This window comes from Lynx rufus, unplaced genomic scaffold (genome assembly GCF_022079265.1).
Source record: "Lynx rufus isolate CCGP_SWC_20201006 ecotype Redwood Valley unplaced genomic scaffold, mLynRuf1.p SCAF_4, whole genome shotgun sequence".
Classification (NCBI taxonomy): domain Eukaryota; kingdom Metazoa; phylum Chordata; class Mammalia; order Carnivora; family Felidae; genus Lynx; species Lynx rufus.
In genome coordinates this window covers 14,662,705-14,876,517 of record NW_025814856.1, presented here as the reverse complement: position 1 = coordinate 14,876,517, position 213,813 = coordinate 14,662,705, and the positions used below count along the sequence as shown (strand labels likewise).

The following is a 213,813-nucleotide window of genomic DNA, read 5'->3' as shown; positions in this document are numbered from 1 at the left end:
TCCGCGCCGAGACCGCTGGTGGGCGGCCTGGGCAGCCCGCGGGGGCCCGCGACGTGCGCCTCGGAGTCTGCGGGAGTCCCGAGGGCCCGCGCTCCTCGCCCCACCGTGCCTCAGTCTCCCGGGTGGGCAGTCGACCCCATGTGCCGCCCGAGACCGCCTCCGTCCGGGCCGGCCTCCAGGCTTGCCCGGGGTGCGCGACCGGAGGCCCGGGATGTCCCCCCGGGGCTGGTCCGAAGTTCTCTTTAACAGGTGGGCAGACTCGGGCACTCAGGGGGAAGTGTCCCAGACGCCAACGTGGGAGCCCAGGTCCTCTGAAAGGAGGAAAAGAAAAAAGTCACGTTGTTCCCCGGAGGGAGCGCGTTTAAGGGACTCAGTGCAGCAATAAAAACACGTGCCCCGGTGCCTCCTTATTCTTAAGGGGATTCCTGACCCTCCCCCACCTCCACCCCCCCCACCCCCCACCCCCACCCCCGGGTCCGCACGACTGCAGGGGCGGCGGCCCTGACTCCTGGGCGCCCCCGCCTGGCCCAGCGCTCCGGGCACCAACTCCGAGGCGACCCTGCCTGGGTGTCATTCATTTCCACAGCCAGAGTGATCCTAAGGCGAATACCAGACCAGTCACTTCCCTGCTTAAACTCTCAATGCTTAACCCGGGAGCCTGGATTGAAATCCACTCCCTATCAGGGCCCTCGGCCCTGGTGGACCCTGCCGCCCCCCCCCCCCACTTGACTGGGGGGCCCCTCTGCCACTGTGCTCCCGAGGCAGGAGCTTCCTGGTGTCCGCCCAGAGCCTGACCTTGAACTTCCGTGGCTCGTCCTTCCCATCTTTGCTGAAATCACCCCCTCCTAGAGGCCTTCTTTTTCAGCACCCTCTTTCTTTTCTCATCAGATCTGATCACTATTTATGTATGTTTACATGCTTTTTTTTTTCTTTTTTTTTGGTCATGGTCGGTGGGTTTTCCACCTCACTGAGACCCTATCTGTATACCCCGCGCATAGTACATAGTAGTACATAGTAGTATCTAATGGTTGAACATGTGAATTAGCGAATCCGTCTGCCAAAACTGACAGGGAACAAACAAGATAATCTAGGTAAAAAGTGCGCTGTATTCTGTAAACCCAAAGTGTGGTTTACCCGAGTCAGTATACTGTATGTGAGTCAGTATGCTGTAATCACCAGGAAGCTCGTTGAAAATGTAGAAATTCACGACCCCGCCCCCCATCCAACCATCCAACCTAGAATCTTCATTTTAACAAGACTCCTGAGTGCTCTGTTTGCACAATAGTTTGAGAAGCCCTGCTGTGAAGAACTACACAGAATGAGGTATTTTTACTTTTACAAAGTCTTCAAACTTTTTTTTTTTTTTTTGTCTACAAAAGTAATACATGTTTATGGTAACAACTTCAAACAATACAAAGACGCGTCAAGTTTTAAAAAGTTGCCCATGATCCCCTGGACCAGAGAGAATTGTTAAACAATCCTTTTGTATTCAGTAAGACTTGTTAATTGATCACTGGGCTTACTCATAAGGTGAGTGATATGCTTGTGAACTTTTTAGAACAGTGATTCTCCAACTATGGCCCTGGGCCCAGCAGCAGCAGCTGCACCTGGAACCCGTCTAGACCTGTGGTTCCCAAACTTGAACACCCATCAGAATTCCTTAGGGAGCTTATTAAACCCTGGTTGCTGGGACCTACCACCAGTTTCTGATTCGACGGTTCTAGAGTGCGGCCTAACGATCTGCATCTCTAGTTCCCGGGTGATGCTGATGGAGGTTCAGGGACCACACTTGAGAACCACTAGAGTCCCAAGTCCCAGGCTTCTGCTCTGGGCACTGTGGCAGTGGCCATTGGTATACAGAGAGGTGAGGGCATCTATCAGAGTAGAAAGCCGCGGCCCAGCATGCCTGACCCCTGAGTACCGGGAACATAGCTGACAAAGTACCGGGAAGCCTCATACTAGAGCCACAGACACCAGCCAGGGCCCCTTGTAATCAGTTTTCTCTTTTCATGCTAAGTTGGCAGCACCTGAGCCCATAATCCTTGGTCCCTACCCGCTCCCCCCACCCCGCTTCGCCTTGCCCGGAGTGCTCAGAAGTCACGGGTCTTACTCCCCATCCCCCCTGCGGTTCTAGAAACTGCTACGCCATCTCCAGCATCTAAAGACACACACCTGAACCCACCATCTACGTATGTCCTCACCAGACTGGCTTGTCCCCTCCCGGTCAGTGGAGTACCTTAAACCTTTACAAAACAGCTCTTAAAGATGGCATCCCAGGGGCCATATACCACTGGGAAGGGGTACTCGGAAATGACGGGCACGGCCAGGAGGCCACTGGGTATTTTACTGCTGCCGTTTAACACTCCAGAGGCAGACATGCTTTCCAAGTCTCTGCCCAACATTGAGAATCCGAGCCGTGATTATTTAACGTAGGCCGGTTTTGTCTGTTCTGTGTGCTCGGAAACATCCGTTGATTAGAATCTCAAAAATTGTGTTCAGACTTGCACATCAGTTGTTTAAAAAGCAAAATACTAAAGACCTCAATGTTTTTACCACTAAGCAGGCAGAGCATGGATGGTTTCGTTTAACTGTTTGCTGATGATGTTTTGTTTTGTTGAATGAGAAATGTCCCACGTTCTATTTTACCAATAAAGCCACTCCACGGCAGCGACCGTCCCCCACGGCCCTGCCTGTATAACAGAAGCCATAATCAACACACAGCTTTCCCTGAGTCTTGAAGCTTATTTTCATGAACACGTGGGTAGACAAAGCGTGTGCCCGTGAACACGTTGGTGAAATGCGGAATTTTCAACCTCACCTGCCCAGAATCTCAGTAACGTCTATCAGATCATATACCTTCAGCCCAGCTCCAAACCCTCAAGCAGCATCCTGAACCACGAGGAGAGTGAGACCCTCCCCTTGACCCCATGTGACCGGGCCTCTGGCCACCTCTACCTCCTAATTTCCCTCCAACCCCCCTAGGAGGCCTTGGGCCCTTTTCCAGGTGCTGAGGATATGACAGTGAACAAAGCAGACGTGGCTGTTTGGATCTCCATCCCAGTGCGACAGGCTGGTCAGTAGAGAAAATAGATACATGCCTTGTGGAGGACATTAGAAAGTGAGGGGAGCTAATGAGAAAGATGAAATAAGGAAGAGGATGGGGCACCATTTTGAATACAACCACCAGTGATGGCCTCACTGAACACAGACTTGAGGAAGAGCGAATGGAAGGAACGATGTTGGAGACAGACATCTAAACAGCCCTTCTCAGGAGCTTTGTAGGGTACAAAGTGGAATAGAGGGGGAAATGCCATCAAGAGAGGCTTTTTTTTGAGATTTTCTTTTTCTTTCTTTCTTTGTTTCTTTCTCTTTCTTTCCTTCCTTCCTCTCTCCTTCTCTTTCTTTCCTTTCTTTTTCTTTTTCTTTCTTTCCTCTCCTCTCTTCTTTCTCTTTCTCTTCCTTCCTTCCTCTCTCCTCTTTCTTTCTTTCTTTCTTTCTTTCTTTCTTTCTTTCTCTTTCCTTCCTTCCTCTCTCCTTCTCTCTTCTTTTTCTTTCTTTCTTTCTTTCTTTCTTTCTTTCTTTCCTCTCTCCTTCTCTCTTCTTTCTTTCTCTTTCTCTTTCCCTTTCCTTCCTTCCTTCCTCTCTCTTTCTCTTTCTTTCTTTCTTTCTTTCTTTCTTTCTTTCTTTCTTTCTTTCACAGAGCTAGAAAGTGTGAGCTAGGGAGAGGGGCTGAGGGAGAGAGAGAGAGAATCTCAAAAAGCCTCCGTGCTCAGCATGGAGCCAGGCAAGGGCTCAATCCCATGACCCTGGAATCATGACCTGAGCTGAAATCAAGAGTCAGATGCTCACCCGCCTGAGCCACCCATGCATCCCTAGACTTTTTTTTTTTTAATATGGGAAATGGTACACGTGTCTGTGCTGATGGGAATGGCCCCCTGAGGTGGGGGTTGGGGCAGGAGAATCGCTCTTGTAGGAGAGAGAGAAGGGGATTTTTGGAGTGGCACACCTGAGTAGCAGAGAGGGCCAAGCTCCACTGAAGATTTCATCCATGGTAACAGGAAGGATGTGGGCAAGAGTCAGGTAGGGAGGTACGTAAGGGGCTGGAATCTTGGGGTGGTAGGAGGCTCATCTGATTAGTTTTCTCAGTGAAACAGGAAGTAAGGAGAGTTAGCTGAGAGTGAGGCCAGGGGAGCTGCTGTTGGGAACTGGCCATCTGGGGGACTGGGAGAGCGAAGGGCCCGGAGAAGCACCGAGTGATGGAAGCACAGAGGCTTCCCCTTCGCTCCCAACCCCCACCCTGAGATCTGGGGCATGGATTTCAATGAGGCCAGCCAGCACGGTGGCATGCTTTTCTCTGGCCAAGTTCAGTTGCACACATGTGGGTATGAAGTAGGTGGAGAGTTGGATCCAACCAGCGCTGGGTCTGCCCAGTGAGTGCAATGGAACCAGAGTGGGCAAGACAGTTGCCCTAGCCCCTGCCCCCCTCCCCCGAGGTCCCATATCCATGTGATTCTCTGGCTTACAACCCTCAGGTCTGCACCCAGCGGTCCCTTCTCCAGGAAGTCCTTCTCAACTCTTCTCCATCCCTGTCCCCACCTGACGTGGCAGGGACTGTCTGTCTCCTCACTGGGATGCAAACCTCCCCAGGCTATGGGTCATTGGCCCTTCTGTTCATTGTTATGTCCCGGGAGCCTAGAACAGCACCTGGCACATGGTAGCACCCCTTCAAAATGCTTGGTAAATAAATGAAGGGGTCACATTAGAAAAGGGAGTACAGGCATTATCATCTACAGGTGGAAAAAAATGATTGGACTTAACCGTGACCTAGATTTGGAGAGACAAAGAAAGGAGGCCACGTTATTACTCTTGGGACTCTGTGTGTCACTACAAACCTTCTGTAGAGCTTGGTGATCACCTTGTACAAATATTTGATCAACATCATATATCCTCTATCTTGCTAGTCAAGAGTATGGCTAGATATAGATGTATGTGTGCATGTGTATTTGAATGCGTAAAGGATATTTGATTTAATAATATCTATTTGCGAGGACGCCGACTCGGGTGTCCGACTTTGGCTCAGGTCACGGTCTCACGGTTTGTGGGTTCGAGCCCCACATCCAGCTCTGTGCTGACAGCTCAGAGCCTGGAGCCTGCTTCAGATTCTGTGTCTCTGCCCCTCCCCTGCTCATGCTCTTTCTTTCTCTGTCCTCAATAATAAATAAACGTTAAAAAAAAATTAAAAAGAGTATCTGTTTGCAGAGTGCCTGGGTGGCTCAGTCGGTTGAGTGTCCAACTTCTGTTCAAGTCGTGATCTCACGGTCCGTGGGTTCGAGCCCCGCGTCGGGCTCTATGCTGACAGCTGGGAGCCTGGAGCCTGCTTTGGATTCTGTGTCTCCCTCTCTCTCTGCCCCTCCCCTGCTCATGCTCTGTCTCTTTCTCTCTTTCTCTCAAAAATAAATTTAAAAAAATTTAAAAAAGAATATGTGTTTGCATGCATGCATGTATATTTCTTATATAGGTGTGCATACAGAATTGTTGACAAAAAGGCATTCAAAAAACCCGAATCCAGGAGACTGCAGCAGGCTGTAAACGGTGCCCGGCCAGCCTGTGAATTACCAAGGGGCCCATGAGGCAAAGGGCCCCTGTTCTTTAGACAGAGCCCTGCTTATTTTGCAGTTAACTGAAAGGGCCTTTCTGTCGCTTTTGCTTGGCTACAGGGAATGTCCCTGCACACAATGCCGTGTGTGTCCCAAAGCTGGAGGGCCACTTCAGGGAGAACGCTGAAAAGAATCTTTATATTTCAGCTGAACAGATGGATGAAGACTTAAGAGCCCAGGTTCCTCTGGGCTCTCTCCATCCCACCGGGGCCCAGAGCAGGCCAGGAAACCTTGGCCCCTCCCAGTCCGCTTCCCGGAACCCCGGCGGCTCCAGCCTGGAGTTGCACTGTGGAACTGGCCCGTGGATGGAGACAAACAGATGTGACGGAGGCCTTCTCCTGGTGCTTTGTGTCGTGACCGTCTGCCCTGGAAAGCGGCCCAGGCCAGACCCAGATATCTGGACCGTGACCTTGCCGTGCGTGCGCGGCCTCCGCCAGGCTCCTGGAACCCACTCTCCACTGGCCTCAGCCCCGCACCCAGGGCCTTGCGCCACACAGGAAGGCCCAGCTGCAGGCATGTGCCTGGCCACAGGGCCCCACGTGGCTCCCACACACCCACAGGGGAGGGGGGCTGCCCGCAGGCCCCGGCCCAACCCGCCCCGCGCCATCCGCTCTGAGAGCCCCAAAAAGATGTTCAGCGGGACACAGTGGACCGAAGCGCTTCTCTACGAATCCGCTCCGATTTCTGCTTGCTCTTTCGAAGTTTTTAATAAGCGACACACGCACGTCGCTTCAGATTCAAAAGGCGTCCATGAGCGCGGAGTGAAAAGTGTGTGCCCTCCCCCCACAGAGCACTAGCCGGCCGGGGCCCCCTCCGGAGACAGCCACCGTCACATCGCCAAAGTACACGGGCATGTCCCTTTCTTTTTTGCTTGCCTTTTTGGGAACACACGAAGCAAAACCGCACTGCCCCCCCTCTTTTTTGCACTTAACGATCCTCTGGGAGATCTTTTCCTGTCACTTCACTCGCAGCTGCCTTGTTCTTTTTGAGGGCTGATATTTCGCTCTCTGGGGAGGTCACGGATTTTTTTAACCCATCCCTTATTCACAGGCCTCCAGGCTGCTTTCACACTTTTGCTGTTACACACACCGTAGCAACGGCTGACTCACAAGCCATCTCCCACCCGTGCAAGCATCTCCGCGGGGTAAACCCACGAGGCAGGCACGTTCTCGAACACTCCACCGGGCTGCTGGAAACGACTGGTTGCCCGGATCTCTTTCTTCGCTGACATCCCGGGAGGTCCGCCTCACTCTCCCCCGGGTGCCACCACGCCGGGGCCAGTGTGGGAGCCGAGCACGAGCCACGACAAGAACCGCGATCGCTCACGTGTCACGGCGCCTCCTCTGTGCCCGCTCAGCGCCACCCTCTCCATCTATGGCTGTGACAGCTCATCAGAGAGGCTCCGTTATCCACCCCTTTGTGCTGGAGGGGAAACTGAGGCCGCCGCCCGCCACGTCCGAATGGGAACCACGTCTTCTGTTTCCAACACCACCGTATGCCCACAAAGAGGCCGGACTGGACTGCAAACTCTGTGAGGGTGGAGATCGGGTCTGCCTCGGGTCCACCTTGGACCTTGCGCACCACTCAAGTACTGGATGAAGGGCTATTGTACCAGGCGATGGCAATGCCAGTAAGAGCTGCATCCATGGAGCTCCAAGAGGTGCCCAAGTGGCCTCATTTGATCTTTGCAACGGCTCTGAGATAAATCCCATTATCCTTTCCACTTTACACATGGAGACACAGAGGCTCACAGAGGTGCCCACGGCGGGCAAGCAGAGGGCCCGAGACCGAGTCCAAAACCATCCCGAGAGACGAAGAGCCAGAAAATGAGGGTGAGGTGAGCGGCCAGGGAGGCAGGAAGAGGAGAGAGGAGAGAACGTCTGGGAAATTGAAGCAGGAAGATGGAAAGGTGTCTGTGGGCCTTGCCACGTGGAGGTCATTGGCAGGGCCAGCTTCAGGCTCCTGGCTCGGGCCTGCACCTCTTTTATGTGGGTAATAAAGGAGTGGGAAACTCCAGACGGGCAGAGGACGTGGGGACATTTGCGCTACATCCAAAAGGAAAAAGCGCTGGGGTGCCTGGGTGGTTCCGTCACATCAGCGTCCAACTTCGGCTCAGGTCATGATCTCCTGGTTCGTGGGTTCAAGCCCTGCATCAGGCTTTCTGCTGACAGTGTGGAGCCTGCGTGGGATTCTCTCTCTTTCTCTTTCTCTCTGCCCCTCCCCCATTCGTGCTTTTGCTCTCTCTCTCAAAAATAAACTTAAAAAAAAAAAAAAGGTAAAAGGGCCTGGGACATCTTCATTCATCGGCGTGGTCGGGTGCGAGGCACCTCCCAGCTGGAGGGCGGCCCGGGGAGGCCCCTCGATGCTGCCAGGGGGACTGGACCGAGGACCTGGGAGAGGTGACGGCCGCTCGGAGAATGTGAGCCCTGGACGCAGGAGGGAAGAATGCCCTGCTTATTTTCACCTGTGTCACTTCACACCGTCTTCATGCCCACTCGGCCCCCTCCTTTAAGCTTCAGCCAAAAATGTAGCCTGAAGGCCAAAGCCCTGTGTCATGCTCGGTCAATCTGGCACAAGCAATCTATGCGGAACTCAACATGGGAAATACTGGGAAGTTCAAAATGCTCACAATTCTCAAAGCCTGTTTAAAAAAAAAAAAATTCAGGGGCGCCTGGGTGACTCCGTCGGTTAAGCATCCGACTTCGGCTCAGGTCATGATCCCACAGTTCACGGGTTCAGGCCCCGCGTCGGGCTCTGTGCCGACAGCCCAGAGCCTGGAGCCTGCTTCGGATTCTGTGTCTCCCTCTCTCTCTGCCCTTCTCCCCCCACCCCTCTCAAAAATAAATAGACTTAAAACAACCACCCAAAAACATGGAAAAAGCTTTGCTCCGTGCCGTCCGAGAGCTGTGGACGGACCACAAGGCATAGCGGGCGTCCACGGGGCGCTCGCCACATCTGAGGGCTGCTTGGAGCCACTATTTTTCTTTTCCTTGTCAAAATAAATGGGCCTTTTGTGTTGAAAAAGATTTCATGGTTTGGTTTCCTCTGAGAACAGCTGACCCTCGTTGACGTTAAAGCACCTCATCGAAACTCCCACTGCCATGGGCTGGCTGTCCTCGGGTGACCTCCACCCTAGGCAGCCCTGCAGGCCCGGGTGGGGACGGCTGCCTCCCCCCTGCACCCACCAGCCACTTGGGAACTGGTCTAGGTGGGAACCCCGGGGTGCCCGGCAGGCCCCAGGATAGGCAGCAAGCTGACAGCAGGGTGAAGACAGGACTGGGCGTCTGGAGCCTCTGGCGAGCCCTCCCCACTCCTACTGTGGGGGGCGCAATAGCCTGGTGCCCAGATGCCACCCTCTGGACGCAGGTGCACCGAGGCCACCCGTCCCCGCTGCTCCCAGGCCCTTTCCTGCGAGATCCACCGTCCCCCTGCAACAGGTGCTTTGACGTGAGGACCCCTCTGGACGGCAGTCTCCAGCAGGGCTCAGTCTGGGGGTTCTCCCGCCTTCCTTCATCTCCCTCCTATTTCCCCCCATAAGCCCCTCGCACATCCCATCTCAGTATTCGCGTCTCCGAGAATCCAAAAGAACACACCCGAAGCGTCTAGAAATCGATGGGAGCGCAGCAAACAGCCTGGGCGTTCACTGCCAGGAGGGTGAGGTCAGTCTTCTAGTCTCATGCCAGTGCCCGGCTGTAACTGGGGTCGTCACTCTGTCCCCTTCTGAAGAGACACGGACGCCCTCCCGAGAGGTGCACGGCGAGCCCCAGCCTGTCTCAATCCCGTCCCCCCGGGCGACTGTGTGTCCCCGTTATGGGTACCTCGGCGGGCTGGCCGTTCCCATGTTCAAGCGTGAGGCGACCGCGATACCTCACAAGGAGAAACCGAGAGCATTGGGGCGCAGCGGGCGGTTCCTGCTCTTGACCCTGCCGACCCTAACCAGGGACTCTGGGTGCCATGAGGTCAGAGGGGAGGGAAGGGGGAGAGGAAGGAGGGTGCAGGGGTGGGGGGCAGCGGGGTCATTTTTACTATTTACCGAGAAATTGGTGCTGCCTTTTTTCAACGGGTCGTGAAGTCCCTGTCAGTCGGGGGGGGGGGGGGGTCTGCCAGACCCCTCCTCAAAGAGAGGCGTGGGGGCCGCAGAAGTGGAAAACGGGCAGGAGGTTAGAGAGAGCAGCCGGGAAAGAAGGGCGGGAGGCCCGTGCCGGGTGGCAGTGTTCCCCCCAAAAGTCACGCCCTTCCTGGAGCCGCACAGGGTGGCCTCGTTTGGAAACGGGGGTGTCTGCGGCCGTAACTAGTGAAGGTGAGGTCGCGTGGGAGTAGGGCGGCTCCAGGGTCCCGCGTCTTGATACAAAGAGACACAGAGACGCGGGAGGAGAAGGCCGCGTGACACTGGGCGGAGGTCTGTGTAAGGCAGGTGCAAAAGCCAAGAAGAAACAAAGAACGCGGAGTCCCCAGGAGCTGCAGAGGCAAGGAAGGGCCCCCCCCCCCCCGCCCCGGGAGCCTCCAGGGGGGAGCAGGGCCCCGCCCACACCTCGAGGTGGGACCTCTGGTCTCCAGAATGGTGACAGAAGAACCTCCCGTGGCTGCCACTGCTGGGTTGAGGTACTTTCCCGGCCCCGGGCGGCCCGCGTGGCTCCCCTCCAACCAGTGCCCCCAGGAGTGGTCAGAATCCCCCCGGTGACGCAGATCTGGAGAAGGCGCGATGGCATTCCGCTCATTCGCTCAACCGACAGTTACGGAGCGCCGACTCGGTGCCAGGCCCCGCGCCAAGCGCTGGGTCTGCCCCGGGAAACAAGGCGGCCGGGCCCGCCGCCCCCGTGCGGCACTCGGCCTAACAGGCGGCGGGGGCACACTGACGGTCACGCGAGGGGATTGAGGGTTCCCGGTGGTAGGAAGTGCCAACTGGAGAGCGAGCGCAGTAGGGCAGGAGGGACAAGGCTCTGTCTCCCTCTCTCTCTCTGTCCCTCCCCCGCTGTGCCCTCTCTCTCTCAAAATAAATAAATACGCTTAAAAAATAAAAAGTAACCCAGGAGGGTGCTGTGGTGCAAGGGCAGGGAGGAACCCCCGCCAGTTAAACCTTCATCCCGGCTGGTTATTCTCACAAATGGATTTTATTTTATTTTATTTTTAAGTAATTACTGCACCCAACACAGGACCCCAACTTACATCCCTGAGATCAAGAGTGGCATGTTTTGGGGGCGCCCGGGTGACTCAGTCCCACTGAGCGTCTGACTCTTGGTTTCAGCTCAGGTCATGATCTCGCGGTCCCTGAGTTCAGGCCCCGTGTCGGGCTCCGTGCTGACGTTTCAGAGCCTGGAGCCTGCTTGGGAATCTGTGTCTCCCTCTCTGTCTGCCCCTCCCCCACTTGCACTCTGTCTCTCTCTCTCTGTCTCAGAAATAAATAAATATTAATATTAAAAAAAAAAAAAGAGCCACATGTTTTACTGACAGAGCCAGCCAGGCGCCCCTCTCACAGATGGATTGCAAAATGGGGAGACACAGGGCGCCAGGGTGGTTCATTGGTTAAGCATCCATCTGAATCCTGATTTCGACTCAGGTCCTGATCTCACCGTTCGTGGGATCAAGTCCCTCGTCGGGGTCAGCGCTGCCAGCGTGGAGTCAGCTTGGGATTCTCTCTCTTCCTCTCTTTGTGCCCCTCGCCCTCACCTCTTTCTCTCTCAAAATAAATACATAAACATAAATAAATGAATAAATAAATAAATGGGGAGGCGGAAGGGCCTGGATAAGGCCCTGGTGAGGCACTGTCGTCCCCCGGGGAGCAGTGGGTCACTTGGGCTGAAAATGTGCCCTCCCACCCACCCCCCCACCCGCCCCCGTGTACGTACAGACCTCACACTAAGCCTGTACTGAAAAGCAGGCTCGCATCTGGATTCCAAATTGAGAGGAAAAGGAAGGAAAGCAGGGGGGGCAGGCATCCGAACCCAAGACGTCGGCGCTGAGAGGGGCATGGCGGCTCTGCGTGGATGCCCACACACCCCGGAGGGCCTGACTCCGGGGAGGTGTTTAGGGAAAAACCCTCTGTGGGACTCGTCTCTCTCTCAGGGCTGCCCTGGGTCTCAGAGACCCGTTGCTCGTGTCTGTGGGTGTCTCTTCCTCGTCCGGACAGCGGGAGCCCGGGAGGAAGGCGGAAGGGGCAGGAAGGGGTGGTGAGGGGAGGGCAGGGGAGGGGCAGGACGACGCAAAACCCAGGTCATCCCAGCGACGACCCGTGACTCTTCATGAACCCCAAGCGGGGCAGATACAAAGAAAACCACATCTAAGCAGGTCCAGCTCAAACCACTGAAATACAGGGTTAAAGAGAAAATCTTGTTTTTAAGTTTATTTATTTACTCTGAGAGAGAGAGAGAGAGAGAGAGCAAGTGTGTGGGGGGGCAGGGGCAGAGAGAGGGAGAGAGAGAGAGAGACTCCCTAGCAGGTTCTGCACTGAATGTGTGGAGCTCGACGCAGGGGTCGAACTCAAGAACCGTGGGATCATGTCCCAAGCTGAAACCAAGAGTCAGACGCTTAACGGACTGAGCCACCCAGGCACCCCAGGGTTAAAGAGAAAATCTAAAAAGTAGCCAAAGGCCAAAGGGCATCTTCAGTGGGACCACAAAAAGAACGGTGACTGATTTTCCCCAGAAACAAAGAACCAGAAGTCAACGGAATATGGCGCCTAAAATGCTGAAGGGAAAACGTGTCAACCCAGAAGTCTCTAGTGAAAAGTACAGGGAAAACATTTTCTTCACACAAAAGCTGAGAAAACCTGAGAATTTACTGCCAGTAAAACCACGATAAGAAACACTAAAGAAAATGCTTTAAGGCTAAAGGGAAATTATCTCAGATGAAAGGTCAGATCTGCAGGAAGAATCGAGAACACCAGAATTGGTATGTGTTTGGGTAAAAATAAAAGACAATTTTTTCTTAGAAAAAAATATTCTTTGGGACGCTTGGGTGGCTCAGTCGGTGAAGTGTCCGACTTCGGCTCAGGTCATGATCTCATGGTCTGTGGGTTTGAGCCCCGCGTCAGGCTCTGTGTTGACAGTTTAGAGCCTGGAGCCTGCTTCGGATTCTGTCTTTCTCTCTCTGTTCCTCCCCCGCTCGTACTCTCCCTCTCTCTCTCTCTCTCAAAAGTAAATAAACATTAAAATAACCATTAAAAAATACAAAGAAATATAGGGGCGCCTGGGTGGCGCAGTCAGTTAAGCGTCCGACTTCAGCCAGGTCACCATCTCGCGGTCCGTGGGTTCGAGCCCTGCGTCGGGCTCTGGGCTGATGGCTCAGAGCCTGGAGCCTGTTTCCGATTCTGTGTCTCCCTCGCTCTCTGCCCCTCCCCCGTTCATGCTCTGTCTCTCTCTGTCCCAAAAATAAATAAAAAACGTTGAAAAAAAATTAAAAAAAAATACAAAGAAATATAATAGATATATAACCTATTGGATGCTCATGATAACTGGGTAAACCATTCTGGGCAGACCATTACCATCCACCTTAAGGAAGATAAAGATACTCAGGCTTGGAGAGTCTAACGCTTTGCCCAAGGTCGCCAGGTAGGAGAAAGGTGCCCCAAAACTCAACCCAAGTTTTTAGACCCTCCGAGCCTCTTCCATCGTTCCAAGAGTCAAGAAACTTTCTCTGTACAGTGCCAGATAATAAATATTTTAGGTTCTGTGAGCCATAGAGTTTCTCCCACAGCTTCTCAACTCTGTGCAAAAGCAGCCACCGATAAACATATAGACGATTAAGCATGGCAGTGTTCCAATAAAACTTTATCTATAAAAACAGGTGGTGGGCCAGATTTGGCCAATGGGCCACAGTTGGGCAATCTCTGCATTATTCCACCATCCAGTGGTCTTTAGTTCTGGCCCACAGAGGATCGTTCTGATCCACAGCTAGGGTCTGGAACCGCCGACATAGCCAACGGGTCGTATTTGAGCCAAGACGGTTGTCCCCAACCCTCTCCCCTTCCTGACTCTCTTGGGTTCTGGCCCCAGCATTAGGGTAAGTAGAACACTTAGTTCCTTTTCATTCCTGCCTCAGGGGAGATATCCAAGCAAAGGCCAGGGATTTCTGGGCCCTGATTTCTGCACCGTATGACGCTCTCTCAGCCTTCCTTCTTTCTAGACTTAAAATAAACCCATAGTGCTTTCCTCTGGCGGCTTTCTCCATGTGGCCTTTTGCCTTGAAGCTGCCTCCCCCGCAGGCTTCCAGCCCTTGGGATCAGCCCGGTGCTTGCCTATCAAGACTTAAAACACACACCAACTATATTTGCAACATATAGGCCGCTGCGCTCCACCAATGCCGTGGGTGGGACTAACCCCCCAAACCCATCCTGTGGCGACCCAGGCACAAGGGGCCAGAACCAAAGCCTCAGCGGAGACGCTGCAGGAAATCCACTTGTTAAGCTGTCAAGAAATCCCCAGGCTGTCATCGAGGGCCGCACGTGAGTTTTCAGTTCACAAAACATCCCCAGGCTATTTTCAAGTTTTCCCTCCCAGGGGGCCCATCTCACCTACCAGCTGGCGCCGCTGGGTCAGTTTGGTAATTAAGGACACGAAAGTCTTGGCCGTGTTGTAGCCAGCGTGCTCAAGGTCAAAGAGCCCGCGGAGGGCCCGCGGAGGGCCTGAGTCAGAACGCAGAGTTGTACTGCACCCCCAAGCCTCACCCAGAAGTCTGTAAACCACTTCTCCGCCCTTGGAATCACATCAGCGCTTTGGACCAATGTTGAAGGTCAGTGTTTGAGCTCATTCTGACCTGATGCTGAGGACACCGAAGCCGAGAGGCACTGTAGGAAAGAATTTGCTTAGGGGCTGAGGGGCAAATCCACTGATCACCTCTGTGACATATTTATATGAATGAGAAAAACTGCCTGCTCTGGGCAGTTATAGTCCTGCGGCACAAGGCTTGTTCCCCCCGACTAGGTATCTTTGTGCAGTGTGCAACCTATACAACCATACCTGTAACCTTACAGAAGAGGCAGCCTAGGCATTTTAAACTCTTTCCACTCTCCGGGGCGGGGGGGGGGGGGGCGGTAAGCAGGCACCTTTGTGGCTTGTCTATAGGAGCATGCCGCCCCCCAAATGCACGGATTGTTAGGACATTACCAAACTGCCCACAGAAGCCTCTCCATGGGCCGTGCAGGCTGAGACACTCTTGCGAACCACTTTAGCAATCATACCCGGGTGGAACGGACATGTTGCCAGGAACGTGGGGAGCGGGGAGGAAGGGAGCTAGTGTGTGCTAAGCACTTACTGTATAGCAGAGCCCATTCATTCCCTGCCTCAGCCTGGTGGTACCCTGTGGAAAGGGAAAAATTGTGAGGAGGTAGATGGTACCCGATGCCACGCTGGGTGGGTCACGACTGGCTTGTTTTGGTTTTGTATCTGGTGTTATACGTTTTCAGAAAAGGAAACATCTGAGGAAACAGATTCAGAAAAGGCACACGTACTGAGCGCACAACACAATTAACTCACATAAAGTCTGCAGTCAGCACCCAGATCATGAAACAGAACTCAACAGCACCCACCTACGGCCACTTACTAGCTGGTGATCTCGGGTTACCTGACACCTCCCAGCCTCAGTCTGCTCGTCTGTGAAGTGGGGTCCTGCGTATCACCGTAAGGGTACTTGGCTAAGCTCGGAGCCTTTTTATACACACCAGAATCTTCACGACGATGCCAAGGTTGGAACTGTCACCACATTGGCACAGGTGAGGAAACGGAGCCTCAGGAAGGTTAAGTAACCTGCCAAGTTCTCAGGGTCAGGAAGTGGCAGAGCTGGGACTCTGATCCATTGTCAAGACTAAACTGCCCTCCCCACAGCCCCCTCGTCACGTGGCTGTGAAGTCTGCCCTCTGTCAGGCAAAGATAAATGGCCTTATGTGTTTCGTGTGTGTGCTATATCTATGGGGTGTGTGTGTGTGTGTGCGTGTGTGTGTGTAGGTGGGGCGAGGTGGGGGGGTGAAGTGCAAATCTCCAGGACCACAACACAGTGACACATTCAGGGATGTGTCACATTTCCACTCTGAATGAACAAATGTGACCCTTCAGAAGCAGGAATCTGAAGAATTTCCCGGGTTTCCTGCAGGGCATCTGGAAAGCCTGCCTTTCTCTACCTTTCAAAATGTCCCACATCCTTCGGGGCACCTGCGTGGCTCAGTGGGTTAAGCGGCTGACTTCGTCAGGTCACTATCTCACAGTTCGTGAGTTCGAGCCCTGCGTGGCTCTCTGCACTGACAGCTCGGAGCCTGGAGCCTGCTTCGGATTCTGTGTCTCCCTCTCTCTCTGCCCCTCCCCCACTTATTCTCTCTCTCTCTCTCTCTCTCAAATATAAATAAACATTAAAAAAACAAAAATTAAAAATGTCCCACATCCTCCAAACACTCACAGGGGAGACTTGGGGACCAATCAACCAACCTTTACAGTCATTTACGAGGTGGCACGGGCAGGTTGCAATTTCATGCATTTCCGTGGAGTGAGGCCCCGACAGAGGGCAGAGCGGGCATCGGCTGGGCAGGGGAGGAGCGGGTCTGTGACTACAAGCAGTTTTGGAGCCACGGCTAGCAGCTCTCATGGATTTAGAAGGTAAATAGTGGTCACTCAGGAGATGCCTGTGACTGCACGGGGTAGCAGACGGGGAAGATCTCGAAGATGCACACTGATGACCGAGAGTTTGGATGTGAAGACAGTGGCGGAGGCAGCTGGCTGCCTCCACACACAGGTTCCCCTTCCCTCGTGCAGAGTTATGGCCAGGAAGGGGCTGAGGCTGGGACCATGCTTCCAAGATCCCCTGAGGCCAGGTGACCGCATTCTGGCCAGGAGAGGCCAGAAGAGATGTATGCCCCTTCCAGACCTGGCACGTAAAAATCTCCTTGGGAGGGGCGCGCCTGGGTGGCTCAGTCGGTTAAGCACCTGACTTTGGCTCACCTGACTCTTGATTTGGGTCCTGATCTCCCGGTTCGTGACTTCGAGCCCCGAGTCGGGTTCTGTGCTGACAGTGCAGAGCCTGCTTGGGATTCTCCCTATGCCTCTCCCTCTGCTCCTCCCCACCCCCCACACTCTGTCTCTCTCTCTCTATCTCAAAATAAATAAATAAATGTAAACCACAACAAAAACCCTTCCTGTGAAACGCCAAACCTCTCTCTCCTCATCTGCAGGCTGGATGTCAACGTCCAGAGCAACCTTGAAAGCCAGGAGTTGAACAGGACGGAGCCCGCATCGACCTGGGTCCCTCTGTCAAGCCGGAACGGAACGGAACAGAATGGAACAGAACTTCCTCCCCTGCTCCTTCTCCGGAGGATTAGATTTATGGGAATGAGGACTAAGGAGGTTTGCTGGGAGACCACGGGGTTTAGGGGCTTAGGTGTCACAGTTACATTATCAGTTAGCTGACAACTAAAATGTTTCATTGCTAAAGATGAATGGCAAGACAATGGAGATACTAACGGCCGGTCAAGGTACTTGTGCACCATGAAGGTGTTGCAGATAATAATGAAGTAACTGGTAAGTAAGTGGTCTAGTACATTCTCCAAGAGGGAACTGAGAGATTTACCATATTCACGAAGATGTCCGCACAGTGTCCATTATACCCTCTCCAGACCTCCCCTCGGCTTCCGGTCCGAGGAAGGGGAATCCCTCCCCAGGACGCCGTTCTCTCTGGGTTTTGCAGGCAGCTCGTGAGGGTGCAGCTGCAGGGGTGAGGTGGGTGAGTTCTCCTCTGCATGGGGCCAGGCCGGCCAAGCTCAGTACTCCCAGATGAGGTTCTTCTGTCGTGCGTGGAAAGGATGACCAGGGGAAGGCACTGTCCTCGGCTGCCATGAGGGCTGCCCAGGCCAAGTCTCCTCATCTCCGTCCGTGAGATTTTCCCAGCAGTATGTGGCGTTGAGCCAAGCTGGCTCCCTGACTTCTAGGTCCCAGTGATGGCGCCCCAAGGAGGCTCTGTCTGTCTCCCAGAGGTGATGGCCCCCTGGGACTGGTCAGTCCCAGGCTCAGAGAGAGCCCAGACCTCTCCCCGGGCACACGCTCACCCAGGTGTGCACCCGCAGCGAACTGACCTTCCCAGCCACAGATCAGGACGTGCGGGTTTGGTAGGTTCTAGGGTGCTTGGGGGACAACTGGAGAGAAAACAGAAACCCGGACCGTCTTGGAAAATCCAGGAAGTGCGTGGGCCGTTGGGAAGCGATTTGGTGGAAGAGGGTCAGAACCACAGCTCTGCCGTGTGCTCTGCGTAGAACGAGCAAGGCCCCTTCTGTGGTGAAGCACTTAGAACAGCGCCTGGCACGTGATTAGTTCCCAGTACAAGGTAAACATTGTTGGTGCTGAAATCGAGGGATCACAGGCCGTGGGTCCCACGCACTGGGCGTCTGGCACAGGCGATGCTCTTCCGGAGGCCGAACAAGAACTGAAATTCAAGCTCAGGGCTTGAGGCTGGGGGAGGTGAGTCATCAGTGTTGGGTCGCAGGCCAGCTGGGTGACTTCAGCAGGCCCGGCCACCACCTCCCGCCCAGGGCCTCACCATCCCTGCGCCCCTCCCTCCTGCGGGCCGGTCCAGAGACGGGGGAGACCGGGTCGATCCTTCCGGACGACTTTGGCCCCACCCTTGGATCTGGGGCCTCTGCCCCCCAGGACTGGCCTTTCCCCTTCCCGCCGGCACCAGCACTGCCCACCCACCCACCCTCGGGGGGCTCCCCGCTTGTCACTGCCGGTCATCCCAGATTCCAATCTCCAGACTCACTGGCTTGGATGAGAGCCTTCGGCCGCCCACCCTCGGAGCGTCGGACAGGGACCCAGCCCACGAAACAGATGTTTTCTGCTCCTTCTTTCCGCTCCTTTGTCTCGCAGGGAGAAAGGGGAGAGCAAACCCTTCCCATTTTGTCTACCCTGCGCCGTCCCTTGACCTTCTAGGGTGCGGTGGGGCTCGTCCATGGGGACGATTTACGTCCTGCGCTGAACTGGCTGCCAAACCGTCAGGCTAGTCCTACGAGGGAGGGGCGGGCGCTCTGAGCGGAATGGGCACAGATCGGAGTCTTCACTGCTCACGGTCACGGCCTCAAACAAGTCCCGGCCTGTTGGAGCCACAGTTTTGTCATCAGCGGAAGGGGGATGATAACGCCTTCCGGTTGGTCTTCTCCTCGGCCTTGAGGCCGGCAGCACTGCCCCGAGCCGCTTGGCACACTGGCACGAGGCGGGTCAGAGGCCGCTGGGCTTGTTCAGACTCCAGCCCGCATTCCACTCCTCTGTCCTCACCCACAGACTCGCTGCTTCTCAGGCCTGGATGGTTGCCCCCTCTCCTCGTGGTGGTCCCCTTGGGTGCTCCACCCTGATGAGTCCTCTTCCAGGCTGGGGGGCTGCTCAGCTGTGCCCTTCTCCAGAGATTTCCCTGAGCTGACGGGAGCCCCCCCCCACCACGTGCCCAGGAAGTTATTTAGCATCCCCCCCCCCCCAACACACAGCCCCCAGAAGTGACCCGCAGCCAGTGACGGACAGATTCAGGCACAAAAGCCCAGCCCCTTGTGCAAGGAAGGACAAGTCTGTAGCAGCGAGAGCTCCGGTTCAGAATTCTCCGGATAGACAGAGCAAGAACGAGCTGTACCTCCTCCCAAGACATCCCCCTTCTTGCCTCCCAGGCAGGCAGGTTGGTCTGTAGAGAGAGCGTGAGCTGGGAACATGCTCTCTCTGTAGAGAGAGCATGAGCTGGGAGTGGGGCTGACTCCGGCTCTAACAGTCCCTAGTGGGTACGACTTAGGTAGTTCACTGTGCCTTTCTAGGCTTCTTATTTATAGGATGTGGGTTATTATGTCCACACCGTGGCTCCCAGGTGGGAATTCCGAATTCCAGAGCACCCGCAAAGCCCCCGGAATGGTGTGTGGGGCACAGCCCTGTAGCCGTGGCTGCCCCTTCCCTTCCCTCCCAGGAGGAGATAGGCTGAGGGGGACCGCCGGTGCGGGAGCCATGCCCTAACTCGGCCTTGGTCCGTGGTGGCCGACGCTGGCCCAGCAGGAGTGTTGGAGGCCAGCTGCGCGCTGTGGCCTGTCTGCGGGCCCTGGGGGCCTCATAACCCCTCTGCGACTCAGTTCAGGGGCCAAACCGCCTGTAAATGAAAACTTCTGACGCCCAGCTTTTGGTCTGGAGGCCATCTCGTCTGAGCGCTGGCCTGCCAAGAGGCCCCCTAGGCCACGGAAGGCCTGCCAGGGTCTCTGGTGGACTTCTCCACGTGGCCCCAGACCTCCTCCATCTGACACCACTGGGCCATTGCTCCCGGCAGCCTCAGGCCACCGATCGGTAAACCCCAAACCAAGGAAGCGGACTCAGTAAGAAAGACGGCTGCTCCAGTGAGTCAAGAGGTCGCCCCTAGCAAGTCACAGGCTCCCCTTTCAATAACTACCATCGAGGAAAAGTTGCAGAGACCGCTCGTAACCTGCTGCTCTGGGCACCACAGGCAGGCCGCCCAAACCAGACTTGATCTAAGGGCTGAAGCGAGGCTCACGTGTACGGTCTCCAGCTCTTGGCTTTTTGTCCCTTGCTCCATTCCTTGCCATGTCACAGTCCTGTGTGCCTTGGGACAGGAGCGGATGGCCGCAGTGGGGCCCGAAGAAGGTTGGGAGCTTCCCGGACCCTCGTCAGACTGTGGCCTGAGCTACCACTTAAGGAAAAGAGGGTGTCCAGCCCCAAAGAGGTATCACTGTCACCCAGATGGAGCTCCAAGAAACTAACCAGCATGCATGGGATCAGGGAAGCAGGTAATACTAAGGTTTCCGGACACGAGGTGAAAATACCATATAAAAGGCTGATTCTGCCAACAGGATTAAAATTCCTCCATGTTTACTGCTTCAACCTTTTTCCTCAACAGGCCTGGCTTGCCTATTTTTTCTAAATGCTCCCTTTTTTTTCTGACCAGAGATAATCCCATTCTAGACCATGAGCCTATTCTTAGTCGGGCAAGATTACTCATAACAAGCCGCTCTCATTTATTGAGAGCTTATTATGTGCCGCGTGCTTTACACAATCTCCCTTTGTCCTCATACCCCAAGGCATTATTTTTACCCCTGTTTTATAGTCGAAGGAACAAAGGCGTAGAGACATTCCCATGGCTTGCCTAGATCACTGAGGCGGCAGGTGACCTGGTCGCTGGGACACACAGTCCCAGAACCTTGGTCTGGCTGGCTCCGGAGCCCACGCCCTCGGCTGCCACAGCAGTTCATCCGCCGAGAACAGGAGAGTTCCGTGAAGGGAATGTTACCTTCTGTCCTCAGTCTGCGAGACGAGAAGGAGCTTCCCACACCTGCCCACGCGGAGTGACTGACTACAAACAGCAACCTTACGGGGGCTGCGTTTCGCTTTGGATTCCACGTCACACGACAAAGGGCCAATGTCTTCCTAACTGGGGTGCTCCCCAGTGGCAACTAGATACTGTGAGAGGAGGGAAAAAAGAAAGAAAAATCAAGGGGTGGGGGGTAGGCCTTTAGCTCATCCGGATCTTCAAAAATTGTCCATTTTGATATCCCCCCCCATTAATGAAAAACCCCACAGCCAGTACAAGTTAGAAAATGCAAAAAAAAAAAAAAAAAGGAAACAGAAGGAAAAAAATTACGTGTAGGACTCTTCAGCCAGTGATTTGCGGGCAAATTTCCTTCGGTCTTTGTAAGGGTGGGAATTTAAAAACATCACGGTCAGGATCACACCGCGGAAGTATACTGATTTATTCGTGAGAAAAATTTCATCGTACATGTTTTTTAGAAACATCCTTGGCCTTACGTCCTTTTATAAACCATGCTTTGTCTCCGGCTGCACCCAATTTTCCTTAACCAGCTCCGGGTGGGGGGGTGTAGTTAGGTTGGGACAAAGCGTGTCTAAGTCGTTTCTCGGCTCATCTGTTGCTTTAGGGTCTCCGAGATCAATTTCGTCTTCCTTGGCAAACCTAGGCGCCTACCGTAGTGGCACCTGCCGTGGGGCTTCCCGGCACCGCTTTCCTTGTGGACAAACTCTCTTCACTCCGCCCCCTGACAGATGAAACCCTGCCATCGCCCCGTGAGCCTGGATCTCCCACTGGCTTGGCAACAACTTCTGCCTCCAGCCCCGTGGACCCCACACCGCGCTCTCGGACAGTCAGCCACTACCTGTCCCTGCATCGAGGCAGTTAAGAGAGCCCTGAGAGGCTTCCCCACCCCTCCTCCCTACCCCCAGGGATTAGCCTTTGTTCCTTTCTTCCTCTATACCAACCATCTCAAGGAGTACCAACGGAGCTCTTGTTTTCAAAAGATTTATCCTCTTGGAGAAAAAGTTCTCCAAAGCCACAGTGGTTAGTGCAGCAGCCCTGAGGCTTTAATGGCCCATTGCTCTGGCCAGATTACGTGCAGATAAAGGACCTTCCCCTGCTACCCGTATCTTGTTGTTCAAGGCTACTCAGCTCACTTTGGGGCCAAAGAGGACAACCAACCAAAACCACTCACTCCTCCCTCCCTCCCTGGATCAAATAAATATCTTCATCGACTCGCTTATATTTAACCCACAAGTGCTAGTCTGTGGAATGGGGCTGTGTCTACCCAAGTCAGCTCCGGGAACATCTCAAGTACCTGCTGGAGAGTTCTGGCCCCTGCTTCCCCTTCTTTCCCAGCTGTCCTCCTCCAGATGTTTTGGTCCTACACCAAACTCATCCCAGCGAAGCTGAAGATAGGGAGAGGAGGAACTAGTTAAATATTACGGTTCAAATCCACCGACTTAATCCAGTGGTTCCCAGGCTTTGCTGTCCATTAGAATCACCCGTGCAGAAGCACCTGGGTGGCTCAGTCGGTTAAGCCTCCGACTTCGGTTCAGGTCATGATCTCGTGATTCATGAGTTCGAGCCCCGCGTCGGGCTCTCTGCTGATATCTCAGAGCCTGGAGCCTGATTCTGTGTCTCCCTCTCTTTCTGTCCCTCCCCTGCTCTCTCTCTCTGTCTCAAAAATAAATAAACACTGAAAAGATAAATAAAAAAGAATCACCCGTGCAGCTTCTAAAATTCCCTGATGCCCAAGTGCACCTTAGACCACTTAAACCAGAATTTCTGATTTAACGGGGACCAGAAACGGTATTCAGTTGAGCCACATTCAAGAACCAGTAACTTAACGGCCGTTACTCGTATCTCTGAATCAGTGTTGTCTCCCATGTCTGTAAGTCCTACACGTACCTCACTTTAGAACTTTCCATGTGGAGTCAGGCATACGGCCAAGGCTTCCGACAATGATAGAATACCTCAGTCTGTTCCTGATTAACTCCTAGAACTGGAATGTGGTGGCTATTCCAAGATCACACATATGTCCCAAAGTCGCACATGACAAACATTTTATTACATTAAAAAAAAAAGTCATCTGTTAGCTGTTCAACTGCAGGCTACCTCATCTGAGGTTACCTCAGAAAAATGGCATCAGAAAACAAATACAGATTTTCAGCATCACAAAATGGCGAGATTCTCCTCCACTTCCCCATTAAATGTTAATCAGTGGCTTTGGCCGCTTCTGCTCAGAGCACCCAATTGCTGACATCACATAGGACCCGGTTATCCTAATGACACCAATGATAGGGGTCCGTCCCCAGCCGCCTCCCCGGCTGCCAGACGGTGGCGGCCTGAACAAGAAGGCAACACCCGGTGGCTCTGGGCCACTCCTCCGCGGCGAGCTCGCGCTTCTCACGATGGGCTCCGGGGGCCACATCGACGGCGGTGGCGGCATCTGGGGCCCACATGAGCAGACACCGCGCGGGGCTGCGGTCGGCCCTGCGATTGCTTCCATCTGAGGTCCCACCCGGCGTGGTCCTGCCTCACTGCGCAGCAAATGTCACACCCCGAGAGAGGGTAGGAAGTGGTGCTTCACCCCAGGAGGCGGGGACACCTGTAGAGGGACCCGCCCCGCTTGCCTTCTGGTTCCTAGCGGCTTCTGAAGACCGCAGCGTCCACGCCACAATCTGGGCATTTGGACACGACCCAAATGCCGTGCGTGGGTCCTCAGTTCGCCCTCCCGTTCCCGGGGTGTGTCGAAGGCCGTGCAGTTTCTGGGGGTCAGAAGCTCCCAGGCTGCTCGAGAGCCACACGTGCATTCTCACTTCTCTTCTCGCCTTCCTGCAAACACCCGGCCGTACCTCTGGTGGCTTCGCGCGGGGTCAGATGGCTTCCTCCACCTGCAGGGGCTGCCCCACCCCTCCGCCTTCGAGAGTCCTTCTGCTCTGCCCACACCCGTCCCCACCCCTGCACCAGGCCCCGCCACAGAGACTCGCCACCCATACCCGTCCGTCAGAGGACGAGGGTGAGCGTTCAAGACATCCGTCGTTTCCCCACTCTGGGCCAGCGCCCCCCCTACCCCTACCCCTTCCTCCTCCCTGCCGTCAGTCCTGCACCAGGAAGTTGATGAGGGCCGTTCTGGGGGAGAGGAACGCTTTCTTGACGCTTCGCCCCTGCAAGAGCCTGACACCCAGCTCGCTTTGGAGAACGAGTTCGTGGACTTTGTCCTGGTCCCGAGAGACTCGCTGGGGCACGGGGATTGTGCCGCAGGCTTTGTTGTTGATCTGAGGAGAGAAGCCGAGACAAGCGATGAGGAAAAGTCCTGAGAGTGGCAGGCGCCTTCCCCGCGGAGGGGTGGCGTCCGTGCCCAGCCTCCCGACACACCCAGACGGGCAGGGAGAGGCTGGGGGCCCCCGGCACCTACGGCCAGTGCACCTGTGCTTCCCGAGCGTGGCCCCGTCCCAGCTGCGCAGGAAGTTAGGTCACACACCCTCAGCTGCTCCCCGGGGGAGGGGAAGGGCTGTGTCACCCAGGATTCTACCCAGGCCGCGGGTGGGCCGGCTCGTGTGGAAGGCAGGCAACCTCCCTGTCACGGGCCTGGCTCCTGTGAAAAGGGGGCGCCCGGGCACGGCGACCGGGAACCTGGGCCCACATCACTTTAACTCTCCTTGCCGAGAAGGGGCCGGTACAGTTGCAGACGTCGGTGGGTACTCACTGAGGCTTTTTCAATACGGACAAACTTCACAGCAAGTATGAACTGATGTGGGCACGGGGGAAAGTGCTCTCACGGCCCTGGTGGCTTCTCAACAGCCACGCTTCAAATCCCCAAGCCCACTGCTCCCGTAAGAACACTCAACACTTCTTTCACTGATGCTCCTGTTTTTTTTTTTTTACCAGGAAAATGCAGCCACTGTTATTATGAAAAGTTACCAGGAATAGTCTCTGAAGTTTCGACCAAAGCCTATTAGGTATCCCTAATCATCCGCCTCATTTTTTCCAGATTTATGTAGAACTTGGTGGCATTTTTCTTGGTTGCATCACCCTGTATCACTGCGCGGGAGCCAAATATGGTAAAATAGTACGTCCTGAAATGTTCTAAAATATGGTTCTTTTTTGGGGGGATGCCTGGGATTGGTTCCATCCAGTGGCTCAGTTGGTTGAGCGTCCAACTCTTGGTTTCGGCTCAGGTTATAATCTCGAGGTTTGTGAGTTTGAGGCCAGCATTGGGCCCTGCACGCAGCACGGAGCCTGCTTGGGATTCTCTCGCCACCCTTCCCCCGCCACTCGCAGTGTCTCAAAATAAATAAACTTAAAAATAAATAAATAAACAAATAATTAATTTAAAAAACGTGGCTCTTTTAAAAAAGTGTGAGTCTAGGGGCGCCTGGGTGGCTCAGTCGGTTGAGCATCCGGCTTCGGCTCAGGTCATGATCTCGCGGTCCGTGGGATTGAGCCTCGCGTCGGGCTCTGTGCTGACAGCTCGGAGCCTGGAACCTGCTTCGGATTCCGTGTCTCCCTCTCTCTCTCTGCCCCTCCCCCACTCATGCTCTGTCTCTCACCATCTCAAAAATAAATAAACATTAAAAAAGAACAACTAAAAAGTGTGAGTCTCGGGGTTGGGGGTGGCTCAGCCGGGTTAAGCGTCTGCCTCTGGATTTCAGCTTCGGTCATGATCTCGTGTTTCGAAGAGCTGGAGCTCTATGTCGGGCTCCGTGCCGACAGTGTGGCACCTGCTTGGAATTCTCTCTCTCTCTCTCTCTCTCTCTCTCTCTCTCTCTCTCTCTCTCTCCCCCTCCCCCACTCGCTCTCTTTCTCTCAAAACAAATAAACTTAAAAAATAAAAGTAAAATGAAAAAGCGTTGAGTCTCCTGGACGCAGGGTTTTGGTGTCCTAAAACGGCAGAGCTAGGGCTGCTGCTCAAAGGACTGTGCCCCCCCCCACCCGCCTTCTCGTTTCTAAGCCATCGGGAGCTACCTTCTTCCACCGCCCTGTGCTTGCTTTGACCGAGACCTCCCACCCTGTCACACCAAAGCCGTGCCCCCCGTGACCTCCTGGGGGCCCCGGACACGGCCTTCTCAGAACTTGGTAATGAGTCACACCTCCAGCTTCTACTTCTGGATCTTACCCAGGGAAGAGGGGCCCGGGGCGAGCGAGAGAGCGTGTGCTTTTGCGCAGACAGACTCAGGCTTGACTCTCAGGCCTGGACTCACAAGCCGCGGGACCTTCAGTTTTCTCTTCTTTAAGGATGGAATCTTCCGGACTGTTGAGGAAGATCACCTGTCCGAAGGGACCAGCTCACTAAGCCTTACGCCTCCTTACTCCCGGCCACGATGGAAGGGGCCGGTGTGGGATGTGCTCGGCACAATGACCCTACTTCCAGACCCAGGGCTTCCCTGGGGACCTGGGGGCTGGCCCCTCTGGTGAGGCCTGTCCGGGGAGCTGAATCGTTCCCCTGAACCCAGCAGGCCTTCCCACACGGCCCCAGGCACCCTCTCATGGCTTCTGGAGCCCTGGGACTCCCCTGAGTCGCCTTACCCAGGGCAGTCCCTTCGCGGCGGGTGGGTCTCTATCATGCTCCACCTCCTGGCATGAGGCACCAGTTAAATGGACAACAGATGCCCCCGGACTTGGCCTTCAGGGGCCCAAAGGGGAAGAAGCTCTCTTTGACTTTAGAAGAATCTTTTCGTCTCTGTTTGGTGGCTTCACAAGCTTCTGCCCTTCCATCTTTGCCACTGCTCCCCTCCCACCCCCCCATCACCCACAGCCTCGGTCCGGGGCCTCGGCATTGTTCTCTTAGACTTTTCCAACTGAAAAGCTGGAAACCATGAGCACTGCCCTCGCCCCACCCACTGCCACTCACCGACACGGAGGCAGCCCCGCAACAGCGAAGAACAAGGAAAGCCCCCACCGACCGAGCTCTCGCTCTGTGCCAGGCGCTGGGCTACACAATCCACCCGAGCAAACCTGCTTATCCTCCTGCAGCCTCGTAAGGTACATGCAGGACCACTGCGTGCCCATTGTACGGATGGGAAAGCCGAGGCACAAGAGGTGAAGCCACCTGCCCGAGGCCCCACCCCACAAGTGGAGACGGGATGACCTTATGGATCCTCTCTCCCCCTGGTCAGCCCCCTGCCAGCCCCCAGCCCTGATGCCCTGCTTGTGCCTGTGCTCTAGCCCCCCTCCGTGGCTCACCGTCCCAATGTCCCTGAGGGCGCTTCCCCCTTTGCTTCTGCCGACCAGGCATCCTCTTCTGCGCTAGGGAAATGCTGCTCCTCTTTACGGCCAAGGTCCCACGTCCCCTTCCGTCAATGCCCTGACTGTGCGAAGCGGTGATCCCGACACGAGCACCTAGCAAGCAGGACCGGCAGGAGCCTGTCATTTAGTCATTTATGTGACATGGGTAAAACAGGGCCTGCTCCAGGGCAGCTGTGTGGGGGTAAATGAGTCAGGATCTCGAAAGTTCTTCGGGCAGTGCCTGGCCCGTAGTCGGTGCTCACTGCTTGTTAGTGGGTTTTGTCACTAGTGTGTCCAGAAGCAAGCTAAGCGTCTCCTGGCGTCATCCGATCTAATTCTTTCAACAACCAGACAGAGCAGCCACTGTGTGGCCCCCATTTCACTGTTGAGGAAACCGAGGCTTATGGAAGTATCTTGTAAGACGGAGACTTACGGGCAGGAGAGTCTCGCTCCCAAGCTCCACGTGTTAACCTTGAGTCTCCAGAAACTTCCTGTGTGTGTGTGTGTGGCATTTGTGTGCCCCCTAGACCGTCCCTCGTGGGCGCCACGCTGCATGGAGAGAAGGCGGTGCCCCTGGGCTCAGTATCCCTAGTGTTGGGCACGGCCCTGCATGCTGTGGGCACCGAGAACTCGAGCCGGACCGAATCACGCTGAATTACACTGCATGGTGCTCAGCTCCCATTTCCGGCCGGGGCGCCAGTCAAGATCACACGGACACAGAACGCAGGCCTCCACAGGAGGTCTGTCACACGGCCCGGTGCCCCGAGCCCGAGGTGCTCAAGTTGGGTAGACCCGCAGGGAGTCCCATCTGTAAACATTTTAAACTCTGAGTTTTCATTTCAACGACAATCTGAAACCATTTCGCCAATTACCAAAACGAAATTTCTTTTCTGCAGTGATCAAAGTGGAATGATACTGCATAGGCTAAACCTCCAGTTCCTCAAGCTGGCATTTCTCAATGTGTGGAGGACGTGTTCTCAGGGGCCCACGAGATCTTTCTTATTTAAAAAAAAATTTTTTTTAATGTTTATTTATTTTCGAGAGAGAAAGAGAGCATACGTGGGGGAGGGACAGAGAGAGGGGGAGACAAAGAATCCAAAGCAGGCTCCAGGCTCTGAGCTGTCAGCACAGAGCCCGACGTGGGGCTCGAGCTCACGGACCGCGAGATCATGACCTGAGCCGAAGTTGGATGCTTAACTGACTGAGCCACCCAGGCGCCCTGAGATCTTTCTTACAGACATTACTTAAGGTGAAGAAGAAACGGCTTCTCTGTGCCACAGAGCTGTTTTTGACTTTGAGAGTTTTGGAAGAAGCCCTCCAGGCCACGCCCATGTCCTCCTCTCCGTGGGGGAGGCAAAGCGGGGTCGGCGTGGAACCAAGCATCAGGGGAGGTGGCGTGGAGACAGAGTGGCTTCTGAGGGGCTGAGCCTCCCGCATGAAGCCGTTTCTCCACATGTCCACCCCCCTGCTGGGCCCAGGGTTTGCACAGACACAGAAGGGCAGGGTTTGCACCTGCCTGGCAGACCGGGGCCCTGGGAGGCTGTGCTCTCCCTCAGCCCCTGGGTGATGTCTTCGTGGCCTTTTTCACAATTTGCAGTAATATTTTTCTTTCCTTTTTCTCTTCCCTGTCTCTCCCACTCGGCTTACAGCTCTGTAGGTATTAGGGACCCTGTGTGTCCTGTTTGATTAGTATCCCCAGAGCCTAGCACTGTGCCTGATGGTAACTTGAGAACTACTGATGAATCAATAAACCCGGGCAAGGCGACCAACTTCTCTCATTTCTCCACTGCAAACACTGAGAATGGAAACGCCTACTTCACTGAGTGAGAAGAGTTTACTTCGATTTTGGATGTGAATGACCTGGCCCCATACGTGGTTCAGAGACGTGTGTGCTAAGAGGTCCCCCAGTTCAGCCACATCAGCTTACATATGTAACAATCATATAAAAGATAAACTATTAGAGTTACCTGCTCTATAAAAGGTTGAAATAAAAAATGTCTTTTATGTACCTACAATGATGCAATTTACCAAAAAAAAAAAATTCTTTTTTTTTTTTTTTTTTTTTTTTTTTTAAGTAGGCTCTATGCCCAGCACAGAGCCCAATGCGGGGCTCAAACCCGCAACCCTGAGATCACGAGTTGGAAGCTCCACTGACTGAGTCACCGAGGCGTCCCCCCCGCAAAAGAAACTTGATGTAGCCTTTCTGAAAGAGATTTTTCAGTGAGGTGCTCCTGTTCTGCCCACCTCCTCACTCTCACCCTCCTCCCTAAATGAACCAAGAGCAGCTGAACGAAACAGACGGAAGAGGAGACTGGAACACGGCTGGAGAACAAGACGATCAGAACCTGTAACGCAGGACAGGGTTCTATTTTCCACTTTCTAATCCCTGGAGGGCCCTGAGTATTTTATGCTCACAAGCTTTTGGTATGCGGTGACCTCAAAACTGAAGTGTGCAAAGCAAAGACGGGTGGGACGGTCAGGCTGAGGGCGGGGTAGGCTGGAAAGGCCCAGGCAGTGGCTGTGGGTCTTGCGTGGGGCCGGGAGACTCCCAGACTCTGGGGCTGCGGGAGAGACTCACCAGGATGGCCATCTCCACGACGTCAGGCTGCTGAAGGAACTGCGGGTCCACGGCCGGCCACGCCTGAAGCAGCACGCCGGCGTCCCAGGCATAGTGGGCACACAGCTTCCCGGGGACCTGTTGCAGGCCTGCAATGCCAAGGCACAGAGGGTCACTGAACACGCAGGGCTCACGGGGGGGCAGGGGGAGTCGCTTTCGCCCCGGCACAGCCCGGCGTGGAGCTGCCTGAGGCCGCACTACGGCTTTTTCACAGCCTGCCAGGTGCCCCCCCACCTACTCTGGCCTGGGTTTATGGGTAGCCCCCCAACTATTTTCAACAGCGCCCAGAGCTGTAAAGATGGGTGGACACGTGGTTCTAAAGTGTGCATTTTGGGAACAACAAGGCCGCTGATCTGCCTTAGTCTCTGCGGTTCTGTTGATGAAGGAATGTCTTTGTGCTCCTGAGAGCGGATCCCAAAATAACGAGCTGTGCTCGCTTCCTTTCCTGCCTGTGATTACTTGTGGTCCGCGAGGCCCTCCCGCCGGGTCCTTTTACTCATCATCACTGGAGCCCACATGCTGAGAACAGCACGGCGTTCCTTCTCGACCTTCTCAGAGGGATCTCAGCCTTCACACTCGACCTCTTCTCGAGAGGGGCTCCTGCCAAGGGCTGAACTGGAAAGAGCTGGCCTTGGCTCGGGGGGGGGTGGAACCCGAGGAGGCGGTGAGGAATCAAAGCCCACAAGTCTGCGTCCCAGAGCGCGTCGTGCTGCGGCCCCAAAGCAGGTACAGGTGGGCTCCACACCTGCAGGGCTGCCCGGGGACTTCAGCCGGGGGCTTCTGAGCAGGAAAGGCTTGGCCTGCAAAGTCGCTGCCGATCTCATGAGCACAAGAGAGGCCCCCAAACGTGCAGGAAAGACACGCGTCAGAAAGCAGATCCCTGGGCACTACCAGTGCGGCCGCACCCTGACCGCCTCCTCGTCCTCCTGGAGGTGGGCCCTGGACGGGGGATGGCAGTGAACGTGGCAGCATTCCTCACGCTGTGATTGGCTTTTCCGGGGGTGGCCCTTGCACACCTCCTCCTCATCATTAGCCTTGAGCCCAGAAGATGCGTTTGAGGGAGCAGCCCATGCCTCAGCGAATGGTCTGAAGCCAGCTCCCACGCAGAGGGAATGAATCCCACCAACACCAGTGTGCCAGGAACGCTGTGTTGGGACCGACGACGTTTTATTTTCCCTGATGGCAAAAGTAATGCCCGCTCCTGGCAGAAAAGGTCAGACTATAAAGAAGAAAATCATGTTCATCTGGACAGCATTTTTTAAGCTTCTTGTTTGGGAAGATAGTAATGTATTTAATGGCTAGGATATATATAAACCAACCCCACCAAAACAACCCACTACCGTCAGGATCATGCTGTATATGGAGTTCTGTATTCCTTTTGTTTCACTACTTTAAAATCATAATTAATTAGAGGGGTGCCTGCGTGGCTCAGTCGGTTAAGCGGCCGACTTTGGCTCAGGTCATGAGCTCGCGGTCCGTGAGTTCAAGCCCCGCGTCGGGCTCTGTGCTGACAGCTCGGAGCCTGGGGCCTGTTTCGGATTCTGTGTCTCCCTCTCTCTGACCCTCCCCCGTTCAGGCTCTGTCTCTCTCTGTCTCAAAAATAAATAAACATTAAAAAAATTTTTTTTTTAAATAAAAAAAATAAAATCATAATTAATTAGAGAGCCTGGGTGGCTCAGTCCGTTAAGGGTCCGACTTCAGCTCAGGTCATGGTCTCACGGCTTGTGAATTTGAGGCCCGCGTCGGGCTCTGTGCTGACAGCTCAGAGCCCCCTTAAGATCTTCTGCCCTCCCTCTGTCTCTGCCCCTCCCCTGCACATGTGTGTGCTCCTTCTCTCTCGCTCTCAAAAGTAAATAGACATTTAAAGAATAAATAAAATAGTGATTAATTTCATGGGAAAGGATGGTATACAATAGCACACATAACACGACTCCAGTTTTAGTAAATGTTTATACGAACGGACAAAAGGTCACAGGGAATGGAATACAATACCAGCAGTGACTGTATCTGGGAGGTGGGAGCACAGGTGATCTTTCTTTCTTGAAAAATTTTTCCTTAACATTTGTTTATTTTTTGGGAGACAGAGACAGAGCGTGAGTGGGGGAGGGGCAGAGAGAGAGGGGGAGACACAGAAACCGAAGCAGGCTCCAGGCTCCGAAATGTCAGCACAGAGCCCGACGCGGGGCTCGAACTCAGGAACCACGGGATCATGACCTGAGCCGAAGTCGGACGCTTAACCGACTGAGCCACCCAGGGGCCCTTTTTCTTTTAATGTGTTAACAGATTCTCTGCCAAAAACATTGAATACTTCAGTAATTTGAAAGGGTATTTTGAAATCAAGGTTTCCCACACTGTGAGATCAGTTCAAGATTTTTCTTCTGTTTTTTTCTAATTTTTTTGTCTTTTTATTTTTTTACCTTTTAAAATTTATTACTTATTTGAGAGAGACACAGACAGCACAAGTGGGGGAGGGGCAGAGAGAGAGAGAGGATCCCAAGCAGTCACAGCACTGCCAGCACAGGGCCGGACGCGGGGCTCAAACTCGCGAGTCAGACGCGGGGCTCGAACCAAGAGTCAGACGCTTAACTGGCTGAACCACCCAGGTGCCCCTCTTCTGGTTTCTTTGTAGGGTTTCTCTGTGTTCCCCGTTGAATCAGCTGTGCCTTCTTCTGTGGGTGACGTGAAAGAACATTACACGGTCAAGTTTCCAAACCTGGTTGGCAGAGTCAACCTCCCCTTCCCTATCGGTTTGTGATTTTTCTTTTACGATACCCTGTAGTCGGGATGGTTTCTGGATTCTCCAAAGCTCTTACAAGTAGCTCTCAAAGTGGCCGTCCGCGATTCGGTAGAGCTCGGCCAGAGCGTGGACCGACGTGCGGCTTCCTCGAGAGGGTCGTGCCCCTGAAAGAAACTGGTCGGCCTACCCCCCGACGTGTGCATCGAGGCAGAGGTGATCCACCTGGTAAGCTCAAGCTGCTTATCTCCTCGTGGGTTGTCACAGCCGGTTCCCAGACCGGCCCCGGGTCCACGGCTCACTCTGGAGCGGCGCTGGCCCATTCTACTCCGGGCACCTCTGTCGTGATTCTTGTGCTGGTATCGCGCACTTATGTGTTGCTTATTGTATGTTTTACTCTCTGGCACTCTTGCTGTAACCCCGTGCTGCCAGTCGGTCTGAGGGAAGTGAACGCCTGCCAGAGTCTGAGAATCGAGCAGCATCAAAGATGTATTCCTGGGGCCCAGCTGGCCCCTGTGCCCCGGGGTTCCAGCACTTGCCAATGGACCTACTCCATTCCTGACAGATGTGCGTTTTGGCCGAAGCCGAAAGGAGCTTCCTGCTTGTTCCTCAGAAGGGGTGCTATTATGACTCCTATCTAAATACAAGACAGAGGTCACAGGAGGGAGATAATCACGTCTTTATTTTAGCAGGCTGGCCCAGTCTGCCTTGTCCTGTGACCCAGCTGCAGCGGGACGGATTCCAGACCCTCCGCGTGGTAATTGTACAGGATGCCTGGGAGATGAAAGGGTCTCGGACACAAATGTTCTGGGCAGAAGCTGTTACAAATTCCACAATAAAAAAAAAATGAGGAAGCCCGGCCTTCCTGGAGCGATCAGGATGCTTATTTATAGCAGCCTGGGTCCCTGCCAAGGTTTCCCTATAGACAGGGGTGGGGCCATCCTGCTCAGCGGGGAGGAACAGAAACTCCCGGTGGGTTCTAGGCCCTGTTTTTGCCTCTCTACTCTTTAGGGAGGTAAAAATACCCAACATTTGCATAGCAAAAACAATGGTTTCTTTACATGACACAGCCCGGGTCGAGAGCTGGCCTCTGGGTTAGCACCTGGACAAAGTCTGAACACTTTGGGAAGTGTCAAGGCCGTGGAGCACAAGGCTACCACGCGGGGGCGGCTGTTGCCTACGGCCCACCCCCTTCCGACCCCTCCTCTGGGAGAGCTGTCGTCACTGACCTTCCAGGCAAGTGACCGAAACAGCTGAACCGAGCCTCCTCTCGTACGCGGAGCACTGGCAAGGTCGCCACGCCGCCGTGGCAGCCGGGAGCGAGTGCTGGGGCGCTCAGGGTGTCTGTGGCCGGCGGCCTCTCTTGCTGGCCGTCACCAGGCTGGCTGCCACCCCGGTCCCGCGCTCTCACACACACGTAAGGGTGGGCTTGGGGACTCCATGGCCTCTGATCCCCCCCGAGCCTCATCCAGCCCTCGCGATTCCAAGGAAACGGACAGGATGCGATGCCGCTAGATTTTGGCTTTTGCCCACAGAAGGGGTCCTGCTGACTTTCTTTTGAAATAACGACGCTGACACGCACATGCGTATTCGTATGTAAAATGCCCTCAGACCATCAGTGAGAACTTACTCTCCTTTACAATGGACACACACACACACACACACACACACACACACACACACGATTTGTATGTTTGTAATTTTGTTGAAATTGAGGAACAAAACACATACGTTGTGGCAAAATGCTACACTACACTTTGTTACAGCCACTTTTACGAGGAAAAATGGATCCGTGGCGGCAGCCTGGGGCTTTGAGGGTTGCGAGTTACTTCGGAACGCCTAAGCGGGGGGGCACAGGGTCACCTTGCTGTGACCTCACAATTAAGGTGCTGATGAAAGACCTGAAGCCCCCACAAGGTAAAGCCTGAGGCAGGAGTCCAGACAGAAACCTCCCTGTGCAACCACAAAAATGGCCAGAAGAACAGAAAGAGAGAGCTTACGGCCACATTTTAAAAAACTCGTAGTTTGGGCAAGAGGCTAACCCCAAAGCAGCACAAAAAAATAGCAAAAGAAAAACCCCCAAATGACTTACAGAGCCTTCGTAGGGTGGGACACAATGTGGCTGGTAAAAAAAAGAACGGGTACGCCCGCCCGTAAGTGTCGATACAGAATGCCAACATCTGCACAGAAACAGATACACATTTCACAGACTACATGCATGGAGTTCTAGTGTGATTAAATTCTTTTTTTTTTTTGAAGCTTATTGATTTATTTTGAGAGAGAGCATGAGTGGAGGAGGGGCCGAGAGAGAAAGAGAGAGAGAGAGAGAGAGAGAGAGAGAGAATCCCAAGCAGGCTCTGCACTGTCAGCAAAGAGCCCATGTGGGGCTTGAACTCATGAACCGTGAGATCACGACCTGACCTCAACCGACTGAGCCACCCAGGTGCCCCCTTGTGTTCTCCTTTTCATGGCCACCACCCCCTCTGCCCAGTCCCTAACCCCCTGGCAACCACTACTGTGTTTTCTCTCTCTATAAATTAGTTATTTTGAGAACGTTACGTATAAATGGACTCAGAGTATATAACCTTTTGAGACTGACTTTTTTCACCCAGCATAATCCCCTTGGGATCCATCCACGCTGTTGGCGGTTAGAAAAGTCATTTTTCAGGATGATGAAATTAGATCTCCAACCACAGTACCACCAAGAAGCTCCCCGGTGGGTGACTTTCTGCCTTTTTACTGTCCACCACCAAAGGAAACCTTGTGTCCTTCGTCTGGCAACGGTATCAGTGACTCCAAATACACAAAATTGCCCTAAGCGAGCAGCCACCACCCCTTGTCTGGATTAGGACAATACCCTATTATGGTGCACAAAAGAGAACTGTGTAAATTCAGACGTGGTGTCTTGAGCTTCTTAGATCCAAAACTTCAGGAAGGAAAAAAGATTTCCTCATCCTGTTACAGCTTTCGCCCACTGCCAAGACATTGGTTCTGTTTCCTACTGAAGGTCTTCACTGGCTCTTGAAGGGACTGGTAGGGGACTATTCAAGCTCCTCTGAAATGTTTCCTTTTTATCCACAGCGATGGCGGCCATTTAGCCCACAGGGCTCCGCACCTCCCCTAGGGCACCGGTTCTCAATTCTGCTGCTCTCTGGGAGAGAACCTGTCCTGTGAAAATCTGCTTCTCTAGGGAACTCTGGGAAATGGCCATTTCTGACCATCCCGCCCCTCGCCGCGTTCCCTTTTATAGCCATTCTGAGTTACCTTCCAAAGATGCGGGAATGAAACCTGAAGCCAACGTGGAAGCTGAGTTTTCTAGAACAGGCACGTGCGTGTGAAAACCGTGCAAAGCCTTGGCTCAAGAATGACCGGCGGTGTGAGATGACAAGAATGAAGCTCCTCGAGACACAGGGCTTCTGTCTGCAAAGGACTTCCCACACCTGGAGACGCTGGCCTTCTTTAGTTCTGGGAGCGCCGGGGAGGGGTCACATCTCCATTCTCTCCTGAAGGCACCTGACCCACGCCTGTGAGTCAATGACCAGACTGCCACGCCAGGTGCGGGGACTCCTCACTTGACTACGTTATGGCCCCAGCTGCTCATTCAGAGGGGGCCACACACACACAGGGGGAGAGCCCGGAGACAAAGGCTTCCCATTACTTCTTTGAATTAAAAAAAAAACAAAATTAGGGGGCACCTGGGTGGCTTAGTCGGTTGAGTCTGACTCTTGATTTCGGCTCCGGTCATGATCTCACGGTTCGTGGGTTTGAGCCCCGCGCGGAGCTCTGTGCTGACAGCACGGGACCCAGTTGGGAGTCTCTCTCTCTCTCTTTCTCCTGCTCTTGTGTGCACACACACACTCTCTCTCTCGAAATAAATTAACAAACATTAAAAACAAAAACAAAAACACAATTAGTTGCCATGAATTTGTAAAGCTTGAGGGAAGACCTTAACTAGAAGGCCCTCGCCAGCTCTCCCACAGATGCCCCAGAACGGAGCGTGGCACATAATACATGCTCTATAAACCGACTGAATGAAACACTGTAGCAAAACTAAGATTCAAGCTATACGTACTTGTAACACAGCTCACAAAAGCCACGTGTGCTGTGTAGGGAGAATCATGGAGCAAGGTCTAGAACAGGCCTTTCTATCCTAATACTTTAGCATATGTCTGTTGAGGATCCTGACGCAAAGCTGAAGGACAGACTGGCAGGGCCACGCCCACGGTGCAAACTCGTATCCTAAGACCTGCTGGGTAGGGAGGGGGCCCTGGGGAGAGTAGATCCGGTCTGCCCCCTCCCCCCGGCAATGCAACTGAAGGGGCACCCAAGGAGGGGGTTTCAGCAAATCCCACTGACTTTACTCTTTTGTGGGAGAAATGAAATGAGGGAGGAAAACCGAGAATGCGGGACAAAGAAGATAAAAGAAAGAGACATGTATATTCCAGGATAAGAGGGAGTTTATTGCAAGTTAGACTGGTTTGCTTTAGAGCAAAGGAAGACTAGGAAAGAGTGAACAGCACGCCATTTAAAAAACGTAATGTGGCCGCCAATGCTAAATGAAAGAGCCGGGTTTCCTTCCCCAGGAGATAAGAAAAGGCTGCATAATACGGCAACAGCATAGCAGGGCCTGTACCAAACTCCCTTTGGGGCACTCTGTCTATTCCGCAAAGAATGGGCAAACGACTCATCCTTTATAGTCTAAGACAAGGCAAAACACAGAAGGAAACCAACACAATTCATCGGGTGAAGTCGGTGAAACCCTCATTTCTAAACCTGACCACGCCTACTGAGAAAGGCTGGTCTTCCTCAGGAGAAAAACGGCCAATTTCTAAATAAAACTCCAGCAGATAGAATTTAACGGTACATTAAAAGTCCACAACACCACGGTCAAGAGAAATCCATCCCAGGAGAGCTTAATATTAGGCAATCGATTAACTGGACCTAAGTCATATCAACGGGGCAGAGGGGGAAGTTAAAAGCAAATGATACAAACACCTTAACACTGGAAGAATGGATGTTAAGTAAAATACAGCTCCCACTCCTAATATCAGTTCTGGAAAACAAGGACGGAAAGCTGTTTCCTTAACATTATAGGGAATATCTATCCTCAACCCACAGCCAACATCAAGCCCAACAGGGAAGCATGAGTTTCCTTGCTTAAAAAAAAATTTTTTTTTTTAATGTTTATTTATTTTTGAGAGACAGAGACAGAATGCGAGTGGGTTAGGGGCAGAGGGAGAGGGAGACACAGCATCACAAGCAGGCTCCAGGCTCTGAGCTGTCGGCACAGAACCCGATGCGGGGCTCGAACTCACAGACCGTGAGATCATGACCTGAGTCGAAGTCGGATGTTTAGCTGATTGAGCCACCCAGGCGCCCCGCATTAGTTCCCTTTCCTTCTGGAAGTGAGACAGGGCTGTCTGGCACCAGCATTCTTGAACGACCTGTAGGGTTTTCTAAGCAGTACGTACACACACACGGAGACCTTTCTAACCGTTAGAAAGGAAGACAATACTTATCCTTATTTGCTGATCACAGCATCCTAAAAAATCTAAGAGGATTTTAGCCCTTACACAACGTATGAGAAATTGGAAGGGAATCTGGGTCAGAGAATAAGTATGCAAATAAATTTTAAAAAATTACATGCCAGCCACTACCAGTCAAAAATTGTAAAAGAAAAAATATTCCAGTCACAAGAGCGTAGACAAAATACAAGAACAAAGACAACAAAAAACCCACTTGAGAATAATCTTAAGAAATGCATGGGACTGGGCACCTGGGTGGCTCAGTTGGTTAAGCGTCCAACTTCAGCTCAGGTCATGATCTCATGGTTTGTGGGTTTGAGCCCTGCGTCGGGCTCCGTGCTGACAGGTCAGAGCCTGGAGCCCGCCTCGGATTCTGTGTCTCCCTCTCTCTGCCCCTACCCCACTAGTGCTCTGTCTCTCTCTTTCTCAAATAAAGACTTTAATGAATAAACATTAAGAGTTTAATGAATAAACTCAAATAGTTTAATGAATTAAAAATGTTTAATGAGTAAACATTAAAAAAATTATACCAGAGTTCTACTGAGAAGAAAAAACAGGTGAGAGGAGCTAAAAAAATTATGAAAAAGGAATGAAGGGAGGCTAGCCCACCAGATGTTAAAACCGTATGGAAAAATCCAATAATTAAATCAGTGAGACAGAACATACGCTTGAAAAACAGGCGTGGAGTGGAAACGGGGATAACTTTTCAGGAAAATAATCTGGCGACATACATCAAGAGTCTTAAAAACATTCCTGACCTTCCCGCTTCAAGGACATCCTCTGAAGCGGGAACACAGATTTACGCACAGAATTGTCCACAGTGGATGATGGGAACGAGCGTTAGACACGTGACTGGAACAGTTACCAAAGTCATGCCTGTGGACAATTAATGCAGTCATAAAAAACGTTTACGGGTTAAAAAAAAAAAAAATCAAAATGTTGACAGATGTGACTCGTTTTCAAACTGGAAATACTCGGAAGTGAATTTTTTGCTAACCGGGGGAAACCTCATCGGAGGAAGCCCGTGTAGGGGGGGCCGACCTGTGCCGCACACTCCCTCTTGAGTCCGTCCCCGCAGGCCACACTAGGCCTCTGACACTGAGGCCGAGGCCCGGGGGCCCGAGCCCCTCTAAGACTTAACCACCCACACTGGCCACGGAAGGGGTACGGCCCCGACGCTCACCCTCGAGGCAGCCAAGGCTCAGCGAGGGTGTCACTCAGGATTTCCGGGGGACGGAGGGGGCCCAGGCGGGGCTGTTCCAGCATGCGGGATGAGTTCACCACAGAGGCACTGCAAAGTCCTTGCAAAACACCGGGAATCGTGACGGATGCTCTCGTCTGAGCAGCTTCGCCAGCGCTCCAGAGAATTTTTGGAAGCTGATCTGAAAATGCGTCTCAAAAGCCTTAGTAGTTTGGGGCGCCCGGGTGGCTCAGTCGGTGGAGCATCTGGCTCCGGCTCAGGTCACCATCTCACGGTTTATGGGTTCGAGGCCCACGTCGGGCTTGCGGCTGTCAGCACAGGGCCCGCTTCCGATCCCCTGCCCCCCTCCTGCTTGCGCTCTCTCAAGGGGTATTTTATGTCCCTTCGGAGCAAGCATTATGTCTAGATATGTGTTGTAAGGAAATGATTTTGCATGTGGACACACACATAGCTGTTCAACTTTTAAAGCGATATTGTATAATTATAAGTGGTCTGAGTGTCCAAAAATCGAAAATGGGAACCCACGATGAACCTCATATACCACCTGAAGAGGTAATCCCGTATCAAAATTAACAAAAAATAGAGATGAGTACAAGGAAAAGAAAGAAATAACTACTGAGGGCAGCTTAGTGTGAAGAATGTTTAAATTATTTCCTTTTTAACGTTTTTTTTTTTTTGTTTTGTTTTGTTTTTTTGAGACAGGGAGACAGAGCATGAACGGGGGAAGGTCAGAGAGAGGGAGACCCAGAATCTGAAACAGGCTCCAGGCTCTGAGCTGTCAGCACAGAGCCTGACGCGGGGCTCGAACTCACGGACCGTGAGATCATGACCTGAGCCGAAGTCGGCCGCTTAACCGACTGAGCCACCCAGGGGCCCCTAAATTATTTCTTAAAAGGAGAGGACATAAGTGTTTCTAGCGATAGCCTTTGAGAATGACCAATGGGCCCTGAAAAACGTTCTCATGGGGCTGCCTTACGAGAGGAAAAGTGTATGAGGTCCTGCCTTAGGTTTTCATGTGAGGGCCAGGTCTTAACAGCAGAGGGCCACAGTCCCCCCGTTTGCCCGCACATCAGAATCACCGAGCAGGTGGTTAAAAACAGGCCCTCCAGTCACTCCCCAAGGCTCCAGAACTAGGACCTCCAAGGGGGGCGGGAGGGGCGGAGGCTTCCGCAGCTGGTTCACCTGAGCCTCGGGCAGGGGGACACGCCTCGGTGCCCAGTTCAGCAATAATGGGCTGCTGGAGAGACTGAATCCCCGTCTAAGCGACTTAGGTTTAGATCCGCAACCATAATTCCAGGTGCCCTGCTCTCCATCCATAAAGTGGGACTAAACCCGAGTTTCCACCTTAAAAAGATAACATGGGGTCATGGTATAGGGAGAGCAGGATACTGAGTTGTGAGAGAGGGTTCCGTGGTGACGCCAATATTCCCATTCGTCTGGGCACAGAGTGCCAAAGCGGAGAAGCGTCCTCCCCTTTGGCGGGGGGTGACCACGCAGAAGTCCCACCACTCCCACTACAAGACAGAGGGGTCCCAGGTACGGATGCCAAATGTCGGACCCCACGCCTGAGGACATCTGAGCCCCGGGTCGTGTTCAAGAAGAGGCTGGAGCACGTCCTGGTTAGCAGTAACGGGTCAGGCGAGGACACGCCCACCTACCTGCCCAGAGCTCCGAGGTGATGTGAGGGGCCATCGGGGCAGCCATCACGGTCAGGGCACACACAGCGTCCTCGAACTCGGGGCTGTGGAGAACGACTCTCTGCGAGGCTTGCTGGGGAAGAGAAAAGAACAATGTGAGAACACCGAGGCACACAGAATAAGCCTGGGGAAGGAAGGCCATCCATGTATCTGAAGTCCAGAGACACAGGCAGGCAAGCAGCAACCCTCCTGGCCATCCGTTTGCTCCGGACGAAGAATGTCCCCCATCTAACCCTAGTATGACAAGGAGGGCAGCAGCAGCAACAGCAAAAGACACCACTCTTAACTGAGCACGTACTACACCCTCAGTCTGAGGCTGACTCATCTGATTCCTACAGCTATCGCTGGGGGGCAGTGTTCCTTCCCCCACCTGGCGGATGAAGCAGCTAAGGGTCACGGAGGGAGAGTAACCTGCCCCCAGGTAGGTGGTTAACCAAGCAACGCAGCTCCCACAAGCATCCAGCTTTGTCTGAAATCAGAGTGCAACTCCTAGCTGCTCTGCTGGGTTTCCCGGGTGCTTCGGAGCCCGTGAGACACGCACACGGGCTTGCTCACGGGTCTCGCAACGTGCAGATGTCTAGCTCAGGGGTCCCTCTGCCCCCTCGGGGGTCTCAGGGGTCCTCCTTCTATTAAACAGCTTTGCCAGTTACTGTAAACACCCAGTTTCTTCCTGCAGTGCAGCTAGCCAGGTGACCCAGCCACGCGCCCATCTAATTTACGGGGTACCTACCCTATGCTGGACTTTGGGGATAAAACGTCCAGAAAGGTACAGTCTCTGCCCTCAAGGGGTTTACTATCAATTGGGGAGACAAGTGACAGAGGACTTAAGGGTGTCACAAGGTGCAGGGGAGGGACCGTGGTGAGCAAAGCAGGGTGTGAACTGGCGAGTGTGGCCCAAGGACGGCGGGGAAGGAGAGGGGCCATCCCGACGTGGCTGTGGGAAGGACAGCACTGAGTTTCCCAGAGGCTGGCGGTTGTCGAGGCACGCTGGGCGAGTCCCGATAAAAACCAGCCTGGCGAGATGGTGGCACTCCAGTCTATGTTCACAAAACAATTGTGACAAAAACAATTTTGGTTTAATTTTATGAGGTTTGCTAAAATTAAAAGTAGGAAGCCCCCATGATATATATTTTGCTAGGTAGAGAGAGGCCAAAAATACTATACATTTAAAAAAATTTTATAAGTTTATTTTTGAGAGAGAGAGAGAGAGAGAGCACGAATGGGGGAGGGACAGAGAGAGAGGGAGACACAGAATCCGAAACAGGCTCCAGGCTCTGAGCTGTCAGCACAGAGCCCGATGTGGGGCCTGAACCCACGAGACGAGAGAGCATGACCTGAGCCTACGTTGGATGCTTAACTGACTGAGCTACCCAGAAGCCCCCCACAAAATACTGTACATTTAAAAAAATGTTTATATATTTATATGGGGGGGGGGTTGTGCCGGGGAGGGGCAGAGAGGGAGAGAGAGAATCCTAGGCAGGCTCCATGCTGTCAGCACAGAGCCCGATGCGGTGCTCGATCCCACAAACCGCGAGATCATGACCTGAGCTGAAATCGAGAGTTGGATGCTCAACTGAATGAGCCACCCAGGCACCCCTATACATTAAAAAAAAGAAAAAAAGAAAAAGCCTCTATGATCTTTGCAAAACAGCCTAAGAGACTGGAATCTAATTCCACGGGTGAGGGTACAGAGAGAGTCAACCAGAAGGGCTGTAGATGGAACTGTCAGCGAGTAGACATTTCATTTTTAATTTCTTTTTTCTATAATATTTGCCATTTTTTCCCAATTAAAAAAATCACACACACTCGGCAAACAAAATTTCGGAAACGCGAAATCACTCATGCGTTGTCCAACCCAGGAGAAAACTGGTGTATTTTATCCCGGTCTCCAAAAATGCAAAAGTACGGGACTTTCCACATCTGCCCATATACCCTTTGGCTTGACTGGAGTTTTTATCACATAGACATTGTTGTATGTGTGTTCTTCCTTGCTGTTGTATCACGAACAGTTTCTGAAACTAAGTATTCCTGGAAAGCACAGTGTGAATGGCGGTGGTGTATTTCCTTCTCATTGATACGACCGGAGTCATTTCCGGATATTCCCTTCTGAGGACAGCTGGGGTCCTATGTCTCCGTGATTGCGAGTCACTGGCCAGTGGGCACCCCTGAATCAAAGGACATAAACAACTGCACGACTACTGACCTCAAAGTCAAAGGGCTTCCTGGAGAAGTTACATCAACCATGGCCACTGCTGATATGTAACACGGTCTCAGTGCCTTTGTAATAGCACAGACTTTATGTTAAAAAGTCTCCGCAAATTTGATAGGCAAAAAAAAAAAAAAAAATAGCACCGCGTTTTTAATTTGCATTTCACGATAATTAGTGAGGCAAATACTTTTTTCTGCCAAGTTTATGGGTTATTTCTATCTTACCTTCTGTGAATTACCTCCTTTCACATCCTTTGACCGCTTTTAGGTTAGGTATTTCATATTCGTATGTGAAGAGCTCTTTATATATTGAGAATCTTAAGCCTTATGTCCGATATTCTTGTTATAAAATGTTTTCCCCAGTTTTTATCTACCTTTGAACGTGGCATGTTTTAACACACTAAAAATGGTAAGTTTTATGCAGTCATGGATTTGTCACTAAACGACCAGACACGTCATCTAACCTCCCTGGGCGTCAGGTCCTCGTAGGCAAACCATGGTGGGAGGGGGCAGGAGGGAGGGGAGTCGCTGGGCGAGAGAATTTTTTTTTTTTAAGTTTATTTATTTTGAGAGAGAGAGAGAGAGAGAGAGAAAGAGCACGCAAGTGGGGGAAGGGGCAGAGAGGGAAAGGAAGAGAGAGGATCCCAAGCTGGCTCTGCACCATCAGCCCTGAGCCTGATGCAGGAGGGTTTGAACCCACAAACCGTGAGATCATGATGTGAGCCGAAGTCAGCCGCTTAACCGACTGGGCCACCCAGGTGTCCCCCTCCCTTTTTTTAAAGTTATTTTGGGCCCATCTTTAAGAACCTTCCAGCTCTAGGGGCGCCTGGGTGGCTTGGTCGGTTGAGCGTCCGACTTCGGCTCAGGTCATGATCTCACAGTCCGTGAGTTCGAGCCCCGTGTTGGGCTCTGTGCTGACAGCCCAGACCCTGGAGCCTGTTTCAGATTCTGTGTCTCCCTCTCTCTCTGCCCCTCCCCTGTTCATGCTCTGTCTCTCTCCGTCTCAAAAATAAACATTAAAAAAAAAAAAAAAAAAAAAGAACCTTCCAGCTCTAAAACTAGGCTGTGACTATGGGAAAAAAAAATGCTTCTTTAAGATAAGAGAGCCGCACCGAGGGGGTGATACCACGGTGCTGCTCTCTGTCTGCAACCCGGCACCCTGCAGGCCACCTCAGCATGTGGCGGGAAGCCACCTGCCCTCCTGTGCTATCAGATGAGGACAAGAGGGCCACTTACCAGGAGGGCATTGCTGAATCCCATCAGCTGAGAGATTGCCGAGTTCAGTGAGAAGTCCTCTGTGAAATGGGCGGTCACCTATCGGTAAAAGTTGAATTATACACTTTCTTCAACATCTCTTTAAGCTTTCCACCAAAAACCAGCACAACACGACAACGACAAAACAAACGGACGACCCCAAAAATGTGACCTGCATGAAGCTTGCAAAGGTATTTACAAATGGATTCACTGTCTCGAATAATCACGATAATGTTTCATCGGCACAAAGATTTTTTAAAACAGGGTCAATGTCGTTTCCACTACTTAGCACGTCCCGCTCCCCCACATCTGGGCCGTGCTGGTCCTCGCAGTAGGGACTTTAAACGCTGCTAACGAGCCGAGCAGGAGGCAGGACCCGCTGATGAGGAGGCCTCAAAAAAACAGCAGACCGGAGATGGGGTGAAGGATGTCGCTCCTCTGTGGCTCCGTGACTTTCATTCACAAGAAAGGTTATTAGGAGACAGGAGAAGGTGAGTTGTGCATTTTCAAATGTGGACTCAACATAAAAACACTAATAGGACTTGTCAGCTTCTTCCTGTTGGTGCGTTTTTCAATTTTGACCATGGCCAAGAATATAGAAAAACAACACATCTAAGGATGTTAAGAGTTTCCAACTTGTTTAGGTGACCCAGTTCTATGATCTGACAGAACCGAAGAATGTGCCAGATCCAGAGAGGAAATATGTGGTATGAAAACAATCATTCAGGCACCACTCACATCATGGAATTCAATTCCGTGAGCTCTGTTTCTCTGCACTAGAGAAGAGGGGACGGGAAAAAAGTTGAAGAAGTGTCACCGAATGAGCCCATGCTGGACCCAGAGCCTCATGAAAACCCTGTGCCTTCAATGTCATCAGTTACCAGAGTCCAGAAAAGTGACCTTGGCTAACTTTATAAGTTCAAATCAGCAATTCTAGAAAGGGAGAAAGAAAGAGATAATAAAGAGAGAAAAGAAAGGGAGAGAGAGAAAGAAAGAAAGAAAAAAAGAAGAGGGAGGGAGGAAGAGGAAGGAAGGAAGGAAGGAAGGAAGGAAGGAAGGAAGGAAGGGGAGGAAGGGAGAGAGGGAGGAAAGGAAAGGAAGGAAAGGAAAGGAAAGGAAAGGAAAGGAAAGGAAAGGAAAGAAGGAAGGAAGGGAGGAAGGAAGGAAAGGGAGGAAGGAAGGAAAGGGAGGAAGGGAGAGAGGGAAGGAAGGAAAGGAAAGGAAAGGAAAGGAAAGGAAAGGAAAGGAAAGGAAAGAAGGGAGGAAGGGAAGGGAAGGGAAGGGAAGGAGGGAGAAAGGAAGGAAAGGGGGGAAGGAGGGAAGAAGGAAGGGAGGGAGGGAGGGAGGAAGGGAAGGAAGGAAGGAGGGAAGGAGGGAAGGAAGGAAAAAAGGAAGGAAGGAAGGGGAGAAGAGAAGAGAAGAGAAGAGAAGAGAAGAGAAGAGAAAAGAAAGAAAAGAAAAGGAAAGGAAGAGAAAAAAGGAAAGGAAAGGAAAAGAAAAAAGGAAAGAAAAGGAAAGAAAAGAAAGGAAAGGAAAGGAAAAGAAAAAAGGAAAGAAAAGGAAAGAAAAGGAAAGAAAAGGAAAGAAAAGGAAAGAAAAGGAAAGAAAAGGAAAGAAAAGAAAAGAAAAGAAAAGAAAAGAAAAACTTCAGCCTAAGGAGTATTTGGGGTGTCTCGTACCCACTAAAAAATGCCTTTGGATCTCCTAAATGCCTTCTTTCAAAGACATGTGACATTTCTTTCCACAAAGTTCTTAAAAAGGCAAATGCCACGGTGTTGTAGCAAACTCCTAGATAAAACATTTAAAGGGATTTGTTATCAGTGAAGCATCTTTTAAAATGAATTCAGGGGCGCCTGGCTGGCTCGGTCAGTAAAGCACGCAGCTCTTGATCCCGGGGTGGGGAGTTCAAGCCCCACGCTGGGTGTGGAGATTTCTTACAAATAAAATCTTTAGAAAAGGAAAAATAAAATAACGGTGGCTTGGACAATAAAATATTATTCTCTAAGAAGGTAACATGAACAAATCACGTGTGTGCAAAAGTGAAGCCACAAGAGCTCCCACAGATGCCGTGTGACAAAGTGCCTGGGCGCCCAAGTCCCCCCTCTGCCGGGCGTCTAGCCTGGAGGAGCCCGGTCTCTGGGCCTCAGCTCTGCCTCCATCTGTGGAGTGAGGAGGCCGAAGAACGGTCTCTTCGGGCCCCTTTCAACCTTGAACCTCTGTTTCCGTTCGCCTCGCGTGTAGTGCATCATCAGCGCTCCTGCCCAGAATGAACCAGCATCCCCGGAAGTTCCTCACCTCAGAGATGACCGAGTTCTTGTGCTCCCAGAGCTTCCTGCCCTCGGCTCTCTCCTCGTTACTCAGCACTTGGGGCCGGGGAAGTGTCCCAGAAGCCCTGGCCTCGATGAAGCGGGTCACCAAGGCCCACAGACGCTGTTGCCATCTCAGCACCCCGGGGAGGGCGTCAGCTGTTTCGAGCCGGGAAGCAAGAACGGGAAAGACACACACGCACGAGTGACCGATCTAGCTGTGCCCCAGCCCAGAGACGCACTTGTGCGTTGAACACACGCTTCGCGGCGCCCCGACGGAGTGACCCGAGGGCAGGTTGCAGGGGCCACCCTGGCTTGCGGAGTCCGGGAACTCAGACCGGCACTGACTCTACCACATCCCAGAGCGCCAGGCGTTCAGAGCACCGGACGGCAGGGCCCTGACTCAGAGTGGCCACCGACGGCCCCCGGCCCATGACAAGCTCAGAAACCTGGGCCAGGCTGTGCCTCGGGGCCCAGCTGCCCCGCTTCAGAAGGCCTGCGGTCACAAAGGTGTCCCCACAGAACCTAAGCCTCGGCACCTGCACTTCGTAGGTCCCCGGTGATTCCAACACACCCAGTTCCGGGACCGGCACCTGTGACTACTGCTCCAGACCACACGTATCACTGGAAACGGCTCGCCGAGCAAGGCGGTGACGGGGGCGCCTGGGTGGCTCAGTCGGTTAAGCGTCTGACTTCGGCTCAGGTCATGATCTCGAGGTTCATGGGTTTGAGCCCCGCATCGGGCTCTGTGCTGACGGCCCTGAGGCTGGAGCCTGCTTTGGATTCTGTGTCTCCCTCTCTCTCTGCCCCTCCCCCACTCGTTCTCTCGTTCTCTCTCTCTCTCTCTCCCCCCCCCCAAAATATATATCTACGTATTTTAAAAAGACAGTGATCCAGCGCCTCTGATTTCTCCTTTCCAGAGCGCGTGGGGCAGACCACAGGAAGAAAACTGAGTGACCACTGGACCGTTGATTCTGGGATAGCCAGATACCCTAGAAGATTCTACCTCATGCCCTTTCAGATCTAAACAGCTCTGGAGAGACAAATCTCCCCTAAGGGGGACGGGGCGGCGGCTGTGGGCGGTGGAGGAAATCCCAGGTAACCCCAGGAGCAGGCCCCGGGCAGGGTTTTCTGGACTCATCCGCCAGAACAAACCTTTCGGGGCGGATCGAGAGGAGACTGACCTCCGTGGGCCACATAGGGCCTCGGGGTTGCCTGGAAGCCAGCGTGGCTCCCAGGAAGCGTTCTCAGGAGGGGTCCTGGAGGAACCTGAGTCAGAACGCCACAGACTTGGCGGAGGCGGGTTCCTGCGCGCCCCCTCCTCCCCCCCACCCCACCGACGCCGTCAGCGGGTCTGGGGCGAGGACTGGGAAGCCGCACTTGCTGCGAGCTCCTCCAGTGACTGTGAGCCCCGTCACCTCCGGGGACTGTGGGGACGGTATAGGATGTCGGAAAGACCGCTCCTCGCTTCACGGGGCGGATTCCTAGAACCCTCGCTGCTGTCTTCGGCCAAGACGCTTCCTTCCTCGAAACTCCTTGGGCGACCGAGGGCGAGGACACGGGAGGCGGGCCGGGAAGGGGCAGGGGACTTACACTTCACATCCCACAAGATATCCTTCTCGGGAGGGGCGGCGAAGAGGATGTACAGCCGGATGGTGTCGATGCCATAACGCCCTACGACCTCCTGGGGGTCCACCCCGTTGTGTTTGGACTTGCTCATCTTCTCCCACGTCACCTCCACCGTCTCCTTCGTGTTTGCGTGAACAGGAACAGACCCTGGACACCAAAATCACACACGGGGACGGCACGTGCGGCTCGGAACGGGTTCCGCAACAGCACGTCCACTAAGAGCCATTAAAAGCATCCGCCTGAAGAATCCCACTCATTCACTCGACACGCCTCTTTCTCCTCTTTCTCTCCCTCTGCGACACATCGTGGAAAAAGGGAAGGGAAAAGGAGGGAAGGGGAAGGGGAAGGGGAAGGGGAAGGGGAAGGGGAAGGGAAGGGAAGGGAAGGGAAGGGAAGGGAAGGGAAGGGAAGGGAAGGGAAGGGAAGGGAAGGGAAGGGAAGGGAAGGGAAGGGAAAAGGGGAAGGGAAAAGGGGAAGGGGAAGGGGAAGGGGAAGGGGAAGGGGAAGGGGAAGGGGAAGGGGAAGGGGAAGGGAAGGGAAGGGAAACAGAGGCCCGCACGTTCTGCTGTCTCCTTCAGGGATTCGGGGTCTCCCCTGCAAGCCGGCAGCTGACCGGTCAGGGTCTCAAGAGCAGCAAAGCGCCCCGAGAGGTCACGTCAGTCACCGAAAACATGCTCTCGCACCATCGGGACCCGCGGGCTCACCTCACCGGGCTCTTGTTGAATGCGGTGTGCCCTGTGGTGCCCGCCCGCCACGGCCTGCTGTCCGGGAGTGTCTCCTCCCCACCCACACACCACCGGGCCAGACAAGGCCTTACATGGCTAGGTTTGGATGAGGTGAGCGTGTGGCCGAGCCCCGGGGGCTGGGACAAGGAAGGACATCTGGGAAGGCTAAGGGCTCTCCCAGGAACCGCAACTAAGAGACAGAAGCTCCCGTTTCAATGTTGTTGGGCGCTGGAACCATAAAGTCCTAAGGAGATGGGGCAGGACGTGGCATCACACGGGTCCCCGAGGTCACCGTGTAACCTGAAGTCAGGGGGAACAGAAGCCCAGCCTGGAGGAGGAGGGAGAACAGGGCAGAAGAACAGAGAGGAGGAGGAAGAGCAAACAGGGGCGGGGAAGGAGAGAAGAGAAAGTTCTAGGCCTGGCATCTGGGTGGCGCCTGGGGACTGCCTGCACGCGGCGAGGCCCGGCTGGAGCCCCTACAGCTGGCTTCGGGTGATATCCCTATGTCCCGTGTCCACCCGCCTTTGGGCGTGTTTCTGTTCCTTCTAGACAAGCACTCCCAGGGGCGCCTGGGTGGCGCAGTCGGTTAAGCGTCCGACTTCAGCCAGGTCACGATCTCGCGGTCCGTGAGTTCGAGCCCCGCGTCAGGCTCTGGGCTGATGGCTCGGAGCCTGGAGCCTGCTTCCGATTCTGTGTCTCCCTCTCTCTCTGCCCCTCCCCCGTTCGTGCTCTGTCTCTCTCTGTCCCAAAAATAAATAAACGTTGACAAGCACTCCCAGACTCTGACCGCAACCAAAGTCCCAAGGGGCCGATGTGTGTACCCAAAAGCTAACTCCGCAGAAGCACGTCCATTAAGGAGAGGGAAGGCTGGCCTCGCTGACCCAAGTGCTTTTTCGAGGGGGCAAGTCCACGTGGGAAGGGAAAAGGAGCTCACAACACTGCCTGGCCCCATGACATCAGAGCAGAGGGAGACTGAAGTTGCTGTATCCAGGCTGCGGTGAGGCTCAGGGAACCACTGCTCCGTTTACCCTGCACGCCTCCTCCGGGCTTAGCTACTCTTTCCAGCACTACTGTGCAACTTACGAAAGAGGCATCTATCCGGGCAGAACAGTTGAGAAGTTAGAAAAAGGTGCCCTCTCTTGGCAAATGTGGCCCTGAGGTATATGGTTTGGCAAGAGGCTGGATCTCGGGCCCTGCTCCCCCCCTAGGCTGGGTGCCTTTGAGCAGTGCACGAACTGCACAGCCGTACAACGGCAGCCCTGCCCATAACACAGAGAGCACTTCACTAACAACTGAAATTTATATGCCCCCTGGATTTGGCTTCTTTCTCCTCTGGTCCCTGTTGGAGAAATATTGTCAATTTCTTTTCAAGCTTTTTTTTCCGTCCCATGGACCATTCCAAACCCTGATAAATTACTGCATAATTAGGTAATTCCGTTGATGGCTTCCACCTAAACCTTCTCTCTAGTGTGTGGTTTGGAAGGCTGCCTACCATTAGGGGGTTGTTGGGTTTACATGATCTCATCCATTGTGCACTGGGTTTTCTAAACGTAGTGGCCAGAATTCTGGGGTTTTCTCACAGTTGCCTCTCTGTCTCCCCCCCCCCCCCCCGCCCCATTTCCTAACATGTCACTGATTTCAAGGGTATGCTGGGTGCACATGACATCCTCACCGTGCCACCTAAAGATCTGGCAAGGGGAACTACCCCTGAGGAAGAGTGAAAACACGGATGGCAGCAGAAAGCCTCAGGAGCACTGGAAGAAGAGGGAGGTCCAGCGATCGGGGAGAGGTGCTCCACAGGGAAGTGCTGGGTGGGGCTGCTCCAGGGTTCCGACACGTGCCTAGAGACCACCTAGAGGGAAACACTGGGAGTGTCCCAGGCTTAGAAGAGTGTCTCTTGGACCTGGGGACTCTGTCCCTGAGACGGGCTATCAAACACAAGCAAGGGCATGAGGTGATGCCCGGGCTGACTCTGTTGTGTACAAATGAAAACCCTTCCAGAAGCGAACGGACTGTGGATGGGGCTGGGGCTGAGGAGCAGGTGGCCATCCCAGCCCCAGCCTTCAGAGGGCACTGGCCACCAGGCACAGCAGGCCTGGAGACCTGAGACCCACGGGGCCCTCTCCAGGATTTCCCACCCCACCGAGGCCCGGGCGAGCACCTGCTTTGTCAATGGCTCTCAGGCCTGGCCTCGTTCTCCCCGAGTACCTAGAAGGGACCGATGGGCCATTCTCACCTGTGAGATCTACTTCCTCTCTCTGTAGATATTGTCCAGACGGCAGGCGGAATGTCTGCCCCTTGATAAGGCCTTGGGCCAGCAGCTTATGAAAAGGCTCTCTGAGAAAAGATAAAGGGAAAAGAAATCGATTGGTAGGGATTTGAAGCATCCACAAGACAGCAATAGAAGCCTTTCCGGCTGATGGATAGAGACAACTGCTCTTCATAAAAGCGGGTAGTCTGGCCAATGCCACTTGGAAATCCAACTGGAGCAAACAGCTCCTTATAAAGAAGTGACTGAGAACACGAAGTCAGATCGGCAGGTGTTAGCTACTTTCCACTTGTCGAAGTGGAAAGAACACTAGGCTTCAGATTCGGAAGGCCTGGATTTGAATCTCTTTCCTCCTCAATGAATTCTATGAGCCAAGGCAAGTCCCTTACTTGTTCTCAACATCAGTTTGCTTATCTGAAAAGTGGAAACACTAAAAATCTGTCAAAGGCTTGTTGGTAAGATTACAGTAAATGATTGCGTGAAAATACTTGTAAATTTTATTTTATTTTTAAATTTGCTGCAGTTCTTTTTAAAAAATTTTTTTAATGTTTATTTGTATTTGAGAGAGAGAAAGAAAGAGAGAGCACAAGCAGGGGAGGGGCAGAGAGAGAGGAAGACAGAATCCAAAAGGCTCTGAGCTGTCAGCACACAGCCCGACACGAGGCTCGAACTCATGAGCTGTGAAATCATGACCTGAGCTGAAGTCAGATGCTCAGCCGACTGAGCCACCCAGGGGCTCCACCCCCTCCCCTGGCTTTTTTTTTTTTTTTTAAGTTTATTTATTTATTCTGAGAGAGACAGAGAGAGTACGCAAGCAGGGGAGGGGCAGAGAGAGACGAGAACAGAAGATCAAAAGCAGGTTCCGTGCTGAGAGCAGAGGGGCCTGATACGGAGCTCGAACTCACGAACCGTGAGATCATGACCTGAGCCGAAGACCGACACTTAACTGACTGAGCCACCCAGGTACCCCGATACTTGGAAATTTTAAAGAACCACACTAATGTCAGCTACAGGCCGAGTCCAGCGTCAGGAGGGGCTCGAGAGGACACAGGGAGGTTTAAGTCGGGGCTCTGCTCAAGCAGGCTCCTTTCCCATCAACCTTGTACACAGTGACTGCTTGCATTCTTAAAAAAAAAAACAAACACTGACTCCTACAGATTAACCACGCATATAGACTTTCTGTTCAAACTCAAACATGAACCTCCTCTTTTTAGGCCTACCCCCCTCTGAGGAGGTGGTTGTTATTAATAGCATGGTAAATACACCTGGAAACGTCTGGAAACTTTTCTGAATGCCTATGTGTATATACATACATACAGTTTTGTATAGTTTTGGCAGATTTAAATAGATCATAATTTACATATATGACTCTGGTATTTCATTTAACTATATGAATGGATTTTCCACAACAGTCTATATGGACCTATCTCAGTTTTTTTTCCTTTTGTAATTGTTTTCACTTTTTTTTTGTTTTATTATTATTATTATTTATATAATTTATTGTCAAGTTGGCTAACATACAGTGTATATACAGCGTGCTCTAGGTTTTAGGGGGTAGATTCCCATGATTCATCGCTTACATACAACACCCAGCGCTCATCCCAACAAGTGCCCTCCTCGATGCCCATCACCTATCTCACCGCCCCCACCCCCATCAACGCCCTGGAAAACAGTCTGGAGGTTCCTCAACAAATTAAAAATAGAGCCTGCTACGACCCAGCAGTAGCGCTACTAGGAATTTATTCAAAGGATGCAGGAGTGCGGATTCATTAGGGCACACGTACCCCAGTGTTTATAGCAGAGCTTTCATCAATAGTCAAATTATGGAAAGAGGCTCAGTTTTTTTTCAATGTTTATTTATTTTTGGGACAGAGAGAGACAGAGCATGAACGGGGGAGGGGCAGAGAGAGAGGGAGACACAGAATCGGAAACAGGCTCCAGGCTCCGAGCCATCAGCCCAGAGCCTGACGCGGGGCTCGAACTCACGGACCGCGAGATCGTGACCTGGCTGAAGTCGGACGCTTAACTGACTGCGCCACCCAGGCGCCCCAAGGCTCAGTTTTTTTAATGTTTATTTTTGAGAGAGAGAGAGAGAGAAAAAGAGGCATGTGTGAGCGAGCAGGGGAGGGGCAGAGAGAGAGAGAGAGGGACAGAGGATCCGAAGCAGGCTCTGTGATAACAGCAGCAAGCCCAATGCAAGGCTCGAACTCCCAAACCGTGAGATCATGACTTGGGCCGAAGTCAGGCACTCAACCGACTGAGCCACGCAGGCGCCCCCAGACCTATCTCGGTTTTAAACGGCTCTCTAGTAGTCTGCGGTGCGCATGGGTTATAATTTGTTTATAGTGCCCGTTTTCTAAAAAATGGTTTCAGTCACTTTTACTGGATGAATCCTGCAATATAAACTTTTTCTCGGAAGGGGACAAGAAGAGGCTGACCCTTATACTGAAATGACAGGGAAATGACGTGATTTCCGATTTGAAACGGTTTATTCTGAAGAATCCACCTGATTCCGTTGTAAAGCACGAGAGCGAGAGCTATTCCAAACTCCAAGAATGATTTGCGGAGACATGTGCCGGTAACACGTGCGCGTTTCGTATCTGTTGAGAGGTAGGAACGTTTGGCGGGAGCCACGTTCTTCCCAAGCGTCACCAGCAGCACGACGCACCTTTCAACCGACAAACCCGTCGGTGCTTCAAGGTCACTGACGCGAGGCGGCTGCTATTTAGAAGTTCAAAAAAACCACACGACCTCAGAGGCCCGGCAGACTACAAGTGTTGTTCTGGAGTCGTAGGCAGGAGCCGGCTTGGTCAAGTTAACAGGACCCTTGTTTCTCACACAAGGCCGTGGGATTTCGGTGACCCGTGATACTGAGTAAGGCTGCTGGGCGGGCCCCTGGTTTGTATCTGTGTGGCCCTTGTCCAACGGCTGTGCGGACAGGTGCGGTTTAGGGGAAACGTACCAGGGGATTCAGGGGGTAGCATGGGATAGACCGACCGGAAAAGAGATGAGGGCCAGTTCGGAAAAAGCGATTCTCAGCCTTCATATTTTAAAATCTTAGGAGTGTATATTGTGTATACACGCAGGCATACGCGAGGGTGGGGGTGGCGGTGAGGGATCTTCTTATCCTTTTTTGCCCAACGCGGGCCTCGATTGCACAATGGTGAGATCGGACCCGGAATCAACAGCCGGACGCTCAACCAACCGAGCCACCCAGGCTCCCTGAGGTATTTTCCACGGTGGAAAAGACCCAATATGCATAACATTCAAGTCGAATGTTACACAATTGTGCAAATTATTCAGTGTTATTATTGAGCGTCACAGGGGCCATCCGGCATGCTCCCATGTTAATTTGGAACAAACCCCACATGTGCACAGAAGTCATCATATCATTGTCCAGCCTCTAAAACCCATCTTAATAATAGACCCATTCGAGTCAGAAAGCTGCCTTCCTCCCACCACGCTCATGACATTCCACCGGCAAAGTCACATTGGCAGAATGGCATCCTTTGGTGCCACAGTTCACGTCCCATCAAGACTCCTAGGAAATAGGAGTCTTTTGTACAGAAAAACAGGACAAATTATTTAACAATCAAATGCCCTTGGATCTTACACCGCATTTGAATAACTAAGCGCCTTGAAGGGAGAGTAGTTGTCTCTGCGGCTTCCCGGAACATCTGCACAAATGCCACAGGGACCTGTGTCCTCGGGCTACGCAGGCTTTATCCAGAGCAGGCCGGGGTTCTGATGCCCAAGGACCCACGTCTGCATTCTCCTCAGGAAGCTCAGAGAACCGCACCCCACAGACTGAGCGCGGGGTTTCCTCTGCCATCAGCCCTGTTTACCTGCCTGGTGTCTCTGACACTTTAAACCCACTTGCTTGTTCCTCGCAGAGGTCACGCGCACACTTGGCTGTCCCCAGAACGGGTCACGCTCCCCAGGATCAGGTGCCCCCTGGCAGGAATGCTGTCTCAGCCTGTGTTCCCGGGGAAACCGGGACTCGCCCTGCACCTCTGAACTCAGGCATTCCGTTTTCTGGGTGGCCGCTTCTGTCCCCTGCACACGTCCCCAGGCCCTCGTTTGTATCCCGCGGCGTCTGGGACACACCACGTGAGAAGCGTGTCCGGGCTGTGCCGTGATTACAACGTAAAGACCAGTCCACATCCGGCCCTACGCCCATCACGGTAAGGACTTTTGCTCCCTTGGTCTTCCCTCGGTCCCCAGCACTGAGTGCTGTGCCCAACAGGCAAGCTCAAAAAAAAAACAACAACAACAAAAGGAGACGTGGTGAAAACGTGGACGGGTGAATGAACGCATAAATATGCACATTCAGACAAAAGGACGGTGGGACACAGGTGGAAGACGCGGGTGGCTGCTGTTGCTGGCTCTGGAAGCCATCTTTGCCTTCCATCCGATTCCAGGATTTTAACCCCATCCCATTCGCTCTACGGCAACAGTTTTAAAACAAAATCAAGTCGTATGGCCACTTTTTATTGGGCAGGTCAAGAAACAGGCTGGACACAAACACATTCGAAAGCACCAGGCACAAGGAGCCAGTATTCCCCAAAGAAGGGCTGCCCCCGCCAAGCTTCGCGGAGCATCGGTGGGGTCAACAGGGCTGATCTGCGCTCAGGGTGCACCGGGTCACCTCTTAGGCTGGAACCTTCCTCAGATTAACTTTTCACGCTGCAGCCTCACAGGAAACAGAAACAAAACAACAACAAACAGACCATTGCTTTCTCTCCTCTGTGCCTGGTGCCAGTGGGATGAATTTCTGTTACTGTCTGCACGAGTTTTTGAGATTTTCCTTTCCTTTCCCACTCTGAGTGCAACGGCTTTGGTAGCTCCTGGGGAAATTAAAAATCAGGGTGGAAGGAGGGAGGGAATAATCTGGATCCCAAAGACAAAGATGAGCAGTATGGTGAAAATCCACAGAGCTTTTAGCCTCCAGAGGGGGTCGGGGGGGGGGGTTGCTGGTGGGGGTGAGAACCCAGGAATCCTGTTCTGGCCTCTGCAGGTTATCAGGTGGCTCGATGCTGCCACCTTCTGGGAACAGACGGCACTGCACCTGCCAGCACGTGGCCCTACTTCCAGAGGCTCTTCGGGGGCCCCATGGGTTCCCATTCTTCTTCTTCTTGTTTTTTTAAGTAAACTTCGAAATAAAGTGCCGCGCACATATCGAAAAGTACACGGATCCTGGGAGTAAAACCTGATGAATTTTCACAACATAAGCACACCTGTGATGGCCACAGAGCGTGACCAACCTCCCAAAGGCCCCACCTCCCCACCGCAGTCACCACCAGCCTGGCCGCTGACACCATCGATTAGTTCTGCCTGTTTCAAAACCACTTCTAACGCGGGGCGCCTGGGTGGCGCAGTCGGTTAAGCGTCCGACTTCAGCCAGGTCACGATCTCGCGGTCCGGGAGTTCGAGCCCCGCGTCAGGCTCTGCGCTGATGGCTCAGAGCCTGGAGCCTGTTTCCGATTCTGTGTCTCCCTCTCTCTCTGCCCCTCCCCCGTTCATGCTCTGTCTCTCTCTCTGTCCCAAAAATAAATAAAAAGCGTTGGGAAAAAAAAAAATTTAAAAAAAAACCCACTTCTAACGCTTTCCAGGTGAGGGTGAGGGATCCCAGGGGCCTGTACACATTGGAGGCTGTCCCCAGAGCTGGCCGTTGGCGGTGTGTCCGGTGTGGTCCTGGCAGCTGGACCCGGCAGATACTAAATTTTATTATGTATTCAAGGAGGCTGCTCCTCTGCCCTCCTCCCGCGAGCCTCCTTCCGGTGCTGAGTTCATGGTGGGTGCTTGATATCGTTCACTGGTTTGAGCTAAATGAACGCCGTTTCCACGAGAGGAGAAATAAAGCTGCCAGCAGCAGAGGCGGGGACAACGTGGAGAGGGACACGAGGTGGAGGGAGAAAGGCCGATAAAGGGCAGGCACGGGACATTCTGGCTCCCAGGTGGGGCCGTGACTTTTCTGCAGGGAGAGGCACGGTGAGCGGTTTCAGACTCCATCCACTTAAGCTCGCAGGAAGGTGGGTGGGAGCAAGGGGACGAGTCGGGGGGCGGGGGTAGGGTCCCAAGAGCCCAAGAGCGTTTACACGGGATTTCACGGTGGAAGGGGCACTTCCCTGCTCATTCCCCGGTGGTCCCCCCACCCCCCACTCTTCAGGGCTCCAGGGAATGATCCACAGGACTTTGGGAATCCGGTTCTCATTCTCGTGGCTGAAGCCGGTCACATCCACCCACAAGTAGTGTAGCTCGGAATGAGGAACCACACTTGTGTATTCACTCAACGTGTATTTGAGCCACAAACGGGTACACAGCACTCTGCGGTTAGAAGGCTTACAGTAAAACGGTGGGCCAAGACATGCTCAGAAATAACCATTAATGCCATAAGGAGGACGTTCTAGTGTGATATGGAGGCGCGAGGTGCATGGGAATGAGGGACAAGGACGTCAAGGGCCCCGCTGAGCTCGGAACCCGGTCCCGCGGGAGCAGCGTTCACACCATCGCCAAGCTCATTACTCAGATTCACAGCCAGTGAGTGTAACGTATTCCCTACGTGCTCATTCATTCACTCGACAAATGGCACCGGGGACAAACCTGCAGAAGCAACTGAGTTACTCATGCATCACATGAGTGTACACACGCGTGTACAGCCGAGGCCTTTATAAGGAAGTGGAAGATCTGAAACCACCCCCAAACCCCTTTGGCATAGAAGCATCAAAGGTGGGCGTCACGCAGGGTCTCTGCCTGCGGCGGCCCGGCTGGTTTCACTGCCATGGAGGCAACGCTGCGCTCTTTGCTCTGTCCCCGCTCTCCTGCTGCGCCCTTAATACCACCCCTAGAGGGGCGCCTGGGTGGCTCAGTCGGTTGAGCATCCGACTCTTGATTTTGGCTCAGATCATGACCCCAGGTCGTGGATTGAGCCCCATGTCAGGCTCCGTGCTAAGCGTGGAGCCTGCTTAAGATTCTCTGTCTCCCCCTCTGCCCCCTCTCCCCTTGCTTGCATTCTCTCTCTCTCTCTCTAAATAAATAATATAGTAAAAAAAAGAATTAAAAAAAAATACCACCCCGCGTTTGCTGCAGCACGGGTATGTGCGAGCAGAATGATGGGGAGTGATGTTCTCTTCGGTACTTCCTTGACGGCTGGTCATGGAAAGCCACCTTTGTGCCACCAAGGTGGGAAGGGGGGGCAGGTGGAAGGGCAGGGTGGGGAGGATCAGTAATTATTAGGATAAATAAGGAATTCCAGAACATGGATTGATAGGCTATTTTAAGTGCCCTTATATTAAAAAAAAAAAAATGACTGTATACAAAGGAATGTACTAACTGGGATGTGGCTAACAGAATCCCAGGATTCGTCAGAGCCCCAACTAGCCACCGCAGATGACATTTCACCTACTCAGGAGGCCCTGGACAGCCCGCTGCCCACTCCCTGGCCTGGTCAGCTGGCCCCTGTATAGATCTGGAAAGAAGAAAACAGAAAGCCCTGGATTTCTGAAAACAATCTCTAACAACTTTTCAGACTGATTTTGCAAACTTCCTCTTCCTTGCCCTGTGCTGAGGGCCGTCAGAATCACATAATTAGCCAGGGTCTGACCATTAAGCAATAGCTCATTCTTAAAATACTACCATTTCTAGGGGCGCCTGGGTGGCTTGGTCGGTGAAGCGTCTGATTTGGGCTCAGGTCACACATGATCTCCCCCCCGCATCCGGCCCTCTGCTATCAGCATGGAGTCCGCTTAAGATCCTCTGTCCCACTCGCTCTGCCCCTCCCCTGCCTGTACTCTCTGTCTTTCTCTCTCTCTCAAAAATAAACATTAAAAAAATACTACATTTCTATTTCTTAGCAACCAGCTAGCAGCATGGAAGGAGCCCTTACGGATATGGTGAGACCCAAGGTAAGTTTCTCTTCCCTTCCTTTTCCCCCAAGGCTCATTTCTGGTGTGATCAGAGAGACACATAAAAGCTTGGGGGGACTCGGGGCGCCTGGGTGGCTCAGTCGGTTAAGCGTCCGACTTCAGCTCAGGTCGTGATCTCACGGTCCGTGAGTTCGAGCCCCGCGTCGGGCTCTGTGCTGACAGCTCAGAGCCTGGAGCCTGTTTCAGATTCTGTGTCTCCCGCTCTCTCTCTGCCCCTCCCCCGTTCATGCTCTGTCTCTCTCTGTCTCAAAAATAAATAAACGTTAAAAAAAATTAAAAAAAAAAAAAAAAAAAAAAGCTTGGGGGACTGGAACCCGTGGCGTTCTCAGTGATCAGCAGGCCACTGTTCTTGGTTGACAACAAACCACAGGGAGAATGTCACTTTGGGGAATGTCGTGTCTCCCCAGAGTTGCAGTTAAGAGCAACAAAACCTGACAGGATTCCTGGGCCTACCGCCGTCCCTCACCACTGTCCCTTACAGAGGGAGAGACAGGCTTCCTTACTGCAGTTCAGGGATGAGCTGGGTACGTTCCTCTCTGCAGCGCGCCCCTGCGGCTCCCGTCCCGGTGACGTCCAGCCACAGCCAAAGCCCTCCCCTGGGTACTTCCTCCCGGGTACCTCCTCCCGGGTACTTCCCTGCTTCTGAATCTAGGCTGTAAATGACTGCTTTTTTTTTTTTTTTTTTTCATTCTTTTTTCCTATTATAAGGTTATACGATCACTGCAAAAACTCTGGAAAAAAAGCACGGGTGCCTTAAAAAGTAAGAAAATCACCAATAAGTTCATCTTCCAGAGAAAACTAGTGTTAACATGTTGGCATAGTTTTTTCTAGTCTTTTCTCTTGCTCTGCGTATGTGTATATATGCGTGTGTACATTTAAATACAGAGATAGAGCCAAATTGCATCTACGATTCTGTATCATGCTTTTTTTTTTTTTTCAGTTCTAGGTACTTCAGATGCATTTCTCCGTGTTACTAAACATTCCACGTAATATAATTTTAAAGAGTTGTACAGGGGCTAGACTTGTTCACTCTTTCTCAGAATGTGGGGGCGATAGGACATATCTAAACGTGTAGCTACTTGAAATAACACGTGTACAGTTGGGTGCATAAGTTTGCATTTCTGATTATTCCCTTGGGCTAGGTTTCTAGAAGTACAATTAGTGTGTCCAAAAGTGTGAATGTTTCTAAGGCTCTCGCCGTATATCATCAAACTGCTTTTCGTAAAGGTTGTTCCAAATGGCCTTCCCGCAGCACAGGGGACGCTGTTCATCCCAGCCTCTCTACTATACGGAAAATGGTGCCTCACTTCTGTTTCACTGTATTTCTTTGACTACCAGCGAGGGAAGCATTTTAGGGTAGGCCTCTTCATCATTTGCGTATCTTCTTTGGCAAATCTCCCGGGGACGTTAATTCTGGCTTGATCAGTAACCTGGTATTTCTTTCTTCTTTCTTTTTTTCTTTTTTTAATGTTTATTTATTTTTGAGACAGAGAGAGACAGAGCATGAGTAGAGGAGGGACAGGGAGAGAGGGAGACACAGAATCTGAAGCAGGCTCCAGGCTCCAAGCTGTCAGCACAGAGCCCGACGCGGGGCTCGAACTCATGAGCTGTGAGATCATGACCTGAGCCGAAGTCGGCCATTTAACCGACTGAGCCACCCAGGCGCCCCAGTAACCTGGTATTTCTGATGCACAACAGCACACGTGCTGTCCCATGTGGGGGCACACCCAGCCCAGAGGCCAGCTTCTGGTGGAGGGTAAAGAGATCCATGAAAACCTCAGAGTACAGACCTAAATGTGCAAGTGTGAAAGAGGGCCAGGACTCACTTAGAAAGCAGGAAAGAGTATTAGAACTACCTAAGACTTTGTGGTAAGTTGATGAAACTTAGCCAGAATTACAGAGCGAATCCAGTGCTTAGAGTCGACAGAATTCCTCGCACGTGAGGCCCCTGAGAACCAAACAGGTTACTCGTCCACACGCGAGGTAGTGGCCCACATGGACATGGGACAGAGGCCTCGGGCTCCCAGGCTATCATTACTACATTCATTTGCTTGTTTGTTTATTTTTAAAGTAATCTTTACACCCACCATGGGGCTCAAACTTGCGACCCTAAGATCAAGGGTCACACGCTCCACTGATGGAGCCAGCCAGGTGCTCCTAGAGATAACTATCTTAGATGGTGGCCAGGGGGTTGAGAAATGAAAACAACAGGGAGTGGTAGTAGCCTCAAATCCCTCCTGGAAGGACAGAGCTAACCAAACGCTAACCAAGAGTAATACAGAAATAGACGTAGCAATCCCTGTCAAAAAAAACACCAGCATTCTTCCCAGAGCTAGAACAAACAATCCTACAATGTGTATGGAACCAGAAAAGGCCCCGAAGAGCCAAAGCAATCCTCAAAAAGAAAACCAAAGCTGGAGGCATCACAATTCTGGACTTCAAGACGTATTACAAAGCTGTAATCAAGATAGCATTTGGTACCGGCACAGAAACAGACTCAGATCAATGGAACAGAATAGAGAACCTAGAAATGGACCCACAAACGTATGGCCAACTCATCTCTGACAAAGCAGGAAAGAATAGCCAATGGAATAAAGACAGTCTCTTCAGCAAGTGGTGCTGGGAAAACCGGACAGCGACATGCACAAGAATGAACCTGGACCACTTTCTTACACCAGACACAAAAATAAACTCAAAACGGATGAAAGACCTCAATGTAAGACAGGAAGCCATTAAAATCCTCGAGGAGAAAGCAGGCAAAAACCTCTTTGACCTTGGCCGCAGCAACTTCTTACTCAAAACGTCTCCAGAGGCAAGGGAAACAAAAGCAAACATGAACTATTGGGACCTCGTCAAGATAAAAAGCTTCTGCACAGCAAAGGAAACAATCAGCAAAACTAAAAGCCAACTGATGGAATGGGAGAAGATATTTGCGGATGATAGATAAAGGGTTAGTATCCAAAATCTATAAAGAACTTATCAAACCCAACACGCAAAAAAACAAATAATCCAGTGAAGAAATGGGCAAAAGGTATGAATAGACACTTCTCCAAAGAAGACATCCAGATGTCCAACTGACACATGAAAAAATGCTCCACAACACCCATCATCAGGGAAATTCAAATCAAAACCACAGTGAGATACCACCTCACACGTGTCAGAATAGCTAATATTAACAACTCAGGCAACAACAGATGCTGGCGAGGATGCGGAGAAAGGGGATCTCTTTTGCACTGCTGGTGGGAATGCAAACTGGTGCACCTACTCTGGAAAACAGTATGGAGGTTCCTCAAAAAATTAAAAATAGAACTTCCCTACGACCCAGCAATGGCACTACTAGGCATTTATCCACGGGATACAGGTGTGCCGTTTCGAAGGGACATGTGCACCCCCATGTTTATAGCAGCACCATCAACAATAGCCAAAGTATGGAAAGAGCCCACATGTCCATCGATGGATGAATGGATAAAGAAGATGTGGGATACATATACAATGGAGTATTACTCGGCAATCAAAAAGAATGAAATCTTGCCATTTGCAACTACGTGGATGGAACTGGAGGGTATTATGCTAAGCGAAATTAGAGAAAGACAAATATCACATGACTTCACTCATATGAGCAATTTAAGATACTAAACAGATGACTATAAGGGGAGGGAAGCAAAAAGTATATAAAAACAGGGAGGGGTCAAAACAGAAGAGACTCTTAAATATGGAGAACAAACAGAGTGTTCCTGGAGGGGTTGTGGGAGGGGGGATGGGCTGAATGGGGAAGGGGCACTAAGGAATCTCCTGCTGAAATCAGTGTTGCACTATCTGCTAACTCACTTGGATGTAAATAAACAATAAGTAAATTTTTAAAAAAAGAAAGAACGAAAAAATAAAGTTCTGATTTAGATACGTGTCAGCAAAAACAGCTAATAAATAAAGAGACATAAATACACACGTGGTTGACAGGTCTCAGTTTTTCCTCCTAGGCCAGCTTGAAAAAGTTGTTTGAGGGGCGCCTGGGTGGCGCAGTCGGTTAAGCGTCCGACTTCAGCCAGGTCACGATCTCGCGGTCCGTGAGTTCGAGCCCCGCGTCGGGCTCTGGGCTGATGGCTCAGAGCCTGGAGCCTGTTTCTGATTCTGTGTCTCCCTCTCTCTCTGCCCCTCCCCCGTTCATGCTCTGTCTCTCTCTGTCCCAAAAATAAATAAACGTTGAAAAAAAAAAAAAAAAAAAAAGAAAAAAGAAAAAGTTGTTTGAAGGTCTTCAAACATTCTGACTGGAGAATCCTGAATTTTACCACAGAAGGCGGGTGACTCTCATTTCGTCTGTGGCTGTCCGGTTTGTGGAGACACCCTGATGAAAAAGGCCATGTTCAGAGGCCGTCCTGGCCCCGATGTGATTTCACAGGAGTGTGACCCTAACAACTGAGTTGAGACACGGAGATAAGGGGAATTCCTGCAACTTCTTCAAGGTCAGATTTTGAGTACTTAAAATAAATGTCTCTTTTTTGGGGGGTACGAGGGCACGGAATAGAATCTCACTATCTCGTAAAGAACTTTTAAAAACGCACACAAAATACTGCACGGGTATATTTCGAAGTACACCGGACAGCTGTCCCTTAAGGCTGATGGAAAAGCAAGTTCCAGGGGTCTGGAGGCTCTGCGGGTTAGAAATTCATTTCAACAGACACCAAGTCCTACCCCAAACGGGACTTGACAATTACATCTGAACGCCACAAACATTTTTTCTCCTCGAATATAGTTCTAAAACCACTGTACAGGAGTCATAAAAATAGCCAGGCTTTGTCTTATAGTTTAAAATAGTTAGCCATTGACTCATTTATTGGTTTGTTCACTGCTCCTGCAAATAACTTCAGAAGCACAAATGGGCCTTGGGGCCAGAAATAATTTATGGTCTTCGTTTCTAGACCTGCATCAGAAGGAAACGTTTCTCATGGTGTATTTTCTCTCTAGCCCAAGGAGGACACTTCCTTGTGGAAACATAAACTTCTTTCGTTTCATTTTTTTCTTTTAAGTAGGCTCCACGCCCAACATGGGGCTTGAACTCATGACCCAGAGATCAAGAGTCGCACGCTCGACCGAGTGAGCCAGCCAAGAGCCCCGAAAAGCATAAACTTTTATCTGTTTATATCAAGGGCTTAAACTCAATTTAAACAAATATCCACTGAGACTGTACAGTCTCCACGATACTGTCACAGCAACAGGACACAATTCCCATCCTCACGGGGAAGTTTTATCTGATGAGGTAAAGAAGTTTCCACAGAGAAGAAATTCAAGGCAGAATGGGAAAAGTCTCAAGGCACAAACATTCCGACTGAGGCTTAATGCTGTTAATGTATTCACTGTCCTTCTGATGCAATCAGTTTATTTTGACACATGAAGGGCTCTGGGACTAATGAGAAGAAAATTATTTTCAGCATTTAATTTGATGTATAAACGAAATGCGTTTTCTGTACCATAGACTCTTAATCTGTGTGTGTGTGCACAGAGAGAGGGAGCAGGTCTGAGGGGGGGTGAAGGGAGGGGGCTTTCATAATGCTTCATTTTGCAGAAACTAGACTGTAGTCTGTGTTACTAGAGATATTTATTTTTCATGTTTACTTGTTTTTGAGAGAGAGAGACACAGCATGAGCAGGGGAGGGGCACAGAGAGAGACACACACAGAATATGAAGCAGGCCGCAGGCTCCGAGCTGTCAGCCCAGAGCCCAGTGCGGGGCTCGAACCCACGAACCATGAGATCACGACCTGAACCGAAGTTGGACACTCAACCGACTGACCCACCCAGGCACTCTACAAACAGATATGCTTAAGTCAAATATCCTTTATACATTCAAATACACACGCACACATACATCTATATATAGCCATGCTCTTGACTAGCAAGATAGAAGATATATGATGTAGGTCAGATATTTGTACAAGGCGATCGCCACGCTCTACAGAAGGTTTGCGGCGACGCACAAAGTTCTATTAACAGATTTTAAATAAGTTGGTCTTTTTTTCCCCTTAGAGTCTATTCAGACATTTCTTTCCTTTCTCTTTTTTCTTTATTTATTTTTTGATTAAAAAAATTTCTTTTCGTGTTTATTTTTGAGAGAGAGACAGAGCATGAGCGGGGGAGGGGCGGAGAGAGGGGGAGACACAAAATCTGAAGCAGGACAGAGCTGGATGCGGGGCTTGAACTCACGAACCACGAGATCATGACGTGAGTCGAAGTTGGACGCTTAACTGAGCCACCCAGGAGCCCCTGAGATTTTTAAAGTAATATATTTTTTATATATCAAAATTTTAAAAACACATATCCTTTGACCCAGCATTTTCATGTCGGGACTTGGACTTACAGATATAAACCCAAATACCAGCTGAGAACACAGACAGTGAGAGTCACCTGACTCTTTTTTTTTGTAACAGCAATTAGAAAAATAGGTGATTGCTTACATAAATCACGGGAGATCCATTATGATGGGGTACTGTGCATAAATTACAAAGGATGGGGGGTCGGCACATGCTGATGTAGAAGGATCACTAGGATATATTATTAAATCAAAAAAGCAAAAAGGCACGTGTGTAATATATGTCACGTTTTAAAAATAAGTCTATCAACAGAAACATGGAGGTAATGCAAAATGTTTTTCTGGAAGAGACCAAAAGAAGCCATTAACAGGTTGAGGGGGGAGGGGTGGAGGGTGGCCTGCAGGGAGTGAGACTTCAATGTTCAGTTTCTGTGCAGTTAAGAAAAAAACTCTTAACCTTAGACATGCATTACTTTATTATTTTGTATTTTTAAGTTGTTAACATGGGTTATCTGGACAAAGAGATCATCAGATTTTTTTTTTTTCCCTTTTTTTCTCTGCAATTAAAAAACAGTCTAGGGGGTGCCTGGGTGGCTTAGTCAGTTAAGCGTCTGGCTCTTGACTTCAGCTCAGGCTGTGATCTCATGGGTTGTGAGTTCGAGCCCCAGGTCGGCCTCTGCACTGAGTAAGCGTGGAGCCCGTGTAGGATTCCCTCTGTCCCTGCCCCTCCCATGCATGAGTGTGCTCTCTCTCTCTCAAAACAAATAAATAAACATTAAAAACAAATAGTGTAACAGATGCTGAATTAAAGACACAAAAAACAAAATACAACCGTAATTGAAAAAAAAACCCAGGAATTATGCTCCTGATGGTATGACAGACAAAATAACCTAAATTATTGTCCTGCTGATAAATAAGTGAAAAAGCCAGACAAGTTATAAAAAAAGAATTGTTTTAAAGGTGTCACTGAGCTGGTAAACTAAGAAATGAGGTTGAAATATCAAATAAAAGCTAAAAGGGCGCCTGGGTGGCGCAGTCGGTTAAGCGTCCGACTTCAGCCAGGTCACGATCTCGCGGTCCGTGAGTTCGAGCCCCGCGTCAGGCTCTGGGCTGATGGCTCAGAGCCTGGAGCCTGTTTCCGATTCTGTGTCTCCCTCTCTCTCTGCCCCTCCCCCGTTCATGCTCTGTCTCTCTCTGTCCCAAAAATAAAATAAACGTTGAAAAAAAAATAAAAATAAATAAATAAATAAAAAAAAGCTAATAGATGGACCTTCACTAAAGAGCATGAAAGATATTCTAAAATATATATTTCAGATAAAGGGGAAATAATTTCAGATGTTAAGGTCAGAGACATAAAAAGGAAGAGTGAGGGGGCACTTGGGTGGCTCAGTCGGTTGAGCGTCCGACTTCGGCTCAAGTCACGATCTCACGGTTCGTGAGTTCGAGCCCCGCGTCAGGCTCTGGGCTGACAGCTCAGAGCCTGGAGCCTGCCTCAGATTCTGTGTCTCCCTCTCTCTCTGTCCCTCCCCTGCTCATGCTCTGTCTCTCTCTCTCTCTTGCTCAAAAATAAACATTTAAAAAATTTAAAAGAAAAAAAGGAAGAGTGAGAAAAGCTATCAGTAAGTATCCAGACTCCGTGCAATTGCATTAAACTCCCAATAGATATTTTTGTGGAATGTGACAGGGTGAATCTAAAATTCATATGGAAGGGCAAAAGATTTGATCACAGCCAAGCTGTTCCTAAAGAAAAAGAACAAAGTAGAAAGACTACCCTTACCAGACAGTAAGATTTGTAAAATTAAAATAACAAAGCCAATAAATAACGAGCACAGCAAAAAGCAAACGAACCGACAGAATAAAGATCCTATAAACAGGCCCTTGTATATATACGCAGAAACATGACATTGATGGAGAGGCAACTGAAGATCAGCAAGGCAATGCGTGGACGGGTCCACTGAGGGCACTGAGACACTAAAAGCAACAAACAGCCCTAAAGGAAAAAAATCATTAAAATTTCCTGCATTAACTTCAGAGTTTCTACTCGTCAAAAGACACCATAAAAATGAGAGAAATTGAGACCCGGGAAAAAATACTTGCAATACACATAGCTGGAAAAGGGTTAGCATCCAGAATATTTTCAAAGTTCCTACAGTCAATAGAAGACAACCCAGCAACGCATAAAGGACACAGATAGGGATTTACCGGAAGGGAAAACACACCGGTCCCCTAGACACGTTGATAACTGCTCAGCTTCACTGAGCGCGCAATGTCTCTCATTTCAACCGTGACCCACAAACGGTACCATCAGTAACCAACGTGGACGTGAAGGAGCCGCGCGGCGATGGGGACCTCATCTCTGCTCGCATGAGCACAGGTTTATGTGAGCAGTCTGAAAACAAGCGGGGTGTTCCTGAGTGAGGTCGGGCACGTGCATACCCCGCGGTTCAGGAGCTCGGCTCTTAGGGACACACGCCAGACACGTGCTGACACATGTATGTCAGCAAATACGTACCGGAACACTCACCGTCTGGCTTGGCTCATCGTTGCACAAAACACTCCACCAGCCACGAGTGGCGGATGGACACATAAACTGTGTTCTGCGCTGGAAATTCCACGCCACGTGAGCGAATACCACACAGCGGGGAAACAGAAACGCAACGTAACTCTGTGCACCAGTGTGGATGAGCCCCCAAAAATGCTGAGCGAGGAAAGCGAGAGGGAATACACGAAATATGATTCTATACATATAAAGCTCACACACAAGAAAACCAAAAAACACACACTGTTTCAAAACTACATACAGAGGTGATAAATTTATAAAGAGAAGAAAGTGAATAATGCAGGATAGGGGTTGGCCAGGGGAGGGGCGGTGAGTAGGGACAGAGTAAGACTGGGTAGGGGACCCTGGGTGTTCTAAGGGACTGGAGTACTCTTTCTCAAACTGAGAAGGAGGGTGCAGGGATGTTCACTTTATTCTTTGAATTGTACAAGACATTATACAATATATACATACATATATGTACATGCAATATTGTATATATATGTATACGTATACACATATACATATATATATATATATATATATATGACGTATATACGTATACATATATATATATGACGTATTTCATGGGGGGAAAAAGCGCACATATACCTTGCTGACCATAATGGGGAATAGGTTATAGGCCAATAGGAAGAAAATTTATCAATGGATTTACAATGGGATTCCCCAGCTTTAATCCATTATCTGCTTATCTCAGTGTCATCTATCCAGGCACGATTCAGTCAGGCTTAGAAAAAGAGCTTACATCGAGTGTGGCCAGATGATAAACACCACCTGAAACGAGTCACTGTAAAAAGCCATGCAACATTATGAGCGCTTGTCTCTGCCTCACAAGTAAACGGCTCAGTAACTTAACTCCGCTAAACAGACAAGAGCTGAGGGCAAGATTCTGTGCGAACCTGCAATCTCACAGGCTAGAAGTGAAACGAAGCAACAGAAATGGCACTTCACGCGGCGAAGGCTGACAGTGACCTCCGAAGTACACTTGAAAACCGAAGTCTGCCACGACCTCCATTTACCTTGGTCCCCGGAAGAACTGGCACCTGCTTTCGGTTGTCGTTCACGGAACCAAGTTCTTTTGCAAAGGGGGATAAATGCTCACCTGTGCTTGACCATTTTTTGATCATGGCAAAAATGACTGAAGAATCTCGCGTAGAACAAGTGCATGACAGCGTGTTCCTTCCCTCCGATGTACAAATCCACAGGCATCCAGTAATCTGCCAAGGCGGCGTTAAAAGGGCTGGAAGAAAGAGAAACGGTCGTTTTTTAAAAACCCACTTTGCCTCAATTACATAAATCAGACAGACCCACTGTAATCTGCATACGCCCTGAAACAGATTATGTCAGAGAAACACTTGTTTTCTTTTCAAAAATATTGTAAGAGAAAAACTTATCTACTAAAGGAAAGTCAGGTCCGTGTTAAATTCAGAAATTTATAAAAACTGTTTCAGAAGTTGCTGCTGACAATTTAACAAATGCCGATTTCCATATAAAATGGAGACAAGAGGAAAACACAGCAGCAAAAAAAGGTATTTCTGGGAAAGGGGTATTTCTGTAAAATGCATATTTGAATATGTGGATTTATGTTTTAGTTTTTATTCCGATAAGGCAATTGGGATGTGTGAGTTCTTACCAACAGGGGGCAATATGGCATTTACGAGGAGATTAACAGTTAGACACTACACGTACATTTTAAAACAGGAATTCAATCTTACTTTTAAAAGCAGCGTTAAAACACAGATAGTCAGCGAGAGCCTGAATACAGTCTCCTGCGTGCAAGGAGCATAGTTAGGGTAACCATCACAAAATCGGGCCAACATCTCTCTCTCACCTAACGGATGCTATCAGTGACAGAGATCCTACAAGAAAGGCCTCCTCATACTCCCTGGGGAGTAAAGAAAGTACTACTTCCCTCTATTTTCTGGCTGGGACCCTGAAGGGGGGAGTCTGTGAGTATGCAGAGGTGTGTGCGGGTGTGCATGTGCGTGTGTCGTGGGGAGGGGAGCAGAGCTGGCTGAGGACCTTTACCTTTTTTGAATGTTTATTTATCTTTGAGAGAGAGACACACACAGAGTGCAAGGGGCAGAGAGCAAGGGAGACGCAGAATCCGAAGCAGGCTCCAGGCTCTGAGCTGTCAGCACAGAGCCAGACACAGGGCTCGGACCCACGAACCACGAGATCATGACCTGAGCTGAGGTCGGACGCTAAACTGACCGGAGCCACCCAGGCACCCCTGGCTGAGGACCTTTAACCCCAAGATAATGTGCTTCCTTGAGCTCATCCAATGAAGTAAACCTCTGCCTTCGGAGGATCTGTACTCCGTGGTTTCAAATATGGGTGAATTCTCTTCCCTACACCTCAAAGCAATATTTTCCCCCAGCACGGACTAGGCTCAGGCCGCAAGACAGAGCCCGCCGCTCAGCAGGTAAGCCTGGCCAACCGCCCGCATTTGCACCTTCATGCAGCCGGGTTTTCTCCAGTCACCATGCCAGAATTCTGGTAAAGCTCAAACAACTTTTGTTCTTTGTGAATAACGGTTCCTCAGAAAAATCCAGCTGCCGATCCATGTGCCAGAAGAGAAAGGGAGGTCAAGGGTGAGACTCCTCGGGAACACGAGTGTGGGGTGCATTAAGACATGGAAAGTAGCCATTGCCCCAGGATTTACCCCGGAAGCCAGGCGGTAAGCACTCAAGCCGTGCTAAAACTAGCAGCTGCATTCTTATGATGTGCTAAAGGGTGTTCCCAGATCGAAAGGCTGTGAAGGCCCCAGAGGCGTCTCTCACCAGTCAAGGGTCCGTGCTGATGTAGAGCTTTCATCCTCTGTAAGAAGGTTTTCCTTAAACATTCTGACAGGTAGAGCCTGACGGCCCTGGCATTCTGAGCAGCTGCTACCGGACGGATGGTGCCAACAGCTCCTTCTAGAAGGAAGAGCCAGAAAAGGGGCCCTCTTCCCAGCCGCGGCAGTCCCCGGGCATCGTGGCTTAGCCAGCTATGGTTTACTCAGGGTCCGCTTATTCCTGGATGGCCTGAACTCAAATTACAGACTGGCCATCTCGCAGGGCGGGACTCTGGCACGGGGAGGGCCAGAGCACCCACCTCACTGGAAATGTATTCTTTTGCAATGATGAAGGGAAAGGAGGGGGGGGGCGTTCTGATATGCAGACTACGGGGCTGGAGAGCAATGGTTCTCTTGAGGATGACAGCAGGCTGCCAAGGTCTTTGATGCATGGTGGGTGCGATCTTAAGTGCTCTGCGACAGCCTTCTTTCGCTCATTCTCTTTACCCTCTCTCCCTACGGCTCTTTCCCTTATTCATTTATTTCTCTTTGCCTAAGAAACATGCACAGGGCTGAAAACTCAGGCAGTACCGAGAGGTCTGCGATTTCAACACTGGTCTCCGGCCCCCTGCCTTCGTGAGCACCACCCCGCCTCCCGCTTAGCCACTTGGAATTCTTGTAGCCGTTTCTTCCGGCAATTCCACCCTTCATTGATTTATCGATTTTAGAAATTACCGAGTGTATGTGACCAGAGGCAATGCTCCCTAGCTCTCTCACACTCCCTACTTCCTTCCCTCCCATCATTACTTCCGGTTAAGTAAAACATTACATCTTAATAACCCTACAACGCAGTTCACCACAGGGCCAAGAAGGGTATTGTGACAGAATTTTCTTCCTTCGTCTGTTTTTTAATTTTTCTTGTACTTGGGGCTTGCTTGGCTGCGACGAATCTAATTTAATAATCTGACACACTCGCTTATGAGAGCCGGCGTCAAGGTGAGCAGTTGACCAGCGGCTTCCAGGCGTTGTGCCTTTGGGACCATTCAGTATCCCTACAGCCCCTGCTCTCCCAGAGGGAGGGGATGTAAAAAGTAAGGGAGAGGATTCAATACCAAATAAAAGCTGTGCTGTCTAGCTAACAGTAGGTTTACAACCTACTGCAAGTATATATCAGCCCCCCACCCCCACCCCATATGGAGTCCAAACCCTTGGTCACTTCACTTCCGGGTTCTTCTTCCCCCCCCCCCCCCACCCCTCTCTGTTCCTCAGGCTTATTTTTGCAGGCTTTGCAATGAGCATGCTCCAAAGAACAAAGAAGGGACTAAAAGTCTCTGTGTCACTTCAGAGAAAGTACGTTTGTTCCAATCAGAACTACTTTTTGCCTTACATGGGCATACGCCCCACCCCCAGTAAGGGGGGGTAACTTCTGTAGTACTCAGACAATGAGGAACCAGGGGAGGGACTTGCCTCCGTAGTGCTCAGCCAATGAGAAACCAGGGGAGGGACTTGCAGGCTAGGAGATAAATTGTCTGCTGTGACCACCCCCTAGCGTGCCTTTCTATCAGACACCTGCTCTTGCAAGAATGCTGAATGTTGATTAAAGCCTCGCTTCATGGTGCTCCAAGTCTCCGAGTGCCTCCTTTGATTGGGTCAGTGGGCTTATTTCTCACTGACGGACTTGGGACTTTCTACTGGATAACCTTTGCTTGGGGCTTCCTGGCGGCCTGGCTAAGACCTTCTCAGAGCTGCACTGTGGTCTGAGACTCTTCCAACGCAACCCTCCTTCCTTCCTCCCACTCCCCTCTCGGGCATGGGACCCGCACTGTGGTCTATAAGGGCTCTCCCCACCGGCTCCTGCTCCCCTTTCCCCCCAACCTTTCAGGCGCTGCCCTCAGTAAATCTCTTGTACCTATGACTCTATCTTGGTGTCTGCTTCTTGGAGGACCCAAACTGACACATGCTCAAAGGATTCAGCAAGGCTTTACCTGTGAGCATTCTGCGGGTCGGTATATCTAAAGTAGTACCAAGCAGAATCAACAAAGGTATCCATTGTGTCTGTCTCTCTCTTGGCGGCTCCCTTGCACCTAAAAAATAAAGGAAGTTCATCAGTTTCTTTTAAAATTTTTAAATTTTAATGCAGTTTTCCCACCAGCTTTTGGGAAAGCGATGACAACTGAATATCAATTTAGAATGTCCCAAGAACAATGCTTCATCATGGATTGGTAATTCAGAGGATACTCTCCTTTTGTATTGTTCGGTACATGATGTTTTGAAGAAATTTACAAATAAAAATTTAAATCTTCACCAAGTAAAAGCATTATTCTCCACTTGTCTGAATTTTACCTGGTAGAAAATCTAACAACCTAAGAGGATAAGCCCGGACGGTCTCTTTTGCACGTTAACTTCTATTTTAGGCGTGTCAAGATTGCCTTCAGCCAATGCCTAGTTTATGATACTTGTGAAGGAAATCGACTTATAAAGAGAAGTTGAAAACCAAATGTAGATGTGCTAAAGAATAAACTTGGGTTTTCCCTATCTCTACTAGGGCCAGGGGTGCAGAATTCGAAACCTTGGGAAGAGAGGTCACCTTGGAGGTCCAAAGGCAGTGGCGTGCTGGGGCCACCTCTCACACCAGCTTGTGAGAATCAACTGTTCACACGTCTTCCCGGCTCGGTGACAAGTCATGTCGAGACAGTAGCCCGAACCTAGCCCTTGCAGAAGTACGCACACTATAGAAATTGGCAAACGCCACAAATCAGAAGCTCCCCTCCAACACACCGCCTGCTGAAGGATGGGATACAGAAGGGTAAAGACAGCCCTACCATTCAAGAAAGCAAATGAAGTGAGATCCTTGGAGTGTGAAGGGCTGAAAAGAAAAAGCAATCCTCGAGATGGGGATGCCTGGGGAGGACTAAGGTTCCACAAGGGCCCAACGGCTGAACCAGTTCCGAAGCACGTGCCCAGTGTGATGGGCCCACGGAACCACACAAACCGGGTGCAAAAATCGTACAACTTGCAGGAACCCAAGAGAGGGCGCCCTTAGTCCGGCCTAGCCTAGGAAGGGCTCAGCCTCCCTGCCCCCACCCCCGAAGACTCCTCCAGGCTTGGATCAGCAGTGATGGGTCGCACCATTTATCACCAGCTGCGAACAGGGGCCCTTTGTGGCAGGGAGAAGGACTGCTGGAGAACACAGTTCTGACTCCAGGCTCTGCCTTTTGAGACACAGATGTAGGACCAACCACCCTCCTAAAATAGCTGCCCTTTTGGCAGTCGGAGTCCTTGGGGGTTCTTGGAGATTTTGAGGAGGGACGTGAGGAACCTCAAGAGGGTCTGATGAATCTTCTGCTCATTTTGCATGCAAGGGCATGAGTCTGCTTTTAATTTAAAAATAAAAGAAGGCTTGCATTTAGATCTTGCATCTGTGGAGCAGTTCATACTGCCTTTACAGATAGTACTGAAGGAGACAGCCATCACCACCCCCCCACCCCACCCCCCAAGCTCCTGCTGATTAAATAGAAGCTGAGCAGAGAGACAGAAGCCCCGGATCTGGCGGGGCTCTGGGACTCACAGGGGCCTCCCTCTGGGGACAGCGGTGGGCCCTGGGGGCAGACGTTGAGGGGAGGGAGCCCGAGGGAATCCTGTTTCCTACCGCCCGGGGCTACTAGAAGCCGCCGAGCTCAACAGCACATCTCTAAATTAAAGCCAGATCTTTTTAGTTGGAAAGCAATCAACCAGAACGTAGACACTATTTGGGGAAATAATTACAACACAAAAATTCCTTATTCTCCCACACTATTAGTGCAGGTGTACAGGTCAGGAAGAAAATTCAGGGCTCAACTGATCAAAGGAGGAATGTCCGCCTACAGCTTGCCAGGTTGATTTTCTTTTTAGTGGTCACGCTGGACTTGAGGACACCAACATATTTTACGACCGACACGAAAAGCTTGTGATGTGGCCAGGCTACTTGGTAAGTGGGAGAGACAGGTGCTGGTGACAGTGACAATGGTATTGTCATTAGGAGCGCCAACGGTACTAACGAGGGCGGGGGTGGGTGGCAGGCAATGAGCCCAATGCTTCCCAGGCATTCTCTCATTTAATCCCGGGAACCCCGGGGATTATGAGGTAGGTACTACTCATGTCCCCATTCTGCAGTAACCGAGTAACTGAAGTCCAGACAGGTTAAGCAATCTGCCCAAGGTCTTGGAGCTCAAGAGTAAGGACTCCACACCTGTTGGGCTCGGGCACCTGCGGTCCTTACCACTGGACACGCTGGTTCCGTGACTGTCAGCCCTAGATGCTCACTAGAATCGTCCAGGGAGCCTGGACCAATACCAAAGACCTGCGCTCTGACCTCCAGGAATCCACAACCAGGGGAGGAAACCTTCTCCCCACCGCAAGGGCCCTGGGCTGCTGCAGCTGGTGCGCTGAAGGCCACCAGTGTCTCCGGCAGAGAGACCCTTTTGTCACCGCTTATCAATACGGAGGGTGTGCTGGCTTCTCCTGGAACCCACGTTTCTATCCCCAAAAGACCCAGAGCTCCCTATGTTCCTGCCCACAAGCCTTATCTTAAAACCAGCTGGGTGAGGACCCAGGAGGACAGTGGTAACACTTCTATTCACTGACTGGTAAGGGTCACTGTGCAGGATTACATGTCTCAATTCTAGTCTCCCGAGCGGCCCTTCGAGGGGGTTTAGTTTCTGATAAGAAAACCGAAGCTCAGAGAAGTTAAGTGACTTTCCCAAGGCCGCATGGCTAGTTAGGAGGCAGGGCCAGGCCTTGGACCCGTTACTGTCTGACTCCCTAGCTTGGGCCCTGCAACTGCACTATGGTTCCCTGATTACCAACCTCGTAATTCAGCTCTGTACTGGCAGAGGACTACATTTTAACACCCTCATCGCGATCTGTAAGGCCCAGAAAAAAATGGCTTCTCCACAGAAGGAAGCAGGAAGATACACAGCCGGTACTCGTTACTTAGTTGTTTAATCAGCCGGTCTGGTATCACAAGAATCACATCTGAGATACGCCGGGGAACGAACGGTGCAACAATCCTACTTCCAAAACGAGCAGGTGTTTCAGTATATTAAAGAGCGAAACCCCTCAGCATACACACCCTCGTAGCTACCACGCTGCTACTTATGAGAAAATCTCCATTGTTACCAAGCCTCTAGGTGGGAAAACCAAGGCAGAGAGGAGACACCATTTTCTCTGCTTCCAAGAAGCTCTCTGGAATATGAAACGGGAGGAAGTGGCCTTTTACAAAGCTATGCTGAACACGTGCGGCTTTGCATCAATGGGACCAGGTGTTTCTGGCAAGGATGTGAATGGACACCCGCTGCTGCTTCTGGCTCAGAGAGGAGAGGAGAGGGTGCTCATCCTGGTGGCCAGGCCTCAGATTCCAGCCCCTTCTCTCCAACGTCCCGAAAGACCTAGCATATTCTTTCCAGTCTGGTCGAAGTGCCAGGTCAAGGGAGCAGAGAGTCTGAGACTCCAGCAGGGTGCTGGGGACCCCTTACCTCGGGCAGGCGCAGTTCACCCAGTCCGAAGCCGTGGCCAGGGGGGAGCCTCCCTTGCCGGTAAAAGCTGTGATGTGGGGCAAGGTCACGGGCAAATCCTGCAGAGGCACCGGCACGGGGCCACAGGCCGGGCAGTGGACCATGGGGATGGGCGTGCCCCAGTACCGCTGTCGCGAGACCAGCCAGTCCTTCAGTTTGTCACTCGTCACGTCTCCACCGACTCTCTTCCTCCGGGCTTTCTGGGTCAAGGCTAGAAACGCATCCTGCCGGTTCATGCCTGTGAACTGCAAGGGGAAAGAGAGAAATCCTAGTCTTCCCTCCCCAGGGACAAGGTGTCACCACCCGCATGCCACCAGACTGCGATTTTCGTGTGTGGTCTGTGCAGGGCCATGTGGTGTCTTCAGAGCCCCGGGTGCCTCTATCTTTGTGGCCCCTTCCTCCTTAGGATAATACCAAAGACTGTATTTTATGGGGCACCTGGGTGGCACATCGGGTTAGGCGTCTGACTCTTGATCTCGGCTCAGGTCACCATCTCACGGTTCGTGAGTTCAAGCCCCGCGCTGGGCTCTGCACTGATGGTGTGGAGCCTGCTTGGGAGTCTGTCTCTCTTTCTCTCGGCCCCTCCCCTGCTTGTGCTCTGTCTCTCAAAATAAACAAACTTGAAAAACATTTGTTAAAATTGTATTTTAGGAGTGTGTGGAATGAAAACAAATGAAATTTTGAAATCCTAAAAGTTTGCTTTTTTCCCTCTGGTTTTAAAAGAAGTGCAAACCTTGTTGAGGACCCCCTAAAAGCACCGTCAGCCCCACGCCCTGTGTCCACTGTGTCTAACGGGGAAACCGGCTCCAGTTCCGCGGGTCTCCTCATCACCTGAGCCCCGAGATACTGCAGACATCAAATGCTTTGAGCTGCCAACAAAGAACTGCATGATATGCATTTCTAATGACCAGTCCCCTGTTGGGGGAAACATAATCTGGAAGAGAAAAGGTTCAATATCCTGAAGCCGAAGGCATTTCAGGCAAAGCAGGGGAACGAATTGGAGCCACAGCTGGAAGGACCAGAACCACTTCTTCTCTGTTTAAATGCTCTCGATTTAGAGACAGCGGAGTGAAACACAAGTAGAAAAGAGAGGGGCGCCCGGGGGGCGCAGTCGGTTAAGCGTCTGACTTCAGCTCGGCTCAGGATCTCCCAGTTCGTGGGTTCGAGCCCCGCATCGGGCTCTGGGCTGATGGCTCGGAGCCTGGAGCCTGCTTGGGATTCTGTCTGTCTGTCTGTCTGTCTGTCTCTCTCTCTCTCTGCCCCCGCCCCCACTCATGTTCTATCTCTCCCTCTCTCAAAATTAAACATTAAAAAAATTTTTTCTGGGGCGCCTGGGTGGCTCGGTCGGTTAAGCGTCCGACTTCGGCTCAGGTCATGATCTCATGGTCCGTGAGTTCGAGCCCCACATCGGGCTCTGTGCTGACTGCTCAGAGCCTGGAGCCTGTTTCAGATTCTATGTCTCCCTCTCTCTCTGCCCCTCCCCTGTTCACACTCTGTCTCTCTCTGTCTCATAAATAAACGTTAAAAATTAAAAGAAAAAAAAAAAAGAAAAAAAAATTTTTTTCTAAGTTGAAAATAGAATTTCTCTTTTCATCTGATGCCCTTCTCAGAACCAAACTAATGGTAAGAATGGAACCGGCATGGAATGCCAACGGGGGGCTTGGGGTACCCCGGAATTGGTTCACTGAAGACGGCCCGCATACCTACTATGTGCCAGGCTCCTGCCGGGCACTGGGGGCACGAAGATAATTATGCTCTGCCCCCCGCCCGCAAGGAGCTTACGAGCATGAGGCATATGCAGAAATACGTGCAGCTGTTGATCAACAGCAGCCCCGTCCTTGGGGTCTGCAGGGTCTCCCGAAGATCACGCAGTGCTCGCGACCGCGGCAAGGCCCGCACTCCACGCTCCACACCCCCGCCATCACACGATGATGGGGCAAACGATCACAAGCTCTCTTGGAAGTCTACCTCCTCCACGTATCACTGTCTTTACATCCCAGAGGCTCACGGATGACAGGAGCCTCTCACCACCTGTTCTCCCTCCACCTGCCAAAAAGCATTTGTTGTCCTAGATATTCAGTCTAGAGCCTGGAGAGGGTTCAATGGACCACATGAACCTATCAGAACAAGCCAGGGAGCATTCACTCACGTCAGTCCCATACTAAAGAGAGAGTATCTCTCTGGGCACTTCAGAAGCCTAATTTTGGCCACGAGTGCCTCCTTTCTTGCCCTGCTGAGACATCGAGGGCTCCGCTACAGGCACCTTGGTTTTGGCTCTGCACCTCCTCCAGGGAGCCTGCCCCAACACGGTCGAAGAGAAGGTTTAAGGTTCCGTATCTGAGAGCATGACTCACATCTGGGGATACCGTTTACGAAGTGAAGGCACAAACACGAAGTCAGAAAATGTCACTCGCGTAAGGAAAAAAAGTTGGCCACACTCTTATTCTTTGTATATGTCTATCTGTATACATATCTACAAAATAGCCCATAGCCAGCGACTCCCAAACCTGAAAATCCCAGAATTCCAGGTCTAACTGAATCAGGATCAGCCAGCCTGGGGCCAGTAAGCATCTCCTGGGCGATTCAGAGACACGGCCAGGGAGGCACTCACTAGGTGACACCGGCAGTTCCCAGACTCAGCTGCACAAGAGAATCACGTGGGGAGCTCTGAACACGCTTGATGTTCAATCCATGCCTTCCACCCCGTAACCATCAAATCAGAATTTCTGGGGTGGGACTCAAGCATCAGTAGTTTAAAACACTTTCCAGGTATTTCTGAAGGGCGGCCAAGTTTAAGAAACAGCACTCTAAACCGGAAGAGTCAAACCTCAATAAGCACACAGATCTCATGGGGGATCTTATTAGACTCAGGGGGCTCTGAGAGGCTCCACGTCTAGCAAGTGATGCCTGTGCGGCCGGTCCGGGGACCACACTTTGAATAGCAAGGTTCTGGGCCAGGGATCCTCAAAATACGGATCCTGGATCAGTAGTAGCAACAGAAGCACCTGAAACTTACTAGAAGTGCAAATTCTTGGGTTCTACCTGGGACCACTGAGTCAGAATCTGCCAGGCACTCTGGGTCCAAACGAGGCGCCCGTCGACTCTGGGGTGCGCTCAAGTTCGAGAAACACCAGCTCTGCTCTTTCCCACTTAGCCCTCACCCTACCTCCTCCATCATACTCCCTGGCCTGGGGCAACTGCAAGGCTGAGGTCAAATCCTGCCAGACCTACCACCTGCCAAGAGATAACCTGGACCAAATGAATAAACGCGATTCAACTTCAGTGTTCATTTCCATAGGCGAGTTCAACTTCAGGTAGAAACAAGTCAATAATCTGGGGAGAACAGCCAATTTCAGTCACTCTCCCAGGGAATCAGTTTTCCCGGAAGGGGAAATTTTTTTTTTCCAGCAGGAGATTCCCAGAATAGAATGACTACGATAACCACGAACCTAGGATTAGGCTTGATTTAGAGGTGACAAATTTCTAGATCTTGAAGAAAAGAATGTTGTTTTGTTTTCAAAGATTAAGAAACGAGGCTGCAAGACCATTAGGTGTAGGGATGAGTGAAACGGCAGGTTGTAATCTGCACCTGAAGGAAAACAGCTCATCAGATCCAGGCCAAGGTCATGATCTGAGAAGCTGTCAGGCCCGCGCCACGGGGAACCCACCTCAGCAGAGCTGCGGAGTCTCTCTGTGCCATCCGGCAAAGTCTCGATGACTTCAGAGTAGGGGAGGCCCAGGGTTTGGGCTAAGCTGGCGTCCTCTGGGCTGGTGCTGGGAATTCCTATTCAGAAGGGGAGAAGCATAGAACACCTTCTCTGCAAATGCTCAAGTCACAGAGATACTGACAGCACTAACACCCTCGGCTTTAACTTCCCGAGGGAGACCCTCTCTTAGCTACAGAAGTTACAAAACCACGGCGCATTCCTCGGGAAAAAGGAACACCGTCTTGGAGAAACCCACCCCCCTACTTCTTAAAGTCTTCATTCTGTGCTTCAAAAAGAGTTGTAATTCTGAAACACACGACTCGGGGTGCTTTGTGTCACCGAGACAGGGAAGCACAAGCATCTGGAGAAGCCTCTTGTCTGAATTCCCTCAGTGACCAAGGACCGTGGCATTCTCGCGAGACGCAGGGCACCCTGGCATTTCCGGGCACCCTGGAAAAATCCACTTGGTCCGGAAGTGGAAAGCTGACAGCTGTGTTTCTGCACCCTGGGCTCTGTTCCCAAAGGCAAAGGTACCTTCATTCCGAACAGAAATTTATTCTTCAACCCACATATGCCCTGGAGACGGAGTTGAGCATAAGTAAATCACTCATGCAGAGGGCCAAGGCCTACTGTCGGCTTCAGCTATTCATACACACAAGCTTGCCCGTGGGTTCTCAATCCTGGCACTGCTGGCCTCCTGGACTTAGCCGTGAGGCTGTGCCGAGGACTGTAGGATGTTGGGGAGCGTCCCTGGTCTCAGCCAGTAGCATTCCCCGAGTGTGACAGAAAATGATGGCAGAATTGCCAAACGTCCTCTGGTGGCCCCTGGTTGAGAGCTCCTGCTGGAGGGTCAGCCGTGACACCTGCTAACGTCCCTGCAGACACGACGCGTCACGTGGCCACTGGGAGAGAAAACTCAGGGCAACACATACAGTGCTTTCGGTCACATTTCCACGGGCGACCTCCTTGGAACACCGCCCTACGAGGGTGATTTAATGTTTGGGAGACATGTCCTAAAGCTCCCTGGCGAGACGGAACGCTCCGTGGCGTGATGGAAAGTTCTGTGGTGTTCCGGCTGAGATTACTGACAAAAAGCACCTAACGAGGCAGACAAATGTTCAGAGTGGACTTGAAGGAAGGGTGAGGACAAATGGCAAGCAATAAATATTACTGGAAAGTGTCCATTTGTTACCCTCCCAAAGCATATGGTTTGGGGTAATGAAGAGAAATGTTCGAAAGGAGACACTGTGGCCAAAAAATTCATTTGACCACATAAAGAATGCCCTGGACCACAGTGTGGGTTATGTGGGGCTCAGCAGGATGTGAACTATTTTATTTTTAATCTTTATTTTTGAGAGAGAGAGAGACAGAGTGAGAACAGGGGAGAGGCAGAGAGAGAGGGAGACACGGAATCTGAAACAGGCTCCAGGCTCTGAGCTGTCAGCACACAGCCTGATGCGGGGCTCGAACTCATGAGCTGTGAGATCATGACCTGAGCCGAAGCTGGGCGCTTAACCGACTGAGCCACCCAGGTGCCCCGGACATGAACTACTTTGTAAAGTGCAGGTGAAATGGCAAAAACACCACTTTATCTCTTTTTTATTTCTATTGCTCTTCTTGGAAGGCAAGAAGCAGTAACTTAGAAAATGTTAATAATGTAACTGTGGGAATTCAAGACAACAGGAAAAATTATTTCCAGGCACATCCTAAAAAAAAAAAAAAAATGAGACTTTTTTTTTTTCTTTCAGAATTTTCAATACTGTGCCAGTAATTTGACTCCAAATACACCCCTCCCCTCACCCCCTGTGAAAGCAAAAAGCCACATCAACAAGAGGTCCTTTTATTGTTTATCTTGGCTGATTGTATTAATGAATCTTACTAATTATAAAATATGTAAGAGTAAATAGAAGGAATTATTTCCCTCAAGCAACACATTTTCCAGGTTCCAATGGTCAGAAGGGAATGGCCTGAATGCCTTAATATCCATTTTCTGTTTGGCTGGTTCTTCAAATCACTTTGCCAAAAACCGATCTGGGAATTGGGAGGGAAAACGTGATGTTGATAAAAAATGCTATTTCTGGGGCGCCTGGGTGGCGCAGTCGGTTAAGCGTCGACTTCAGCCAGGTCACGATCTCGCGGTCCGGGAGTTCGAGCCCCGCGTCAGGCTCTGGGCTGATGGCTCGGAGCCTGGAGCCTGTTTCCGATTCTGTGTCTCCCTCTCTCTCTGCCCCTCCCCCGTTCATGCTCTGTCTCTCTCTGTCCCAAAAATAAATAAACGTTGAAAACAAAAATGCTATTTCTTCTGGGTGCCACGAAACTGAGAGTGGAAGGAACTTTCTCTGCAGATTCTTGGCACTTTGACAGTGGCTGGGATCTGCAGCCGGAATACTGGAGAAGAGGGGCGCTCGGGCCCATCCAAAGGGCGGATTTTGCACGCGCTGTCATTAGTTTTCAGCCTTTGGTTCACCCCCGAGCCCCGCTAGGTGACGACACCTGAGGATGAGCGAGGGATGAGCGAGGCCGCAGGGGACATCCAACGCACAGTTCTAAATGCACCTCCAACCCTACTGCTGTGTCACGGTCCCTTCCCTGGAGGGCTCAAGTTCACCTCCCCCACAGACCTCTGCCAAAACCCAGCCCAATCCATCATGCGTGCTCAGAACCCCCATCTCCACAGTTGCTGTTGGTTCTAGGAGCTCCGAAATCAGATTTCATCTGAGTTGTATTATTCCCCGTACCATACGTATGCGTCTCACCAACTAGCTCTACTGGCCGGATACTTTTTATTACTCTCAATAGCAACTAGCAAGGTGTGGACTCCTGGGTATATTTTCAAAATGTAGTTATTAAATCAGGGGTGTTTAAATGACGGGCATATCATTTTTTTCCAGAGGCAAAACAGACCATGGAGTCAGCAGGGAGCAATTGCAGTTGACCGCGACAGCCTGGGGTTTTGATCGGAAGCCTGCTAAGTATATTATCCTGATTATATTTTAATAGCTACTCACCTATTTTGGAATCCAGAGAGCCCTCAAAGTCAGCTTTGGCCAAGATAACGACAGGGGCCTCCCGCTGGGTGAGCATGTTCACGGCCGTCACGGGCGTGAGGCAGTCTGAAAACGAGAGCAAGTGACAGCTGGGGTACTCACACCATCTGAGTCTCAGAGGAGATAAGTGAGAAAAATAAGCACTGGGACTTCTGTGTCTTGTGCTAAAGGTTTAAAAAAATCTGTTCTCCGAAGTTATCAATGGATAACTCACACCAGTAGAAAGTCAAAAGGTGAAGCAAATGCACAAAAATGTTCATCTATGCTCACAACCAAAGAAGTGAAATGGCGTGTTTACTTTCCAGATGGTAAAAGACGTTCCCGCCACCCCTTTTTCCTTTTGAAAAGTACCTCAGGGGGCCCCTGGGTGGCTCAGTCGGTTAAGTGGCCAACTCTTGATTTTTGGCTCAGGTCATGATCTTGCGGTTTGTGGGTTTGAGCCCCTCTTTCCCTCTCTCTCTGCTCCTCCACTGCTCATGTGCTCTCTCTCTCTCAAAAATAAATAAACATTAAAAAAAATACCTCAAATATACAGAAGAACAAGCAACACAAAAATCTACAATGACTAGGAGATGTCTGGAATTCCAAATCCTAACACCTGAAAACGGAAGTGGATAAGAGAGTAGAGAATAACTAAGCAGAGAGCAAGAGAGATCCAGACATATAAAGACAGAACAGTTCTTCCCACTTACTCTTTCTCAGGAGACAGCAGAGGATGTGTTCCAGCAAAACGAAGGGGTAAATTAAGAAAGAGACAGAAACGGGATCTAGGAAACAGGATCCAACAAAGGAAAGAGGGTCAGGACACTCTCAGAACAAAGAAAGAGGGAAGCCCTAGGCAGCAGATGGGCAGCAGAGGCCTAGAGAGTGACCAGGTCAGGTCTGAGCAGGATAGAGGGCCCAAGAAGCATCTTCCGGGGGGGAAAAGAGGGATCAATACATTTGATCTGACAGGTTGGAATGTGTAGAAAACTTGTATTGAGAGGAGTTTCAAAGAGCCTCTAGGAGGGTGTGGGAAGACTTAGAAATTCAAAGAACACAAAGCAGATGAAAAAAAAAAAGAAGACATCATTAACTTCAGGCAAAACAGAAAGTACTACCAAAAGGAAAAAGTAACCATAGTGTCCTTGGCTCAGTTGTGAATGGTATTTATGTGGTCGTAACAAAACACTTAATTTGGAATTATCCAAACAGTGTGCCATCTTAAATGAAGCTTGTTACAACTACCACAGCAGGGAGACAAGCCATTAATAGATGAATCTTCACTGACGATGTGCAGGAATGGAAGCATGAAGACGCAAACGCAGTCCCAAAGGAAGAAGGGATGAGGAGTGGTAAACAATTAGCGAGCTCACTTGCGCTTACAGCAACATGAGCAACTGACCGCAGTTATAATTTGTGAACTCTTACTACCTGTATTTGCCGTGTTTTAAGACTTTCTATAATTTATCTGAAATATGTTTTACAAACCTCAAAGTTAGAATATGCCCAGGAAGTAAGATTTATTTATTTATTTTTTGATGTTTATTGTATCTTAGGGAGAGAGACTGCGTGTATGTGTGCGAGCTGGGGAGGGGCGGGGTGGGGGGGTGGACAGCGGATCTGAAGTGGGCTCTGTGCTGACAGCAGACAGCCCGATGCAGGGCTCGAACTCACGAACCGTGAGGTCATGACCTGAGCCGAAATGAAGAGCTGGACGCTTCACTGACTGAGCCGACCGGGCGCCCCTAGGTTTATTCATTTCAAAGAGGGAAAGATAGGCTCTGTAGGCACCTAAACCGGCTCTTCTCACCTTTCACCTTGGCGGCAGGAGGTGGGAGGGAGGGGGGGAGGAAGCAAAGGGTGGGCTAGGGTGGGGACAGAGTGACACGCAACCCAAACGGGTCTCCAGGGCAAAGGTTCAGCACCCACGGTACCACAGCTGGGAGGCACCTGCTGCCCGAGCCGCCTAAGTGCTGCCATTTCCCCAAGGGGAGACCCGGGTTTCCGATTCGGTACTGCCCCTCCTCAAAGAAGACGTGCACACACGTGAAGTCTGCGGTCACGAGAAAACGTGATGAGGAGGACGGGAGACGAGGTGTGACAGTAAAAGTCGCAAGGTAATGTCGAGAACTGGTGGGCTGAGGGGAAGCAGGGGAGGCCCATTACCCGGACACAGGGAGGGCTGTACCAGGGAAACACGTGGGGCACAGGCTGACCCTGGACCTGCCTCTCCCTCCGACTCAGCAACAAAACACTTAGCTGGACGCTCGGCTGCACAGCTCACGACAGCACTGCTCCGCTCCCTTCCGCCGGTGTGGCCACGGGGTACGTGCAGAAGCGACTTCTAGGTCATGCTCTCAGAGGGAAGGAGCACGCCCTTCATTCTCCGCTGTTACTTAACGCAATGCAGACGATGTGCTGAACGTCTCAGAGCACACAGGGAAGGCCAAGACCCTTGAAGGGCACAGTGGGACGGCCGAAAGAGCCTTGGCCGTGACTGACTCATAAAGCAGACTTGTTATACTCGCTCTGAGATGCATGCGGGCAAGAAACAAACTTATGTCTTTTTAAGTCACCGTGTTGTCAGGATTCTGTCATAGCCACCAAACTCCTAGCCTAAGTAACACACCTAAAAGGATTCCACGGGGCCGGGGAAGGAAGCTCCTGCTGTTGCTAACACTCTTTGACTTTGACTTTCATGTGATATATATATATTAATTGGATCTTACAAAACACTAATTAATTTTTAAAAAGACAGATGGAGGGGCACCGGGGTGGCTTAGCCGGTGAAGCATCCGACTCTTGATTTTGGCTCAGGTCATGATCTCACAGTTCGTGAGTTCGAGCCCCGCATCGGGCTCTGTGCTGACAGCTCAGAGCCTGGAGCCCGCTTTGGATTCTGTGTCTCCCTCTCTCTCTGCCCCACCCCTGCTTGCTCTCTGTCTCTCAAAAATGAATAAATGTTACAAATACATATATTAAAAAAACGTGACCACATGCAAAAGAATGAAGGTGGATCCTTACTTTTGCCATATACACAAATTAGCTCAAAAATGGACTAAAGACCTACATGGAAGATAGGAAGTGAAAAGACAACCCCCAGAACTGGAGAGCATCTTTGTAAATCATATATCTGATAAGGGACTTGTACCTAAAACATGTAAAGAACTGTTAAAATTCAACGACAGAAAGACAACTCAATTAAAAAACGGGCAGAGGATCTGAATAGACATTTCTCCAAAGAAGATACACAAATGGGGGCACCCGGGTGGCTCGGCTGGTTGAACATCTGACTCTTGATTTTGGCTCAGGTCTTGATCCCAGGGTCATGGGTTCCAGCCCGGCATCGGGCTCCATGATGAGCGTGGAGCCTGCTTGGGATTCTCTCTCTCTCTCTCTCTCTCTCTCTCTCTCTGCCCTTCCCCAACTTGTGTGCCCGCGTGCGTGTGTGCATGCACATACACTCTCTCTCTCTCTCTCTCAAAAAAAAAAAAAAACAACATTAAAAAAGAGGGTACGCAAATGGCCAATAAACACATGCAAAGACGCTCAGCACCGTCAGCCACTGGGTAGATGCAAATCAAAACCACAGTGAGACACCACTCCTACCCACTAGGATGATCATACTCAAAAAGAAGGACAGTAACAAGGGCTGGCAAAGCCGTGGGGCAATCGGAGCCCTCATACGCTGCTGGTCGGAACGTAAAACAGTGCAGCTGTTGCGGGAAAGTCTGACACTTCCTCGACTAGTGAAACACAGAACTACCATATGAGCCAGTAATTCTACTCCTGGATACATATATGAGGACATGAAAACATACGTCCACGCAGAAATCTGTACTTATGTGCACAGCGGCTTCATTCATAGCAGCTAGAAAGTGGAACCGACATGTCCATCAACCGATGAACGGATGAGTACAATGCATAACATTATCCTGAAATGAAAAAGGAATAGCGAACGGACACAGGCTACAACATGGATAAGCTTGAAAACATTACACTAAGTGAAAAGAAACCAGTCACAAAAGGACAAAGACCGCACGATTCCATTTATACAAAATGTCCGGAATCGGCAAATCTATGAAGCGAGTAGACTAGTGGCTGCCCAGGGCTGGGGGGGAAACCGTAGGATTGGGGGCAGCTGCTAAGAGCTGTGGGATCTCTCTGGGGTGATGAAAATGTTCTAACACTGACGGACGGTTGTGTAATTCTGTGGATAGACCAACAACCACGGGATTGTGCACTTGAAGGGTGAAACAATGAAAAAAGGAGGGAGGGGCGCCTGGGTGGCTCTGTCGGTTAAGCATCCGACTTCGGCTCAGGTCATGATCTCATGGTGTGTGAGTTCGAGCCCCACATCGGGCTCTGTGCTGACAGCTCAGGGCCTGGAGCCTGCTTGGTCCTGTGTCTCCCTCTCTCTCTCTCTCTCTCTCTGCCCCTGCCCCACTCACACTCTGTCTCAAAAATAAACACGAAAAAAATTAAATTCAGGGTGAATTTCATGGTATGTGAATTATATCTCAACGAGGAAAAACAAATCAGTCTGTGAACTTAAGAACTGGCAGACCTGTAATGATTACAGACCAGCAACTTGCATGCTGTCCCTGGTCCAAACCTATTTCTTAGAAACGACAAAATCAAATCAAATCTGAAGCTCTCAACCAGGTCTAGAGCTCTCCGTCCTTCTCCTTGATCAGGCGCTGGCAACGCAAAGCAGGAAGACAAGGAAGCCACGGAGAAACCCCGAGTCACCGAAGCATTTCCTGCAGTGGCTCCCTAACTCCCAAACACATCAGTGCAAAGGAAATGTCCTGGGCAGAAAAGGTGCCCGCTGCTCCCCGGGGCCCGCCGCTAAAGCCAGCAGGTCTTTCGTGCCCTCTGGCAAAAAACAGGCAGGTGGATTCCCTTCGGTGTTCAGCAAAGCGGGCTCCGTGCAGGGATGCTCTGCGGAAAACAGGGCTGTGTGGTCACGTAAGTGTGAAACACGCCATCTGCTCTGCTCTCTTAGGCAGTCACGGTGTAGAGCAAAGGTTCCGTCCCCACACAGATACTAAGCAGAAAGAGGGGACGACGACAGCAATTATTGAATGCTCCGGGGCTCCCGCGGAGGTGGGGCTCTTGCTCTCTGATGCTGTTGACAACAACAGCGTTCTGAGGAACCCTTTGGGGAGACCTCATTTACCCTTTGGGCAAAAACACGCATCACGTAGACCACTGGTGACTCAGCACTGAAATGTTTGGTTCCAAAGCCTCAGGGTTTGAATATTTTAATATTAGAAATGTAAGAAAAGACACCAGGAAAAGACAGAACAGCTTCTAGAACTCTGGTGATGTTTCCCTATTGATGCTTTTTATGGTTTGTGGCTTCCATCAAGTCAGAGCTTACATAACACGACTTAAGTCAGAGGCGGTCAGCTGAGGGGAGGCGGCAACGTCAATGATGAAAATAAACTCAATTTCAAGAACTCTGGAGGGAAGCACCTGACTTTTTGCTCTCTTAAAGGAATCGATGCCAAATTATAGGAGGCTGAGTGGAACACGGTACTTTTCGTCAATGACATCAGCAACCCAGTCGGCCCGGCCAGGAATCAGGGCAGCGTCCCCAAGCCTCTGCCCTCGCTGCCCTCCAGACACTTCTGGGAGCTGCTCAGGCCCCTCCGTTCTGACCACCGCTCTTCTCCTGTCCTCACCGTCTCTTACCTGAACTCATGGCATGCCACTCCTCTGTCACCCAAGCATCACCCCATCCACGTGTGTCGCCCTCCTCCTCCGAGCCCCTCAGGGCTCCTTCTGTACCTGCAGGGCCTCCGCAACTGCCCTGCCCGCTCCCTGGGAAAGCCAAACTCACAACGGTTGAGTGTCCTTCCTTGAGTCACAGGACGGCTCTGGGACCAGAACCTTGGCCATCCTGTGCCAGTGCAGGAGCTGACAGACAGAGACCCCCTTAGCGGCTGCAGGGACTCGTGTAGGAGAACGTCAATTCCTGCAGGGGATCCAGTGTGTCCAACTGAGTGCCGCCCTGACTTTCAGTGGTCACTAGTCACCCTCAAAACCGGACGGACGCTGGATGGAAAAAACAAGCCGCTCGCCTGATTTGAGCCGGCCGGCAATGGCAAATGACAACAGCGATGTGATGTTTGGGTTTAGAATGTAACCTCAGAGGCCAAAGGAGGCACAGAGCCATATTCGTGTGGTGACTTTAAGTTTGAGTTTTGGAAAAACCCTCATACCCAAGGCACCGCGCTGGCCTGACATCACTAGTGAACGCCACGCGTCAAAATCCGGAGACTCGATGCGCAAACTAACCTGGAGACTTTGAATACGTTGATATCTGCAAAGAGGCTATTTCCACGCTGAAAATTAGAACTGGAACATTGAGCGCTGGGCGGAATGTTCCATTTGGAATTATTTCAGAGATTATTAAGAAGAGGTGAGAAGAGGGGCGCCTGGGTGGCGCAGTCGGTTAAGCGTCCGACTTCAGCCAGGTCACGATCTCGCGGTCCGGGAGTTCGAGCCCCGCGTCAAGCTCTGAGCTGATGGCTCAGAGCCTGGAGCCTGTTTCCGATTCTGGGTCTCCCTCTCTCTCTGCCCCTCCCCCGTTCATGCTCTGTCTCTCTCTGTCCCAAAAATAAATAAACGTTGAAAAAAAAAATTTAAGAAGAGGTGAGAAGGAAGCTAGTGAACCATTCGTGGTTAAAATACGACGACGATCATGAAACAACGATCACGAAAACATCACTCTTTGCACCTGCTAAAATCAGTTCTTAATTTCTTACACATTAAAATGTCTGGAATTGATACAGTGCCTCTCGTGTCAGGAACGCCATCTCCTATATATACGTTTTTTCAAAAATTTTTATTTTAGAGAGCATGCACGCATGAGCAGGGATAGGAACAAAGGGAGACAGAGAGAGAGAGAGAGAGGGAGACAGAATCTTAAGGGGGGGTCCATGCTCAGTGCAGAGCCCAACCCAGGACTCGATCTCATGACTCTGAGATCATGACCTGAGCCGATACCAAGAGTCAGACACTTAGTGGACCGAGCTACCCAGGCACCCCTCCATCTTTTAGAATATATGATCTCATTAAGCCCCTGTTAACATGACCTCATTTTCATTTGTGTCACTAGATTCACCATAAGAAAACAAAACCCAAGAGCTAGATTTTTACCTTTTTTTTGTCTTTTGATTTTAGATACCATTCAACCATCACAGCCCACAAAGAATCTCAAAATGCTCCTAAGAGTTAAAAACTCGGAGTTTTCCCTTTAAACGAACAGTTGAAAAGAACCCAGTATTTCTTTTGAGTAGGTAGAAAGTAAACCAGAGAGAGCTACACTGGACCGAAATTTTAACACAAGTCTTGTCTCCCATTTTGATGTAACAAGAGATGACAGCAGATGAGATCCGTCTTGTGCCAGAGTGAATCGCATCTGCATCTGGCCCTCCTGTCGTGACCCTGCGGAAGAAGGCGGACCTGTGGTCCTCTGCGCGTCCCTGAGTGCTTAGCGCGGAGCAGGCTCTTCCTGAGTGCTCACTGATTTGACCCTGGCTTTATACTAGAAGTAACCAGTTAAGTCTCTATTCATTTTTATTTTTTAAGTAGGCCCCGTGCCCAGCATGGAGCTTAAACTCATGGCCCTGAGATTAAGAGTTGTGTGCTCTACTGACTGAGCCAGCCAGGTGCCCCAGCAATTATATCTCAAGCGAAGGGAGGTTGGGATGACATTGTCTATCTTTCCAGCCTGGAAATTTTTCATTCTGGTTATTTTATGAATAGCAATGAAAACAAACAAACAAACGAACAAACAGAAACTTGACATCACCATGACTATCGTTTCTGTAGTCAAATAATTCAGACCCTGATAATTCAGACTGTGTGCTCTGGGTTGAAATTTAGTCTACGAAAAGAGAACAAGGATGAGATCTTTACAGAAATATTTACATTTCTCCGGAGACCTACTTCTAACGGATGGGGGACTTCCTTTCGCCTGCCCAGGGCCCGTACCGCCTTCCTCTGGTAAGAGCCTCCGAGTTTGTTGAGGGGGAGCTACCCCTCCTCACTGGTTATAGTCTTGGTGGTCTAACCAGGAACGTGTCCGCCCTTCCCTTGCCCGAGAAAAAGGCCAAGGGCCTCACTTACACCGCTCAGACACCTTTCCCCGCAACAGGATCTTGGACCAAGTGCCCCAGCACTGAGGGCGAGGTGGGAGCAGATTCACTCAGTCAGTGACGCTCGGCAGACTGTCAGCTCCAGCTGCCAAAACCCCACGGCTGCCCTGGGCCAAGTCTTCTTCCCGACTCGTTCCTGCCGGTCAGCAAGCTTCCCACAGCCTCTAGCATGTTCCCTCTGTCCTCTGGGTTGGCCAGGGATGGATTCTGTTGCGTGCAACCACAGAATCCGGACTAACGCACAGGAACTCCCCGAACCCGCACTGACCGATAGCACCTTCTGGGCCGATTCCAGGTCAGCCTGACCCACGGACTGAAGGCGTGTACTGAGGACCGCTCTGCTCATCTGCCCAGATTACGGTGGGAATTCTTTAAAATATTAAAATGAACTTGTTGAAAATGGTTCCTCTGATTCTCACTGGCTTCCTCCCTGTCGCCGTCATCAGGAGAGTTGTATTTGAGGATGGAATTATACACTAGGCGGGAGATTCGATTCCTATCAGAAAAGGGTTTTAAATCTAGATTATATTTAAAGAGAATTGAGCTTCTGGTCAGAAACTCAAGAAGCAGGGGCGGCCCGGGTGGCTCAGTTGGTTGAGTGTCCGACTCTTAGTTTCAGCTCAGGTCACGATCCCAGGGTGGTGGGATGGAGCCCTGCATTGGGCTACGCGTGGGGTATGGAGCCTGTTTGAGACCCTCCCAATCTCCCTCCCCACGCCTTCCCGCCCCTCCCTTGCTCACATGTACCCTCTCTCTCTCAAAAATAAATAAACATTAAAAAAAATTTTTTAGGGACACCTGGGTGGCTCAATGAAGCGTCCAAACTTGATTTCAGCTCAAGTCATGGTCTTGTGGTTCGTGAGTTCAAGCCTCACATCGGGTTCTCTGCTAATGGTGTGGAGCCTGCCACAGGGGATTCTCTCTCCTTCGTCTCTCGGCCCCTACCCTTCTCTCTCTCAAAATAAATAAACCTAAAAAAATTAAAAATTTTTTACATTAGAATAAAATAAAATAGTACCAAGTCAGGCCCAGGTGAAGGACAAATCACACAGGACGACGTATGTGAAAGGACCGTGAACCTGGGAAGCGCTGTCCCTAAGGTGTAATCCCGGCGGTGGCCTGAACTTGCCAGCTCACCTTGGCCAGGGACGAGTGCCTTCCGAAAGGTTTCCTTCAGAGAGCTGTGCCCGTGCAGGAGTCTGTGGCTGGGAGAGATGGCGACGTGGGAGGTGCCGTAAATGGCCTCGGGGGTCGCCGTGTAGGCCGTCAGCTTTTCTCCCGTGACGTGCCCGTCCACCTGGCAAGTGAAAACAGAGTCATTCCATTCCTCAGTGCTCCTTCCGGGCTGCCGTGCTCCCCGGCCACATCCCCTTCTCCCTCCCCTCCTGTCCCTCCCGAGCACTGGGGCCAATTTTTGGCTGCAGTCCCAGGCACGTGGGGCCCTGTGATGGCCCCTGGCAGGGGCAGAGACGGGCAGGAGAGGGGTGGATCGAGTTCCTCTTGGAGAAGCCCTCCCTGGTGCCCCCTGCCAGGCATGCTTGGCGGCCCCCGAGCGCAGGTGGTCAAAGCATGCTAGGAAAGAGCCCCCCCCCCCGTTCCCTGGCTCCTTTGCTCAAGAATCAAAAATAACTATCAACACTATGTTGTTTCTGTCCTGACAAAGGGGCTATACTTTCCTCCAGGGCTTAAGGTAAAGGAAAAAAATTAAAGGCATCTTTTTTTTTTTTTTTTCCTAATCTATTTAAGTCTTATGCCCATTTTATGCTCTGATTAGTTGGGTTTTTTTTTTTTTAATTTTATTTATTTATTTATTTATTTATTTATTTAATGTTTGCTTATTTTTGGCAGAGACAGGGAAAGCACAAGTAGGGGAGGGGCAGAGAGAGTGACACACACACAGAATCTGAAGCGGCTTCAGGCCCTGAGCTGTCAGCACAGAGCCCGACGCGGGGCTCGAACCCACGAACTGTGAGATCATGACGTGAGGCGAAGTCACCTGCTTAACCGACTCAGCCACCCAGGCGCCCCGAGGCATCTACTTTTCTACTCAAAAAAACACTCACTGAGGCTAATACCATTTTGAAGAAGGAAAGAAAGGACAGCTGAGCTCATGACTGAGTGTTCCCAGGGCTGCTTAAATGCCTTTTAAGGAAGAGGCATACATTAGGCATCAACTGAATGCAAATTATATGACCTAGAGGGGACAGATGCTCCCCCCTTTACACGATCCTTCAAATGCGCTCACTGCACGCCAATGACATGCAAGTCGGCACTATGGCCTGAGTGCCAGTCAGGTGTCACCCATGGAGCCAGGCCTGTCCCCTCCCCTGAGACATCTCATTTTTAGGTGGGTCCAGGAATGGAGACAGAAACATTTTCATAAAAAAATGCTGGGAAAGGGAGAGAATACGGAAGACGGCCCATGTAAGGCGGCCGAACGGCTCAGAGGCCCATGGCCTTCACCCTGGCTGAGGAGCAAAGGCCTTCGACACGGGGACCAGACCCAGTCGAATGCACGGGACCCTAAAATGAGATGGCCCTGAGAGCTGGAACAAAAGTCGCAGCGGGACTGAAATTCAGAAATCTGACCACCTTCTCTGAAGAGTGCTAAGAGGATTTGGTCGTTTTAGGATTTGTTTTTCAAAGTCCCGGCTCTCTTATGGTGGGCTTCTCATGTCTGCCATTGGGGTGAGGGGGACCAGTTCCATGGGGGAGATGGCACAGGGCAGCGTGAGCTCCACCCCGGGGACACCACTATGGCTGCCGGTAGGAAGACTCTAGAAAGGCAGGTCAATTTTGCCTCTTGGCTGCTGTCCCCTCCTCCAGATCTGGCCTAAGGTGAGGGATGAGTTTGGAGCTAAAGGAAAGAGCACAAAAGCCTTGAGCAGGAAAGAGACATCAGAAGAATTAAAAAACAAACACAGAACCCACCAGGTGAGACACGACAACATGACAACTACCTAGTCTGTAGGGACCACGAGGAAGAGGTTTGAGGGGCACCTTCCAGAGTAGGTGGGCCCTGAGTAGTGACCTTTGAGCAGCATTTCCGCACAGGCCAGCTCTCTGGAACCCTGGGTAAGCCCCAGTCCTTACCAGCTTCGAGGGTGCCCAGTTCCGAGATGGCGGTAACCTTGGCTCTGTCGGCATTTAACCTGCTTTGTGACATGAACCCTTTGGAGCCCTGGGCCCGCTGCTCGGGAAAATGCCCACACGACATGGCACACGTCATTTCCGGGAGCTCGTGGACCCGCAGAAAGCTCTGTATATCTGCGCTGTCCAGGAGGGTGGCCACTAGCAGTATGAGGCCACGGGGCACCTGGGAAGTGGCCAGTATTACTGAAAGTGTGAGAGCACAGATCTCAAAGACTTTGCACCAAAACCAGAACGTAAACTTAATCCCTCAAGAAACGTGTTACTGGTCGCATCCTAAAGTGAGAATTTTCGGCACACAGTGGGTTAAGTAGAAGCATGTGATCAGAGTCAGTTTCTGTTTCTTTGCGCTTTAAAAATGCGGCCACCACGAAGCCTGGGATTCCGCGTGCGCCCGGCAGTGTTTCTCCACGCGACAGGGCAGTGGCGCTGTCCCGAGCCGCTGATGGGCTCAGCGGCTTCTGAGACCGCAGAAGGGCATCTGGGAGCTTTAATGGATGGGGACGCTGTTGCCTGATCACCTTCAATGTGAAGTCCAGATGGCAGCCCACACAGTCCCCGATCCAGTGGGCCTGCATGCCTTTTATTCCATACCATTCTGGAAGGTCTGCCAGCGCGTCCTGCATGGCCTGTAGGGGCGACAGGAGGAAGGAAGGATTACTTCAGAGACAGCACACGATGGGGGGGTCTGGCTGAGGCAGGAAAATCGCGACACCAACAGAGGCCCCGGATGCAGGGCCCTTCTTGCCCACCTGCCAATCCGAGGAGCTCGAGGAGCTCGGCAAGGGTCGGAAACAGACGCACTCAGCACGACTCAATTCAGTGAGATGGGTTTGACTGCTTTCTCTATTCGGAGCCGATCAAGGTTTCAAGGAAGGAAGGAAATTAAGGAAGAAAGACCTTAATTAACATCTCTGATGAATGTAGTGAGTGCGTTTTTCTCTCCCACGGTCTGGGAAGTACACAAAACGAGTTCAAGTTTGTGAATTTTGAAACTCTAAGATAATCAGCCCAGGGGGATGGGCATTCTACAACTCATCTGTATCAGAAATAGAACACTATATATTACATCTTTGCATTAAAAGTATCAGCATAAAGGAAACCATCGCACTGATTTGTGTAAATATTTGCTATTAGAAGTGTGTATCTAGGGGCGTCTGGGTGGCTCAGTCGGCTGAGCGTCTGACTTCGGCTCAGGTCATGATCTCACAGTCTGTGAGTTCGAACCCCGCGTCGGGCTCTGTGCTGACAGCTGGGAGCCTGGAGCCTGCTTCGGATTCTGTGTCTCCCTCTCTCTCTGCCTCTCCCCTGCTGGCTCTCTCTCTCTCTCTCTCTCTCTCTCTCTCTCTCAAATCTAAACATTAAAAATAAATAAATAGGGGCGCCTGGGTGGCTCAGTCAATCGTCCAACTTTGGCTCAGGTCATGATCTCATGGTTCGTGGGTTCGAGCCCCACGTCAGGCTCTGTGCTGCCAGCTCGGAGCCTGGCGCCTGCTTCGGATTCTGTATCTCCCTCTCTCTCTGCCGCCCCCCTCCCCCCCAGCTCACACTCTGTGTCTCTCTCAAAAATAAACATTAAAAAAAAATTTTTTAAAGAAGTGCGTATCTATTTTCACTGTTATTTGTTTTGTCTACTTTTACTCCTAAATGCCTATAAAAGGGAGGCTTTTCTATAAGTTACTCTCTATGGCTTCAACTACATGCTGTCCCTCAGCGTTTGATGATGAGACACATTCCTTCAACAGATGGGTTTAAAAGCAAATCACATACTTACATTGTGAAGAGTCTAACTTTATTTTATTTTTATTTTTTTTTAATTTTTTTTTTCTTAACGTTTATTTATTTTTGAGATAGGGAGAGACAGAGCATGAACGGGGAGGGTCAGAGAGAGGGAGACACAGAATCCGAAGCAGGCTCCAGGCTCCTAGCTGCCAGCACAGAGCCCGATGTGGGGCTAGAACTCACAGACCGCGAGATCATGACCTGAGCCGAAGTCGGCCGCTTAACCGACTGAGCCACCCAGGAGCCCCTTTATTTTATTTTTAAATGTGTATTTATTTTTGAGAGGAAGAGAGACAGAGAGAGAGAGAGAGAGAGAGGCAGAGAGAGAGGCAGAGAGAGAATCCCAAGCAGGCTCCACATCATCAGTGCAGAGCCTGGCACAGGGCTCGAACTCACAAACTGTGAAAGCATGACCTGAGCTGAAATCAACAGACGCTTAAGCGACTGAAACACACAAGCGCCGCAAAGAGTCCAAGTTTAAATTCTTAATTGTATTACGATTAACAAAGGCAACACAACAATGCTTTACTTGTCCAGTGTTTTGTAATTCATACGGTGCCTCTACACATCTCTTCCCACATACTCGGGGGTAGGGTAGCTCACTTTCAAATCAACGAACTTACGCTCAGAGAGCTTATACTTTCTGACGCGAGGCTGTAGGAGCAGACGAGCCAGAACTACAACCCACACTTACTAACATTCTTTCCCCTCCAGCACAGAGATTCGCACTCAGTCATGCGATAAACAACACAGGGCATTTCCTATACCCGTCATCTGGCTACCCATCCTGTGTCATCTATGTGATAGAGTCTGGAAGCTTCAAGATCCAGACATTTCTTCTGAGCCAGAAACTGTATGTAATGGACCCCATCGAGCTGGCCAGCCATGCTTTCGTTCGTTTCTCTACTCCACCACAATGTATTAGCCACCCACCCCTCTACACCGGGACCCCATCTAGGCGCTGGGGGCCTGCGCACATGCAAAGCAGAACGTGCCAGAGTTTCTACCGTGAAGTCTAAACAATGCACGCACGCAGCCTGCTGCTGGTAGTCGGGTAACTGATCAAAGTTCAATGCCAGATGCAATTAGCATCACGGAAGGTGAGACATGGGTCCTGCAGATGAGGCAAGGAAGGAGAAAAATTGCGGGAAGGAAGGGAAGAGAAGGAGCGGAGTGAGAAACAGGGAGAGATACGAGAAGAGGTGGGTGGATGAACCCCCTGAGGAGAACGAAAGTCACAGGAGTGAGTGAGGAAAGCAAGGCTCCAAAAAGGACAGACAGGGAGAGTGAAGGGGAATCTGAAAGCAGACAGGTAATGGAAAATGGAGCAGGTGAAGGAACGAAAGCTGGGGACGAGCAAATCCTACCGCGTGTGGGGCGACAGGGTGTGTGCCCACAGCAGGGCGCAAGGAACAGCGAGTGCTGTTCTGGAACAGGGCTTACTGGCTGCTCAGTGACATGGTGAGCCTTCCTGCGGCAGGGCCATCAGTCTCGAGTGACAAGAAGGCGAAAGAGGAATAGAGGGCTACACTGACATGAAAACCGAAGCCAGACATGTGCGTGCCACACGGAAGGGGGAGAGCACCGGAAAGCCTCGGTGAGTTCAAGCTGTCCTTCGAACATGACAAGCGCACAAAGGCTTAATAGAGGCAGGCCCCCTTCCTTTCTGCCACCAATGAACCTAGTGATGATGGGACACTCAGCACGATCCTCAACGCCGAGACCCAACCACCCTGCTGGTGTTTGGAGGTCGTTTCCAACGACCGCTCCTAGGCTTCTCCCGTTTCTGGACTGTTCCTCGTGAAAGATGAAAAAAATACCTTTTAATAATGAAATGTAATCAAGCAGAAACTGGGCGTATTTTAACACCCACCTGGTAATGTGGAAAGGAGATCCGTGAAAACCAAATAGCTGGTAAAGAAGATACAGAAAAAGTGTAATAAGGTAAGTTTTAGAAGTTGAGAGTTCCCGGTGATCTGTGCTTGGGACACTACAGGATGCTGATGACACTCTCTTGTACTAGGAACGCGTGCCCAATATCCCGGGACACGATCAAGGGCACCTAGAGCTGCTCGTTTTAAGTAGAATCAGGAGCAAATCAACCATGTTCAAATGGCATACATACATTCCAACCTCTTGTGATCATAGCCGGGGGGAGGTTTCCAGGGGAAATCTAAAATACTTAATGGTTCTGCATCAAGTTACACATAAAGAGTGAACATTTGAGAAGGTGGCAGAACTCCGGCTCCGACTGTTCATTATGCTTCAACTAAAGGGACGTGCTTTCAGGGGCACCTGGGTGGCTCAGTCGCCTGAGCATCCGACTCTCGGTTTGGGCTCAGGTTCGTGGTCTCACAGTTTCGTGAGTCTGACCCTTGCATCAGGCTCTGCACGGACAGCGTGGAGTCTGCTTGTGATTCTCTCTCTCTCCCTCTCTGTCTCTGCCCCTTCCCCACTCTCTCTATCTCTCTCAAAATAAATAAACTTAAAAAAAAAAAAAAAAAAAAGGGACATGCTTTCAGTTTCTCAAAAACCACCCAGCCTGCCCTACGGCCTGGGCATGGGCAATGCTCCAGCCTGGCCCAGCCGCCCTGTCTAAAGCACCCCTTCATTTCTCCTTATTCCACTTCCCTCATCGCCCATCTCTTCTTTGGTCTGCTTGCTTATTCCTTGACGGTCGGGCCCGTCCTCTGGATTGTAAGCTCCCAGAGAGCAAGGACCGGGCTCGTTTGGGTTCACCACTGGGTACGCAGCACCCACAGCTCCTGGTGGGTAGTGGACCCTTTGAATCCATGAAAAATATGCATAACTGAGATATGGGCCTCCTGTCAAGGTAATATAGAGACCAGCCCCCTTTCCTCTGTTCCCCCTCCCCCCGAGAGTAAAGAGGAAGCCCGTCTCTAACAATCTGGAATAGCCAAGGCTCTCTGCTTTCAGGAGACCCGTCCCAGTGGCCATGCGGCCGATAGTGCACACGTGGCCTTATCCTCCCAGGGGCTTGGCACCATGAGCCTGGCTCCTCAAGGGGCCCTTTGGCGGCCTTTCAACTTCATTGGTGTCCCTTCCTTTTCCTCTCTTAGGGATCTCAAGAGGCCTCAATCCCATGACTGTAACACAGCAAGCATTCTAATCGAAGAGAAAGTTACAAAAGACCGCAAAAAAAAAAAAAAAAAAAATTGATATAAGATTTATCTTTAAAAAAATTTTTTTAATGTTTATTTTTGAGAGACAGAGTGAGAGAGGGACAGAGTGTGAGTGGGGGAGGGGGAGAGAGAGAGAGGGAGACACAGAATCCGAAGCAGGCTCCAGGCCCGGAGCTGTCAGCACAGAGCCCGACGCGGGGCTCGAACTCACGCACCATGAGGTAGGTCAGGACCCGAGCCGAAGTTGGATGCTTAACCGACTGAGCCACCCAGGTGCCCCTGATACCAGATTCAGCTTTAAATGTGACTTCTGAGGTGTCTAAAAATCACTGATGGTGATGGCTTGAGGAAGTATAAGATCTTGACTCATCAAAGCAAAGTTCAATCATAGGCCACGTGTAGTGTGCATGTATCTAGTTGGATAAGGATGCTTCGGGAACTGATTAACCATGCACATCACGGGCACAGATGAACGCTCCGCTGGCTGGAATACTGACCCGATGGAAAGGGCCTGTTTCCTGGCTCTTTCAGATAAACAACGGTTTCCCCACCTCTCCCTTTCCTGACTGACATAAACGGAACACGAATTTGCACAGCTACGTATGTGCACATGGTTTGAGAAACCATGGTTGAGAAACTTGCTCAAAAGCAAGTATTAGAAACCCGTAAGAGTTTCTGTTACTGCCAGCACGGGCTGAGACACGGAACGACTAGTTTTAGAATAACCCAGAGAGTAAGGTGAATTCCAGGATTCGGTCTTGGATCTACAGTCCTAAAGATGCATGAGAGAGAAAAACGAGTAAGTGGGTTAGAACTGCAGTGTATACTCCATCTAAAAGCAAGGTTCTCTGAGGCGCCTGGGTGGCCAAGTCGGTTAAGCGTCCGACTCTTGATTTCAGCTCAGGTCATGATCTCATGGCTCGTGAGTTCGAGCCCTGCCTCGGGCTCCGTGCTGAGCCTGCTTGGGATTCTCTCTCTCTCCCCCACTCTCTCTTGCCCCTCCCCTGCTCATGCTCATTCTTTCTCTCCCTCAAAGATAAATGAATAAACTTAAAAAAATTTTTTTAAAGAAAAAAAAATGAGGCTTTCCTAGAAGTCAGTTGTTTCAAAGTAACCAGCGGCTTTGGAAATTAGGAAATGGAATGTGATATCTCAATTATGAATGAATCATGTACCAAAGATTCCACGTACCCATCAACTTCAATTACAGAATGGTCACCGAGCTCCTTCCTCTATGGAAGACATTGTGTTTGGTGCAATAAAAGGAGCCAGGGGCTCCAGAGGACACAGGAACATGTCACACTGCCCCATGAGTGTCCAATCAGCAAAACCCAGGAAACTCTATGGGCCACACAGCCTGGCTATTCAACTGGTAAATTATAAGAAAGAGAAAGGGATAAAGAGGCAAACCTGTAGACTAGTACACTTAAAAGGCATCATCAGGGGCATCCGAGTGGCTCAGTCAGTTAAGCTTCTGACTTTGGCTCACGTCAGGTCTGACTTTGGCTCATGGTCCGTGAGTTCAAGCCCCGCATGGGGCTCTGTGCTGACAGCTCGGAGCCTGGAGCCTGCTTCGGATTCTGGGTCTCCCTCCCGCTCTGCCCCTCCCCCACTGTCTCTCAAAAATGAATACACGCTTAAAAATTAAAAAAAAAAAAAAAGAAAAGAAAAGGGAGAGGGGCATCTGGGTGGCTCAGTCATTAAGCATCTGACTCTTGGTTTCGGCTCAAGTCATGATCTCATGGTTCATGGGATGGAGCCCCACATCAGGCTCTGTGCTGTCAGCACAGAGCCTGCTTGGGATTCTCTTTCTCCCTCTCTCTTCGCCCATCTCCCCCTCGTGCTATCTCTGTCTCTCTCAAAATAAATAAATAAACTGAAAACCATGTTTTTTATTTAAACACATTTTTTTTAAAGGGAGGGTAAGAATAAACCACAGAGTACAGGGAGGCACACGTGGATGACACAACTAGGGAAAACAGCGAGGAAGTGCCTATCCTAAAAGTCAGGGCAGTGGCTACTTGGGAGGCAGAGAAGGACATTTACTACTGGGAAGGGGCGTATGGGGAGGTCTTTGGGGTGCTGGCAAAATTCAGCATCTTGACCTCCAAAGGAGGTTGCTTTAAAATAAATGGATAAGCTATATACTTGTTTTATATGGTGATCTGTGTTTCGTGTTGCAATGGAAACACAACAGCAAAACAACAAGTTACTAAGTCTGGCACTGCAGAAGTGGCAGCTGTAACCCCCAGGAGGCTTCCGGAGGGCAGGGCACAGGGGAACGGTGGCCTGTAAGCCCCGTGACTCAACTTCAGACTCCCTGGGCTTTCTTTACAACCCCCGCATGGCCGGGCCCAGAGCCCAGGACTGTGCCGTGTGCTGGACAGGTGCTCATTAAATTCCCACGTCACTCCCTCCACTGGAGGGAGAGGCGGGCGAGCAGCACTGCAGGGCCAGGCCCCCGGCCACCAGGCAGGGGGGAGTAACCTCCAAGTAGCCTCCCACGGGCCGGGCATTTCTACGATCGATGCCGAATTCCCTCTTCACAACAGCGCAGGTCCAGTGGTAGTATCTCCACCTCGCAGATGAGGATACAAGTCCCCAGGATCTTCCCTGGGTCACCCCGCAAGTCCGTCCCTTCCCACACCTGCTGTGGAATGACCACCTGGCCATCAACGCACTTAAATGCAGCTCTCCCGTGTCCGGGTTTCACATAGTGTCCACTTACCATCCTCTAACTTTGAAGAGATGCCTATTACGACTCTGCCTGCTTTTATTATCTCATTTGTTTTTTAAATTTTACTGCTGGAAAGAAGTCTCTGGTTATAGGGTCATAGGGCCGAGGATGTCACTAAAATTCCCTCTCTGTACAGATGAGGACACAGAGGCCTCCAGAGGCTTAGCAATCTGCCCATCCTCACTTAGCTAACTGCAGCCAGGACAAAAATTCTGGTCCTTAGTACATCACTCGGCCCTCATTTAACTACGAAGCCTCGTCCTCAACTGTTCTCCCCAGTGGCACGGTGAATTTCTATTGCATTAGCTGCCCAGACTTTCTTGGGGACAATCCGAGATGGTGAGTGCCACCAACTGTGGAAGCTTTTCCAGTCCCACTCTCCCCCTCTGTGCAAGCTAAACATTGATTGTAACCTATCACAGTCTGGGAACACTGTGGGGGGACCCAGAGGCACAGGGGCACTAGAAGGGAGAGGCCGGAGATTCTGAGACTGATAGGGGTCAGACCTTTTCCTGGGCACAATCTCAGCCCTGCCCTTTTTCTCCCTGATTCCTGCCAAAGCCGGGGTCTCCAGCCTTCCCACCCAAAGGTGAGTAACCTGATCCTCTTCTGATCAATTCCTTTGTGGCTGAAATTAACCCGAGTAACTTTAGGTTGTTTGCAACTGTGTTTCCTAACTAATACCAGTGGATTTAAAAAGTTTCAACAGGGGCGCCTGGGTGGCGCAGTCGGTTAAGCGTCCGACTTCAGCCAGGTCACGATCTCGCGGTCCGGGAGTTCGAGCCCCGCGTCAGGCTCTGGGCTGATGGCTCAGAGCCTGGAGCCTGCTTCCAATTCTGTGTCTCCCTCTCTCTCTGCCCCTCCCCCGTTCGTGCTCTGTCTCTCTCTGTCCCAAAAATAAATAAACGTTGAAAAAAAAAATTAAAAAAAAAAAAAAAAGTTTCAACATCTCCATAGTTATCTCTACTATCTGATACTGTACTGTCTTGACACATCACTGTAACAAAAGTATAAAATCTTGAATATAGTAATCACATATCATAAAACAATATATTAATAAACTAGTAATCAATCTTCTGGTGAAACTGCATGTTCTAGAAAGCTTTCTAATTTATGGAACAATTGAGGGGGTTCTTAAATGCCTGCAAGCACGTAACCAGTGCATGATAAACTCTGAAAACGACCCACGGCTTTTCCTCTCCAGTAATCAATAAATTCCATTTAACTTCCAAGCAAACGCGCATGTGGTCTCATGGGAGCTGGTGTCTTTCCATGTGGTAAGACCTACATTACATGATTTGAAGATCATCTCCGTATCCCATTCTATTCCTTCCTGCCACGGAAAGTTCTGAGTTGACAGGTTCCAGTGGTGACTGCACGTGACACTCAGCCTTCCTCTGCATTACTGAGTCACTACGATGTAAGTCCTTTCATCGTGTTTTTCTTCTAGATTGAATTGTCAAGGCTGAGATACTTTTGGAAGAGGTGCTTTGCTTGAAATATTCGAATCTCAGTGAGGACAAAAGGTTTGAATAGAATGAAATACGAAGGTTTTGATATGCTAATTATGGGGGGGGGCGCCTGCTTAACACCTTACCAAATCTATGAATATTTTTAAAAACCAGAAGAAATTTTAAAAATAAACCAAATGAGGGGCGCCTGGGTGGCGCAGTCGGTTAAGCGTCCGACTTCAGCCAGGTCACGATCTCGCGGTCCGTGAGTTCGAGCCCCGCGTCAGGCTCTGGGCTGATGGCTCAGAGCCTGGAGCCTGTTTCTGATTCTGTGTCTCCCTCTCTCTCTGCCCCTCCCCCATTCATGCTCTGTCTCTCTCTGTCCCAAAAATAAATAAACATTGAAAAAAAAATTTAAAAAAATAAAATAAAATAAACCAAATGAAATCAACATCTTGAAAACAACCCAGCAAACGCTGTTTGGTTCCCGTTGGAAAACAAGCGTGTTACACGTCACTGATTTTTGATGAACGGGGATTTAGAGAACGCAGCCCAACGACCCCCAAGGACCTCTCCTTCATCCTGCCCGCCCCCCCCCCATCTCCACCAGATCAGGGACGATGTGGGGAGTGTTTTATACTATGCAGCTGTTCAATCCAAAGGGCTATTTTTGTTTCTCTGGGGTCTTTTGTTGAGATCAAGTACCCTTCCTTCTTTTGGGGGCAATTACAGTGGCAGTAGCTGGACTTCATCTTGCCTCGTGTCCTGTCCTTACATCTGGCCAACAGCTGGCAGTGCCTCCCTTCCCCACCTTGGCCAACCCCAATTTGTAGAAATCTTACAGGTTCACAGAATCCCAAACCTAGGGAACTAGCAGGTTTTGAGACTCTTCTTAAAAGTGCTGTCAGGGGCGCCTGGGTGGCGCAGTCGGTTAAGCGTCCGACTTCAGCCAGGTCACGATCTCGCGGTCCGTGAGTTCGAGCCCCGCGTCGGGCTCTGGGCTGATGGCTCAGAGCCTGGAGCCTGTTTCCCATTCTGTGTCTCCCTCTCTCTCTGGCCCTCCCCCGTTCATGCTCTGTCTCTCTCTCTGTCCCAAAAATAAAATAAAAAAAAAACGTTGAAAAAAAAAAAATTAAAAAAAAAAAAAAAGTGCTGTGAAATCACTTTTTTTTAAGTTTATTTAATTTGAGAGAGAGACGGAGTGAGTGAGGGAGGGGCAGGGAGAGAAGCCCATGCAGCCTCTGCACTGCCAGTGTGGAGCCTGACACAGGGCTCGAACCCACAAACTGTGAGATCATGACCTGAGCTCAAACCAAAAGTCAGACGCTTAACTGACTGAGCCACCCAGGTGCCCCAATATCATCTTTCCAATGAAATCAGAGGAAACCTGATATATATGTAAGAGCCGAATGCTGAACCACTCCAGGAGATGCCCTGCTCTCTCCTCCGAGCCCTCTCCATCAATACCAAGGCTTTGGCACAGTTTGGCAACCATTAATTTATTCAACTCCCATTAATAAATGAAAAAAAAATGGCTCATTCGACTAAGTCAATGGCAGACCCAAAATAATGAATTGTCCAGATATCGTTCTGGGACCCCTATACTGTTTTCAGGTATCTTTACTTTATTTTTATTTTTTTAATGTTTATTTTTATTTTTGAGAGAAAGAGCACACACAGGGCAGGGGCAGAGCCAGAATCCGAAGCAGGCTCCAGGCTCCGAGCTGTCAGCACAGAGACCGACGCACGGCTTGAGCCCACAAACCGTGAGATCATGACCTGAGCTGAAGTCGGCCGCTTAACCTACTGAGCTACCCAGGCACACCTCAGGTATCTTTATTTCATTAAACAAAAGGCAGCTTCTTCCAGCTGCAAAACCTAGGAATTAACCACACGAAGGAGCTTCTCATTCAGTTTTTATCAACAATGACTGTACTAATACTCACCTGAAGTCAAATGGTAACATTTCCCTGTGGTTATTACGTAGCATACATATAAGCACTGTTATTTGCAAAGGGCCCTTATGATCATTTCCACCAGGGTGGTCTGAATGTACAGCCACCGTTGCCCCGTAGGTACACCATCGGAATGAAGATGCTTTGAGAAGCTGAAACACGACTGTGCATTAGTGAATCTGAATAGGATCCAGAGTTTAAGAACGTGAACCAAGAAGAGATGGGCTGACCTGCACATCCAATCAAAAAAGCTTCGAGGATACAAAGCACCATCGGAAGTAAGAAAGACAAAGCTTAAACTGAAAGGGCTGGGGATGATAAGAGAATTAAATATGACATGTCTGATCAGACTCCTTCTGCAAAGCAGCAGAAATAATGCTGGGAATAAACCCACACTTCCCAAGAGAGGACAGTACATGAGCCAAAGCATTAAGCACAAGGTGCGACAGGACCACAAATAAGAATTCCAGAAGAAACTGTTTTAAAAACATGATACACTAGGGGCGCCTGGGTGGCTCAGTCAGTTGAGCGTCTGACTTCGGCTCAGGTCATGATTTCAGTTCCTGAGTTCGAGCCCCGCGTCAAAATCTGCGCTGACAGCTCGGAGCCTGGAGCCTGCTTCGGATTCTGTGTCTCCCTCTCTCTCTGCTCCTCCCCTGCTCATGCTCTGTCTCTCTCTCTCTCAAAATAAATACACGTAATAATAAAAAATTTTTTTTAAATAAAAACATGATACTTTATAAAACCTTTGTAAAAAAAAAGTTTAGGCAGAATGAGAAATAAAGTGCATTTATTAGCTACTAAGAGGGAGTTCAGAAACCAGAGCCCTGAGAGCTGGACACAGATTTGAGGGAGAAAGAAAGAGAAAGATTTAATAATAAGATTTAATTAAAACAGACGCTTTTTGGGGCGCCTGGGTGGCGCAGTCGGTTAAGCGTCCGACTTCAGCCAGGTCACGATCTCGCGGTCCGTGAGTTCGAGCCCCGCGTCGGGCTCTGGGCTGATGGCTCAGAGCCTGGAGCCTGTTTCCGATTCTGTGTCTCCCTCTCTCTCTGCCCCTCCCCCCTTCATGCTCTGTCTCTGTCTGTCCCCAAAAAAATAAATAAAAACCGTTGAAAAAAAAAAAAAAAAAAACAGACGCTTTTTAAAAGTCTTAACACAGCCTACTTCTAAATCAGTGTGACCTGAATAGCAATTATGTTTGAACTATAATTTGTATTTATTTTTTTCTAAAACGTAATCTTGTTGCCAAGATTTCCTTATTCTTTTTCTGAAATCATTTCAAAGTAGTCCCTCCAAAGACACAGCATATATGAGTTGTAATAAAGGAAAATAGATTCTGAAGGCAGTAGGGTGTTCATAAAAAATCTAGATGTCCCCTCTAGAATATTCTAGAGGAATAAACAGTCCCACAGCCTAGCCCCCCTCTCCTGCTTTGACTCTGGCATGAGGTTGCACACGAGGATTTCTACATTGAAAGTTCATTTGGGGGCGCCTTGGGGGCTCCATTGGTTACGTTTGACTCTTGATTTTAGCTTAGGTCATGGTCTCACCTTTTGTGGGATCAAGCCACGTGGGCGTCCCTCTCCCCGTCCCCTGCTCACACTCTTTCTCTCAAATAAATCAACATTTAAAAAATAAATACATAAAAAGCTCATTTGGCATAATATTTACCTTGTTCACCTCCCTCTGATAGCTGTACTTTATAACCTCTCTTCTGAAATGTGATCTGTATTTCTAGCAAGATCCATGTGTCGTGGTAAAACAGTGTTGCTATCCAGGAATCTTAATTCCAGCGAAGGTGTTGCTAACCCAGAAGGGAAACGATCATTTCTGAGCAAGACATCCTGCTGATGGTAAGTGACTTGCCAACAAGGTGCGCATACCTGGGACTGCAGGGGTCGAAGGAAAAGAGGCCCCAAGCAGCCCACGCATACATCGCGTGTGCATCTCAGAGCCAAGTGAAAGAGGGACACCCCAAGTGCTATCAAACAGCCTCCAAGTGGCTGGAAAGAAGGAAGCGCCTTCCGGGTACAATCACCAGAGACGTCCACGTGGGAAAGGACGTGGGGAAGGAAATCAGCTGGTGTGGCGGCCACCAATTTGGCTAGTCTCTTCTTATCCAGGTCACATTAACTCAGGCCACACCTAGCCGTCTCCCCCCCCCCCCCCCTTCAGGCCCAAGCAATGCACTTTTCTGACAGCGAAGCAGTTCTAATCACACGAAATTTCAAGGGTTGGTAACTACGGGTTCTGAAATGTCACCACCACGCCCCTAAGAATGCAGACGACGGAGGACAAACTCCCCCAATGACAGTCACCTGTCTGGACGAGGCTGCTTCTGATTCCCAGAGCCACTCAGGTGACCTCACTGCCCCTGGGTCAAGGGGCCAAAAGAGAGGCTGCCTTGTACCCCACGGGAGGGGGAGCAAGCAGGGAGACATCGCAGCGTCCTCGGCCCAATCTGCGGCCCTGGGATACCCTTGCCTGAAAAGGCGGTTTTGTTCCGGGAAGGCAGAGTCTTGGGAGCAAGACTGAAAGCTTTTAACTGGTCTAATAAGGGGGGAAAAAATGGGGACAGCGGTCCCAGGGAATATTCCATTAAATTACCTTCAAGTTGGAAGCCTGCCTATAAATTAAAAACTTGCAGGAAGATAAGACCATCCCTTCCAAGGCACTCAGGTCTACAGAAGATATGTAAATAAATGCTGACATAACCCTGCTCTCAGGCTGTTCTGTTTTCTGACTACCAAAATGATAACAGTCATTATGGAAAATATGGAGACGGATGAAGAAAAATATCAGTTTCCCACAATCAATATAAACACCCAGGGAGGGTCACTATTAATATTTTATTCCATATCTTTCCAATCCACTTATACCCTATCTTCCACTAATTCAAAGAAGCTCATTTTCCCCCACAAACTCTGCAGTGGGGACATATCTTACAACCAGTGGTGCCTCTGACACCATTTTTCTTTGTTAGCAGAACATAAAACGTAGTGCCAATGCCGTGACGGCTGAAAAAACGTAGTGCGGGTGTGGGTGCTCCTGTATACGTTTCACACAGTTAAGATCATGCCATTAGTAAACTCTTTTTGAACTAGGAGAGTTTGCAATTTATCAGAGTTCGCAACTTCTTACAGCTGTCGACAGGATTAAATCTTCATTTCGAGCCAAGCTGACACTCAAAATTAGCCACCCTGGAATAGTAAACAAGATACAGAGAGAAACGGAAGGATACTGTGGAAAACCGCCTCCTTCTATAAGAGGGACCCTTCTTTTGACTAACACAACAATACCGTATGACCACAGATGTGGCTGCCAACGCCTGCTTCCTTCAGACCGCGGCAGTCACGGATCAGTGTCCCTGTTCTCCCAGCAGCTGGGCTCAGAAGGTCCAGGGGACGGACAGGACGTTGGAGCGGACAGAGATGGTGACAAAAAAGACACAGCTTCAGCTCAGAGGCCAGCAAGCCAATGCCAGCAAGAACAAACCAGAAAACCGCCGACCACGGCGCTTTCCGTCGCCTGGCCATCTGTGCCCTCTCCCTGTCCCCATTACAGTTCCTACTGTGCTCATGGCCGGCTTTCCCGCAACACATGCCCTCCTTCTGTACGGGGTGCTTGGAAACGCCTCGCTTAAGAGCTGGTGGAGAGCAGGGAGACCCAGGTCACGGGAGGCTCAAGTTGGGCCCTGGCTTTCTTGGGCTTGGGGGCCTCAGTTATAAAATGAGGAATGGGCCGGGTCTGTGATTTTCCAGGACACCTCGAGCTGGCCACGAGTCCCCTGGGGGAGCGGGAGGAGGACGGGATGTACAATGCTTAAGAGAAAGCAATGCCTGATCCCTTTCATTTGTCTCTAGGTATCATATTGATTTTGTAATTTCAAAAGCATGAGGGTTTTTTGTTGGCATTTTTGTTTTTCAGATTAGGGCAGGGATTTAAAAAGCAAGGGAGACCGTGGGCTAAATGTGGGGGACCTGTGCACTGTTTGCTCAAGTTTCTTCTAGCTTTAAAATCCAAATGTCTCCCTGAGTTGATCAGTGAACTCCCCAGCCCTCCCCGGCACACCCAGGGACCCCCCCCACAATGAGGCACTAATAAATCTCTTTAGTCCCACGGGGTCCTGGCTAATACTTCAAGAAGGAAGGAGGTCTTTACCCCCCCCCCAAAAGCACCTGGCCAGGAGCACAGAAAGCCCACTCAGGGTTTAAGGGCAATACATCATGTTCAGTTCTGCCTTCATTTTTTCCAAATCAAATTTACAATTTCTTTCATTGTCAATATAATCTAAGAAGTATATTACAGCTGACCCCTGAACACGGGTTTGAACTGCACTGGTCCATACAGCCCAGCACCATAAAACATATTTTCTCTTCCCTGTGATTTTCTTTTCTTCCTTAACATTCTCCCTTCTCTGGCTTACTTTATTGTAAGACTACTGTATATAACACAGACAACATACAAAATATGTGTTCATCAACTGACTATGTTATCTGTTAGGCCTCCGGTCAACAGTAGACTATTAGTAAAGTTTTTAGGGACTCCAAAGTCACCTGTGAATTTTCAACTGCATGGGAGAGGGGTCAGGGGCGCTGACCCTCGAGCCACCTTGTCCAAGGGTCAACGGTATTATTTCTCTCATTCTCCCTTTGCAGTCATTCCTTCTAGCTTAGAAACAAAACCCAAAAAACAACACAAACACAGAAGCTTCTGGCTTGCCGACCGTGCGTGCCAACTGGAAGCCTGTGTGCCCGCTTCACAAGTGCTTCGGAGACGTTGTGCAGGCAGGGGTGTCCTCAAGTCCCGGACAGGAGGGACACAGGGTGGGCGCGAGGCCCCAGGGCCAGGGGAAATGGGAGCTCACAGGGTACTGGGCTAATGGAGAGCACATACAGATGTGACCGGCCGCTGGCGGGGGGCCTTCTCGGGGTGAACACGAAGGCCCTGCGTTTAGGAGGAAGTCTAATTGCCAGTGTCACCCCGGCACGATCCAGAAACACTGTGGCTTCGCGAATCTGAGCCGGGGCCCTGCGCTGCACCGACTCTGGTGAACCCTTCCAAGCACAAGTTCCCTCCAAGGCCTGCACAGAACCAACCAGCCACCCCACCCCCTGGAAGTCTCACTGTCACCCCTGGCTGTGGCTGTGGTGGGGACACAAGTCTCCTGATCCACTCCAGACAGCATGAGGCTTGCCCGGGGACCGCTGGGGAACTGTCAGCCTCTAGTCGTCTGCCTTCCTTTTGCCTCTGTCCCCCCACCTCCCCCAAGCCCTGCCCACCACCATCCCCAGAAGTACTTCTGAGGGACGCAGGGGGCGGCTTTCCCTGTAAGAAGGCCGACGATCGGAGTGCGGACGGGACAGCATGGAAGGTGGGGACTTGAGTTCACCTTACAGCTTAGGAGAGGAAAGATCCTGGAGAGAACAGAGAGAAGTAAGAGATGTTACGTAAGAAGGAGCAGATTTAACAACGAATTGGTTTTGTGAGACAGGGTGTCAAAGCCAGATCCTGGGGACGAGAGCCGAGCCTGCGGTTTCCAGAAGAGACAGCCGGGGTCTGGGGGAGGACTCCAGCAGGAAGCTGGCGCTCAGGGTGTCCTGGGTGCTGCTGTCCAGGCTCCGGGGCCCAGAGCCTGCACGGCTCAGACACTCCTACCCACCACTTAGCAGCTGATAAGACATTTTTTTGAGGTGGACGCATAAGGCCACGCTCAGGCCTGGCTGACCACAGAGGAGCACGGTGGGATGACCCAATAATAGCTTGAAAGCCACGGGGCTCTTCAGAGAAAACCCTGGCGGTATATAAACCCCAGCATCATCGTTCAGTGTGGCCCCGGCTGGTGTCCTCTCAGCTTTTTATCCCAACGGCCTTGCAGAGAAGCTGACGGCTCATTAGATCTTTCTCACTTGTTCCTCCTGGTTCCCGGAAACTTCGCCTCTGTAGCCAGCCTCTAATCTGCGTCTACACCCGTGCCGTGAAGGCCCAGGCCGCACATACAGGAGGCAGCCCTGGTGCCGAGGGTCCCTCTCGGGGGCAGGGAGCGGGGTGCGGCCCAGGTGCCAAACCCCACCGACCAGCCCCTTTGCAGAGCTCCCGGGGCAGAGCAGCACGGGGGTGACTTGGCTGGTGTCACGGAGAGGCATCTTCTGGCGTCACCTGTGAGCCAGCCTCTGTTCTGGGGCTGACGGCGGATCTGAGGGCAGAAAGCCAGGCACCAGGCCCGGTTTCCGGAAGACAGCCAAGTGCTTTCACAAGCATCTCAAGGCCTCAGGACTGGAACAAGGGTGCCCAGGGGTCCCCATTCCAGAGGGCAGGGGACCCTTAAGCACCCAGGGGCACGTGCTGGAGACTGGAGCTTTGCACCTCGGCTCCTCTCTGGAGCGGTCTTTCTGCTCGGGCCTGCTCCCCGCTCCCCGCAAAGTTCCTGTTGTAAACCCCACCCCCCCCTTCCTTCACCTCCTTGCCTCTCCGACCCCATATTTTTACTCTCTGCAGGCTCAAACGCAAACAGTGCATTCTGGCAAAGGCACCTCCACCTTTACCCGCAAGCTCACAGGTGAAATCGGGGGAGGAGGGGCACAAGGGGGCAGGGAGGTGGGGCCAGTCCCTCCCACTTCCCCTGATTTCGTGAAGGCTCATCGTTGCTCAGTCGCTTCTCGCCAGCAGAAATTCTACTTGGAAATACTTGTGAGACGTGAAGTTTCCTGCCCGTCGGGAAGGCGATCAAATGTTCCCCAACAGACATTTTGCACTTCCCACCCCCCGTCACCTCTCAGAGCACAGGGCCAACGTGGGGCTCCTCCTCCTGGCCCCGATGTGCTCTCCTGCATCGGCACGGTGATCCCAGGGAGCCGTGCCGGCTCAGTCTCAGACTGTCTCCCACACTGGCCTCCACGCCCCCTGCTAGCACCTAGCCCAGGTCTGGCCAGGCGCTCAGTAACATCGGGGGAAAGAACAAATGAATTCACGCTCCCTGAGAAGTGGAACAGACTGCCGGTTAAGAGCTCAAGCACCCGAATTTGAATCCCAGGGCCATTACTTATTACCAGTGAGAGCCTCAGTTTCTACGTCAGTAAAATGGGGATAACAGGCACACCGATGCTTAAAGGAACAATGTGAGGGATAAGTAAGATGGGGAAGGTAAAAGCCTGAGCACCGATCAGATCGGGGGCAAAAGCAGGTAGGAAACGGGAGGGGGCACACAGACTTGCTTCATATTCTAGCAGCTGCCAGGTATCGCCTGGAAATGTGGAAAATATACCCACCAATGTGATGTGGTGGTTGACTAAGCACCATCAGGGCATGATAATGTCCAAAGAGGAACCTATGAACAGTGCCCCAGCGGCCGAGGGCCTGCGGGAGGCAGCGTCTGGGGGCTACAGGAGGCAGCCGCAGAAATCAAAACCACAAATCTATTAGACAAGTTCCAGTGGGAAGCCGGCTCTCGATTTGTCTCGCCTCCCAATTGTCACCCTGCTGGCAGGAACTGAGGCGATCGCTCCATCAGACCCCGAATCCCTTTTGCTTTCTGCGCGGAGGCCTGCAATCCTCCCTCCTCCCCCTGCTCTCCCCTCGCGGTGCTGCCCACGAGATGCCGCCCACACAGCTCTGCCCAGACTAATTCATGTGCCTTGGATACTCCTTCTGCCAGTTTTCTCAACATTTCACGAAGCAAACAGTCCTAGCAAGACCGGGTAGGGGCAAGGGGAGGAGGGGAGAAAAATCCAATAACATCACAGAACAGCCTTAATAAAGGACTTCGGCATTTCGGGGTTCCCAGTGATCTGCGCATCAGGCATCATTTTCCAATCCGGAAGTTACATGAATGAAAGGAGGGCCCCTTCACAGCCACGCTCCCATGCAGACCGCCAGCCGTTCGGCACAGAGGCAGCCCCCAGCACAACAAAACCAGTCACACATACAAAATTCTAAAGAAGACAATGTCAGGCACAGCTCACTGACCATCCCAGCACCCGCTGGCCATCCCCTTCCGTCAGGCAGCTTGACCAAAGAAGCTAAAAAGACTGAACCTGCTTTCCTTAGCTTCCGTTGAAGCTGGGGAGTAGCCACATGACATAACTGGGGCTAAAAGAACCTCAGTGGGATTTTGTTGGGGGAGTTGTGGGAAAGTTCTTGCTTTCCAGGTAACAGAAACAGTCACACTGCCCCCCTTCTGCTTCTCTCTGTCTTGCATGGAAATGTGATATCTGGAGCTGCAGCAGCCATCTTGCCACCAAGAGGTGATAAGGCAGGAAGGAAAAGGCTGAGAGAAACCCCAAGATGCCAACTCAGAGCCCTATCCTGGTTCAGTCCCAGCACCTTGGGCCTTTTTATATGGGAAAAATCAACTCCCGTCTGTTTAAGACACCCATAGCTCAGGTTTTCAGTTACTTGCAGCTAAAAGCATTACCAGTTGATCTGAGACCTCATCCTTAATCTATATAGCATGATCTCCTTACTGATTCAACGCTATTTCTATCATACCAGGTTTTAAGGTAGATGTCTTATCATTTGATCCTTAAAGTTTCTTTCTTTTTTTTTTTTTTTTTTAAGTTTATTTTTGAGAGAGAGAGCATACTGTTAGTGCAGAGACTGATGCAGGACTCGAACCCACGAACCATGAGATCATGACCTGAGCCAAAATCAAGAGTCGGATGCTTAACTGACTGAGCCACCCAGGTGCCCCTCATCTTTGAAGTTTCAAACCCACTTATCCGAGCACCTATTATTACTTGTACATCTCCACTCAACAGTCTCAGGGCCACTCCGATTCAAAGGGTCAGGACTACGTCTCTTCCAGACTCCCTACCGCAGTCAGTAGCTCAGTCATCTGCTGTGTCCAGGTCAGGGTCCTTCCTAATGACACCATCTCCTACACACTGTCATCCAATAGGTGAGGAAGTGCTGCAAATTTCACCATCTGAGTATTTTTCTAACCTACCCATCTCCCCCCACTACTCCCACCCATAGCCTAAGTCATACACACCTGGACTATTGTCATAGCCTCTTAGCAGGCCTGCCTGCATCCACACTGCCCTGTCCACAGTGAATTTATAAAAACCACACATTTGACCGTGTCATTCCCTTTCTTAGAGTCCTTCCATGGTTTCCCATGGCCTCCATGATAAAGTCCAAACTCCTTAAGACCTAAAAGGACACGCCTGATCTGGCCCCTAACCCTCTCCAGCTTCTCCAGCCCTAGTTAGTCTTTCCTCCTGGCTCTCTGTTCCGGTAATACTGTCGTTCTTCCAGCTTCTCAACATCATCAGATACATTTCTACTTTGGGGCCACCACGCATGATGTTCCCTTTGAAAGAGCCCCCCTCCAGCTTTATGGCTTTGCTTTAACCCTTCCTCATCCCTCTGGAGCCCAAACAGTGACTTTCTGTTTCAGATATTATGCTTTTCTGTTCTAGATTTCCAGTTCTCTCTTTTTTTTTTTTTAAATAGTTTCCATTTCTCTTCTGAGATTCACCATCTGTTCCCTCATCATGACCACCTTTTCCTTTAAGTCCCAGACCATTTATGTAACAGATGTCTCTGGCTTTCTCTCATAATTCCAACATCTGGGTCATCTCTGAATCTATTTCTACTGGGCTGCCCCCTCTCCCCTCCCCTTTTTCTTTCTTGATTATGAGCCACAGTTTCCTGATTCTTTGCAGGGCTAGTACTTTTTTTTTTTTTTAATTATTATTATATGTTGGACACGCAAGTAAAAACCCAACCATGTAGGGAGTCGAGATCATATGGTCTCCTCTAAAGGTGTTGAGTTTTGTTCTGAGAGTTCCTTTTGAAACTGTCAGGCTTACTTTTATTTTTTATTAAGTTGAGTCTATTCTGATTTTGTCTTTGGTTCTAGGGGGTCATCCCTACTTCTCACATATGGCCTTTTGGGGCTCTCAACTCCATACTGCTGGCTGGGCCATAACCCCAAGATCTCTGAGCACCGTGCAGTCTGCTCGTGTCTCTGGTCTCCTCTCAATCTTGTTATAACCATTTTCTATTAGGCCTTATAGAGTCCTGCTTTGTGCACATGCAGCCCTCAGCAGAGGCCCTGCGGTGAACACAGGTTTCTGCTCCCCCGCACCACTCTCACACCACACCCTGGTCTCCCGAATTTCAGGGAAAACGAAGTGCTGACCTCCAAAGACAGCTTTTTCAATAAACCTGTGCAGGAGTTCAGCGAGAACCAGGTGAATCACCATGGTAACTAACAATTTCCGCTGAACAGTTGAAAACTCACAGCTGATGAGTTCAAGAATAATGTCCCTCAGTGAGATTATAACATTTTCAACTGGAGGCAACGGTCAAAAAAAAAAAAAAAAAAAAGAAAAGAGCTAATTAGATGGCCTTCCCACAATGCCTAGTACAGAGTCAGCTTGGGGTGACCTGGCTTCCCTCCCAGTAACACAGTGGAGTAGACAGGGGCTCCCACGGCCTGGGATGTTATACAAAGCAAGGTCCTCAGCTTTGTTTTTCTGTCTCTCAATATTCCTGTGTGCTTAAAAGGAGCAAGGCACTGTGTTAACAAGTTCTAACGGGTAGTTTTCCAAATCCATATGCTATTCTCTGCTACCTTCCGGATTAATTATAATGGGAAAACTGCCTCATTTGAGACATGTCTTTTGAGTGAGAAAACTGGAGGTCACATATCCATATGGCACTGGTATTGTGAGTTGGTGTGCTGAAGTTCTAATTCAGCCAAGTTTTGCAGCGATCAGGGGTTATTTTTAACTTTGTGCTTTCTTTGCATATAAGAAGTACAGTATTGGGGGGGGGGGGGGGGTGGAGCGCCTGGATGGTTCAGTCGGTTAAGCATCCGACGCTTGATTTCAGCTCAGGTCACGATCTCGGTTCGTGGGACCGAGCTCCGCGTCGGGCTCTGTGCTGACAGCACGGAGCCCGCTTGGGATTCTCTCTCTCCCTCTCTCTGTCTGCCCCTCCCCTCCTCAAAATAAATAAACTTAAAAAAAAAAAAAAAAAAAAAAGGAAGTACAGTATTGGATCTGACCCAAAGTCCATTTCAGCCCACTACCCTGTCTCCGACGGAGCACTTCACGGGCTGCTACGGATGGGTAGAACTATCCGTCTCGTGATGTCTTTAACTTTTTAAATCCTGTTTACGTCCAGTCTTAAGCTGAAAAATATGGAGATGATCTAACTGCCACGGGAAACATCCCTGATATGCTCTAGTCACTTGTCTCTGGAGTTTCCGGGAGCGATCCCTCAATCCCATATCCTGAAACTTGGTAACCTTGGAGGGGATCTTGCACGGAGTGGTTCTGGCATACCCAGAACGGGTTCTTCTGCTCAGGCTAGTGGTGATTTAATAAGCAGTCTCCCCCTTTCAATGGCTGGCTTTGCCTTGAATCCCCGACCGCATGAAAAGCCAAAAGGCACTTTAGAGACCACTTGGTCCCACCGTCTCCTTCTAATGATGAGAAAACGGAGCCTCCCGACTCACACCAGTTTATACTGTTAATCAGGGACACAAGAGTTAAAATCGGAGCTTTGGCTCCTGGCTTAGTTAATTTTCACTCTGGCTTTGCTTCCTGGAGACCATCTCTTCATGCCTTTTAGACTGTCTTCTCTGGACCCTCTGAAATGTCATTCTATCTGGAGGTTTTACTAGTACTATACCAATGAAGATGCCTTTTTTTTTTTTCCTTTCTCACTTTACAATTGCAAATAAAGTCATATGTTTTTTGGCCTGTATGGCAACACAATGATTGAGTGTTGAAAGGTCAGCAAGTAACAGCCAACGATGACCTCCAGGGGCCATTCTGGAAGTACCCCTAAAACACCCAAATCCATCACCCTCTAAATGAGCGGTCCTGAGTCTCATGTGCCACACCTGTGGCTCTAAGAGCCCTTGCCAGAGTTCATCCTCAACAGGGAGTCTCTGTAATACCCAGAGGACCTTGGCATTGCCTCCCAACACATGCGGCACTAACTGGGGCACCTCCAGGCTGACGCTCACCTTGGCATAAGCAGTTGTCTTAATAAACCACTGTCTGAGGTACTTCCGTTCCACCTTTGCTCCAGAACGCCACGAACAGCCATGCTCATCCACCTGCTCGTTGGCAAGCACCGTTTGATCCACTGGGTCCCAGTTGACCAAGGCCTGTTATAACCCATAAAACAAAATGGTAAAATCTGGTGAGCGTCCTGAAGAGGGTCATTTTCGGCTTCTTACGCGTGAGAAGATCCGTAAGTGCGGTATCTCTGTATCTCTGCTCTGAGGCTTGAGGGCGTCTCCTGGGAGTACTGCTCGGCAAGGAAACCCCTAGCAACCTGTAACAAGGAAGAGCACCTCTATGCTTTCATCTTGGAACAGGCTCCGGAGCCTGGGAGCTGAGACGGCAGAAGAGCAGGGAGAGCCTAAGCGTGTCTCGTCCCTCGGATGCAGCTAGATGGTCAGCGAATCGTTCTGACCGCCCAAGAGCCAATCAGAGGTCTGAGAGCACAAAAACTGCCAGTCTGCAGGTAAAAAAGCGACCACCTTGTGGAAGGTACGGCGTATGGAGAGTTGATCTGGGGGAGACAAAGCTACAAGTGTGGCAGCAGGGAGGAAGCCTGGTTACGGAGGCTACCGCAAAGTATTTTAAGCAGCAGAACACAAAATTCTAACTTTCAGAAGTCCGTTACAGTGGGGGAAGTGCCTGGCTTAAAGGCGCTCGGGTGGCAAAGCGGGAGGAATGCTAGGAGTGACAGCAAGGTCTGAGGGTCCCCTGGTCACAAGAGGGATGGGTGGCACCAACATGCCATGCTGCTTCTAGGCACAGGAGTGGGGAACTGAGGCTGTTTAGGGTAGTAAGCAGGGGTTCTGGCTTTCTGCTGTTTTGACGTAAACTGAACTGCTGCGCGGTCCTGCGGCCGCTTTCCTCACACAAGCTGGCAAAAGCGTGGTGAGAGCCTCTCTCAGAGGCACAGAGCCCCACATCGGGCTCTGCGCTGACAGCACAGAGCCTGCTTACATCCTCTGTTTCCCTCTCTCTCTCTCTGCCCCTCCCCTGCTCTCTCTCTCTCTCTCAAAAATAAACATTAAAAAAAAAATAACAAACATAAAGAATTGATAATAATAGCAGAGGGATTTAACATCCCACTTACAGCATGGACAGATCATCTAAGCGGAAAATCAAGAAGGAAACAATGGCTTTGAATGACACACTGAACCAAATGGACTTAGATATATTCAGAGCATTTCATCCTGAAGCAGCAGAATAAACATTCTTTTTTTCTAAATGCTTATTTATTTATTTTGAGGGGGGAGGGGCAGAAAGAGAGAGAGGAAGAGAATCCCAAGCAGGCTCCGCACTGTTAGCCACAGAGCTCAATGCAGGGCTCGATCCCATAGATGGTAAGATCATGACCTGAGCCAAAATCAAGAGTTGGGCACTCAACTGACTGAGCCACCCAGGCACCCCGTGAAAACACATTCTTTCTGAGCACACATGGAACATTCTCCAGAATAGACCACATACTGGGTCACAAATTAACCCTCAACAGGTACAAAAAAGATCAAGATTATACCATGCATGTTTTCAGATCATATTGCTCTGAAACTTGAAGTCAACCACAAGAAAAAATTTGAAAAGTTCTCAAATACATGGAAGTTAAAGAACATCCTACTAAAGAATAAATGGGTTAACCAAGAAATTAAAGAAGAAATAAAAAAATACATGGAAGCAAATGAAAATGAAAACACGACAGTCTAAACCCTTTGGGATGCAGCAAAGGCAGTCCTAAGAGGGAAGTATATTGCAATTCAGGTACATCTCAAGAAGTAAGAAAGGTCCCAAATAACCTAACCTTATACCTAAAGGAGCTAGAAAAGGAACAAATAAAGCAAATAAAGCCTAAAGCCAGCAGAAGAAGGGAAATAATAAAGATTAGAGCAGAAACAAATGATACTGAAACAACAACAACAACAACAACAAAAAACAGTAGAACAGATCAATGAAACTAAGAGCTGGTTCTTTCAATTAACAAATTGATGAACCTCTAGTCAGACTTCTCAAAAAGAGAAAGGACCCAAATAGATAAAATCATGAATGAAAGAGGAGACATCACAACCAACACCACAGAAATACAAACAACTATAAGAGAATATTATGAAAAATTATATGCCAACAAACTGGGCAATCTGGAAGAAACAGACAAATTACTAGAAAGTCACAAACTACCATAACTGAAACAGGAAGAAATAAAAAATTTGAACAGACCCATAACCATCAAAGAAACTGAATCAGTAATCACAAATCTCCCAACAAACAAGAGACCTGGGCCAGATGGCTTCCCAGGGGAATTCTACCAGACATTTAAAGAAGAGTTAATACCTATTTTTCTCAAATAGAAGGAAAACTACCAAACTCATTCTACAAAGCCTTGATTCCAAAACCAAAGACCCCACAAAAAAGGAGAATTACAGGTCAATATCCCTGAGGAATATGGTTGTAAAAATTCTCAATAAAATACTACCAAATCGAATTCAACGTACATTAAAAGAATTATTCACCATGATCAAGTGGGATTTATTCCTGGGCTGTAGGGCTTATTCAATATTCACAAATCAATCAACATGATACACCACATTAATAAAACAAAAGACAAGAACCATACGATCCCATCAATAGATGCAGAAAGAGCATTTGACAAAATACAGCATCCATTCTTTCTTTTTTTTTTAAATTTTTTAATGTTTACTTATTTTTGAGAGACAGAGATAGAGCATGAGCGGGAGGGTGGGGCAGAGAGAGAGGGAGACACAGAATCCAAAGCGGGCTCTAGGCTCTGAGTTGTCAGCACAGAGTCCGACGTGGGGCTTGAACCCACGAACTATGAGATCATAACCTGAGCCAAAGTCAGATGCTTAACCAACTGAGCCACCCAGGTGCCCCATACAACATCCATTCTCGATTAAAACCTCAACAAAGTAGGGATAGATGGAACACACCTCAACATGATAAAGGCCATATAAGAAAGACCCATAGCTAATATCATCCTCAATGGGGAAAAACTGAGAGCCTTTCCCCTACAGTTAGGACCGGGACCAAAGATGTCCCCTCTCACCATTACTATTTAACATAGTACTGAAAATCTTAACCTCAGCAATCAGACAACAAAAAGAAATAAAAGGCATCCAAATCGGAAAAGAAGAAGTCAAACTCTCACTATTTGCAGACAACATGATACTCTGTGTAGAAAACCCAGAGGACTCCACCAAAACACTGCTAGAACCAATACACGAATTCAGCAAAGTTGCAGGATATAAAATCAATGTGCAGAAATCGGCTGCATTTCTATATACCAATAACGAAGCAGCAGAAAAAGAAATCAAGGAATCAATCCCATTTGCAATTGCACCAAAAACGGTAAGATACCTAGGAATAAACCTAACCAAAGAAGTAAAAGATATGTACTCTGAAAACTATAGAACCCTTATGTAAGAAATTAAAGAGGATACAAAGAAATGGAAAAGCATTCCATGCTCATGGATTAGAAGAACAAGCATTGTCAAAATTATTACTACCCAAAGCAATGTACGTATTTAATGCAATCCCTATCAAAATACCACCAGACTTTTTCACAGAGCTAGAACAAACAATCCTAAAATTTGTATGGAACCACAAAAGACCCTGAATAGCCAAAGCAATCCTGAAAAAGAAAAACAAAACTGGAGGCATCATGATTCCGGATTCCAAGCTATATTACAAAGTTGTAGTCATAAAGACAGTATGGTACTGGCATAAAAACAGACATATAGATCAACGGGACAGAAGAGAAAACCCAGAAACGGACCCACAACTATATGGCCAACTAATCTCTGACAAAGCAGGAAAGACTATCCAATGGAAAAAAAGACAGTCTCTTCAACAAATGGTGTTGGAAAAACTGGACAGCGACATACAGAAGAATGAAACTGGGCCACTTTCTTATACCATACACAAAAATAAACTCAAAATGGATGACAGACTTAAATGTGAGACAGGAAACCATCAAAATCCTAGAGGAAAAAGCAGGCAAAAACCTCTTTGACCTCAGCCACAGCAACTTCTTACTAGACACGTTGCTGAAGGCAATGGAAACAAAAGCAAACATGAACTATTGGGACTTCATTAAGATAAAAAACTTCTGCACAGCAAAGGAAACAATCAACAAAACTAAAAGGCAGCCTACGGGATGGGAGAAGATATTTGCGAACAACATGACACAGGGTGAGTATCCAAAATCTATGAAGAACTTATCAGACTCAACACACAAAAAACAAATAACCCAGTTTAAGAAGTGGGCAGAAGACATGAATAGACACTTTGCCAAAGAAGACATCCAGATGGCCAGCAGACACATGAAAAGATGCTCAACATCACTCACCATCAGGGAAATACAAATCGAAACCACAGTGAGATGCCACCTCACATTTATCAGAATAGCCAAAATTAACAACACAGGAAACAACAGGTGTTGGTGAGGATGAGGAGAAAAGGGAACGCTCCTGCACTATTGGTGGGAATGCAAACTGGTGCAGCCACTCTGGGGAACAGTATGGAGGTTCCTCAAGAAACTGAAAATAGAACTAGCCTATGACCCAGCAGTTGCACTATTAGGTGTTTACCCAAAGGATACAAAAATACAGATACAAAAGGGTACATGCACCCCAATATTTATAGCAGCATTGTCAACAATAGCCAAACTATGGAGAGAGCCCAAATGTCCATCAACCGATGAATGGATCAAGATGGGGTATATAATAATGTGGTATATAATGGAATATTACTCAGCTATCAAAATAGAATGAAATTTTGCCACCTGCAGTGATGTAGATGAAGCTAGAATGTATTATGCTAAGTGAAATAAGTCAGTCACAGAAATACAAATACGGTATGATTTCACTCGTGCAGAATTTAAGAAACAAAACAGATGAATATATGGGAAGGGAAAAGGAAGAGGAAAGAGGGAAACAAACCACAAGAGACTCTTAACAACAGAGAACAGGGTTGATGATGAGGGTTGATGGAAGAAGGTGGGTGGGAGACGGGCTAGATGGGTGATGGGTATTAAGGAGGATACTTGTGATGAGCATTGGGTGTTGTATGTAAGTGATGAATCACGGAATTCCACTCCTGAAACCAATACTGCACTGTATGTTAACTAAAATCGAAATTTAAAAACAGTATCCTTTTTATTATTTTATTATTTTTTAATGTTTATTTTTGAGAGAGAAAGAGACTGTGAGTGGGGGAGGGGCAGAGAGAGAGAGGGAGACACAGAATCCGAAGCAGGCTCCAGGCTCTGAGCTGTCAGCACAGGACCTAACGTGGGGCTCGAACCCACGAACCGTGAGATCATGACCTGAGCCGAAGTCAGACGCTTAACCGACTGAGCCACCCGGGTGCCCCCCAAAATATATCTTTTAAAAAAAAAAAAACAAACAGGTTTGGGAGGAAGCCTATGAGCATCTGTCTAATCAAGTTTGGTATCTTCTTGTGCCAAAAGATGAACCTATGTGATTGGAAATTTTAATAAACACAGGAAAAGAAAAAAACATGGTACCTGGAACTTCGTAGAATCAGGTTGTTTTAGGGGAAACAGATATATTTATTTGAATAGAAATAGCTAACATTTACTGACTGATTGCCATATGCTAGATGCTGTGCTTAAGGGCCAAACTAAGGTTGGCTCTTCCAATCCTGCACAACCACATTTGGAGGTAAGAATATTATCTTTATTATTTTTACTTGCAGCAAGAATTACTATCAAATGCCACTCACTGGGCGAGAGACCTTTGTGGTGTTAGTAGAAAACCTGCCCCTCATGCAGCACACTATCTACACTTGTGAGTTCATAGACCAGCCAGTGGAGGTAAGAATATTATTCCCCCCCAGATTACAGAGGAGGAAATTGAGGAACAGAGAGATTAAATAACTTGCCTGAGGTCACACAGTCAGTGACAGAGAAAGGGCAGGAACTCAGGTCTCTCAAAACTGTAAAACTTTTTTGCAACTTTTAAAAACTCCTGTTTGGGGCGCCTGGGTGGCTCAGTCGGTTGGGCGGCCGACTTCGGCTCAGGTCATGATCTCACAGTCTGTGAGTTCGAGCCCCGCGTCGGGCTCTGTGCTGACAGCTCAGAGCCTGGAGCCTGTTTCGGATTCTGTGTCTCCCTCTTTCTGACCCTCCCCTGTTCATGGTCTGTCTCTCTCTGTCTCAAAAATAAATAAACGTTAAAAACTCCTGTTTACGTTCAAGTAGAACATACAGAGAGCAGTGTGGACAAATCTGAAGTGTACAACTCAACAAGTTGTTACCACCACTCATTATCAAGATAAAGAACATTCCCAGCATCCTAGAAAATTCCATGGTGCCTTCTCCCAAATCAGTATCTGCCCCCGAAAGGTAACAATATTCCAAGATCTATGCCCATACACGTGTCTGGCTCACTCTGAACCTGCAGTCTTAGCCACTATGAGGCTTCTGCAGACTTCTAATTAGTTCCTATCGTCATTTACAATAAATCCCTCTGCCGTCAAAGTTCACTCCTTTATGACATTAAGGTAAACCATAATACAAAGAAGGCAATGAATACGGGGAGATGTGTCTGGGCACTGAAATACCCTGACTTGATACACATTGTTTTCAAAAAACTTTTTACTTTTAATTTTTTTAATGTTTATTTATCTTTGAGAGAGAGACAGAGAGAGAGAGAGAGAGAGAGAGAGAGAGAGAGAGAATGAGTGGGGGAGGGGCAGAGAGAGAAGGAGACACAGAATCCAAAGCAGACTCCAGGCTCTGAGCTGTCAGCACAGAGCTGGACGCAGGGCTCGAACTCAGGAACCGTGAGATCATGACCTGAGCCGAAGTCGGCCGCTTAACCGACTGGGCCACCCGGGGGGGCCCCTCAAAAATTTCTGAAGAAATAAAATTTTACTAAGCAATTCTAAGACGAGATGATGCTGAGCATTGTCCGTTTCCCCCTCCAAATCCTCTTTCCACCGTGGTCTGCACCCCAGAAAGTTGACCTCTGCGGCGGCATTAACTTGGACCCTTGCCCTCCAGCTGTGCTCAACCAGTGGGAGGTGCCCCCGGGGCGACTTCGCAGTCAGGCCTCCTCTCATGGTACCAAAGGCCACACCCTCTATCACAGAGGCCTTTGCTACTGTTCTTCCAGTCCTAGTATCGGCCCCCTCAGCCTGGGGTGGCAAAGGCTTCCCTCTGGTGCCAATGTCAGGTGTTTGATCACCCCTTGCTGGTTTCCCTAAACTCTACACAAAAAGTCTTTTTATTACATCTTCTTCAATAACTGCTTTCCGGTGTATTCCCTGTTTCCCACCACGACCTTGACTGATCCAGAGATACGTCTAAAAATTAGGAGTGGAGGACAGACTGACCCATCTGTGGGCTGTGCTTTTACAACTGAAACGTAGGGCGTCCAGTTGAAAAGCTTAATAAGCCTACAAAGCGTGGAGGTGGAATGGGAAAGATCTGTACGGAATGATTTGTCCCTCTCATTTCAGGGTCCGGAAAAATCTTGAATCCATAAATATAGAAAGACAAAATAGAGGACAAAAGTGCCTTAGACCTAAAAACTTCAGGCTGATAAAGTAAGGATGGGTACCATAGCTATTATTTCCTGTATTAGGGGCTAGAGAGAAGGGTACCACTAAAAATAAAAGACAAAAAAACAAAAACAAAAAAAAGACCAAGTATTGTTTAGGAACATAGACAAGTCTTTCATGAACTGCCCCCAACCCGCAAAAGAGGCACAGCTAAAACTGTATAGAGAACAAAGGAAAAAAGCCCGGGGCACCTGGGTGGCTCAGTCAGTTAAGCATCTGACTCTAGGTTTCTGTTCAGGTCATGATCTCACGGTTCATGAGTTCAAGCCCCGCATCGGGCTCTGTGCTGACAGTGCAGGGCCTGCTGGGGATTCTCTCTCTCCCTCTCTCTCTGCCCCTCCCCGGCTCCCTCTCACTCTCTCTCTCTCTCAAAATAAATAAACTTAATTTTTTTTTTTTTACTTAAAAAACAGAAAGAAGAAAAAAAGCCCTTCATGCAGCACTTCCGCCTCCGGCCCCCAGCAAACCTCCAAGGAGACAGGAGAAGCAAACAGTACCACAGACTGCAAAAACAAACAGGACTTTATTTTCTTATCAACATTTCCCACATGGCCTGGCATCTCTCAGGCTCTAGGTTACAAAATGCAACGAGGGAGATGTGCTCCTAAGAGGCTTACACATTATCGTAAAACCCCGGTGCTGAATGAAAGACAAATACAGGCAAAACGCAAAACCAATTTTCCCCCCAGTGAAAGTCTTGGGGGGAGAACCCGTTCGCATTTCTTCCCAGGACCACAGCCAGCCCACCCACAGACCTGCAGGGCTCACGCTCGGCCTTTCCACAGGTGGTCGACCCAGGGGTGGGCCACATGCAGGGCCGCTGGGGTCCTGGATGCACAGAACGTAGCCCCCAGGAACTACTTCCCAAATCCCTTTTATCGGGTCTCCGTTCTTTTTTTGTTTATTTTTTTTTTTAATTTTTAAAAATCTTTATTTATTTTTGAGAGAGAGACAGAGTGCAAGCAGGGGAGGAACAGAGAAAAAGGGAAACACAAAATCCAAAGCAGGCTCCAGACTCTGAGCTGTCAGCACAGAGCCTGATGCGGGGATCGAACCCACAAACCGCGAGATCACGGCCTGAGCTGAGGTTGGAGGCGTCAACCACTGAGCCACCCAGGGGCCCTAGTGTTTATTTATTTTTGAGAGAGAGAACGAGAGACAGAGAGTGTGAGCAGGGGCGGGGGAGGGGCAGAGAGAGAAAGAGGAAGAGACACAGAACTCCAAGTGGGCTCCAGGCTCCGTGCTGTCAGCACAGAGCCCGACTCGGGGCTCGGAATCATGAACCGTGAGATTGTGACCTGGGCCGAAGTTAAGACGTTTAGCTGACTGAGCCACCCGGATGCCCCTTGGGTCTCCACTCTCATAAACTGTCTCTATCATACAGCTTCCCTTGAAACCAGGGTCTTCTCTTATCCGGCATTCCTGATTTTCACATCTTGAACATTTACTTGATGGACATCCGGGTTTGTAAGCAAGCACAGTCTGGCTACAATTACTATTGTTTCTGGACAACCTCCTTGACTATAGCCATTTCCTTCCCTTTTCCGGTTGGCCCTTCTGCTTGCTATCACCCCCTAAAAGTCAACTCTGTGTTCCTTTATAGTTAACTGGCCTTATTTGTAAAATACAGCCTGTACTTGTACTTTGAAATCAACCTTAAATCAATAAGTAATTAAATCAATACATGAAATCCTTAACACATCTGCAAACATGCTGAACTCTAATAGATCTTGCTCGCTGCTTCCCTCACTTAAATTATCTCGCAATGTCACAGAAGGAACCGTTCCAGATCAGAGAATTTCCCCAGTTGATCAAGGGTTAAATACCAGAATTCCTATTTTTTTGTTCGTTTGTTTGTTTGAGTGATCTGTGGGAAGCTTTCAGAATGTCTTGTAGAAATGCACAACGTGGGGCACCTGGGTGGCTCAGGTCATGATCTGGCGGTTTCATGAGTTTGAGCCCTGCATCGGGCTCTGCGTTGGCAGTGTGGAGCCTGCTTGGGATTCTCTCTCTCTCCCCCTCTCTCTGCTCCTCCCCAACCTGTGCTGTCTCTGTCTCTCTCAAAATAAACAAACTTAAAGACAATTTCTTTAAAATGCATACCGTGACCCAATCATAAACATCAATCGGCCATGTTCACAAGGATTGATTCTGTGCAATAACGGTGGGTGTCCCATCATTTTTGCCTCCTCCCACCTCCCCTTCTTGGCCTGTGGGTTCTCAGAGGTGTGGGCAACTACGGGCTCCGTTGGAGATTCTTGGGGCAATTTCTCCTCGAATTCTCATGTATCACTTCTCCTCTCTGTGGCACGGCAGCTGCGTGATACCTGCCGCCCCGATGTGCCTCCTGTTCCAAACCTCCTGCTTTCTAATCTCCTCCTTCCCTTTACTAGGATGCTTCTTCCCTTTGCCCCTCCTGGGTCTTACCCTTCACACAGGGTGCCAGTCCCTTCTAGATCACATCCTCCATTAGCACCCTTCCGTCTCCTGACCCACACATCACTCCTCGGGCGCTTGGCTACTCTCCACCATTTCCCTTGCTTCTTTCTCCTCGGGCTCTGCTTTTACACTACCCAAAAACCTTTCCTGAGTGTGCTCTCAGGCAGCTTCAGGCTCCAGAAGGATGTTTTAGGGTATTGATTTTCTAAGGTCCGTTAGCTTTTTTCCCGACAAAACGATGTGTAATTAAGGGACGCTACCTAGATCGCATGAAAAGGTTGAACTCTCAAAATCCATCTCGCTCCATTCCATCCAGGAGGGGCCTGGGCTTGGACAGAGTCCGGAGAGGACGGTTTCTAAGGCTACCGGTTATTTACCGTCACCACCTTCCAAAGCCACGAGGGGGCAGAGCGGGACAGGCTGCCTGTTGGTACAGTGTTTCCTTCAGTAGCTCCCCCAACGCGAGGCCACACGGCAAACCCAGCGCAGGTGGGTGCATCAGCACTGTCACCAGCCGCCTCCGAAATCACGGAGGAGGCCAAAGACAAACCCACACATTAGGTGGCCTCCATAATTCCCCAGAATGCCCAAGCATAATACAGCACCCTCCCCGCTAACTGCATCCACCACATTTCTTTTTTTTTAAACCAGAGAGGTGAAACTCACGTTCTGCCAAGCGGAGGTCTTTATATTCATATTTTTGGCTGGAAATATTTTTGTTTGGCAAGAGCAAAAAGAGATTCCTTTTGCAAAGGAAATGAGCATTTTGATGGATGGGGTGAGTCAAGAACAAAAGACTGCAACACTCCAGTTATGTTTAGTAATGCTCTGCTGAAACGCTTTCCCTAAATCTAAGTTCATTTGTGCAGCTTCTAAGCAGAACTGTCTTTAAGGGTTAAGGCTATTTCCTATTTCAAAAAAAGTTACAACAATGCCATTAGAGGAAAGGTATTAATATGCGGGTTGTTTTTGGCTAAATATGCTTTACAGAGTATGCTATGTGCAGGCTTTCTAAAGTCAATTAGCTTTCTGATGTTAATTTCAAAAGCTTATATTTTGAAATAAACCCTAGGAATGGAACGCCAACGGACACCAAGATGTTTTAGGTGTTAAAGCCAATTTGAAAATAGCTTTCCAATAAAAGGAGACCCATGGAATAATACCCTGGATTGGGGCTAACACTGATCTTCAAACAATACAGCAAGTGTGCGTTTTTTGTATTCTATTTATGATTTTTTCTTAAGATCATGACAATTTAGTGGACACACAAAAAAAAATCAATACACCAAAAGCCTTTCAGTCCACAACCAGCAACAAAAACACTATCTTTCTAAAATAAATAAACATTAAACAACTTTTCTTAAGTCTTTACTTTAAAAGAAATTAAATGGACCCAGGAGGGTCCACAGTGGTTGAACATCAGGATGGCCCAGTCGCACAAAATTCTCAGTCAATTCATCCCAAATGTTAATGGGGACTCAACACTTTCTCCGAAAAAGTACAATCTATTCAACAACATAGTATTTTAAAATAATCAACATTTTAATATTCTTAACTTAAAGATGGGAGCCGGGGGGCGCCTGGGTGGCTCAGTCAGTTGAGCGTCCGACTTCGGCTCAGGTCACGATCTCGCGGTCCGCAAGTTCGAGCCCCGCGTCGGGCTCTGGGCTGATGGCTCAGAGCCTGGAGCCTGTTTCCGATTCTGTGTCTCCCTCTCTCTCTGCCCCTCCCCCGTTCATGCTGTGTCTCTCTCTGTCTCAAAAATAAATAAACGTTAAAAAAAAATTTAAAAAAAAAAAAAAAAAGAGAAGTAAAGATGGGAGCCGGGGTAGGGGCTGCTTACTTTGTACAATGGTTCTCCAAGTGTGACCTCTGGGGGTCCCCGTGGCCCTTTGCCAGGGATCTGCAGATCAAAACTTTTTTCGTTACAATAGTAACACCCTGTTTGCCTTTCTCCTTGTGTTCACATCTGCAACAATGGTGCAAGCGTGATGGTGGCTGAGACCTTCGGCCCTCAGCATGAATCAAGGTGGTGGCACCAGACTCTGCCAGCAGTCACTGGACCTTTTCCTACTGTGCACTCAGCAGAAAGGGGGGAAAGTCGGTTTCACTAATACTGTGCTTGACAAAGCCATAAAACGTATTCACATTCTTTTTGTTTTTAATTTTTAAATGTTTATTTTTGAGATGGAGACAGAGCATGAGCAGGGGAGCGGCAGAGAGAGAGGGAGACGCAGAATCCGAAGCAGGCTCCCGGCTCTGAGCTGTCAGCACAGAGCCCGATGCGGGGCTCAAACTCATGAACTGTGAGATCATGACCTGAGCCGAGGTCGGACGCCCAACCGCCTGAGCCACCCAGGTGCCCCCCTGTATTCACATTCTTAAATTTTAACACTTGAACACACGTCCTCTTGGTATTTTCTGCGACGCAATGGGACGCAGGCATAAGAAGTGCAGCCACACAAAGTGACAGTTGTCTCGGGGAAAAAGCACAGCTACAACTGAGTGGTGAACAGGAAGGAGTAGCCAGTTTTTTCAATAATTTGTGTTTCCATGTGAAAGAATGACTAACGATAAACTATGGTTATTGACACGTAGGAGTCTGACAAACGCTTTCTCAAAATTAAACAAAGCAAGCCTGTTGCTCCAAGGAAAACCACGGATGGTTTCTGCTGCCAATGATAAAATCTGAACTATGAAGTGAAAATCAGAATTTTAGAAAACTTGTATCCGGCCACCATGAACTTCACAGCTTCCTACCACTTAAAAACTCTTCTGATGATATTCCTGGGGTGAAACATGTCAACATTTGGAAGATCTACGTCACTCACTACACCTACCGGTGTTTTCCAAGTGACCAATGTGTGATGTTACAAGAGTATGTGTGGGTAAAAAAATAAAATCCACCCAGCGTTCAGGACAGACGGATGCATCATAATGGAAGAGTACAAAAGTTCACTGATGTTTCAGATTTAACACCACAACTCACCTCTAAGAAACCAATGCTTGTTGAGTTTGGGCGGAGTATCAAAAAAGAACATTCGTAACGATCTTAAATGGGTATTAAAATATTCCCCCGCTTTGAGCGGCTTCCACGCAGTTAGTTCTTCTGGTGTTTACCATCGTAATTTTAATAAAACTACACTTCCCAGTTTTGACAGATTATCTTTAGACGGTTCTACTGACCCATGAAACGAGATACTCCGCATGGTCATTCAGCCCTCTTCCCACCCCCAACCCCTCTTCTCATTCTTGGGTCTTTGCTACCTTGACCTTTCATAGCTACCTTTCTAACTATGAGAAAACGGACGTACAGCTCTAGTTCCTGATCTATGCCTCCTTGTTATGAACCATAAAGGGACCACCTCACGCTGGCTTCTACTTCTCTTCCCCAGTTTCACCTCCTGATTTTGGTCAGCCATACGATGTTGATGTCGAGGTTTACGGCATTTTGGTTTTATTCTGAACTTCACCACGAGGCTTCTGCGTTGGTCTCCCTACCGACCCTAAAAACTGTTCAACTTCAAACAGAACACTTACGTAAGTTCTGTTCACCGCAAGACCCAGCTGTGTGATGTGACCGCAGAAAAGCAAATGTGATTCTATGTCATGAAATCCCTCTGGTCAGAGGAGAAGGACTCAAGCGTAAAGGGACAATGGATTTTCTACTTGTTACTTCTGAATTGGCTAGACCGGTGCAGCTGGTAGGTCATTCTGTTTCGATGGAAATGTTCCGTGTCTGTGCTGTTCAATACTAGCTTACTAGCGCATGAACGTGGCCGGTGACTGAGGACCGTTATTAATATTATTCCATCTGAATTACTTTAAATATCAACAACCACACGCTGCTAGCGACTACTATACTGGAGAGTACAGCACCCGGCCACACTATGGCAGTGTTTCCCTCTCTCTCACCATCTGAGGCTTATCCACCATTACTGAGCCCCTGCAGTAAAAGCCCCTCCGTTTCTTGGGAGACCACGATGTGCAGGCACTATGATAGCTGTTCTTTAAACAGAACCTCTGGGGGCGCCTGGGTGGCTCAGTCGGTTAGGCGTCCGACTTTGGCTCAGGTCACGATCTCGCGGTCCATGAGTTCGAGCCCCACGTCGGGCCCTGGGCTGACGGCTCAGAGCCTGGAGCCTGCTTCCGATTCTGTGTCTCCCTCTCTCTCTGCCCCTCCCCCGTTCATGCTCTGTCTCTGTCTCAAAAATAAATAAACGTTAAAAAAATTTAAAAAAAATAAAAAAAAATCAACAGCACCTCTGATCTTCCCAAGGCCATGCGAGGGAGATGCTATCACCCCTTTTAGCAGATGACAAACCACAATTCCTGGAGTGAGGTCGCCCAGCCGGCACTCCTAGCTGAGCTAAGAGTAGAGAAACTTCCGCTCTTCCGATGCTCCCTCCATGATATCATTATCGGCACCAGATACTCTGTGGTAGAATTAAGAAGCCCCAGCCCCGTTCTGGAGGCACCGTGCTAAGCCAGGCAGTAGTTACTCTCTGGGTCTGCTAAAAATGATTCCATGAACTTGAGGTAGTGCTCATTTTCATTGCTCCTGTGCAAACAGGGTCTGTATGTTAATTAACAACGATGTGCTCTAGTAAGACTGAGGAGATAAAAAAATTCTTTAATGCAGGTAACTTTGGGTGCCTGGGTGGCTCAGTCATTAAGCACTGACTTCGGCTCAGGTCACGATCTCGTAATTCGTGAGTTCGAGTCCCACATCGGGTAGAGCACAAGCCCCACTTTGGGTAAAACGCAAGCCCTGTTTCTCTCTCTTTCTCTCTGTCCCTCCTGGGATTCTCTCTCTCTGCCCCTCCTTACTCACTTATGCTCTCTTTCTCACAGTAAATAAATAACAAATTAAAATTAATTAAAATAAAATAAAATAAAATAAAATAAAATAAAATAAAATAAAATAAAATAAAATAAAATAAAATGCAGCTATCTTTAACTTACCTCCTTTTGATAGGCCAGTCCAGCCTCATAGAGTTTAACAAAGAGGTACTGAGTCCACTTGTAGTAATCTGGCAAACATGTAGTTATTTCCTGCCAAAGGGGAGGAAAAATCAGTCACAGGCCATTGTAAACATTCCCCCTCACATCAGTATCAACAGATGCGTTGGCCTCGCGATTCAATTTTGAAAAGCGATCACACCGCAAAAATATTTACCAACTTACATATTTTCTACCAATTCGTAAAGTGAGGGAAGAAGCAATTCATTCTGGAAAGAAAGGAGTTGCTGAAACGCCACCCCTACCTTTCCCAGGGTCAGTTTAATGAAAAGAAACTGAAAGTTTTCTGCACACCTCTCCCCCCTATCCATGCAAGTAACAGATGAATTACATTGTATGAAATTGAGTATCACCATTTTTGTCAGCACGTATTTTGGGAACCGTGATGCTAATTCGTGAACATAGTTCATTTTAAAAGCAATCACAGAATTCAAGATGAATATCTGCCTGCTTCAGTAGGACGCTCATTTGAAAACAAACCTTGTGTTTCTACGTATAACTGGGACCTGGAAGCTCCTTCAGACTCATTTATATTGCGTGACTCGGGCTGTTGCCTGGTTTAGGAAGACCCATTAAAATCATTATTAGAAATTAAACTTAGTGAGAAATCACCTGGCTTGTATTTCCAAGCCTAAATCCAAGGTTCCAAAAATCTGTTTTCTGCCCTGAGAACACATTTGCTATAGAATCTTTAAAAATAAGTTACTGATTAACCAAGCTCTACGTTGATAAATTCAAGTAAGCGTAAAACCCTTACACTATACCACATTGTTTCTTTTCTAGTGCTCTTGAACTTCAAGAAAATAGCTAACATAGAAATGAATGCAGGGTAGGGCCAAATCGTTCCATTTGGGATGGACTACTGATACAAGGCATACTTCTATCAAAAGTGCATATAACTCCATCTTTCTTTGAATGAATGAATGAAGAGAGAGTTGAAAACTCAGGATTGGGAGGGCCAGTGTGACAGGAACCCGGCAAGGTGTCAGCTAATCTCCTGGGACCCCCAATGGGCTATTTTTTCTCATGTAAGATTCCTGGGTCCTTTTATGTGCTAAAATAGCACAGTAAACTCTGAGAAAACAAGGAATTCAACTCCGATCACTCCTCCACTCCCAGTTGCAAGGCAGGTAGTGAATAACCCACTGGTGTAACGGCTTTGCTCACACTAGAGCTGTCCCCTGGTGGGCTGGCCCCATGCCATGCCAAGGCTGTGACCCACACAATACAGTCCCGAGGCCCTAGGACACCAGGTCTGCAGGGACATCATGCACAAAGCACTCTGCCAACTCCAGAATGGGACCAGCACACTATGGGAGGGCTTGTTCCCCCAAACCTCCAAATTCATCTGATATTTTATTATCTTTTGTCCACCCCGCCACCTGCCCACCCCAGGCCTTGCAAGCGTGGCACACACAACCCATTTTCCTCAGTTTTCCAGACAAGCCACCTAAGAACTCCCATTTTCTAACAAAACCCAGGGCAGGAGCAATGTTCTAGTACGTTTCATTTTGCTCAGGTTGAGGCATCCCCAAAGCACTGTTGAATGAAAAATAAACTACACAGACGCCAAGAACGCTTGCGTGTTGAATCAAATTTGTATCCCTCATGTAGGTTTCACAAATTAAATTCAAATCACAATGGTCCACAAGATGAACTGGGGCAGGGGGCGGGTGGGGGGTGGGGGAACTGGGTACAAATACTCCCAGACCTTGTTACTGTGAACGTCTTTTAAAATTCTTATCCATTAGTTTAAGGAAAGACATAAAGCAAATGTGACCAAGATAATGACAACTGTTACACTGAGGGAAAGAGAGTTCTCTTTTCTCTATTAATTAATTAATTAGGGGAGAGTAGAAGCAGGGGAGGGGCTGAAAGACGGGGACAGAAGATCCGAACACGGCTCTGGGCTGACAGCAGTGAGCCGGATGTGGGGATCAAACTCATGAACCGTGAGATCAAGACCTGAGCCGAAGTCGGACACTCAACTGCCTAAACTACCCAGACGCCCCTCTATTTTTCTATATATTTAAGTTTTTCATAACAGAATATCAAAATACTTCAAAGGAATATATATATACATATACGTGTGTATGTACGTGTGTTATGTTCTCAGCCCCTGAATCTGCCTCCATGTTGAGAGAAAAATTAAACAGCAATGGAACATCATTATTATCTTCCTCTTGGTTTATGGTTTTGAAAATTACTTTTACTAGAAAAAAAGATAATAGATCCAGTCGGGGGGGAAAAAAAAAAAAAAGATTACTATCCAACCAAGCACTAGCCTTTCAGTCAGACGAGTAACGCAAGGCATGTTCTCAGAAATGAGGGAAAGTGAGGCGAGGTGAGGCGAGGGATAAGGGACTCTGGGCCCCCTTCTTGCGCCCTTGGCCTCAAACTTGGCTCTGATCCATTGTATTCATATTGGGTTTCTGCGCATATTGTTTGAAAAACAAGTAACGTCAGCTGCTAAGAGTACAGCTTGAAAACCACTGCTCCAAGGACCATAATCCACTCCCGACAGTTGGATTTCAACACGTGTTCACCTCGTTCCCACTGTCCCCTCCCCCGCGTCGCCTGCCCAGAGGAGATCCTGAGGACAGGATATGCCCTCCTGCCCGTTTGCTCCCATCTGCTGCCCACAGGGCCCAGCTGGCACCTTCAATAGCATGCACTCTGCTCATGAAGAGACACTAGAACAAGCACTCACCAGGCTTCCCCAGGAGCCAGGCCCGTGAGAACCACAAACATGCTGAACCCGGCTCAGAAACACATTTCCTGAGGGGCGCCGGGGTGGCTCAGCCGGTGAAGCGTCCGACTTCGGCTCAGGTCAAGATCTCGCGGTTCATGAGTTCGAGGCCCACGTCCGTCGGGCTCTGTGTTCACAGCTCAGAGCCTGGAGCCTGCTTGGGATTCTGTGTCTCCCTCTCTCTCTGCCCCTCCCTCACTCGTGCTCTGTCTCTCTCTCAAAACTAAATATAAGAAGGAAAAAAAAAAAAAAAGAAGAGAAATGCATTTCCTAAAAAAGTCACAGAACCCTTCTGGAACCTTTCTTGAATTTGCTAATTTAAAAGACCCCGTCCCCCCCAAATCCCAATAACTATTTCTGGGTGTCTGATGCCTCATCTCAGTGAAAATCATCAAAGACATCTTGATGGAATTAAACCGCTTTAAAAACTTTGACTTTGGCCAACTGGCTAGAAATTTCATGTTTGGGGAACTATTTACTTAAATCCCACTCCTGCAGACAAAGGTCTTCTGGGGGGGGTTGGAGTTCAAGGGGATATAAAAGTCGACACCTTTATGTAGATCTATGTGGAGTACGGCTGAATTGCAGTTGTTAACAGCCCTTGCTTCCTTCCTTTTCCTAAGAAAAGAGTTGTCAACACAGACCGTCCTCTCCCCAGGGACATCTGATAATGCCTGGAAACATCTCTGGCACTACTGTAGTGTGTGGTGGCAGGACCCTACAATGCACAAGACGGTCCCCAGAACAAAAACTTATTTAGCCCAGAAGGTCACCGGTACCAAGGGGAGAAACCCTGTGCAGGCAGATGAAGAGACAGTGAACAAAAGCAACTCTCTACTGGGCATTCCAGAAAGAGCCCTAAAAGTGGAAACACAAGTAAATTAACTTGGCTTGCCCTCTCCAGCTGGTGGGAGCGCATCTCTGTGAAGTACGTCTTGCAGGTACACGGGAATTATGCGGTGGGACCCAACTCCCCACCCTTCTACCAACTCCAAGACCAACAGGCAGAGAGACCTATCAAGTCTGCAACTCCGTTCTGTATGCAAAGTGCTACTCACCGGGAAACGAGTGATTGATTCTGCGATCTAAATTTGAAATCACGTGGTATGCCTCTAAGTAGTTTTCTGACTTGGCAAATCTCACGTAATGACTTCATGTAATAAATTTCCTCTTTTGAAATTGGAGAGGCAGACAGTTTTTCTTGATACAACATCAGTTTACCCCCTCCCACGAGACAGTTGCTGAATAGATAAGAGTTGGAATCTGGCCCCCCTCCAGGCCCAGCGTTGCCAGTGACCCCAAGAGGGAGCCCTGTGTCCATGGGCCTGTCAACCATAGATGCCCGCAAGCTGGGGGGGCGGTGCCAACCTGGTAAAAGACTCCCCGCCGTGAGACCACCGGAGAGGTCAAGCGAAGGATGTTCACCGTGTCCCAAACCCCTTTTCGTTCCCCTGCTTTCCTCTGCCCTGTTTTCCAAACAAGCCAACACCCATGTTGCTGTAAACTCGTTTTTATAACAAAACCAAGTAATTCAAAGTTATAGCTCCAAAAACAGCTGCAATTCAACCGTACTCCACGTAGATCTACATAAAGGTGTTGACTTTTATTTCCCCCTGAACTCCGGAAAGCACAATCTAGCTGTCAGGAGACTAAATTTATGAATCTAGGATCTCAACTGGACTCATTCCTCCATGCTGCAATTTTCCATTTTACGATACCGGGTTTTTAGCATTAAAGTATTTTGCACATTCACGGCAAAACAGAGAGCCCAGTGCAGGAGGTGTGCTCCCTCAGAACACAGGTGAGGCTCCAAACATCATCCTTTGGGGCGCCTGGGTGGCTCAGTCGGTTAAGTGTCCGACTTCAGCTCAGGTCAAGATCTCACGGTTCCTGAGTTCAAGGCCCGCGTCGGGCTCTGTGCTGACAGCTCGGAGCCTGGAGCCTGCTTTGGATTCTGTGTCTCCCTCTCTCTCTGCCCCTCCCCTGCTCGCACTCAGTCTCTCTTTTTCTCTCTCTCTCTCGAAAAAAAATAAATAAGTAAACATTAAAAAAAATAAAAAATGAAAAAAGCAAACATCATCCTTTGAGGCCTGCCTCCCATACCTCACAGAGCGCACGAGTTAATAACAAAATCGGACTTGCCAGGAGCTCCTGTTACACAGTGATTTAGCCATGACGAAGCCTAAGAAGACTGGGCTTACTTTCCCGTCTGTTGTGACATACACTAGCTTTTGGTCTGTAAAGGAAGAATCCGGGCAGTCAGTCACCTTCCATGTACCTCACGGAAGGTCTCCTCAGGCTCACGCTGCTCACAAGTAGAGTCTGAGAGAGCCTGATCTACGGGAAAGACGTACCACTTGGAAGCCAACCGACTCGGGTTCGAGTCCTCATATCGACATTAGCTTTGTGACTCTAGCCAGGTGTCCCCGTCGAGAACAATGGGGTAATGGATCCCACCTGAGAGGACAAACGCAGTAATGTTTGCGGAGCGCGTGCTGGCCACGTGGGTGAGGTGGCCGATGCCACTTCCCTTGGCTTGGCCCAGGGCGTGTCGTGGAGCAGTGAGACTGGCCTCGTTATCACACGCTCAGAGGCGGGGGCCGCTGGGACAAGGCAAAAGGGAGAGCGGAGGACCTAAGTCACTGTCACTCACCATCGCTATCCCTTCCCGAATATCGGCCTTGTGACTAAAAAGAGGTGGCCTTTAAGAGGGGAAGGGCCAACACATGACCAGATGGAGTACTCCGCACGCGGCCGTTCCGTCACCTCTAGAGCACACCCACCCCAGGCAGGGAGAGCCAGATAGGTCACCTCCCCAATGCCCCTCTGCTCCAGCAGGGTTTACTTGGGTCTCTGTTCCTTGGTCCCTTGGTGTCCCTGACAGCCATCGGTCCCAGATCACAGAACAGCTGACATCACGCAAAGCCATCACGCATTGTCTGCCTTGCAACCTCACCTTATTCAGGGTTGCTATCAGGATCCAACCAATGACACAAAAACCTAAGGCGGCATGTTCGTCCGACGTTTGGCGGCCACGTACGCTGGTAAGAAAGGCAAGCAACCACCACGCGTCACGCTTTCCAGCGACAAGGCATTTGCCACCTCTCCCCGGTCTGTGGGCCTCCTGCCTTCAAAACAATGAAGGCTGGAAATGGAGGAGAGAGGGGCCCATGGCCCTTTTGAAAGACTGATCTTTCCTACCAGGCATTTTTGTCCTCTGGTCCTTATTGCCACGGAGCCAAGGGAAATGTGTGGTAATGACCTCGTCTTTTTTATTCCTTCTCTGTTTCTCCAGTTCTAGAGGGAAGGGGTTCTGAAAGTATAGCATAGCTCAAAGGCCAGAGAAGCCAGCCTCAGGATTCATACTGTGCAGCTTAAGACAAAAAAAAAAAAAAAAAAAAAAAATCCAGGCTGTATTAGATGTTCCTCACTGGTGCTGGTTCAAGGCTCCAGTCCACAGTTCCGTGCACCTGCCGTGCTGGCAAAAGGAAGAGGGGGGAAATCTGCCCGAGTGGGACATTAACAGCCACCCCTGTATTAAGTCCACTAAACTTAGCACTGGTTCTTGAACTTGGCGGCACCGTGGGAAGGAGCAGTAGCAGCTCCTGGTGCCTGGGTCCCACCCTTGCCCAGGAAACTTCACGTGCAGCCGGAGTTGAGAATCCCCGCAAAGAGGTTCCCCCCACCCCCAACACATCTCCCTCCAAAATGCTGCATGAGAGACAGGATCCAGTCCTGCCTTCCTGTCTTCACAGAATTTAATCAAGCTTCGACGGGAGCCAAGGGCACAATCGAGTCAATAGGAGATTTCTTTTTTTTTTTTATGTTTATTATTTATTTTTGAGAGAGAGAGAGAGAGTGGGAGCAGAGGAAGGGCAGAGTGAGAGAGGGAGACAAGGAATCCCAAGCAGGCCCCAAGCTGTCAGCACAGAGCCCGACGTGGGGCTCGAACCCACAAACTATGAGATCATGACCTGAGCTGAAGTCGGATGCTTAACTGACTGCTGAGACACCCAGATGCCCCTGGATAGGCGATTTCTAGCAAGGTCTCCAGTGTCCTTTTCTAAGAGGGATCTCTCCACCCGCCTGCCTGGATGCCCGTCCTGCCCACAGCAGATACCCTCTGTTCTCAGTCAGTCCTTGCCCTCTCTGCCTTCCCAAGACAGACACAGTCGGGACACAGTAAGAAGTGACCACCTGAAACCCGCCTTTGTGACAACAGGCACGGCAACCAGATTGGGTAACTAGCTGTGCTCAATGGTCGGCTGCTCAAAAACATGTCGGACTCAGGGTGGCTCGGTGGCTCAGTCGGTTAAGCGTCTGACTTCGGCTCAGGTCATGATCTTGTGGTTCGTGAGTTCAAGCCCCGCGTCCAGCTCTGTGCTGACAGCTCAGAGACTGGAGCCTGCTTCGGATTCTGTGTCTCCCTCTCTCTCTGCCTCTCCCATGCTCATGCTCTGTCTCTCTCTGTCTCTCAATAATAAATAAACGTTAAAAAAAAAATAATAAAAAAAAGAGAAATGTTAAAAACATGTCGGACTTTCTGACAGCTCACTTCTCTGCCCGGAGGAGAAACGCTTCTAGGAAGAAAGGCTGTGCCAAGCCAACAAGGGGAAGAGAGTGACAAGGAAGGTGCCCAAGTCCTCGCTTAGATGCTTCTAACAGGGACCTCAGGCAGGAGCGGGGCAGGGAAAGCGGATTCAGATGGCACAGCACAGCCCCGGCCGGGGGGGTGGGGTCTTACTTAGCATGTGACAGGACACGTCTGTGCACAGCTCTGTGCTCCCCACACTGGTCTTTCCTCCTCCTCTCATCTCACTCCCCACGGCAGCTCTCTTGAGGCGGGCGCTGTGCACGCTATTTTACACACTCGGCCAGAGCAGGGGGGCGGGGGGGGGGGGACTGCCCAACTTGGTGGGGGGCGTGCAGAAGGGAAACTGAAACCCAGGCCTCTCGACTCAGAGGGACATCAGGGAGTGAAACGGCACCTTGAAAAGTACGGCCTGGCCTGCCTGGCTGTGCCTGGACGGACTCGAACACGCGCTCCCAGGAGGTCTGGGTAAAAGGGAGCGGAATGAGGGAATACGTAAGGAATCACATCAAGGAATCAGGGTGACTGTCCTTTCAGGAGTAACAACAGCGGGCAAGCATTTCCCTGGCCCTGACGGAGTACCGGACTCGGTCTGGGCCGTTCAGGAGCCCGTCGTTCGGTTCTTATTACGACGCCAGGAGTCAGTCTCTCTGGTTATCACAGCAGGGGCCTGAGCCCCCTATTTCAAACTGCAGTTCGCTCCTGGTCCTCCTGCCTGCCCTTACCCTGTTCTACCTTTTTTCTTTTCATAGCGCTTATGGCCTTTTTTTTTTTTTTTTAAATGTTTATTTATTTTGAGAGAGACAGAGAGAGCAAGTACACAAGCAGGGGAGGGGCAGAGGGGGGTGGAGACAGAGAATCCCAAGCAGGCTCCACACCATCAGCACAGAGTCCAACGTGGGGCTTGATCCCGTGAACTGGGAGATCATGACCTGAGCTGAGTCGGATGATCAACTGATTGAGCCACCCTGGCGCCCCCACTTAAGACCTTCTATCATACTTCATTACTTACTTATTATGTTTATCACCCATTTTGTCTCCCCTCCTCCCCTGACCCCCAGGCCACTGGTTTCAAGGTTCCTCTGTGAAACAAAGAGTGTTGTCTTTTTTCCTCCCACTGATGTATTCCACGTGCCTAGAACACTACCTGGGGCAGTGGATATTTAGTAAGTGGCTGTTGAGTGAGTAAAATAATCATCTTACAGACCAGAGAATGGAGACCCACAGTAACCCGTTTAAGGTGGCGTGGCTACAAGGAGGCAAAATGACGATCCAAACACGGGTCTACATGACTCAGTATCTGCACTGCTTCAAATGCTTTCTTCCTCTCAATGTCACCTTGACTTTTTATTTCATGTGTATTTATTATTGAGAGAGAGGGAGACAGAGCGCGAATGGGGAACAGGCAGAGAGAGAGAGAGGGAGACAGAATCTGAAGGAGGCTCCAGGCTCTAAGCTGTCGGGACAGAGCCCGACACGGGGTTCGAACTCACGAACCGTGAGATCACAACCGAGCCGAAGTCGGACACTCAACCAACTGAGCCACCCAGGCACCCCTCAATGTCACCTTGACTTTTTTAACAAGACATTCGTGACGAGTGTTTTCAAAGCAGGGAGAGCTATATGAACCAAACATGTACCACATATATTTAAACTTGTGTTATAAATGTTTACATAAGATGTCTTTCTATCTGAATATCTGTACAAGGTGCACTAAAGCTAGAACAAATGAAATGGCTTAAATATTATATCCTTACATAAACTCGATGTAACGTTTAATGACATGAGAATATGATACTTGATACAAAATTAAGTGTATTTTATGGCTCCAATTATATAATGAAAAAAATAAAAATAACAGGGCAAAAAAACGCCAACATAAACAGACATGGGGTTGTCTCAGGATGACACTGACCATGGGCGATTTTCTCAAAACTATAAACAGTTTTCTAAACTTCACCAATTTCAGGGGCGCCTGGGTGGCTCAGTCAGTTAAGCATCCAACTTCGGCTCAGGTCATGAGCTCCCAGCTTGTGAGTTCAAGCCCCACATCGGGCTCTGTGCTGACAGCTCAGAGCCTGGAGCCTGCTTCAGATTCTGTGTCTCCCTCTCTCTCTGCCCCTCCCCTGCTTGTGCTCTGTTTCTCTCCCTCTCTCAAAAATAAAGATTAAAATAATTTTTTCTTAACTTCACTGATTTCATACAGTGACTGTGTATTACTTAGAATTAGCCTACAGGTTTAAAAAAAATGTTTTTTAATCTTTATTTATTTTTGAGAGAGAGACAAAGCACGAACGGGGGAGGGGCAGAGAGCGAGGGAAATACAAAATCCGAAGAAGGCTCCAGGCTCTGAGCTGTCAGCACAGAGCCCAACACGGGGCTTGAACCGACGAACTGCGAAATCATGACCTGAGCCGGAGTCAGACACTCAACCGACTGAGCCACCCAGGCGCCCCTAGCCTACAATTTTACAGTTCTTGAGGAGACCTCCACTTTGGTGACAGCCTTACAAGGAAACCTGTGCCAGAGGACCCAGTTAAGCCACACCTGGATTCCTATCCCGCAGGAACTCTGAAGTAACTAATACTTACTGTGTTAAGTTGCTATATTTGGGGACGGTTTGTTATGCGGCAATAGTTAACTAATACATTGGTAGAAGGGGTCAATAACCGGACCAAATCCTGGGATGGACGTGAGGACTAAATCAGAAAACACAGGTGACACACCAGGCAGATGCCCAGCACGAAGATGAGAACGTAGGTCCCCGAGCGCATCCAAGAATCACTGAGTCCCCCTCCCCACAGTGTGGGGGGACAATCGGTGGGCTTCCCAGGCCACGGGGAACGCCAGGGAGGCTTAGTGCCCTGTATTCTACCTGACTCTGAAATGCCAAGTATATATCCGTCCCTCTTTTAGGATGCAACGGACTTTTTGCCCCTATGAGTTTGGTCCTCGAGTTTTGTTCACTTTCCCAGACAGGCTGTCAGCTCCTGACGGCAGATGGAGGGTGCTATCCAGCAGGAGCATGGGGTTGGCAGGCTGAAGCCCGCAGTCTGAGCCCCGGACCCTGTCCATGGGTCTGCTGTGGACTCGCTGGTGACCCTGGACAAATGGCTCGTCCCCCTGGGTCTCACCTTCCTCATCTGGAAACTGTTGTGAGGATCAAGGTTATCTGAAAAGGGTCAGCTTGCCTTGCCAGTACTGTCTGGCTCAGGATGGGTGCCCAGCAGGTAGTCTGTAAACCTTCATTACAGCAGGGCGCCTGGGTGACTCAACCAGTTAAGTGGTTAAGCATCTGACTCTTCATCTCCGCTCAGGTCAGGATCTCACAGTTCGTGAGTTAGAGCCCCGTGTTGGGCTGTGCGCTGACAGCTCGGGGCCTGCTTGAGCTATTCTCTCTCTCTCTCTCTCTCTCTCTCTCTCTCTGTGCCCCTCTCCCACCCACGCACACATGCGTGCGCTCTCTCATGCTCTCAAAATAAATAAATAAACTTAAAAAAAACATCTTCATTAAAGCAACAAATATAACAAAATTCAGGTGGTCAAGTGTCACTATATTAAAAAAAAAAAAGAAAGAAAGAAAGCCTTGAGACAGAGCCCTTGCTAATTTTCTTAAACATAATAGGCTTTCTAAAAGAGTAGCATACTTATTCTTAGAAGCAGTCTGGTTTATTCATACTAAATTTTGCTAAGTATGGGTTCACTTGAGAAATGCCCCCATTCCCACCACATGAAGTGCTCTAATAAGATACCTGCATGCAGAACCTTCCAACTTCCAAGGCAAAACAAACACACACACCATGTTTATTTCCATTAGCAACATCCACAATGTCAAACAAATGACGATTTAAAAACAAAAAAATCCGTTGAGATTGGTTTCTCAGCTCCCTGGTATATAAGGCTGGCTCTGAATTCTATGTTTTTTTCTCATTTGATCCACCCGTGAAAAACCATTCGCTAAGGGTCTCCGACCCTTGTCCTAAGGGACTCGGTAATCGGCCAGAGCGACAGAGAGAAAATGGTGGGACAGAGAACAGAAGGGATGGATCTTCCACCCCACGGAGGTCCCATTTGTTCGTTCACTCGCTGAATTATTCCACAGACGTTTACCGGGCACCGGCTACCCACCCGCACTGGGTTGGCGGCACGGAGCCCTCTCCTCCGTCGCTCAGAAGACTGGGGCCACCCACAGCGGGCCTCCTCATGGCCTGTCCTCCCTTAACACAAAGTGTCTCTCATACGTCATCCCCGCTCATTCCCATTCTTGTGGGGGGAAAGGGAGGCAGTCCGCCACCCACCCTCACTCCCTGCGCATCGTCCCTGCCAGCAGGTTCTGCTTGATTTCCATTCCTTCGCCCGTTTCCCATCACCAGGGAAAGGCCGGGGGTCGTGTACAGGCCTGGCCGGTGGCTCCCCCTCCTCGGCTGCAGGGCCGCCCCTTCCTCCTTGCCAGACTGTTATTCCCCAAGACGCCCGCTGGCCACTCCCTCTCGTTCCTCTTCCTTCGACCATCTGTTCAATTCCACCTTTGCCCAGCCTCCACCTCTGGCCTCCCTTGCCTTCCCTGTTCTCCTGTCTGGTGCAGAGATGAGGGAACAGGTGTTAATATCAGGGTAATTAATTAATCACGAACCTACCATTTGCCTAAGAGCTCATTTTTCGGGTAATTATGCTCCTTCATCGCAGGGCTCACTTTACACTGGAAATGAGCACTACATGAGAACTGGAGATGGCAAATGTTAGGTAGGCCCTGTGCTTTTCTAGAACACGCGTTTTACTTGGAAAGGCCGTGTTTTTCAAATCTAGGGCTGCGGCTAAATTCTCACGTAATCTGGAAGGCTCGCGTTCTTCGTGCTCTTGAGGCCAATTTAGGGAATGAGTATTAACGGAAGCAAAATCATGGTCTTTGCGGTTTTAAAGACAACTCGCACTGTCTTTCCGAACCGAAATCAGCTCGCTCAGTGAGCTCCTCTTCTGGCTATTTTCTTGACCATTATTTTCTGAGCGCTGTCATTTTCATGGGGAACCTGAATGCTGTCTCCCGACACAAACCACACAAGGTCCTGACAACTACCCATAGTCGGGCGGACAAGAAGCAACAATTTGCTTAACTTCTGGGTAATTGTTCTTTGCCAGCCGACAAGGGTTCCGTGGTGGCGGTCTAACAATCCAGACAGCTTTTCTAACTAGCCAGTTGGGAACAGAAAGCCCTCCATTAAACTGCAGATGAGACTAATGGGTTTGAATTGCAATTTGTTGTCCGTCTGCTTGGCCAGCTGCCAGAATTTCAACCATCCGAGCCAAACCAGCTCCCAACAACTGTTCCATTTTCCCCGGGACGAAAGAACATTAATTTTATCTGCAACGGTTTTGAAAATTTCAGGATTCACAGGACAGAGTTCATCTGAAAGGTATTTTGAGACGTGGCTTCTCCAGGTTTCCTGAATAATAGGAAGGCTATTTGTTAGACACGGGCATGGGTCCAGAGAAAGAGGAAATATCAATTCATCAATTCCATGGATGCAGCACAGTGACGGCAGTGTGCAAAACGAGCTGTTCTGCTGCCCACCAGCTCCAGAAGCAATGAGCAGTAGAAGCCTGTCACAGCTTGACACCTGTCACATGTGACACAGACCAAGAAATAAAGCCATAAACTTAGAAAAAAATAGTGTAGCAAATTATCTTGAATACCTTTTAGTCCGGTGATTTTTAAGGGAAGGGTAAGGGGCAGGGAAGCACAGATCAGAGTCTCACAGGAGGTGGGGAGACTTTTAACACTCTATATACCACCTCTTGTAGGAAGATGGCACGGATGTACTTTTCCCTCTTCTTTTCACGAGGTACAACACCCTGGTCATTACATATATAAAACAAACATAAGACTCTGAAAACCGAAAAAGAGAAGGCAGAGCAGTTAAAGACCTTAGCACCCGAGGAATGACGCGGTGGGGAGCTCTGTGGATTGTCTTCATGCCTCGTAAGTCCCAGAATTGCAGCTGACTAAACCAGTAACCCAGAGCTGTCGGGGAGTGCCAAGCAAAAGTTTAAAAAATTAAAAATTAAAAAAACAAACAGAGGAAAAACAAAAGCCTGCTCTCCCTAGCTGGAATACCAGGAAGAGACCACCCAGCAAGAAAGAAAATGTAGACAACAACTGCCCTACTCTAGCCAACACCACAGAAAAAAATGGCAGCCCCATCTGCACCAGCAGAGGCTTAGTGGGGAGCCTGGACTTAACAATGTTGGGGGGCTACAGCAAGGCACCCCAAACTCTGTGGCAGAGTGGTGTCAGAGGAAGTTAGTAGAGAGCCGAGACTTCTACCCCTACTGGACATTAACGAACGCTCCTCCTTGGCGGTGACAGTGGAGACCACAGAGTGTGTCTGGACTTCTACCCCAATCAGCAGTAATGAAGTATCCCTCTCTCTCCCTGAAGGCAGAGTGTCAGAGGAGTCAGGAAGACTCCTAGAGAGTCAGGAAGTCCATCCCCGCTCAGTGGTGTCAAGGCCACCCCTCCATGATGCCAATGGAGTCCATATGGGACAGTAACAATGTCTCCTTTCCCAGTCAGAGCGGTATCAGCAGGGATCTAGTGGGGAGTCTATACTCCTAACCCTGCCTAGCTGGAACGAGGAGGTCCTCCTTCCCCAGGGTGTCAGTGAGGGCCACCTGGAGATCCTAGACTTCCACATCTACCTAGAAGTAGAGAGGCAGTGCCCCACCTTTACCCACGGGAGCAGTACCAGAGAATATCCCTGTTAATATACAAGGTAAATAAGATCCAGGCTCTTAAAGGAATTCTTCAGGGGCACCTGGGTGGCTCAGTTGGTTAAGCGTCTGACTTTGGCTCAGGTCATGATCTCACGGTCCATGGTTTCAAGCCCCACATCAGGCTCTCTGCTGTCAGCACAGACATGAACAGACACTTCTCCAAAGAAGACATCCAGATGGCAAACAGACACATGGAAAAATGCACAACATCACTCATCACCAGGGAAACACAAATCAAAACCACAATGAGATACCACCTCACGCCTGTCAGAATGGCTAACATTAGCAACTCAGGCAACAACAGATGTTGGCGAGGATGTGGAGAAAGAGGGTCTCTTTTACACAGCTGGTGGGAATGCAAACTGGTGCGGCCACTCTGGAAAACAGTATGGAGGTTCCTCAAAAAACTAAAAATAGAACTACCCTACAACCCAGCAATTGCACTACTAGGTATTTACCCAAGGGATAGAGGTATGCTGTTTCGAAGGGACACGTGTACCCCAATGTTTATAGCAGTGCTATTGACAATAGCCAAAATATGGAAAGAGCCCAAATATCCATCAATGGATGAATGGGTAAAGAAGATGTGGTATATTTATACACACACACACACATATATACACACAGCGGAGTATTACTCGGCAATCAAAAAGAATGAGATCTTGCCAATTGCAACTACATGGATGAAACTAGAGGGTATTATGCTAAGTGAAATTAGTCAGTCAGAGAAAGACAAATATCAAATGACTTCACTCATATGAGGACTTTAAGACACAGAACATATGAACATAAGGGAAGGGAAGCAAAAATAATATAAAAACAGGGAGAGGGACAAAACATAAGAGACTCTTAAATATGGAGAACAAACAGAGGGTTGCTGGAGGGGTTATGGGAGGGAGGATGGGCTAAATGGGTAAGGGGTATTAAGGAATCTACTCCTGAAATCATTGTTGCACTATATGGTAACTAACTTGAATGTAAATTAAAAAAAATAAATTACATTAAAAAAGTAATTTACCAAATGGAAATTTTAGGACTAGAAAATAAAAGAACTGAAATAAAAAGCTCAAAGGATGGGCTCACCATCAGAATGGAGGGGACATAGGAAAGAAATCAATGAACTTGAAGACAGAACTTATCTAATCTGAACAAAAGAGAAATAACAGACTGGAGAAAAATAAACAGAGCCTCCCTTCCCTGAGCCTCAAAATGAACAGGGCCTGAGGGACATGTGGGAGGATAGCAGAAGATCTAATATTCAAGTCACTGGCATCTCACAAATAGAGAAGAAAGAAAATGGAACTGAAAAAGTATTTTAGGAAATAATGGTTGAGATCTTCTCAAATTTAGAAAAACAACTTAAACCTCCATATTCAAGAAACTGAATGAAACTCCAAACAAGACAAATTCAAAGAAATCCACTCCAAAACAAATCATAATCAAATGTCTGAGAACTAAAGATAAGGAAGAAAACCTTGAAAGCAGCCTGACAGAAATACTGCATTACCTATATGGAGAAAACAATACACAAAACAGCAGATTTCTCATCTGAAACCATAGAGGCCAAAAAGAAATGGCACATTTTTTCAAGTGCTGAAAGAAAAGAACTGTCAACCTAGAATTGGATATCCAGTGAAATTATCCTTGAAGAACGAAGGGGAAATCAAGACATTCTCACATTAAGAAAAATTAAGAGAATTTGTCATGAGCGAAACTACACTTAAAGAATGGTTGAAGGAAGTTCTTTGTGTAGAAAGAAAATGATAAAAAAGGGAATCTTGAAACATCAGGAATGAAGAACAAAGAAAAAAGCAAAAAGATGGGTAAATACAATAGACTTTCTCTTGAGTTTTCTGAATATATTACAAATGGGGAAGAGTAAAGGAAAGTAAGGTTTCTACATTTCATTCAAACTGGTAAAATGATCATACCAATGAACTGTGATACATTATACATGTTATATAACACCTAAAGCAACAACTAAAAAAGCTATACATGCTACACTAAAGACAAACAAAAAACTATAGATAAATCTAAGTGGAAATCTAAAAAACACTCAAGTAATTCATAGAAAGGCAGAAAAAGAAAACAGAGAAACAAAAAAATAGAAGAAACCAGAAAATAAACTGTCAGAATTGAGTCACAACATACCAATAATTACATTAAGTATAAATGGCGCAAATATACCAATTAAAAGAGTTTGGCAGAACTGGTTTTTAAAAACGAAACAACTGTATTCTGTTAAAAAGTACAATGAAAATCAAAGGATTGAAAAAGATATACCATGTAAAAATTAATCAAAAGAAAGGAAGAAAGGCTTTATTAATGTAAGATAAAATAGACTACGAAGAGTGGCCAGGGGCAAATGGGTGGCTCAGTCAGTTGAGTGTCTGACTCTTGATTTGGGCTCAAGGTCATGATCCCAGGGTCATGGGATCAAGCCCCACACTGGGCTCTGTGCTGACCATGGAGCCTGCTTAAGATTCTCTCTCTCTGCCCTTCCCCCACTCACACACTCTTTCTCTCTAAAAAGAGAGAGAGAGAAGAGTGACTATATTTTCAGTATATTTCACGTACTTCAAAGTAAAATGTAAAGTGGAATTCAGAGCAAAGAAAATTACCAGTGACAGAGACGGGCATCACACAATGATAAAAGGGCAAATCACCAAGAAGACATAGCAATCCTAAATGTATATGCACCAAACAGCAGAACTGTAAAATATGTGAAGAACTGCCAAAACTGAGAGGAGAATGGAAAAATCCACAATTATAGGTGAAGACTTCAATGCTCCTCTCAAAACAAATGACAGAACTCAACAGGAACTGGAAGAACTCATTATCATCCAACAGAACCTAATTGATATTTGCAGAACACTTTATCCAACAATAGCCAAATCCACATTATTATCAAAACAGATGCTAAGACAGATCATATTCTGGGCCCTAAAACAAACCTCTAGAACTGAAATCTGTGATATAATAAGAAATATATTTGTGGGGCGCCTGGGTGGCTCAGTCGGTTAAGCGTCCGACTTTGGCTCAGGTCACGATCTCGCGGTCCGTGAGTTCAAGCCCCGCGTCGGGCTCTGTGCTGACAGCTCAGAGCCTGGAGCCTGTTTCAGATTCTGTGTCTTCCTCTCTCTCTGACCCTCCCCCATTCATGCTCTGTGTCTCTCTGTCTCAAAAATAAATAAACGTTAAGAAAAAATCTTTTTTTGGAAAAAAAAAAAGAAATATATTTGTAAAATATCTGTCCCCATTGTTGGGACAAAGCTCCAAAAATCCTTAGAATTTCCTGATAGTTGTTTTGTTTTGTCATTTGTAGCCTAAGGGAGCTTATGCTAATGAGGTGACTGGGAGGGGGAGGGGACCCTAGATAGCCTCAGGATGGGGAAGATAGAGGGCTAGGACTTTCAGCCACACCACCAACCTCTGGAAAGGAGAAGGGATGGGGGGAGCTGGAGATTAAGCTCCATAAAAACTCTTGAACAAGGAGGTCCCATGAGCTTCTGCGATGGTAAACATGCCAAAAGACTGGCCCATTCCAGTTCTATCAGGACAGAAACCCCTGTGGCTTGGACCCTTCTGCTCTCACACTGGCAGAATTCAGCAATGAAGCCATCCAGACTTTTCTTAGTTTGGAGACTTTTGATGACTGATTCAATCTCCTTCAGAGTCAGAGGTCTGTTGAGATTTCCTACTTTTTGTGTGTGTTCAGTTTTGATAGGTTTTGCTTCTAGGACTTCATCCATTTCATCTGCATATCCAATTTTAGTAATCAGAGTCTTTCTTTCTCTTTCTTAACCAATTCTTACCAAAGGTTTGTCAATTTTGTCAACCTTTTGGAAGACCCAACTTCTGGTTTTGTTGGTTTTCTCTCCTGTTTTTCTATTCTCTATTTCATTGATCTCCGCTCTGAACTGTATTATTTCCCTCCTTGCGCTAGCTTTGGATTTAGTTTGTTCTCCTTTGTGTACTTCCTTCAGTTGTAAGTTCGACTGCTGATCTGCCATCTTTTTGATGTTTCTTTTTTTTTTCTTTTTTTTTTCAACGTTTATTTATTTTTGGGACAGAGAGAGACAGAGCATGAACGGGGGAGGGGCAGAGAGAGAGGGAGACACAGAATCAGAAACAGGCTCCAGGCTCTGAGCCATCAGCTCAGAGCCCGACACAGGGCTCGAACTCACGGACCTCAAGATCGTGACCTGGCTGAAGTCGGACGCTTAACCAACTGCGCCACCCAGGTGCCCCATCTTTTTCATGTTTCAATGTAAGCACGTGTAGCTATAAATGTCCCCCTGGGCACTGCTTTTGGTGCATCCCAGAAGTATCGGTAGGTTGTGTTCCCTTGTGCATTTGTTTTGAAGTATTTTCTAATGTCTCTGTGGTTTCTTTGACTCACTGCTTGTTCAAGAATGTGTTGTTTAATTTCCTCTTGTGGCCAGAGAAAATACCTCGCATGATATCTATGTTTTAAAATTTACTGAGACTTGTAATGTGGTCAGTAGAATGTCCACTCCCTAACCCCTTGAACATGTGAACATGTTAGCTTAGTAGCTGAAAGAATTCTGCAGGTGCAGTTGAAAAAGGAAGAGTATCCTAAATTATGCAGGTGAGCCCAATGGAATCACATGGGCTGGTAAAGGCAGAGATCTTTCTTTGTCCTGAGTCAGAGACACAGCAAAAAGGGAAGTCAGAGGGACTGGAAGCATGAGAGGGACCCAATCACGTTGCAGGGGGAGCCACATGGAGGGAACAGGAGGAGTGTGGGCAACCTCAAAGAAGAAAACCCTGGTCCCCAGCTGATCACCAGCAAACACATGAATACCTGGTCCTACGACCACCAAGGAAGTGGATTCAGTCAACACCCTGAATGAGGTAGGAAGCAGATTCCTCCTCACACCTGACAAGGAACGCAGGTCTGCAGACTCCTCGCTGCTGGCCTCACTGAAACTGTGAGATAATACATTCGTGTTGTTTTAAGATGCTAAGTTTGTGGTCATTTTCATGGTAGCAATAGAAAACCAATACAGGGGAACTGTCTGGGATAAAAATAGCAACGGGGGCACCTGCGTGGCTCAGTCAGTTGAGCACCCGGCTCTTGATTTCACCTCAGGTCACGATCTCGTGGTTCACGGGATCGAGCCCCGTGTCGGGCTCTGCACTGGCAGCACGGAGCCTGCTTGGGATTCTCTCTCTCCCTCTCTCTCTCTGCCCCTCCCTTGCTCACACACTGTCTCTGTCTCTCTCTCTAAAGAAACTTAAAAAAATAAAATAAAAAATAAATTAAAAAAAAAAGAACCCCTACTACATGAGTTCATTTACATAACTATTTAAAACACCTGTGTAGGTGGTAAAACTACATGGCAAACCAGGCAGTGACGGTCACAGATGTCAGAACAGTGGTTCCTGCAGCAGGAGAGACAAAGGTGTGAACAGAAAAGGGCACACAGGGGCGCCTGGGTGGCTCAGTCAATTAAACGTCTGACTACGGCTCAGGTCATGATCTCACAGCTCATGAATTCAAGCCCCACATGGAGCTCTGTGCTGACAACGTGGAGCCTGCTTCAGACTCTGTGTCTTCCTCTCTCTCTCTCTCTCTCTCTCTCGCTGCCCCTCCCCCAGCTCGCTCGCTCTCTCTCTCTCTCTCTCTCTCAAAAAATGAATAAAACACTTAAAAAACATTTTTTTTAAAAAGAAAAGGGCACACAGAGAACTGGGTGTTGGCAGACTTTTAGTCTGTAACCTAGGTGGTCGCTCTACAAACATGTTTTATGCTCTAGTCTATACGTGTATAATATCGCACGATTAAAGAAGTTGTAAAAATACTTCCTGTATTTGCAAAAACATTGCCAGCTTTCCCATAGTTTGTTTTTATTATTCGCTTACGCTCTACTTTATGCCAGAAATAATTGAAGGTAGGCCTGTATTTTGATTCCTAACTAATAAGGTTTGGGAGCATGGTCATGCCTAAGATCCTCTTTTCTGAACAGAAAAACAAAATCACAGATCTACTACATAAGAAACCCTGGCAGTGGGGCCCAGAAATCTGGGCTTAACAAGCTCTCTTGGTGATTCTGAGGCTCACAGAGTTTAACAACCACTGGATAAGTACACATATAAATAATCCTTGTTATTTCATGGAGTAACAATTTCACCTTTAAGATCTTCTAGATATTGCTTCCCAACACGCTTAAAAGTCCAGTGTGTCCGTACAGCTACAGGCACTCATTCTATCAAAAGCTGTACCTGGCTGGTGTGCGAGACTGATCGGGAGGCCTGATTCAGATGTGGAGAGAAAGGGTTTTTGTGGGGTTTTTTTGTTTGTTTATTTATTTTGAGAGAGAGAGCGAGCTTGCCTGCGTGAGCAGAGGAGGGGCAGAGAGAGCGAGAGAGAGTGAACCCCAAGCGGGCTCTGCCCTGCGAGGGCATAGCCCAACGAGGGGCTTGGGGCTCGGCTCGGATCTCACGAACTGTCGAGATCATGACCTGGGCTGAAACCAAGAGCTGGATGCTTAACCGACTGAGTTACCCAGGCGCCCCTGTGGAGAGAAAGGTTTTGCACTCTTGTTTTCTAAGGCATTTAGAGAGTGATCGAAGGGTCATCCCTTCAATAACCTTAAGAAACATTCCTTTGGAGAGAAGGTGGGGCTCAGAGGGGCAAGAGATCATGCCCACCATATGTGAAAGGCAAGACCCGTCACCAAAATCCAGGCCTCTGAAACCAGTGGGCAATTCCACTGCCATTGGCCAGAGTGTGCGTCCCTGACAGGGATGGCCTGCCTGGGCTTGTGACCACCCGTGGGGACTCGATAAAACAAGCGACTTCCTTGAATAACTAAATTGACAGAGGGGCCCAGGAGACCTCCATCTATAGTCAGGGCTGGAGAGTCCAAAGACGCACAAGGAACACAGACTTGTAAGTCCCGGACTAGCGTGGCTCTGAAGGAAGTCAGAGGCTCGTGTACCCCGTAGTCACACAGAGATGTGGTTCCCAACCTCGAGGTGACCGTAGTCCTGAGCACTAACCCTCAGGCCCCAGCACCAACGTCCCTGCTAAAGCAGAGGCAGCCAGCCCCTTTGCCCTCCCACCCGGAGGAAAACCCCTGGAAAAAGGTGAATTTTCCCCCTCTGCCAGACAAGCGGCTTCACCTCTGGAAGGACTGGAAAGACTGGGAGAGTCACTTTGCTCGGACACGTTGTCAAGGCAACCATGGCTCCCAAGCTCCCGCTCTCGCAACAGGAATCTTCCCAACCAGGGTTTCAAGACGCTCACTTGCCCCCAAGTTCTTTTTGTTTTAAGCTATTCTTTCAATTCTTCTAAAATTAAAAAAAAAAAAAAAAAGTTAAAAATCTATCTTTCTGCTCATTATTTCCTGGAGTTTACTCCTCCCTATCAGATGTCCGGGTCCTCTACGTAAACAAAATGCCATGGTCAAGGGCCCGCAAGGAGACATAATTTTCACTTTGTGATCATACAAATCACGCTGCCTTTGGAAGGACACTCCTGCCGGGATGGTCCAAAGGGCTTGTGTGTTTTGCACAGAAAAGAGGGTGCCGCGATAACCACGTGGGGGTGGGGCAGAAACACAGCCGAACAAGCACCAGCAAGAATGCAGGCAGACGAACGCCAGTGGAAACAAGAATTTACAAGGCAACCAGGGCAACGGGCCAAATGGCTGGAAACTCATGACGTGAGGGGGTTGTCTGTCATTGTTTCAGGCGTGACAACAGAAATGTGAAGAAAGAAAGAAAGAAAGAAAGAAAGAAAGAAAGAAAGAAAGAAAGGAGGAAAGAGCGAGCCCCTTCATCTTCTAGCAACAGATACTGAATTCTGAATTCTTTTTTTTTTTTAATGTTTATTCATTTTTGAGAGACAGAGCATGAGCAGGGGAGGGGCAGAGAGAGAGAGAGAGAGAGAGAGAGAGAGAGGGAGGGAGGCACAGAATCCGAAGCGGGCTCCAGGCTCTGAGCTGTCAGCGCAGAGCCCGACGCGGGGCTCGAACTCATGAACTGTGAGATCATGACCTGAGTGGAAGTCAGACACTCAACTGACTGAGCCGCCCAAGCGCCCCTAGATACTGAATTCTTTACAAAGTTATCTGACCTCTTGCTGGCTGCAAAGTAATTCAGAGCGGAGGGTAAGGATGAAATAAGACTGGTAACAAAACAGCTACTGTTGGAGCTCAGTGATGAACGCCTCGGGGTTCTCTATGCCACTCTGAGCGCAAGCTGGAATTTTTCCATAATAAAAAATATATAAAAAAAAAAAAAAGAGAGAGAGAGAAAGAGGAGAGGGAGAAGAGAGGAGGAGAGCATTGGAAAGGAAAGCAGGGAAGTCAAGGGAAGAGGTGAGAGCCAACAAGGGAGTGGAAAAAGGACAGTGAAGGTGGAGAAAGATGGATAGACCAGTGCGCGGGGTGGAAATGCCATGGAAACCCCAGCAGCCCCCCTACTTTATGGAGGCTGTGCAGCGCTGACAGATAAAACATGCAAAAGCTTGAAGGCACCAAAAGCCTGTCCTGGTAAAAATTGTGATAGAGGGCAATTCATTGGTGCCTCCTGTACCAGCCGGGAGACTCAGCCTGCCTTGGGAAGCTGGGGAAGCACATTTGCATTTGTTTCAATGGATGACTTTTTTGTTTTTTTAAGTTTATTTATTTTTGAGAGAGACAGAGACAGTGTGAGTGGGGGAGGGGCAGAGAGAGAGAGAATCCCAAGCAGGCTCCCTGCCGCCAGCTGGAGAGCCCGATGTGGGCTCGAACCCACAAACTGTGAGATCATGACCTGAGCCGAAACCGTGAGTAGGACACTTAACCAACCGAGCCACCCAGGTGTCCCTCAATGGATGGCTTTCTTAGGGGGCAGTAATTCCCGAGTTGGCCTGGCCTGGCTGGGACTGATGGCCACAGCTGTCAGTCTTATTACTGGGCACAAACATTTACAGAAGACTGAATCCAGAAATACAAGAAGGAAATCAGACAAAGGAATTTAAAATCCAACGAAGACGAATGTAAATAAAACCTCCTAGGGGTTGCCTCGGTGGCTCAGTTGGTTAAGCGACCGACTTCAGCTCAGGTCATGATCTCACGGTTTGTGGGTTTGAGCCTGCGTCGGGCTCTTGTGCTGACAGCCCGGAGCCTGCTTCAGATTCTGTCTCCCTCTCTCTCACTCCCATTTGTGCGCTGTCTCTGTGTCTCTCTCTCAAAAATTAATAAAACATTTAAAAACAAAAACAACAATTCCTAGATCTCCACAGTAAAGAAACTCAGCAAGAATCAACTCTTGATTACTCCAGTAAAGGAGAATAAGAAAAGTTAATCCAAACACCATTTATGCCAAGTCCTAGAATACGTTTCCGTTTTGTCTTGTTTGGCTTTGATTTCACGTTGGAGTGTGTTTGGGGATTGCTCAGCAAGCACCACAGTCAAATAATAAAGCCCTCCTCTGGCAGATTCCTGACTTGGGAATTACTTTGAATCCCATCTGGCTTGAACTTTTTCCTTCTTATACTTGTCTTGAGTTTGAAAGCAAATCCTAGGGACTGCCCCTAAAACAATTATCCAGGTGATTCCACATCAAACTCGGGCCCCAGAGTCTACTGCGATCAAGATGTATGGCCAAGGACTGCTCTAGAACCAGCTGGGGCCTCAGGGCACTCATGAGAAGGGAGGGCACAGAAGTCAGAGACACACTCGCCTCTAACTGGGTTATTTGTCACAAGGAACTCACGGGGCCGTCCCCTAGGACCAGTTCATGACCACCGAGGCCATCCCCTGAACCCCCGAGAGGAGAATGCAGCCCACGCCTTCTCCACAAGATGGCTGCCAGTCAGGCCACAAAGCGCGCCCCACAGAGAAGCACATCCCTGCCTTTCATTGCACAGTTTGGAATTTATTTCCTCTCTAGTCTTCCCCTAAGTAGCTGTTCAGCCATTCAAATTCGGCTTTTCGTTTCTTAGTTTCCTTTTTCTCAAGATGATCCAAGCTGTTTCGGGAATAACGTCTGAAAAAGCGAAACCCAGTGCTACGTTAACAGCAAAGCCCGATTCTCATTCTGGCTCACCAGACATGCCTTGATTCCAGAAATGTATGTTTTGTTTTGTTTTGTTTTTTAATCCTGAGAATTAAGCGTCTTATGTAAGAATCCTGAGGATGCAGCTCAGGATCATTCCTCCAGGACATCTCACCAGGGAGACCATGCCCCTAGTTCAAGTTGGCTTTCTCCACCTGGCGGTGGAAGGTGACATTTCCCAGCAATCTTATCTTTAAAATATCCTGTTTACTTGTCCCGTTAAATGTCCTGGTGATCTGCTGAATTATCCAGTTTTTATGAGACTTTGGGAATGTTACTCGTAAAGGGCACGGGTTTGCCTAGTCAATTAAATACACGCTTCCTCTCCTTCCTGACTTTGCTCCATATAACCAAACGGATTGTAACATTTAATCAAAAAGCAGTGGGGGCGCCTGGGTGGCTCAGTCGGTTAAGCATCCAACTCTTGAGTTGGGCTCAAGTCGGGGTTCCTGAGATCAAGCCCCTGGGAGTCTCTGTCTCCCTCTCTCTCTGCCCCTCCCCTGCTCAAGTGCTCTCTCGTGCTCTCTCTCTCTCTCAAAATAAATAAATACACTTAAAAAAAAAAAAAAGCACTGGTGGGCTTCTGGGCAAGAGGGCATCAAGAACACAGGCATCTAAATGTGTTTCCATTACTCCCATTAAAATGACCAACAGAATATAAAGATGGGGGACAAGATGACTGCATCAGTACTGGAGACAACAGAAGGTGCCACGGACTTGTGCCAAAAATGTTAAGGACTTTTGGCAGAAGGAACCAAACTGAAGAAAGGTACCAGAAGCCAAACAGCACAGCGCCCTCCATCCTTCAGAACCGACCGGGTTCTTGAGAAGCAGGGCTCTGCCACGTCTTACTTGAAAGGGCAAGGTCCTGGGGCGCCTGGGTGGCTCAGTCAGTTGAGCATCCGACTTCAGCTCAGGTCATGATCATGCAATCTGTGAGTTCGAGCCCCATGTCAGACTCTGTGCTGACAGCTCGGAGCCTGGAACCTGCTTTGGATTCTGTGTCTCCCTCTCTCTCTCTGCCCCTCCCCCGCTCATGCTCTGTGTCTCTCTCTCTGTCAAAAATAAATAAACATTAAAAAAAAATTTTTTTTTTTTTTTTAAGAAGTCAGGGTCAGGGGTATCTGGGATGTGTTTTACTCCTCCCAAGTGTGGTAAAGATCAGACCGAAGGGAAAGATGCACCAGGAAGGGTGGACTCCCCAGGCCCGGAAAGAAATGGATGATGCAGGGACTAGGAAAGAGCTTCCGCTCCCCCTCCCCTCAGGCTGATGGATCCCTAACTTGATGTATCAGTCCAGGTCACTCAGGAAATACAGGAGAAAATCCATGAGGTGTCTATGAAGAGACTCTGAGACAGACAAGGAAAACACAGCCTTCCTACTTGTTAAAAAGATTCAGCACAGGAAGCACACATCATAATTTTTTAAGAGCACTTCCTTATATTCTCAAAATTTCTGAACATACGTGGTCCGTGGAGATAAGACGGCAAAAGAAGAAGAAAATAAATCAAGGAAGAAGAGGCGTCAGAAAGGGAATGGGGGACGGAAGGAGATAAGACAAAATAAGACTGAATCCGAAAACACAACAGCAAAATCGGTATGTGCATTGGAAACCACACAAAGCAGCACCGGTTCGATAGAGACCGAAATCAGCGATGCGGAAAGCAAACACGAGAAGTTCTTCCAAAAGGCAGAGAAGGACAAAGAGACCAGGGAAATGAGGGAAACGAGGCGACCGAGAGAGGACGCTGAGCAGAGCACTCGGCGACGGCCAGGCTTCTCGGGAACCGGAGGCCACAAGACCGCCGCAGGGAAAGACCCCCGGCTGCGGATCGAAAGGGCTCACTAAGCACCGGACCAAATTCAAGCGAAAAGACTAAAACTGGGGTACACTCTGGTGAAAACTGGAAACAGCAGGGGCAGAGACGGGAGGAATCCAACAGGCATCAAATGAGGGCACCACGATGACGACAAGTACCAACACACAGTGCGGGCTGGTCTCGGGCTTCCCCGCCAAAGGCCGGCGGGTCAGGTGGTCGCGGTGACATCAGTTCCACGCGGGACCAAGCGGCACAGAACGGGCTCCTACTGCACCCACCCCAGGGACTGCAAGGAAACCTGGCAAAATCTGAGTACGATTCGTACTCTGGTTACAAGTTTCATGCCAGTTTCAGTTCCCTGGTTTTGATATTATATCGTAGTCCTACCAAATGTTATCACAGGGGGAAGCTGGGTGAACGGTACGTAGGCTCTCTTTGTACTATCATGGGAACTTCCTGTAAGTGTATAATTATTTAAAAAAAAAAAAAAGATAGTACATCCGGCATCAAGGTCTACTACAGAAATTTGAAAGAAAAAAAAAATTCCATACCCCAATAAATTGCTGTTCCCAGATGAAAGAAAAGGAAAGTCATTCTCAAGTTATGAAGAGACAATGTATGAGGTCAGAAAAAGCACCAGTCAGAATTTTCCACAATTTCCAAATCCAAATTTTACAAATGGGCAGACATGCTCTGAAAGGGCTACTGATAGGGACTAAAACCTGTTAAATTTGAATAATTCAATTTGAATAATGATTATATATGTGATCTTGAAATTAGAAGCAAATATCAAACATAAAGTTTAAGAAATAATCCACGATCAGGGTGCCGGGGTGGCTCGGTCAGTGAAGCGTCTGACTTGGGCTCAGGTCATGATCTTGAGGTTTGTGAGTTCAAGCCCCACATCAGGCTCTGTGCTGACAGTGCAGAGCCTGCTTGGGATTCTCTCTCTCTCCCTCTATCTCTGCCCTTGTCCTACTCTCTCTCTCTCAAAATAAATAAACTAAAAAAGTAATAATAATAATATATGATCACAAAATATATAAGAATAAATTAGGCCTAAAATCTCATATCAAAAAAAAAAAAACCCTCTGAAAAATAGGTTTTAGAAAGTAGGAAGTGTCACTGCCTGCTAAGTTCCTTAGCGTTTTATTTTTTATGTTGATACTAAACATAAAAAAAACAAAAACAAAAACAACTTAGGGGCCTCTGGGTAGCTCAGTCTGTTAAGCACCTGACTCTTGATTTCGGCTCAGGTCACGATCTCACGGTTTGTGACAGCAAGCTCTGGGTTGGGTTCTCTGCTGTCAGCACAGGGCCAGCTTCAGATCCTCTGTCTCCCTCTCTCTCTGCCCCCTCCCCTGCTCGAACTCTCTCTCAAAAGTAAACATTAAAAACTTAAAAAAAGAAAAAAAATGGCGTCTGACCCTTGATTTGGGCTCAGGCTATGATCCCAGGGTCCTAGGATCAAGCCCAACATTGGGCTCTGCAATGAGCACGGAGTCTGCTTAAGATTCTCTCTCTCCCTCTCCCTCTCCCCCTCCTCTGCTAGTGTGCCCACACATTCACTCTCTCTAAAAAATAAAATAATAAAAACTTAAAGCTACCTTCTGGCAGAATAAAAAAAAAAAAAAAAAAGAATTCGTATTTTTAAAAAATCTCTAGAGGAAAAAAAGGAAACAAAATCCAGACCGTAGGACACCATAAAAAAAAAAAAAAAAAGACACTTAAAACTATGTTTGAACGGCATCTACAAGGGATGTACCAAAAGAATTCAACAAATAAGGGCTAAAAGTAAAAAAAAAAAAAATACAAAAGGAAAAAACATATCAAAGAAACAAACACAAGACAGTATAGATGGCACTGTTACATCAGACAATAAGAGGAAACCTCTGCCGCCAAGTATTAAAACCAATCGTAAAGCAACTGTACTTAAAAACAGTTGAGTAATAAATATCATAAATGAGTCAAAAGAACAGAAACAGACTTAAGTATTATAACAGTATAAAAGAACTAAGTTATAGGAGGGGTTTCTGGGTGGCTTAGTTGGTTGGGCATCCGACTCCAGCTCAGGTCATGATCCCACCACTCATGAGTTCAAGCCCCGCGTCAGGCTCTGATTTCGATTCTGTCTCCCTCTCTCTCTCTGGCCCTCTCTTGCTCGTGTTCTGTCTCTTTCCCTCAAAAAGAAATAAACGTTAAAAAAAATTAAAAAAATTAAGAACTAAGTTATAATAAAGGTAGCCTTTGTTTGAGAGAGGGAAAGACAATACGAGCCGAGGAGAGGGAAAGAGGGAGTCTCAAGCAGGCTCTAAGCTCAGGACAGAGCCTGAGGCAGGGCTCGATCCCACAACCCTGGGATCATGACCTGAGCTGAAATCAAGAGTCGGAGGCTCAACCTACTGAGTCGCCCAGGTGTCCCTAAAAGTAGCTTTTTATTTTTTTAATGTCTTTTAATTTTTTTTTTATTTATTTTTGAGAGAGAGACAGAGAGACAGAGTATGAGCAGGGGAGGGGCAGAGAGAGGGAGACACAGACTCTGAAGCAGGCTCCAGCCTCGGAGCTGTCAGCACAGAGCCTGACACAGGGCTTGAACCCACAAACTGTGAGATCCCGACCTGAGCCGAAGTCGGATGCTTCACCAACTGAGCCACCCAGGCGCCCCTAAAGGTAGCCTTTTAAATTAATGAGAAAAGGAGTGTTTAGAAATAAAATAGAAGTAATTGTTGGCTATTTAGAAAAAAATATTCATTCCTTATCTTATATCCTATACGAACATAATTACAGTTGAGTTTACTTAAACCATAAATGACTACGAAGAAAATATTAATGTATTCATCTATCTCAAAGAAGTTCTTTCCAAGGACATATCTGTATGCTAACAATGATCTCACTATAAACAAAATGCAAGGCAAATGGCAAATGAGGAAAAATATCTGTAACAAAATAAAAATCATTACGAAAAGAACAAACACTCCTTACCTGTGTGTGCAAAAGACACGATCAGATCATTCACACACACACACACACACACACACACACACACACACACACAAATTCAAACATCCATTAAACACATGGAAAAAAAAAAAACACCAAAAAACCATAACTCCCTATCATTAATAATGAAAGAAATACAGATGAAAACATCTATGTAGTAACTTGAGAGTATAAATTTGTATGGTCTTCAAACCTTCAAATACCACAAGCCAAATTATACCTTTTAAGCTTCCTTTAAATACCTATATGTCTTAAAACTTATCCATGCTTTTCTTTTTTTTTTTTTTTTTTTTTTGAGAATTCACATTAAAGAAATAATAAAATGTGTGTACCAAGATTTCTGCCCCAGGAGTAGGGGGTGAACACAACAGTCAAATTGGGTCAGTGGACTGGCCAAGCCCTGCCACTTGAGTGGCCAGAACAAAATGATGTCAATAAAAGTATCTGCATTTTAGAGCATTTTTAGGAACCCAAAGAGATAATTATGGGTGCCTGGCCCATGGAAGGTGCCCATCAGACAGTGGTAGTGGTGGGGTGTATTTATCTGTAACACTGAACGATCGGTTCAAAATCCCTCATCTGAAATGCTCACAGTCAAACATGTCTCAGAATTAAGGCTTTTTGGGATATCAAAAAAAAAAAAAAAAAGGTCTAGGAGAGTACCTGGTAATCAACTATATTGCTATTTCTACAGGAAAACATAGGGATATTCATTCTAAGTGAGATAAACACCAGTTCGGGTCACGTTTTGCAATCAAATGAGTTAAAAATTTTTCAGTCTTTAGAGCTTTCTGGACTTCAGATGTGACAAAGGGGATTGAGAACCCATATTTATGATAGAAAAACATTAAAATCTATCTAAATGTTATGATAATAAGGGACAGGTTGCATAAGTTATATAGCTGTAAGACGGGAAACCATACCACTTATAAAAAGTCACTTTTTCGAAGAATATTTCATAAAATGGGAAGATGTTCATGAATAGTAGGTTAAAAAAAAGGCAAGAAAAAAATATGCATCATGAATTCCACTTTGAAAAAGTAAACGACATAGATGTTTATAATTCTAGAATAAAAGATGCAGGAACCATACCAGGATGTTAAATTAGCCGCACTGACTCTATGTTCTTCTTTAGACTTTTCTGTATTTTCTTTTTTTCTTTTTTTTCTTTTTTCTACTTTTCTGTATTTTCTAATCTTCTACGATAATCAGGAAAACAATCCACTACCATCCTGAACCCTTTATGGCTGATGTCCCTGTGCAGGACTAGAGGATTAACATCTCTGCCCTCAAGGAATCTAGAATCTCATCTCTGGAGAGCTCTGGGCAGGACTCATTAGAACTTGATTCGGCTCATCACCTTATCTAAAGCTACCAAAAATAAAAAATTAAATAAAAAATTTAAAAAGGACTGTTCAAATGTGTTCGACTTTTGCTTTTTTTCACTGTACTCACTGAATCTCAATTATTTAAGAAATTGTTGAAGGAGAAGGGAAAGATCGCATTCAGGTTTGTTCCAGGCACTTCTCACGAAGAGGAGGGTGTGAACTTGAACTTGACAGGCTCAGCAAATGCAAACCTCAGTCATTTTGTGGAGCAAATAGATGCTAAGAGGGACGGTGACATTGGAAGGGTCCCTAGTGAAGGGACGGTGACATTGGAAGGGGCAGGCAGGAATCTCTCTTACCTAACAGACCATCCGTGTCTGAGGGGTGGGCGTTTGGCCAAAGGGTTGAAGGCCTCAGTTCCCAGTGACCTGGGTGTTCCTAACTAAGAGCTGGTGTTCCTAACATCCAGGTGGTCTTCATGAACTCCTCCCACATCTAGAATTCTCCATCGGTTTCATATACAGTTTGAAAGTATTTTACACCAAAATGCTGTTTGTGACAGATTGTTATGGCTTCTTATGAGACTCAATTTCAAACTTGGAACAAAGGTAAATAAATGGTTAATCAACTTAACACCTAATCACCTCAAAAAACCCGAGTGGGTTGATAGTTCATCACGTTTACATAGATTCCAATAGTCTTTTTCAATTATTGCAGAGAAGAGGAGAAATCCTTGAGTAAAGCTTTTGACACACATAAATTCCAGCCGGCTGTGGCCTTAAATAAGAAGTTAACTCTCTTAGTTTAATCCCACAGAAAATTACTTGTTTGCAGGCAGATTATCCTCTGGGAATACTATTTTTTACTTGTGGGGTGCTAATCTTCCCTCCCTCCCTTGCCCTCTCCCAACCCAAAGAGGAGGAACATGAAGTAAGTGTGCATCGTCCCCTGTGCAACCACGACCTCCGTTAAAACAAAAACCTTCCAGGAGAAAGGGTGGACTTACCCTATCCCAGCTGAAGCACAGGCCCAGCCGATCAAGCTGCTTCCTCATGTGTTTAATATTACTGTGAAACAAAGGGAAGAGGGTTAGGTTTTCAGAAGGGGGAAAGCCACAAACAAACTGCACTTTGGGAATGTGAAAGGAAGCAGCAGAAGTCTAGGTTATTCGAAAGGTTTCCAGGGGGCACCTGGATGGCTCAGTCGGTCAAGCATCCGACTTCGACTCAGGTCACGATTTCACGGTCTGTGAGTTCGAGCCCCGCGTCGGCCTCTCTGCTCTCAGCACAGAGCTCGCTTTGGATCCTCTGTCCCCCTCTCTCTTTGCATCCCCCCCAAATAAATAAACGTTAAAAAAATCTTTAAATTAGTTTAAAATCGACTGAAGAGAAAACCCCCTAATGTACAAATTGTGGGAATCCGAAAGAAACCTGGTTTAGTGCTTATCAGTCAAAAGCTAAAATCAAAAACTGTCCAATAATTCGGATAGAAGGAAAGAAGTGAACTAATCAACTTTCATATAATAGGAAATAAGGTAATATGTCTTTCTTTTCTCTAGGTGATCTCTGCTTAGCCAGCAATAGCTTATTTTATTTTGTTCTAGACATTTTGCAGGAAAGTGCTTGCTACAGACAACGTTGGTGTCCCCCCGAAGTTCATAGGTTGAAACCGAACCTCCAAGGTGATGGTATTAGAGATGAGGCCTTTGGCCGGTGATTGGGTCTTGTGGGCAGAGCCCCCCTGAGTGGGCTCAGTGCCTTACGAAAGAGACCCCAGAGAGCTTCTTTGCCCCTTCCGTCATGTGGGGACACAGAGAGAAGATAGCCATCTATGAACCAGGAGGGGGGTCCTCACAGACACCAAATCTGCGGGCACCTTGGTCTTGGACTTCCCAGCCTCCACAACTACAAGAAATAAACGTCTGCTGTGTATAAGCCACCCAGACCATGGGATTTTTGTTAAAGCAGCCAACTGACTAAGAGAGCACTTAATCTTCACCCATTCAGATGAGGTAGGGGCTATGGCTATTGCTCTTTTACAGAGAGAGAAACTGAGGCACAAAGACGCTAAGTAATTTCCTCAAGATGATTGGCTAACAAGAAGGAAAGACAGGATTTGCACTGAGGTGGCCTGATTTCAGTGCCCATCTTCTTTTCTTTGTTTCAAGTTTATTTATTGAGAGAGAGAAGGAGAGGGAGAGGGAGAGAGAGAGAGAGAGGGAGAGAATATGCATGGGGGAGGGTCAGAGAGAGAGAGGGAGAGAGAATCCCAAGCAGGCCCCATGCTGTCAGCACAGAGCCCAACGTGGGGCTTAATCCCATGAACTGAGAGATCATGACCTGAGCCAAGATCAAGAGTCAGATGCTTAACCAACTGAGCCACCCAGGCGCCCCCACCTTCTTAACTGCTATTTTCTAGTGGAGGGGTTGGTAAACTTCTTCTGTAAAGGGGCAGATGGGAAATGTTTTCAGCCTCGTGAGCCATATGGTCTGTCACAACTACTCAACTCTGCCCCTGTATCATGAAAGCAGCCACGGGCAATATGTAAGCAAATGGGTATGGCTGTGTTCCGATAAAGCTTTATTTATAAAATCAGGCAGGGCCAAATGTGGCCCATGGATCATAACTTAACGATCATTGGTCTCGTGTACGTCAATTTGGTGCCATATCTGATCCACTTTATTTGATTACCTTTTCTTCCTTCTTTCATCATTCCCATTTAATCTGGAATTAACCATAACGGAGAAAGTGGGAACTGGGGGTTAGGAGAAAAAAGAGAAAAAAAAAGGTACAGTGGACGCTTTTACAATGTAGCGTTGGGCAAGATAAAGTGAAGGGAGGTGAAAGACAGTGGACACAGGCCCTGGAACTGCCCTTCTACATCTCTAGAGGCATGGGGTATGGAAGGGCCGCCGAACTTTGTGAAAGAGGCTGATGGAGTGAGCCCAGAACATTCCACTGGGTTCTGGTACGAGGGATGGGCACTGCTGGTACGCATATATGTGGAAGCCTGAGGCACAGGTGGAATTGGGAGTGTGTCCCCCCCCTTGGAGAAAGCCATACCCAAAATATATTGGCCATATATTTCTACACTGAATGCCTAAGTTCCTCTTGCTCTAGCACGGCGAAGGCAAAAATTAACAGAATTTTCAGAGAAAATTACAATGTGGGACTCAGATACAGCTCACACTATGGTCAAGAAGATGAGAAGCATCGTAGACATTGAACAAACGCAACCCTCTCCTTCTTTTGCCTTCCAAATGCAAATCCTCAGGGGAAGAATAACTTTGCAAACAACAAAGCATCAGACGGACACATCAATGAATACCCAAAACCTTCTTTGTCATTTCTCAGCAAAGAATACAGCAGGCTAAAAGCCAAACGCCACTATACATGACGCTGTTTATCGCCTGGCAGACTGCAATGTTTTGTTTGCTTGGCTTTCTGTTTCTCATACCCAGATTAGTACACATGTTTAAGGTTTCTGGGTGTGTTTGAATACACCTATAAATACATACCTTTGCGTCCAACTTTCTGGATGTAGATTCCGCTCGATTGCTGCATTTTCGGCAGGCAGTCCAAACGCATCCCATCCCATGGGGTTGATGACCTAGCACCCAGAAGAGAAACATCGGTCATGGCAGATTGCTAAAACCTCTATCAAAAAATAAATAAATAAAAATAAATAAATAAATAAATAAATAAATAAATAAATAAATAAAACCTCTATCAGCATTGTCTTCTGGGCAATAAACAGGCGTTCTCTCCTACTAACATATCCCTTTCTGGATGATTCCAAACGATGCTTTTGAAAGCCAGTTGGCTACTACGACGTATGCAGAGGAGAGAATTTAGAAGGTTATACACTGTGGTGCCAACAGCAATTTTCTCTGAGTGGACTATTTTTCGTGACTACACTTTACTTCCTTCTTCTTCTGGTCTGTACTGTCTCTAATGAAACCAAGCTGCTTTCCTGAAATTAGAGTTTCTTGTGATTTCAAAAGTATGTACATATAAAAATGTACAGGCCTTTAAAATGCTCCCCTCATATTAGTATCTTCCACTTAAGGAGCTGTGCTGTCCGATATGGTAGCCACTAGCCACATGCCGTTGTATAAATTTAAACTTAAATTAATTAAAATGAAAAATTCAGTTCCTCAGTCGCACTAGCCACCTCAGTCGCAGCAGCCACTTTGAATCACTTCCTGTGAGATGTTCCCATTCTCTGAAGAACGGGAGGCCTAAAATCTTAGAGCTCAAAAAGGTTTCTGAGAGAGGTCCTCCACCCCCGCCCCCCCTTTACTTTGACAGTTTAAGTAACTGTGGCCCAGCGAGAGTGAGCAGCCTCCCTAGATCACACCGGGAGTGATTAACTACCTAAGGCCAGGATGGGCCAGTAAAGCATCCATTTCGGCAAACGGACAACCCGTTACGTAGCTCAGCTCGCAGCTTCCACACCAAGTTCCGTCAACCTGACTTACATGCTGTGAACAGGAACCGTGGCTTGACACACGTACTGTGGTACCAAGGGACAGTCTCGCTTGTAATCACACAGACGACCTGAGCTTTTGTTCACACACATTTCCTCGGGACAGTGACCAATACTCGGAGGCGTTTAGTGCCACTACCTCATCACGCGTGAGCATCAAAACAGGACATTTTCCATGAGAGAAACAGGTCTGGTTTTCTTTTGTTAAAAAAAAGTATCCCTCTGATATTTGGAGTAATGCATTTTCACCATAAATAACTGGGTACGCAGAGAAAAATATTCAGGAGAAAACAAAACTCACTTGTAACTCTACCATACGGCCATACATAACCAGTTAAATTTGGCAAATTTATATCCAATTTTTAGAGATCGGGATCCTATTATTTATGTATGGGTTTTTTGTTTGTTTGTTTGTTTGTTTGTTTTAGCTCTTATTTCTTTCCCACCATGCACCTGGAGCCTTCTTCCATCTTTCTGTCTGGCATGAGAACTCTCTGAAGTGCACACGAGTATCGCCCATGACCATCTCTGCCTCGGCTCCTTAGGCACCCATGACTTGAAGTGTCCCAAACTGGACTCGTCTCCCCTCCCAGCCGCCAGATCTGTTCTCCCCCTAGCCCCACTTAACAGGAAGCAGGAAGAAAACAGGCATGCCCCTTCCAGGGAGTAGAGCCACTTGTCTTAGAGTCCCCATTCTGCTGGGCACATTACTTTTTAAATGGATTTTAGGAGTCTGCTGGAATCATCCCATCTAAAGACAAAGACCATGCACCTAACCCAAATCAGAGCCGCTCAAACCCCTCTGGCTAGTGAGTGGGAAATGCCAGGAGAGGCTCGCTCTTCAGGAGGCTGTGTGGCCGGCGGGGGACAGCCCCAAACCCAAGCCTGCCGTTCACGGGCAGTGGGACCCGAGGCACATTACTTACTCCACTCGTGACTGAGAGCAGCCACCTCGCATCGTGGACGTGCCGTGCTGTGTCAGCGGCACACCCAGCACGGTGCCCAGTACGGGCACCCCATACGTGGCAGCGCTGGCCATCGGCCACCTGCCACCTGGTCTTCAGCACCCACAACACTGCCCACCACTGGCTCCCCCGTCAAGACCTCAGCCGGTCTCTTTGGCCACATTTATCTGGATGGCTATGATAGCAGGCGGGGAGACGCCCTGACCTCACCCACGTCCTCAGCCCTGTGCCTTCCTGAGCATGGGCTGCTTGTGACAACCGTCTGCAGCACGCTGGTGTCGGGCACTAGAAGTTCTTAACCGAACCGAACAGACCATGAGGTTCAGAGGGCCAGTCATCTGTTTGGCCTGCTTTTCCATAAAAGGAAAAGTCATTCCTGCAAAATCAATGGCTCGTATCAGGTGCTTCGCTTGAAAGTAGCCCAATCGTTCCTGCCATGCGGGCCGAAGCCGGGAGAGTCGCCGGGTAGCCCACGAGGAGACAGCCACCAGGGCCCTGCCTCTGGCTGCGCCCGGCAGGGTCACATCGCCTCGTGGAACTGGCCACCCTGGGGGTGGTGGTGAGTCTGACCGACTCGCATGTGCTTTCTGGAAGAGATTCAGGCTCGGGGAACACGTAGCCCTGCGGGCACCTCAGCTTGCTATCGCTCTGGGAGAGGCTGGTCTTGCGGCATCCCGCTGGGAAGCCCTGGATTTCCGGCCCGAGGTGACCCCACCGCCACCTTCGGTGCCTCCGTCCACACCCCTCCTGAGCTCAGTCTGAACCGGGTCTTTTCTTCCTCCTTAACGGGATGTTTCCCAAGGTACAACCGTAATACGAGCTTGTTTTGACAAATGAAACAATCAGGGCGCCCGGGGGGCTCAGTCGGTTAAGCGTCCTACTTCGGCTCGGGTCATGATCTCACGGTTTGTGAGTTCGAGCCCCGCGTCGGGCTCTGTGCTGACAGCTCGGAGCCTGGAGCCTGCTTTGGATTCTGTCTCCTTCTCTCTCCGCCCCTCCCCACTTGTGCTCTCTCCGTGTCTCAAAAATAAATAAATGCAAAAAAAAAAAAATTTTTTTTAACAAATGCCAACGATACAACACGTGATACATCAAAAGCAAAGCTGACCCTCTCTCCCTGTGGCCCCAACCCCCATTCTCAACTCTTTGACTTACCTGAGACCACCACCAGCCTCTGAATCTTTCCACGTCGTTCTCACTCAAGCATAGATATACAAATATGTGCAAACATATATGGGAGCCAGATGGGTTATGTTTTTCGGAAATAGAACCTGATATACACTATTTTATGACCTGCGTGTTTTTTTTTTGTTTAACATATCATGTACAAAATACGTAAGTATGTGTGTGTGTGCGTGTAAGCACGTGTGTATGGCTTTTGAAAACATCCTGACATTCCCCCAGGAGTATCTGTTCTTTGAAGTTTTAGGAACCCGGCCAGACACAACCCAATCTCATTGATCTTCCAGACCCAAGGTCTCCCTTCCTCTTGCTAAATGTGGCAGGCCCAAAATGCCTCATCCTCCCCCACAGTGGCCTCCCCTTCTGGAAACTGCTCCTCCTTTAACTTCAAACAGTCCTGCTGGGGGCTGCCAGTCGCAAAATCCGTCCCTCCGGTTACCCGTGTCTGAACCCTTCTCGGGGCTTGTCTGTGGTCTGTAGGGCGTGGGGGCAACAAAGACGGGGAGGGCAACAGCACACTCTTGACTCCTTTCTCCTTGGCCAGGAGGAACAAGGATACGAGCCCAGGGCTCCTGGTGAGCCCACCTTCCGCCTGGAGGAGATGTCTGAGAAAGCACAGCTGGCGTGCACACTGAGACTGGGGACACAGGCAGCCTTCAAGGACCTGGTCCCCATCCCCATGGGCCTCTTCCTGCAACATTTCCCTTTGATTCTGTGAGACACATCAGGATCTGTAAAAACACACCCACCCCCTCCCACCCCCCGTTTTTGGCTAAGCCGGTCTGACCCGGGTTGCAGTCCATGGTGGCCAAGAATCCTAAGTAAAACAAACACTCGCGAGGATATAGCTTTCTCTTTAGCACTGCTTAATCCATAGACGAAAAACATTCCCTTGTAACAACTGTTAAGCATCACAGCCTTTCCTCTCTTTTCCTTTAATTTCCTTTAATTTCTTTAAAAAAGAAAGAAGAGACAGAGAGAGGGAGAGAGGGGAAGGAAGGAAGGAAGGAAGGAAGGAAGGAAGGAAGGAAGGAAAGGAGGGAGGGAGGGAGGAAGGGAGGAAAGGGGGAGAGAGGGAGGGAGGGAGGAAGGGAGGAAAGGGGGAGGGAGGGAGGGAGGAAGGGAGGAAAGGGGGAGGGAGGGAGGGAGGAAGGAAAGAAGAAAGGAAGGAAGGAAGGAAGGAGGGAGGGAGGGAGGAAAGGAAGGAAGAAGTCCCATTTTGGGGCTTTATGCTGGATTACTAGAAAGTTCTGCAATGCTTCCACAGACGACACAGGAGTGCACCTTCCAGCTGTGCTTCAATTCTCCCGAGGCTGCTTCACTGGCAGAAAAATGGAACTGTTGTGTAACTGTTCCACGAGAAAGGGGAAAACTTAATTACCACTTGGTTTCTTTGTTGGAACTGCCAAAATGGCACTGGTTCAATGCTCCTGCCTATTAACATTCTGTTAGATGCTGTCCGTATTTTTAAATAAAGTCAATACAGAGACAGTCACAAAAACCAGTCTGGATTTACGTAATATTTTTCTATTTTTGTTTTCAGATGAAATTAGCATGAAAAGAGTCTTAGCCCACATGTTACCCAAGCTGTCTATGAAAATAAAGTTAGAAAATCTTAAAGCTTCTTAATATTTCATTCTTACCAAAGCCTGACAAAAAGCAAATGCCCGCCCTAGAATACAGCCCGCGGGAGGGCCTTTCTGCATCTTGAAGTCAGAACAGTTGCTTCCGCCACGGGCCAATCACTGGAATAAAGGTTCCGTGAGCCAACTCTCTATGGAAGAGGAAAGGGTCCCATCGCTCCAGTACCTGGGTTTCCAGAGACCCAGGGGCCAAGTGCAGAGCTCACTCTTGTGCTAGAGAGGATTCACTACCGTCAAGAGGGAACCAAGGGGAGACCTCGAACAAGATCATGAAATAACAGAGCCTGTCCCCTCCTTCCAGGCAGCAGATTCTATGTGCTGGTCAAATTGTTACAGCCCATCTACGTAAAAGACACGTGGCAGGGGGCGCCTGGGTGGCTCAGTCGGTTGAGCGTCCGACTTCGCTCAGGTCACGATCTCACGGTCCGTGAGTTCGAGCCCCGCATCAGGCTCTGTGCTGACAGCTCAGAGCCTGGAGCCTGCTTCAGATTCTGTGTCTCCCTCTCTCTCTGGCCCTCCCCCTGTTCATGCTCTGTCTCTCTCTGTCTCAAAAATAAATAAATGTTAAAAAAAAAAAATTTTTTTTTAATAAATAAATAAATAAAAGACACGTGTCAGGTGATTTCTATGCCAGCCTCGTTCACCTCTTGGTCTCTTGGACACCACATCAAATACCTCCATTCCAGGTACGGGATGCCCGCTTTCTCGCCTGTGGTTTCCTATGGCCGAGACTATCTACAACGTTCACCGGGAGAACTCTAAACTCTCCTTTTTGGTTCTGAAATTCCTATTTCTTTCTATCACCGTAACTTGGTTTATTTATTTTTTTAAAAATTTTTGTAAATATTTATTTTTGAGATAGAGTATGAGCAGAAAGGGCAGAGAGAGAGAGAGGGAGAGAGAGAATTCCAATGAGAGCTGTCAGCACAGAGCCCAATGCAGGGCTCCAACTCAAACCGTGAGATCATGACCTAAGCCAAATCAAAAGCCGGATGCTTCACTGACTGAGCAACCCAGGCGCCCCATAACTTGGTTTAATCCTCCCACAGTTCCAATAAGTAACTATACCTACAGCTCACCCATGCCAACTAGGCAATTTGGCCTAAAAAACAAAGCCAACATCTGGATTTATATGTTAGGGTCACCTGGGCTCTCTCAGTTCCCTGGGAGTTAATTCTTCTTGGATAGGAGTGCTTTCTTTTCTTTTTTCTTAATTTTGTTTCTAATGTTTATTTATTTTTGAGACAGAGTGTGAGCCGGGGAGGGTCAGAGAGAGAGACAGAGAGACACAGAATCTGAAGCAGGCTCCAGGCTCTGAGCTGTCAGCACAGAACCCGGCACGGGGCTCAAACCCACAAGCCGAGAGATCATGACCTGAGCCGAAGTCGGATGTTTAACCGACTGAAGCCTCCCAGGCGCCCCTGGACGGAGTGCTTTCTGCAAAAAAAAAAAAAGAATAGAGACAAAGCCCTAGCAGCTCTAACTTGGAAATCTAGAAAATAAACTTCCAGTGTGTGAAAAAAAACATCATTTCCTGCCGTTCTCCTAACAAACACTCTAAACTCTTCTCACTTTCAATTGACGCCAAGAGGCACAGCACAACATCCCCAAAACTTGGAAGGGCAGGACACCACCACCACCTCCAGACCAAAGGAACAAAGGTGAAAAGGAGAGGTGACAGCCGAAAGGCTGAGATCAGGTATAGAAACCGAAACAGGTGGGTCTGCCCAGATGGAACCAGATCGGTGACGAAGACACTAGAAATTCTCCGGCTTCTCCTTTCCTCCTGCGTGCCAGTCTTGCCAGTTTCTTTTCGTCCCCAACCAGCTGGAGGCCAGCTGACACCAGGGCTTGGGGGACGGGACGTGGCCTGCAGGGGTCATCGTGCTACGAAAAGCAAAGCAGGGGCTGGAGCTGACAGTGAACTGGCCACGGGCCGCCCAGGAACTCCAGCAAGGCCACAAACCTACCATGACTTGGGGTATCAAAGGGGAGTCAGGGACAGCTACTGAAGAGGAGGAAACACAGGGGTCAGAGACCTGGCAACTCAGACCAGAGCTAGCCAGAAGGCAGGGCCTGGGAGCCGGGGCTAGGCCAGCCTCTGGCGTGGACAGGGCCTCATGCCCATGGCTCACCGTGACAGGGCCTTCCGCCTCCCTCTGAACGGAGCCGTGGGCGTCTCAGGGTTGGCAGGCCGGATGGATGGCAAGCGGACTAGCAGAAAGGCATACAGGGGAGGGCACAGTTACATGCGACAACATAAGGCTCTCAAGGGACTTAGCCCGGAACATGCCAGAGATCACGGCCCAGAAGGGCCTGGTCAGGAGCGGGTGGTCAAAGGGGCCCACAACCTCATCTATGCTAGATTTCTTCTCTTTTTAATGTTTATTTATTTTTGAGAGAGAGAGAGAGAGACAGAGATAGAGACAGAGTGTGAGTGGGGGAGGGACAGAGAGAGAGGGGGAGACACAGAATCCAAAGCAGGCTCTGGGCTCTAAGCTGCCAGCACAGAGCCCAGCATGGGACTCAAACCCACGAGCTGTGAGATCACGACCTGAGCTGAAGTCGGACACTCAACCGACTGAGCCACCCAGGCGTCCCCGTATTTCTTCTTTTTCAAGGGGGTGGAAATATGGAATTGTATGTACAAGTTAAAAATACATTTTTTAAGAAGGAAAAAAAAAAAAAACAAGAACAGGCAAAGGAACGGTTCTTCCTCCGACACAGGAAGTAAGATCCAACCGAGGTAAGGAAACTTTTTAAGGTGGAACAGAAGGAAGCTGGGGCAGCTGGCCGCCTGCCTTCCGGACGGCAAGAGAATTAGCACAGTTGTTACCGCAAAAGGGCCGGCCAATCCCCTCGGAAGGACCAGCTTTCTGGCCTTTTCATCACGAAACAAAACTTCATATTTGATACCAACCGAGCTTCTGACTGAGAGCAACCATGGTTACCGCTGCTCAAAAAATTGCTATTTTCAGAGTGTCATAGTTTCCCTGGACTAGATTCAACACTTTATTTCCAAGAAACGAAGACACATACCATTTAATGCTGTTCAGCAGGTGTTAATAACCCCCCATTTTTACACACCTGTGGAGCAAAACCAAGTGAATGCTCCAGAGTAAAAAAAATCCAAACGACGGTACCGGTACTGAGGCCCAGGGCAGACCTGCCCCGGGAAGGCGGATGAATCGGCCACTTTCTAATCAAGATACTGGACCAGCGATCATTCTTCCCTTCAAATTACCCGGGAGGGGACAGGCCCTGGAAATCCGCTCTCTACTTCTTTAGAAGCTACAGAGATTCGAAAATTTGAAAACTGAAGGCCACGCGATGCCCCTCGGGGCGCTTCGTGAACACCCGTGGCCCGGCCGGCAGACGGAAAACCAATGACACACGTGTCATTGTGCCCTTGCTCACAACTCCCCTCGCCTCGTCGCATTTGCGGGTCATCACATTAGGATCAGGCAGCTGTCAGGCCCAGAGCCTCCATTTTCCTCCTCCTCCTCCTCTACAGCAAACAGCAAAGAGGCCCAAACAGGAAACCCGACGCGGGCAGCACCCGGAGGCCTCTGGCCTGAGACACAGGAGTCTAAGCCCAGGCCTGTGGGGGAGACCGGGCATCCTGATGCCTTCGTCACTCTGCCTCTGTCCCAGAGGGTGCCAGGAGACCAGCCGGGGTGGGCGCTGGGTCGTTTTCTTTCCCAATCCTCTGTGCATACAACATATGAAAACACGACAAAATCGCCGTCTGTGCTAAGCTTTAAATGTGTCATCAGACGTTATATGAGTTTAAGAAGAAGCCAATTGGCAGGGCAGTCTTTTCTGATTTTTGAAAGAACTGATCTCTGGCTTCAAGAAGCCCCTGCTAAAACATCCAAACGTCAGGACTAACTTATTCTCGCTACCATTAACTGGGTTACACGAGGAAACTGCACGACCGTTTTTCTCACGATCACCTCACGGGAACCCTGCCACAAATCTGTGAGGTGGGACGGGCAGGTGTCATCACCGCATTGACTAAAGCCCTTATTCCAGATCGATTCCTCACCTCCAAACCACCCGTCTCTCCATTTACAAAGTCCGCATCTAACCTGGGAGTGTCCGTGCCTGGTTAGCTCTTTGTGGCATTAGCTTTCCCCAAGAGAAAGGTGATGGCCATGGCTTTTAGGCCCGTCTCCATGAATGAGGGAGAGCATGGGGGGGGGGGTCACACCGACCCACCTGTCTCACCTCCTGTCTCATTTCTTCCCTCTATGCACCACTTACTTGCTACTATAAGAGGAAACCAAAGAAAAAGCTATTTTGAACTTTCCAAATCATCATTCTCACCCATTCTCACCCCCAAATTACAACTTGTGGTCTGGCCAGGCTCACAAAATCAAGGACAAACCACAGACTGGGAGAAGACATCTGCACTGCGTTTAACCAACAAAGAATCAATAATGCAGACTGTATAAGGCATTCTACAGAGGAACAGGAAAAAGACCAACAACCCAAGAGGAACTTGGCAAATAACGCGAGCAAGCCACTCGGAGAAGAAGAAAATTAAATACAACAAACATATGAAAATATCCCCGCCTCACTAGGACAGTACTCTGGAAAATGTAAATTAAAAACAAAATTAGATGCCGTTTCCCATATGACAAATTAGCACAGGCTAAAACGGCATTCATTGCTGGCCTCAACAGTTGGGAAAGTGATGTAGAAAGATGGAATGAGGCGGGGCGCCTGGCAGACTCATTTGGTTAAACTTCCAACTTCCGCACAGGTCATGATCTCATGGTTCATGAGTTCAAGCCCCGCGTCGAACTATTAAACAGTATTAAACAGTAAGAAAGTAAGAAAGAAAGAATACCAATAATACACAACGCTTTCAGAAAACAGGAAGAAGGGAACATCCAGTTTGTTTTACGAGCCAGCATAACCCCGATAGCAAAACCAGATGAAGACATTAGAGAAGAAAATTACAGAGGCGTCTGGGTGGTTCGGTTGGTTGACAGCCAGACGTCAGTTCAGGTCATGGTCTCACGGTCCTTGGGTTTGAGCCGTGCGTCGGGCTCTGTGCTGATAGCTCAGAGCCTAGAGCCTGCTTCGGATTCTGTGTCCCCCCTACCTTTCTCTCTCTGCCCCTCCCCCACTTGTGTGGTGCTCACACTCTCTCACTCTCTCTCTCTCTCTCTCAAAAATAAATAAACATTAAAAAATTTTTAAGAAGAAGAAAATTACAGAGCAGAACTCTCAGGAACATAGGGAGATTAACCAATTATATACAGCAATACATGCGTTAAAAAAATGATAACATTATGACCAAACGAACACAGGAACACAAGGAACACAAGGTTGGTTTAAGATTAAAAAAAAAAAAATCAATCGACATATCACATTAACAGAATAAAAAAGAAAAACTATATTCCATCTCAATATACGCAGAAAATGCATTTCACAAAAACCAACACCCAGTTACGATAAAAATTCTCAGCACACTAGGAGTAAAGGGGAACTTTCTCAACCTGATAACGAGTATGCAAAAGACGGAGTGGAGCAGGAAAATTTGTGGAATACACTGGAGGGGGAGGCCAAAATACAGGAGGAGAGTCTGGAATGTGGGGTCTTGCGCCGGGAATAGAGTGTGTTACAGAAGGAGAAATGCTCTACTGCATTGCATGTGGCTGAGGTGGAGAAAATTGAGGACAGAGGCATTTCTGTGGAGGTCACTGGTGGCCTTGTAGAGAGAACTGCTGCGCGGGTCCCTCCGCCTTTTACTTCCCACACTGTTCTTCGTGTACCTTAGAATTATGTCACATACTTCCACTCAAGAACAAAGCAAAATAATCAACATGTTAACAAGTTCCAGAAAAAGGCAGAGCTTACTGGGCTTTCCTCAGGCCCACTGACTGATGCTGAACCTAAGACTCTGATAGGTCTATTTAATACGATAGAAATCCCAGGGTTTAGAATAAAGCTGGCAGGGCACCTGGGTGGCTCAGTCAGTTAAGCATCTGACTTCGGCTCAGGTCATGATCTCACGGTTCATGGGTTCGAGCCCCGCGTCGGGCTCTGTGCTGACAGCTCAGAGCCCGGAGCCTGCTTCGGGTTCTGTGTCTCCCTCTCTCCCCGCCCCTCCCCTGCTCATGCTCTGTGTGTGTCTCTCTCTTTCTCAAAAATAAATAAACATTAAAAAAAAGAATTAAAAAAAAAAAAGAATAAAGCTGGCACTCAATGACTATATAGTGAATAAATGAATGAATACATATGTCAGACCCTGTTGTTATTCCTGATTAGATATTCCTTCCCTCCCTAGAGTGAGGACCATTGAACTTGACCTGAATCCTCCCCTGCTCCATCTCTGCAACTAGTCCTGACACTGGGAATGGATTTTAAAACAACAGGAAGCTCAACAGGTTTTCATGCTGTCGACAATTACAGCGAGATTTGTTTCTCTTTTGCCATATCACTTAAAAACCGGCTGGACACGTTTTCACCAAGTTTGGAGTGCTAGACAGGATGATCTGACTTAAATATGGCTTATGAAAATTAACAAGGAGTTAATTTCAGCAGAACCTGGACAATGCCCCAAAAAGCTCATCATCTTAAACAGAACAACTGAAAGTCAGAAACAAAGCGAGCCCTAGATGCACCGTAAACCAAATAGCAAAGGGTGGTTTTAGGGGCGACCTGGGTGGTTCTGTCGGTTAAGTGTCCACTTTGGGTCGGGTCTTGATCTCACAGTTCATGAGATCGAGCCCTGTGTTGGGCTCTCTGCTGTCGGTGCAGAGCCTGCTTGGGATCCTCTGTCCCCACTTTCTCTCTCTCTCTCTCAAAAGTAAAAATAAACATAAAAAGAAAAGACTTTAAGTTTAAAATAAAAAAGTGGTATGAGGCAGCCATCAAATCATAGGATGGGTAATACAAGCTGCAAGCAATGTTTTGCAGTTAAGCTGCTTCTGAAGATGTAACTGGGTGCAGTGTGCTCCAGGCCAAAGAGAGTAGGGTTCACTTATTACATGGCAGTGACTGACCTCCCAGAGTAAATCAAATCAATGTAAATAATAACCACATGGGACGCCTGGGTGGCTCAGTCAGTTAAGCGTCTGACTTTGGCTCAGGTCATGATCTCACATCTCAGCTGACAGCTCACAGCCTGGAGCCTCCTTCCAATTCTGTGTCTCCCTCTCTCTCTCTGCTCCTCCCCCGCTCACTCTGTCTCACTCTCAGAAATAAACAAAAACAAAATTTCCTTTTAATTTTTTTAAAAATTTTCTTCATGTTTTTATTTATTTTTGAGACAGAGAGAGACAGAGCATGAGCAAGGGAGGGGCAGAGAGAGAGAGGGAGACATAGAATCCGAAGCAGGCTCCGGGCGGGCTCTGAGCTGTCAGCACAGAGCCCGACGAAGGGCTCGAACTCACGGACTGTGAGATCATGACCTGAACTGAAGTCGGGTGCTTAACCGACCGAGCCACCCAGACGCCCCCCCAAAAAATTTTTTTAATAAAATAATAATCACAGCTAACACTTATGAAGGGATTATTGCCATGCCACACGCATGTACCATCTCATCTAACCCACACAACAACCCCATGAGGCAAGGATTGCTGTTATCCCTACTTTAAAGATGAGGAAAGTAGGATTCAGAGCCATGAAATGACTTGTGCAAGGTCACTCAGCAAGAAGGCGGCGGAATGCGGTTCAAATGCAGGTTGTCCAGCTCCTGGATCCAGCCTGACTTGGCCTCCAGTTACTATAGGGGTCTCTGTTTTGTCTCTTGGGTCTGAGGAGCTCTGGGCCTGGAGCTCTGCCTTGGGCTTCCTCTGGAACATCTCATCCCATCCAAGGGAATCAGAATCCCACCTCCACCCCCTCAACCACCTGCACCCTATCATAAATGTACAATTTTGCCATAAAAGCTTACACCTTCGGCAATTTACATGCACTCGCTAATTGTTCAAAATAAGTTGGCGTGTAAAAAATCCGTCAGATAAATCTAGTTAAAGAACCACAGCAAGAATCATTCAGCGAGAATGATACTTTAGGCAAACAGCCAGCTCACTCTGCACCGTCCCTTTCTAATAAACACAGCAGCGATGATGGAAAGCAACGTCTGGGGAAAATAACACCCGACAGAAACCAGGAAGACGAATACTTTTGACTATTAAAGTGGAACGCTGATCTCTGCATCTGACACTATAAAGTTATGAACTCTTCAATTGACAAAGAGCCGTCATAACTTGACTTCCTTTTTAGGAATACCTCTTGCCAAAGTCAGTTCAGCATCAATTTTCAAACCAATTGTGACAACTGACGCGCGTACCTCTCTGAAATCGTGACAAAGAACTGGGAGGTGGCAGGTATGGGCCCCGCAGGTTAATCACAGCAGCAGCCACTGGGAGTGCCAGTGAATGTTTAACAACTGCCTCTCTGGAGGAACAAGCCCAGATTTGGAGCACTTGCTGATTTCCAGGGTATGAATACTCCCGCCGTGGCTGGGTTTCAAGCTACTGAGGTGACCGATAAACACGGAGTTGGGCAGAGATGGGCACAGTGGGCTCTCAGGAGATGTTGTGAACAGGGTCCAGCCAGCCGCTCGCGATCGCCAATATTTATGGGTTACGTACCATGTGCCAGGCATGTGCTAAGCGCTTCACAGCTATCCTCTTTGAATCCTTGTAACGGGCCAATGGGCAGGTACCGTTTCATTCTCATTTTACAGATGAGAGAAAACTAGGTCTTAGAGAGGCTGAGTAGCTAGTCAAAGGGCACACAGCTGGCCAGTGTTAAGAGCTGGCATTCGAATCCTGGCCATCTGGCTCAGTGGTCCATGTTGTCGACCCCTCTTTAACCCTGCCGCTCTGTAAGTGGTTAAAAGGAGGTATCGCGATCATCCCCACCTCGTTCTACAGATGACACGTTGCTAAAGAGTAAAGAGTAAGCTTTGGGGGTAACGGGCAATGGGGTAAAAGGGACTGACTCGCAGCAGCTAAGGAAGGGCCTTTCTCTTCCTCTTCCGGTAAGTTTAACCTTGTCCTTCAAAACCCATGCCAGACGTTTCCTCTTTAATGGAGCCTTTCCCAACTGTCCCAGAGGCACTACTCCCCAGACAGCTTTTCCTTGCAAAAATTTTAAGTTTTCCCTTGTAAGATAACCATGCTCATTAAAGAATATCAAAGGGAACAGCAAATATCAAATAGAAAGCGGAAAATCTCTTGTGGCCCCACTTCCTCCCCACAGCATTTGATCCATATTTGTTCTAGGGGATTCAGCACCCTACACGGTGACTATCTGTTATGTGTGTCACTCTCAAGGGACGGTGAACTTCTGAGAAGATGTCCCGTGTTACCAACATTTGCAGCTACATTTAGCCCCACCCCCACCCCCTCTCCGTCCTCATCCCTGCACAACACCAGACACGTGGCTGCCCCACCCCCCCCCCACCGGCCCCATTAACCCAGATGCTTCATCATGTCTTCTGACGCAGAAAAGGAAACGCTAAGCTTCTGTGGTTATCTTCGAAGCTGTCGTAATCTTAACCAAAATCGGTTTTCTTCGTTTGCCTTGAACACACTGACAACGTTCTTGCCGTCCTCGGTGGGGCGGACGGGGGGGGGGGGGGGGCCTGCCTTGCAGCAGGCGTCTTTCCTTACCTGCATCCCTCTCATCTTCTGGAACCGTGCAATGGTGTCGCTGATGGTGTATACGCGCACGTGGCCCATGTGCAACTTTCCGGAAGGGTAAGGGAACATGGAAAGCACGTAAAACTTGGGCTTTGATTTCTGGGAAAGAATGACAAAGAATGACAGTGAGTATATCTTAAGCATTTACTGAGACCTGCGTGCACACAGTATTTTGGCACTGTACTCAAGGTAAATAACTTAACATTTTTTAAAGTTTCCTTAAAAACAAAAACAAAAACAAAAACTGGGGCACCTGGGTGGCTCAGTCAGTTAAGTGTCCGACTTCGGCTCGGGTCATGATCTGGCGGTTTGTGAGTTCCAGCCCCGCATCGGGCTCTGTGCTGACAGCTCAGAGCCTGGAGCCTGCTTCGGGTTGTGTGTCTCCCTCTCTCTGTGCCCCTCCCCAGCTCGTGCACGTGCCCGCTCGCGCGCGCTCTCTCTCTCTCTCTCTCTCAAAAATAAACATTAAAAAAAATTTTTTTAATATTCCCATAAACTGACAAACATGTCAAAAACCAAAATCCAAAGCCCAAGTTTAAGCTAAACAATGTCCAAAATAATGCCAAACAACCCCAAAGTGCTAATTACCCATATATATTTTCAATCCTTTTTTCCCTCTCTTTTAAAAGCTTCTCTTTTAAGACAGTTTCTATCTAGGTCTTAAAGAACTTATGTTTTTCCAAATGAAGCTCTAAGACACATTTCCATGTAATTCAAGGACACGGTAGTTGAATCACACAGATGTGACATCTCAAAAAAAAAAAATGGAGCCCTTTCTAAATTCCCTGTCGTTGCATTCAGACTCAGAGTTAGCAGTTAGAGCAGGACTCCTGAGGCACCAGTTTGGGTCCTGGGTTTCTCTGCTGTACTGTGAACTCATCTTTCAACAGACAAAGTTGAAGTGAGAAAGTGATGAGAAAACCATAGACAACAAGGCAAGGCAGTTTCTGTCTTCCCAGGGGTGAGCTACAGCCAGCCTCACACCAGGGTGAGAGAACCTTCTAGCTGCTGAAGACACGGCTTCATCGCGAGAAACAGAAAGAGCGTACGTGCATCTGAACGGAGTGAACACCAGTCACTTAACCGGTTCCTAGTTAGGGGTCCGTGTTTCAAGGGCACGGGCTGGGTTTCAGTCATCTCCCTCTCCCTAAACCCCCCTCCCCTCATTCTATCCCCCCCACCCCCCGCCTCCACTCCCAGCAGGAGCTTAATATCTGGCCTCCACAGAATACTTTAAAGGGCATTTTTTCCCAGCTACACGAATCCTGTCCAGGCGACGGGAGCATTCCCCCTACCCAGCCTACATCCCCTCCTGGCAGGGCTCTCAGAAGAAAGGCAGAAGAGGTACCTGCTTCTGTTTGGTCTCTGAGGGCGGGGACCTTCTGATATTACCACTCTTTTATTTCTTTCTACCTTCTGTTTTTCTCTTTCTGTCCTTCCTCCCTTCCTCCAGCCCTGCTAGAGTTCTTCAAGGTTTTGCTTCTCCAAAAGTAATGAAAACAAACGCAAAACAGAATATTCGTGACCATTCCTTTGTGTACAGAGGTGGTCGTGGTATATTTGTTGCTACGTATTTGCATGGCTGATCACGGACACGGCCAGCTATAATCGGGGGAGCAGAGGAAACAAGAAATCAGGGTATTTCCAAATCTCGCTTGACCCATTTCTTTAAAGTTCCTTCGGCAAAGAAGCTCAACCAACCTGTGACAGGGCCTCTCACGTGTGGCAAAATAAACTAGAATTTTCTCTGTAAGGCCTATCCTCCAAAAACTACCAGTGAGTGGTAAGTCAAGCAGCCTGATGGAAGAAAAGGGAAAAGAGAATCCATAGGAGTCTGGATAACACCCAAACCAGAAAATCATGGAATGCTCAAGTGGCAACCACAATTGATTTCCATAAATCTGCTTTCCAGAAATTGATTTCCAGAAAGCTGCACGCTGATCAGACTTGAACTGGAAACCGCAGATCCGTAACCCTCAGGAAAACCTCAGGAGACGGGCCCTGCGGTTTGGACCGTCTTTAAGAAGGAAAGTGACATGCGGTGCCTGGGTGGCTCAGGAGGTGAGGCGTCTGACTTCAGCTCAGATCATGATCTTGTAGTTCGTGAGTTCGAGCCCGCGTCGGGCTCTGTGCTGACAGCTCAGAGCCTGGAGCCCGCTTCGGATTCTGTGTCTCCCTCTCTCTCTCCTCCTCCCCTGCTTGCGCTCTGTCTCCCTCTCTCTCTCTCTCAAAAATAAATACATTAAAAAAAAAAAAAAAAAAAAAGAAGAAGGAAAGCGACAGGTAATCCTCTCAGTGTAAACCAGTCCCTCAAAGGAGGTGCAAGGCCTTACTCCGTCACTGGGTGCAGAAACAGAAGTAAGCAAACTGTCCACTCCATTCAAATCACACTGCTTCTCACAATGGATTAGGTTTATTGCCTTTTCTTTGGGAATATTTAGGGATGTGGGAAAACAGCTATTACAGAGTTCTTGAGGATCTGAAAAATCAATAAAATCCTTGATATAAACCATTTCTCATTTTTCCTTTTAAGTTTTTACATTAAGCCTATTTTTCTTTTATTATAACCACCTTGTCTTCATTTTAGTGATATTTATTTATCTTTATATTATGTTTATTTAACCCTCGATCTTGCCCCAAACATTTTCCACATACAGCTTCTTCATGAGTGTCTCCTTTCTGTAGGTCTGTCCCACAAAGACTTAATTTATAGCAGAATTGAGTGATTCATTACATACCAACGAAGCCAAACCCCAAAACTGAGCTTACGGAAGGTATATAGAAAAGCAGTGCTAGCAAAAGTCTTTGATATTTATGACTATTCTTGTTTATTGCAGAAAAGGTATCCAGCTTATTTAGTGACCCTGCCTTTCGCTGTTCTGTGTGAATTAAGTCATTTTCCTCCGTGATAATGAAACGAGCTCTCTATCCTCTGGGGATGGCAAGAAGGAATTATGGGAGTGTATGGTATAACTAAGCAGGAATATGATTGAAAGGGAAATTTTCGTAATTATATAAAAGTGTAAGAATGTAAGCCTTTAAAAGAAATTAAGATCGCAAGCAATGGGAAGAGGATGGTTTTTATAAGTGGGACCTATTATTTTTGTCAGCTTCTGACGTCAGGAGAAAGAGAACTTCTGCCTCTTTATAGATTAAGTTCCAGAGCTGTTGCTGAGCCCAGAGGGGGCGGATAGAAGGACCCGGGAGCCCTCGTTCTGGCCCTGGCCTCTCTACTAGCTGTGAGACCTTGGGCAAATTCCTCTGCCTCTCTGGGCTCAGTTCACACTCTGTGCATCAAAAGTGAGGCAACAGAAGGTCCCAGGCATGTATCTCAATAAATTACCAAACCTCCCTCTGAGCCTGTTTTCTTACCCTCCAAAAAATCCCCAGGGTTGTTTCAGGATTAAATGAGATAATGAATGGAAAGATAGTGCCTGACATGAGTAAAATCCTTATTAAGTGGAACTTCTTTTAATACTGAAGATCCCGACGATAATGGCAAGACATTCGTCTCCTAGACACTCACCTGGGGGTATTTCAAACATATCTTTTTTGATCTTTTTTTAAAAGTTTATTTATTTTTGAGAGATACAGAGAGAGAGAGAGTGCGCGCGTGCTCACGTGTGCAGGGGAGGGGCAGAGAGAGAGAGAGAGGGAGAGAGAGAATCTCAAGCAAGCTCCAAGTTGTCAGCACCCGGGCCTGACACGGGGCTCACACCCACAAACTGTGAGATCATGACCTGAACCGAAACCAAGAGTCGGGCGTTTAACCGACTGAGCCACCCAGGTGTCCCTCAAATATATCTAAGACCAGAGTGAGGACAATTAAGCTTCAAAGTCCACTGACATCCAGGAGCGCCTAGTGGCTCAGTCGGTCAGCCCCTCCCTCCCTCACTCTGTCTCTGTCTCTCTCAAAATAAATAAATAAACTTAAATCCACCAACATCCGGTTGTATTCTTTGTTCCCGACGAAGACACCACACATTTTTATCTTCTTGTACCTTTTATTTATGTAACATTTCCGCTTGTAAAATGTGTTCGGCCACATCTGCTCATTTGATTTTCAGAACAATTCTGTGAGATAAACAATGCGAAGAATCTGAGGATCAAAGAGGTTACGTGACAAGGCCGCGAGCACGCCGAGGTCTCGAGGCCGAGCCAGTAACACTGCCCAGGTTCCAGAGCCCGGGTTCCAGATCCATCATACAGCACCTTCTCCACCTGCCCACTCCCCCATCCAAACCCTGAAAGGGTGCCACCAGGGGATCACCCATGATCCCTTCAGCTACTTCTGCAATTATGGATACACAGTTTCTTGTGATCCATCTAATTTTTTTTTTAAACCACACAGTACTTAAGAAGAAGGAGGCGCCACAAAATCAGTAAGCTCCAACTTTAAAATGTGTGGAAGCCACTAAAGGATAATCTAAACCAAAAAGAAAAGCGAATTTTACTCTCCTCGTTCAGAAGCGAACTGCTCCCTAGTTCGTTTCCAAAATACATTTAGGCACGTTGAGTCTGGTCGTGTTGATGTGAAGGTTCTTCGCGTCCTGACGAGGCGGAAGTCGGGCTTTCACGGTACAATCACGCGTTATACTCAAACCTTTTTTATCGTTCCACTTGTTATCCACCACACCTCTCTCTAACCAATGCCCGAAACCATCCTTCGCTTTAACACAAATAACTACCCCCGGCATGTTTCATAGTGATCACGCTCACGGAAGGAATGAGTCTAAAAAGAGTGAGGATCAGGAGATGGGAAACAGCCAAGTCTAGTCAAGAGCACTTTGGCGCAGTTATATTTACTCACCTGCTTGCCTTTGGCCCCATCTCTTTAACTACATGTAGAAGGTTTGTATCATTCGGTAACTATTACAAAGGGATGGTCACAATTTAAGAGTAAACGACCTTACGGCACTTGGCTCTGATCAGATTCACCATTTCATGTAACAAATGACATCTCCCATTTGTTATTTTGACCAGCAGCATGAGGTGAGGGTTACCACGTCCAAGAGGAATCCCCGAGAGGCTGGACTCCTAGACAAGGAGCCAGCCTCCAACACGACGCCCCCTGGAAACCGGCTACAACCAAACACTAGACACAATTACTCAAGTACGGTGCTGAGCTGATACATCCTGGGCGGAAGCCAAGGATTCACTACCTCACACATCTGTCACTGCAAGCCTGGGTCCCAGCCCCCCAGATCACACCAGGGAAGGGCTGGTACCTCCCAACCCATGATGGCTGGAGGCCAACATCATGCCAGGGGAGAGGAAGGTACTTCCCAGAATATGCAGATTAAACTTCCACAGGTGAGGGGCGCCTGGGGGGCTCAGTCGGTTAAGCATCCAACTTGGGCTCAGGTCATGATGGCACGGTCGGTGAGTTCGAGCGCCACATCAGGCTCTGTGCCGACAGCTCGGAGCCTGGAGCCTGCTTCGGATTCTGTGTCTCCCTCTCTCTCTGCCCCTCCACTGCTTGTGTTCCGTGTCTCTGTTTCTCTCTCTCTCCCTCTCTCTCTCAAAACACATAAACATTAAAAGAAAATTTTTTTTAAAGAATGCTTCTCATATTTAAAAAAATAACAATAATAATAAATGTTTTAAATAAGTTCTACAGGTGAGGGGTCCAGGGGTACTCCTGGAACCTCACATCTGACCCTGCTGGATCGCCAGGTGCGCTGGCCCGCAATGGACCATGAAGAACCTAACACCTGCTAGGGCCTCACTCTCGATGCTTCTCCCCCCCCCCCCCCCCCCCCCCCCGCCAAATGCTGCTCCAGAATGCCCAGTGTGGTGCTGCCTGCATGCACCTTGTGTGTAAACACCACACAGAATGCCTTCTAAGCACTATCCTCGTCTGATCTCACTCAGCCCTCACAACCATCCTAGGAAGCAGGAGGACACTGCTATTCGCACTGTCCCTGGTTGAGAAGAAACCTGAAGCACAGATTCAGTTGGTTCAAGGTCACACACTTAATACCTTATTTGAACTCGGGCGATCTGACTTCAGAATCCAAGTTCTTGGCTCCTCTTCTCTACCCCCTCAAAAGCCCTCAGAATACTCACATCAGCTTCTGATATCTTGGAGGTTTCTTCTTTTATTCGTTTATGCCACCAATTCTCGACATCCTTCCTCGTCTGCAACGTGTACTCTTTCGTCCACGTCCCCGTGGCACTGTAAATACCTCTGGCACATCCCAGGATTACTCTCCTTCCTCTGCTGATGATATCTGGCCCACCATTTAGCTTGCTTTTCAGGAAACAGACATAGAAACCCAGTCTCCGCCAAGCAGAAGCCATTCTCCAGAAGGTGGGAAGGCCCTGAGAAAGAGGGCAGAAAGCTCTTTTAGGAACTGCCCAGAACTCTCTCCCGTTCAGCACAGCCCAGCATTCCCTGCACATTCACATGCTTTCATCTTAGGCTCTGGACGGTTTCCTTCCCTGAAAATGTCACATTAGAACTCCAACTGAGTTGGGGCGCCTGGGTGGCGTAGTCGGTTAAGTGTCCGACTTCAACCAGGTCACGATCTTGCGGTCCGTGAGTTCAAGCCCCGCATCAGGCTCTGGGCTGATGGCTCAGAGCCTGGAGCCTGTTTCCGATTCTGTGTCTCCCTCTCTCTCTGCCCCTCCCCCGTTCATGCTCTGTCTCTCTCTGTCCCAAAAATAAAAATTAAAAAAAAAAAAAAAAAAAGTTGAAAAAAAAATTAAAAAAAAAAAATTAAAAAAAAAAAAAAAGAACTCCAACTGAGTTGGGCTGCCTGGGTGGCTCAGTCAGTTGAGCGTCTGACTTTGGCTTAGGTCATGATCTCACGGTTCGTGGGTTCGAGCCCCACACTGGGCTCGCTGCTATCAGCATAGAGCCTGCTTCGGATCCTCTGTCCCTCTTTCTCTCTGTCCCTCTCCCACTCACGCTCTCTCCCTCAAAAAAAATTAAATATTAAAAAAAGAAAAGAAAAGAACGTCGACTGAGCTAAACACAAACTTTTAAATGGAAAATATAACATGGTCAACGTTCCCAAACACCAAACATACAAAACTCCCACAGGAACGAATGGAGACTACCTCCTGGGCCAGCTCCTGCCACAGCCTCACAGGGTGCACGGGAGGCCGAGGAGCCCCCGCCCTCCTTTCCTTTAGGCCCAGCCCAGGGTCTGTCCAGCAGGCTTCCCGTCCCATCACCCAGGCTTCAGAAGAGCTCCGAGCACATCTTGGCTTGGGCTTAGGCTCAAATGTCAGAAGGGATCTGAACACGCACCTTCTAGCTCCAGAGTCCAGAGACTCGCAGCTATTATTAACGTTTTCATATGTATTGTAAGTTATATACACCCGTAAGCTGAGCCAAGAAATAACTATTATTTGTAAGAGTGCTTATTCAGTTAGTTCTTCATTCATTTACTAAATATTTATCGAGTGCCACTAGGTCCACACACTGTTCTAGGCACGGGGGATACAACAGTGAACAAAACCCAACTCTCTTCTTCCATGGCACTTACATACTAGTAAAGAACAGCAGATAAGAGAAAAACAAGTAAATATACATGGATAATAGCGGTGAGTGCTGTGGTGTTTCTGGAATACAACCCACAGGTTGGGGCCAACCAGAAGATCTGGCTGCAATTCAAAATTCAGCCGGAATGCTTCATTGGTCTCCTCCAAGGAGGTGAATTCCAAAAATGACTGCATGGAAGCATTTTCACGTTTTATCCCTGTCTAAGAGGTTGAGGTGACAGTTCGTCAAATATTTAAGACTTATGACTCAACAGCCTCACCTGCCTGCCTTCTTACATAACCATGCAAAAAAAGCGCCAGAGTGAAGACACAAATGTAAAACCAAGAGAGAAATAAAGGAAGAACCTGACACTTGAAGCTGGTGTTAATTCTTTGATTCTCTCAACATTTTTTCCACAGTTACGAGCGTCTGGCCTGTTTTCACACAGGTACTGGGTCACGAATGTTGCCAAGAGAGTCTATCATAGGCTTATACAAGTGGGTTTCACATTCCCGTAAAATGGCATCCCAGTGTTGGCATTTTACAAGATGGTCTGCCAAAGTTCTTGATAGACCAAGTCTCACTGTATTTAATACCTCTTGCTTCCTTGGGGGTCGAAGCAGAAAGACAACAAAAACAAAACAAAACCTATCCACTGGGCTTGGCTATTCTAAAATATGTAGATGTGACTAGAGATATTAGGGTGAACTGTATGAACATGGTTGAGTATCAGCAACTCCATATGACCAACCTAATATAGAGACGCTTTGTACAGTTAGGGTAACTGCATTTATTTTTAAGGGTTGGGTTTCTACATAATTAGAAGTATCCACAGGAGTCATGGATTTTACGGCTCCCTTGCTAAGGTATCATTTCCATATCTTTAACAAGCCAAAGACTTCCCAATCAGCAGAAGGCATAGATAGACGCCTGCCATTTCTCTCCTGGACTGCATTCCCTAACAACTCATAACGAAAGGGTTCTGGACTATTCTCCCCAACAGAAACAAGGGGAAACAACAAAACTATAAAAATACAAATGAATCTGGAGCGGCTGGGTGGCTCAGTCGGTTAAGGGTCTGACTCTTGATTTTGACTCAGGTCATGATCTCACGGTTTTCATGGGATCGAGCCCCGTGTCCAGCTCCATGATCACAGCACAGAGCCTGCTCAGGATTCTCTCTCTCCCTCTCCCTGCCCCTCCCACTCCCAAAATAAATAAGTAAACATTACAAAAATACAAATTAACCGGAACCGCAGTCTCACAAGTTTTTGGTTTCAATGCTTGTTAGCCATCGTGAGAAATGAAATCCCAAAGAGAGAAGACAGATCACCCATATGAGCCATATGAAGGGAGGTCATTCTTTCACCGAAAATTCTAATCCTGTCTCTGTAACTTACTCATCATACACCAATCATAAACAACACATACAACACTCCCTGTCTACCCAACGAGAATAAGCTTTCTAAATATGTTTACAGGGGCGCCTGGGTGGCTCAGTCAGTTAAGCGTTCGACTTCAGCTCAGGTCATGATCTCATGGTTCGTGAGTTCGAGCCCCACGTCAGGCTCTGTGCTGACACCTCAGAGCCTGGAGCCTGCTTCAGATTCTGTGTCTCCCTCGCTCTCTGCCCCTTCACACTCTCTTTCTCTCTCTCAGGAATAAATAAACATAAAAAAATTTAAATATTTTTACATAACACATGGCTCACTGACAACCTCTTCTATACATAAATCAGTGGTATAGACTAGAGAATCCTGAAACTGATCTGGGCATTTAAAGAACTTAAAGTTCATAAGGAAAAAAGCACAAGTCGATTAGAACTTGGAGCCCCATCTCAAAACCACAAACCAGTGTAAATCCCATAAAGATTAAAGAACTTTTTTAAGTATCATAAAACAAGACAAAAATATAGATGAGTATCTAACACATCTTTACAAGGTGCAGGATGTTCTGTCCTGAGGACGAAAGCAATGGAAGAACTCACAAAACGTTAATAAATCTGACTCTAAAAATGTGCAATGTCAGTATATCAAAAACACTGTGAACAAAAGAAGAAATCAAGCAATGAGCTGACGCAAAATCTTTGCCAAAACGGCAGTAACAAATGGTTATCCTACTCCATGAAGAGTTTACGTATGAAAAGAGAAACATTCAAAACCTAATTTAAAAAAATGGGCAAAGGAAAAACAGAAAGAGATGTAAATGTCTAATAAACATATGAGAAAGTTCAACTTTAGAACGAATCATAAAATGCAAATGAAAACAGCAAGAAAATATTTTTGCTTAACAGACTGGCAAAAACCTGCTAAATGAAAAATGGGCATTTCTATACACTGCTGCTGAAAATGTAAACGGATTCCACCTCTCTGGGGAGCACGCGCGGTAATAACGCACTAAGACTCTTTAAGAAAAGTTCGCGCCCAAAGTTAGGGGAATCCCCTAGACTCAGGCGGACATAGCACACAGTATACTCAGGGCTATGATATGGATAAAATAAAGGAAATTTTCTACTTTTAATGTTTGTGGGCCCTGCTCCTGGGCTCCCGGGGAAAGCTATACTCTAACATATACCAAGGTCAAAGTGATTCCGCGAAACCTCAAAGTATGGGCTCTATTTCTGCCTGAGCACACATCGCACATCTGCTTTATTTAAGAAATAACCAAAAAGGAGCATTCCAAACATAAGGAGAACTTCCCTGGTTCCCATAAGATTAAAGTTATACAGCCCTGCATTCACTAGAGGCGTAAGATAAGTTCTGCAACTTTCTAACATGTTCTTTGTCTAAGGATTTGTAACTTATGTAAAAAAAAAAAAGAAAAAAGTATATAACCCAATACCAAATGTTCCTTGCTAGAGCTTATATAACCCTACACCAACTGTTCCTTCACAGGAGCACTCTCTTTGTGAAGATTGTGTGTGCCAGCAGCTGTCCTAACTTGGCCTTGAATAAAACTCACTTCCTTTCTTTTAGAAATTCTAAAACGTTGGTTCAATTTGCCTTGACAATATACTACAGAACTTCCTGGAGTTCAGCAGGCCCTGCTCTCCGCCGCTCCACCACCAAAGTCCTAAAAAGGGCACTGCCTCTTCCTGACAAGGTGCGGCCATTTCATTAGAGGACTATGCTCATTCCATCAATGTGAAAGGTGTGGCTCACGCCTTGTATTTTCAATCAACTTGGCCTTTTCTTCCTTAGCTCTGTTTCATCCAGTTCCTTGCCTCGATGCTTGGAATCCTGTCTTTTCTTCCACACCCTTCCAAAATAACAATCCCCACTCCTCTGCGCCTCTTTAGAGTCGGTCCTGACCTCATCCTCACTTGGGGCATTTACGGTTGTTTTCTGAGAATGATGGAGGCACCAACAGATGGTCAGAGAAAAAGCCTAAGAACTGGACCCAAAATGACAATCACATATGGACAGAGAAACCTAAGGGAAGAGCAGTACAAGCAAAGAACAGCAGAATACATGGAAGAAGGGCAGAAGGGCATTTGTGTGCACCCCCCCCCCACCCCAGAATGTGCAAGAATAGACCAGGGAAAGTGCATCTTAAAGAAAACAAATTTTGTGACCAAAAATACCGATTGTGGCTTCTGCAAGGACCCATTCCCTGGGGGGCCTCGGGCAAATTATCTCCTGTCGGGAATCTCATCTTCTAAGATAAGGAGGTAGACCCACAAGATCTCTGAGAACCTCCGAGCCTCAACATGCAGGGACAATAAGCCCTGGGCCACGGAGATGTACCGGATGGCTTTTAGCTGAGTCCAAATCCCCAGGCCTGGAAGCAAAGATCCAGAGATGAATCGGGGCAGGGGAGCAGTAGGAAGGGAACTTGATTACAAATCTACGTGTACATGTGTATTCATCTGGGAATGGGATAGGGTCCAGAGCTATCATCAGGGTCCATGGCTCAAAGAGTCTGAAGGCCGGGATCTCGGAGACTTACCCAGATCAGAAATTGCACGGCTCCAGAACCACCTAACCCAGCCCGCACCTTCCCTTCCTGCCCCTAGCAAGTCGGAACCTCCAGATCCGAGGGCAGAGACCTCCTCGCCCGAGGTGTCTCGTCCCGCTGAGCCCGGGCCTGGACTTTACCTGCTCACAGGCTCTGGCCTGCGGCTCCTCACGCCTCAATTCCCACCTTTAAGCGAACACGGGCCGGCCCGTCACCATGGGCGCCGCCATGTTGGCAGAACAACAACTTTATCGGTAGCGGCCGGCGCAGACACAGACAGGCGGGGGCGGAGCCGGGGGAAGCGGAGCGGGGCCGGGGCCGAACTCCCGGCAGCCCGTGGGGCGGAGGCGCCGGCGCCGGCGGCCTCGGGCTCCGCCCCCCCGTTCCCGGGTACCGCCTCCTGACTCCAAGCCCCGCCCTCCGGCTCAGTAGTGCACCCCGTCTCTGGCGTCACCAAAACCAGATACCGGGGGCTCGGATTACTCCAGTTGCTGCAGAGGAGTGAGGGACATCAGCTTAGTGGCCCCAGAATAAACTGGATGGCAGGTGGTGTAAAGAGCACTGGGAGAGTTCTGATGCCAGGGTTTGAATCCCTGCTTAGCTAAAATTGCCCGCTGGGCTTGGGTAGGTCCTTTGACCTCTTGATCCTTAAATGGTGGTTAAAGAGCTTTCCCCACCATATTCCGTGACTTTATAGCCCTGGGAAGGGAATTATCTGACCGTGATTAGGGCATAGGTGAGCTGGGAGTCAGGAAGGCAGGATTCCTGACCAACCACTTTCCTTGAAGAGTTTTCTGTACCCCCAACCCAACCTCTCCCCCACCCCCCACCCGCAAGTGTTTCTTGCTACAAAGATGAATCCATGAATGAATTGTAAAGGACCAGTGGTGTTAAAATATGATTTTTAAAAGGGTAAAACCCACATAAAGGAGATTTTTGAAAACCGTATAGATGTGGGCAATCAGGAATACTGAAATGAGTTTGGTAATCGCGCAAAACTGGTGGTTATCCCACAGGACAAAAAAAAAAAAAAAGTAATGTTTTGAGAACCATCTTTTTCTACAGGGCTGAAATCAAGTGCACCTCTTTCAAACAAGATTCAGCCCATTACTATCCATAATGGATAGTAATTCTACATTTTTTTTAAAAATTTTTTTTCAACGTTTATTTATTTTTGGGACAGAGAGAGACAGAGCATGAACGGGGGAGGAGCAGAGAGAGAGGGAGACACAGAATCGGAAACAGGCTCCAGGCTCTGAGCCATCAGCCCAGAGCCTGACGCGGGGCTCGAACTCCCGGACCGCGAGATCGTGACCTGGCTGAAGTCGGACGCTTAACCGACTGCGCCACCCAGGCGCCCCTAATTCTACATTTTAACTTCTACTCTTACAGAGCTGAGCAACAGAGGACCAGCAATGGTACATACTCCTATATATACCCCCCAGACCAGCACTCCAGCCAAGGTATTCACAGGAATCTCTTCTGCCCATTTCCAAGTCTTTAGCAACGTTTCCTGACAGTTCAAAATCCAAATACTTTGCTATTCAAAGTGTGGTCTCCAGACTAGCATCAGCCTCGCCTTAGAACTTGCCAGAAATGTCAAATCTCAGGTTGCACCCAAATCTGCGGCACCCAAATCTGCATTTTAACAAGACCCCCCAGGGGATTTTTAGGCACATTGAAGTTTGAGACTCACTGCCTTAGAATGTGAGAGTTAGAAAGGATCTGGAGAACTCTCTAGACCAGCCTGCTCATTTTACAGATGAATCCACTGAGACCCTGCAGAACTGACAGTCTAGCTCAAGGTCATAAGCAAGTTAGTAGAAGGTTTGCTATTCACCCCTGGATCTCTAGCCTGCCAGAATAGTGCCCTTCCCACGTTGCAGAATGGAAGGTCATTAGGAGTTTGGACAGCTTCCAGTCCAAAGATTAGGACACTGAGGCCCAGGGATTGGATACAGCTTGCCTGCCTAAAGCCACACAGCCAGTTGACGACAGAGCCAGGATTCCAATCCAAATCTCCTGATCTCTCCACCCCTGATAGTAGATGCTTAATATAAACTGATACCCTGGAAGCGTTGACTCTCACATTAACATGCCACACTTAAAGCAATTTAGCCTTCAGGTATGTCATGTTGTATCCATATATAACCAGAGTGTCCTTTCTCTAATTTACCCAAAATGCTAAATTCTAAGTAGCCTCCACCCTTATGTTGGTTCAAAATCTCTCTTTCCTCTTCTGAATTAAAGTTAACATTGACATTTCTAGGAGATTATTTCAAATAGAATTTTTCTAAAAGTCATTTGCTTTACTGGAAAGTTGCTATTTTTACATCAAAGAAGACAGTAGCATGAAAGTAAATCCCTTTTGCTCTTAAAGAGCTTGCTGCAAAGATACATTATTTTTTTTTTTTTTTTTTTTTAAATTTTTTTTTTCAACGTTTATTTATTTTTGGGACAGAGAGAGACAGAGCATGAACGGGGGAGGGGCAGAGAGAGAGGGAGACACAGAATCGGAAACAGGCTCCAGGCTCCGAGCCATCAGCCCAGAGCCTGACGCGGGGCTCGAACTCACGGACCGCGAGATCGTGACCTGGCTGAAGTCGGACGCTTAACCGACTGCGCCACCCAGGCGCCCCGCAAAGATACATTATTAAATGAAAGAGACAACTTGCTGGGCTGTGTAGAAAGTTACCCCACTTTTTATTTTTTAAAGAGGAAAGGAAATAAAAGAACTACATTTGTTAGTATACGCATGGAAAGAAATCTAGAAAAATATGTCGTAAACTATTTCCTGTGATGATCTGTAGGGACAGGGTGGTTCTGTGGGCCTTCCTTCTTATGATAGATTTCTGTGTTCCTTTTGCATTTTCTATTTGCTTGTGTGGGAGGCTGAATAATGACTCCCAAAGATATCGAGGTCCTAATCCCCGGAACCTAGGAATGTCACCTTATATGGCAAAAGAGACTTTGCAGATGTGATTAAATTAAGAGTCTTGAGATGAAAAGATTATCGTGGATTATCCTGGGGGGCCCTAAATGCCATCACAGGTGTGCTTATAAGAGAGAGGCAGAGGGAAGTTTGTGACAGAAGAGGAGATGTGAGCACTGAAACATAGAATATAGATTCTCCCATAGGATTCAGCAACTGTGTTTCTGGGCAGATACCCCCAAAGAATTGAAAGCAGGGTCTTAAAGAGATCATTGTACATCCATGGTCCTAGAGGCATTAGTCACAGTAGCCAAAAGGTGGAAGCAACCCAAGTGTTTTTGAGTGACGAATGGACGAAGTAAAATATGATATATACATACAGTGGAATATTATTCAGCCTGGAAAAGGAAGCAGATTCTGACACCTGCTACAATATGTTTGAACTTTGAAGACATTATGCTAAATGAAGCAAGCCACTTAAGGACACATAAGAAATAAATCACAGAAGGACAAGTGTTACATGATTCCATATATGATATGATACCGTATGAGGTACCTAGAGTAGTAAAATTCATAGAGACAGAAAGTAGTGGTTGCCAGCTGCTGAGGGTAGGGAAATGGAGAGTTTCTATTTAATGGGTACAAAGTTTCAGTTTGGGAAGGTGAAAAAGTCCCAGAAGGATGGATGGTGGTAAGTAGTTACGTAACAACATGAATTAACTGAATGCCACTGATCCGGACACTTAAAAATGCTTCCAATGGTACGTTTTATGAATATTTTACCAGAACGAAAAAGAAAAAGAAAACAGATCCTCTCCCAGAACCTCCAGAGGGAGTGCTTCCCTGCTGACAACTTGACTTTGACCCAGTGAAACTGATGTTCAAGCCACCAAGTTTGTGGTGATCAGTTACAGCAGCCAGAGGGAGCTTCGTAGTTCAGCTTCTATGACTTCGTACGCAGAAAAAAATCAAGATCTTTTGTTAAATAAAGAGATTTGAGCTCCATCAGCGCAGCCTCCCTTCTGTACCCTCTGTTCGTTTCCTTGCCCCCCCCCCCTCCCCACCTTGTTCTGCCTTCTCTTTGTCTAATACAAAAGCTTGCGTGTCAGGAATTTCCAGGAAGGGGAGTCTCCATTTCTCTGACCATTTCTTCCCCTTGGTGTAAAAACAAGACTATTCCTCTATCTTACCTCACGAGGTAAGGCAAATTTACTAGAAATGACCTAGAAGTGCAGGAGTCATAAATAATTCCGGTTTGACATTTATTTCCACGCTTTTGTGACCTTTCCAAAAATAAATCGCTGGGACAGCCGTGTAAATTCTTCCCTGAGCTGTCACGTGGCAGACATTGATTCAGGTCTTCTGGGAATGGCTTTCAGTCATCCATTATGGAGATTAAAGCAAACCCCAAGATTCTTGCTACTATAGGGATTGTTTTTTGGTAAAGAAAAAAAAATGCTCCAGCCCTGATAATTAAATCACTTACGGTGTAGATAGATAGGCTTCTCACCTACACTTCCCCACGGCATCTGTTCTTCCCTCTTTGCTGATCGTGGCTCCTGGACGCCCCTCAAGAAGACCATCCCTTGCCCCAATTCTGAGCCATTTAGTCTTGTGGGCTTGACCTCTCATCCCTCAGGTCTGAGGTCTGGCTTAATCCAATCTGTTCATTCCGTCCCCTGACCATGGAGACAGTTCAGGCACGCACTTGACCTAAGCCAGAGTTCTCAGAGGGCAGCACAGAAGCCTTCTGCTGGGAACACTAGAACCTGGATTCTCTTTCTTGCTGTGTGGGAATAAAAACCTTAGGAGTTGCCTCAACCGTTCCAGAAGCACACAAGGAGAGCCTGCTAAGACTGGAGGCAGGAGAGGTAACGGGTCCTGTTGCCACAGAAGGATCTGCCGGGTCCAGCCCTGCCCGAGGCTCGCTCACCTTTCAACTTCCCATGCACAGGAGCCTGGGAGGCCCTTCGTTGTTCATGCCCATTCAACTGGGGTTTTCTATTTATCGTAACAGAAAGTATCCTGCGATACCCACCTACCCAGCTGACAAGGACATGGCCCATTCTCCTTCCCTCCACATGGAATCGGTCTCCAGGTTTTGTTACCCTTGCCCTCAGGTAGATTTCCCCAGCCCTCCGCTTTTGCCCGGCACCACCCCCCAGCGGAGGCTCCCCTCCCCTTTCACCTGGACCGTTGCAATAGTCTCTTTACCATGTCCTATTTATCTATCTGCCACTGTGGACAGCACACAGTGGGTATTCAGTACATGTCTTTTCAATGCAATCTTTTTTTAATTTTTTTAAAAAAATATTTACTTACTTTGAAAGAGAGAGAGAGAGGGGGTGAGCATGCAAGCATAGGAGGGGCAGAGAGAGAGGGAGAGAGAGAATCCCAAGGAGGCTCCACACCGTCAGTGCAGAGCCTGACATGGGGCTCAATCACACAAATCATGAGATCGTGACCTGAGCCCAAATCAAGAGTGAGACACTCAACCGACTGAGCCACTCAGGCACTCCTTAAACGCAATCTTTTAAAATTGGCAAGTACATGGGGTGCCTGGGTGGCTCATTCGGTTGAGCATCTGACTGCAGCTCAGGTCACGATCTCACACCCCCGTGAGTTCCAGCCCCACGTCGGATTCTGTGCTGACAGCTCAGAGCCTGGAGCCCGCTTCAGATTCTGTGTCTCCTTCTCTCTGCCCCTCCCCTGCTCATGCTCCGTCTCTCTCTGTCTCAAAAATAAATAAAAACATTAAGAATTTCTTTTTTTTAATTGGCAAGTACAGGGGCGCCTGGGTGGCTCAGTCAGGTGAACGTACAACTTTAGCTCAGGTCATTATCTCATGGTTCATGAGTTTGAGCCCCACATGGGGCTCTGTGCTGACAGTGTGGAGCCTGCTTGGGATTCTCTCTCTCTCTCTCTCTCTCTCTCTCTCTCTCTGCCCTTCCTTGCTCTAGCTGTCTCTCAAAAATAAATAAACTTGAAAAAAATAACAAAATCTCCCTAAAATCTATGTGTAACCCCCAAAATCAGTACTCACGGTACTTTTGTGTTATTCACAGACATACTCAGAGGTGTGAAAAATTTGAGTGCCCCCTCGCAATCCCATGCACGTTCCCAGCTGAGGCGGAACAAGGTGACAATCTACCCCCTGCTTCAGCTCTTGTCCTATAAAGAGGGCCCTTTTCCCAGGATGTTACGTGCCATGATTTTTGCATTTTTGTGCTCTTCGCTGGTGAGTTCACTGTCTCCAAGGGCTCTGGACAGTAAGTGCTAAAGTGCTGGCTAGTGGCCCCGAGCACAATAAAGCTGGGATGTGTGTCTCATGGACAAAGTACGTGTGTGAGGCAGCTTTCCTTCGGGCCCGAATTACAGGACTGTGGGCCGTGAGTTCAGCACCAATGAATCAACAACGTATATGAGACAAGGTGTCACTAAGCAGAAACCCACACACGAGAAATTGATCAGCTGACAAAAACTCGAGGACCAGAGGCTTTCAGGAACCTAACCCTGTATTTTCCTTAGGAGCAAAACTTCAGTCTTGGCCCATACAGTGCTCGGGTGACTTTTTAGAACAAAATTGCCGTGAACGACATGAGTCCACTGTAGATGGAGAGCAAATGGGAGCGGCCCGGCCTTTGTGACGTCATAGTGAGTGGTCAAGAGCACGTGCCAGGGGCGGAGACAGCCCGGCTTTGAAGCTCAGCTCTGCGCTGCTTTCAAGATGAAGGATTGTGGGCGAGCTCCTCAGCCCCCCTGAGCCTCAGCTGCTCAGTCTGTAAAATGAGGATTATTGTGCCCACCTGTTAGGTTGCTCGGAGGATGAAAAATCTTTTAACGAGATTATTATGTAAAGTGCTTTGCCAAGTTCCAGACAGAGTATACAATCAACAAATGGCATTTGTTACTTTTATTGACTGTAAGGAGTTGGTCTATGCACACTGCTAAGTGCCAAGATAGTACAGGAAAGAAATAGATCTCCTGTCTATTACGGGCCCCCTTCAGGCGAGGAGGAAATGGCATGGAATGCGTGTGCATCGGTGATATTGCCACCAGAGAGCAAGCTCCTTGAGGACCGGAACTGAATCTTTAAAAAAAACCAAAAATTGTTTTTGTTTTATTTTTTGGAGAGAGAGAGACAGAGTAGGAGTGGAGGAGGAGCAGGGAGGGAGACACAGAATCCGAAGCAGGCTCCAGGCTCCGAGCTGTCAGCACAGAGCCCAAGGCGGGGCTCGAACTCGTGAACTGTGAGATCGCGACCTGAACCGACGTCAGGAGCTTATCCGACTGAGGCACCCAGGCACCCCAGGACCGGAACTGAAGCTTGCGCACACCCTCAGTGACACCTTGCCAAATGAATAAGCTCAGGAGGGAGGCAGATCCGGGGTAGAATCGTAGTGTAGTCACTCGCTGGCTGTGCGACCTTGGACAGATCCCCTACCCTTGCTTTTCCCGCCTTCAACAATAATGGCATTGGCTTTGCCCAGATGGTGTCACTATTAAGTACAACAACCCACGTAAAATGCCTCCCTTGGTGCCTGGCACATGGGGCTTTGGGTAAATGTTTTAGTTTCCTGGCCCTGCTGAGGCCAGCCGGCTTCCTTGATTATATCTCAGCTCATCCACTGACCCCTCACACCCTCGTCCTTGGCTCTAAATTCCCACTTTTCCTTGTTATAGTCACAGCTGAGCCTACTCCCCCATCTGTATTGCAAAACCCCATTGCAGCGGTCCCTACATCTCTCACCAAAGTCGCCCTCATCATTTTAACAAGTGTCATGGATAATTCTTTAACAGTTCTTGCTGAGCTGAATGAAAGTCAAACGTAGCATTGCGGGGCCAAAGAACTCATGATAATCTTTCCAGAACCAGCGTCAGAGAGGTCAGGAACTAAGAAACTGAGAAAATAGGAAACTAGGAAACTAAGATCAGATGTCTTTCTGAAGGCTGCCACAAAGCAGTCTTGACCTTGAGGGGCCTGGAGTGAAATCAACATTTTCCTAGGTGCTTGATATTAAAAAGCACCCATTTTGGTCATCCCTTCCAGGGTACAGAGTCTGCTGAAAGTGACCTCTTTTGTTGACTTTTTAAATTTGGGGTTTCCCCCCATCAAAAAAGTGTCATTTATAATAGTGCTTGTGTGTTCATGAGAAAACCCATTTGGAGTGACTCACGCCACAATTATACTTGGACACAGAAGCGGACCTTGGGATTAAGTTTTTAATCTGTTCATTACAGGGGAGACAAAGAATCCTTTCCGTGGCTGCAAATCTTCTTAGGCCTTGTGATTGCTTCTAGAAAAAGATAATCCTATTTGAAGAAATACTGAATGTATAAAACAGTACAGATGGTCCCTGACATACGATGGTTCTACTTATGATTTTTTGACTTGACAATGGTGAGAAAGCGACATGCATTCAGTAGAAAGTGTACTTTGAATTTTGAATGTTGATATTTTCCCGGGCTAGTGCTACGCAGTCTGGTCCTCTCACAGGATGCTGGGCAGGTGCAGTGACCACAGCTCCCAGTCAGCCCCGAGGTCATGAGGGTGAACAACCACCACACTGACAACCATCCTGCACCCCTACAACCTTCCCGTTTTTCACTTTCGGGACAGTATTCAATAAATCACATGAGCTATTTAGCACTATATTATCAAGTAGACTGTAGGCTCATGTAAGTGTTCTGAGCATGTTGAAATTCGGCCAGCCTAAGCTGTGATGTTCAGTGGGTTAGGTGTACTACGTGCATTTCTGACTTGGGGCGCCCGGGTGGCTCAGTTGGTCAGGCGTCCGACTTCGGCTCAGGTCATGATCTCACAGATCGTGGGTTGGAGCCCCGTGCAGAGCCTGGAGCCTGCTTCACATTCTGTGTGTCTCTCTCTCCCTGCCCCTCCCCTAGTTGTGCTTTTGTGCGCTCTCTCAAAAATAAATAAACAAACATTGAAAAATATTTAAAAAAAATAAATAAATGCATTTGTCGACTTACAACATTTTCAACATGTGATGGGTTTCTTGAGACATAACCCCATGGTAAGTCCAGGAAGATCTGTATTGAATTTAATTTGCCTGGAATATACTCGAATTTGTTATTGCTGGTCTAAGAGTGGGCTATAGGGGACATGGATTTATTTGCAAATGCATGAAATGTATCTTGCCCATCTTTTGGTGGTTTCTGCAATTTTAATAAATAAATGTTAATAAGCTCTAGCACCTACACCTCTGGCTTCAATTTGGCCTCTAGTCATACCATCTTTTGGCATCTCTTGCATTCTTGTACAATTAACTAGCCCTTGAATTTATGTGCATATGTCTTTCCCTCCCAAGTAGACAATAAATTAACTGAGCCAACAATCATACTCCTCTGATCGTTGATCAGCAGTATAGTTTTATATACAGAGAACACAAGTTGTGTGTTACTCCCTAAGGTCCAGCTTAGTGTTTTACAGCCCAAGTTACACAGCAGACAAATAAGAGACAGCATAGGCCTCAGTTTCCCACTCTGCCCAATTTACGGGGTGTAGAGATCTTATACGTAAAGAATTAACAAGTGTCGCTCACACGCAGGGAGCCCGGGAACTGGTGGGCTGATATTAACGGTAACAATAATGCAGTTGCCCCTCAATGTCCTGTAGTGGCTAGCAGGATTTGCTGACAGGTCCTTCATCTGAAGTGGCTTCCCAATGGCTGCTGACAAACACACCCCAAGTAGAGAAGGTGGCAAACATATCTATCCTTTTCCTACTAGTCACCTTTCAGACCAAGCAGAATATGTGTCTGAGAAGCACCTCAGACCTTTCTAGCACCCTCTCTCCTCCCTCCTCATTCCATGTAGACTTTTTTTACCCTTCGTGACCCTCTACCCACCCACAGAGTTTCTAAATCTACACGACAAACCACCCTTTCTCTCCCTAAGACTGACTGCCTTTTGTGGCAGACTTTCACGTTCTTCTACTGAACGACCTCTCTCCTACCAGGGTGGAAGATAAGAATGCTGAAGGGAGATGAGGGACTGAAAATCCCATTTGGCAAAACAACAACAACAAAATCACCACCACCATAAGCATCACCATCAGCACCATCATCCATCACCATCAGCATCACCATTATCATCAGCATCAACATCACCATCAGCCACCCATCACCACACCATCACCATGATCATCATCAATGAGCATCACCATCACCATCACCATCACCAGCAGCAGCAGCATCTGAATTCTCTACCTGGAGCCCAGGGTGAAAGGAGGGCAGGGGGAAAGAAAGAGAAGCTCAGCCATGTTCAAGTGCTTGACAAGAGGCACAGAAGGAAGAGGAGAAGCAGAAGAAGACCAGAAGGAGAAAGAGGAGGGGAAGACTGAGAAGAAGGATGAGAAGGAGAAGAACGTAGAAGAGGAAGAGCGAGTGGTCTTGGGATGCGACAGACAATGAGATATTTATTATCCCTGGCCCTCAGCCTCAGGTAGGGAAATGCCGTTCTCTTGGGCACAAAGGGTTGAAAAGACAGGATGACCACCAAGATGTGGTTTATCAGCCAACTGGACTGTTCTGTAGCTGTTTAAATCTTGACCACCCTGGCCCCAGAAAGAGGAGGAGGATGCTAAGAGCTCTCAATTACAGGATCCTTGTTACTGGCCTGGTACTGCACCAAGCTGGGTGGCCGAAAGCAAACCATTTCACCTCTCTAATCTCCAGCTTTTTCATCTGTCAAGGGGAACAGGTGTGTGGCACCTTCCTCACAGATCTGTTGTAAGGACTGAATGAGAGAATGCATGGAAAGCAGTTGGCACAATGTAATGGCAGCCCTTAGTACTGTATGTGAGGCTGCCCCTCCCAGGAGCTCAGGGTGGGGCAGGCAAGGCAACGTGGCCAGTGTGTAGATCCAGTAAAGGTGTAGGCTGCTTAGTGCGGACAAATCGCAAAGAAGTATGTTTTCAATACTTTTCCCCTGGCTCAGTCCCCACATCATCCAGAAGGTATGAGATAGGGTTAGTTGAACCTCTGCTTGTCAAACATGTATGTGCGTATGGATCACCCAGGGATCAGAAAGTTTGGGGTGGGCCTGAGATGTTGCATTTCTAGCAGGCTCCCAGGAGATGCTGATGCTGTCAGCCCATGGCCTGCCCTGTGAGTACCAAGAGCTAACTGATATCTCTGGTGTAACACAGTCAGTTATAACATCAGAGCGATACAGAAGTAAAGACAAGAAACATGGCCACTGATACGCTTCCCAATACTTGCTTACTCTGTCAAATTTGGGAGCAAAAGTCCACCTGAACGAGTGGGAAGCTTGCATAATAATACCTTAAGAAGAAGAAAGGAAGGGAGGGAAGAGGGAGGAAGGACACAAGGCAAGAAAGAAGGGAGAGGGGAGGGAGGGAGGAAAGAAGTGAAATGAAACGAAAACAAATGGCTTCTAAGGCCATACCGTAAGAGACAAGCTAATAGATTTTGCCAAATAGACATTGGTCCTATTGGACTTACTTATAAATACATTTAAATTACATGAAATTAGCCAGCTGTTCATCAAACGGAGGTTGCCAAAGAGCTTGGGAAAGATTTTTTAAAGAATGTTAACAGCTCTCCACCTGAGTCTTGCTTACATGTTAAATTTGCTTAGCAGATCCGAAGGCAAAGACAAATCCCTCTCAAAATAACCAACTTTCCTTCTGAATCGAACTAACCACACATGAACAATTCAATTCAACCCATCAATGCCTGAACAGCTTGTACCTACCAAGCACCATCTTCTGTCCTGCAGATAAGGAGAGAAAAAGACACTGGGAGCCTGGGTGGCTCTGTCAGTTAAGTGTCCAACTTCAGCTCAGGTCATGAGCTCATGGTTCGTGGGTATGAGCCCAACATTGGGCTCTGTGCTGACAGCTCAGAGCCTGGAGCCTGCTTCAGATTCTGCCTCTCCCTCTTTCTCTCTGTCCCTCCCCTGCTCATGCTCTCTCTCTCTCTCTCTCTCTCTCTCTCTCTCTCAAAAATAAACATTAAAAAAAATTTTTTTAAAGACACTAAATGCACATTCTCAAGAGCTCAGGGGTAATGGTGGAGACAGACAATTGAACCCTCCCCCTTCCCCTTAATCTGTGATGGCAGTAAGAATGGGGACTAAGGGGGTGCCTGGCTGGCTCAGTCGATAGAGCGTGCAATTCTTGATCTCGGAGTTGTGAGTTCAAGCCCCATGTTGGGTATAGAGATTACTTAAAAACAAAATCTTAAAAAAAAAGAATAGGGAGTATGGAACACATAGAGGATGGACATATCCTTCAGCCTGGAGAGGAAGGAGAGTACAGGAAATAGAGATAGATCGGGGAAGACATCCTGGAGGAAGTGATTTGAGTGCTGTCCTGCTTGTGTGGTTGTAAAACAATCTTGTGGATGCCCATTCTTCACATCCTCAAAACTACATCTAGGAAGATGCAGGGCAAGAAAAGCAATTTCTGAAGTCCTCTGGCCTCCATGGTCAGGAACAGCTAGCTGCCTGGGAAGTCTTCAGTTCCTGGACACTTTTGCCAACTCCTACCTCCCAAGGCCAGTAGGGGGCAGAGCCAGTAGCCCTGAGTGGAAAGAAGTCTCCAAGAATTGCCTTCAAATTACACTAATGTATTCATTAGCATCTCATTAGCATCCTTTGACAACAGTAAATAATTCATTGGTTCTGCTCTAGAATATCTAACGGAGTGGTCCAAACTCCTTTGCAGAAGGGGCAGGCCTAAGGAGCTGGGGGAGGGCTGAACTGGGGCAGCAGCTCTCACACTGAGAAGTCTTCCCTCATGGGCCCACAGTGCCACTCTGATGGACGAGAACAAAGCAACACATCACTTTCCCTTCACCCGAGAAGACCCCCTTTTTCTCCCATAAATGAGACCCTCTGAAAGAAGGGGAAACTGACCAGGGTGGCCCACTTTCAAAACAGAATAAAGATTTGCTGTCAGAAAGCTCACAACAAGCCCACATCAGCCTCCCCCCCGGCTACAGAGGTGCTATACAGAGAAAGATCCATGCCAAATTACGAGAAGTTCTACGATGCAGAGACCTTACAGCATCATTTGGCAAAGGGTTTCCCCAAAACTTATTGACCATGGAACCATTATTTTAATTGCGGAGGACTTATTAATATTCACCAAACACTGGTGTTCCATGGAGCTGAGATGCAGTTTGAGTCCAAAGGCTGTCTGTTGGCAGAAGTCCTTCTCACTCAGGGAGGTCAGTCTTTGTTCTATAAAGGCCTTCAACTGATTGGACGAGACCCACCCACATCACAGAGGGGAATCTGCTTTAGTGAAAGTCCATTGATTTAATTGTTGATTTCAACCATAAAGCACTTCCACAGAAACATCCAGAATAACGTCTGACCAAATACCTGGGCACCATGACCCAACCAAATTGACACATAACATTAACCAACACAGTGCCCGATTTGGTGTCATGTCACTCCATATGGTGTCGGCTAAGGAGCTCGCCTGGGGCTGGAGGAACCAAACCTTCCTAGATGACTCATTCACACAGCGGCGAGGCAGTGCTGGCTGTGGGCTGGGAGCTCGGCTGGGCTGTTGGGGTGGAGATGGGGGACCGGGTTTCTCTCTCCATGAGCTTCTCCATGAGGCTGGAAGCCCATCTTCTCCCTCCAGCAAGATGACTGACTTGGAAAGCAGGCATTCTAGGACATGTTAAACTCCACCCTCCAATTATCATTTTTTCCCCATGCAAAATACCTTCACCCCTGCAACTCACATCCCTTTACCACACCTGGCGCAAGGACCAGGGTCTCATCAGCCAAATAACGTTCAAGTGTGGATGAGGGTTGTCAGGTCCAGTTCAAAGATAGTGACAAAACATTCCACCCATGGGGAAGTGGGGTGGATGTCCCTTCCCTGGGAATCTGGGGCTGGGGAGCTCCGGTGACCTTGTTGGTAAACAGAAGATGGCAAAATAATGCCATGGTGGCTGCTAGGCCTGGGCCTTAAAGAGACTGGTGCTTTCTGCTTTCTGCCTCTTGGAACACTTGCTCTGGGTCCTAAGCCATTGTGAAGTCCAACACCCCTGAGACCCCAATGCTAGAGCAGCCACAGATAGATAGATGTTCCAGTCTGTAGTGACTACTGAGCCCAGCCTTCCAGCCACCCCCAACGAGGCTCCAGACATGTGAATGACGCCATCTTGGACCCTCCAGATCAGCCGGGACACCAGATGTATGGCACTGAGTAACCTTCGTGGGCACCTCGAGGAATAGGTCTGCCCAGATTCCTGACCCACAGAATCATATATTTAAAAAATTGTTGTTTTAAGCCACAGCAATAGATAATAGGAACAAATGGCATTTTGACATCTTTTCTAGTTCAGAAGTTGATAAACTCTTTGTGTTTCATCACAGGAACCCCTTTTCTAATAAAATTTCACACAGAACCCTAATATGTGAAGAGGTATGAGGGAGCTACTTGAAGGAAGGATGGGGGTCCCGAACTCTTCATGATTTAAACTCCCTTGGCGCACCTGGGTGGCTCAGTCGGTTAAGCATCGGACTTTAGCTCACGTCACAATCTCGCTGTTCATGAGTTCGAGCCCCGGGTCAGGCTCTGTGCTGACAGCTCCGAGCCTGGAGCTTGCTTCTGATTCTGTGTCTCCCTCTCTCTCTGCCCCTCCCCCACTCATTCTCATTCTCTCTCTCTCTCTCTCTCTCTCTCTCTCTCTCTCCCCCCTCCCTCTCCCTCTCTCTCTTTCAAAAATAAATAAAATATTAAATAATAAATAAATAAATAAATAAATAAATAAATAAATAAATATAAAATAAACTCCCTCAATCCTCTTATCCCTGCCCCCTGGCTAAAGCACCTCTGGAAACACATAGAGACCTGAGAACACAATCAAAGACTGCAAATCTAGTCCTCTTTATTCTATAAAGACTGTATTTGAGGTTCAAGGGCTAAATGGTTTGCTTTATGTAAGCACGTCTCAAAATGCGGTCCCCAGATCACGAGCATCAACACCATCTGGAAATTTATGAGAACTGCAAATTGTCCAGCCATACCCCACATCTACCAAATCAGAAACGGGGGTGGGGGCCCAGCACCCTGTGCTTTAACAAGCCCTGTCGGGGATTCCTTCCACAAGCTCCAGTGTAAGAACCACTGCTCTGTACCACAGGGTGAGGTAATTACCAAGCACGTACCTTGACTTGATCAGATCTGGGTTTGAATTCCTGAACACTTCTTAGCTTGGTGATTTTCGGCAAGTTACTGACTGTCTCAGCCTCAGTTTCCCTCTCTGGAAAGAGAAGAGAGTAGTAACTACTGGTTAGGACCATCCCTCTGATGGTCCCAACCTTCTTGGGTGCTGGAAACAAAGAGAGGGCTCTAAGGTCCAGGTGGATGTGGTAACTGAGGCCATCTGGAAGAGGGCATGGTGGCCATTTCCCGAGTTGGGGTCAAAGGTTTTCTTCTAAGCATCCTTGACTAGTTCCGAGAGCAGGAGAGACAATGAGGATACACAACCACTGGGATTTAATTTACACTGACCAGCTTCACCAGAATTTCAGAGAAGCCCACAGGCTCAAGTCCGCCATTGCCATGCCCCTGTCTGCAGCCCCAGCCCAAGAGCCCTGTGCCTCTCCTGGGCTCCCCCTGGACCTGCCCGCATGATGAAGCAAGCCAGATCACAGTTGGTTCCGCCTCTAATGACTTCATCTGCCTATTTTTTCCTTCTTTCTCGCAATAATGTCAATACCAGAAGGAGGAGGTTGTCAGGGCAACCCGGAGTGGAGGTGGGAAGTCCATCCTTGACCTAAACCTTAAGTCTGTTTGGTTAAACACCCACTGAGTTCTTGGCTGCCTGGTCTCCTAGTAGCAAGAATGTAAAAATTCGACGTTTTCTATTTTTCTCCTTTTTTTCTCTCCCTGTAATAATCTCTGTCTCTCCCCCACCTCTCTCTCTCTCTCTCTCTCTCTCTCTCTCTCTCTCTCTCTCTCCCCCCCCCTCCTCTCTCTGCAGAGTCGGCCTGACCTGTGTGCATTCTCCTGAATTTATTGGCTTTACCTCCTTCTGTTTCTACGAACCAATATTGATACCTTTTTCTCCCTGACTTCATAGATCAAGACCCTCCGATACCCTGTCTGATCAGTATTCCTCACCCTACCCCACCCAGGGGCAGGAATTAGATGAGGCATGGCACCAGGAGGGCCTGGGAGCAGGTGGCAGACACAGAAGTCAGGGCTGGTAGTGTTACTGTTTTATTAATTCCCGTCTTCCTGGCCTGCATTTTCTCCATTACAAAACGAACATGTTGGTCTCAGAGTTGCCATAATTGTGTTATGATACCATTTAAAATGATAAGGAAAAAGTCTGGAGAGAAAAAAAAAAAAGAGAATACAGACAGAGATTATGTCTAAGGGATGAGATAACGATTTTTATTTTTTTCTGTACTTCCTGAACTTTTTTTTATAATGAGCATATATTACTATTTTTAACTTTCTTTTTGAAATAATGATAGATTTATAGGACGTTGCAAAAATAGTACAGAAAGGTCCCATGTACCCTCCACCCAGGCATGTATTACTTTTATAATAAAAAATAGAGATTTTTAAAAATTATCCCATATATATAAGAACCACCTTAAGAGCTCCCAATGGCCAGAGCGTCTGGGTGGCTCAGTCAATTAAACATCCAACTCTTGATTTCAGCTCAGATCATGATCTCATGGTTTGTGAGATCAAGCCCTGCATTGGGCTCTGTACTGTCAGCAAGGAGCCAATTTGGGATTCTGTCTCTCCCTCTCCATTGCCCCTCCCCTGCTCATGCTCTCTCTCCCTCTTTCTCTCTCTCTCTCTCAAAATAAATAAATAAACTTTTAAAAAACAAATAATTCCTGGGGCACCTGGGTGGCTCAGTCAGTTGAGCATCTGATTTCGGCTCAGGTCATAATCTCCCGGTTTGTGAGTTCGAGCCCCGTGTTGGGCTCTGTGCTGACAGCTCAGAGCCTGGAATATGCTTTGGATTCTGTGTCTCCCTCTCTTTCTGCCCCTCCCCTAATTGTATTCTGTCTCTCTCACTCTCTCTCTCAAAAATAAATAACCATTAAAAAATTTTTTTTAAAACAAAGAGTTCCCAATGGCCAAATCTGAGATAATTTGAGCAACGAATAATCATAGTAATGAATTATAACCCATAGGAAAAAAGAAAACATCCACAAGTCCACACTGATTAAGTAAATATCTGAATAAATAAATAAGAAGGGACAGTTCTACTTCAGAGCAGAATTTCAATTAATAAATGTAGAAGGAATGACAGAAACAGGAAACCAAGAGGCAAACAGCACAGCAATAACTGTTGTCCGAAAGTATCATCAATGGCTGCTAAAATCTGTGGGCCAATGAATGAGAAATGGATATTTCCATAGACTCAAGATAATTATTCAATACAAAGGAGAAAATAGAAATCAAGCAGACACCCATCACCTTAACCAAGGGATCAACGTCAACATTACCAGTAATGACATGTTGATATCACGCATCCCTGATAGCATTCACAATGTCACTTCTGGTATTCTTGTCCAAAAGGCATTACCTTAACCTAATCATAAGAAAACCTCAGACAAACGCAAATTGAGGGACATTCTACAAAAATGCTTGACCAGTACTCTTCAGAAGTGCCAAGGTCATAAAAGACAAGGCAAGACTGAGAACCTCTCCCAGATTAAAGGAGGTTAAGGAAACGAAAACTAAATGCAACATGGGGATTCTGGATTGGATTCTGAGCTAGTCAAAGGCGATTAGCAGAAAAACCAAGTGTATCAGTTAGGATTCTTAGCTGCAGGCAACAGAAACCAACTCTGGCTAAACAAGATTTATCAGAAAAGAATCAGAGCTGGAAGGAAGAGGCTAGATTTGAACCTAAACAGATGGGCTCTGGAGGTCCAACTCCTACATTTTGCTTCCTTCTGACAAACAAATGAGCCTTTAATGAGACGTCCTGTGTTCTAGGCACCAGAGATACAAAACTGAGCAGACTCAGTCCCTGAATATAATTGAAACCATGTTGGTATCCCCAGTCCTGAGCACAGTATCACTCCTGGAAGGTGTTTAACAAATGGCAGTTGCATGATTCCATGAACCAATGTGGCAGCTAGCCTCCAAGGTGGCTCCCAATGATCTCCCTTCCTGTTATTTACCCCTCAGGTAGTCCCCACCTATGCTTTGGTGCCAATATAATATGGTGGAAGAGATGGTCTATGATTTCTAGGGTTCGATCATAAAAGATATTGTGGCCTCAACCTCCTTTTCTAGGATCACTTGCTCTGGGGCAGCCAGCTGCCAAAGTCATGGACACTGGAGCAGTCCAGGTTCAATAGTGAGAAACGGACACCTCTTGCCAACAGCCATGTGAGGAGGGCCACTTTGGAAACAGATCCTTGAGTTCCAGTCAAGGCTTCAGGTGACTAAGTTCTGGCTGACATCCTGACATCAACATCCTGAGAGACCTCAAGCCAAAACCACCTAGCCAAACTGCTTCTGATTTCCTGACCTACCAAAACTTTGTAATAATAATCACTGTTGTTTTAGATAGTCAACTATTGGGGCAATTTGTTACCCAGCAATAGATAGCTAATACAATCAGTGAATGAGTGAATGTCAGACCTCCACTTTCCTTCCTATGTCCCACGCTTACCACCACAGCACTGATGATATTTGGTTGTTCATACACCTGCATCACCTCGATGCCCTGAGAACAAAGATGTTCCTTTTTCTCTGGATCCCAATAGCCTTCTGCCATAACTGACATGTAGCGGTTGCTCAATAAACATTTGTGGAGTGAATCAGTGTGAAGAGACAAATGGAGTCCTAAACCCATCTTTATCCAGAGTTCCCCAGCAATCCTAAAAATATTGCCACCGGGGAGGAAGAAAAGGAATAGATTTTGAATAAGAACCCTGAAGTCGGTAGGGTTTTTTTTTTTTTCACCTGACTTCCAATCACCCATGTTTTCCAAAAGTACTTGAAATAGGAGTGGAAGTGTTTGGTAAAGAGAGCAACACCCTCCCCACTACCCACTTGAGTTAAGGAATGGCCCCTTCTTCCAAGCCACAAAGGTATAAAGTGACACTTCACAGGTCACCTTGGTGGGCTGGCTTGTCACTATTTTGCAAGTACCACAATGTATAGAAATTAGCTATCTTCAAAATGTGCTTATTTTCATCTACTTGGAGAACTAACAAGCAGCCATTAAAAATGATAAGAACTATAGGGGCGTCCGGGGTGGGGGGTGCTCAGTCGGTTAAGCGTCCGACTTCTGCTCAGGTCATGACCTCGCCGTTCGTGAGTTCGAGCCCTGCATCAGGCTCTGTGCTGACAGCTGAGAGCCTGGAGCCTGCTTCGGATTCTATGTCTCCCTCTCTCTCTGCCCCTTCCCCACTCATTTTCTCTCTCTTTCTGTCTCTCAAAAATAAGTGAACATTAAAAATATATATAAGAACTATTAATACGGAAAATATATCACTTTTGGTGAGAAGAGCAAGAATGAAATTCCATGTGCATCACAAAGACTGTATAGCCCTGCAGGTGGCCGGGACAGTGATCCACATTATCGCTCCCGTTGTACAGAGAAAGAAGCGAGGCCACGGATTAGAAACCCAATAATATGTCACAGAGCTAGAACCTGGGTCAAGCCCTCTGGCCTCCACGTTAATGGCCTGTCCATTATACCCTAGCGCGGCAGTTCTCAAACTTCTTGTTCTCAGGACCCCCTTACACTGTTAAAAATCATTGAAGCCCCCGAAGAGCTTTTGTAAGCTCCAAGAGGACAGGGACAGGGATCAGCCTTTGCTCAGCTTTGTGGGCTCATCCCCTCGCCATTGAACACACACACAGTAGGTGGTCAATTCTTGCAGCAGGATGAGAGAGAGGATGGGAGGGAAGGAAAGACCGCCCCAGGCCCAAAGCGGCCCCACCATCTCACCAGCGCCTCCCCGGATGCCGCCACCTGCCATAAGCCCCGCCCCTTCCGGAATGCCGGAAGCGACCAATAGTTAGAATCCGCAGATACTCATTGGCACCGTCATAGAGCACTTACTATGTACCAGGCGCTTTTCTCTCACTTTCCATGGATGGTATTTACCCCTCAACAGGAGCAACCTATTTCTCGGATGCTATTATTTTTCTTTTTTAATTGTAGTTGACATATACTATTAAATTCGTTTCAGGTGTGCTACCTAGGGATTCGGCAATCACATGCATTATGAAATTCAGCTTGTAGTATTTTACAGATGAGAAAACTTAGGCACACACAGAAAGGCTAAATACCCTGCCCACAGTTACAAGATGAGCGAAGAGTGGACCCAGGGTTCACTCCAGACTCCGCCGGCTCGGTGCTGCCTCTCGCAGTGGGAAAAGGGCTCACACAGCCGGGGGCATCTCAGTGGAGATCGATGAGGACTCGGCAAGGGGAAAACAGCCAGGGAAGCGGCCTCTGGTCCACACTCACCGCTTCAATCACATGCAAATATACCCAAGTTCAGCGGGTGCACACGTTTAACAATCCACCCTGGAGGGGCAGGGACTGATGTGGAAGCATTCACCCATTTCCATGCTGTAAATGTTTTCTTAGCCTGACTGATTTCGAGAAACTCCTGAGTATTTATGAAATTCCTGAGTATTTAACAAGGCACTCTTGGAAACCAGAATGAGCCGGCTCCAACACCCCACTGTACCAGCCAGTCCAGCAGCACTGATTTGGCCCCTTGGGTCCCCAGCAACACACAAGACACTAAACCAAGCAACTGCCATGAGATGGACTATTGTTAATATCATTATACCAATGACAACACTGAGGCTCCACACAGATAATTTTCTCGGGGCTACAGAGCTGGAACGAAAGCGAGCAGGGAATCAAGTTCGAGTCTCTAAACCCACACCGGTCAGTATGGTAACCACGAGCCACATGTGACTATTGAACACTAGATGTGTGACTGGCCCAAGCTGAGATGCCGCTGAGAGCGTAAAACACACACCAGGTTTCGAAGACTTTGTTAAAAGAAAGAAGAATGTAAAGGATTGCATACACACACACACACACACACACACACACACACACATATATATACACATGTATACATATGTATATACACTCACATATATATACACATTTTTAAAAACTTTTTGTTAATGTTTATTTATTTTTGAGAGATAGAGAGACAGACCATGAGTGGGGAGGGGCAGAGAGAGAGAGGGAGACACAGAATCCGAAGCTGGCTCCAGGCTCCGAGCTGTCAGCGCAGAGCCCGAGGCAGGGCTTGAACCCACGAACTGTGAGATCATGACCTGAGCCGAAGTCGGACACTTAACTGACTGAGCCACCCAGGCGTCCCTCTTTTATGTATTTTTACATTGACGGTATGTTGAAATAATATTTGGGACAGGCGGAGTTAAATAAAATATATTCTTGAAATTAATTTCATTCTTTTCTAAAGTGGCCACGAGGAAATTATAAGTTAGGTGTTTAGCTCACATTATATTTCTAGGAGCAT

At 48.6% G+C, this 213,813-nt stretch overlaps 1 protein-coding gene across 2 annotated transcripts; it reads right to left on the bottom strand.

Moving 5' to 3' along the window:
• Window positions 1-22,955: 22,955 nt before the first annotated feature.
• On the bottom strand, window positions 22,956-192,579 carry LARS2 (leucyl-tRNA synthetase 2, mitochondrial). 2 transcript variants are annotated; one of them, XM_047096296.1, is made up of 21 exons: window positions 192,497-192,579; window positions 186,977-187,231; window positions 180,878-181,006; window positions 166,476-166,567; window positions 163,964-164,024; window positions 132,567-132,656; window positions 117,530-117,673; window positions 94,997-95,104; window positions 92,463-92,622; window positions 83,134-83,238; window positions 80,087-80,202; window positions 76,380-76,663; window positions 72,852-72,950; window positions 69,193-69,330; window positions 51,270-51,370; window positions 48,273-48,455; window positions 46,669-46,838; window positions 44,356-44,433; window positions 40,873-40,984; window positions 29,716-29,843; window positions 22,956-24,187 (listed from the first exon to the last, which is right to left on the bottom strand). In XM_047096296.1, exons 2-21 carry the CDS (start codon window positions 187,208-187,210, stop codon window positions 24,008-24,010), a joined length of 2,712 nt encoding a protein of 903 aa, XP_046952252.1. In that variant the 5' UTR covers window positions 187,211-187,231; window positions 192,497-192,579; the 3' UTR covers window positions 22,956-24,007. The 2 variants fall into 2 exon arrangements, with proteins under 2 accessions (XP_046952252.1, XP_046952253.1); XM_047096297.1 differs by lacking the exon at window positions 117,530-117,673.
• Window positions 192,580-213,813: the final 21,234 nt, after the last annotated feature.

What these genes read in the sequence shown, in the direction of transcription:
- LARS2 (XM_047096296.1), bottom strand. Translation starts at nt 187,210, where the DNA reads ATGGCTTCTGCTTGGCGGAGACTGGGTTTCTATGTCTGTTTCCTGAAA. An exon ending in TGTGCTTCAGCTGGGATAGG is followed by an intron (nt 132,657 to 163,963) that starts GTAAGTCCACCC and finishes CCCCTTTGGCAG; the next exon opens with GAAATAACTACATGTTTGCC. An exon ending in GACTGGCCTATCAAAAGGAG is followed by an intron (nt 117,674 to 132,566) that starts GTAAGTTAAAGA and finishes GGGTTATAACAG; the next exon opens with GCCTTGGTCAACTGGGACCC.